Source organism: Amphiura filiformis, chromosome 8 (genome assembly GCF_039555335.1).
Source record: "Amphiura filiformis chromosome 8, Afil_fr2py, whole genome shotgun sequence".
NCBI lineage: Eukaryota > Metazoa > Echinodermata > Ophiuroidea > Amphilepidida > Amphiuridae > Amphiura > Amphiura filiformis.
In genome coordinates this window covers 20,408,292-20,661,960 of record NC_092635.1, presented here as the reverse complement: position 1 = coordinate 20,661,960, position 253,669 = coordinate 20,408,292, and the positions used below count along the sequence as shown (strand labels likewise).

The following is a 253,669-nucleotide window of genomic DNA, read 5'->3' as shown; positions in this document are numbered from 1 at the left end:
TGAAATTTGACTCGGTAGAACTGGGGAAATGCTCAATACACACTGTACAGTGCATAACATGTAATCAGGGATAGATACCATACATACTGTGCTATCAGGTGTAGGTACCAATACATGGTATAGTGTGTATTGCTATCTACCCCTGATAACACAGTATGCACTGTACAGTGTGTATTGGTATCTACACCTGATAGCACAGTATGTATGGTATAGTGTGTGTTGCTATCTACCCCTGATAACATGGTATGCACTGTATAGTGTATAGCCTATTGGTATCTACACCTCATAGCACAGTATGTATGGTACAGTGTGTGTTGCTATCTACCCCTGATAACACAGTATAAACTGTACAGTGTGTATTGGAATCAACATCTGATAGCACATTATGCATGGTATAGTGTGTATTGCTATCTACCCCTGAACCCAGTATGCACTGTACAGTGTGTATTGGTATCTACACCTGATAGCACAGTATGTATGGTATAGTGTGTGTTGCTATCTACCCCTGATAACACGGTATGCACTGTATAGTGTAATTGGTATCTACACCTCATAGCACAGTATGTATGGTACAGTGTGTGTTGCTATCTACCCCTGATAACACAGTATAAACTGTACAGGGTGTATTGGAATCAACATCTGATAGCACATTATGCATGGTATAGTGTGTATTGCTATCTACCTCTGAACACAGTATGCACTGTACAGTGTGTATTGGTATCTACACCTGATAGCACAGTATGTATGGTATAGTGTGTGTTACTATCTACCCCTGATAACACAGTATACACTGTACAGTGTGTATTGGAATCAACATCTGATAGCAATACACACTATACCATACATAATGTGCTATCAAATGTTGATTCCAATACACACTGTACACTGTATATACCGTGTTATCAGGGGTAGATAGCAACACACACTATACCATAGAGGTCTTGCATGTGACGTATCATCCTGTAAATATGGCGGACTACTCAAATGCATTCAACAAAAGCATGATTGCAATCTACCGTGACAGTTTGTCTCACACACATAACCATGACTACGATCAAATAGGTTGATGACAACATTTGATTGAATGGACTGCACTCCGCCATAACTACGGTGAGGGACACCGGCTCAAATCCTTTGTTTGGAGCGAATCAATAATTTCATGCAGGCCCTCTATACATACTGTGCTATCAGGTGTAGATACCAATACACACTGTATAGCACGGTATGCACTGTGTGTATTGGTATCTACACCTGATAACACAGTATGTATGGTAGTGTGTGTTGCAATCTACCCCTGATAACACAGTATATACACTGTACCGTGTGTATTGGAATCAACATCTGATAGCACATTATGTATGGTATAGTGTGTATTGCTATCTACCCCTGATAACATGGTATGTACTGTATAGTGTATAGGCCTATTGGTATCTATACCTCATAGCACAGTATGTATGGTACAGTGTGTGTTGCTATCTACCCCTGATAACACGGTATGCACTGAACAGTGTGTATTGGTATCTATACCTCATAGCACAGTATGTATGGTACAGTGTATGTTGCTATCTACCCCTGATAACACAGTATACTGTACAGTCTGTATTGGAATCAACATCTGAAAGCACATTATGTATGGTATAGTGTGTGTTGCTATCTATCCCTGATAACACTGTATGCACTGTACATTGTGTATTGGTATCTGCACCTGATAGCCTAGTATGTGTAGTATAGTGTGTGTTGCTATCTATCCCTGATAACACGGTATACACTGTACAGTGCGTATTGGTATCTACACCAAATAGCACAGTATATATGGTACAGTGTGTGTTGCTATCTACTCCTGATAACACAGTATACACTGTACAGTGTGTATTGGGATCTACACCTCATAGCACAGTATGTATGGTATAGTGAGTGTTGCTATCTTCCTCTGATAACACAGTATACACTGTACAGTGTGTATTGGTATCTACACTTGATAGCCAAGTATGTAGGTCTATGTTATAGTGTGTGTTGCTATCTATCCCTGATTACATGTTATGCACTTGGGACGGGCAAAATTAATGCCTTTGACAGATGCTATATTATAAATTGTATGTTTGAGAAGCTACTTGCCCTTTTTAGTAGACCCAATTTGTAGAACAAGGCCATATCAGCACATATTTGAACTCTTTGAAACCCCAATGGGCTATAGATGTCTGGTAAATGTTTTTAAAGGTCAAATTAGGACAGGCAATTATTCAAATGATGGGCAACCCTCAATTTCTAGCTAAGACCCTATCCCAAAGTATGTTAGAATTTTTTACAATTCAACATATTTTGAACTGAAACATTTTGCCCCTAACCCATACAGAAAAAGTAAGTCCATATTAAGATTCCTCATCAAATTTCCCTTCAGAAAATCTATACTTTGAATATGGTAGGATAAGTAATTAAAATTTTACACCAATTTTTAGATTTTGAAGACATCCGCATTACTTACTACAGTGTTTAATATGAAAAAGGGGGTAGTTTTGCATGGAAAAGTTTGTATTTTCTAGACTAAATCAATCATAAATGATTAAAAATGATTAAAAACAATTAGTAGAATTGTTAAGCTGTAAGGTCACAAGTCTTTTAGATGCTAAATAGAGTCAAAATCCAATTTACAGCCTTTACAGAAGCACATTATGGACTAAAAATATCAATCCCATCGAGTTTGTGTGTACCACATCCCCCACCTCCACATCCCCCACCTCCGCCACCCTGCCCATTCTGAATTCTACTATGAAGCACAGTGTCAGTATTAAAAAGGCTAACAGAATTCTTTTTACAGGGTTAAAAGTGCATTTTATTTAGCAATAAAATGAGACCACAAGCATGACAATAACTTCTTGCTTGACAGAGATATCATCATTTAAAGCCTTAATGTACGATTTCCGTCAAATTTTGATTTTGTTATTCTTTATTCAAAATGTTGAAATAATATTAGTAATAACTGACGTGAAGGGTTGCTGTCCATTTTAAGTTGAAATAACAAGGTAAACTGACAGAAACCCCACTGGTTATTTTGGCGATTTAACACGCAGTTCTATGGGAGGACATATTATCATAACTAGCGGGATACCCGCACTTCGCGCGGGTCCCCGCTAGATGAGTAAATGGGAGCGTTCACTATAACAGGAAGAATTACTGAACATGTAGAATCATTGAAAAGGTACATTTTATTTATATAAATCTGTCTCTTCTTACATTTCCTTTTTTCCTTTCTTTTCAGTTTCTTCTATATGGGGCTATTTTGTTCCCATTTAAACATTTTTTTTTTGCTGCTTAGCTTGTGATTTTCCGTTTCCATGTTACTTACCGTATTGTTTGTAATAAACGCCCCGGGGGCGTTGCATTTTTCCAAAAGGTGGGCGTTTATTGGAAGTGAATTGTCAGTGAAAAATGCTTAAAAATTGGGTTCAATTTCCCGATGGTGCTCCTGTTAAAAGAAGGGATTTACGACTATACATAATGGCGGCGCCCACGGAAAATGATATTTTCGTGGGAAATACAACAAAATTACACCTGAAAGTGCATGGAATTAGTGAAATTCTACCATAATTAGGCAATGAAATGGATGGGAGTTGAGTCATATTTTTTTTGTCCATGCAATTTAGTGATTGTGACTGACATGACTGATGCAAGTTTTAAGCTTACCTACACGATATGGCATGGAAATGTTTGCATACATGTCAATTTTTCACAGAAATTTTAGCACAATAGTAGTATGAACCCTAGTAAAATTCTCTGAGAGTTCCAAGTCGATCCGAGAAAAAAAGTCTTTCTTCGCCCCACCCTAATGTACATAAGGACCCGTGATTACACTGACAAAATTTCATCGGTATAGCTCTTTCACTTCTGGGTGATGTCAAAAACTTTTGGATACCCCCTCGTATAAAGTCAAATTAAGGATACATAATACCTACATTCAAAACCCACACAGAAGGTACTCTAAATGGACATGTCATATTTCCATTTAGAAATCTGAAATAACAAAAACAATAATGAGTATAAAACTGTCCCAATTTCACTGGTTTTTATTGTTAGTGCAATTTGACATTGTGTTTTTGCCCAGATTTATCAGTATCATTTATATTGTCTTGTTTTCTTTTCAAATTGATAATGATCACATTCATTAATGTGATTTCTAATACTGAAATTGACCTTTTCAGTAAATCCCATAATTCCTTGTGGTTTGACCCAAGATGTCGTCATTTGACGTCATGCCGACTTGCAATGCTCAGTAACCATGTTCAAATGATGACATCTCGGGTCTTATGGAATTAACCGAAAAGGTCAATTGGTAATGTTGTAGCAATATGCAACACATTCCTCATCAATATACTTTGAAGCTTTATAATTCATTGGTCACATTGACTAACAATCGATCACCAACACAAATTAAAAGGCTCAACAATTATAATTCCAGGGCAATTCTGGTAATAAAAAATTCTTGTACAATATTATTTATCATTCAACAAGATCAGCTGGTGGGAAACATGTGACTCCATCATTCAAAATGAGGACATAATTGCCAACATTGCTTTCAGTTATAGGTAGATTCACATTTCAAATTACCATTTTTTTATCTTATTGCTATTTTATTACATTTTGATATAGATCATAATTTTGCAACAAGATACATTCTAATCTTAAAGGGAGTACACCAACAGTTTGATATGTCCTATAAACATAATTCCTTTTGCTATGGGGGGAGGGTTAAAAGTCTGATTAAATTGGTAAAAAAAATAGTTATCATGATCAGGGGCCTGGTCATTCTACAGAGCCACTATCAATCTTTTGATTGATTTAGCCATTTTAGACCAATCATAAGATGAATATCTAGTCTTAGAGAAACAAGCTGCTGGTAAATTTTTTTTCTTTTTTGGTAATACACCTGTTGTTATGCCTTTAACTTCTAATCTGACTTCAATTTACAAATCAATGTTTTGTTCTGCTTCCATTTCCCCACAAATGTTGTGCAAAGGTTTTTTCCTGAACTTGCAACTTCATTCCTCACAAGCATCTTGGAGTTTGTTCTTAAGGTAGTTCATTTTTGCCATTCTGGTGTTCAGTTCTGTCCATTCAAAATGCGGGATCTAGATTGAAAACAACATTACATAATGATGATTATGAGCAACATGTTAACCACTGACACTTTAATCTTTTGAAAACTATTCACCTGCACTATGTCTTTATACCTTTCCCCCAGTTATCACTGATCAGTTGCTGCAATGTAGTGAACATCATGCAAGTCCTTCATGTATGGACCCAAAATACTGCATAAAGTGTGCAATCACTGTTGCGTAAGGCACTGCATGCAACCCTTCATGCAGTAGCAAGTGCGTGGCCTGCATCATCTGTTTTGTTGTAACATCAACAGACATGATCAAAACAAAAATGTTGACTTTCAAATAACATCACATTTTTTACTTTTTTTTGTATTTTACAAAATTATATGGTGGGGATTCATATTAATAGCTTTGAAAGAGACTTGGTCACTTCTCAATAATCTGGCTAATATGCTATATCCCCCATACCCTACAATGATATCTGGATCAAGAATGTGTTGTAGCTGTCAGTACATACCTCCACAATTGTGTATCCTACTTTCTTCAGTTGCCTCTTCTTCATGACATGGGCTCCAAGGAGTTGTTCCGAGTTGCAATGATAGTGAAGTGGTGTATTTATGAGCACAGCAAGCCTGAAAAATAACATGCACCCATAAACATTAACATATAGGGAACAGGAATTGCACCTGAATTGGTGTTTGAATGGGGGTAAGTACTCTGGTTTAGTCTTGATTATGTAACTTGTTAACTGGACAACTATGAAAGTCTTAACAGATTTTGTGGTTGAGACAAATAATTATTGAAGTCAGTATCATTCACAGAAGTGGGTCAAATTAACATCAATATTAACTTTGATGTTAAGAGCTTAGGGATACATCAATTTTAATCCCCCCCCCCCCCAAGCAAAAAGTTCTTGTTTTGTTCATTGGACTTCATCAATATTTGGGTTTGTATTCCAAACTCCAAGCATAGTTCAAGATGGTTGGTAGTTAGCAATGAAGTTTGTCTTCAGCTGATGGTTATCTTATATACTACAGAGTTCCGCTTCACATTCGGCAACCCTTGTTTGCTTCCTCTAAATACCTTGCAGTGACAGTGTCATTATTTTCTTGAGGGAAAGGGGAAGGAAGGTAGAGTAAATTACCAGAAGGGAGACTAAATTACCAAGGGAAATATCTTTAAAACTGCACAAAATTTTGAATCTGGAAAATGAAAACTTTTGTAATGTTTTCTTGTTTTGGCATAGAGAAAGGTGTGCATGTCCTTCCATGGCCCTGTCATTGTCAATTGGGACTAATACAAGTTTTTCTGAAAGAAACCAGGTTGGAGAGTATCATAAATCAGTATCTGAATATACCTGTGAATTCCTGGTGCATTGCTAGTCTCTGCAGCCTCTTTGACAAACTCATCTAGTTTATAGTACGGAATGGATACGTTGGTTAGATTTCGGCCGGCATCCGATTGAAAACTGTGTGGTAATACTGGCTTGCCCTGAGAGTCTAGGTGGACCTCAATATCTAGAAATACAAAGATATTATAACAACTATGAAAAATGTTGGTTGTTTTTATGACAACATGTGATACAATAGTATTTAAAATTTGCTCAATAAGAGTTGAAGTCATTTTTGAGATCTGTTGAGTAAAGTTACATTTCTTCTCTAATTCAAGAATTTTTAATAAATATGTTTCTTTTAGGTGGTACAAACAAAAACATGGTAATTTGGTGCTCGGTGGTTACCACTACAGAACTTATGCACTGTTCTATGGGCCATATGATAGTTATATGCATTTTTGCTTCTGGCCGAGATGCCACTTGATGTTGTCAAAATTTCCTGAAAAACATGGAAAAATCCTGAAAACACTCTTTTCCATATTCTTTTGCACAGGAAGGGTAGAGCAAATATTTCCTGAAATCAGTAGATTTTCTTTACAATTTCCTGAAATCAGGGAATTTCCTGAAAGTGTCATCTCTGTTCTAGAATCTAAAACACTGGAGCAATTTAACTCATAACTTGGAATTAGAATGTTTGGATGATGGGCCTCAATAGGAGGTAGAAAACACCTGTGTTACAATTGGCCCACCCACCTTGTATGGGTGAAATTTTGAATATTTTGGCAATAATTGTGTGTACCCCATAATTTATTCACATGCAAAGTTGAGTGATATTTAGTGGACCAAAATCTTCCACATAGATAGATAGATTTATTTGGAATCTTCACTTTTACAACAGTGGCACTCATCTACCCGATGGTGCGTCCACATCAATATTACAGTACATAAAAAGTTTAAACATATAAAAGATAATAACCATCACAAAATAAGTGTAAGTGCAAGTTCTCCATCAAAAACATAAGAATTATTTACAGATATTAAATTAAACATGTCATATTTATGTACATTTAGGCCATTCATGAATAAGTGTCAACTTCATAATAGTGATTACTTGCTAGAGTTAATTATTTCTGTTCTTAATCTCCAAGCGCGCTTGATATAACTTTTACTGAATTTATCAAAAGCGTTCCCCCAACTTCATAGCAATCAACAACCAGTGTTATATTGCAGCAAGGCCCCCATCCTCTTACTGTTTCAAATCATTTGAAATCACTGAAATCTTCTGGAACAATCTATTGGCTCATGAAGCACAATGCATGAACACTGCAATGTTTATAGTGGATGAAATTCTCAAAATTGTGTACTGTACTACAAATACCTGCTGGGGTTTTGATGTGTGGTAGAACAGGACGGATCTTCACATAGTCATTGTGTCCTGTCATTTCACGCAGCAATCGTATGATTTCACTACTTCTTCCAGTCCTTTCCATCTTTTGTGTGTGTAACTCAGAGCCATGTTTGACATCCTTGTACATCTTGATAAAATGCTGTTGAGAATCAGAAATAAGAGAAATACTGAACAACAAAGTAGCAAATAATCATGTAAAACAAATTGGAGCATCATCCAATGCATTCTTCCAGTTCTGCATGTGGTATGCAAACCAATTTTGATATTTAAAACTAAATGGAAAACTTGTTTCTGTTTCAATTTTAAAGTTAGTCCATTTTACACTACTGGCAGTACAACAACATTATCTATTTGGCATTGTAGCCTGGAGGAAAAAGCTAGTCCCAATTTTCATCCCAGTTCCCCCTCCCCAGGAATTTGCAGGAAAACCCTCCTCCTTACCTCTGGTAGCCTGTTCCCATGGTAATCAGGGCATTCCAAGGCAACAGAACAGTCTAATGTGAATAGATGTCTGCATAAAGGATCCAAACCAGCCTTTCTCATGTGCTCTAGGAAGTAAAGTACAAATAATTGCAATTATAAATAGTCATTTGTGTTGATACATTTTACTGTTAAATGTTTATCAGGTTTTTACATGTGGATATATAGGCTGCTATTTTCTTCCCAATATTTTCTTCCCAATATTTCAATATTTCAATATTTTCTTCCCAATATTTCAATATTTTCTTCCCAATATTCCAATTGTTTTCTTCCCAATATTTCAATATTTCAATTGTTTTCTTCCCAATATTTCAATTGTTTTCCCAATTGAACCTTAAAAGGTTCAATTGGGAAAACAATTGTTTGTTATTTTTTTGTCTAAAACTTTTTAGTAACTATATTGATTTTATTTGAGTGGATTGTAGATGTTGGTCACTTAACCTTCCTTACATGTGTGTGTATTTCTTTTGATTGGCTTTGCATCGAAGTATAAAATTTTAATGATGAATATACATGAGTCAATTGAATTCAGACATAAACAAACAAGACTGCAAATTCACTCTCATCCACATTTTAATCCTCTCACCTTCATTGGGTCGTTTCTAATGGGCTTTAAATAAAGGCAAAGGAGTCGAACCTGTATTTTTTACAGGACGGAGTGCCATCTCTCTTTCGTTAGCGATTAGGCCAGACTCCACCGTGAAATGTTGTTGGGGGGATTGCCACACCTCTGTTACTCCTCTGAGTCTGTTACCTTCCCAGCATTTAAGAATGCTGTTACCCACTTATACACCTAGATGGAGAGGAATAACCGAGTTAAAGTGCCAAACTCAAGGTGCCTAACTCAAGGGCACAACACGATGGCGTCACCAAGGCTTTAAATGCAGGGTAATAATTCACTATGTAGTGTGGAAGGTGGAAGTCCAGAAAATATTTTTAATGACCTTCCAGGTCAGATTTTGAATGCTTCTGCTGTATTGTAGTAGGCTAATTTCATGTGTCACCCACGAAATCTTCACGCAGTAACATTCTCAGTAGAAACAGTTCGGGTGAAAATTTGGTGCGCGGCACAGGAAGTTGCATATTTACCACTATTAACCACCTCAAAAGGTGGTTGACAGTTAATGGTGAGGTTCACTCGCATCACCCCGCATTCACCTTCACCCGATCTGTTTCTTCTGGAGCTGTTAAAGCGTATTCCTTACATCGCCCCGCATTAACTTGAATTAACCCGTAACCGTTTGCTCAGTAGAAACATGCTGATTGTAGGGTAATGGGAAATGATTTGCTACGGGTTAGGTGTTTTGGATAGATCTGACGATACATCAGGGTCTTAGCTAGCCACCCGTCTGGCCGTCATTTTAGACAGGGAGTTTGCTCCTGGGACGGGCAAAATTAATGCCTTTGACAGATGCTATATTATAAATTGTATGTTTTGAGAAGCTAATTGACCTTTTCAGTAAACCCAGTTTATAGAACAAGGCCATATAAGCAAATATTTGAACTCTTTGAACCCCCAATGGGCTATAGACATCTGGTAAATGTTTTAAAGGTCAAATTGGGACAGGCACTTTTTTTCAAATGACTGGCAACCCTCAATTTCTAGCTAAGACCCTGCGATACATATCAACATATGGACAAGTGAGGGTCTGATCCGATAACAAGGATGAACATTATTATATGCTACTCACCATCACAAATCTGCAGATAGGCAGGACTGAAGACTTGATTGATCAACACATCAGGATAATACCCAAGAAACGTCAGAGAAACCAAACTTCCTAGGAATGTTTCTGGGTACATTTCCTTTGAGAACTCCTTGAACCTCAGCTCCTGAATCAACTGTTGGAAGAACCGATCAGAATGCTCCTCTGGCTTGTAATGTAAACGTCCAAATGCCCACAGGATCAGGTTCACATCTTTGGTCCTATGTCTTGAATCTGAATACAATACATGATCCACTATAGCATCCATGAGAGGCTTGTGAAACATTCTTACTTTGGCAAATGCCATAGCAACATGTCCAATGTGCAATTTTGTGTAATTCCCACTTGTGTCGGCATCCTGCCCACCCTGGATTATGGGCGTCAAATATTCAGCAAGAGCGTCAAACGCCTTCTCATCTTCATAATAACAACGTGCTAAACAGCGCATGATTCCTGTAGTGGCATACATATCAACTTCCTTGTTTCTAAGTCCATCTATGAACTTTTCGCTCAGAGCATTCAGAAAATTTCTATCCTGCTCTTCTTTGAAGACCTTTACTTTGACCATACTGAAACAAATGTTGGAAATCTCACTCCAGGACAAAGAGTTGAGGGAACTAGTTACAATCTTCAACAACTTCGTGTAGACCCCTCTAACCTTTAGACAAGTCTTAGATAACCTCATGATGTAAAACAACTGCACCACGTCTTGTTCCGTCAACTCTGTACCGTAATAGATATCATTGACGACCAGCTCAGTCATGTCTTCATGGTAAGAGAGTTTGAATTCAGGACCAAGGTGAAGCCAGCAATCAGACACCAATAACATGGTTTTGAGGTCCCATGAATTCAGATGTTTAAGACATTCTTTGTCCAGGATTTCAGCTTCATCTGATGACAATTTGCAATGAAGACATATCATTGCAAGAAGAAGGTCACATACCACATCACTAGTTAACGTTTCAACTGATTCACATGCCACTTTGGGTAGTAAAAATGGTAATTCAAACCCTACTAATATATCAAGTTTATCAGCAGGAATTTTACACAGACTCTTTACACCAGCCTTGAGAACATTTGAAGGTACTTTGTGGTGATTTTTTGTACAACACTCAACCAGCTGAATCACATTGGCATCATCTGTTTTAGCATCATAAGACTTGGTCTGGTGTTTGAGTACCTTAACCATGCAAGAGTTGTTATATCCACTGGATTGTAACATAAAGAGTCCGATTGATTTCTTCATCTTATACACCCTGAAGTAACTACCAATATCACCTCCATCCTCATCACCATTATCATCCTCCACTCCATTAATATCTTCAAACCCACCAAATCCATCATCCTCATTCTTCTGCACATTCTTTAACCTTGAAACTTGAACTTGCTTCTTTGCTCTTCCTTGGTTACTGTTTCTATGATTCTTTGGCTTTGTGCGAATTGACAAATCGGTGCGTCGCTTTGTATCGCGATTAGATATTACATCCAATGCATAGTGTGTCATCAATGTATTTCTATTTGGCCTACTTCTCCATTGTCTTCTTCTATTGTCTTCATCTCCAGCCGCATCCCAATTCTCATTTGGCTCATGATTCCATGTATCGTCATCATCGGTTACCTCACGTCCTGTTGGTTTTTTATTGTCAACTGTGATGGTCTTTCTGGTAGATGCTAATTTTGCCTGGATGCTGAAGTTCGGTGGTTCTGATATGCCTATGCCAGTAAATGGATATCGATATGGGCTCAGGTGCCGAGCAGAAGAGTTACAACGGCTGATACAAGCCTGGAAAAGGAATCTCCGCAAAGACATGGCTGTAAACTTGCAGTGACTGGCAGCCTTGAAGTTGTTTATCAATAACTTGACATAGTCATCTGGATTATCTGTTAGACATAAAAATAGAATTGAAGAAAATTTAGTCTAGAAGAGCACAGTGGCCTAACAGTTACGTCATTCAACTCATAACCCTGTCAGGGTCAAAGTGTGGTGTCCTAAAGCACCAAGAAAGTTGTTCAAATGACATACGGTAGGCGTATTTATAACAGCTGCGTTACTTTCTGTGCTGACTTTATGATCATGCTTGGGGTTCCACCAAACAAACCAAAGGTCTTATATTTTTTGTTGTATGTCAACAAAATCGCTTAAATTTTCAGGATGATCTTATTTCATGTTTATAAGCAAATATAATGTTCCAGATAAAAATGCTAGTTAATAAATACATTAAGAAAAAGTACCTTAAAGTTGCACTTTCTGTTATTATTTCTTTTTGTTCTAGCAGCCCTTTATACATGTAAAACCATGACACCCGAAAGGCCATATCTCTGGAATGGAACGTCCGATTAAGATTATTTAAACTCCAAAATGTTTCTTTCATCAAGCCCCAGCATATAAAGTTAGGTCTGATTCAATTTAAAAGTACTTCAATTTTTAGTGGGCATGCTAGATTATTAGTGCCGACCTCATATGTATGAGTATTGTCGCACTGCGTACAGACAATGCTGTACTTACTCTGGAACCTAGAGTAGATGAGTGTATTTTTGAAGTACCGTACAGTCAACAGTACTGGGATGATCCCCTGCTCTTTTCAAATAGCCGTTCTTTAACGTGCACACTGCATTAATGTCAGAAATACAAGTACACGGGACCGAAGGCTTAAAGTGCCCTCCGAAGCATTAAGCAAGTAGAGTGAAGTGGTTAGGGTTAGAGTTAGGTTTAGGGATAGGTTTAGGGTTAAGGGGGCACTACACCCCTGCTCAATTTTGTGCCTATTTTTGCATTTTTCTCAAAAATTATAGTGCATTGGTTACAAGTAAGATATGTATATTATAGGGGCAAGGACTACAACTACTGCACTGGAAATTTTATTTCAGCACAGACAACAGTTGTGGAGTTCCGAGTTACCAGTCAAAAATGAGGGAAAACCAATATTTGATCAATAAATCAATAACTTAAAAGTCAACACAGCTGAATTCGATAGACTGACAACACTGGTGGATAACCTAGAAAATAGATCACGCAGAAACAACTTGATATTGTTCAATGTCCCGGAGAAAGCAGAAGGAAATGCTACTGGTAATCAAGGTCAGAAATGTGTTAACTTTGTAAAAAAATTCATAAAGGAACACTTGAGATTAGAAGAAGATGTTGACATCGAGAGAGCACATCGAACGCCTACTAGATTAGACCGCCCTAGAGATAAACCTAGACCTATCCACGTAGCTTTCCTACGTTATACACAAAAACAAAAAACACTAAATGCTGCCTCAAACTTAAAAGATCATCCTTTTCCCAATGCTACGGTGATTGTAGCAGAAGATCTGAGCCAAAGACTACAAGAAGAAAGAAAGAAGCTGTGGAAGAAAAGAGGAGAGCTGCTCAAAGAAGACGCAAATAGAAAGGTATATGTGAATTACCCAGCAAGTCTACGGGTAGTGAGCCAAGATGGAACCAGCTGTGTAATAAAAGCAAGTTTAAATTTGACATTTAGACTGCAAAACTTGATTTCATAATATATGGCATAGAGAAACAGTGACATGTGTTTTGTTTACATCCAGAACAAGTATAATTTTTTGACCACTTCCTTTTAATTTTGTTTAAAAGAAACAAAAAAGTTTTCCTTGAAGTGGTCTAAATCCCTTGAGTATACAGTACGGTATTGAATATCATATCGGTACAGCTGTAATTATGCTTGTACACAAGGAAGTTAATGTTTTTGTGTAGTCCTAATGGACTTTTTATGTTTCATGTTTATATGTGGTGCCATCAATAGCGTACAATTTTATGCATATCAGAATAATACTTAATCAACTCAATGACTGAACTCACAGTATGTACGTTGAATGCTAAAGGTCTACGGGACAGAAAAAAGAGACGTGAAACATTTTTATGGCTACGAGAAAAGAAATTCTCTGTTTATTTTTTGCAAGAGACTCACAGTGTTGCAAATGATATAAAATGCTGGACAAATGAATGGGGTGCAAAAGCACTATGGAGCCATGGAAGCTCCAACAGTAAAGGCACTGGTATCCTGTTTCATAGTAATTTTGATTTTACAATTATGAAAACCTTATGTGACCCGAATGGTCGTTTTATTATTACTGATATTGATGTATCTGGTAAAACATTCACCCTGGTTAATATTTATGCACCAAACGATGATTGTCCTGAATTTTTAGAGCAATTGATGACCATCTTAATCAATTCCAGTGTGATTCAATTATATTTGGTGGCGATTTTAATTATGCGTGTTAAATATAACTTTGGATAAAAAAGGTGGTAGAATGCAAACTAATTTTAAAGCTCGCACTGAAATTCTGAAGTTAATGGAAAAAAGGTGTCTAATTGACATTTGGCGTGAAATGAACCCTAATAGTAAAAGTTTTACTTGGAAGTCGAACACAAATCCACCAATCATGTGTCGTTTAGATTATTTTTAATTAGTAAAACACTTAGAGGATGTATAGAAAATAGTGCAATTTCACATGGTTATAGAACTGATCACAGTTTGGTTTCTGTAAAACTCAATGATAATTATGAAAAACCAGGTCGTGGTATTTGGAAGTTTAATGTTTCCTTGTTAAGTGACTTTAATTATGTAAATATTGTTAAAGAAAGTATTGAGAACATTGTTAATGAGAACAAGGATGCCAATCCTCAGATTTTGTGGGAAACAATTAAATGCGTTGTTAGAGGTGATACCATAAGATACTCTGTAAGGAAAGCAAAAGATCATAAAAAACACCAGGATGATCTTGAAAAGGATATTACAAGGCTAGAAATATTGTATTATCAAACAAACGACCCAGATACTCTTGCTGATTTAAATATTAAGAAAAGAGAACTGGAATCAGTGTATAGCTACAGAGCCAAAGGAGCTATGATACGTAGTAAAGCTAGATGGGTAGAAGATGGAGAGAAAAATTCCAAATACTTTCTGAATCTTGAAAAACGAAAAAAAAAAAAAAAATGTATCAGTAAATTGCAGGGGACAGATGGTAGCGTCATAACTGGTAACGATGCAATTTTAGAAGAAGAAGTTAATTTTTTTTCTAATTTATATGCTAGTTGTAATGAACATGGTAATGAAAATATTCTTCATAAAATTGGAATCACTGAAAATGATATTCCCAAAGTGTCCAACCAGGATTCAAAAATGTGTGAAGGTATTATTTCATATGGTGAGTGTATGAACGCTATCAAATCTATGCCTAATGGGAAAAGCCCAGGGTCTGATGGGTACCCCATTGAATTTTATAAAGTGTTTTGGAACCAAATTGGGTCTGTTTTAGTCAAATCCTTTAATTATTCTTTTAATTTAGGGCAATTATCTGTTAGCCAAAGAAGGGGTATCATTTCACTGATTCCAAAAGATGGTAAAGATGAACTTTTGTTGAAGAATTGGAGGCCGATTTCTCTCTTAAATGTAGACTATAAAATTGCTGCTAAGGTAATAGCAAATAGATTGAAAAAGGTTTTGAGCTCTGTAATTTCAAGTGACCAAACAGGGTTTTTGCCAGACAGATACATCGGTGAAAATGTCAGAGTAATTCTAGACATTATTGAGCATACTGATACAAATGATATACCAGGCACACTTTTCTTTATTGATTTTGAGAAAGCGTATGATAAATTAGAGTGGAATTATGTGCAAAAGTGCCTTGATTATTTTGGCTTTGGTAATGATTTGAAAAGATGGATTAAATTATTCTATACACAAATAAGCAGCTGTGTAATAAATAATGGTTATGTTTCAAAATATTTTCAGTTGTCCCGTATGCGTTAAGTCAAGGATGCCCATTGAGCTGCTATATTTTTATTTTATGCGCGGAACTGATGGGTATTGCCATCAGATCCAACGACAACATTAAAGGTATCCAAATTGGTGATGGTAACTGTGTAAAAATTTCCCAATTTGCTGATGATACCACTCTTGTCTTAGATGGTACAAATGAATCCCTTATGAATGCTATTAATGTTATTGAAAATTTTGGCTCAATTTCTGGTTTAAAATTGAATGCTTCCAAATCTGTTATTTTGAAGATTGGCTCATTCTGAGACTAGTATACCTAGTCTCAGGCTCATTACAGAATGATAAAGATCATATGCTTCCAGATAAGACCTATCAATATACAAAAGGTCCTGTAAAATTTCTTGGTATTATGATTTCACTCAACAAGGATGAGCTTATTAACATTAATTTTGAGCCTCAGTTAAAACAGTTAAGTACAATTCTTGATATATGGTCTCAGCGTGATCTTACTCCAATAGGCCGAATCACTATAATTAAGTCTTTAGCTTTGTCACAGCTGACTTACCTCTTTTCCGTCTTACCAACTCCACCTAATACATTCATTAAAAAGATTGAGCAAATTTTATTTAAATTTATTTGGAATGGTAAGCCAGACAAAGTTAATAGAAATGTGTTGTACTGTAAAAAAGAGGATGGTGGTATGAATATGACTAATATTTATAACTTCATTGATGCCTTAAAATGTGCTTGGGTTAAAAGGTTTTTAGATGATGAGAATAAAAGTAGTTGGAAATATTTGTTTTCAAATGAATTGTTAAAAGTTGGTGGGGATTGGATTTGGTTGTGTAATCCCAAAAGTCATATTAACTTCAGCTATGACAAAATTTGTAACACCTTTTTGTGTGATGTGTTGAAATCTTGGTTTAAATTAAGGAATATGGATCATGAAAAAACAGATGAAGTTTTATGGTACAATTGTAACATAAGAATTAACCGAAAAACTTTATATTTTAAGTCCTGGAGTAGTAAAGGTGTCAATTTTGTATCTGATTTAATTATTGATGGGCATTGGATGTCATATGAAAATTTCAAAGATAAATATGATATCAATTGTAATTTCTTAAAGTATCTGAGTGTGATAGATATTATTTCAAAAGCCTTTAAAAGTCAGCTGTTGGAAAGTAAACACAACCGGGAGCTACAGCTGATGTCCCAAATCAAGAATGCAAAGAAAGTTACCTCATTTGCATATCAATTACTTTGTCATACAGCTCATCACCCAGTCCCTAAAGCACAACAGAAGTGGAAGGTTGAATTTGAGGTCAATGATATGAATTGGAATTTGATTTATGCTATGCCATATAGATGTACATTGGATACCAAAACACGGTATTTACAATTTCGTTTTATTCATAGAATCCTTCCAACAAATAAGTTTCTCTATAAAATTGGCTTAATTAATGAGTATAAATGCTCCTTTTGTAAGGAGGAAGAAGAAACCATGAAGCATCTGATGTGGTCATGTAAATTTGCCAAAGCAATGTGGAATGATATTTTTGGCTGGTTGAGAGAATTAAATATTACCGTGAATATTACCTATCGGGAAGTATGTTTTGGTATTTATGATGACAAATATGCCACTTTTTTTGAACTTGATTCTATTATTGACAAAAAGATTTATTTATAAATGTAGAGTTCAAGAAATTAACCCTATCTTTAATGATTTTAAACACTGGGTTTTTTTCATTGAAAAAGTAGAGAAGGAAATTGCAAATAAAAAAGATACTTATGGTTATCATGTAAAGAAATGGGAACCATTATTAATATTAAGATGAGTTCTGTCCAAAAGATGTCAGAAAAAAGTTGTTTGTAATAATTTTGGTATCGTGTTTGATGGTTGTTTGTAAACTTGTGTGTTTTATTTCATTTTGTATGCAAATAGAAATATTAAGGTACATTGTATTTACTTTATGATATTATTGTATTTGCATTTTATGTAATGTTTGTGAGTTTAAAAAAAAATAAAATAAATAAAGACCCTCACGGGCTTTGAAAGACAAAATTGAGTTGCTGAATTTTCAATGCAGTAATTGTAGTCCTTGCCCCTATAATATACATATCTTACTTGTCACCAATGCGCTATAATTTTTGAGAAAAATGCAAAAATAAGCACAAAATTGGTCAGGGGTGTAAGTACCCCCTTGAAATGCTTAAGCAATGGAAATTCAAATTCTGAAGTCGGAAGTAAACAACGCTGATCACGACGGGTATAGCGCCCGAAAAAGTTGCTCAAATGACACATCAGTGAATTGTTAGCAAAGTAGCAAACTTTGCTGTGAAGATACACATGATTATAACTACTAAACTAGTCATCAAAATAAATTTCAGTAACAACTAACATTTAATTAAACTTCACAAAAGAATTGTTTATTTATATGTTTGAAAATTAGCGACGATTGAATGACTGAAGGGGGCCCAGCCCCTCAATATTTGGTGAGGGGCCCAAGTACCCTAGCGCCCCAATAATCTGAGGTAAAATTAATAATTTTAGGGTAAAATTCATAAATTTTAGGGTAAAATTAATAATTTTAGGGTAAAATTCATAAATTTTAGGGTAAAATTCATACATTTTAGGGTAAAATTCATACATTTTAGGGTAAAAAAATTCATAATTTTAGGGTCAGATTCATAATTTTAAGGTAAAATTCATAATTTTAGGGTATAATTCAAAATGTAAGGTACAATTCATTTTAAAATGTATGCATTTCAAGAGCTTCCGCGCCCACCCCCTTCAGCGTTTCGCACCTCGCAGGAGGCCAACAATTTTGGGCCTCCCAATATTAAAAATCTTCCGGAGCCTCTGGAAGTAATTAAAGTTCCACACTCTAGATCTTCTATCCACACAGTAACTTTAAGGGGGTACTATACCTACCCTGCCAATTTTGTGCCCATTTTTGCATTTTTCTCAAAAATTATAGCGTATTGGTGACAAGTAAGATATGTATATTATAGGGGCAAGGACTACAACTACTGCACTGGAAATTTTATTTCAGCACAGACAACAGTTGTGGAGTTACAGTCGAAAATGAGGGAAAACCAATATTTGATCAATAAATCAATAATTACTTGTCTTGAGTTGCTGAAATTTCAGTGCAGTAATGGTAGTCCTTGCCCCTATAATATTCATATCTTACTTGTCACCAATGTGCTATAATTTTTGAGAAAAATGCAAAAATAGGCACAAAATTGGCCAGGGGTGTAGTACCCCCTTAAGTATTGTGTTGTAGTGGATACTGGATAGTACTTTTTAGTAATATACAATTTCTCGATCTCACTCAGTACTTAAGCTCAAGTCAAGCGGCTACTACAGGACGCCAGGTAACCTCAGTATTTTCTTGTCAACCTAACCCTAACCCCCTAATTAGATGTCGATTGACAGGATAGCGGTCAACGGATCACTGCTTACCGTACTGTGTATTCAACAACAGGCAGTGATAGATAGGTTAAATACCTGGGCCTGGCGTCAGTGGCGTAGCTGGCGGGGGGCAGGGAGGCAATTGCCCCCCCTGGCAAAAATGGCCTATTTGGGCGCCCGCCCCCTAGCGCAAGGAAAAAGAGGAAAAAGGAGAGAGAGGAAAAAGGGAGGAGAGAGGAGAGGAAGGGAAGAAATGGTAAAAGTGGTGCTTTTAGGGCGCAAGCTAGCGCTTGTAGGCAAATTTTTTTTTTTTTTGCTCTTCACTTTTTCAAACCATCAAAAAAAAAAAAAAAAAATTGGGTCAACCTTTTCGGGCTGTTGAGGAAGGGCGGCAAAATTTTTGTTTGGTTTTGGGCCCCCGCCCCATACAGGCTTGCCCCCCTGGAAAAAATCCCAGCTACGCCACTGCCTGGCGTCCTGTAGTGTAGCCTAGTTCACCACGTAAACTTGTATGGCTCAAAATTCGGACCGCTCGCCATTAAGTTTACCGATTTCTATGTTTTGAAATTTGTTGATGTTTTAATGATCTCCGATTTCCGGTCGATTATTTTATCTGTGTCACGTCACGGGAATGACACTGGTGGGTACCAGCCAAACTTCAGGAAAAAAAAACATGATCGCCGATATTTACGATGTGATATGGGACTTACACAGGGCTGTCAACTTTTTGGAATTGCTTGGCGTGAGACAGAGGCGTACGGGATTTGCCGACTACAATGTTAATTTTGACCCGTGATTATTTGTGCCACGGCTCTCGAGAATCTGAAAAGGGGGGGGGGGGGTAGGGACAACAAATTATTTTGACAATGCGTGAGATTTTACTCATTTTCCAGCTTTTAGCCTGAGATTTACTACCTTGGCGTGAGATTATACTACCTTGGCGTGAGACCGTGAGAAAGTGACCCAATGCGTGAGACTCACGGCCAATGCGTGAGAGTTGACAGCCCTGCTTACATAGGATACACAGAGATATTTCTTGCCAAAATTTGACCATTTCTAGACAAGTTGGCCCTACTTTGTCTGCGTTATGTGAAAAAGGACAGTCTTAAGTAAGTATACGTGCAACGCTTTTGATGTTTTGGGAGACTAGGGATCCGAACAAAAAAATGATGGAGCCTATAAGCCAATTCGCAATTTCAGATCATGGTGCATCATGGGTAATATTTGCCGATAAAATTGGAGATAAACACGATGAGGCTACTGTATATTTCCAATGCGGTGAACTGTGCCGTTTGCATAAAAATATCTTGAACTGGGATTTTGCCAATTATTTTGTCTTTATTTCTTCATGATATCAATATATTTAATCAAATACAATGTATCATGAAGAAATAAAGACAATATAATCGGCATAATTCCAGTACAAGATGTTTTTATGCAAACGGCACAGTTCACCTCATTGGAAACGCACTGCAGCCTCCTCATGTTTATCTCTCGTTGAAGAACTGTGTGACGATGTCTGAGCATGCATGCGCAGTTGCAATTTTCCGAAATTGCGAAAGGGCTTATTCTTGACTGTGTAATATTCCTTCAACACGCTGCCGTACGGTAACAGTCTTATACGATGGACAGATAGTATCAGTTTGTGAATGAGGACATCGTATAAGTTCCTTGTACTAAGTCAATAAGTGTAGCCGCTTTTAGTTCGCAAGGCAAACTTAAAAAAAGGGCAAACAGACACATCATTTATCGGTATGACATTTTCGTTATTGGTGATGCCCTATCTAAGTTTGCACTGAAGTGCCATCTCAGTTTTGGTGCGCCGACTTGGATCATGTGCTAATGATTTTTTATTTATTCTGGATAAGTAACGAAGTATTTATTACAATTTCAAGCATAGAAGTTTAGGTAAGAAGTACAAGAAGCTGTGTAATTAATATTATGACAAACATGCAACTATTTAAGCTACAGGAGCCTTGTATTTTTTAGTACAAACTCTAATTGAAATCATGCAATTGCGTTGCACTAGCTTTTTGTATACACTTCGTCCCATACCGTTGTGCAGAGCTACTATACGGTATGGGTTCCCTGTACAAGCCGCTTTAAGGCCGTATAAAATTAATGTTTTGGTTCTCGTCCAGAGGATTTTCATGAATTGATGAGGGAGGGAGGTGTTTTTTTTTGTTTTTGTTTTTTTTCCAATGTAAAATTAGCATTGTCAGTAGTTTTCGGTCTTCTCCAACAGTGCTCGAGGAAACGATGAGGCCCTTTTTTTTTTTTTTCAAATGTGAGATTCTGAGGATAAACCCCTAGAGTACCACAAAAGACTTGGAAGTGATGCTTGTTCTCTAATAAACTTATTTATATGTATGAAGATTTCATAAATCATTCCAAAGTCTAAACAAATTGAAAAATCTAAAAAAAAAAAAAATCTGACAAATCCCAGAAATTGAGGAGGAGGGACGAGAACCAAAATATTAATTTTACACGGCTTAAGCTAAAAGCTTATCTCGCACTGAATGATTTAGACGGTCATTCTTAAAGTTTATCGACGTAGATTCTGAGCAGATTCTCCTAGCCTTCTTCAAAATATACACAAAATGTGACAAATGAATCATTACTACGAAAAAGCAACTGTGTGTAGTGTGTAAACTTTACTTACATTACCAAGTGTAGTTCAGGGGGCGCAACACTAAATCACTACGCATTTTATGTAAGAACGAAATTCGGCTAATATAGTCCATAGTGAGTATGAGATTGTAGCGACCATATCTACCGACATGTTCACTTTAAATCACTCAATATCAGCTCATATGAATTCGACAAGTGTCTTCAATGATAACATGCAGAAAAAACCGGACATTTTATCTCAAAAGCAATTCTCTGTGGCGGATGAAGACAACTTCCGATTTTGAAATGTGAGTGGTGAATTTAGTATATTTTTAGGCCATATTTTTGCACCGCGAAATAGCGAAAAAAGTCAACGGTCATCGATATATGCCGACAAATGTTTTGGAATCTACAGAAACAGAGCTTTAATTTGATACCAAATTTATTTTTCCAAGTATTGCAGGGACGCCAGGAATGGCGCTCGAAGTAGTCCAAAATCACACGTTATCCTATGGGACGCTTATTTAGTGTTGCGCCCCTTGTAACGGCCGTCGTTATGAACGCGTTCTTTTTACATTCTTCGCGTAAAATAAGAAATGCGCGTCATGAAATGTGTTCTATTTCAATCATGATGATAAACAAGGATTACGAAAAGTCACCCTGATGAATTATTATTGGGAAAAATGCTTTATTGGCCGAGCAGGCGCCTGCAAAGTCTAGAAATTGTATCCAAAAATATTAAAAAAGGCTCAAAAATGGGTTTTAAAGTTAATAGGCATTGTTAATCTGCATGAAGCCGTTTTGCTGCATATTCAGTAGGCCTATACAAAAGACCATAATTGTTACTACTGAAACAGGGGGGGGTGTTTATACTTCACACTCATTAACAAGTGCTTTCCAAAACAAAATGGCAAGACAGATAATCTAGAAATGAAATTAAACTTGGTTCAAAGACGTGCTTAAATTGTTGTCTGTCACTAGTTTAGTGAGTTTTGTGCAAACTCTCGCATATTGGAGGAAAAGTCGAAATATGCGATTTTCCGTGTTTCGGCACTGATCTTTAAAACAACATTTCTCTTGAACGAAATGTCGCAGAGACATGAAATTTTCGGTGTTGAGCTACAAATTTTCTCTAATTTAATTTATAAGTGACAAATGTGGATTTTGAAAACTTTTAAATCCTTATAAGGGGCGCAACACTAAATCACTACGCATTTTATGTAAGAACGAAATTCGGCTAATATAGTCCATAGTGAGTATGAGATTGTAGCGACCATATCTACCGACATGTTCACTTTAAATCACTCAATATCAGCTCATATGAATTCGACAAGTGTCTTCAATGATAACATGCAGAAAAAACCGGACATTTTATCTCAAAAGCAATTCTCTGTGGCGGATGAAGACAACTTCCGATTTTGAAATGTGAGTGGTGAATTTAGTATATTTTTAGGCCATATTTTTTGCACCGCGAAATAGCGAAAAAAGTCAACGGTCATCGATATATGCCGACAAATGTTTTGGAATCTACAGAAACAGAGCTTTAATTTGATACCAAATTTATTTTTCCAAGTATTGCAGGGACGCCAGGAATGGCGCTCGAAGTAGGCCAAAATCACACGTTATCCTATGGGACGCTTATTTAGTGTTGCGCCCCTTGTAACGGCCGTCGTTATGAACGCGTTCTTTTTACATTCTTCGCGTAAAATAAGAAATGCGCGTCATGAAATGTGTTCTATTTCAATCATGATGATAAACAAGGATTACGAAAAGTCACCCTGATGAATTATTATTGGGAAAAATGCTTTATTGGCCGAGCAGGCGCCTGCAAAGTCTAGAAATTGTATCCAAAAATCTTCAAAAAGGCTCAAAATGGGTTTTAAAGTTAATAGGCATTGTTAATCTGCATGAAGCCGTTTTGCTGCATATTCAGTAGGCCTATACAAAAAGACCATAATTGTTACTACTGAAACAGGGGGGGTGTTTATACTTCACACTCATTAACAAGTGCTTTCCAAAACAAAATGGCAAGACAGATAATCTAGAAATGAAATTAAACTTGGTTCAAAGACGTGCTTAAATTGTTGTCTGTCACTAGTTTAGTGAGTTTTGTGCAAACTCTCGCATATTGGAGGAAAAGTCGAAATATGCGATTTTCCGTGTTTCGGCACTGATCTTTAAAACAACATTTCTCTTGAACGAAATGTCGCAGAGACATGAAATTTTCGGTGTTGAGCTACAAATTTTCTCTAATTTAATTTATAAGTGACAAATGTGGATTTTGAAAACTTTTAAATCCTTATAAGGGGGCGCAACACTAAATCACTACGCATTTTATGTAAGAACGAAATTCGGCTAATATAGTCCATAGTGAGTATGAGATTGTAGCGACCATATCTACCGACATGTTCACTTTAAATCACTCAATATCAGCTCATATGAATTCGACAAGTGTCTTCAATGATAACATGCAGAAAAAACCGGACATTTTATCTCAAAAGCAATTCTCTGTGGCGGATGAAGACAACTTCCGATTTTGAAATGTGAGTGGTGAATTTAGTATATTTTTAGGCCATATTTTTGCACCGCGAAATAGCGAAAAAAGTCAACGGTCATCGATATATGCCGACAAATGTTTTGGAATCTACAGAAACAGAGCTTTAATTTGATACCAAATTTATTTTTCCAAGTATTGCAGGGACGCCAGGAATGGCGCTCGAAGTAGGCCAAAATCACACGTTATCCTATGGGACGCTTATTTAGTGTTGCTCCCCCTTGTACCGGCCGTCGTTATGAACGCGTTCTTTTTACATTCTTCGCGTAAAATAAGAAATGCGCGTCATGAAATGTGTTCTATTTCAATCATGATGATAAACAAGGATTACGAAAAGTCACCCTGATGAATTATTATTGGGAAAAATGCTTTATTGGCCGAGCAGGCGCCTGCAAAGTCTAGAAATTGTATCCAAAAATCTTCAAAAAGGCTCAAAATGGGTTTTAAAGTTAATAGGCATTGTTAATCTGCATGAAGCCGTTTTGCTGCATATTCAGTAGGCCTATACAAAAAGACCATAATTGTTACTACTGAAACAGGGGGGTGTTTATACTTCACACTCATTAACAAGTGCTTTCCAAAACAAAATGGCAAGACAGATAATCTAGAAATGAAATTAAACTTGGTTCAAAGACGTGCTTAAATTGTTGTCTGTCACTAGTTTAGTGAGTTTTGTGCAAACTCTCGCATATTGGAGGAAAAGTCGAAATATGCGATTTTCCGTGTTTCGGCACTGATCTTTAAAACAACATTTCTCTTGAACGAAATGTCGCAGAGACATGAAATTTTCGGTGTTGAGCTACAAATTTTCTCTAATTTAATTTATAAGTGACAAATGTGGATTTTGAAAACTTTAAATCCTTATAAGGGGCGCAACACTAAATCACTACGCATTTTATGTAAGAACGAAATTCGGCTAATATAGTCCATAGTGAGTATGAGATTGTAGCGACCATATCTACCGACATGTTCACTTTAAATCACTCAATATCAGCTCATATGAATTCGACAAGTGTCTTCAATGATAACATGCAGAAAAAACCGGACATTTTATCTCAAAAGCAATTCTCTGTGGCGGATGAAGACAACTTCCGATTTTGAAATGTGAGTGGTGAATTTAGTATATTTTTAGGCCATATTTTTTGCACCGCGAAATAGCGAAAAAAAGTCAACGGTCATCGATATATGCCGACAAATGTTTTGGAATCTACAGAAACAGAGCTTTAATTTGATACCAAATTTATTTTTCCAAGTATTGCAGGGACGCCAGGAATGGCGCTCGAAGTAGTGCAAAATCACACGTTATCCTATGGGACGCTTATTTAGTGTTGCGCCCCTTGTAACGGCCGTCGTTATGAACGCGTTCTTTTTACATTCTTCGCGTAAAATAAGAAATGCGCGTCATGAAATGTGTTCTATTTCAATCATGATGATAAACAAGGATTACGAAAAGTCACCCTGATGAATTATTATTGGGAAAAATGCTTTATTGGCCGAGCAGGCGCCTGCAAAGTCTAGAAATTGTATCCAAAAATCTTCAAAAAGGCTCAAAATGGGTTTTAAAGTTAATAGGCATTGTTAATCTGCATGAAGCCGTTTTGCTGCATATTCAGTAGGCCTATACAAAAGACCATAATTGTTACTACTGAAACAGGGGGGGTGTTTATACTTCACACTCATTAACAAGTGCTTTCCAAAACAAAATGGCAAGACAGATAATCTAGAAATGAAATTAAACTTGGTTCAAAGACGTGCTTAAATTGTTGTCTGTCACTAGTTTAGTGAGTTTTGTGCAAACTCTCGCATATTGGAGGAAAAGTCGAAATATGCGATTTTCCGTGTTTCGGCACTGATCTTTAAAACAACATTTCTCTTGAACGAAATGTCGCAGAGACATGAAATTTTCGGTGTTGAGCTACAAATTTTCTCTAATTTAATTTATAAGTGACAAATGTGGATTTTGAAAACTTTTAAATCCTTATAAGGGGCGCAACACTAAATCACTACGCATTTTATGTAAGAACGAAATTCGGCTAATATAGTCCATAGTGAGTATGAGATTGTAGCGACCATATCTACCGACATGTTCACTTTAAATCACTCAATATCAGCTCATATGAATTCGACAAGTGTCTTCAATGATAACATGCAGAAAAAACCGGACATTTTATCTCAAAAGCAATTCTCTGTGGCGGATGAAGACAACTTCCGATTTTGAAATGTGAGTGGTGAATTTAGTATATTTTTAGGCCATATTTTTTGCACCGCGAAATAGCGAAAAAAGTCAACGGTCATCGATATATGCCGACAAATGTTTTGGAATCTACAGAAACAGAGCTTTAATTTGATACCAAATTTATTTTTCCAAGTATTGCAGGGACGCCAGGAATGGCGCTCGAAGTAGGCCAAAATCACACGTTATCCTATGGGACGCTTATTTAGTGTTGCGCCTCCTTGGAAGGCCGTCGTTATGAACGCGTTCTTTTACATTCTTCGCGTAAAATAAGAAATGCGCGTCATGAAATGTGTTCTATTTCAATCATGATGATAAACAAGGATTACGAAAAGTCACCCTGATGAATTATTATTGGGAAAAATGCTTTATTGGCCGAGCAGGCGCCTGCAAAGTCTAGAAATTGTATCCAAAAATCTTCAAAAAGGCTCAAAAATGGGTTTTAAAGTTAATAGGCATTGTTAATCTGCATGAAGCCGTTTTGCTGCATATTCAGTAGGCCTATACAAAAAGACCATAATTGTTACTACTGAAACAGGGGGGGGTGTTTATACTTCACACTCATTAACAAGTGCTTTCCAAAACAAAATGGCAAGACAGATAATCTAGAAATGAAATTAAACTTGGTTCAAAGACGTGCTTAAATTGTTGTCTGTCACTAGTTTAGTGAGTTTTGTGCAAACTCGCATATTGGAGGAAAAGTCGAAATATGCGATTTTCCGTGTTTCGGCACTGATCTTTAAAACAACATTTCTCTTGAACGAAATGTCGCAGAGACATGAAATTTTCGGTGTTGAGCTACAAATTTTCTCTAATTTAATTTATAAGTGACAAATGTGGATTTTGAAAACTTTTAAATCCTTATAAGGGGCGCAACACTAAATCACTACGCATTTTATGTAAGAACGAAATTCGGCTAATATAGTCCATAGTGAGTATGAGATTGTAGCGACCATATCTACCGACATGTTCACTTTAAATCACTCAATATCAGCTCATATGAATTCGACAAGTGTCTTCAATGATAACATGCAGAAAAAACCGGACATTTTATCTCAAAAGCAATTCTCTGTGGCGGATGAAGACAACTTCCGATTTTGAAATGTGAGTGGTGAATTTAGTATATTTTTAGGCCATATTTTTGCACCGCGAAATAGCGAAAAAGTCAACGGTCATCGATATATGCCGACAAATGTTTTGGAATCTACAGAAACAGAGCTTTAATTTGATACCAAATTTATTTTTCCAAGTATTGCAGGGACGCCAGGAATGGCGCTCGAAGTAGGCCAAAATCACACGTTATCCTATGGGACGCTTATTTAGTGTTGCCCCCTTGTAACGGCCGTCGTTATGAACGCGTTCTTTTTACATTCTTCGCGTAAAATAAGAAATGCGCGTCATGAAATGTGTTCTATTTCAATCATGATGATAAACAAGGATTACGAAAAGTCACCCTGATGAATTATTATTGGGAAAAATGCTTTATTGGCCGAGCAGGCGCCTGCAAAGTCTAGAAATTGTATCCAAAAATCTTCAAAAAGGCTCAAAAATGGGTTTTAAAGTTAATAGGCATTGTTAATCTGCATGAAGCCGTTTTGCTGCATATTCAGTAGGCCTATACAAAAAGACCATAATTGTTACTACTGAAACAGGGGGGGTGTTTATACTTCACACTCATTAACAAGTGCTTTCCAAAACAAAATGAAGACAGATAATCTAGAAATGAAATTAAACTTGGTTCAAAGACATGCTTAAATTGTTGTCTGTCACTAGTTTAGTGAGTTTTGTGCAAACTCTCGCATATTGGAGGAAAAGTCGAAATATGCGATTTTCCGTGTTTCGGCACTGATCTTTAAAACAACATTTCTCTTGAACGAAATGTCGCAGAGACATGGAAATTTTCGGTGTTGAGCTACAAATTTTCTCTAATTTAATTTATAAGTGACAAATGTGGATTTTGAAAACTTTTAAATCCTTATAAGGGGCGCAACACTAAATCACTACGCATTTTATGTAAGAACGAAATTCGGCTAATATAGTCCATAGTGAGTATGAGATTGTAGCGACCATATCTACCGACATGTTCACTTTAAATCACTCAATATCAGCTCATATGAATTCGACAAGTGTCTTCAATGATAACATGCAGAAAAAACCGGACATTTTATCTCAAAAGCAATTCTCTGTGGCGGATGAAGACAACTTCCGATTTTGAAATGTGAGTGGTGAATTTAGTATATTTTTAGGCCATATTTTTGCACCGCGAAATAGCGAAAAAGTCAACGGTCATCGATATATGCCGACAAATGTTTTGGAATCTACAGAAACAGAGCTTTAATTTGATACCAAATTTATTTTTCCAAGTATTGCAGGGACGCCAGGAATGGCGCTCGAAGTAGGCCAAAATCACACGTTATCCTATGGGACGCTTATTTAGTGTTGCGCCCCCTTGTAACGGCCGTCGTTATGAACGCGTTCTTTTACATTCTTCGCGTAAAATAAGAAATGCGCGTCATGAAATGTGTTCTATTTCAATCATGATGATAAACAAGGATTACGAAAAGTCACCCTGATGAATTATTATTGGGAAAAATGCTTTATTGGCCGAGCAGGCGCCTGCAAAGTCTAGAAATTGTATCCAAAAATCTTCAAAAAGGCTCAAAATGGGTTTTAAAGATAATAGGCATTGTTAATCTGCATGAAGCCGTTTTGCTGCATATTCAGTAGGCCTATACAAAAAGACCATAATTGTTACTACTGAAACAGGGGGGGGGTGTTTATACTTCACACTCATTAACAAGTGCTTTCCAAAACAAAATGGCAAGACAGATAATCTAAAATGAAATTAAACTTGGTTCAAAGACATGCTTAAATTGTTGTCTGTCACTAGTTTAGTGAGTTTTGTGCAAACTCTCGCATATTGGAGGAAAAGTCGAAATATGCGATTTTCCGTGTTTCGGCACTGATCTTTAAAACAACATTTCTCTTGAACGAAATGTCGCAGAGACATGAAATTTTCGGTGTTGAGCTACAAATTTTCTCTAATTTAATTTATAAGTGACAAATGTGGATTTTGAAAACTTTTAAATCCTTATAAGGGGCGCAACACTAAATCACTACGCATTTTATGTAAGAACGAAATTCGGCTAATATAGTCCATAGTGAGTATGAGATTGTAGCGACCATATCTACCGACATGTTCACTTTAAATCACTCAATATCAGCTCATATGAATTCGACAAGTGTCTTCAATGATAACATGCAGAAAAAACCGGACATTTTATCTCAAAAGCAATTCTCTGTGGCGGATGAAGACAACTTCCGATTTTGAAATGTGAGTGGTGAATTTAGTATATTTTTAGGCCATATTTTTGCACCGCGAAATAGCGAAAAAAGTCAACGGTCATCGATATATGCCGACAAATGTTTTGGAATCTACAGAAACAGAGCTTTAATTTGATACCAAATTTATTTTTCCAAGTATTGCAGGGACGCCAGGAATGGCGCTCGAAGTAGGCCAAAATCACACGTTATCCTATGGGACGCTTATTTAGTGTTGCGCCCCTTGTAACGGCCGTCGTTATGAACGCGTTCTTTTTACATTCTTCGCGTAAAATAAGAAATGCGCGTCATGAAATGTGTTCTATTTCAATCATGATGATAAACAAGGATTACGAAAAGTCACCCTGATGAATTATTATTGGGAAAAATGCTTTATTGGCCGAGCAGGCGCCTGCAAAGTCTAGAAATTGTATCCAAAAATCTTCAAAAAGGCTCAAAATGGGTTTTAAAGTTAATAGGCATTGTTAATCTGCATGAAGCCGTTTTGCTGCATATTCAGTAGGCCTATACAAAAAGACCATAATTGTTACTACTGAAACAGGGGGGTGTTTATACTTCACACTCATTAACAAGTGCTTTCCAAAACAAAATGGCAAGACAGATAATCTAAAATGAAATTAAACTTGGTTCAAAGACATGCTTAAATTGTTGTCTGTCACTAGTTTAGTGAGTTTTGTGCAAACTCTCGCATATTGGAGGAAAAGTCGAAATATGCGATTTTCCGTGTTTCGGCACTGATCTTTAAAACAACATTTCTCTTGAACGAAATGTCGCAGAGACATGAAATTTTCGGTGTTGAGCTACAAATTTTCTCTAATTTAATTTATAAGTGACAAATGTGGATTTTGAAAACTTTTAAATCCTTATAAGGGGCGCAACACTAAATCACTACGCATTTTATGTAAGAACGAAATTCGGCTAATATAGTCCATAGTGAGTATGAGATTGTAGCGACCATATCTACCGACATGTTCACTTTAAATCACTCAATATCAGCTCATATGAATTCGACAAGTGTCTTCAATGATAACATGCAGAAAAAACCGGACATTTTATCTCAAAAGCAATTCTCTGTGGCGGATGAAGACAACTTCCGATTTTGAAATGTGAGTGGTGAATTTAGTATATTTTTAGGCCATATTTTTGCACCGCGAAATAGCGAAAAAAGTCAACGGTCATCGATATATGCCGACAAATGTTTTGGAATCTACAGAAACAGAGCTTTAATTTGATACCAAATTTATTTTTCCAAGTATTGCAGGGACGCCAGGAATGGCGCTCGAAGTAGGCCAAAATCACACGTTATCCTATGGGACGCTTATTTAGTGTTGCGCCCCTTGTAACGGCCGTCGTTATGAACGCGTTCTTTTACATTCTTCGCGTAAAATAAGAAATGCGCGTCATGAAATGTGTTCTATTTCAATCATGATGATAAACAAGGATTACGAAAAGTCACCCTGATGAATTATTATTGGGAAAAATGCTTTATTGGCCGAGCAGGCGCCTGCAAAGTCTAGAAATTGTATCCAAAAATCTTCAAAAAGGCTCAAAATGGGTTTTAAAGTTAATAGGCATTGTTAATCTGCATGAAGCCGTTTTGCTGCATATTCAGTAGGCCTATACAAAAAGACCATAATTGTTACTACTGAAACAGGGGGGGGTGTTTATACTTCACACTCATTAACAAGTGCTTTCCAAAACAAAATGGCAAGACAGATAATCTAGAAATGAAATTAAACTTGGTTCAAAGACATGCTTAAATTGTTGTCTGTCACTAGTTTAGTGAGTTTTGTGCAAACTCTCGCATATTGGAGGAAAAGTCGAAATATGCGATTTTCCGTGTTTCGGCACTGATCTTTAAAACAACATTTCTCTTGAACGAAATGTCGCAGAGACATGGAATTTTCGGTGTTGAGCTACAAATTTTCTCTAATTTAATTTATAAGTGACAAATGTGGATTTTGAAAACTTTTAAATCCTTATAAGGGGGCGCAACACTAAATCACTACGCATTTTATGTAAGAACGAAATTCGGCTAATATAGTCCATAGTGAGTATGAGATTGTAGCGACCATATCTACCGACATGTTCACTTTAAATCACTCAATATCAGCTCATATGAATTCGACAAGTGTCTTCAATGATAACATGCAGAAAAAACCGGACATTTTATCTCAAAAGCAATTCTCTGTGGCGGATGAAGACAACTTCCGATTTTGAAATGTGAGTGGTGAATTTAGTATATTTTTAGGCCATATTTTTTGCACCGCGAAATAGCGAAAAAAGTCAACGGTCATCGATATATGCCGACAAATGTTTTGGAATCTACAGAAACAGAGCTTTAATTTGATACCAAATTTATTTTTCCAAGTATTGCAGGGACGCCAGGAATGGCGCTCGAAGTAGGCCAAAATCACACGTTATCCTATGGGACGCTTATTTAGTGTTGCGCCCCCTTGTAACGGCCGTCGTTATGAACGCGTTCTTTTTACATTCTTCGCGTAAAATAAGAAATGCGCGTCATGAAATGTGTTCTATTTCAATCATGATGATAAACAAGGATTACGAAAAGTCACCCTGATGAATTATTATTGGGAAAAATGCTTTATTGGCCGAGCAGGCGCCTGCAAAGTCTAGAAATTGTATCCAAAAATCTTCAAAAGGCTCAAAATGGGTTTTAAAGTTAATAGGCATTGTTAATCTGCATGAAGCCGTTTTGCTGCATATTCAGTAGGCCTATACAAAAGACCATAATTGTTACTACTGAAACAGGGGGGGTGTTTATACTTCACACTCATTAACAAGTGCTTTCCAAAACAAAATGGCAAGACAGATAATCTAGAAATGAAATTAAACTTGGTTCAAAGACATGCTTAAATTGTTGTCTGTCACTAGTTTAGTGAGTTTTGTGCAAACTCTCGCATATTGGAGGAAAAGTCGAAATATGCGATTTTCCGTGTTTCGGCACTGATCTTTAAAACAACATTTCTCTTGAACGAAATGTCGCAGAGACATGAAATTTTCGGTGTTGAGCTACAAATTTTCTCTAATTTAATTTATAAGTGACAAATGTGGATTTTGAAAACTTTTAAATCCTTATAAGGGGCGCAACACTAAATCACTACGCATTTTATGTAAGAACGAAATTCGGCTAATATAGTCCATAGTGAGTATGAGATTGTAGCGACCATATCTACCGACATGTTCACTTTAAATCACTCAATATCAGCTCATATGAATTCGACAAGTGTCTTCAATGATAACATGCAGAAAAAACCGGACATTTTATCTCAAAAGCAATTCTCTGTGGCGGATGAAGACAACTTCCGATTTTGAAATGTGAGTGGTGAATTTAGTATATTTTAGGCCATATTTTTTGCACCGCGAAATAGCGAAAAAGTCAACGGTCATCGATATATGCCGACAAATGTTTTGGAATCTACAGAAACAGAGCTTTAATTTGATACCAAATTTATTTTTCCAAGTATTGCAGGGACGCCAGGAATGGCGCTCGAAGTAGGCCAAAATCACACGTTATCCTATGGGACGCTTATTTAGTGTTGCGCCCCTTGTAACGGCCGTCGTTATGAACGCGTTCTTTTACATTCTTCGCGTAAAATAAGAAATGCGCGTCATGAAATGTGTTCTATTTCAATCATGATGATAAACAAGGATTACGAAAAGTCACCCTGATGAATTATTATTGGGAAAAATGCTTTATTGGCCGAGCAGGCGCCTGCAAAGTCTAGAAATTGTATCCAAAAATCTTCAAAAAGGCTCAAAAATGGGTTTTAAAGTTAATAGGCATTGTTAATCTGCATGAAGCCGTTTTGCTGCATATTCAGTAGGCCTATACAAAAAGACCATAATTGTTACTACTGAAACAGGGGGGGTGTTTATACTTCACACTCATTAACAAGTGCTTTCCAAAACAAAATGGCAAGACAGATAATCTAGAAATGAAATTAAACTTGGTTCAAAGACATGCTTAAATTGTTGTCTGTCACTAGTTTAGTGAGTTTTGTGCAAACTCTCGCATATTGGAGGAAAAGTCGAAATATGCGATTTTCCGTGTTTCGGCACTGATCTTTAAAACAACATTTCTCTTGAACGAAATGTCGCAGAGACATGAAATTTTCGGTGTTGAGCTACAAATTTTCTCTAATTTAATTTATAAGTGACAAATGTGGATTTTGAAAACTTTTAAATCCTTATAAGGGGGCGCAACACTAAATCACTACGCATTTTATGTAAGAACGAAATTCGGCTAATATAGTCCATAGTGAGTATGAGATTGTAGCGACCATATCTACCGACATGTTCACTTTAAATCACTCAATATCAGCTCATATGAATTCGACAAGTGTCTTCAATGATAACATGCAGAAAAAACCGGACATTTTATCTCAAAAGCAATTCTCTGTGGCGGATGAAGACAACTTCCGATTTTGAAATGTGAGTGGTGAATTTAGTATATTTTTAGGCCATATTTTTGCACCGCGAAATAGCGAAAAAAGTCAACGGTCATCGATATATGCCGACAAATGTTTTGGAATCTACAGAAACAGAGCTTTAATTTGATACCAAATTTATTTTTCCAAGTATTGCAGGGACGCCAGGAATGGCGCTCGAAGTAGGCCAAAATCACACGTTATCCTATGGGACGCTTATTTAGTGTTGCGCCCCCTTGTAACGGCCGTCGTTATGAACGCGTTCTTTTACATTCTTCGCGTAAAATAAGAAATGCGCGTCATGAAATGTGTTCTATTTCAATCATGATGATAAACAAGGATTACGAAAAGTCACCCTGATGAATTATTATTGGGAAAAATGCTTTATTGGCCGAGCAGGCGCCTGCAAAGTCTAGAAATTGTATCCAAAAATCTTCAAAAAAAAAAAAAATGGGTTTTAAAGTTAATAGGCATTGTTAATCTGCATGAAGCCGTTTTGCTGCATATTCAGTAGGCCTATACAAAAAAGACCATAATTGTTACTACTGAAACAGGGGGGGGGGTGTTTATACTTCACACTCATTAAAAAGGGCTTTCCAAAAAAAAATGGCAAGACCGAAAAACTAAAAATGAAATTAAACTTGGTTCAAAGACGTGCTTAAATTGTTGTCTGTCACTAGTTTAGTGAGTTTTGTGCAAACTCTCGCATATTGGAGGAAAAGTCGAAATATGCGATTTTCCGTGTTTCGGCACTGATCTTTAAAACAACATTTCTCTTGAACGAAATGTCGCAGAGACATGAAATTTTCGGTGTTGAGCTACAAATTTTCTCTAATTTAATTTATAAGTGACAAATGTGGATTTTGAAAACTTTTAAATCCTTATAAGGGGGCGCAACACTAAATCACTACGCATTTTATGTAAGAACGAAATTCGGCTAATATAGTCCATAGTGAGTATGAGATTGTAGCGACCATATCTACCGACATGTTCACTTTAAATCACTCAATATCAGCTCATATGAATTCGACAAGTGTCTTCAATGATAACATGCAGAAAAAACCGGACATTTTATCTCAAAAGCAATTCTCTGTGGCGGATGAAGACAACTTCCGATTTTGAAATGTGAGTGGTGAATTTAGTATATTTTTAGGCCATATTTTTGCACCGCGAAATAGCGAAAAAGTCAACGGTCATCGATATATGCCGACAAATGTTTTGGAATCTACAGAAACAGAGCTTTAATTTGATACCAAATTTATTTTTCCAAGTATTGCAGGGACGCCAGGAATGGCGCTCGAAGTAGGCCAAAATCACACGTTATCCTATGGGACGCTTATTTAGTGTTGCGCCCCTTGTAACGGCCGTCGTTATGAACGCGTTCTTTTTACATTCTTCGCGTAAAATAAGAAATGCGCGTCATGAAATGTGTTCTATTTCAATCATGATGATAAACAAGGATTACGAAAAGTCACCCTGATGAATTATTATTGGGAAAAATGCTTTATTGGCCGAGCAGGCGCCTGCAAAGTCTAGAAATTGTATCCAAAAATCTTCAAAAAGGCTCAAAAATGGGTTTTAAAGTTAATAGGCATTGTTAATCTGCATGAAGCCGTTTTGCTGCATATTCAGTAGGCCTATACAAAAAGACCATAATTGTTACTACTGAAACAGGGGGGGGTGTTTATACTTCACACTCATTAACAAGTGCTTTCCAAAACAAAATGGCAAGACAGATAATCTAGAAATGAAATTAAACTTGGTTCAAAGACGTGCTTAAATTGTTGTCTGTCACTAGTTTAGTGAGTTTTGTGCAAACTCTCGCATATTGGAGGAAAAGTCGAAATATGCGATTTTCCGTGTTTCGGCACTGATCTTTAAAACAACATTTCTCTTGAACGAAATGTCGCAGAGACATGAAATTTTCGGTGTTGAGCTACAAATTTTCTCTAATTTAATTTATAAGTGACAAATGTGGATTTTGAAAACTTTTAAATCCTTATAAGGGGCGCAACACTAAATCACTACGCATTTTATGTAAGAACGAAATTCGGCTAATATAGTCCATAGTGAGTATGAGATTGTAGCGACCATATCTACCGACATGTTCACTTTAAATCACTCAATATCAGCTCATATGAATTCGACAAGTGTCTTCAATGATAACATGCAGAAAAAACCGGACATTTTATCTCAAAAGCAATTCTCTGTGGCGGATGAAGACAACTTCCGATTTTGAAATGTGAGTGGTGAATTTAGTATATTTTTAGGCCATATTTTTTGCACCGCGAAATAGCGAAAAAAGTCAACGGTCATCGATATATGCCGACAAATGTTTTGGAATCTACAGAAACAGAGCTTTAATTTGATACCAAATTTATTTTTCCAAGTATTGCAGGGACGCCAGGAATGGCGCTCGAAGTAGGCCAAAATCACACGTTATCCTATGGGACGCTTATTTAGTGTTGCGCCCCTTGTAACGGCCGTCGTTATGAACGCGTTCTTTTTACATTCTTCGCGTAAAATAAGAAATGCGCGTCATGAAATGTGTTCTATTTCAATCATGATGATAAACAAGGATTACGAAAAGTCACCCTGATGAATTATTATTGGGAAAAATGCTTTATTGGCCGAGCAGGCGCCTGCAAAGTCTAGAAATTGTATCCAAAAATCTTCAAAAAGGCTCAAAAATGGGTTTTAAAGTTAATAGGCATTGTTAATCTGCATGAAGCCGTTTTGCTGCATATTCAGTAGGCCTATACAAAAAGACCATAATTGTTACTACTGAAACAGGGGGGTGTTTATACTTCACACTCATTAACAAGTGCTATCCAAAACAAAATAGCAAGACAGATAATCTAGAAATGAAATTAAACTTGGTTCAAAGACATGCTTAAATTGTTGTCTGTCACTAGTTTAGTGAGTTTTGTGCAAACTCTCGCATATTGGAGGAAAAGTCGAAATATGCGATTTTCCGTGTTTCGGCACTGATCTTTAAAACAACATTTCTCTTGAACGAAATGTCGCAGAGACATGAAATTTTCGGTGTTGAGCTACAAATTTTCTCTAATTTAATTTATAAGTGACAAATGTGGATTTTGAAAACTTTTAAATCCTTATAAGGGGCGCAACACTAAATCACTACGCATTTTATGTAAGAACGAAATTCGGCTAATATAGTCCATAGTGAGTATGAGATTGTAGCGACCATATCTACCGACATGTTCACTTTAAATCACTCAATATCAGCTCATATGAATTCGACAAGTGTCTTCAATGATAACATGCAGAAAAAACCGGACATTTTATCTCAAAAGCAATTCTCTGTGGCGGATGAAGACAACTTCCGATTTTGAAATGTGAGTGGTGAATTTAGTATATTTTTAGGCCATATTTTTGCACCGCGAAATAGCGAAAAAGTCAACGGTCATCGATATATGCCGACAAATGTTTTGGAATCTAAAGAAACAGAGCTTTAATTTGATACCAAATTTATTTTTCCAAGTATTGCAGGGACGCCAGGAATGGCGCTCGAAGTAGGCCAAAATCACACGTTATCCTATGGGACGCTTATTTAGTGTTGCGCCCCTTGTAACGGCCGTCGTTATGAACGCGTTCTTTTACATTCTTCGCGTAAAATAAGAAATGCGCGTCATGAAATGTGTTCTATTTCAATCATGATGATAAACAAGGATTACGAAAAGTCACCCTGATGAATTATTATTGGGAAAAATGCTTTATTGGCCGAGCAGGCGCCTGCAAAGTCTAGAAATTGTATCCAAAAATCTTCAAAAAGGCTCAAAATGGGTTTTAAAGTTAATAGGCATTGTTAATCTGCATGAAGCCGTTTTGCTGCATATTCAGTAGGCCTATACAAAAAGACCATAATTGTTACTACTGAAACAGGGGGGGTGTTTATACTTCACACTCATTAACAAGTGCTTTCCAAAACAAAATGGCAAGACAGATAATCTAGAAATGAAATTAAACTTGGTTCAAAGACGTGCTTAAATTGTTGTCTGTCACTAGTTTAGTGAGTTTTGTGCAAACTCTCGCATATTGGAGGAAAAGTCGAAATATGCGATTTTCCGTGTTTCGGCACTGATCTTTAAAACAACATTTCTCTTGAACGAAATGTCGCAGAGACATGAAATTTTCGGTGTTGAGCTACAAATTTTCTCTAATTTAATTTATAAGTGACAAATGTGGATTTTGAAAACTTTTAAATCCTTATAAGGGGCGCAACACTAAATCACTACGCATTTTATGTAAGAACGAAATTCGGCTAATATAGTCCATAGTGAGTATGAGATTGTAGCGACCATATCTACCGACATGTTCACTTTAAATCACTCAATATCAGCTCATATGAATTCGACAAGTGTCTTCAATGATAACATGCAGAAAAAACCGGACATTTTATCTCAAGAGCAATTCTCTGTGGCGGATGAAGACAACTTCCGATTTTGAAATGTGAGTGGTGAATTTAGTATATTTTTAGGCCATATTTTTGCACCGCGAAATAGCGAAAAAAGTCAACGGTCATCGATATATGCCGACAAATGTTTTGGAATCTACAGAAACAGAGCTTTAATTTGATACCAAATTTATTTTTCCAAGTATTGCAGGGACGCCAGGAATGGCGCTCGAAGTAGGCCAAAATCACACGTTATCCTATGGGACGCTTATTTAGTGTTGCGCCCCTTGTAACGGCCGTCGTTATGAACGCGTTCTTTTACATTCTTCGCGTAAAATAAGAAATGCGCGTCATGAAATGTGTTCTATTTCAATCATGATGATAAACAAGGATTACGAAAAGTCACCCTGATGAATTATTATTGGGAAAAATGCTTTATTGGCCGAGCAGGCGCCTGCAAAGTCTAGAAATTGTATCCAAAAATCTTCAAAAGGCTCAAAATGGGTTTTAAAGTTAATAGGCATTGTTAATCTGCATGAAGCCGTTTTGCTGCATATTCAGTAGGCCTATACAAAAGACCATAATTGTTACTACTGAAACAGGGGGGGTGTTTATACTTCACACTCATTAACAAGTGCTTTCCAAAACAAAATGGCAAGACAGATAATCTAGAAATGAAATTAAACTTGGTTCAAAGACGTGCTTAAATTGTTGTCTGTCACTAGTTTAGTGAGTTTTGTGCAAACTCTCGCATATTGGAGGAAAAGTCGAAATATGCGATTTTCCGTGTTTCGGCACTGATCTTTAAAACAACATTTCTCTTGAACGAAATGTCGCAGAGACATGAAATTTTCGGTGTTGAGCTACAAATTTTCTCTAATTTAATTTATAAGTGACAAATGTGGATTTTGAAAACTTTTAAATCCTTATAAGGGGCGCAACACTAAATCACTACGCATTTTATGTAAGAACGAAATTCGGCTAATATAGTCCATAGTGAGTATGAGATTGTAGCGACCATATCTACCGACATGTTCACTTTAAATCACTCAATATCAGCTCATATGAATTCGACAAGTGTCTTCAATGATAACATGCAGAAAAAACCGGACATTTTATCTCAAAAGCAATTCTCTGTGGCGGATGAAGACAACTTCCGATTTTGAAATGTGAGTGGTGAATTTAGTATATTTTTAGGCCATATTTTTTGCACCGCGAAATAGCGAAAAAAGTCAACGGTCATCGATATATGCCGACAAATGTTTTGGAATCTACAGAAACAGAGCTTTAATTTGATACCAAATTTATTTTTCCAAGTATTGCAGGGACGCCAGGAATGGCGCTCGAAGTAGGCCAAAATCACACGTTATCCTATGGGACGCTTATTTAGTGTTGCGCCCCTTGTAACGGCCGTCGTTATGAACGCGTTCTTTTTACATTCTTCGCGTAAAATAAGAAATGCGCGTCATGAAATGTGTTCTATTTCAATCATGATGATAAACAAGGATTACGAAAAGTCACCCTGATGAATTATTATTGGGAAAAATGCTTTATTGGCCGAGCAGGCGCCTGCAAAGTCTAGAAATTGTATCCAAAAATCTTCAAAAAGGCTCAAAAATGGGTTTTAAAGTTAATAGGCATTGTTAATCTGCATGAAGCCGTTTTGCTGCATATTCAGTAGGCCTATACAAAAAGACCATAATTGTTACTACTGAAACAGGGGGGTGTTTATACTTCACACTCATTAACAAGTGCTTTCCAAAACAAAATGGCAAGACAGATAATCTAGAAATGAAATTAAACTTGGTTCAAAGACGTGCTTAAATTGTTGTCTGTCACTAGTTTAGTGAGTTTTGTGCAAACTCTCGCATATTGGAGGAAAAGTCGAAATATGCGATTTTCCGTGTTTCGGCACTGATCTTTAAAACAACATTTCTCTTGAACGAAATGTCGCAGAGACATGAAATTTTCGGTGTTGAGCTACAAATTTTCTCTAATTTAATTTATAAGTGACAAATGTGGATTTTGAAAACTTTTAAATCCTTGTAACGGCCGTCGTTATGAACGCGTTCTTTTTACATTCTTCGCGTAAAATAAGAAATGCGCGTCATGAAATGTGTTCTATTTCAATCATGATGATAAACAAGGATTACGAAAAGTCACCCTGATGAATTATTATTGGGAAAAATGCTTTATTGGCCGAGCAGGCGCCTGCAAAGTCTAGAAATTGTATCCAAAAAATCTTCAAAAAAAAAAAAATGGGTTTTAAAGTTAATAGGCATTGTTAATCTGCATGAAGCCGTTTTGCTGCATATTCAGTAGGCCTATACAAAAGACCATAATTGTTACTACTGAAACAGGGGGGGTGTTTATACTTCACACTCATTAACAAGTGCTTTCCAAAACAAAATGGCAAGACAGATAATCTAGAAATGAAATTAAACTTGGTTCAAAGACGTGCTTAAATTGTTGTCTGTCACTAGTTTAGTGAGTTTTGTGCAAACTCTCGCATATTGGAGGAAAAGTCGAAATATGCGATTTTCCGTGTTTCGGCACTGATCTTTAAAACAACATTTCTCTTGAACGAAATGTCGCAGAGACATGAAATTTTCGGTGTTGAGCTACAAATTTTCTCTAATTTAATTTATAAGTGACAAATGTGGATTTTGAAAACTTTTAAATCCTTATAAGGGGGCGCAACACTAAATCACTACGCATTTTATGTAAGAACGAAATTCGGCTAATATAGTCCATAGTGAGTATGAGATTGTAGCGACCATATCTACCGACATGTTCACTTTAAATCACTCAATATCAGCTCATATGAATTCGACAAGTGTCTTCAATGATAACATGCAGAAAAAACCGGACATTTTATCTCAAAAGCAATTCTCTGTGGCGGATGAAGACAACTTCCGATTTTGAAATGTGAGTGGTGAATTTAGTATATTTTTAGGCCATATTTTTTGCACCGCGAAATAGCGAAAAAAGTCAACGGTCATCGATATATGCCGACAAATGTTTTGGAATCTACAGAAACAGAGCTTTAATTTGATACCAAATTTATTTTTCCAAGTATTGCAGGGACGCCAGGAATGGCGCTCGAAGTAGGCCAAAATCACACGTTATCCTATGGGACGCTTATTTAGTGTTGCGCCCCTTGTAACGGCCGTCGTTATGAACGCGTTCTTTTACATTCTTCGCGTAAAATAAGAAATGCGCGTCATGAAATGTGTTCTATTTCAATCATGATGATAAACAAGGATTACGAAAAGTCACCCTGATGAATTATTATTGGGAAAAATGCTTTATTGGCCGAGCAGGCGCCTGCAAAGTCTAGAAATTGTATCCAAAAATCTGCAAAAAGGCTCAAAAATGGGTTTTAAAGTTAATAGGCATTGTTAATCTGCATGAAGCCGTTTTGCTGCATATTCAGTAGGCCTATACAAAAAGACCATAATTGTTACTACTGAAACAGGGGGGTGTTTATACTTCACACTCATTAACAAGTGCTTTCCAAAACAAAATGGCAAGACAGATAATCTAGAAATGAAATTAAACTTGGTTCAAAGACGTGCTTAAATTGTTGTCTGTCACTAGTTTAGTGAGTTTTGTGCAAACTCTCGCATATTGGAGGAAAAGTCGAAATATGCGATTTTCCGTGTTTCGGCACTGATCTTTAAAACAACATTTCTCTTGAACGAAATGTCGCAGAGACATGAAATTTTCGGTGTTGAGCTACAAATTTTCTCTAATTTAATTTATAAGTGACAAATGTGGATTTTGAAAACTTTTAAATCCTTATAAGGGGGCGCAACACTAAATCACTACGCATTTTATGTAAGAACGAAATTCGGCTAATATAGTCCATAGTGAGTATGAGATTGTAGCGACCATATCTACCGACATGTTCACTTTAAATCACTCAATATCAGCTCATATGAATTCGACAAGTGTCTTCAATGATAACATGCAGAAAAAACCGGACATTTTATCTCAAAAGCAATTCTCTGTGGCGGATGAAGACAACTTCCGATTTTGAAATGTGAGTGGTGAATTTAGTATATTTTTAGGCCATATTTTTGCACCGCGAAATAGCGAAAAAAGTCAACGGTCATCGATATATGCCGACAAATGTTTTGGAATCTACAGAAACAGAGCTTTAATTTGATACCAAATTTATTTTTCCAAGTATTGCAGGGACGCCAGGAATGGCGCTCGAAGTAGGCCAAAATCACACGTTATCCTATGGGACGCTTATTTAGAGTTGCGCCCCCTTCACATGCATTTCCATGGGCGCTGCCATTTTATATAGTGCCGAGCGATAACTGATAGTCAAAACATAGACTTGGGCGTACAGATACAAAGCGTTGGCGGGGATGGGGGGGGGGCACTCACTAAAAATGGGTGACGGGGATGTGCGGCCACATTGACCCCCATTTTTCAACTCCCTCTCACCCAATGCCACCCTTTGTTTTTCTGTCACCAAAAGACCCCCTTATAGGCCCCTCTTTCCCACCCTCTAGCTTTTGAATTTTAGACAAATTTCCTCACCAAATGACCCAGTTTTTTCATTATTTTTCTTCAAATTTTTCATAAATTTTCAATTTTGATGAGATTTTTACAAAAATGTCAATTTTGATGAACTTTGAAAATTTTGTATCAACTTTTATATTTTGACCCAAAATTGTTCCCAGTCGCGGGAAAGGCCTCCTTTTTTGGTAAGATATTCCCTAGTCTCACCAAAAGACAGTCATTTTTGGGGCCTTTTTACAGAAAGAACCCCTTTTTTTGGTGTCTAAGCTCTCACCGATGGCCCTAGTTTTAAACTACTGTCTGTTCAATTAGCTTAGATTCTTGAATTTTTAAGATATTTGAAAAAATAAAAACTTGTGGCCAAAGTCATCAAAGAAAAGTGTTAGCACAGCCTTAGACCTAACGTGATTTATACTTTTCAAATTCCCAAGTTCAATTTAAAACCCCATTTCTTTTCAATTTTGCCTCATTTTGGGCAGTTACTTGGGTCCACCGAAAGGGTTCGCGACCTTTTTACAAATCGAGTGGGACGTTCCATTCTCAACTTAGGGCATAGACCCTATCCAATTTAGCAAAACAATCTGTCCACAATCTGTCCTGCCATTTAAATTGTTATACCGTTCCGGTTATTGGATAGGTTCTATAGGTGATGATGGTCCACCGGTTTTTGTTACATATGGCTCGAGTACGTTTTATGCATAACATTATTATGAGCATTATTTTTCCTAAACAAGGACATTAAAATTATGGATTTCGTTCTCATTTCAACTGGTTTACAATGTAAATTGAGTTTTGTTTAATACCACCATCCCTTCCCAAGAATATCAGCATTCGCTTGACATTTTCAGATACAGTAACTTTACAAGAAATGTTTTCTGTAACCTGATTGTTTTAAATAATATTTTCTTGTATAAAAGTTCTTTTGTTTCACAGTTTTTTCAGTTTGTATTCAACAAACAAAACGAAATAACAAATTGAAAATAAATGTGTAGTTTTATAATAGGCCTATAGGCCTACACCTTCTCAGACCCATTCTCAGACCCATTCGCACAATAAATAAATAAATAAATAAATAAATAAATAAATAAATAAATAAATAAATAAATAAATAAATAAATAAATAAATAAATAAATAAATAAATAAATAAATAAATAAATAAATACACAAGGAATGTATTTATATAAGCTGAGCCTATTTTAGAAAACTTAGTTCCCATAAATAATAACGTAATGTTTCGACAGTAGGGTTTCAACACAAATTAGGCATACTGGCAAATATTTTGCTGGACAATACTTCCTGATGCGGATGGTCGAATAAATACCATCTCTGCGCATTGTGACATCGTCCCCATTGCTCTAAATGGATTGATTCCAAAAAGTTTATGGTACCCGACGTTCTACAGCTTTTTATAAAAATATCGCGGGAAAACACCAAAATTGAAAAGAAATGGGGTTTTAAATTGAACTTTAGAATTTGAAAAGTATAAATCACGTTAGGTCTAAGGCTGTGCTAACACTTTTCTTTGATGACTTTGACCACAATTTTTTATTTTTTCAAATATCTTAAAAATTCAAGAATCTAAGCTAATTGAACAGACAGTAGGCCTACTGTCCGCACATAGGCCTACTAGCACTTCCAAGTCGTGGCCCGATCAGTGGCGGGGGGTGGGGGACATGATCAACAAATTGCAGCAAATTTGCCGCAAAAAGTGGAAATTTTCATAATTTTACTGGGGGGCAACAGTTCTGACTGGGGGTCATTCCCCTGGTGGCACCACCACTGGGCCCAATGTTTGAGAGGTTCAGGACTCGGGACGTTAGTGATTCTTCTATCTCCCAGAATGGATAAAAATCAACTTGAGAAAACTTCCGTATAAAATCTTTTTACACTCACAGAGCAGCCGGCCTGGCTCTTATTTTCAGAAACCGGATCCCAGTGCTGCAGGACATGATTTCACTTCACCGTTTCATAAAGTAATACATAATGACGCCCAATTTTTGCTGAGTTCAGTTGCCCCTTCCCCTTCAATTTAATGAGTGAATAAGCCTTCAATCAATGCACTTTTCTCTCATCTCACACCATCCCATCCTACTTGGCACAGTGGTTGCCGCAATGTTCTCAAGTAGGCCACCTTTAGGGGGAATCCCCCAGAATTAAATGCAATCTTGGGCTTTGCTCACCCAGTTCCATTTTTAGAGCAGTTTTCAGATTTCCCACTAATGAAATTCACTTCACCCTCCAGCCCCCCCCACCCCCATTTCCAGAAAAACTACTTTCCCTTCGGGGACGTGGGGCACTCAAATACATAATGCCCCTGAGCCTGCACGTCCTTCATTTTCTTGCTTGCCCTCCTCCCCAAAGACTGAATAGTAGTAAAAGTTCTCACGAAAAGACACTGCTTGCTCACCAATACCAGTTTCTCCCTCCCCCCCCCCCAACTCAGTGTTCGTAAATCATAAGGATGCATAAAGGTAAACCAGAAAATTGCAAGATTATAGAAAAAAAACTGAAAATCTGGATTTTCCTCTACTTTTGCTTTGTAGACAAGATGGAAGGGAAGGAAACAATCCTGAATTCAAGATTGATATTTGTGATGCGATCAGGCTAAATGAGTCAGATGTCGATTAAAATCAAAATTTGGTTTTCAATTTCATTAAGGGATCTAAAATGAGCGTTTATTGCGTTTCGACAGTATTTTTTGTGGGACATGAGAGCACCTCAGACCTATCGAATTGCATTCTGAATACGAAGCATGTCTTTCTGATATCAAATAAATCACAATATAATACAAATTTTATGACAAATTATAAAAATTTGATATTTTTCAAATTTTTGATATATAACAGTCCTCGAAGTAAATTATATAAATCTAATGACATATTCTTAAAGTGTATGTAGCAGAGAGGAAAAGCTGACGGTCAATTGAAAATTTTGACCTTTCATATTGAAGATATGGATTTTTTTCCCAAAAAGACCTAATTTTTTTGGTGTTTTGGGAAAAAATCCATGTCTTCAATACGAAAGGTCAAAATTTTCAATTGATCGTCGGCTTTTCATCCCACCTACATACACTTTAAGTATAAATCATCAGATTTATAAAGTTTACTTCAAGTACTGTTAAATATCAAAAATATCAATTTTAATGATTTGCCATAAAATGTGTATTAAATTGCTAATTTCAAAAATCAAAATTATTTGATATCAGAATGCCATTCTTCGTATTCAGAATGCAATTCGATATGTCTGATGTGCTCTAATGTCCCAAAATAAATACTGTCCAAACGTTCATACCCCAGCCCTTAAGGAGGCTGTGTACTCTCAGACCTGCATATAGTGAAAGTGCAATAACTTTGTAATTATTCGCAGCAAGACATATAAAAGTATACATTTTATGAAGGCAAGACATCAATAAATCTTAATATAAATACAGATTTGGGGTAAAACAACAATTATGAAGAAAATCACAAAAAAGTGGGTTTTTGGCAATATTTGTTAGGTACATCATAACAAAAAAACACTCTTTCCAAAATATTTTATTTTGTTTTTAGCTCAATCTTGAGGCTCCATTCCAAAAAGAGTTTTTTTATTTTTTTTGATATTGGCCTTATTTTTTGAGATATTGACCATATAAGGCATCAAATTGAACTTTTTAAAATTCACAAACACCTATTTGCACAAAATGAGGCCTAAAATCGGAAATACGCAACGCGATGCGTTGTTGCGCGCGTGTACCCTGCTGGTACAACAAAGATTTTCTTTCCTTTTCAATTTCAAACACGAGTGGAATAGTGAAATAAAATCCTTAAAATATTGCAGTTGGAGTTTACAAATCTGGATTTTCATTCCTTGTATTTATAAAAACATAACAAAGTACAAACATATCAAAAAAACTCAATTTTGCGAAAGAAACAATGTCTAGAGTACACAGCTGCCTTAAATAAGCCATTTTCAGAGTGTGTTTTTCTGAACCCCCTTTCTCTGTATGCTCTATGGTGTTAAGTCCATAAGTTTTCATAAATGTGATGCGATCAAGCAAAATGAGTCGGATACATTGATTTTGAAATATAGCCAATGATAGTATTCAACTTTCTTTGTAAGTTTATTGATCTGAGCAACACTAAACTTGCCATATTTCTAGAACCATAAGTGTAATTATGATGGGGGGGGGGAGCACAACACGATAGGAGTGATGATATTAGATCTCAGTGTAAGTATGAAGAACGACTGAATTTAATACATAGTTTATCTCCTATGATACACTAATTACTAGTATAACAGGCTCAACTAAAAAAAGTGGATAACATCAACTGATATTTTGACATAAAATACTTATTTTATTTACAGTCTACACCAATAGTACATATAAATAGGTAAAGAGACATGTGTAACAGAGTACATTTCACACTACAGAGTCCACCAAAGAAGTTCAACACTTTCTGACATGTGTGCCCTGTTTATTGCATAAAAAGAATCCGGTCACGGATGCCGAGTGGTTTGTTCAGCAAATGAGGTGCCCATTGGACAGATTTAAATCAGGCAATCAGAAACCCACTGTACTACCATGGGTTCTGTATTTGCGTAGTACATACCCTGCATTGACAAAAAAGTGGTTTCTTCTCTGATAAGCAGTGTAGTGTGTGCTTCAATACTAATACAGATTTGTTGTTAAAAACAAAAGCACAAAATAATAATAATCATAATATAACACAGATGAATTTGAATACTTATTTGTGCTCTTTGAAAGCAGAATAATTTATATAGTTAACCATCACCTGACCATAGTTTATGGTAGCAACATTGACTTCAGTTGATTCAAGATGTGTAACCTAATGTCATGTCAGTTCCCTGTTATTACCTAGAAACCTGGTTATCTATTCAAAAGTGTGTCTCTACACAATATACATAACATCACCTATCGGTACTATTATGGAAAGTTTACCAAATGAGTACAATGTACCAAATTTGATAGTTATAGAGGCCTAACTATTTTTAATTGATGAATTGTCTTTAGCGCAAATTTATTAGGAAACAAAGCAGAAAAATAGATTCAAAACAAACATCTTATGTTAAAACTGTAAACATGAATCTGCTTTAATAAATTATTGAAATGCTTTTTGATCTGAATGGTTTGAAGTTCAACAATTGTTCTTACCAAGGAATAATGCTGCAGATGATTAATGGTTATATTTTTTCAGACCTGACAGTTTTGTTCATCTTCATGCTCATATGATTGAAAAAATAACAATTCACAACCAGTTGGAATAATAACTTTGCATACAGAGTATTCGAGAAATGATTATTGACAAAACAAATTTCAAATATATTTTCTCATTCATATATCACAGTCAAAGTAGTTCTGATGGTGAAACATCAGTCATTTACTTCCAAGACACTCTGGATTACCAGGCTTATAAAATTAATTGACTTCATATTAAAAGTAGTATATCAATATATTCTTATTAAGTCAAAATTGGTTTATTTTGTGACAATACTGCAAGCTGATCTTTCAAAATTAACTGTGTCATCAGACCTCCGAGGATGATATCAGCCTTCCCTGCACCCATTGGACACACAAAGTACTCTCAACAATGTTATGAGCAAACAGGCCAAGGAAATCTGCACACTGCATTGATTTGTGTGGGCAAGTTTTGAATTTTCACAATTTTATTTATGCAAACACAAGTCAATATGAAAATATTAAGCTCACTCATAAATAGTGTCAATTATACTTTATTTGTAGTTTGTCCTTTTATTCCTCTGAGCTCCTCTGAATGAATATCTCAGTTTTAAAATTAAATTGAATAATTTCACTGGAAAATATTTTGCAAGGTATACAGTAAAATCCCTGGTGACAACACTTTTGCACAGATTCATGGAAATTGCTCAAATCATCTTCTGATTTTGTTTCCTGAAAATACAAAAGGGTCAAATGGTTTGGAGATGCTTGTAATCTTATTGGTGCTACTGATCTGTTAAAGCCTTATTGTATGATTTCCGTCAAATTTTAATTTTGTTATTCTTCATTCAAAATGTAGAAATAATATTAGTAATAACTGCCAGGAAGGGTTGCTGTCCATTTTAAGCTGAAATAACAAGGTAAAGTGAAAGAAACCCCACTGGTTATTTTGGCCATTTAACATGCAGTTCTATGGGAGGACGTAAGTCATTTTTTTTAAAACTTATAAGATTGTACATTATGGCTTTAACAAAATGAATTTCAATATGGCCAAAAAACAAATTTGTTTTCTCGTATTAAGACAGATGTGTCTATATTGTATTATAAAACTGATGTAAACAAATTCATGCACCACTACTGTTTTAAAATATTTAAAAAAAGAGAATACAGGGGTGTGACTGTGAGTCACCACATATAAGAAGCCCGGATCCTATACATTTGTACAGAGCAAGTGTTCAAAAAAAGCTGGAAATCAAAACCAAACAATCTGAAATCAGCTGAAATCTGAACTCTCACACACCTGAGAATGATAAATTTTTATAATCAAATCAAAATTCAATTAGTCTTTCTGTAAATAATAGTACATAATGACATAATTTGTTAAAAAATAAAAGTAATGTATGACAAAATATTCAATCACAGAACCACATTTTATAAGTTAAGACACACTTAATTTTAAAATCGGACACAATTATAAAACAAGGTAAAAATATCAATTCATGAGCCAACAGTGGCCTTAAATTATCCCATGAAGTGATGTTAAGAGTTGAATACATGGCAGGCCTGATACAACCCCCTTGTCAATCAGTAAATAGGCCCAAACTTGAACACTCACATGGTCAAAAAACTCAAAATAATGCAAAATTAATTGTTAGTGACCATTTTGCTACAAATTTGATTGATTCAATTGCCACATTACATTGATATTAACAACTGCAGCCACTGTGAGTCCAACAAGTTCAAGTGTGTTCTCTGGCCTAGTATAGATCTACTGAATGATTTACATTTTGGTAAAAAAACCTTGTCACCAACAATGAGGCCAAAAAAAGAATAATTGTTTGCTTGTCCTCCACCTACCAACCCAAAATCAGGGTTGGCCCTTTAATTTTTTTTTTTTTTTAGTTTATAATTTAATTGTGGGATAGGCTTTTACGACGGGAATTCATAACAATTAGTAGGTTTTTAGCGAACCCGCTAAAAACCTACTAATTGTTATAATTTAATGGTTATTTCATTTGGAAGCTAAATTTGGCCAACATTTTCTTCAGAATAAAATCATTACTGTAAACACAATTATAATATTTATAACTGTCCATTCCTGCATCAACATTTCCAGTAAACGTTGCGTCTTATGTCTGAAATTATGCTGCCGTTCTAATTGGATCCATTTCTATGTGGCGTATCTTGGTATCTTGCGTATTGAAGGTCTGAAGTGAAGTATTGATTTATCTTTCAACATGACCAATGTTCATTGCCTACAGGCCTATACAATAGTGAGTCATTAAAAAAAAATAATAATAACAAAAATCCAGACAAACCGACCCAATTCTGAAAAAGTTGTGGAGGACAAGCAAACTATCTTTTTTTTTAGGCCTTAATAAAATGTGACCCATCACATCACAACACTGCAATATTATAAGAAATGGTTTTAACCTAAGTCTCCACATTCACTGACCATCCAGGATTTGAACCTGGGATCTTCGGATCACCAGACCGATGCTCTGCCAACTGAGCTAATGAGTCATATGGGGAGGGCAGTGATATCATTTAGATCTAAACACCTTCAGTTCATCAGCAGCTGCAATAGATGTTGTTGAAAATATACACACTAATATTGGATGTTTAAGCGCTGTTTTATTTGTAGAGTGCTATAGAAATGTGCTTTAATAATAATGTTGAATGTGACTTTATGTGACAATATTGGTACAAATTACATTTTTTCTTAATTTTTTCCTACATATTTTCTTTATATGTCGGTTTCCGGCAACTGCAGTGTTTCAATGTGATGGATCATAACATTTAGTATATATCAAAGACAGTAATTGGCTGTACTCATATGCGACACGCTCAAGGAAAATGAGTCGGATGTCGCTAATATTGATTTTGAGATATAATTGGCAAAGAAAGTATTAAAATTCTTTTATTTTATATTGTTTTCAGCGATTGATCAAGTGACGTAACTTCGCAAAGAAAAGTCGTATCAACAAAGGGTTTTCAGTTTTTGAAAGCTTTAAATGTCCTCTTTAGAAACATGTGTGAAACTTATTTTTGACCAGTGTTGACATGTGACTTATTCCCCTTGATCATGTCAAGGGGAATGAGTTGGATGTCGCTAATATTGATTTTGAGATATTAGCAAAGAAAGTGTTTAAATTCTTTTGTTTTATATTGTTTTCAGCGATTAATTAATTGACGTAACTTCGGAAAGACAAGTTGTTTCAACATGGGGTTTTCCGTTTCTGAAAGCTCTAAATGTCCTTTTTAGAAACATGTGTAAAACTCATTTTTGACCAGGGTCGACATGCGACTCATTCCCCTTGATCATGTCACATATGAGTAACTGGCACACACTGGGTAATTGCAGGTGGCTTTCAAACTTGGACATTGTAGCATCATGATAAAATACACTGGCACTTTGATAAAACATATATTTTAGAGTTGAAAACCCATCATTCAACCTATTTATCGCCTTTGTGTACCACTGCTATTTCTTCATCATGATAAGCTGTGGTTGATTGGCTAGAAAACTTCTACCCCTTGCTTTTGGTTCCAGAAACCCAGGATTATAACCACTTCCAGCTCCGCCCCCACCCCCACCATAACTAGAACTTCCACCCATTGTAGAATTCCGATTTGAAAATTTAAATTTCTGCAAGTTCTTTGAACCACCGGCTGTACTACTTGTTGATTTCTTGTTGTCGTTGGATGCTCTCTGACGTTTAGCTTTGGTGGTCTGATTGTTTGTTGTTGCTTTACGCTTGCGTGGTTTTCTGGGTGCCCTTGGTTTTCTTGTGCTGCTTGAGGATAAGTCGCTGTTGTTGAAGTAATGTGAAGATTCAGCTTCAAATTCTGTATCATCAAATGCATTATCATCACCTGTAAAGACACATATCAAACATATTTATAATAAAGTAAATTTGGACAGAATTATATATACCGTACTTTATTCACAGGCTTGCTCTTCTGGATTTTACATCAACTTACAAGCATTGTGCTTTCATGCTCTCTTCAGCTGAACTTTGACCAAAGACGTTATAACCATTGAACAATTCAAATCTGTTATAACCCATCTGTTTCAAACGTGTTATTGATAATTTCGAATGCTCTTTATATTATCTCTTTATACTGTAGTAAGTTTCTGTTTTCCATGTTCTAAATATTGTCACAGAGAAGACCCAAGACTAAAATTCAACTTATTACGCATTACAAATATTACCCGACACTACCGTTACCTTTAATATGTCATGTTTAAAAAAAGTCTTGTCTTCAATTTGAACATTGTGCACTAGTGAATGTCAAGTACAGTAGGTTCTTGGGATGCACACCTAGGTTTCATTATCATTGAGGTATAGGACTTTTTATTTTTTCGGAGAAGAGCAGGTAAGTCAACTACTTGATTATACTTTTACATGTTCATATTTCATACTCTGAAAATTTTAGAAAATTACAGACGAGTCCGTTTTTTTAAATCACATTTTGTTCCTAAAATGGGGTTATAAGCGCCTCAACGGGCACTCTCTCCATAGGGCTACATGTAAAGACCAGTTATAGACAAATGGCCCTAAAATAAAATGGACTCTGCATTTAATTTCCTCAAATTTTGTATATGATGTAGATTTAACATCTGGAATGTAATGCAAGTGATGTCGTTGCTGCTCTTCTAAATTCATTTTTAAAATGTCCGCCCCAGACCAAGGTGTGCATTGTGGAGCAACTTTGTCGCGTAACTATACATCTCAAAGACTTTGTGGATTGTCTATCATATATACAATGTCAAAACCCGACACAGAGCAGTCATTACACATAAATTTCTTGCTCTTTATTAAATTATAATCATACTACCCCATCTACAAGAAAACTTCTGCATTTCCTGATGCATTCGCTTGTTATCACATCAAAAGAATGATCGCTCTTGCTAAGCTAATGAGATGCCAATGTTTCATAGCATGATTCAATCACCCAGTCTGAACTCCACTTCCATGTCTACACAATGCATGCACTACACTATAGTAGTAAAAAAGTTCTCTGATAACTATAGTCAATCTCGTCTCAAAATTGAGATTGCCACCAGTGCGTTTAAGCGGACAATGTGTGTGCATATGCCCTGTAGGATTAGGTTAACACATGCAATTTGAAACTACCACTCTGACATCCAACATGCCATTACTCTAACCTTGATGCACTTTATTGTATAGCGTAATAGAACTGAGCTAACTTAATCAATCATGCATTGTCACCATGCACTTGGGAGCTAGTGACATGTGGAAACAGCCGGCCGACTAACATAAAATTCAAGGAGTTTGCAACTATGATACTGATTTTACTTACCAAAATCATTCATGTCTGATGAGGATGTCACATGATTCAGTAGCACCTGTAAGAATCTGGCTCCGTATCGGTTGACCTTTGCCTTTGTGACCCCTGTCACATTCAATAACTCATCTTCACAATAAGGTATATTAACTGTCATCTCTCGCAATGTCAAATCTGAAATGAATAGGTACCAAAGGACATATAGATAAGACTTCAGGACAGGTCAAGTTTGTACTTTACAGACACCGGCATAGTTCAAATGTTCATAGTCAGAATTATTAACAAATAATGTTCTGTTTATATTGCATCCCATAATGGGACAGTAAATAAAATTAGGACTTTTTAATAGGGGATATCAAGTAACTGCTGTCAATCAAATTCTGGCTTGTCAAAAATGCCTGTCTATTGATGAATTAGGAACTTTACAATATGAGTAACAGATTAAATTATAGAAAACAAAGTAGAGGTGGCTATGTCGGCATGAAAAGTTTTGATTAGTAGGTTCCAAGTAGAGTTTCTTCCACTGACTCGGAGACATGCCGCAAAATAAGGCCATAGGCCTAGAAATATAATGCTGTGTCGGACACATGTTTTCTAACCCGGGTTAGAAAACACGTTCGTGCAAATGTTTTCTAGTCAGAAACGAGTCTCTGAGTATTTCTTCTTTATAGAACTGGGGCCCCGAGCACTGATGAAGACCTCAGCATCGCTGGATGCAAATGTTTTTGTTGACTTCGAACTTTTGCTGTGTTCAAGGATTATGTCCGACACAGCATTATATTTCTAGGCCTATGACCTTATTTTGCGGCATGTCTCCCTGAATCAGTGGAAGAAACTCTACTTGGAACCTACTAATCAAATTATAGAAAACAGTTGTTATGCAAATCTTGGAGTTGTTATGCAAATCTTGTAAGTTCTTACCACTGAATATATTAGCACTGTTCACACCATACTCCTGGGCCAGTTGACGACACAATTCTCTCAGTTCTTGAAGCAGCTTCTGTTTCCCTGCATCCTGTGTCATCTGGGAGTACCCAGATTCATCTTGCTGTTGTTGCTGCTTTGATCTCGCTGCTTTGTAGTCCTGGACACGGAGCTTAACCTGGAGAACAATCAACAAAGACAACAAAAATGTGCTGATTAACTTGAAATCTGGACTCTTGTATCTAAACAATTTTATTTTGACAAAAGACTGACAGTTAATACTATCATTGAGTTTCTGGCATTGAAATTCAAAAAGTTGTAAAAGGGCATCAGCCCTTATTCATCTCAAAAGCCCTGGAAACAGTGTTACTGTTAGAGATAAGTGGGGTCCTCAGGCTGCATGCCTGTTAAATCACTGCATGCCCACTGATACACTATCCTGTTGACCTACAGGGCCCTTGGAATTTGTATACATATGTCAGCAAACCAAGACTCAATGTTGACTTCTACACAACTTCTTTGTTGCTGTTTGGTACTTGTTGATGGCGAGTCTGGAGTCTTAGAAAGTGTCACAAAATGTGGACCAGAGTAACATTAAACATGATTGTTGCTTAATGGTTTATGTGTGTGTCTTGTGCCACATTGGTCAGTGAATTCCTGTAAAGTGTGCTGAGGCTTGTGGGTTTATGCCTGTGTGTAGCGCACTATAAATCAATGCGCTTTTAAGAAACATTTAACTCTTCAAACTGTTAAACATGCTTTATGTGTCAAATTTAAAATTAAGTTTGGGTCCATATAAAATTTACAAGGGCCTGTAAATTTTGGAAATAATATTTCTGACACTGCCAAAAAAGTTAAGGTTGCTAACTCAATTGGGTTGCATTTAGTCTTATGTGGTAGCGTGTGAATAAAATGTATTGATTTATTTAATTTGTTGGCATTACCTTCCTTCTCCCATTCAGTACATCATAAGCTTTAGGTCCCACTTTACAGTAGCTGATAGCCTGGTCCATGTGACCAATAAACATGTCCTCTTTCAGGATGCCTTCAATCACCATTTCTCTCATGAGACGCTCACAATCACCTCGGTTGAACTCCTTCTTCTTCATCAGGCTGAATACTGCACTACGGTCGTGACAGTTGTTGACAATCTTTTGTGCTGTGCTGCCTGTAAATTATAGATATAAAAAATATAATCAAATTTGTTAAGGAAAAATTGGTCACACTTGATTGTTGATGACTGTTCTACCGAGAAGTAAATTTGCCCCCATGAAATAGACTTCAATCCAAGTGATCTCCAATAAGCCCTTTCGCAAATATTGGACTGTGCATCAACATCCGGGTCTTTTTGGCGAGATGGAAAACACAATCTCCTCCATTGATGATGAACCACGCCTGAAAGGGTTTCCCTCATGATTTTACTTTCTAGCTAGCTAGCTCATCAATACTTTCATTGTCTTATGCAAGTGTTCAGAGGATATCAAAGACCAAAAACTATGCAAAACACATGCAGGAAGCGTTTCTTAAAAAGTGCAAAGTTCACCCTCATTGAAATACGGTATCGAATCCTCATACAATGTTTATCTCTGCATTTTGATTTGAATTTGCAAAAAGGCTTATTGTTAAGCCAAGAATTCTCCCCGTTGCGGAAATTCCGCGAAAATCACGGAATTCGGAGGTAAAGCGGAAAACGCATTTCTGAGAATTTTTTTTTTTTAAATAAGCAAAAATGACCTAGAAAAGAAAAAAATACAATTGAAAAGAAATAAATAAACTACTAAATGAAATGGGTCTTCAAAATTCATTAAATTCAGTCAAATCTGTCATAGATTTACCATACAACGCCTGTCCTACCTCCCATTGCAGCCATGATACCCAATCACCCATCCCAACTTTGCAACATCGCAATGATCGTCACATTGGCCGGGCTTTTTAATCAGTTTATTCTTGGATTGTTTGCAAACAATTTAAAATATTATTATGTCAGAAATGTGCTAAAATTACAAAGCGGAGAAAATCGGAATTTAGCATTTGTAAAGCAGAAAATTCTTGGCTTTAGCTTATTGTGTCGAGTATCAGCATACTTCAATGCCGGTACAACAAAATTGATTGACTAATTCATTTGGCAATGATCTTCTTTTCTTTTAATCACATCTGCTAATCTTAGATTAAATTTAATTGTAAAGTAGGTATGCCGATGTTGATTGATTAAATGATTGATTGATTGATTGATTGACTGATGGAAATTCAGCAAAACTCACCCATGAGAACATCTACATAGTGATTAATGGTGAACTGTGATGAAGACTTGTAGGCACGTTTCTTGTACCCCCGTCCACCAGATGCCGTGTCCGGACTGGTCTCTTTGATAAACTTCACTATAGCTTTAGCTTCTTCTGTTACATCTAAGGCAGTGAATGTTTGTTTTGACATACAGTTATCACAAGTGCTCTGTCGACTGGCTCTACAGTTCTCCCTGTCATAGCCTGTCTCGCCAAAGTAGTTGAGAACCTGAGCACGTCGGCAGTCAACCTGGTTCTCACAGTATTGCACCATCCGGTAGAGGTTGTCAATGTGAGTCTTCCTGGCTTCATAGCTTCCTGAATCGCCTGAAGATAATAAAAAAAAGACAATCCTGGCTAATATTCTTTTTTTTCTTCTTCTCAAGTAGCAGGTTTTAATTTCTGGCTATCTATGAATACCACCAGTCCATGTGTAGAAACTGATATCACCAACCTTTTCCATGTCACACATTGCAGATAAAATATTTGAATAAGGTGGTTCGCAAACCACTAGATACCCCACCCGTTTCGTCATGGTCACAGGGAGGGTTGTGATTGAAATATGTGGTTCTCAAAACTACTGGCCCTCTTGACATAGCAGTTTCAAAAAGCTCCAGTGGCATCCACAGCTGGATTAACCCAGGACAATGTTGATATAAAATAAATATAACCCTATTTGATCCATGACCCACCTCCGAACTCAACCACCACCTACTTAAGATACATCTAAAGAAGATGGACACCGATACTCGCTTAGATAAAAAAGTATTGTGTTATCGGGCACACAATCAGAAGGACACACACTAATGCTCATCGTATCTATATTTCCCTTACCTGTACTTTTCAAATCCCAAATATTTAATGTCAAATCAGTGCAGAGTAGGTCAGATATGAAAATTTAGGAAAAGTATAGATGGATTTTCATAGGATTCATTGAATAAAACTAAATGTATGAGATAAAAAAATTATTTGCATGAAAACATTTCTCAAATAAAACAACAAAATGCTGAAAAATTGCTCCAAAACAAAATGCACCATTGCCCTAATTTGTAATAATCTGCTTCTTATCAGCCCTTTTTTTTTTTTTTTTTTTACTCTGAACACCATAATTCCCCATCCTCAAACTTACGTTCCATCATTCGCCTAAGCCTTGTGACATCCGAGTAGCTATAATACAGTATACACTCTGCTGGGTCTCCGTCCCTCCCTGCACGGCCTGCTTCTTGATAGAATCCTTCCAAGGATTTAGGCAAGGAGAAATGAAACACAAACCTTACATCGGCTTTGTCTATACCCATACCAAAGGCTATGGTGGCACATACAACCTGCAAAATTGAACATCACAAGCATGTTGTTAATGTCATTACTGTAACATACAAGACTGTAAGTGTAAATCATGTGAACAGCATTGTGCAAGCCTGATTAAAAATAAAAAATAAATCTGCAAGAAAGTCATTTATCATTTGGATGAGCAGGTGCCAGTAGCAGTCACATCTCACCTCTATATTGAAAAGGCTTATATACATAGATTGGAAAGTTCCTTGCCTGTGCCCTCTGTGCATGCTTGAGTTCAGCTGATGCAGGTACATCGTTTGGACCTGCCATCACTCATCTGAGCATACACAGAGTGCTCAACTTCGCTCAAAGCCCTCAAACTTCCTCTTGTGTACTTTTGAGTTCACTAACGCACCCAGCACTTATCGCCGACCCCATGGGCAACAGGCCTATCTTCATCGATATGGAAAAAGGCAACTGGTTTCAGAAAATTACAGAGCTAAGAGGTTCTCCCACATCATTGAGACACTAGGTGGAAGTTGGCATACAATGCCTCATTGCATTACACTAAAATGATCTTAATACCTTGTAAGCTCCACTGATCCAGCTCTGTTGTACTGATGAACGCTCTCCATCACTCTGTCCTGCATGATAAGGACATGCCTTGATACCTTGATTACTCAAATCCTGAGCCACTGTCTCACACTCCTTCCTTGACAGGCAATACACAATGCCCGACTGACCCCTAAAGCGTTTCTTGATGGTGTCCACGATGACAGACGATAACCTCTTGGGCTGTTTCTTCTCCACAGAGAACTTCAGATTCGTCCTGTCAAAGCTTCTGGTGAACACTTGAGGGTTTTTCATAGCCAGCTGGTGAAGGATATCCGTTTTGACACGTGGAGTAGCGGTCGCTGTCAATGCCATCATGGGTACGCCAGGGAATTTCTCACGTAGATTGGAGAGTTTCTTGTAATCAGGACGGAAATCATGACCCCACTGCAATTATAAAATTGAAAGATATTTTGATAAAATTGTGTGTAAGGGATGACTGTATATTGCAACTTTCTCTGAAAAATTATGGTAAATAGAAGAGATTTCTGCTTTATTTGAATTTTAAAAAAAGCCTGACAAGACCATGTTTGCATGCCATTTGTGAAAGAAAATAGTGCAAGTTTGAACTGACCCATAGTGCCCATGCTTGACCTTTTGTTTTTCACCACATGGGAACAGCATGTAGAGCTCTACATGGTGTTCCCATATGGTGTCTTCCCAGTCTACTGCAAAGATGAAAAGGTTTTCCCTTTTCCAATTCAAATTGGTTTTGCTAGTACCAGTATGATATGAAATCCTACATTTTCATGACTAAGATGACCAATGGAATAACTGACTTGCATTCTTTCTTAGAGTTTTATTAAATCTCATACTTTCATTACAAATCGACCTAGGCAAACAAACAAATTGCATGTATTCTTGTTACATGCCATGTCATTTTCAAAAAATACTGAATTCTAAAATTTACTTTGGCAGTGGACATCTTCGCAATATTTGAAAATTTCTTACACAAATTCTCTACTTGCTCACCTGACTGACACAATGAGCCTCGTCTATCACAAATCTCTTAAGCATCCCTCTGGCATACAGATGCTCCATAGCGCTGAGCAGTTTCATACTAGCGCTGATCTTCTCTGGCGTAACATACAAAAGCTTCACACCAGGGTCCCTCAATGACAGCTGTCTATAGATATTGTTCTCCTTGCTAGCAGAAATATCTCCGGAGAGATGAGAGGCAGGGACGTCCAGTGAACATAAGGACTCCACCTGGTCTTGGATAAGAGATTTGAGAGGGGAGATGACAAAGGTGACGCCATTCTCCAGGACACCTGGCAACTGGTAGGTTAGACTTTTCCCACCACCTGTTGGCATTAGGATGAAGCAGTCATTTCCTAACAATGCCGCATTGATAGCTTCAAGCTGGCTAGGTCTGAACTCATGTAAACCAAATGTCTTGCGGAACACTTTCACCAGTTCTTTGGAGTGTTTGAAGTTGTGTCCTGCAAATTTACTCTTGGATTGTGAAGCTGAAATAGAAAAGTGGTGTCAGTATCAAACAAGAGTGAAAAGAAAAGAAACAGAATAAAATCATAATCTTAGCTTAGCTACTATATTCCATGAAAAAAATGCAGCTGTCTATAGTTTTCAAGCAGCTTTAATTGCACTAGCTGATTGTGATTTACTAACAAATTATACAAAATAACAGATGGCTGATTCTATGAAATATTTAGAGGATCAAACTTAAGCTAAGAATGTATTTTCTTGGTGTGAGTTGCAGAAAAAACCTTGAGGCAAAGTAGAGATAAACTGCACCATATATCACCATGTATTTTTAACTCCTCCTAAGCGGAAGGTTTATATTAGTCAAGCTCAATTGATATCCAGTACCATCAATTGACAGTGGATGTCAATTGCATATTAGCACCTGCTAGATCAACTTTGCAACTACCATTTAAGAACTTGAAATGAACATGGACTTGGAATTTACTCCCTGTGATGATGTTCCACCTTAAAGTTGGAAACACAGTGCAATTGACAAAATACTTTCACATTTGATTACCTGCATTATTAGTAAATGGACTAAAACAATAATGGATGATACTTTATACAAGTGTTTCATATAAAATTATTATGCGCTTTGATACAGTTGAGTTCATACCTTGAATCATCAAGCTGTTATCCACACCATCTTGATTTCTTGATTGCACATTACTCCCCTTTCTACCCGTCAGCAAAGTTTGCATCATGGGTGCACCACCTGTTACAGGACTTGACTTCCCAAAGGTGCCACCTGCCAAATTACCAAAACTTCCCGACCCAGATGGTGATGGTCTTGACACAGATGCAGCAGGTGATGTCATGTCGTCCATTCCACTCCACCCTTCATCATCAAAGAAACTATCTCCTCCAAATGGAGATTTGGGAAGACCTGATATGCTACTTCTTCTGGAAGATGGAGAGTCTGAGAATGCACTGACATTAAGTCTATTACCAAGGCTAGGGCTTGTACTAGTTCTGCCATTCCCTGGTGCTTGCAATGGCACAAAAGATGGCTTTCCTCCGACAAGACCAGGACTTGCGTTTGATGTTCTTGTCACTAACGGAGTGACATTCCTGGCAGGAGGTGCCATTGGTTCTTTGAATTCAGATACCCTGTCAATGGGAGAGAACTCCCTACTACTGGCTGTTGATATATACCCTGAATCTATACTTGACATAGTGCTAGGCATACTATTCGATGTCCTTAACAATGATGGTGGTGGTGTTATGTGGTCAGTACTGGATAAAAAGGCACCATTTGATGAGTTCCTCTTCTGTGATGAGAATACTGGACTGTCGGACCTGACGGTTGATTTACATTTCCTGAGACGGGATTCAACTTGTTTCCTTTTAGCTCGTATTCTCTTCCTGCAACATTGAAGATAAACGAGACTTGATTTATTCTGTAAAAAATACTTTACAAACACTGTAAGTCTGTTCACTCACCTCAACCAATATTTAAATGAAACACGGAAACAGTGGTGGTTGAGAAAATAATGCAGAACTTGGTTAACTATGATTGTAACCTCCTCCACAGGTTTTTCGCTGTGTCTCTTATCAGCTGCAATCAATTTCATTAGCCCACTCCACAAAATTGCAGTAATTAGTTCCCACTCATTAATGTCTTTCCAATGTTGTTGTTCCTTTTGATGTACATGCTTGGATTCAACACCATAATTTCTCACATAATCGCTTTCTACAAAATTTTAGACATCTTGATAATGGGGCAAAGTTCCAAACAAGCAATGTATTATACAATGAGAACTGTGATTCATCAATTGTATAATTTGTTCCAGTTTTGGTCACACACTCTGTGTGTATGTGGGTAACGATGGACACAACTACATGTATGCACTTTTAAGGGCTCATATTGAAATTCCCTTACACAGGAAGGTGTGCGCCATCCTGTGCTAGCCTTCTTTTGTTAAAATCCTGGGCAGGGTGTATCACTGATGCATATAATCCATCCGTTTTATGACCAAGCTTTCCTGAGGCGTGCGCTTAGCAAGGGGAATCCTGCATTCTTTCTGTATGAAAACGTGGTAGGGTATTTCAATATGAGCCCAAAATAACCCCATTACAATGCTTATGTTGGCATTGGCAAGAAACAAACCAGAAAATACACTTTTGCAATCATGTTACAAGTGTGAAGTTAAACACTACAGGTTGAAGAAATGAAATACGGCAATCTGTGCAAATTTGCACAACCCTGTACATCAGATCTGACAAATTGTTTCAGATAATTGGAGTTTTCTGTACAAACACCTCCCTTACCTGAGAGATAAGAGTTGTTTTACATCTGTTGGCCATGCAGCAACTTGTTCTGATGAGATGGAGGCATCCAGCAGATCACACACACGTTCCATGATGTCAAAGAGTAAACTATTCAGACCATCAGATCTTTCTTGCAGTCCAGCCTCTGTTATCTAATGGTCAAGAGGGAACAAACATGCACAATTTGAGTTAAGTTTTTGATGCAATAAGGAAAAAGTTCACATCAACAGATATTGTTTTTTAAGGTAACCCATACCTCCCTCCCTTATGTACAAAATTTCAAATTAATCTATTGGACTAGCACTCAGAGACAGATTTGAAATGGATTTTATACACTATGTTTATTCATGTTAGCAACTTCAGCAGACTCACCCCTTCAGGAAGTGGTTGTAGCAGAGGATGGTTGTTGTACTGTTGTATATCATTGATGCTGTTAAAGGAAAATTAAAGAGAGCAATTGGTTTCAATTAAAGTAGGTAATGGGGCAATGCATCCTGCATATCTAACCACAGATTGTCACAGGTTCATGACATTTCCCGATGCGAGACAAGAAGATGTCTAGGTTCTTTTACCACCCAAACAGGAATTCTTCTGCTTTTACAAACCGCGAAAGCTGAGTGACCGCCGCCTAGTGAACATATAAAGACAAAACAGTTCACTAATCCAAAGTGTTACAATTAAACAATGCACCAAATAAACACAAATCCCATCTGGCACACAATCCAGCTTGAAAAAAACAAAACCAGAAAAACAAACAAACAAAGGGAAGTGCCGGCTCGGGATTCAATTTCCACCCACGACGACCTACTTGGTTTCAATTAGTCAATTTCAAATTTAAGCCTGTAGAGTACTATTCAATTGTGGATAAACATTTCTTAAATCACTCACACACCCATGCTACTCTGAACTATATTCCTGCAAGGAATGAATTTACAGATACTCCAAATATATTAAAAAAGCTAAGATTACCTTTCAACTTCAACACCTTCTGTCTTCTCCAACTCCTTGGGGACATTTTCTGAAACTGTAAATCCATAGTCCTCCAAGTCACTCTCCTCCTCCCTCATAGGTAGTGAATCCTCATCGACAAAGTCATCAAGGTCAGTTGGTCTTCTTTCAGGTGAATTAGGGATCATGTCATCATCATCAACTTCTGCCAAGTTGAATGGTGGAGGAGACGGGGGAGGTAGCGGTATGATGTTCGCAATTTCATCATCGGTTTGATCTACAAAAAATAGCATACAAATATCAGTTTGACTTGTTACAGACTGGTGAGTATCAATAAAGGTGATGCATGAGACAGCAATATCATCCACAGCATTACTAGCATGGTGATATGCAAGTTGAAGTCTTTTTTTAAGTGTCACATTAATGTGGTGGACCAGTGTAACATTAAAGTTTTAAATTTGAGTCAGACCGGTTGTAGGCTTATCCTGCCTATTAAATATAATTATTACAATGAGAGACATGAGCGAGAGGGGCGCTTGATCATTTCAAATACCTGTACTCCCAAGTCATCCAGCCTTAATTGACAGAACCATTAAATTACCACCCACCTCTATTGAAGTATACACTAATCTGATGAACCAAGTGATGGTCAGAATTCATTCCGCCATTACTTGTGGCCATCCACACCAAACCGGTGTTGTAACTGCCCAATTGGGTGGAAAGGCACTGCTGCAAAATCAACCTTATATTGTATTGCATTATAAACGTTCAGCTTCCTTTTGGAACACAGTTTAAAAATTCCCGCAAAGCCTGCATCATTTCACATTTCAGGTGTGATGGCTCACTTGAATTTACCCACTTCTGATATATGTTACCTTCCAAAAATGACCCTTTCAGTAAAATCTACCTTACCATCATTCCCCTCTTCAGCTTTTTGTTGGTGATCTTTAGTTTCTTGGTCATCTTCATCACTGTCATCACTAACTAAAGGAGCAGGAGTATGATTAAATCGCCTTGCTCGCTGTGAATAGCGTTTTCGGCTTCCTGTTGGTGCTGTTACAAAATTCAACAGATGTAATTGTTAGTGTCTGCTGTCAGAATGGTAATCTAGATATTAATTGGATAACACTTCACAATTTCAAACATTTGGAATGTTCGCAAACTCTTAAATCTCTGGTTATCTACAAAGACCTACAAAAAAAGAACATTTGTTTCTGCATATTTGCATTGTGTAAATTTACTTTTTAATTTAATTTTTGGGGTGAAAATGTCCACTTTTCTCTTTCCACCATCATGTCCAATCCAATATGCAACCCAAAACATTACACTTGGTGGATGACAAGTCACACATTGCAAATTGCAATTTGTTTATGGCACTTGACCATGGTCGGAAAAAATGTGGAAACCAAGATCTTTCCTGTGAAATTTTGGTATTTTACTTCCCCACTTAATTAGAAATTGCTGAAAATATTTATAATTTTGTGGAAAATTTGGCTCCTCTCATCTTCCTGGGAAATGTGTCAACATGCTGTGTTTCAAGCCAGTCGGCTAACATTGCTGTTAGTTACTTGAATTCATCTATTATCAGATCAGACTTGTGTTCCCCCATAATCAAACTTATGGGGGAACCATGCAATGGTTGAAAAGCACACATATCCGTATACATATCTAGACATAATCTTAGGTGTAATTCAGGATTATTATAATTTTACTGCAAACATCTTGTCTGTTGATAGCTGTTTTATATAATTTCACATATAACTGTTTAAAGGTTTACAAGAAATGTTGAGACCTTAACTTTTAACCTGGTATCAAATGAGCAAATATCATAAACAATTAAAAAAACTTCTTCCAAGTCCGATAGATGTGTAATACTTACCTATTTCATTTTCACTGTCGCTCTCACTACTTATTTCATTGATCTGACATGTAGCACTTGGTTCTGCCTGTGTGAGTGTTAGATCTATGGTCTCACCTGGAGGCATACTGTGTGCACCCTCCTTGGATGATGCTTTGGCTTTGGATTTCCCTATGTGGAAAAGGAAAAACATTTCAATGATTGAATATCCAACACAAAAATTCACCTTCAGTCACCATACCGACAAGGGTGTATCCTTTATGTAAGAGAGCACCAAACAAATCCTATCTCTAATCCTAATCCTAACTAGAACTATAACCCTAACCTTTATCCCAACCCTAAATCCTAACCCTAACTCTAATCCTATTAGTATTCCGTGCTCTCTTACACTAAGTATAAACCCAGATAGGTCCAATTGGACCAGAGCTTGTTCCCTCAGTGCCCAAGCAATAAAACAACATTACATGCAACTTTGTGATGAATTTGTTCCTGAAAGTTATTGTGTTATCTATACATTTATTGTACATAGGAAATATTGCTAATTTTGTGGATTCTGGCTAATAAATTATCCTTCATCTCTTATAGTTTGCAACTTTAGGCTAAAGACACCTCATGTTTTGTTAAATGGTTGACATGTTTCAAATCAACATTCTATATAAATGTAATAGTCAAATATTTCCAGAACTTATGCATGTTACAGCACATACCTTTTGGGGTTGTGAATTCTTCAATATCATCTTCAAGGTTTGCAAAATCTTGATCGTCATCATCAAGAGAAAAGTCAAGACCCAAGTTTGGTTTTGATGTTTGATATACAGCCTCTGTTAGCTGTGACTGGATACTGATTCTGAAAGATAATTTGATAATATTGTAAAAATTATAGTTTTAAAAAATTACTCAAAATATTTCAGTTCGCTGAATTAGACACCATTTATCAAAAGTTTCACTAATTAGTAAAAGAATCAAACTTACTTTCCTTTCTTCTGAGCTTGCATGGGAGACACAGAAGCCACTGGTTTGGGAATGGTTCCATATGCCACTGATTTGCTAACTGTATGTTGTGCTTGCTTTTTATGATGCACATTGCTACTGTCACTTAATGGGAATTTCTTCCCCACGGGTGCACTACTACCACTACTACCCGCGACAGATGATGCCCCGCTACTTTTAGGGCCAAACCAATTGGTCAGTGATGCTTGAGATGCTTTACCAGGGAGCTTCTTGGAAGTTTGAGCTTGCTGGAACATTCTAGGCTTGGAAGTTTGATGAGTTGCTGGTGGCTGTTGAAAGATGCTTGGTTTTGCAGGTTGAACTGTCGGACCTTTCTGGAGGATACCTGGTTTAGTTGGCTGTGGTATAACTCCAAAGCCACTGTTTGAGGTAGATGCTGGTTCTGGCAATACATTGTGAAGAATTGGTGATCTGTGTGCTTTTCTTGACAATTTGGAAGACTTAAACTGGAAATTCCTGCAGAAAAGAATAGCACAAAATATACATTTTCCACTTGTAAAATAAGATTAATAGGCTAACATACATATGGCCATGTGTTTTGAGTTGGGCCAGTAAATTGGTGGAGATGTTACAATGCATGCTTGCAACAAAGCTCAGGCAGAATGTTGCCTTTTTGGACACAAAAATGCATTCGATCCTTAATTTTGTATCAACCAAGTCTTTTATGCACAATTAAAGGTGGGTACCAATTTTATATACCGACACTGTTGACCAAATTTTGACCTGCGCAAATCATTAAGTGTGTATTTCCCATAGACAGACAAAATGGTTCGAGCCAGTCCGTAAGTGTGTGAGTCTAGCCTACACCTGACAGTGTCACCTTCAGTCTTTCCAGGGGATACCAAATTTGTTGCCATGTTGGGCAATGGGGGGGGGGGTTAATTAGACAGTATTTGAAGAAATCCAAACCAAAATCCACTGGACTCGCTATAGAAAAATTATTTAATTCGTGTACATCGTGGAACATACTCTTTGCGTGGCTGGATAACATCGCTAATATGGACGCGTAGAGTAGCGTTGTACACTTGTGTATTAGCATGATTAGTCGCAGAGTAACAAGCGTAGTTGAATGTTCCACGATGTACAAGAATTTAATAATTTTTCTATAGTACAATGTCAGGCGTTTCTTTACTTTAGGGGGTTTTAATATTCTTACACGTTATAGCTGCCTTGTGGAAGTACAGTGTTTTCAAAGTTTTGATATATATAACAGTCTTCGAAATAAATTTTATAAATCTAATGATATATTCTTAAAGTGTATGTAGCTGGGAGGAAAAGCCGACGATCAATTGAAAATTTTGACCTTTTATATTGAAGATTTTCCCCAAAAGGACCTACTTTTTTTTGGTGTTTTGGGAAAAAATCCATATCTTCAATACGAAGGTCAAAATTTTCAATTGATCGTCGGTTTTCATCCCACCTACATACACTTTAAGTATAAATCATCAGATTTATAAAGTTTACTTCAAGTACTGTTAAATATCAAAAATATCAATGTTTAATGATTTGCCATAAAATGTGTATTACATTGCGAATTTCAAAATATCCAAATTATTTGATATCAGAAGGACATTCTTCGTATTCAGAATGCAATTCGATATGTCTGATGTGCTCTAATGTCCCACAATAAATACTGTCCAAACGTTCATACCCCTTCCCTTAAGGACTTCTAATTTTGACCCTCTGTGGGACTGTAAGTGTACACTTAACATGAAATAGCCCATATCATGCATATATATCTGTTCAAAATAAAATATATATTCAAGTGCAAGGAATCATATCTGGTTTCTTTGATATGAAATCATTTACGGGAGATATTCATCATTTTTTACTCCGGTATCCAAAGATTTTCGTCTCATATCAAACTTGTGCATAGTACATTCACGTGTATCGATCCCGGGTATTGATTTTAGTATCTCTGCTGACAAAGTAATTATTAGCCAGGCGATGTCGGTGTGTGCCCAATGTCATGACTCAAAATGAGTATAAGAATCACATGTATACTGTACAAAATACAGTTGATTACAGCCCCCCAATTTTTTTCTTGCCCCCTTTACGTTGGGCCCCCAGTTTTGAGGCAAAACCCCCAAATTACGTACATTTCTGCTTTTTGCGGCAATTTTGGGCAAAATTTGTTGATTTTGCCCGCCCAGAAATTCACTTTGCCCCCGGCTAAGAACAGGCACATCTGAGCAAGGGCGTTATTTATTTTACTTGATAATAAAGCCCTACGGTATGTAAATCAGTGCCATTGAAAACACCATTTTTGGAGAAAATGATGAATAAAGCCAAAATTAATCTTTTTCAGATGCTCTAGTTTGCATTGACAACATACAGATTCAATGACTTAGGAACCAGAATGTAACATTATTGTCTTATTCTTATGCTGGGGTTAGGAGGCAAATAAGTGATTCATAACACTTGCAATCTACGTAGCAATAATCAACATTTATTCACAAATACCATCCAAATATGTGTCCAGTGGAAAGACATCACCCTGGATTAACCACAGTACAAAACGCCAATTGAAACAAAAACAAAGGGCGTATAATCATGCCAAAAGTACCGGTGATGATGATGACTGGCAAAAGTTCCGGTCATTAAGGAGGAAAATAACTAGAGACACTAGAAGACTATAGAACCTACATAAAGGAAGTATGCATACAGGGGAACAAACAATTTTGGTCGTTTATCAAGAACCTGAAAAAAGATAGTTCAGGTATCCCAGCACTTAAAAGATGAAAATTGCATGCTTGTGACAGACAACATCAAAAAAGCTGATCTGTTAAACAGACAGTTTGAATCTGTTTTCACACATGAGGACTCATCTCCATTACCCACCACTGATACACCCAAATTTTCGTACACTGTATGCCTGATGTTGATGTGCACGGGGTTGAGAAGCTTCTTAACCAACTCAACATACACAAGGCCCCTGGCCCAGATGAAATACCATCCTACATCCTGAAGGCCTAATCATCCAGGATTGCCCCCATTCTTACGATTATTTTCAACAAATCCCTTGCCTCTGGTATTCTACCAGAGAGCTGGCGTCAGGCTAACATAACCCCCATATTTAAAAAAGGAGAACGTACAAAACCATCCAATTACAGACCCGTTTCTTTAACATCTATTAGTTGCAAAATTCTAGAACATCTATAGATTCAAACATCATGTCCCACTTAGATAACCATAACATCCTCACAGATAAACAACACGGATTTAGATCCAAGCATTCATGCAACACTCAACTTATACAAACAGTCCATGATTTTGCCAAGTCCTTAGACCATCGTAAACAAACTGACGCAGTAATCATGGACTTCTCGAAGACTTTTGATGTTGTTTCCCACCCCTGTTTACTTTTAAAATTAGATCACTTTGGTATAAATAACACCACTCATCGCTGGATTTCAAATTTCTTGTCCCATAGAAAACAAAGAGTTGTCGTGGGTGGCGACCACTCTGAGTGGGTCCCTGTGCGTTCAGGTGTTCCCCAGGGGACGGTCTTAGGCCCCCTTTTATTTTTAATATATATTCATAAATGACCTCCCTGAAAATTTGTCATCCCAAGTGCGATTATTCGCAGATGACTGTGTGATTTATAGGGAAATAGTAAACGACTTTGATGCAGAAGCCTTGCAGAAAGACCTTGATACTTTGTCGGTTTGGGAAAGGAACTGGCAAATGAGATTTAACACAGAAAAATGTTTCACACTGAAAATTACACATGCTCGTAAACATATTTTCACACATAAATACAACTTAGGAGGTACAATATTACAGGAAACTGACTCACATCAATACTTAGGAGTTGAAATCACAAAGGATTTGAAATGGAAAAAACACATCAATCAAATATCAGCGAAAGGTAACAGGGCACTTGGATTCATTAAACGCAACCTCAGTTCATGTACTGAGGACATCAAACTCACAGCTTTTAAAACCTTTGTTAGACCAACCATCGAATACTGCTCCGCTGTATGGGATCCCTACACTCAAGATCAAATTTACCAACTAGAAGCGATCCAGCGTAGAGCAGCAAGATTCATCAAAAAAGACTACAGCAAACGCACCAGCGTAACCAAACTTATGAAGGACTTAAACATGGAATCTCTAACTGACAGAAGAAAGATTGATAGACTGTCCATACTACAGAAAGCCAGAGAGGGTCACCTGGCCCTGCCAGTACAAAACATACTGCAACCAACCCACCGATGCCGTCATACTAAACGTAGCCATCCAAACTCGTATCAGGAATTACAAGTCAGCAAGGACGTCTTCAAGTACTCCTATTACCCCAGAACAATAAAATCTTGAGTGGAACAATCTACCAGAAGCATTAACGCAACAAACAGACTCACTTCAATTCAAGCAAAGCATACTTAGCATCCAAGACCACTTCCTTAAGGGCTGGGGTATGAGCGTTTGGACAGTATTTATTTTGGGACATTAGAGCACATCAGACATATCAATTGCATTCTGAATATGAAGAATGTCATTCTGATATCAAATAATTTTGATTTTTGAAATTTCGCAATTTAATACACATTTTATGGCAAATCATTAAAAATTGATATTTTGATATTTAACAGTACTTGAAGTAAACTTTATAAATCTGATGATTTATACTTAAAGTGTATGTAGGTGGGATGAAAAGCCGACGATCAATTGAAAATTTTGACCTTTCGTATTGAAGATATGGATTTTTTCCCCAAAACAAAAAAAAATTAGGTCTTTTGGGAAAAAATCCATATCTTCAATATGAAAGGTCAAAATTTTCAATTGACAGTCGGCTTTTCCTCCCTGCTACATACACTTTAAGAATATATCATTAGATTTATATAATTTACTTTGAGGACTGTCATATATAAAAAATTTGAAATATATTTATTTTATATAATATGTAATATATTTTGTATTACATTGTGTTTTTTTAAAAATGAAAATTATTTGATATCAGAAAGACATGCTTCGTATTCAGAATGCAATTCGATAGGTCTGAGGTGCTCTCATGTCCCAAAAAATACTGTCTAAACTTATAATAAACGCTCATTTTGGATCCCTTAAAAGCAACTAGTGCGCACACACTAGATTTTCCTTTTTGTTTGACCCCACCTGGGGTGTTGGAAAGTATTTAAGCAGAAGCAGAACGCTGCCATCTTGGAACGGGTTGCCAGCCCGAACGATGTGAGTCAGAATCAGATATCACCACAATTTACTTCACTTTTGAATATTTTTTTGTGTGAGATATGCCTTGTGCAAATCGCCGTTTTTGGTCAATAAAGGGGTCAGAAAGGGGCATTTTTGGGAAAAAATTCTATTTTGACCCAAAATTCATCTTCTGACAATTTAAGGGAAACATGGTTTGACAAAAACTTTCACATAACAATTCCAGTTATTTGCTGGGAGAAAGCACTTTCTTGTTATCGCTTGGGAAAAATCATTGCTTTTGCCTAAAATGGGCTCAAAATGGCAAAATTTTCACCACCTTAAAGTTTGAATTTTCATACAAAATTTCATGTGTTGAAAATGATAATATACATAATATTCAACAAAAATTAGATTAAATTACAATGAAAACAAAAAATTGACAGGGGGGCACAAAAATTATCAAGTTCCCCGGCCATGCACTCTATTTATATCAGAGAGAATATGGCCCAATGTTCCGACAGTAATTTCATCATCACTTCGGTGATCTTTTCTTTTAGACCACCCGAGCTATATAAGGTTACAATAATTACGATTTTATCAAATTAAACTTTCGCATCAAGGTTAAACATGTTTTTAGCGATTCAAACATACCTTTTACTTTGTCGAACAAGATTTATTTTGTTCCAAAATCCACGTTTTTATCGCAATTTTGGACGTAAAAGAGCCGAATGCAAAACCGGTGATGCAAACTCAGAAACCTTCGCAGTAGCACAAGCACTTGATGTACGCTTTCGCTTTGACAGTGATTAACGCTATGCGTATCAAGCATTTTCAAACGCGTTTGACATTTTTTTACTGCGTGACGCAATTCTGAATTTATTCAAGATGGCGAATTTCTCGAAAAACGCGATGTATTTTTCTTTAAAAAATTCCCTCATTTCACAAATTCTTTGCCACTTTCCACTCATCTGATCATCTTTTCATGTAACGGAAGTGATGCTGCTTTTATGAAGGTACGTTTCTTGTTTTTCCGATGATTTGTAAATTTTTTTTAAGACAAAAACTTCCGAGCATAATAGGCGTTTTCACTTGTTTGCAAAAAGTTGTTTTAGCCTTGTTTTTTACCCCATAATTTCCCTCATTTATCGAAGCCCTGCCCTCCTTCAAATATATTAAACCTTGACTTCAAAGTGTTTGGCAACTGTTTAACCTTGATGCAAAAGTAAACCTTGATGCAAAAGTAATAATTTAGTCCCTATATAGCGAGGGTGGTCTAAAGGAAAAGATCGCCATATGGCATAACTTCACTTAGCAATTTACGGGGACAGGTAAATGGCGAGTTAAGAATGGGCGAGTTAGATGAAAAGCGAGTTAGATTGGCGAGTTACCCCCTGCAGAGATTAATGAGTGACCCCTGCTGAGAATACGACAAGTCCCATTGGCGAGTTAAGATTTACAACAAGTCCTGCTGGCGAGTTACGACAAGTCCCATAAGCGAGTTAAGATTTTTACGGCAAGTCCCACCGGCGAGTTAAGATTTTTACGGCAAGTCCCGCTGGCGAGTTAGCATTTTACGGCAAGTCCCTTGGCGAAGTTACGATAAGTCCCATTGGCGAGTTATGATTTCAAATACCAAATGCTTTATATATATTTAATTCTCACCATCTGCTGTTGTCTGCCATTTTTCAAGAAGGCTAATTATCACATGCTGGGTAATTAATGATGGTTCAGGGCACCTATGTTCAGGGTAATGTATTGGGTAACCTTTGCAAATAATAATTTTAAGCAGGAACCACTTGTCAGAGAGGCCCAGCAATGTAATAAATATATCAATTAACAGATCTGCAAGTATGGTGAGAGTACATGGATATTTATTATAATACTAGCGGGACACCCGCGCTTCGCGCGGGTCCCCGCTAGATGAGTAAATGGGAGCGTTCACTAAAACAGGAGGAATTACTAAACAGGTAGAATCTGTCATTGAAAAGGTAAATTTTATTTATCTGAGTCTGACCCTCCTTAGGCCTACGTTTCTATTTAGCTTCTTTCTTTCTTTTTAGTTTCTTCTACATGGGCCAATTTTGTTCCATTAAAAAAAAAAAGAAAAAGATTTAAGATTGCAATGTTTTTTTATTTATTCAATCCCTTTCCGGTTACTTTCTAAATCTGTCCTTTCTTATATTGCCCTTTTAGCTTCTTTTTTTTTTATTTGCTGCTTAGCTTGTCATTTCCCGTTTTCATGTTATTTATTTAATTCTATCCTCAGTTTAATAGCTTTTTTATTTAAATTTCCTGATCTTATTTTAGGTTTTTTCAGTACATTTCCTGATTAGTTTTTTTTTCCTTCTTTAGCCTATTTTATTCCCGTTTTCATTTTCTTACTGTGACTAACTATAACCCACATAGTCGTACCTTTTTGTCCTCATTTTATTTTATTTTTTATTTATAGTAGGCCTACCTCTTCATGTTGTTTGTACTTTTTAACAAACATCTTTTTCCCGTACTTATTACGCCCTACCCTCATAGCGTGTCTACGGTCGTTCACCCGTAATATCATTCATTACGTGACTCTGCGTCGTTTACTCGCGCGGTGGCGTAGTGCTGCGTTACCAGCGGTATCGCTCGCTATGCGCACGCGAGCTGGCTTAGCGTTAGATACGCCCGTCATGACGCCGCATGGCTATCTTAGCAACTGAATACTCTCTTTGTTTACCTAGGATAGCAACGGACCACATTTTCACTGATTTTGAGGCCAATTCTTGACCATTTTCCATCAAATTAATAACAGGACATTCCCGTTTATTTCTCGATCTCCCGTATGAATTTGGCGACATTTGGATCGAAACTGACGGAGCCTTTTCACTTTCATACATAGATAGTCACAACATTAGCCTATTTATAGTAAGATTACAAGGTAAAACATTACTTTCTGAATTGAAGACCTCACAGGAAAAACCTACATCAAGTCCTACATGTAACTCGCCAATGGGACTTGATGATGGTGTTGCTGTAACTCGCCGGTGGGACTTGACGGCATTGCTGTAACTCGCTTATAGGACTTGATGGTGTTGTCGTAACTCGCTTGCAGGACTTGACTAGAGTTGGGCGACTAAGTCGCCAATAGTCGTTAGTCGCGACTATTACTGATAGTCGCGACTACGACTATTGAAAAGCAAAAGTCGACTAATGCAAGTATATTTTTGTGTTAAAAAATTACTTTAAAAAAGTGCCAGTTATTCGCACCAAAACCAACCAAATACTAACATATAAACTGTGAAAAATGTGAAAAAATGTTAGTCATTGTCTTACCAATAGTAACACTAACCAACAAGTAATCATAAAGTCCATAAATCATCATTAAATTGGTATTATTGACTTGTTGTCGAACTACTTTCCCACAAGATAAAAGCCGTCAAAAAACTCAAATTACTTAGAACTGTCGAACATCTCATTATGATTATAATTTATGCAGCGATAACAGGTGTAGCAGCGTCATTGCGTGCATGTACAGACCCAGGTTGGGTGTTTGTACCTACTACTGAAGGTATGAGATTATTTTAACTTTGGAAAGAAACAGCGAGAACTTCCGAGAAGTGTTTTCCAAAAGGGAAAATTTAGGAAAATATTATTAGATTAGAAGTACTTTTCACGTAATTTCAAAAAGCTATGCTTATTGTGGTAACAGAATATTTAGAAAGCAACAGGAAAATAAACAAATTAGCTGACAAACAGTCGTAATGTTGCAATGCCACCCCTGTAGCGACAAATGCAGTAGTCTAGATGAGGTCAGGTGACGTAGGTCGGAGGTGAAAGTTAATCGTACATGCACGATGCAAAACATGGAAACGAACGAAGATCGCTATTGGAATATTGAAGGTTTGAGAAATTATATGAAGTTTCTTGTGCTGTTGCTGGAAAGTGGCAAGTGAATTTAATTGAACAGAAAAGTTAGGCCTATATTACAGCATTTTACAGTCAAATATTTGCATCGCAAACGTGCGATACAGTGTAGCAATTTGTATCGCAACAGTGCTGGTTTGTGTAGCAAACTGTGATGCGATGCCGGCAATCACAGGTCCTGTAATCATGCATTATAAATACTAAATTGCCACCAATCTTTCACCCGATTTTTCAGTCCAATTTTAACCACAGATAGTCGCGACTATAGTCGTAGTCGCGACTATTTGCTGCCGACTAGTCGACTAGGAAAAAGTGATAGTCGCCCAACTCTAGACTTGACGGTGTTGTCTTAACTCGCTTGCAGGACTTGATGGTGTTGTCGTAACTCGCTTGCAGGACTTGATGGTGTTGTCATAACTCGCCGGTGGAACTTGTTGGTGTTGTCGTAACTCGCCTTTAGCTTACTTCGTGGGGGGAATTGGCCAAAAACCTAATCTCTGTGGGGGTAACTCGCTTTTCTTTAACTCGCCTTTTTTTAACTCGCCTAGTTACAGCTCCCCCAATTTACAGTAGAAGATTGGTTTTGGTGTCAAATTGTTTCTGAGAAGTTCCCTCTTCCAATATACAACAATTCATGTTAATAGAATTAATTTGAAATTTTTATGCCTGTCCCTACCCTGCAGCCCCCCAAATCATAATGCCCCCCCCCGAAAAAAATTTCCTGGTGCCGCCTAGTACAAGGAACTTATACGATGTCCTCATTCACAAACTGATACTATCTGTCCATCGTATAAGACTGTTACCGTACGGCAATGTGGTGAAGGAATATTACACAGTCAAGAATAGGCTCCATCATTTTTTGATTATGATCCCTCCCAGTCTCCCGAAACATCAAAACATCAAAAGCGTTGCACTTATACTTACTTAAGACTGTCCTTTTTCACATAACACAGAAAAAGTAGGGCCAACTTGCCTAGAAATGGTCAAATTTTGGCAAGAAATATCTCTGTGTAATCCTATGACAGTCCCATATCACATCGTTATCGGCGATCAAGGTTTTTTTTTTTCTGAAGTTTGGTTGGTACCCACCAGCGTCATGCATGTGACGTGACACAGCTAAAATAATCGACCGGGAATCGGGGATCGTTAAAACGTCAACAAATTTCAAAACACAGAAAGCAGTAAACTTAATGGCGAGCGGTCCGAATTTTGAGCCATACAAGTTTACGTGGTGAACTTTGCTCGAGAAACACTAGCCACGAATTTGCTCACGGATGCCCTTGCATTCGTGGCTAGTGTTCCTTTGCCCGGAATATCGGTCGGTAAACAAATTACGTAAGCTTACCGTTACGTAATGTCATTGTAATAACAATAGGCAATTCTGAAATACCCCCTAAATACCTCCTTGTACATAGCTTTACCTACCAATTTGTTACTATGCGAGTTGTTGACGTAATTCTCAGTTCTATGTGTCATTTCAGGTGCATTGAGGTAAATATTTCATTACTATTTCTGGAGAAATTGCTGCAATATTTTCCGGCGATCGGCTGGCGTCACCATTTTGTCAGGAAGTAATTCAAGTAAAAGGTCAGAGAGATGCAGGTGGTGAACGCCGTGCAATCTCTAAATTCAGTAAATTTGCTTTGTCAGCCGTGTAATTGAATGGGATTTATATTTTGAAATTTAAAAACGCTTAAAATATCACAAACAAGTAGGCCTATGTTAATAAATATTAATACAAGCTGAAACCGTTGGAGTTCGATAATGAACCCTACAAAAATAACCTTCAAATTAATTAAATATTGTAAAATTTGATTATTTACTGGTTGCGAGTCACTCTGACGTAATTCGCGCCGTGTTGGTTAGGCTCGATCACTCAGTGTGCAAATTGAATGGCGCTGCATTACCAGTGATCACGGCAGCTGCGAAATTCATCGCACTTGTGTGGAAAGTGCCATCATGTGCATACGGCTAAGCAGTTTTGCCGTCTCTCTCTATCATGCATGTCATCCGCCGCCTGACTGAGGGCAGCAATCTAAGGTCAGGTCACGTCAAGTAAGCTCACGTGGTAATCAGAATAATTAAGATACTCTCATCTATAGAATCTGTTAGCCTATGACCTCCCAGTCATTATTCATGAATATTTACCTCGCGCCAAATGCCCGTACAGGTTGAGGCTAAATTTCTGCCATCTTTTCGTCGGCTGTGCAGTCATCAAAAATCAGCTTATATTTGCTTCAATTTTAGGATCGTAAGTATCGAAAATGTAAAAAGGTACGGCGTAATACATGAAATAGAATAAAGCTTATAATGACACGCTTATGAAGTGTGTTTGTGAACTATGAAGCATGTTTACGTCCCGGTACAATTTTATGTATCGGACTCTGCACAAGGATGAAATAGAAGCCATCTCTAACAGTAAATGCCATCGCATTTACGTGTTAGAGAATATGCTCGAACAAGGTGAACTAGGTGCCGCCACTGATTACAGTACTATTTTTACATAATAAAATAAATTGCACATGAAGATTGCAGAACATGAAAAAACTAAGTTACAACCCAACACAACTCGCAAGTACCAAGCAGTGTTCGAAATAAGCAGTTATCCTCTTGTCCAAAAATCACTGGGGACAACCTAGGTCCATATTGAGCTATGTACTTATCCCCTGGTGGACAACCACTATATTTAACCTCCAAAAGTATGATACATTTTGGGGACAACCAAAATGTATTGAGGACAAGCAGAATTTATGCTTTAGTTATCCTCGGGATAACCTTCATATTTTCCTTATTTCGGACACTGGTACCAAGTAGGCCTGGCATTTTCGGGTAATTTTGTACCGGGTACCCGCCATAATTTTCGGGCGGGTAACCGGTACCAAATTGCAAAAAAAAAAAAAAATTTTTTAATTTTTTTAAATTTTTTTTATTTTTCGGTTTTGTAGTGTCTCTGGACCTAGACCTAAATGCCAGGATCATTCATGGTTGACCTAAAAAAAAAAAAAAAAAAAAAAATTTCAAGATATTTTGTTATTTTTTATATGAAAATTGATAATTTGTATTCATGTCCGGGGCCACTGTAATGGTGAAGGGGGGTATCAGCGCGTCCGAAATTCACGTAAAAGGGTATTTTTTCAGACAAAGGGTGCGTTACGTGCGTAACGTGAATAGGGTATCAAATTCATGTAAAATTGGTGTAAAAGGGTATGTTTTTGGAGCTCTTGCGTACTTAGGGTAGTTTTGCCAAGTTTGGGATTTTGTGCTTTCTTCTTCATTCATGGAAAGTGAAAGGAAAGTGTCTTCTTCCTACACCCCAAAAGCAGTTAAAAGTCATCTTTTAGCTGTCAGAGATGACAGATCCCTATACTGGCCCAGCTAGCATACTAAACACGAGGTCCCCGGACGAGGTCACAACTTGTTCAGAATATATAACCAATCAGCATGCTTTTTCTTAACTGTGGAGTCAATAAATTATGAGGAAAAATATAAGAGGATTTCTGATTGGCGAACCTCTTTAAACTCATTAATATTCATAGTCTTGGTGGCTTCCAACCCAGAAAATTTGGTTGATCGGAACATGGTCTAAAGGAGCAACAAAGCAACCACGAACTTCTAAGTTTGTAAACAAGCTGTGTCAATGAACTTTTGACATGTGTGAAATTTTACCGGGGTATTTACAAACACAACGATTGAATAATTTGAACTATTTTGGCCGTATTTTGGCTTTCTTAAAATATAAATCAATGAGTTTCAGGATTTTGGTTGGGTTTACCACTAAATCCAGTATGATAATTAATGCTCTAGGATGTTTTAAATCGAGACGAAATTAGGAAATAAACCAAGCTAAACTGGCCATGTTTGCTATCTTCTTCCAACTTCAATGTGTGGTTTGCAATCGCCATGGTCGTAATTTGCGTTGGACTTGCAGTTCAAAATTCTCTTGGATATGTGGAGAAATGGGTACATCCCAATCCCAAAGAATAACTTCTACAATATTTCAATAAAAAGAGTTGGACCTGTGATCCAAAAAAGGGAAATTATTGGCCCAAAAATCTTGAAAATATTGGACATACTGATTACTGCATGAACTTTGAGGTAAGCTTTAGCACCACATTAACTTGTATGGCTGATCAAAATTAAGACGGCTTGCTAGGCCTATCATGCCACTCGCCGCCTGGGTTCTGTGTGTTTACTTGTTTAAGGGTAATAATTGCATCAATTACTTGTTTAGGGTTGGGCAAAAGACAACTACTTGTTTAGGGTAGCAAATCGTGCAACTTATACTTGTTTAGGGGGAAAATTTCAGTCTCGAAATACTTGTTTAGGGCGCTTTTGAGAGTCCTCGGACGCGCCTGATACCCCCTCTTGACACCATAGTGGCCCCCCCGGGTTCATGTCATAGTCTATTAATGATTTCAAAATGTATTGAATTTGAATGCATTTTGAAATCATTAATAGACTATGACATGAATACAAATTATCAATTTTCATATTAAAAATAACAAAATACCTTGAATTTTTTTTTTTTTTTTTTTTTTTTTTTTAGGTCAACCATGAATGATCCTAGCATTTAGGTCTAGGTCCAGGGACACTACAAAACCGAAAAAATAAAAACTTAAAAAAAAAATTTTTTTTTTTTTTTTTTTTTTTTTTGAATTTCGGGTACCCGGGGAGGGTATTTCCTACCCGGGTAATGTAATCTCGGGCGGGTACCCGTTTACCCGACCGAAAATGCCAGCCTTAGTACCAAGCCAAGGCAGGTCAAGGATTATAGCCCAAAAAGCCTGAATTCCTGAAAGCTTATATTTTCATGTTTTAAAACCATTGTCAAATTCGTTGGCCAAAACTCACCTTGTTACAGACATCTGGGCAATAGCTCATCCTCCCCAGGAAGCACAAAAGTATGTATTACCAATACCGATATTCGTTAACTCAATTACCACGGCTTATAAAGAATAAAATAACAGAAAACAAAGCTCAGACAAGTCACAGAAATTCAGGTTTGCTTGTTATTGCAGCCGAAACTCCCGCTCATCTATATGGCGAATGTCTATTGGTTAAAATTGTGGAAAACGATATCTATGCACCAATCAAAAGCTTCGTTCTATTAGTTGTTAGGTTTCGTAGGATTTGGGGTCAAATGAGGTCAATTTTTATATCCCATCATTCTTTTTATTTCCGGCCTCTTTTGCCGTATCGGATAGAAATTCAGTAAGGCACCCTTTAGTGTGTATCAAAATCGTCTTAAATCTACCTCATCTGGCATATTTTACTTCAATAATAATATTCCTATTAAAGATTATTTATTCTTGATTGAAATTGTTGCCACATGAAACTATAAAGCTTCTCTTTGAAGAGCAGTTCCTTTATGAATATTTATAAACTCAATCACGAACTGGTCAGCTCATCATCCTCATGAGCTGGTGAATTTCATGAAATCCATGAATCGTGCATGTCTTGCATTCTTGAGTCGCAAAACAATTTGGGGGAGGTGGATTATCACGGGGGGGAGGGGGAGCGAATGTAGTTAACATAATTCAACGCTAGTGGTGGCTCAGTGGTAAAAAAACACCCCGGCCGCGGTCCCTGCACTCCGTACATCCGCGGGTATTCATGCTTGTCGGTGACGGTGCATTGGGTGAACTTTAAAAACACCCCCTTTTGCATCTCATTTCGCGAAGTTTTCAGGGGAAAAACACCCTTTTTTAGCGATTTCGCGAATTATTTGCCCTGCGGCTCACAACACATACAAAACTGCTCCATTGACACTGTACATAATTTCGATCGGCAGTCTGGGCATGCGCAGATTGACATTTGCATAGCTAATGAGCTTCGCCCACATGCACAATGGATGGCCACAACAATTATCGTCCACAAAAACCATTTGATCCATGCATATCGATCGTGCTTAATCACTTCCTGGTAGTGCTTGTTGCTGAATTCGGCACCAAAAGTAAAATATGACTCTCAACTTTACGCTAAAAACATACCCGATTGCTGAAAAAACCTACTTATATGATAGGAAGCAATCAAATTTCAACAGTTTAATTTACTTAGATTTTGCAATCCCGAGTTCCGAGCTGCAAAACTGACTCGAAACAGCGATGAAAAAATTGCTGTATCTTTGGTAATATTTGTCCAAATTCGCCGGGGTAAAAAGTATCTTGATCAAAACATATAGTGCTGGGCTCACATGTACAAGATAAGACGACACCGGAAGGTTATCGTCATTGGTTTGCAATGGGAAGTCAATGTTTGCCAATCGGGATATCGATTGATTCGCCCAGCACTCAGATTTTCCCAATGACGCATGACGTCATAATGAGCGGCGCTGTTTATTACGACTTGCCTTATTTGGATAACGAGCTACCGTATTTGGATACGATAGATAATTTATGTCCGTTGAAATTCCTTACACAGTTTTGTATGTGCACAAGTGGTGATAAGACAATCGCACATAGAATGTTAGAGGGATTTTGATAGCAGTTCCATTAAAAAAAGCTGCTATCATCATGAGACTAAGATCTAGAATTTATACTAGAAACACCCCCGTAATGCTGTTTTTGGGGAATTTTGCTAGCAGAATCTTTTTGATGCAAGTCGATCTTTGAAAAGATGTAACTTTGCCACGGAAAGTGCTATGCATGTATGACAAAAAGGTTGTCAGTGTTGACTTTCTTTTAGCCCGAGGTACTCACACCTCCGTCACTACGATTTCCACTGTCCTTCTCCGTACGAAGGTCTCAGGTCTGAGACTCCTGAGCATATCTGGTCCAGGGTACACATAAAATACCACTTTTCTCATAAATACCACTTCCTACCATTCCTCACGTGAAGATGAGACTTAAACAAAACATATTTGGTGCATGTTTGCAAATTTTGAGCACATTTGAGGATGATGTAAAAGACCTGACTTGTGACTGTTATCGTCGCCGTGTTTTGAACTCTTCCTATAAATAGATGCTGTCAGTGTGACGTCATCACCGCAACGTGTTTTCTCGGTGCCCCGTTTTTACGTACGTAGGGCATTCATGGCCCTAGTGAGGAAGGAACAGGGCCATGATGTTTCGGGCTAGCTTTCTTTACTCAAGGGCTTTAATTTGATACCGGTATCTAAGGCCCTTCACAATTAATTCTTAGTTTCCTGTTTCATTGTTGAAAACCAGGGATGAGGCGACTTTTAATTATTAATTAACTTTTATTTTCTTTATTTTAAAATAAGTGGTCGCAACCTACATCAAGCCATTTTGACAAGAAGCATGCATTTAATTATTTTACTAATTATGTTTGATTTTATACATAAGTAAGGCTCCGAACAATCGATTTTGAGTTTCCCGTCACATAATTTTTTTAAACAAGTGAGGTAACTTTTTCATTATTCATTATTCATTATTTTTGTGACTTTCATTATATAACAAAATGCGAGTGTAAAACATGTTGTTATTTACCGCTCACTCACTCAAAGGATGTTTAACCAAAGATATAAACTTGCAAAGAGGCTGCAAATAAGTGCAAGGTCAAAATTGATACCAATTCCTTTCTTTTTATTAGTATTATATGTCGTAAAAATCAGCAGTGTCATTGCGATATCGTCCACTGCATGACAGTACGACCACTGTCGCATATCTTAATTGATATGTACATGACAAATCTTTAATACAAACGTCAGCACAGTCCCATCAAATTGAAATCAAAATACGAAACAATTGCAATTCATGAATTGGTAAGCTTTACAACTTCACTATCGAATCTTGCGCCAACAAAATTAAAGGAAAACCCCATGCGTGTTTCGTTGATGTTGAATACCGCATAGTTCTTGCAGCAATGTCATAAACACAACGGAGTTGAAATATATAATTTTTGCTCTTTTGCATATTAAATTTAATTTAAAACTATGTCGAATACTATTTAAAATAAATAATTGATCAATCGGAAAACAAATATAAAACTAACAGTATTAATATATTTCTTTAATTACCACAAACAACGATATTGTGCAAAGTCACAAACAGCACTGTAGAATAAAAAAAATCAGACATTGAAAAATATTTTTGTTCGACCGCATATTTAGTGCAACAGTGTCACAATATAGCAGAGTTGAAATATATAAATTGTGCCATTTTGTACAGTAAAATAATGTAAAAGCGATACCAAGTACTATTTTAAAGTATATGATTGATATTTATGAAAAGAAATGCAAAAATAACGCACAAACATCCCTATTCATTGTGCGATTTCGCGAACAGCACTGTCATGACTGTAGAATCATTGATCTGCCAATGACAGCATTAGTCTTTCAGTCCAGTATATGATACGACGTGGAAAAGGACTGCGACGTCAACATATTTACAAAGCGTTGCGAACCGGGCCTACAGGATCTAGGCTATCACTATCACATGCCAATCAACAGGCCGCAATGAGTTTACTGCCATGCTGGTAGCGAAATCGATGTTTTGAATTTGATTTTTCCACTAAAAATGCACGGCTTTTCATCGTTTTTTGGCAAAAATGATAAGTTTTTATTTTTATTTTTCGAAAATCGCAATAATGAATTCAAGTGCGGGCCCGAAAATGAAGTGCGGGCGGGCGACGGGAAACTCAAAATCGACTTTGCCACGCCTAATGGCACAATTAGGTTCTATGTTTATTCATCATTATAGATGATATGATCAAAGTCAGAAAGTAGCAAATGGTAGTCATTAAAAGTTATTTTAAAGAGAAAATCCAAAATATAAATAAAATAATTAAATATTTTGCAATTCTCTACTTTGGATGCGGGCGGGAAACAGGAAACTAAGAATCAATTGTAAATTGGCCTAAAATGATGCAGTTTGATGGCAAATTTAAATTCACCTGGCATACCTACCTATTGAGCTCTGATCGAGAAACTATTATTTTAGCTAGGGCTAAGGGAAGCATTAGTCCTAAACCTTAAACATCATTTTCCGAGGCGCGGAAGTACACCAAATTGGTGTCCGGTGACCTTTGACATTCTTTTGTGGCGAGTGACATGGTCTTTCAATTCACGCCGAGTGTCCTTGACAGGCTTGATTGACTATGCTTCAGTGGTCATGAAAGAATTCAAATGATAACCTCTGCCCCAATAATCGCAAGCTATTGTTCAGAACTCGCTGTCATAGGGACAAACTAGCCAGAATTTTCTTCAAATAGAAACTTTACATCATACATGTAAGAAGAATGCCTGATCCTATTTCTGTAAACTAAATGTGTACATCCATATGATGATATCAAAACGATGCACTTGTCAGATGGAACATGTGTCTCATTTCACATAATAGCTAGGAACAAATAACAGCCTCATCTATAGTGGAGGTCACTTCAAATAATCCCAAGTCACATGGTTTAGGAATACAGATAACATTCCTTAATTAACCATGTGACTTAGGATGATTGGAATTAAGTGCCCTCCACTTGAGATGAGTCTGGTATTTGTTCCTAGCTATTATAAAAATGAAATGCATGTAGTAGCCAAGAAGTGCATCGTTTTGATATGGATGTACACAGATGTGTTAATTCTATTTTACTTTGCTGTAATACGAAATTGAAGATCATAATTTTAGTGTACAGCAGGTCTGAATTTGAAAATGTCTAACTGTTTTCATTCATATCACTGCAAAAACAAGTTTTCTGCTGGTAGTAGTGTAATTCATATTGCATAGTTGTTGAGACTGCATGATTGTGCAATGTTAAGAAAATTGTGACGATTTTTTTGCTAAAATGCAGGCGGGGTACCATTGTATTGGTCATTTTGAACCATTTTAGCATTTTGCCATTAAAATAACAAATTTTTTCGTGCAATTGTCCCCGGTAAAGTCATTTCTGAGAGCCGGTCAGCAGAAAAGCTCATGAAATATTATTTATGAATTTGTCTTATTTGGATTTATCCCCACAGATATGGCCATTCGTCATGACATGTGCATTGGCCTCAATAAGGGCCACAAAACAACCAAAAACACAAGTGTTAGGAAAGCTAAGAGGAGAGGGGTAAGTTAACCTAACAGCCTGACCTAGAAAAAAAAGGTGTATGGTAGCTCTAGTTCTGTATTGTGCCTTATGGAATGTACCTGTACCATACATATTCAACCTGAATAAGGCATCTGACACCTGTAATCTTCTGGAGGTGATTACTAAACTGTGATAGTTTGCACGATTAAGTTGACTATATATAGTCCATAGTCACTTAACTATTAGTGACTTAGCATTAGTCTCAACTTAAGAATGAGTTTGTGATTGTCTGTTTTATGTATGGATGGGTGTTAATTCGATAATTCCAGAAGAATGAGTAAACCGGTTAATTTTAGCTGTCTGTGAATCAAGTGATCCTCTTAAAATGCTTGACCCTAGTTTATTTTCAAAGACTACACAGTAGATAATTTAAAAGAATTGAATGATTCCTGCAAAATTTCTACTGCCAAAGAAATTCTGACCCATGTTATTTTGAAAAAGGGCCTGATGAGTTAGTTTCAATCAAAGTTGGTTACCCTACTCCATTTTTTAATACAAAAAACTGTAATTTACAGTATCCATGCATCAAACAAAATTGTAAAGTTAAAATTGAGCTGAAATATCTTATTGGGAGGGACAGGCTCTGATCTAAAAACAGTGACGAAAGTGCCAGCTCAGGTGTATAAATGCTTGGTGTTATGACAAAAGAATGTCTATCTACCTTAACTTCTTGTTGTAGTAAATCTGGTTGATTGGGACTTCACCGGACCCACATGCTCCTTGAACAGTTTTGTCGTCAATTTTGACAGTCCAAAAAGCCCACTGATAACAGCCGCAAGATTTAATTAAATTGTTATTTCAAAAAAGAGTAAGACATTAAAAACACATGATGAAAAATTGAAGAAACATGGTGAAAAATTGAAGAAACAAAATAAGTTACCCACATGGGATTTTGGATTTCCCCCTCCTGTGCTGTTGGTTTCCAAATTCCCTGTCATAGGTTTGGCTCATGTAGTAGTGTGTTAAAACATTTCTGGTTTTAAAGATTTTTGAACACAAAATATTATATTTAAAAAAGCAACACACAAAAAGAGGCTCCCTGAAAGCAATGTTCGCGAGCTACTGGTACTGGAAACAATCTTGTTTCTTTTTTGACCTAAATTTACAATGAAAACTCTTATCCATAATGCAACTTTTTGAATTGTATTCAAATTATTGTAATTAATTTTTAATATGCTTTCTCATTGCTTTTGTGTATATTTCAGCCTAACAAACATGTGAAATTTGTGCGTGATCTGGTTAGAGAGGTGTGCGGATTCTCACCCTATGAGAGACGCTGCATGGAATTGCTCAAAGTCAGCAAGGACAAGAGAGCACTCAAATTCTGTAAAAAGAGGGTAAGTTGGTGAAACTATAAGGAACCGTGTCAGAAATTAACAACCAAGTGCGAGAATCCTTTCCGATTTTCCCAGTCGAATTTTGCAAGAATCCATGGATTCTCACCATATAACTTTCTATGAAATATTTACGAGAATCCATTTAGATTCTTGTAATTTTGTTGACGAAAATATTTGCGAGAATGGATTATCGGATTCTCCCCGCTCCCTGGAAACTTACTTGGCTGTTTTGTGAACAATAATAAAAGCTCAAGGTATCTGTTGTGGACTTTCAGAGGGGTCTATTTAGGGCCAAAATTAATTTCGTTCATTTTTGAAGACCTGTAACTCAGTTGAACAATTTGGAATTGGCTTTTTTTTTTTTTTTTTTTGAGTGTGTGAGTAGTAGGGGGTGCAGGCTAGAGATGATAAAATTTGGGACTTAAAGATATTGTGGGTTTTGGTGATATGACCCCCCTGAAGTGGGTCCAGCTTTGATTTTCGGCTATATTTAGACCATCATATCTTTAATATGGTATATCCTATTAACTTCTAAATTGCATGTTTGGATTCTACACAAAAAAGTTAAGACTAGAATACAAATTTTCAGGGGTGTGGGATATATACTTTTGAAATTACGCCACCTTGAAAAACAAAGTAGACATGTTATTTTCGCGTGCCCCCCCCCCCCTAAATTTCAAATTGCTGTAGCGCGGAAACGAAAAGGAGTTACGACCTCAAATTTTCAGGTTTTTCATTTCTCAATAGTATAGTACCAGTACACAAAATAAGGAAAAAATGGGTTAACTTTCATGTTGAGTTGTCATGGAATGACTCTTGTAAGCTTGGAAAACACTATTTCAGTTCTCCACTGTGATTTTCAGTTCTCAACGTATTACGACTCAAATAATTAGCTTTGCTCAGTCAGGACTTAGTTCTTGGTTTGCACTGTGATTTTCAGTTCTCAACGTATTACGACTCAAATAATTAGCTTTGCTCAGTCAGGACTTAGTTCTTGGTTTGCACTGATGTGTTTGTTGCAATGGCAAAACAAGTCCTGAACTATAGACGAATCCAATTTCACACATTCCTACACCTCAATGGCTGCCAAAGTTGGGTCCCCGTCGGCTCCATCTCACCTAAAATGTGAAATGATACGGTGTTGGAGGGTATTTTTAACTGCATTCTATCACGTGTGTTACAGGTAGACAAAAGAATAATGACAGTATACAACACAAAAGAATCTAACATCAAATTTTAAGCGGCTTTAATCCACCCAATTGGGCAGTCATTACACCAGTTTGGTGCATGCGGGGACCCGTCATGGCCGACCAAATCCTGACCATGACTTGGCTCGTTGGATTCGTCTATATTCTGACCATAGATGTATACCTCTGTGCTAATATGAAACAAAATAAAGGACACTAATATTACCATATTCTGTTTTTGTTACTTCACAGTTGGGAACACTGAGCAGAGGCAAGAAGAAGCGTGAAGAAATGCAGAGGACCATCGCTGCACAAAGAAAGGCTGCTGCCGCCGCTGCTTCACAACAAGCTAAATAGATTCTTACCAACATTACACTCAAACTTGACTCATGGACTTGTGTAGACTATATCTGTCAAAGATCCAGCCATATTGGAATACATCCACACACTTTTATAAGAGCAGAAATAAGAATCTTGGTCACTTATCCAGTTACCCTCCATACGGAATAAAGCAATTCTATCGTGGTAACTGGATAGTTGTCCAAGATTCTGCTTTCTGCCTTGGAAGAACCTTGCAAATCATGATGTGATCGGTTCCATCTTGTAAAGTTTTTGTTATCACACCACTTATCATGACAGAAGTAGTTGATGAAATAAATATGGTATGACAAAAATCACAATGGCATTGTGTGTGTATTTGTGTGATGGCTGAAAAAGGAGTATTTGTATTGTATTATGTAATATAGCATGGCAAGTTTTTAAAGAAAACAAAAAACATTGCAGCAAGTTATGCCAAATTGTGTCTTGCTGTCCAGTACTACCCAACTTCATCAAGCATCTTAATTATAAAAAACTCACAAGTTCTAAGCTCTCCCTTATACTTTTTGAAATAAATCAAAACGTTTGCAATTTTCAGTTTTTTACATCATTTTCTGGCAGTTTACCTGCATGATGAAGTCATCCGATGAGTAGGATGAAATATTGTGATTAAACTATTCACTTGGTTTTATCAAACAAAAATCCAAAATGTTTATTATTGAACAAACATGGTTTTTTTCTCGTGTATGAAATAGGTTGATAAATGCATATTACTTGTTGCTCGAGAAATATTGTACAAAATAATGCACTTGTACTGAGATGTTGATGCATCTAATGCACTTCCCTTTTCGGGGTTTGTGCATAAACGGTGCATTAGATGCATTAAAATCTCAATATGCATGCATTATTTTGTACAATTTCACTCCCAACAAGTGATATGCATGGCTGAAATACAGGCTCAAATCAATACCACAAAACAAAGGAAATTTCATGAATGAAAATAAGTCATCTTAGAAAATAAGTAATTTCAAAAGGACTATTTAAGGGGGTACTACACCCCTGGCCAATTTTGTGCCTATTTTTGCATTTTTCTCAAAAATTTTAGCACATTGGTGACAAGTAAGATATGTATATTATAGGGGCAAGGACTACAACTACTGCACTAGAAATTTTAATTTAACACAGACAGCAGTTGTGGAGTTACAGTCAAAAATGAGGGAAAACCAATATTTGATCAATAAATCAATAACTACTTGCCTTGAGTTGCTGAATTTTCAGTACAGTAGTTGTAGTCCTTGCCCCAATAATATACATATCTTACTTGTCACCAATGCGCTATAATTTTGGAGGAAAATGCAAAAATAGGCACAAAATTGGCCAGGGGTGTAGTACCCCCTTAAAGGAACACTCCGGCAATCAAAACATGCCTTGTAATAATATGTTAGAAAAACAATTATTAAGCATGAATCACATGGTTTTATTTAAAGCAGACTCATATTGACCATAAAAACAAATAAAAACAACTGGCTCTCAACACCCAATATTCAAAATTCCCGCGACCGAAATTGCCTGTGACAATGACATGGTTATTTGTACTCGCTTATCGTTATCCTTCAGTTCATTGTGTTACTGGGATGTTATTGCTACAGGCAGTTTTGTGCCTGGGAAATTTGAATATCGCGTGGTGGTGAGTGACGGCGGTTTTTATTGTCTCGCCTGAACTTTGTTCAGGATGGGACTTAGTAATCACTATTTCTGTCTGTCCGTCCGTCCGTCCGTGTGTGTGGATGTATGTGTGTCCGTCCGGAGCTGTATCTGGGGAACCGTAAGACTTACGGCGACGCTACTTGGTGGGAGGAAGGGTATCCAAGTTTGCTCCGTAACCGTATGTTTTCGGTGAAAAATATGCAAATTAACATAGCTAATTTGCATAATTTATGTGAAAATCAGCGCAAATTGATAGCGGAGTTTGTGGACAGACTATCTCAAGATCCGTCGGGCGCATGGTAACGAAACCTGGTGACAGGAATGATACACACCTGCTGATCACCTGATTAGTTTTTCGGCGAAAAAAAGTATGCGCATTTAGTTGTTAATTTGCATAATTTATGCGGAACGATTCTACAAATATGGTTGGAAATCTGAAGAAATCCGCCTTATTGAGCTGTATCTGGGGATCCGTAAGATCCATAAGCCCTATGATGATGAAACGTGGTAGGGGGTAGTATGACCAGAGGATCTCAACCCGATTCGATTTTCAGCGCAAAATATGGTAATTAAGTACCTAATTTGCATAATTTATGCATAAAATGCAAAAACCTATTTTCTCGGAGACTAGGGGTCGTACGTTCTTCAAACTTGGTGGGTGGGTGCATCTTCACCCCAGACAGAACAAGTTTGTATTGGTTAGTGCGTCAAGGTCACCCGAGGTCATCTGAGGTCAAATGCCTAAAAACTGTCGTATGGGCACGAAACTTGATGGGTACGGTCAACATAACGTGGTAGGGGGTAGTATGACCAGAGGATCTCAACCCGATTTGATTTTCAGGGCAAAATATGGTAATTAAGTACCTAAGTTGCATAATTTATGCGTATTTGATGCGTATCAAGCAAAAAACCTTGTCAACAGCTTATCTGGAGATCCGTATGGGGGACCGTCACGTAACTTGGTGAGGAGTAGTGGGGCCAGAGGTTCTTGACCTGATTAGATTTTGAGCGTAAAATATGGTAATTAAGTACCTAATTTGCATAATATGTGCGTAATAAGCAAAATACCTTGCGAACAGATTATCTGGAGATCCGTATGGGGTACAGTGACGTAACTTGGTGGGGAGTTGCGTGACCAGTGGTACTCGACCTGATTAGATTTTCAGCGCAACATACTTTATCCAATTTCGTGAGGTCAAAGGTCACATACAAGGTCAAAGGTCAACTGAGGTCACCAAATCTTTTAATAACTAATTTTCAACTGTGCATCATATCCAACTAACTGCTTGATCGATCATGTAATTAAGGAAATATGACGACTTTAAGATAGTCGCTTTCCATGTAAAGTATAGCAAAGTAGCACTTTCAATGAGTGATAACTCGTAAAGGAAGTATCTTTCTGTTTTGATTTATTACTTTGATGAAATAGTTCTTTGGTTTTGCCAAATTTTTTTTTTTTTTTTCCGAGGTCACTCAGGGGTCATCTTAGGTCATGTTATTAAAAACTGTCGTATGGGCATGAAACTTGATGGGTACAGTCAACATTTCAAGCCAAATTTTTGGAAGTTCATTTTGGGGTCACCAGGGGTCATCTGAGGTCAAATTAGTAAAACTGTCGTATGGGCATGAAACTTGGTGGGTACAGTCAACATTTAAAGCCAAATTTTTGGAAGGTCATTTTGGGGTCATCTGAGGTCAAATTAGTGAAAACTGTCGTATGGGCATGAAACTTGGTGGGTACAGTCAACATTTAAAGCCAAATTTTTGGAAGGTCATTTTGAGGTTACCAGGGTCATCTGAGGTCAAATTAGTAAAAACTGTCGGATGGGCATTAAACTTAGTGGGTACACAGTCAACATTTAAAGCCAAATTTTTGGAAGGTCATTTCAGGGTCACCAGGGGTCATCTGAGGTCAAATTAGTAAAACTGTCGTATGGGCATGAAACTTGGTGGGTACAGTCAATATTTAAAACCAAATATTTGGAAGGTCATTTCAGAGTCACCAGGGGCCAACTGAGGTCAAATTAGTAAAAACTGCCGTATGGGCATGAAACTTGATGGGTACAGTCAACATTTATAGCCAAATTTTGGAAGGTCATTTCGAGGCCACCAGGGGTCATCTGAGGTCAAATTAGTAAAAACTGTTGTATGGGCATGAAACTTAGCACGAGGGGTACAGTCAACATTTAGAGCCAAAATTTTAGAAGGTCATTTCAGGGCCACCTGGGGTCATCTGAGGTCATATTAGTAAAAACTGTTGCATGGGCATGAAACTTGGTGGGTACAGTACAGTTACCATCAGCCAGATCATCGTGCCCAGCCGATAACCGCCAAATTCATTTACCTCTCTACCAACAGTTATCGCAAAAGCAGGCGGTCACAAAAGCAGGCAAGACTCGTGGTTCGAGAACCGCCTTGTTTAGTTTTAAAGTCAATATGAGTTTGTTTTAAATAAAACCATGTGATTCGTGCTGATAATTTTTTTCTAACTTATGAGGCATAATGTTGTGACTGCCGGAGTGTCAAGCGTTGTGGAAATACAATTCTTTTGTACTGACCAACATGAAAACCCCAAAGTGCAACATGTATTTGAGATACGGTAACAATGGTTTTTAATCATTTCTCCAGTTTTCCCGAACCAATTTTCACTCAGTATAATGACATTAAGCAAGTACACAATTAGACCTTGGCTCACTGGTGTAGCAGATTATTGGATATACCGTATTCCAAGTGGCATATGAATTGTGTCATGGCAAAACTCTGTGGTGGGTTGATAAAATGCAGTGGCGTAACTAGGGTTGGTAGCGCTCGGGGCAAGAAACAAAATAGGCACCCCCACCCCCACCCGAGAATATCTTAGAAGCGGGCAGTGGCGTAGCTAGGGGCTAAGGATACCGGTACATAATGCCCCCCATTCTTGAAACAATTGGACAAATAAGGCCTATACACTAATTAATTTTGGTTACTAGAAGTTGAATATCGGTTTGCTGAAATGCGCGCGAAAATTTTGACTTTCATCGCTTGGAGGGGCGCAGAATCGATGCTGAATTGGTCAAGTTGGCGCCCCCCTAAGGGTGAGGCATGTTGCCCCCCTCCCCAACCTGTAGTTACGCCACTGATAAAATGAGTTCAATATTCTGAATGTGATATAAAATAGTATTAAATGAAGTGTCCGGCAATTACAACATGTTAGAAAAATATTTATCAAGCACGAATGACATGGTTTTATTTAAAACAAACTCATATTAACCATAAAAACGAATAAAAACAGCAATCTCTCAACACGCGATATTCAAAATTCCCGCGGCGAAATGACGTCGTGCTTATTTGCGCTCATTTGAATTATTGAATTATTGGGACGTCATTGCTCTAGACAATTTCGGCGCGGGAATTTTAAATATCGCGTGTGGAGAGATGGCTGTTTTTATTTGTTTTTATGGTTAATATGAATTTGTTTTAAATAAACCCATGTGATTCATGCTTGATAATTATTTTTATAACATATAAGACATAATGTTGTGATTGCCGGAGTGTTCCTTTAACTGTCTGGAATTTGTGTGACATTTGGAAGAATCACTCGGATCACCTGATGAAAAAAATATGGTTCCTTTTCACTCGCCAAATACTGACCGGATGGAACAATCCATGTTTCTGTATCGCAACACTAGGCTATTCCAGAAATTAATGCCACCCCTTCCTCCAAGAAAAAAATTATTCCCAGTTCATGAGAATATTTCATCCATACAAGTTGGGAATTCCCAGTATCTTGCCCCTAAAAATATTTTGCCTAAAATTTAGGGAAATCATGTGCCTTTTGTCCTTTGAAAGAAATTATTTGTGGGGCTCCCAGCACCTGCTTTACATGATGGGTTTTCTTAGAATTCCCACTGCTGGGAATTATAATGACTTCTTTGAAGGGGTGCCAATGATTAACAGTGGCGTACCGTGGCCGCCCCAACCCCGGGGGGCTGAAGAAAATTTAATTTTGCCGCCCTTCCTCAACAGCCCGAAAAGGTTGACCCAAGTTTTTTCTCGGTCGTTTGAAAAAGTGAAAAAAAAAAAAAAAAAAAAGGGTTTCAGGCGCTAGCGCCCTAAAAGTACAAATTTTTCCGCCCTTTTTTATTTACTAATTCGTTTTGCCGCCCCCTTCGTTTTTGCCGCCCGTTTTTGCCGCCCCTTCTTCTTCAGCTGCCCCTTCATTTTCGCCGCACCCTGGGGGCTGGCGCCCTCAAAGCCCCCCCCAAAATACGCGCATGATTAATGGAATAGCCCATTACAGCCTTTGTTTTATCAAATTTATATTGAATTTGGAAGAGACAAATCCCCTTTTTGCCATACCACTGATTACGTTTGATATTTGTAAATTTAGTCTAAATATCTCAAGAATGTAGGATGAGATAATTTTTCAAATCATGCTACATGTATAAATTACTCTATAGCAGACATATTTTGTACCAATGGCCAGCACAAACATCAAACATTTACAGAATGTTACAAGCAAAGACAATTTAGGCGCCAGATGTAACATGAATATTTCATTCAATTGTTCTTACATTTGATACATGTATTGAGCATACATGGTTCAATATGTAGTACTCTCATGAGTGAAATAATACTTGTAAGGGACCGTTCACAAACACTTGTAAGGGGGGCCTGATGCAAAAAAATTCATCACAAACATTTTTCGGCTGGCCCCCCCTTAACAGACCTCAAAATTTCAGGCCCCCCTTTTGACATGAAAATTATGGGTCAACCCCATAGAAAAGCATATAAACTTAATTTTTCCAGGAAAATTTGTGGTCATTTTTTCAGGCCCCCCCCCTTTTTTTTGCATCAGGCCCCCATAACAAGTGTTTGTGAACGGTCCCTAAGGTTTAAGTTCTATACCATAGTAAGAAACAAAGATACTTATTTCCTTATCAATATTTAATCATTCAGGATAGTAAATAGAAACTGAAACTTCATTGCTATCAATAATTTAAAAATATTTGTTTAAATGGACTGAATGAATTACCAATTCATATGATTGTAATTGATTCCTGAAAAATCCCATTTCAAGTTCCTGTAAAGGAAAATGCTAAACAGGCTGAACACTTATCAAATGTGAAGCAAACGGGTTTGTTAGGCCACAGATCCATTTCCAGGGTTGTTTGCTTGCCCTCCGGTGGGATTTTTGGGGTCGGTCAGTCGGAAAAATGTTTTAATGAGTTTACAGTAATGATTTTCTTCTTAAGAAAAATGTTGTTGGCTAAATTTAGCTTTGAAATGAAATTTAGACATAGAAAAAGTAATAAAAAACCTTTAAAATTATAAACTACATGTAATAAAAAACTATAAAAATTTTTTTTTAAAGGCCAACCCTGATTTTGGCCAATTTTTGGTTGCTCGGTGGAGGGCAAGCAAACAATTTTGTTTTTGGCCTTAAAGCCATTTTATTTACATAACATTTTTTTAACATATTTAATAATGATATTTTGGCATAGATTGAAGGCCTATACTAAAATATTATGTCCATTGAAAATGTTATATGCTAAAATATAATTAAGTCTGTTGCAAATGGTATGTAATAACATTTTCAACAGAGCTTTTTTATAATTCAGCATAGGCCTTCAGTTGTTGTCTTTGCTTTTAGCTTTTGTCAAAGGCATTTTGGTTCTTTTTTCTTGTATACCGACAATAATTTCATACAAGGCCGACATTGGCTTTATTCCGTTGTCATAGTAATGGCAACCTTGTATTGCAGGCATATTCAAGGAGATGGCTGTAATTTTCGCCCATCTGATAATCCCATAAATAAATTGCATAATATCCAACATGACAATCAGAATTAAGTATCTAAGACACTAAATTGTGGCAAAATCTCTTGCACAAGTGTTCAACATGTCAGTATTTTTTTGGTTATAACCCTAACTGCCCGTGTTTTTTTTGCTATCGGAAGGGAAAGAAGAAACGAAAAAGGAGAGCAGATGAAGAAAGAAGTCACTTGGCACCCCTGGATTGAACCTCGGACCCCTCGCATGCCACGCAGAAGATCCCCAGCATGTAGCCACACGGGTGATGTTGGTCCGGCCAACGATTCCCTGGGTATATATGACTTGGGCTGATTGCGTCATCAAGTCATGTGCAATGCGTGCACACGCAGTGGTTTTAATAGTGAGATCTGGTTCAGTAAGGGTTAGTAAGGCCTAAATCTAAATCTAGGAAAAACATGCTACATAACCCTAACTGAACACAAGGTTTTTTTGCTATCGGAAGGGAAAGAAGAAACGAAAAAGGAGAGAAGATGAAGAAAGAAATCACTTGGCACCCCCGGAATTTGAACCTCGGATCCCTCGCACGCCACGCAGAAGATCCCCAGCATGTAGCCACACGGATGACGCTGGCCAACGATTCCCTGGGTAAATATGACTTAGGCTGATTGCGTCACCAAGTCACGTGCAATGCATGCAAAAGCAGTGGTTTTAATAGTGAGATTTAGTGAGATCTGGTTCAGTAAGGGTTAACCTACATGTAGGGCCTTCAAGCTACTTCATTTTATATGTCTACCCATCATAAACTAGATATGTGCCACTCACTAAATGAGACACCATTCAGTAGTAAGACGCTATCATTTTCTTCGGAAGGGGGGTCCCAATTTTAGGAAAAGTCAGCGTCAATAAAATTGCGACCCCCCCCCCATTTCGGCAACAAACATTTTATGACCTCCCCACCACCGATACACCTTACCCCTAAACAGGCTAAAATTGTATTACAATCAGTCTTTTCGAATAAAATAAACACTATCTGTGGTCATCTTGTGACTCCTTACATTTTGGTCATCAAAATTTTATGACCCCCCTATTTTTCTTTTCAAAAATTTATGCCCCCTGTATATTTGGAACCCACCCCCTTCCAAAGAAAAAGATAACCCCCTAATTGAATTTCCCTATTTGTACGAAACTTCAGAAATGAAATGTTTCAAAACTCTTGCTTGCTTATACAGCTTCAAAAGTACTCCCGATTTCTGAAAAATAAAGTTAATTTTTTGGATTAATTATCCTGTTTTGCGAAAAATAAAATTCCCCACATGGCACCATTGCTTGTCTTATAGTATACAAATATTGACTGCTATGAGGGGCATGGTTAAGATTATAGGCCCGCGGTGATCTCAAAACCATGCTATGACCCGAGGCACAGCCTTAACCATGTCCCGAATAAAGCAGTCAATATTTGTTTTATATACCGAATGGCAGTTTGATCGGGACGCACGTGACCGGTCCATAGTTCATTTCCATGGACGGTCCATAGTTCACTTTGAGGGCATAGTTAATTCAATGACTGCACATTCAACCAATCAGATGACAGGAATCTATATGCGGTATATTGATATTATTAGCAGAACTAGACATATTTTGCACAAAATTAATATTATATTCACTATATTTTATTTAAATAATTTGATGCAACATGCCACTAAAATCATATACTTGATTCTCTAATGGTTATTGATCATGCGATATTGACTTTCATAAAACTAGCATATTGATTACTGTTTAAACATTTTGATTCAAAACAATGAGTGGCATCATGAAAGCAATGTAATGTTTTTGTCGAGATGATGTTGATGAATTTCAAGTGCCTAGGTTTTGGCTCAAAAGTACTGCATAAAATTGCATAAATGTAAGGCTAAAAAAACAAGTTGGTTTGCTGTAGGCCGTGTGCATATTGTTTTTGGTTGCAATTAATTTTACCACGTTTTATTTGAAAAATACAGAAAAATGATATTTTCCCAAGTTAAAAATGAAGAAAAACTTTTCTCATACATTTTGTTTACGAACAGGCTCATATGCAGGAGGGGTTCAGCAGAAAGGTACACTTATTGCTATTTTTTCCAATAAAAAGTCAAAAGTGGGAGAACATTGACAAAATGTCAACTTTTAAGTGCAAATGGGTTCAAAAGTCAGCTGTTAGTGGGTTAGATCCACATTTTACAAAAAAAATCTGCACAGGCACACTTTTCATTATACTGTTTGGAAGTCCAGCATGCATAATTTCTTTCTGCAACCATAATGGGCCGCAATGCGATAACACATAGTACATACATGTAATTATAGGCCTATGAGGCTATATAGATATAACACGAGTTTATTACCATTATTATTTCCTCTTACTTAATAAAATAAAAGAAATCGATAGAATTAAAATTCTACAACGGTTTACCTGGGGTTCAAACCCACCCATAGTCTAATGCCTACACGACTGTGCTATGATTCGTTGTGCCAGAAAGGTGTTTGTTTATGCTACTTATTGATTACGGAATAAAGTGCATACACACAATATACTATTACTAGTATATTAGTACTAATAAATACGAATATAATCCTAACCCTAACCCTAATTCCTAACCCTAACCCTTAACCCTAACACTAACCCTAACCCTAAACCCTAAATCCTAACTCTAACCATAACCATAACCCTAACCATAACCACAACCCTAACCCTTACCCTAACCCTAACCATAAGACCCTAACCCTGACAATAATGAACCTTGCCTCGGACTATGCGGTTAGTGATATATTGCGGCCCATTATGGTTGCAGAAAGAAATTTTAAAAGCGTCCAGCACCATCCCAAAATAAATCCTGTATACAAGCCTGTTTACAAGCAATTATGAAATCACTCGATATCCTATGGAAATCAATCTTTAGATATTTAGTTTAGTTTTCTTGAAAGTATGTATAGATTTTCACATCAAACCTACTCTGCACATTTACCAGGACGATTTGCTCACACAAATTCTGGATTTATACTATTTTTGCCCATAATCATCAAGGAGAATTTTGGGTGTTAAACGGGCCAAATAATGTACCTGGCAATTTTGGTTATTTTCTGCCTATTATATAATATGCTACTGCTCCCCTCAACCAGAGTGGTGTTGCCCCAGTTCAACTTCACCATCATACTCTCTTGAGCCCTTCAATTTGGCCTTAAAAAATAGTTTGATTAGCGTAACCAGAGCTACCCAAAAAACAAAAGTAGGACCAACCATGACTTTTGTTTTTCGCAAAAAAAAAAAAAAAATAAATGAATCTTTTTTTTTTAAAGAAAAAAAGTTCCAAGGCCTTTTTCAAATGCAATGTACATAATTTACAGCTTTAAAAGTTTTTTAAAAAATCCCTACCTACCTACCTACCCTAATTTTTTTTTATGTTACGCCAATTAAACAATTTTTTTAGGTCTTACACTGAGCACCACAATTATGTACCAATCACATCAGGATAGAACACACATATTCATAGAATAGTTTTATTTATTTTATTTATAAATTCATCATCAAATAACCAATGGACTATACTCATCCAAATGTAACTTTTACAAAAGTTTATTATTTGGTAATCGTTTACGGACATGATTACTGCATGGACCCTCTTACCAAAACAATAGCATTATAAACATAGCGTAACTATGCACCTGGGAAATGTCTGAATTATCCTCACCAATTCTTATGTCACATATAAAATAACAAAATTAACTTGTGCCACAAATGGACACTATATTTGCTGTTTGAAAATGGGAGTATGCTGTGCAATAGATTGCTTATTATTTGAAAAGATATATTGCAATTTTGCACCTATATAAGTTGTATCGCTACAGGCAAATTCTGAGGCGATGCCAGGGGCGATGCAGCTTTAATAATTTCCAGGTTTGTGCCAATATGATAATTTATTCAAGTTATCTTGATACTTCAATCAGCTATGCATAAGAATTGCAAGAATCAATGAATATTAAAGGCCTATTCAGTGATTTGCTCTTCCGTAGTATCGTAAAATTCAGATTTTGGCACTATGTGCTAACATAGCCTGCTAGGTGTTAAGCCGAAAGCTGTGTATTAAAGACCAAAGACATTTTACATGAATCTGTAATTTTCTACATGTATTTGAATGTATTTGTCCTGATGTTTTCCTCCTTTTTTGCCAAATTTTAATGAATTATCTTTCACTTCAGGCAATTTATATACAATTTAAATTTTTTTACACTTTAGCTGGGATCACTGAATAAGCCTTTAAGTACCAGTTCAACATATAGGTTGCTTACAACATTTCATGCAGGATGCATACTTATTTTTAACACAAATATTCAAAAATCTAACGAGACATTTTAAAACTAGCCATGAGGATTTACAAACTACATTTTTCAGTCTTAAAACTACAGATTCTATGTTAAAACCTGCTATATTGCAGAGCAGATTCTTCAAGCAGCTTCAGGTGTCTTGTTAAAAAAATAAAAAGGACATAAAATACAAATGATACAGGGAGTCATGAGTTAAAACAAAAACACCCTGAAGTATATATCCTATTAAATAAAGAGTGAGTTTGCCTCCAGGAGCCAAATTCACATAATAAATATCCTAAGTTATATCTTAGATGGAGTGTATCCCTGCAGTACTGCATGGCTGCTTTGCATATGTGTAAAATCATGAGGCTATGTATGATCACAATCACCTAGAAATGTGGTCAGCAGAGATGCCCCTGATTACACAGGAGGTTCTCTGAAAATGTATTATTATCACATTTTGACTGCCAAATTGGGCTAATTCTATTTGTAATCCATACACCCTATGGAATACATGCCCTTATATCTCCCACAAAAGGAGTGTGAATTTTAAATGGGGTTACCCGAATAGGTAACTCAATTGAAAATCTACACCCCCTGTGTGGGAGATTAAGAACAAGTCTTCCATAGGGGGTGTTTGGGTTTCAACTGGAATAGCCCATTTAACAATCTCCCTGATTAAGACAAATTTTTGTAACCATTACGCTACACACTTCGGAAAGTCTCCCTGATGGCTGTAGGAAATCTCTGGGTTAGTTACACTGACCACAGATGTTCTAAAATCCATGTAAATCCATGACACCTCTGTAGCTGTCTTATACATGTAGTACAACCGGCAACATGACGCACAGCATGCACTGCTATACCCACCATCTAAGAATAATTTAGGATTGTTACAAACAAAAGCACCCTATTTAAAGTAGTATTTCAGTAGGTATTGCACTTCTTGACTTACAATTCAAAAAATATGACATTTCATTTGTATTATATCTCATGATTTGACTTTTCAAGATTGGTTGGAACTACCCAGTCTTCAAGATTCTTTTTTTGACTCATGATTTTTCATATTTTGAATTGATTGAAAAAAATGTCAAAACCTACTGTTAATTTATTGTTATGCTATCAAACTTCTGGTTACAGATTAGACGCCAAATTGAACAAAAAATATTATTTCTTGCAAGTAACTTTCCAAGATCAAAGTACATACCATAATGAACTGATGATACATAATGGTACAGGTTCAACTGCGCAGACACAACACTGTCAACACGCCCCTACATAACAGTATGTGTGATGCACTCTTTCATTTATTAATATATGCACAGTGGAAATTTCATGGCATGTAGTAGACAAGCATTAATTCACCAATATGTGGATCCTGGGTTTGTCCTCCGAAATTCAATTTGACCGAAATTCCTTGCCACAATACAGTATGCGTATTGCAATAAATAAATAGAAGGAGATCAAATAACCCGAGCTGTATCTATTGTTATGCAATACACCTTTTATCCTCTGGGAGGAATTTCGGTACAAACCTAGGATATGTAGTACCGTATTCTACCTTATTAGCTCCACCAAGCTCTTTTAAATCATCTGAAGGATGCTTAATAAAAACCAATTTTGAAAGTTGAAGTGAACAAAACAATTATTGTTGAAGTTCAAAATAATACTCATAGGAACAAATGTCAATGCAACTCTAGTCAGAGTTGCATTCAAAGGTAATACAACTCTATTCAGAGAAGATTTTGCTCAGATGATTACCCTTTTTCATGCTAAAAGTACATTGAAAGGGCGTACTTAAACAGATGCATGTTATGGAAGTTCTCAGTGGGTGCCAATTAGGGGAGGAGCACTAATTAGGTAAAATACAGTATATATTTGGTTCTGATCTATGGAGACATTTGTGATGCGAAATCATGCGATCAAGCCAAATCAGTCGGAACTCAGAAATATTGATTTTGAGATATAGCCAAACAAAGGAAATATTTCCTTTTGTTTCCTGTTGTTTTGGAAACTCTTTAATTGCTCATATCTTTGAAACTGGTTGCTCAATTACAATGGAGTTTTCTGCAAAATGCAGCTTTGTAAACGTTTTTACTATCCTATAAGAAACCGAAAATTAAATATTTCCGAGTTCCGACTGATTTTGCTTGATCGCATCACATTTTACTATCAAACCTTATTTCTCTGAAATATGTCATCAGTCGCATCAAAAGAGAGTGGGGCTTTGCTAAACACTTGTTTTCAATACCTGGATGAAATATGCATGATAAACAAAGAACATAAAAAGAAATCACAACTTATTTCCACTTATAAATTTGGTATGCTCAATGCTATCAATTGTGACCAGTGTCTCAAAAATAAAGCCAATATAATTCTACTTTACATAAAAGTAATATCTAAAATTTGATTTTGTTTTTTTCAGCAACAACACATGTATGTGTTCCCATATACAAAATCCACAACAAAATGGACACTTTTGGAGAGTAAAAATTGCCACAACCATCTTAAAAACAGTAATTATTACACATTTGTAACTTAAAGTGCAACATGTTTCTATACAAAAGAATGCGCAAGAAGAGCAAACACAGGTTTCCATCAAATTTTTTCACTTTTGCACAAATGTTTGGCTGATAAAAATTACAAAACAGTTAGAAACATCCTATACAACTTACAGGAATGGTTATACAGTTTGTTTATTATCAAATGACATAGTAAATATAGTACATACATATTTATATCAATATAAAAATAATATTTGGACCAATAAAATGAGCTACATACATGAGTTAGTAAGTGCAAAAGTGGACATTTTCATGGTCCATATATTTGGTGCAATGTCCCAAGCAAAAATAAAATCACATCAAAATATTAATTTCCTGCCTAGGTTAAAGGAAACATAAATATGCAAATTAAAATTGTGTACAAACAGTAGATGCATAAAAACCTGTAACAACATACATTTTATATTTCTCAGTTTTCCAGGAAGTCATTTGCGCTTGTTATCAAATATTAAATGTCAATGATTAGATAATGGCAAAGTAGTAGTAGTATACGTAATTTCCAGTTTTTAAATGAAAATTACAAAATCATGTCGTTCATTAAGATCCTGACCTCTGGACTCGGAAGTACTTTTAACCCCATGAGAACTACCTGCCAATTGGCCAAAAAGAGGTTTTCATTATTAATTGGACTAATCAGCAACATTGTTAGAATAAATTCACCACACAAAAAATTGGGGTGAATTATTTGCAAAGCTCCATTCTGATTGGTGATTAAAGTAAAGATATCATGTAATTGACCAATCAGAGGCAATGTTAGATCGGCAGGTAGTGCTCATGGGGTTAAGAGTGCTCTACAGTACACAATCCATATTATCCTGGTGATTTGATGACCTTCGTTGATTGGCTATATTATAAATAACAAAAAACGGACATGATAATTTAGTAAAAAATGGAAAATGTCAGGATGGAGAAAATCAGTTTGGTCTTTGTTGTCTCCAATATGGCCTCAGACTTAATTCTGAGATGAGTTAGCACGGCTTGGACTAATTCTCTTTGTAATTTTATTATGAGTTCACATGGATTTAAAAAAAAAGTTTAATAAGAAATGGTCTCTGGGTATTCATCTCATAAAAACAAATCAGACAAATAATTGTTTTCCGCTATTTTGGACATTGGTTACCACAGTAACAAAACATTACAGGTGTGTTAACTAAAGTTTATAATTTGAATTTTTCAAAAACCAGAACATTTTGTTTTTTCAGTTTTGATTCCTGTGGTGCCCACAATTTTGAATACTGTGGTGTTTACAGTTTGCTCATAACTACAGTACAACTTTGATATATATTTTGTTAATCCTTTATGACCAAAGGAATTTTTTATTGTAGTTTTTAACCAAATTTGAGTAGTTGTGAATTTCCCTCTGTATAGGCCTAAATCTGACCTTGGATTGCCTGGATACCAATCACACTCTTATTCTACACACCTCAGATACATTAGTCATAACCCATATGCTGAACTTCTACTAAAGTAAGTTTGACAAAATCCATTTATGTAAAGGTTTATATCATTTGTGTCCACACACCAAAAAATCTCCAAAAATTAGTTGTTACTTTTTTTTCGAACTTACAAAAACAGTGCATTAAACCCTGTTGTTTATAAAATCTTGCCTACACAAAGTACACAGCACCAGACATGAACCACAAATCCTATTAATCATTTCATATTGCAAAAACAGAAATGAATATAAAACCCATTAAATTGTAAATAAAATATTTCTATTCAATAAAATTACCTATTTTAGCATACTACGGTTGTATTAAAGCAAGGTCCCAGGCTTCGTACTTGCCTACATGCATGCCATCATGTGAAAAGAACCAACACAAGTAACACCAGGTCACATGATGCTACACAGCATGACCAACTAATCAAGTGCTGATACCACAATTCAATTATCCAATCAGGGGGACCCCACTTTCACATTTATGCAGTATGAGTATATTCGCTGTATCGTGCAACAGAATTCGACTGAAATGTGTAGCTTTACATTTGATTTGAAAAAGCAAAACTTTGGAGATACACATGGGTTTACGCTACAGCAACAAAATTCCTGATGAACCTAGTTGAAAAATGTTTCTTTCTTTTAACTGGTGTCAACTGTTTTAAAATGTACTTTGCCTTGGGCTGGATTTCAACTAGCATTAATGAAACCCAGTTTAAATTACAATGGGTTTCAACTGGAATTTTCTAATGTAGGAACCACTCACTGTATCCAACTTAAAATTTGGAGACACTGCATGTATTCCTTGTAAAACAATCATCATGCATAACTTATCTAATGGTTGGTCCAAAAATTAAGTACTATATTTAAAGCAACAAGAATTCTACTCAAAACTTGTATGCATTTGGTCTCTGGATTTGATTCACTTAGATAAACTTGATTAAGTTAGGGAAGAAGAAATAAATTGACGTCATACATGGAAAATAACCAACATTTAATTCCAGTTCATTAAGTGTTGCGAATCTCGCATGTTTAAGCCACCAAACTGTGTTCTTTGCATTGATTTCATTGTGCATTGAATTCTGTTTTTTTGTTTAATTAAAATCTGAAAGATAGAGGCCATTTTTTATGATGGTCAAACAGTAAAATTTAAGTTTTTAAGAGGGCACAAGTCTTATATGACCCTCTACCATACCAATTTTAATAAAGCAACAAGGCATCCTCTAAATTGAGTTATTCTGAGGCATATTCAATTTAACGTAAGTTTACTTCATCTAATAATTCAGTAACAATAAAGATAGAATGTTCAGCCTTTTTTATACCATTACTTTTTGACGATCCAAGGTCTTCAAATGGATGTCTGATGTTCTTGCGTCTTGAACATTTTGGGTTTCTTTGAGCACTGGTATTGGATGTGGCATGATACTTTTCAGGGCAAAATCTTTTTTGAAAACACCAAGCATCACTATTAAAATGTTGACTGCTGTGTTTGTAGGAGTTGGCACAAGAAGGTCCTATCTGCAATAGCTGCTAGATGTCAAATCTTTAGATGTGTACACAATATAGAATGCAGAATTTGTCAAATATCTATAGGGCAGCTATTGCAGACAGAAGCTTGTTGCATTAACCCCAAGGTTTGTCAACATTTCCTTCCAAAGCGGAAGTTGACTTTTCCTTTCCAGTTATACAACCTTGATTGTCCTAATTTGAGTGTGATGACCTAACATGTTATTAGGGAGTTTTCGATTTCCACGACAGATGGTTCTGCGACGGTAAAACACCAAACATTGTTGTCGTCGCCACGACGGATGTCAGACCATTCGTGAGTTGTAGAATTTGAGCGACGACGCATTGCAAAGTTGACGACGACAATGTTTGGTGTTTAACTGTCGCAGATCCATCCGTTGTGGAAATCGAAAACTCCCTATTTTTACAACCAGACAACAAATTTGTACAATTCCCAACATCATATCTTGCACCAAGACTGCTGCCCTCATTCGTCAACCTTCTGGATTGACGACTGAGAAAACTACATGGAAAAAAAGTGGCGGACTTTTGCAACCAGATTCTGGTTGCACATGAATATTAAGTAGGTTGCAAACTTTCATGGAGATTGCGCAGTTGTGTCCAAGACCGAGTTTGTTGTTTTTAGAACTTCAGAGCGTGATCTTGTCACAACGGCGCGCGGCAGCGCAGTACACACGGCGCGGTACACAGGCGCCGCTAGTCAGTCGCGCTATGGCGCATTAACCAAAGTCGCAAGCATGGGTCCGCCACAATTTGAACTGGAAGATAATCAGTTGTCACTACGAAGCATAACAGAGTACATGTGCAGTGTAGACGGCTGGTGGAATAAGTCTAGCTTGCACCTACACACTTGGGTGAAGAGAGACAGCTCTTGCTGGTGGTACTTGGATTGGAACCCACAACCACCTCCTTACTTGCGTGTGGTAATTTGGAAGTCTGACATGCTACATTATTACTAAAATTTTGATCATGGTATTGGGGAGAGGTCTTCTGGCCAAAATACTATACACAAGCTATTTTGCTATTATTGCTGCAAAATAATTTCACAAATTGACAAAATCAATTGTTTTGCAGCAATTAATATTTTAAACTTTGTTGATTGACCTTAAATACTTCTTAAAACCCTTTGCAGCTTCGCTTACAAAATAAGTTACTCACAAAATAACTTGTTGTGTATACCAACACAGATAATCACTCTGGTCTGTAACACAACTCTAATTACTCTATACCTTTGTATTAACCCTTTTCTATGAGATAAAACAGACAAATATTGGACACAGATACAATATGAGCTGTAAATTATTCAACAATTTCCTGACTTGCATACTAAAAATCTACAACAGGATATAAAATATCATCAAAATTAAATACATTTTTTTATATTGTTGTGATCAGTGTTAAAAAGATTCAAAAACACAAAACCTCACAAATACACACACAAGTGATATATTGTTTCATTACACTTATGAAAAATAATTTGAAAAGTAATTAAAAAACACTAAACGTTCAAAATATCACAATCTACAATGACACAATTCAATGACCTCTATGGGTTAATCTAAGCATATGACCTTTGGAAATCATAGGATTCAATCAACATCATACCCATAGACTGTGTTCTTCAATAGTATTTGTTAGTAATATGGGTCTGTGAATTGCGTCATGGGAGTTGAAATCATTTTGACTTGGCTTTGCACATGTTTACAAAAAAGGCACATAGTTATTAATCAAAATAGTTTGAATGAAATATATGATCAAAATATTTTTTGGGAAAAAGTTGTTTAATTACAAAAATCTAGCAATTCATTTCAATTCAGTGGGAACTTTTGGGGTAAACTTGAATGGCAACATTGTAATTTCTTTTTCTATTTTTTGGGGGAAAATATAAAATTAATTTATAAATTATGAATGATGCAAACACAACTTGCACATAATAGCATCTGAAACATGCAGCATATTGTCAAGGATATTGAAACTTCTGAGAGCTATTTTTATGTGTCAAAATGTAGCTTTTCTAATACATGTAGAATTGGAGTGGGTAAACTACAAAATGGCCATGCCATATTGTATTGAAACTTTCAAATAGATCTTGGAAACAGAGTGATTTGGGAAGAATTTGCTTACAATTACATTTTTATTCTTTAAAATGAGAGGAAGAATCTGAAGTACATTGTAACCTGATCCCATTTGACCTGTGACCTCACATAGGACATGTGTATAATTCTGGCAGGGAAGCCCTCCTGCAAGTGAAAGAAGGGATCATACCCTATCAATTGCAGGAGAACTTCTCTTTACACCAGAGATCACCTTCTATACAAAGTAACTCTACATAATATAGCTTATGTTTGTGTCACAACCAAAGAGATTACACTCAAAGAGAACCGACTCCCCCATGTTTGTGTGTCACACATGGAGGGCAATATAGAGTACTTGAAGATTATTTCCCATGCGTCTGCCAAACTAAAAAGTGTGCTTGTTTGCGCTCCATGTGTAAAGCATTGTGCCGACAGCACACAATACGTGTTACATGAAATTTGCAATGCTCATGCTCAAATATACACGATCGGAAGCTCAGAGGTTGGTCTCCATGAGTGACAATCCAAAATGGCAGGATTTACCATAGCATTACGCATGGTGCACATTCTGAGTCAGTTCTCTTTGGGTCTAATCTTTTTGGTTACAACCTGGAATTCAACTCATCTGAATATTATGCGGAAGGTCTAAAAAGCAGACATTGTTTTCTTACAAAATTATTCCATTCTTGCAATGTAAAAACAATTACCGTACTGACGCGAGTATAAGCCCACCTTCGAGTATAGTCCCACCCTAATATTTGGGGAAATTTCAGAATTTGTTATTTCCCCGAGTAAAGTCCCACTGCCAATTTTTAACAGAATGGTTCGGAATTTGACAACCCAAATCCGGGCCCAAATCATGCAACTTCATTTGCAAAATGACCTCAAAATTATTTTTGTGACTAAAAAAATTAAATGGAGCTTAATTTTCATTGCTAGATTATTTATTTACCTTGAAACATCCTCAAAATAGTTCACATATTATTGTAAAGAAGATAAAAATTCAACAAAACATCAAGCTTTCACAAAACTCTCGCTGGAAAAATGGAAACTGAATCAGTTGTTTTGTTTTTGTCCACTCGACCTCCATGACCTCAGTCAATCAATCTAACCACTTTCACTGATTTTATTTATTTTCAGTCTCATATTTGCTGTCAAAAATCAATCCTAAATATTTAAAATGCTCTACATAAATCATGGATACATGAATACAATATTTTGGAATTTTTGAAGGATTTTGATGTGAGAAAATGAAGTCCAATTTAGTGAAAATAAACTCTACGGCCGTGAACAAGGCAATTCAAGATGGCCGCCTCCACAGTTATTAAATAAACAATGTGGCGAGATGAGAAGGTGTAAAATAAATTTAAAATGATAGTTTGCATGTCATTTCTTTCAAAGAAATTGACATATTTTATTAACAATATTCCCAACATTAGTGAAGGTAAGGCTAAAATTCCACCCAAAAATATGAGAAAACATGAGTTTTTTACAACTCAAGTGAGACTAGGTTTTAAAGCTTCTAGTGCGAATATCGGAGACCTTGACGTGTATTCACTGTTTTGAAAGCTTAAAATGCACCTTGTTAACTAGCAAATCCTCGTGTAAAGTCCCACCCCCCATTTTCGGTCATTTTTCACCCAAAAAAAGGGTGGGACTATACTCGCGTCAGTACGGTACTAGTAGGCAATGCGTGTTCTTCTGGCACTTTTGCAGTTAACTGTTATCACACAAAATGCTAATATTATTTCTAATACATCTTGACAAACAATTCACACATATTCCATTGCTTTGTTGATGTACAACACTCAATAGAATTTAAAGGGAGTGCAGACTCCTAATAGCCCATGTACTACATTTATACAGAAAATTTGCCATAATTGACTGTCACACAAAGGGCCCAAAATAATGTACCACTAGCATTTTTCAACAAAGGTCTAAATTGAAAGCAAACTGTCAACTTGGACAGTTTTAGATTTTCTGTGACATGCAAATATGACAGTCTCTGAAATCTCCCATTAAATTCCTTGACTACACTGCAAATGTCTATATTGCACACACCACCAATCGGACACATTTTTGTTCACATCAATGTAATGTTTCCTTTGAAAATGGAAGTAATTGAATTAGAGTCACTTTACGCTTTTAGGAGTTAACAAAATGTCCATGCTTTTTTACCTGCTTTATACAGCTTTTTAAGGATACAAATTACCTGTTTGAACACCTTTTTTACCAAAGAGACATTTTATTCCTCAAAGAATGGACACTGATTATTAAACTACTGAATAAGAATGAGATATACCTGTGTGTTTATAAAAAAACAAAACAATGTGCAAATATTATGAAATAATTCAAGATTTTTAAAGTCATGGTTTCTTTAATTTTACAAAAGGTTTTTTATGTGTAAGTCTATGGAGATCCAGAAAATGCCCCTTTTTATTTTGCACAGCATGTTGGTAGAGTACCCAGGTGTTGAATTCTATGGTCCTCTAATCCCAGTGCACATCCATAAAACCTATATGTCTTATATAATATAACTCAATGTTTAGGTTCGAATTAAAAATGTTTTGTATAATTTGTTCAAAAAATTATGCAAAATTATTGATCTATGCATAAATAAGGCATATTAAAGATTTTATAAATCTTACCAGCTTTCTTAACCTCATGACCACTACTGCCTTTCTTACAGTGTCCCTGATTGGTTAAATACATGTATGTGATGATCCGAGTAGCCAATGAAAATCGAGCCCTACTGACTATTCTTATTTGGCTGGTAGTGCCCATGGGGTTAATATAAAACAGATCAGATATGTATTTTGGAAGATATTCATATTCGTACAAAGACATAATTATATGAGATGACTAAAATACAGATTTAGAAAAATTGCCTGTGGCTGAATCCAAATCTATATAAATTGTTATGATGTAAATACTGAATTATTATATTAATTATTATTACAATTTTGATTATATTATTTATCGATGGATCATGGTTTTCAATATGTTAAATTAATTAAAACAAGCCCTTGTTCTATAATCATCTATGTACAATATAATAAGAACAAGTTACATAGGTATGGGCAATATACATTGTAAGTACATAGCACCTTTTTAATGCACAAATACACCCTTGATACATTCATGACAACAGCTATAAACATGCTCCAGACAAACATCTCCCATCACTAGTTAACTATAAAATTATGTTTGCTCCAGACAAAATACATATCTCCAATTGGTTGTTGTTACACGAACTGGCAACATGATTGCATCATGAGAGATGCATACCTCCCAACACTGGTACATTGACAATATGCATAGTTGCATACCTCCACTCACTAATTACCCTGACACCTGTCCAGTAGCTATAACACAAATGCTCATAATCAGTTTTTTGTACGAGTAGTAAAAAATTATAAAAACAAGGCGTATACATATCCGTCCACAACCTGAGGATAATTCACACGCTACCGTTTCTCGTTCTCGGCTGAGAACTATGACCAGTTTGACCCCACATTGTTTTAAAGATTTTAACACTTCCATTAAAAAATATTTAAAATACATATCTAAAATGGTAGATATGCCAGGATAATTGAAGAAAAAAGCAATGATTTAGATGTTACATGCTGAAGTTTAGGGATTCTGAATCAAATGTTTTCCTTTTGTTCAATGGGCCATATCACAAATATACAGCCTCAATATATGTGAGCCACTCTGAGTGTAACATTTATGTTGCTTGATTATCTTTCAACTCATACGTTATTCAACTCAGAATGCCTCAGGTGAGACTCATGACACACACATGCACCCCTACACGCAGTAGGATGCAATGCATACACAAAATATGCAAATTGTATGACTGATGCATGCTATTGCGAATTTACACAAATTTAAGTTGGAATTTTACGGAGGCGTACAGGATAAAACCTCAATTTTCCAAGTCAAACTGGTCAGCAACACCCACAACTCATTTTGCACTTCACAAACTCATTCTGATATGTTTGTTGTATACATGCAATACATCTGGCACTTGAGTTTAGGTATATAAATGACTGAAACACTTTAGTGTTTGGTAGCACTGGACGACTCTGTTTACCGTTGAAACAACTACATCATTATGTAGCATGCTTCTAGTCCAAAGCTTCACTTATGGCATGAAGTCTTGCTGTATATAACACTGTTAGTAAGAAACAACACCGTTTACCCCTGCAAACTGACCCCTCAACATTGTTAAATCTCTCCCTTCTCTATTAGTCTATTCAGAGCAGCAACTATTGGATCTAATTGCTTTCTAAGTGGACAGTCTTTCTCGAATAGTGTATCTAAAAAGTTGTCATCTGAGAAGAACTGGAATATTGATTTGATTCGAAGGGAAGATTTCTCCTTGAGATGTGGCGCCACAAGTTGCGTCAACAAGCTGCAGCACTCATTGATATGTTTGGCAAGGAAGGCCCTGTCATAGGTGAAATCCACCGAGTAGAACGATGTGAAAGTCATGATCATGGTATGGAATTTTTTCTGGAATCTATCAGCTAGTTTGAGTTCATCCGGGCTGAACTTGTTGTTGCGATACAAGAGCCCAACTTTGATTGTCATTTTGATGATGTTTGATATCAGTTTCTCCGCTTTTTGCTTACTCTTTGTGTAATCTTTGCACAGATGGTACACATTATCTAACAGTTGTGCAATTTCATCGCTGATGAAGTTTTTGACGGTATTCCTAGTGCCCAGTTTGGTTAGGACTTTCTTCTGCACACTGAGTCCTATACTCTTGGAGTTGAATCCTCCGTCGGCCACTGCACATGAAACAAATAAAAAAAAAGAGAAAAGCAACACGTTAGATTAGTAAAATTACAATACAACTATAGTACAAATTTATTTGATTGAACATAGCCTGACGAACGCCCGCATACTGAGTTTTTACTTTCTGCCTTGGTCTGTTAAAAATAATTGTCTTTCTGTCTGTCTGTCTCTTTGCCTCTAAATGTGGTATGTTTGTCTGTCTTTTTACTTGTCTGGTCTATCATTTTGTATTTCTTCTTTGAATGTATACCTTGTCTATACATCTCTGTATGTCTGCCAATCTTTTGTTTTCAGTACAGCCTAGCTATCGCAGGTGCATGACATCATCATGGTTAATACCTCTCACTTCACATTGCTTGATATTAAATGACAAAATAGGATACAATATATACTGCTATATCATGTTCAAATTAGTCCGGATTGATGACATGGCCATAAGACGTGTTTCTATTCCATATCTCATTAATCATAGCTGACACAATAAGAATATCCAACTTTTATCTTGGCAATAAACATATGATACAATATTTGCAATGAAATCTATTGCCGTCCTGATTTTCCTTTTTTAAATTTCCAGACAAATTTCAACCTATTGCAATCTACACCCTTTGCACCACCTGGCTACCCAATGATTCCACAATCATTTCAAGACTGCATAATTCTTAAATAGAAAGCAAAATTACATCAAAATACATAATTATTGTTATAATATTATTTATTAACCATACATAATTCTGGAAATTTCTGCATTGCTGGTTTTTCAAATACCAAGGTTGCTTATTGTTTAGATCAAATTTATCACACAATTTACAAAAGGTAGCATGTGACTTTCACACCAAACAGGAAGTATGTCTATATTGAGTTTTTATTGACACTATTTCAAATGTATCATATTCACTGATTTCTATACATCTATCATTTTATTCATAGCAAACAGCTCTTGTATCCTGAGTTTTCAATTATGAGTCCTGGGGTGAGGGTAAAATTGGGGGGAGGGGAGAAATTTTTGGCCAGCCGAAAGGGGGGGAAGCAATTTTTGGCCAGACGAGAGGGATTTTTGCAAGCAAATTTTTGGCACACATTCATGGGGCGCCTTTTAAATAAAACGTTCTAAAAAGGCTTAGGAAAACAGTACTGAAACGCTTTAATATGCAAATTTTCCTGCTTGCTGCGCTCGCAACATATATAGACCATTTACGGTTTGCAAATTGGGATCCAAAAAATTTGGCATGTGTAAAGTGGGGGCAAAAATTTTTGGGCGGGCCGAGAGGGGGGGGGGGGTCAAGCGATTTTTGGCGGGCCGAGGGGGACAAGCGATTTTTGGCGATCTGTTCGGAAATTTTACCCCCCCACCCGGGCTTATAATTATCGCACAGCCCCTTAAAGGCACTTTCAATCAGAGCACCAAGGACTGAAGAAAATTGTCTAAAGTCACTTTAAAATGGTTAATAAATCAGGAAAATATTCTTGTCAAAAATATCAACAAAATATGAAGAAAAAACTGTTAGGTCTGTCTTTGAGATCATACCCCCCTATAGCTATTGTATTTGCATGGAATTCCTCATGCCCAGCCCAGGGGGGTCACTCCCATTGTGGCCTGTACACCATCCACGATAATCAACTTTTGAAAAGCACCCTAAACAAGGATTTAACCCTTGGCTAAAACGATACCCTAAGCAGGTAACACGCGCCTGTAAACAGGGATTTTATTCATTCCATCGAATTTCATACCCTAAATTTCATTTCCGCGTATTGGCAATTGCAATTTTGCTACCCTATTTCCCAATTTTTCATGTTTTTGATACCCTAAACACGATACGCGCGTATCGTGCCTACCCACGAAAAACTACCCTTTTTACGCGTTTTTATTATCGCGGATGGTGTACAGGACACAATGGGAGTGACCCCCCCCTGATGCCCAGACATAAATGAATCATGTATTTTGTCATGAAAACATAAGTGTCAAGCTTATTCACTGTTGGTGTTAGTTGCTACATTCGTAAAATATTCTAGAAGTGCAAAACAGTATAGTTACAACAAATAACATTAACATCAATTAGCACCTGTCAATTTCAGAGATAACCTTGTAACATTGTCACTGATTAATTTGATAACCAGGCAGGTTTGATTCACTCCAGAAGAACTGCCCTGGCTGGGCTTCCACTTTCAAACAAAATGATGTGTGGGGAAAGTAAAGGCTCAGATTGAAGGGTTTCTGAATGTCCCTTCATGTTTGATAACTGTAAGTTGCAATTAACTGATAGGCCTACTATATAACAACTTCACACTTAATCCTGCTCACTGTGAAAATCACTTGATTCCAAAAGAATAAAATGAATAAAAGTAGAAATTGATAAAAATCCAAAACAGGACAGAACTTGTATTGATACTATCTGTTTGAAAGTAATCTATTTCCAAAAAAGCGTAACCAAAGACTATCTCATAATTCAACAAAGGTTCAAAACCTCACTTTTCAAATATAGATGCACAGCACCTGTTTCTGTGGCAAAGAAAATGACTTAGTTCTAGGAATAATCAAACTTCACTATTGTATGTCTAACCCAGGTTACACCTCATTTATTTCCATAGACCTTCACCTTTGCATTTGTTTTTTTAGCATTTTACTTTGAAAAATCAATATAACGCTTCCAAAACAACACATGCCCCTCCGGTGATCATATCCTACCCAGGAAAATGTGGATGAGGCATACGTCACTGTAGATGCAATAGATAATAACTTCAGAGGAACTTTTAATGGCCGTCAAAATCCTGGAAACAAAATATTGTTTCCTTTTAACCAACCTTCGCTTATTCAAGTTGGTGATTCAAATAAATTTGTACAACTTTGATTTGTATGGAAACTTTTGACAAGCGCAAAATTTTGAATATTTTTGGTAAAGCAATTATTTTTTACTCAAAAAACAAGAAAATTCTTATACTTTTTACTAATAATTCACTAAAAATGAAACTCATACTCGAATGCATTGTGACATAACTCAACATTTTGGTGACTTGTAACTCAACTCAAGACTTGACCCTTGAAAGACTCAACTTGTGACTCAAACCGTCAATGACTCAACTTGACTCGTGACTCAACTTTCATGACTCCACTACAAGTCTGCTGAAAGGTCATAGGACTGGTCCAATACAAACACCCACTATTTATTTACTTTCACATTCACATGATATTAAGGATACGATACATGATTTACCGACAAGTGACTCATTTCGGAATGCGATCATGAATTTTGAAGAAAAAAAAGTTTCCACAGACATCGTTGGGATTCGAACCAGCGATTGAAACTTCCTTCAATTACGCGTCTAGCGCTTTACCGTTCGGCCACGGTGGCAGTTGAGTGGAGGAATGTAATGATAAATGATAAATCTCAATCTCATAATGCCATCTTTAGCCTTCTGTTTACTAAAAAAAGACGCGTTTTGTAAAGATAGATTAGCCGTTTTATGCATAAAGAGCACGAACGTTTGGGAAAGCTTTCAAACAAATAATAAAGATACTGATGTGATGATGAAATTGCATAAGTCGGGGAATATATGCGTCGCAATGTTTTGTTTTGGTTTTAGGAATTTGACCTTAAAATTTACGATTTCATGACATTATCATTCGAAATCAACAAAAGATATTTCAACAGTATATGGCATCATTCTTTCTCTAGAATGTTTTATACATGTATGTGAAATAGCTTCAACAATGGTTCGCTGCATAATGGTAAAAACAGCCTTGACCTAAAAAAGGCGAGGGGTACTATATTTACCGCTGCCGGCTAAATTCAAAATTGATATAAAACGTTTGTTTTTGATCGATTACAAAAATTAATTTTGTCATATAAAGAAATTGTGTCTGGCGTGAATTACACTACAGTTTTTATTCTTAGGGCTCTTTGACTTCTTCAAATGATTTTTTAATGATAGAGTGAATCCCCTGGCCCTCTATAATTACGCACAAAAGATCGAGTCCCCTTAACATCCCTCGATATTATTCTGTTTGTAATATTGCACTCAGTGTTGTTGTTACGAGACCTCCCCCCCCCCTCCTAAGATTGCGGTATTAATAGTCAGGACAATTTCTTGGAATTGTTTTGGCAAATACAAGCTGATGATGTGCAGAATAAATGGAATGACAAATAAGGTGTTACATATACTATTACACGACATAATGATGAATCTTCCTCATGTTTTTTTATTAAGAGATCACATGTATAACATTGCATGGATACTTTTCACATTACGCAATTTATATCACCAAAACACATTTTAGCAGATACAATTTGCTTGTATCATGTGTATAGCCGGTGGCTGTCTGTATCATTTGTCACACACAGACATAATAATAATAAAAACTTTTGCACATGTTTCGTTCATTCGGTATTGCTATACATTGTAGAATGGTTAAGGTTGGGTTAGAAGCATGCAAGGAAAATTTGGGCATTTTGACATTTAGAGCCTGCCCTCATTTTTGGCGCATGGTATATTTTTGTTTTTGCCGATCATATTGGTTAGACACTAGATATATTTCCTTTAAGGTTCAAATATCCGAGGGCATGAAAGCATGAAAAATCGTTAATATGCATCTCCAATTCACAATAATTATTGTCTATGCATATGAATATTTATTTACTGCACACATGCAATGCTGTTGCATTCAACTTTCTGCAGAATTAGGTAGCAATGTCATTTTCCGATATTTTGGATCTGAAACCGTTGAATTGCCATGCATGTCTCTGGGACATGTCCTATCTCAAGAACACTAAACGAAGGCATGTGTTACTCAAAAATTGAAATGAATTTTCTCATGTACATTTCAAAAATTGGCCATAAAATTGTTTAATTCTGCATTTTTCTCAACTTTTATATTTGGATCTGCTGGCTATGTTCAAACTTTACTACCGGTATTGGCTTGAATTGCACTGAAAGTGCTAATTTTGCGATCCCATGCTTTGAATACAGATTAACCCTAACCATACTAAACATCACAAAACCACAATTCACAAAGCATATGCACGGGCTGGTATCCTATGTGATGCGATTGCGTCATCATGCGAACAGTCATTTGATCGCGGAAAAGCTTGGACCGCAAAGCTACACCCCCGTGGTAATGTAGGTCCACGCACATGTCTGGCATCCGAGGGTGGTTCAAATTCGCACCTGAGAAAAAAAAGTTTTCTCTGCTTCTTCTTTCTTCCTTCCTTCCTCGCCAAAAAGCAGCTAGGGCGTTAGGGTTAAAATAGATTTAGTATGATCAAATTTGGCATTTATATTCCCCCACCCCCATAATAAAATCAATATATCAAAAATCATAATTAAAGAACCACTGGGAGGAATATTTATTATTTTGAACAAATTTCCAGCTGATTTTATGTATCTGTTTCTTGTTTTTTATTTCATTTTTTAAATCTCATCTATAATTGTATGTCAGTCACCTGCAGCTATATAAATGCTGAGAGAGAATTGGGTTATCAGACGGCAATGCTCCAGATCCATATTCATTTATATCAAGGTACTACCAAAATATATCTGCTGCTTTGTTATCTAATATAGGTAGTCTAACTCAAGAATATCAATTCTATAAAGGTGAAAATGTTCCCCGAAATGTTTGCGCTTTGCTAATTTTTAATGGTTTCGCTTGTTTTTAAATTTGCCATTCTATTAAAGTTCCCTTACAATTAACATACAAAAGGAATATATACAAAGGAACATATTCATGTGTTGTTATTTTTCGCGGTAGCTGATTAAAACATGAAAAATGCCAAAATAATGTTGCACAAAAATGCCCACTTTTACAGTATCTTTACGATATTGGAAGATTTATACTATAAATTCATGTCTGGCAATGATTTACGATATCGTTTTCAAATGGTTTTTTTTCTCTTCAAACAATCATACCAATTTGAAAAAAAAATGAAAGTAATCACTCATATAAATGAGGAAGAAGTGCATTTCGTCAACAAAGTATTTAAAATGGGTTGTTGTTTTTTTGCAATGGACGGTACAGCTCATCATGTTGCCCATAATGCGACACAATCTAATATTCAACTCGATTATTATCCTTGGTTACAAATTAACACACACATATCCCCACCGCGACAACACACCCATACCATGCAAACCATGAAGATGTACAACGATATACTTGAATTTTAACTTTTCAACCGCAGACACATACATTTGAACTTTGAATTTTTACATTAATCAATACTATGGACTGTAACTTTTCACAATCCAAGTGCAGACACACCTTACATGTACCTTCAACAGCAGTCATTGCTTATACATTTTATGCTGTTTAGTTATAGATCAAGAAACACTGGCCTGTGCATCCGTAATCACTCAGGTTTGTCTTCATTTGCAAGTGTTTACTAAAGCACACACACACACACACCCCAGTACACCCCAACACGCATATTCCTGTTTAAAATAATAGAAATTATACACTGCAACTTACTTGTCTCTTTTCCCAACAGTATCTCCTAGCTACGTGAAACTTTGTCACCAAATTATGAGATCTAGACTAACAAGTTGATCCAATTTTCGAGTAAAATGTCACTAAGGGACATATAACATATAACATATCCTGAACAAACACTAATTCATGGTTAAATTTAGCACATTATATTCCACAAGCTAAGCCCGCAAAACATGAGACATTTATGGTGCACTACCCAAAAGTACAGCCTTATTTTAAAACTATTTCTCCCCATATACATGTGTGTATGTACATAAGATAACCCAGCTCTTACTTCCTCTGCAGCTTCCGCTTGTTCCATCATCTTCCTGTTTTGAGTCCTGGTCTAACATCCCGCCAACTGATCTACCACCAATACCACTAAAGTTTGTATCTGCAAATCTCCTTGAACAGACTTCTGCTGCTGCCATTTCAATTATAAGCAACTAACAAATTTGTTCCTTTTTTCAAATGTACTCACTCCAACAGTCCAACTGCACCTCGGACACTACAGACTATACAGCTATGTTTAGGCACTCTGAAGTCTTTTCCAAAGCAGCCTGTTTCAATTTTAATACTGTCCACCGCTCTAAATGCACACTGTTATGACTTCAATAGACAAATTGATGACTAATAAAAATGAAATTTCTAATATTCTATTGGAACAGCACTGAATTAAGCTTACTAAACTAAGCTACAACTCAACTCAAGCGTCAAAGCAAAACTGACCACTGTCAAATAAAAACTTCTATTTATATCAACAACTGTTGCATTCTAAGAAGAGAGTAATTGAACAAGTGAAAATCACATGATATCCTGCTTGAAATCACAGGTTGTGATATTCTATTGTTATTTTAATCAACGTGGGATCAAACGGGGAATCCCCAATTCATTAGTCAAACTGAATACTAGTATAAGTGAATACAAATAATATTATTTCCCCATCTGGTGTAGTGGTGAGTCACAAAAATACAATAAAATTATATTGTTCTGTGTCTGTGTTAGGAACAATTTGACACTGTTTTCACTACTGTAAAAGTGGCAATTTGATGCATGAAATGTTTTACGCTTTGCAGATTTTAAACTTCTTCAATTGTTTAAGTTTTTTAATTTGTGATTCTTAGTTTTCTAACATATTTTGTGCATTTTTATTTTCACAGTAGCTGTGTTGAGCATGAACAGTGCAAAAATAAATATTCCACAAATATTTCCAATTTTACAGTTGTTTCACCATCCACAATTAGACAGCTATCTCAAGGCTGACGCTTACATTAATTAATAAAGGTAAATGAAATGATGAAACAACCCTTCATACTCAAGATATTTACAATAACATCAAATTACATTCAAAATCTCACACATTACCAAGAGAGATTATTATTTACCTTTTAGTATGACTGCAATACTTGCTATTTTGTATGGTTGGTTAATCTCATTGTATTGCAGCCATAGCATTCCACAAATTACAAAACCTTTTTTTTTTCATTACTTGACTATTGCACAACATGCAATTCAATGATAACCTTTAAAGATATTTGGTATTAAAATGTCAAAATGTTTGGAACAAGCTCAAACTTGAAACTGATAATTTTTGACACAAGTATTTGTGCCATTTTATGCTGTTTATATAAAAATATTTGTTTAACTGTGGATTGTTGCTAAACTGATCATTTAAAGTACCCCATTCACATTGTACAAAAGTCATAATCAATTTCAATAAAGTCACAAGCGACTTAATTCATATTAGTAAATACGTACATGTATGGTAGTCGTAATCAATAATAAAGTTCATCATTTAGTGAATTTGAATGATAAATTACAACTTTTTGCTAATTAATTATCTTGTGACCCACGGCCATCCCCCCGCCATGTACATGTTGTACTTCTGGCTATCACCATGTAATTTATGAAAACAGATTTGACTAATACAAATTACTATTGCATTCAGTGTGCACAACAACTACACATATTAATTCATGCTAATCCTCAACATAATTTGGAAAACAACGTAAATCGGTAGACTTGTGACTAGTGTAAACGTGGTGCAGAATTTACTCTGTGTGAAGCCCTACAATACTAGAAATTTCATTTTAATGAACACAGCTTTCAGCGACTGTACGCGATCCAAACGTATATAATCGTATATAGCGTATTTCAAACTACAGCGCGACCTTGGATACAATAATTGAAATACTAACCAATCATGAGTGAGGTGGCATGGTTGGAATCGCGCAGTATACGCAAAAAGTTGTCACTGTAATTGATTCCATTTTCAAATGAATGATGACCAGTGGCATATTAGGTAGGGCAGAGTTTATTACGGCGGCCAAAATAATATAAAATAACTTGCCACTTTCACACATTTCCCATGCAATTTTCCCAATCAAGTCATTTTTGAAGCAGGGCAGTAGCAATTATTAAGACTTCAATCCCTCTCAATTTTTTTAACAGTATGGGATGGGGCCAAAATGATACACACCGCAAAATGTTTGATCTTTTCCCCTGATAACTGATGCTGGCCCTGATACACTACTGATGATGACTCAAATCATCATTGAAATTTTTCTGAATTATGACCAATTATGACTGTACCTGTGTATATTGATAAAAGAAATGAAATGAATGATTATCAATTAAAGTAAATTACGACTTTAGCCCAATGCAATGGTAAAATGATCTACACCGGGGATCTACATTCTACAGTGACACATTCTAGTAAGAGTATCCGGTAATACGCCTAATAGCTTAGTATAGTCTAGATAGGTATATTGTCTACAAAACTCCTACAGCTCTATACCAGTTTCCGCTTTGGTCATTTCCTTCCTTATGGATGGGTAGAATTTATTCTCAGAAATACTAATATCCATGGGTATCTCCTCCTCATCATCTTCCTCTGAAGAGGCAGTTGTCAAAGTACCCATAACAAATTCCCACACAAATTCCCCATAAATGATCATTTTAAACATATTTTTGTATCTACATGACTGTACTCCACTACTGCACTTCATGCACAGTACCCACAGGGAATGACTTTGGTAAGTAGTGGCATACTGGCTGCTCAGAGAATGACTTTACTTGGGGAAATGGGCACAATTTTCCTGCTAAAATGGGTCAAAATTGGGCTGATCAAAGGAAGAAGCACATGAGGGCAAACTTGTTAGGGCTCATATTGAAATTCCCTTACACAGGAAGGTGTGCGCCATCATGCAGCTTTCCTGTGCTAGCCTTCTTTTGTTAAAATCCTGAGCTGGGTGTATCACTGATGCATATAATCCATCCGTTTTATGACCGAGCTTTCCTGAGGCGCGCGCTTAGCGAGGGGAATCCTGCCTTCTTTCTGTGTGAAAACGTGGTAAGGGTTTTTCAATATGAGCCCTTACCTGGCAACTACCCACGGTCTGTACACCACTGTGTGAGGGCTTAAGCCTCACTCCCAAAATAAAAATTTGGGGGAAAAGACTAAAAATATTTCCTGGTTGCATAATTTTGACCCGGTATTATAGGTGGGATATATACTAATATCGTTTTTTTTCAGAGAAATTGTATATGTGAAGTCTTTGAGTGTCCAAAAAGGGACAAAGGGACATTGGGACAATGTGCATGCGTCGCACACAAAAATTGTTTTTTTATAATATTTTGGGCCGTGATCATTCATCATTGTATGTCATAGGTATATCAAACAGAGACAAACATCCTCTAACTGCCATTTGATATACTGTAGCTTGTGACATTATCAAGCAAAATGAGTTGATTGTCAAGCAAAACCAATTTGATTTTCATTTTTTCTCTTCATATTTTCGACCACTGCAATATATGCTGGATTTAACAGTTTCCCCGTTATAATTTCTTCACTTATAACTGAAAACAATAGAGCTCAATAGCTTCTTTTAGCCATATTTTAAAATCAATTGAAGCAACAAAAGATCCAATTTGCTGCTCAGGTCACATTTGACAAGTTAATTTACTAGCATCAGTGTGATTTTGAGTGACTCAATAATCTTTAGTCATCAAAACAAACATCACTCTTACAGCTTTTCTTTAAAGATGAAATTTCTAACATCTGTGCAAACTAAAATTTAATACTCGTTTTTCAAAGCATGAAATCAGCAGAGAAAAAAATCATTCACAGGGTTTGAGGACTAGTATTATGTCAGCTGTGATGGCCAAAAATGTCATGAGAGTGTCACATTTTATCTATTGAATTTCACTTTGATACATAACATAACTAAGTGTGTAACATTTTTTTTTTTTTTTAAAGCATATTTTAGTAACTTAAGTCCGATTCAGACTTCACATCGCAGGGTGATGCGATCCTACAGCATCGCATGATGAAATTAAAATGTACATTTTAATTTCATCGCGAGATGCTGCGATGTTTGAAAAGCATGTGGGGTCTGCATCTCCTTTTATAGTCATTCTGCCGACTTTGATTTTCTAGCAGCTAATCACAAAGGTGCAAGGCTACGATATTGCAGCGTGATGCGAAAAAGTTGAACAAAACCCAACTCCATCACGGACCGAAATGTCCACCGTGCGATGAAAAACCTGGCTCAGATTTCAGTTTTTATCGCGCTGCGATGTGTAGTCTGAATCAGACTTTGACTAGAATTAAAACTACGACTAAAATGTACTCTACACATGAAAGGAATTATGATGAGATCAAGTACATTTTCACCCACTTTTTGAAACTTTATGATATGATTGGGAGCTGTGCAATAATTTGGAGCCTGAGGGGATTACCAAATAGTGTGCTAACAATTGCTTGTCCCCCCCTTGGTCTGCCAAAAACTGCTTGCCCCCTCCTCTAGGCCTGCCAAAAATATTTGCCTAACCCTTGCACATGTCAAATATTTGGGTTCTTAATTTGCAAACCTTAAACAGTGTAGATATATGATGAGAACGTAGGGAGGAGAAAATTTTGCATATATTTGAACATTTCTGTATTGTTCCCTAAGCCTTTACAGAGTGTGTTATTTAAAATGTGCCCCATAAAGGTGAGCCAAAAATTGTTTACCCCTTTGAAATTGAATTGAAGATACACTGTTATATATTACAAGATCTCTGTCAGGATATATTCTAATGTTGATCTAATCAGCTGAATAAATGGCTAGTCCTTGACCATCACTCCACTCCAACAAAGGTGATCATGAAAGTGGAAATACTGCATCTTTGTAAAGATGGATCAATTAGATAAAATGCCAGAATTTGCCCGATTTAAAGGTGATATTTTAAAAAGGGAGAATTTCTACGGCAACAAATCAACAATTGACAAAGCGCTTCATGTAAGAACAAAACTTAAAATTTTGTCAGGAGAAGAGGGAGTTTAAAAATTTCACTTGGTTAAACATCCGGGAACATTGTCCCCTTTGTCTCCTTTCCACAAGCGTGTGCATAACAACCAGCTTGAATAAGAGGACCTGCCCAAGCGCATACTGATTCTACAAGGCTTTTTCCCTTGTGTGGCATCAGCCCGACCAAGAGAATGCCAATTACATTTCTCTTAGAAGAATCCAAATCCGGGAGAATTTATTTTCATTTTAGCGGAGGAAGGTGATCAGCTTGCAACAAATATAGTTCATTTTACAGGGCTTCATAGATTTTTTTGGTTTATTGCAGGGTGGGGGAGGTTATTCCCTTCAGTCTTCCTGTAAATCTAACATTGGCTCAATTCCTAGGCACTTGCATGATGCCCTCATATTATAGCAAGTACAAAGCAGAGCAAAACATTTCAGGGCCCATCAAGCACACTATTACAGGAGGCAGATGTTTAGTTATATAGCGCGTAAATACTACAGAACCCTAAGGCAGCTATAGCAGATATGTTTCAATATCAACAATGTATCATCCTTCACTTCAGCATTGTCTTGGTCAAATCACATATGGAAAACTCACTACCAATGTCGCCTAGCTCATATGGTTCACTTCCGATGTCTCAACTCTTCAGTTAACAAAATACTCTAAGCATGTGTCAAATTGTGATAATGATTCTTTATGGATTTTTCATACAAGATATTTCTATGCATAAGAGAGCCGATATTCAGAGTTTATAAGTTCAAGACCTTTATTTTCGATGGGCATTACACATTGCATACTTTTACTTTAATAATGCCAATGAAGACAGGTCAAAAGGTCGAAAGGTCAAATGGGTCATACATCTCCAACCTGAAAACAATTGAAACTGCAAGGTATACTGTAGAAAATGAATTTGGCAAGTCTGATTTCCACTGCATTTGAACCCTTGTACTGTACTATTCTACACACTGCCAGATACTTGGTGTGATAAGGGACTGTACAATAATTATGAGCCCCCCCCTCCCGGTAAAATTTCCAAATGGCTCGCCAAAATAAAATCGCTGCCCCCCCCAGGCCGCCAAAATTTTTTATGTGTTTCCGATCACTTTCCGTACAGTTTTCCTAAGCCTTTTTAGAGCGTTTTATTTAAAAGGCGCCCCAAGAATGTGTGCCAAAAATCACTTGCCCCCCTCCCTCTCAGCTTGCCAAAAATTACTTTCCCACCCCCCTTCGGCTCACCAAATATTTCTTGCCCCCCCATTTTACCCTCATCCCAGGGCTCATAATTATTGCACAGCCCCTAACATGCTGAACATTCACTGGCTCCATCTCCATCCAACACATTTGCTTGAATTCACTGGTGGTTGTAAATCAGGACAAAATCTAACCTAACCCAGTGACTCATTAGCACACTTAGCGTTTGTATTCTAACGAATACGGGGCATTGTTTCTAGAGAAATGGGATGACAAATGGACATATAGCTAGTCATAGACATCTGGTAACTGGAGAGCTGTATCTTCTTTCATGCTAATTATCTAGCTTAATAACTACTACACACATAGAATATTACAGCGGCAAGTCCTAAAAGACAAGCTGATGGTCCATTGAATGGAATTGCCCTTCTTATTAAAGTCTTCAAGTGCCTTAAAATATTTGTCATGTTTCACGTATTGTCTTGGTCAATGTCCTTGTAATTGAGTGGGCCTTGAAATAATCACTTGGTGGGCTGGCCATAAGGCCAATTACAATATTGATCCTTAGTTTCCTGTTTCCCTCGCGTCCAAAATCAAGAATGGAAAAATATTTAATTTTTTTTTTTTTTTTTATTTAGGTTTTTTCATCTTTTAATTGACTTTTTAATTACTTTTATTTGCTAATATCTGTTTTTGATCATCTCAACTTTGATTATGAATATAAAACAAGAACATTGTAGGGTCCCCTACTAATATTAATGTAAAAAATCAATTATAAAGGTAAAATAATTAAATCCGTAGTCTTAGTCAAAATGACCAAATGGACTGTTGATAATAGTCACGACCACATTTTCAAAATAAAGAAAGTAATAGATAATTAATAATTAATAGATAATTAATAATTAATAATTAAAAGTCACCTCGTCCTTTATTTTCAAACTTGAAACAGGAAACTAAGAATTAATTGTGAAGGGCCTAATGTCATTTCACTGGTCAGCAAGTGAGATGTGTCATGTTGATATATTGGCTCATGGCTACTATACTATTATACTGTTATATTAGCTCTTTTAAAAAATGGCAAGCAGCTTGAACTTGTTGCTATTCCCTCCATGAAGACATTTGCCAATCAAAAATCACACAACTTTAGGCTGCTGCTTTTGACACCATGTTATCACTTGTACCATGTCATTTTATTTATTTATATGTTTTAATGGCTACTATAAAGAAATATGCTGGCTGGCGGGACTGCTGGCGGCATGATAAGTTGGCTAATTGGGATGCACATGATGTCATCATAACCATCTAGTAGTGTCATGATCACTGCTAGCTTATTATCCGTTGAGTGAGCGGCGGAGAGGTTTACTTATGATGGATGCTATTTTGATGGGCTTTCTGAAGCTATTAACCCTTATACAGCTATACTATACTAAAATGGCATGGTATGATGACCTCCATTCAATATCATAGTCCAACAATTGACCTCAAGTTGTGGAGTATTCACCCTTGTACGGATCTACTATCTTGCTACCAAAATGATGTTCTCCCTGCAAACACATGCGCAAAATGTCCATTTTTGTTTCTTGCTCTTTTCTAGCAACACGCCAGAAGGCTTTTGCAATTTGTACGTATGCGGTAATTAAAGCATGCGTTTGACAGCGTACGTACACACAGCACACACATTGCGGGTAGAAGCTCATTTTAAGATGATCATGTGATTGACAAATAGGGGGAAGTGAAAATTTGAACTTGACTTTATTTGAGTGTAAGCAGAGTAGTCACAAATTTCACAAATCAACTTCTAATGATGACTGGGAGCAACTTTTATCAAATTCAAACTTGACTTTTGCAGTGTAAACGAACACACAATTAGTTCACTAATGGTTATTTGAAGCATTAACAAGTGATGGCGTTAGAGTCAAATTCACAATTTGTTTTGAAGTCGACTATTATGTAAACACCTGTAAACAAATAATTCATGCTAATCCTTGGTTGCAATTTGAATTTATTTTTGCAATTAAAGTCAACTTCTCTCTGTGTAAATGGGGTCTATGCATCTATGGCTATAGGGATTTACCGCAGATTCGGTAGCATTTTCAATATTTAAGGTTTAGCTTTAAGCTCAGAGTTCCCACACCTTGAAGCCTTTAAAATTCAAGGACTTTTCAAGGTCCAAAAGCATGATTTTTAAGGACTTACCACAACACAAAAATCATGATGCGGCTCCTCTCCACTTCCCAAATTTTGTCAAAATTATACTTTAGGTAAAATTCCAATTTTCAAGGACTTTCAAGGACCTTGTGCAAGTTTCCAGGACTTTCAAGGCCTTGAAAAGGTGTTTTCAAATTCAAGCTGTTTTATTGGTAAATTGTATTACTGGTAATTGTTTCAAAATGTTCATTATTTTTTAGCAAAATATGCAAAAATTCTCTAGAATTTTGGCAAAATTTATTCATTTAGATCAGAAATCATTTGAAAGTCCAAAACATAATTACATTTTTGGACTCTTTTTCATCAGAACACTCCCTAAACCTTGCATTAAAGGTATGTTTAACAAAATGTGCTACTTGAAAATTACAATAGTTTCAGCAACCATGATCATCTTCAAAAGCCCTACTTTACCTACATATTAGTCATACATCTGCAACAACAGTTAATAATCCCTCTGGTTGGTTCACCAGATTGTCTGACAAGATGTTTCAAGCAAGATTTTATCTTCAAGTCATCTTACTTTATATTCAGAATTAGATGATGAACCCCAAGGATGAACAGTGATGAAGCAATGAGCATAGAAATTTCAAGATGGGTAGACTTTCAGCTTTGGGAGGTATCTTTGTCATTCACCCATTAACTGGATGTCATCACTATCCCTGTGTTGAGTTATACAAGACAGGTCACACAATCCAGAGTACTGAGTCATGTATGTTGTGAAGTGTAGGACATTGACCAAAGGAGGATGCATTGATTAAATTATTAATCCAGAACTGGTCCAGTTCCCTCCGACTGCAACGTCCAAATTTGGAAATCAAAATCATGTCACCTCTAACTTTGCATGGACGGGTCCAAAATGAAGCTGATGGTGATACAGAAAATCTCAGAAAACAGATGTTTTACTTTACTTTTATTTCCTCTTCAGAGTAGATTAACTATTAATATGCATGGTACGTGCATTAACATTGTTTAAGGTATATTCATTAATGGGCAACATGGAATGACACTCAAGTGCTAATAGCCTAAATGGATCTGGCAAAACCACAATGCTGGCTGAAAGACTGTGCTCAGATCATGTTTTGCTTGATGAAACATTTTCTGAAGTTTTACAACGCAACGGTAGTTTAAGAATATTAATTTCACTGTACAACTCCAGATGAGACATTGTAATTCTGTTGTATAATGATTTTGAGATATTTTACTCTCCAAGATCGCAAACTTTTCCTTTCTTACTCAATGTTGCAAATGTGCTTCCATCATTCATTTGTGAATTATTTGGACAACATTTCCCTCCTAAAATATGTTGATGTACATGTACTAAATTTGAGTGTAAACCTTCATAGTTTTACCTAAAAGGAAGATGAAAATAGATGCTTGGAAAGATGGCATATAATATGATCATCAACATAATAGCTTATGCCTTATACAACTTCATTTATTCCAAAACAAATTAATGACAGTTGTCTTAAGCATAGTGCACAGCAAAATACAACAATATTGATCATTTAATAATAACACCGACATAATTGTATAAATATTATGTGATATTCTAAAGAAGAGAGGAGAAATGGCAATTTCCTATTGTAATAACAGACAAACAATTATTAATACCATTATTATACTCTGACCATCTGCCGCAAACATGATGAACTAATAATTTGTCTGGGTCTTTTAGCATGTTTATACTGAGCACCACACATTGCCACGTTTTCACCTTCACCCCCGGGCCTTCACCCGTATTTTTAATCAACCCTCAGCCTCGCACCCTTTATTCTGTGCTGTAAATACAGGGTAAGGATTCACTACTCACATATTTAGTGGGGAGGGTGGAAGTTCAGAAAATATTTTTTGTGACCTTCAAGGTCAGATTGTGAATACTCGCCCTGTATTGTAGTACTAGCTAAATTCATATATCCACCTGAACTGTTTTTACCAGGGTTGTAGCTACGGTAGGCAGCGACAGGCAATTTTTTCTTCTTTGCAACGCATGTGGTAAAATCAGTTGATTTTTCAGAATTTTTTTTCAGCAAGTTTTGCTTTATTCTGTGTTAAATTATGAAAAAGGAGGGAAAATCAAAATCTACAAATGTGATGTACGCAAAAACTAATGCACACGGCACTGGCAAAAAGACACAAAACAAAAATTGACAGTGAGGTTCACTTGCATCACCCCATATTCACCTTCACCTGATCCGTTTATACTGGTGCTATTACCACATATTCCTCGCATCACCCAGAATTAACCGTAATTCACCGGCACCCGCTTGCTCAGTAGAAACACGCTGATTGATGATATAGGATGTTACATTTGAAAATCTTAACCACTCTCTTGACCATCAGTCTCTTTTGAGACAAAAACCCGAGTTAACAATTCAAGGGCTAGTGCAAGAAGTCTGAAGACCCCTTACCCTATGATCTGCAATGCTCTAACTCCTCAAAAACGAGGTAAACAATTAAATGAGGCGCATTTTGTATTTAATTACAAACAGTGTAATAATTTATACACATATGCTCTATAACAAACATGACGACCCATATCTACCTGCGATTGAATCTCTTCACCTACACAACACCCACATCAAATGTACATGTACAGGTTGTAACAAAAAAAAAATTATTCACAATTTTTAGAAAATAGTATTAGGCAATAATGTCACTTATTGATTGTAATAAATTTTACTTGGTTGTCTAGGTAATTTCTTCAGCTACTACATAAGCTTTGTTTCAATAAAACCGGTGGACTACAAGCGAAGATATGGTCAACATGGTCAATAGAGTAAAGTAGTCCTATAACAGCTTGGGCCACTTTTGTGTCTTTATGTAGCAAAAGTGACTGAATTGAGTTAAATCATGAACCATCTGATTGGTGCTCGTAAGATGGGTAATTTTAAACAATAGGGCATTTTAATTTATGATTTTGAAATAAATATCATATTATTTACTTATGTCAAGTAAGTCAAACAAAGCATGAAAAACATATGCTTTTGTTCTGAGATCTTTGACATTAAGCATGAGAGTTCATTTTACGCGGTACAACCTTCATGTGCAAAATTGGCATAGCGTTTGAACCTGAAATAGGAAAGATACCAAGTTAAGTTTTTACTGATAAAGATATTACTGATTCCATTACATATCACATTTACGCCATGACCCATTTTTTTCTGAGAAGCAAAAATGCAATTACTAATCATGAAAGTCGATTTTACGCAATGCAAGTTTGACATGCGTGAAAAAGTCAAAAATGGCACAAAAGTCAAAAGTGGCCCAACTCATTTTCTGGACGATTTCAAGTTAATTGAGCATAGCGTTTGAGCGCAAACTAGTCAAGAAACAATTTAAAGTTTTTCTGCCAAGATGTTACTGATTCCACTGCATATAACACTATTGCCATGATCTTTTCGCCAGCCCATTCGGGGCTGGTACCTGTTTCAGGTTTGGGGTCAGTTTACTCAAGAGATTATATTTTAGTGGTATTGGAATGATTTTTTTTTAATACTTTTTGTGGTTAAATTTTTTTTAAATATTTTAATTGATTTGTTAGGAAAAGTAAGTATGTTTTGCGTTTCAGCGAGCTAAAGCGAGTGAGTATTACCAAAGTTATGTTTGAACTAATTAATTATGACTTTAAAAGTTTAAAGGCCTAAATGTAACAATAATAGTTAATATATATAGCATCATATGGTCAGCAGAAGAAAATCTGACATCACCTATGATGTCATATCAGTGTCCTTGACCGGGGTCCTTACTCCTTGACCACTGAACAGCGTGATATCATGTTGATAACAGATCTATAGAATCAAAATCTTCATCATATCCCGGATCATATCACAGATTCTCAACAATCTGTGATCATATGGACCATATTGATGTGAAAGTAGTTATCTATCATATCCTGTGTCGTTTTATGGATAAAAATGACTCAAAATGTTATTGATGAAATGGTTGCTATCATAAACATCAGTTTTGTCTTTTCAACGGGAAAAATCCGATGCAAAATAAAGTTTTTAGGGCCTAGCTATAATATGGGCATAATTTATGCATATAGTATTGAACAATGTACCCCATTTGACATGCACTTATAGATAAATATATTGTCTTACTTTATTAATTTAATAACTTCTTTATTATAAATAAAATGACACATAACTATTTGATTCATAAAATTACATTCAACAAAATGATTGAAGAGAAAACACACAAGGCACTAGGCAGACTGTTATAGAATGGAGTATGTAAGATGCCATGTCCATAGCTTCGCGGAGTTTCCGACTAGCAATCAACATGATCAGCACATTCAGAAAAACACAGTTTAAGAGTGAAGATTGTAGTGAGTAACCAGTCCTTTATAAATGTGCTGGCCACTATCTATTATAATATAGTAGGCTTAAACTATACATTGCGAATTAATTAAGTTATTTTAAAATAAAATGTACATGTAAGTTAACCGGCAGTGTATATATCGAAAGCAGTGAAATCGGACATTCCTAAGCGAAGATATTGAGTTCGTAAGTTCTGGTATTACAAAATTGGAAATTGAGATATCGTGGGTAAAAAGCTGAAAAGACAAAAAAAAAACCAACGACAACAACAACAACAACAACAACAAAACAAACAGACCAGAACAATTTGGAGTAGGCCTACATGTAATGAATTAAAAGAGTTGACATGAGATTAGGAATTAATGTTTTCTGCTGTTTCAGTGTGCATGTTCTCATCGTTGATGGTTTGGTGGACTGTCATGTAGATGTAAGCGTGATCCTAAAAATGCCTTTCACATTGACCAAAACTAATTACAAGACCTCTTCTACATTGAGGCTGGCTTTCCCTTTTAAAGGGAATTTTTATTTAATCTTATCTGAGAAGTGAAATTACAATTGTATAATTTTTATTGTTACAGTCTGTATAGTTGTGCATAATGCTAAAGACAGCCCTACTTCTACTTTCTGTCATTCAATTTACCATGATTTATACAAGCAATTACCGTCATAACAAGTGACAAGTGTTACCTCATTATTAGCTATTGTATTATAGACATGATGAGAAGTCTGTAATGAAGTATTCACTTCAAAGCTTATTTTACAGGGATGTAAGTAGGACTGAAAAAAAAAATCCTACAAATCTGGAAAAAATCCTGAAAAGCGTGTGAATTTGGGCTAAAAAGCCTCAAAACGGGCTGATAATAAATAAATAAAAGTGCGGAAATTTGGACACAATCAATATGCTTCTACTGGCTTCTTGCACATTATTTCCTGTAACATTTGTTTTTGCGCTTTTTGCGTTCCAAGCTTATACTGCGAAAATAACAACCTGCAAATATATTCCTTTTGTGTATAGGTCCATGTAAGGAAACTTAAAATCACAAATTTAAAAACAAGGGAACCAGTACAAATTGGCAAAGTAGGAAAAAATCACACACAAATTTACATTTTTACAGTACCTTTAAATATCTTTCTAAATAATTCTCTCCTCTCTTTATACTTATTTATTCTTTTCAAAGTTCCATAAACTGGTTTTCAAGTTCTCATTCTCTCTCTCTGTGTTTTCCTCTCCCTTAATATCTATTTTCATGTCACTGTAAGGAAATTTAGAATCACAAATTTAAATCTCCACAATTTCATCTCTCTCTTTCTCTCTCTCACTCTTGTTCTGCCCATCTATTTTCTTCCCGTTTAATTGAACAAAAATGCACTTGTTTCTATAGCTTTCCACCATGTGTGTATTGTATCATAGTGAAGCATGTGTACACAGATGTAAACCAATTGATGCCATTCTACCTTGATCATATTTGTTCGCCCTAAAACCGGCTCAAATGACGAGAGAAGTGACATAGAATTGTACTCAAATTGATAATTTCTTGGTATCGTACCACATTCCATACTTCTTCAAATTTGGAAGGATCAGGAAACTGATTCATCTCAAGATTCAATTTAATTAGATTTTCAGGTATCCGTTAAATTCTGGAAACCATACAAAATATGTGATACAACAACCAAGTCATCAAGAATGGTATGGGCAAACAAAAAAAAGGGTTTGTCACCCAAACAATTGGTAAACATAGAGCCAGTTTCATTGCAAAAGTACTGTTCAGATTCAGAGGCGCTGCGCTGTGATGAGTTTGAGAGACAAATTAAGTTTTTTTTCTTGGCCTTGATTCTTTGCATAGAATCCAATCAATATGTTATCAAATTCTACCTCATGTGAAAATGAGTTGTGTGTCCACCACATTCAATTCCGACTCTTACACAACGAAATACTAATAAAAGGTGCTACATTTTGCTGAAATTGCCATCAAAAACAAATAATTTGTTTGAATGTTTCTAGTGTTTGCTTAAATGACTGGATTCATTCTATTTTTAGTTGTATCTTTAATTTGCTTTTTCCAAACACTTGACTCAATGTGCTCTTACATCACATAATAAATCAATGCAAATGTGATGCGATCAAGCAAAATCAGTCGCAACTCAGTCGCAAATATTAAATTTAAAGTTTCTTATAGGATATTCTATTACCCCCACGACCCATTATTCAAAATCGCGCATTGTGATTTGTTGAAACGCACCACGTGAAAGACCATTAATTAGCAATAAAGTGGCCAGGGCAACAAACTTTATGTTCTTCTCGCATCACAGGGCACAGCAAAGCGCGATGCAGTATATTAGCGTTGTTACGCTTTGTATGCAAAGCATTACGCTTGGTTACGTGTTCTTCAATAATCGCTATCACTTACGCTTTGGCTATGCGTAGGCGCTCCACCTTGAGGTAAACAATTTGAAATATTTGGGCAAAAATGTGATATTTTCTCTTTAAATCGCACTATTTTGTGGTAATAGAATAGAAATAAAGGGTGCAGCATTATCCTTTACACGCAAATAATGTGTCCTCTGCAGTAAAAACGTTTAAATAATGGGTTCGGCTGTGCCTCACCCATTATTTACGTTTTTACTGCCTCGGACACATTATTTTCGTGTAAAGGATAATGCATTACCCTTTATTTCTTAAGTAAAAAGCATTTACAAGTCTAAATTTTGCAGAAAACCCCATTGAAATTGAACAACCAGTTCCAAAGATATGAGCAATTTAAGAGTTTCCAAAACAACAGGAAACAAAAGGAAATATTTTCTTTGTATGCTATATCTCAAAATCAATATTTCCGAGTTCCGACTGATTTTGCTTGATCGCATCATATATAGCTAGGCTTATATACAACAGCCCAGCAAACACAATTTTGTGTTGTTGTTTTGGTCAAAACATTTTATAACATTAAATGTTGGGTTATATAAAAATCATGAAAACATTTTAAAAGCATTTTGTATGAACTCTCAGGGACTGTCTTTTGGAATTTGCAGGACAGAAACACCTGAAATGGTAGCAAATGTTTACGCCGACCAGAAGTGAATGTTTGGTGTAACTGGATGGGGTAGTGCTGAGAGTAGGCTAGGTGTGGACATGCAGTAGAAGTAGGGAAAATATTTGTGGGATTTTGATCACTGTTAGCGTAAGTTCACGCGGGGTGTAACTCAAATGTGAATGCGACTTATTACAGAGCTACTGACAAAGCATTGAAATCAACCCTTGCTATGTAATACCATATGCCAGACATGATTATCTTGTTATCTGCAAAATGGTATAACTTTTATGACAATCCAAAACATTGCAATGAATTATGGAGAAAGCAGATACTGCCATGTTTGATGGGATAGCCTGCTATGTCGATTGTCCAGGGTTAACTATATGTCAAAGGTTCACACTGCCGAAAATAAGGTTCGCCATGTTGAACTCGAAGGTTAACTATGTTGAAAATAAGGTTCGCTATGTTGAAGGTTCACTATGCTGAAAATAAGGTTCACTATGTTAAAGGTTAGCTATGCTGAAAATAAGATTCCCTATGTTGAAGGTTAGCTACGCTAAAAATAAGGTTCACTATGTTGAAGGTTAACTATGCTGAAAATAAGATTCACTATGTTGAAGGTTAGCTATGCTGAGAGTAAGATTCACTATGTTGAAGGTTAGTTATGCTGAGAGTAAGGTTCACTATGTTGAAGGTTAGCTGCGCTGAAAATAAGGTTCGCTATGTTGAAGGTTAGCTATGCTGAAAATAAGGTTCACTATGTTGAAGGTTAGCTATGCTGAAAATAAGATTCACTATGTTGAAGGTTCACTATGCTGAAAATAAGGTTTGCTATGTTGAAGGTTCACTATGCTGAAAATAAGGTTCGCTATGTTCGCTATGTTGAACTCGAAGGTTAACTATGTTGAAAATAAGGTTCACCATGTTGAAGGTTCACTATGCTGAAAATAAGGTTCACTATGTTGAAGGTTAGCTATGCTGAAAATAAGATTCACTATGTTGAAGGTTAACTATGTTGAAAATAAGGTTCACTATGTTGAAGGTTCACTATGCTGAAAATAAGATTCACTAAGTTGAAGGTTAACTATGCTGAAAATAAGGTTCACTGTGTTGAAGGTTAGCTATGCTGAAAATAAGATTCCCTATGTTGAAGGTTCACTATGCTGAAAATAAGGTTCACTATGTTGAAGGTTCACTATGCTGAAAATAAGGTTCACTATGTTGAAGGTTCACTATGCTGAAAATAAGGTTCGCTATGTTGAAGGTTAGTTATGCTGAGAGTAAGGTTCACTATGTTGAAGGTTAGCTGCGCTGAAAATAAGGTTTCGCTATGTTGAAGGTTAGCTATGCTGAAAATAAGGTGCACGATGTTGAAGGTTAGCTATGCTGAAAATAAGATTCACTATGTTGAAGGTTCACTATGCTGAAAATAAGGTTTGCTATGTTGAAGGTTCACTATGCTGAAAATAAGGTTCGCTATGTTCGCTATGTTGAACTCGATGGTTAACTATGTTGAAAATAAGGTTCACCATGTTGAAGGTTCACTATGCTGAAAATAAGATTCACTAAGTTGAAGGTTCACTATGTTGAAAATAAGGTTCACTATGTTGAAGGTTAAGGTTGGTCTGAACCCTGGAATTATGGAAACTTTCGGGCCTCATAACTTCTAAATTGTTGGTCTAAAGTATATAAAAGTATACATATTTAGAATGGCAAAGACTTGATAAGTTCATCTGTGAGGTCAAATTTGGGCCAAAATGGCACTTTTATTTAAAATCTAAAATAATGGTTTTGGTCCACTTCTTTTTGTGCACCGTAACAAAAAAATCCTTGGGCCAAAATTGTTTTGAAACTAATTTTTAAAAACAAGATCAAAATATCTGGGACCCGTTTTTTCATTTTTTTGAATTTCGACTAACTTTGAGAAATTTGCGCCAAAAATGGTCAAAAAATGCTGATTTTTCAAAAAAATCATAAAAAAGCCCGATTTTGGCACAAATTTCAAATATTTTTGGTGAAATTGGTCAAAATTAAAAAAAATGAAAAAACGGGTCCTAGATATTTTGATCTAGTTTTTAAAAATTAGTTTCAAAAAACTTTTGGCCCAAGAATTTTTTTGTTACGGTGCACAAAAAAGAAGTGGGTCAAAAAACATTATTTTGGGGATTTTGGGCCAAAAGTGCCATTTTGGCCCACATTTGACCTCTCAGATGAACTTATCAAGTCTTTGCCATTCTAAATATGTATACTTTTATATACTTTAGACCAACAATTTAGAAGTTATGAGGCCCGAAAGTTTCCATAATTCCAGGGTTCAGACCAACCTTAACTATGCTGAAAATAAGGTTCACTATGTTGAAGGTTCACTATGCTGAAAATAAGGTTCACTATGTTGAAGGTTCACTATGCTGAAAATAAGGTTCGCTATGTTGAAGGTTCACTATGCTGAAAATAAGGTTCACTATGTTGAAGGTTCACTATGCTGAAAATAAGGTTCGCTATGTTGAAGGTTAGTTATGCTGAGAGTAAGGTTCACTATGTTGAAGGTTAGCTATGCTGAAAATAAGGTTCCCTATGTTGAAGGTTAGCTATGCTGAAAATAAGATTCACTATGTTGAAGGTTCACTATGCTGAAAATAAGGTTCACTATGTTGAAGGTTCACTATGCTGAAAATAAGGTTCACTATGTTGAAGGTTCACTATGCTGAAAATAAGGTTCGCTATGTTGAAGGTTAGTTATGCTGAGAATAAGGTTCACTATGTTGAAGGTTAGCTATGCTGAAAATAAGGTTCGCTATGTTGAAGGTTAGTTATGCTGAGAGTAAGGTTCACTATGTTGAAGGCTAGCTGCGCTGAAAATAAGGTTCGCTATGTTGAAGGTTAGCTATGCTGAAAATAAGGTTCACTATGTTGAAGGTTAGCTATGCTGAAAATAAGATTCACTATGTTGAAGGTTCACTATGCTGAAAATAAGGTTTGCTATGTTGAAGGTTCACTATGCTGAAAATAAGGTTCGCTATGTTGAAGGTTAGCTATGCTGAAATAAGGTTCGCTATGATGAAGGTTAGCTATGCTGAAAATAAGGTTCACTATGTTCAAGGTTAGCTATGCTGAAAATAAGATTCACTAAGTTGAAGGTTCACTATGCTGAAAATAAGGTTCACTGTGTTGAAGGTTAGCTATGCTGAAAATAAGGTTCACTATGTTGAAGGTTAGCTGCGCTGAAAATAAGGTTCACTATGTTGAAGGTTAGTTATGCTGAGAGTAAGGTTCGCTATGTTGAAGGTTAGCTGCGCTGAAAATAAGGTTCGCTATGTTGAAGGTTAGCTATGCTGAAAATAAGGTTCGCTATGTTGAAGGTTAGCTACGCTGAAAATAAGGTTCGCTATGTTGAAGGTTAGTTATGCTGAAAATAAGGTTCGCTATGTTGAAGGTTACCTATGCTGAAAATAAGGTTCGCTATGTTGAAGGTTAGCTACGCTGTAAATAAAGTTCTCTATGCTGAAGATTAGCTATGCTGAAAATAAGATTCACTATGTTGAAGGTTAGCTGCGCTGAAAATAAGGTTCACTATGTTGAAGGTTAGCTATGCTGAAATAAGGTTCGCTATGTTGAAGGTTAGCTATGCTGAAAATAAGATTCCCTATGTTGAAGGTTAGCTATGCTGAAAATAAGATTCACTATGTTGAAGGTTCACTATGCTGAAAATAAGGTTCACTATGTTGAAGGTTCACTATGCTGAAAATAAGGTTCACTATGTTGAAGGTTTGCTATGCTGAAAATAAGGTTCGTCATGTAGATTATATGAAATCTCAATGCTCCGTGATCAATCATTCAAACATATGTAGCTAGTGACACAAATACAAAGTCCACATCATGTTACTTTCTTGTTGCATAATCACATTAAACATAACTACATCCATGCGCAATATACCACTTGCAGCTTTATAATATGCACTAACACAGATAATGTAACATCATTGCTTAAACTCAAATCCTTTTTTTACTACAATTAAATTATCACGGACATCATCCATACAGGTCAATTCTGAAGGTGTCATAAGATAGACACATCTCAATTTCTGATCAATAACCCTTGGCCATAGACCATCCAGATGCAAGACTGCTATTAAACCAGTGCCGGGAAAAAGTGGCTAAAAATGCTATCATTTCAGTTAGGATATAAAATGCAAAGGCCAATCAATCAAGACGGCACAACCTCCGAAGATAGCAGGACAGATAACTGACTTAACTTATGCAAGGAGGTGAACCCAGTGCTTATACTTGCTTGAAACCTTCCTCTTTTAATTTCATTTTGTGTACAAGTCCTCAATTATGGTAGTTCAGATGTAAGCTTATCTCTTTATCATACAGTTCATCCCTATCTGCTAAGACAGAGTGCAATCAACATTCACACAATGAAACAAATGAGCAGAAATTATTATATCTAGTTTTGCTATATTCAAAACTTGCTAAATATACAATTATTAAAGGGTATCGGGTCAGTGCATTAATAGAATAGTAACCGTAATGAAACTGAAATTGAAACAATACACTTGAATTAACATACATGTATCACAAATTTCCTCTTTGTACAGAAAATATTAGATAAGCTTAGATTGTAATTGTAAGAACTATCAAGGATCTTACAGACTGTAAATAATATTAATAAATTATTGTGAATCAGGTAGAAATTACTCTAGTTACTAGTATAATTTTAATTTTAATAATTAGGCCTAATTATTGACTAACGAACTAAATCATCTGTTCAAAGCAACAACGAACCAGTCCAGTACCATGTTGGATTTTAAAACAGTGGAAATTTTCATGATACGTTTATTTTCGCCCTTTTCGCATTCAAAGCTGCTACCGTGAAAATAATGTGCAAATATATTCCTTTTCTGTATAGGTGAGGTTACTGTAAGGAAACTTAGAATCGCGAATTTAAAAACAAGCAAAACATTTGAATAGTTGGTGCGAAAAATTAATTACATGAAAATGTCCACTTTTACAGTATTCTCCTTCTCTTACAAATTACAACACACAAGAAGTCCAATATAGCTTTGTATTTATGAAATGACAGGAGCAAATGGAATTATTGATATTGTAAAAGACAAACTGATTTCTTTGCACTGCTATAAAATATCATGCATCACCTTTTGTTGTATATTGTGCTGTAATTAAACAAAAGAGTTGATGTCTGCAAAACTGAATTCAAGATATGATCCAGTGAAAAGAAGCAAGCTGTTTCTTTTATTCTCTTTTGTCAAAGCAAAACTATTATTTCCCTTTTTATCTCATACTAAAACGATTAAATTTTGATAGCAAGATAAAATTGTTTACAGTATTACAACTTTACAATGTTGGAGCGTGGCAGTTGAACACAATATTTATTTGATGTTATACAGTGTAACTAAATCTGTCTTATAATTTAGCTTGATAGCTTCATACATGTATTGTTACATCATGTTTGTTAAAAAGGAGTCTTCTTTTGTAAACCAAATGATATCAAAATTCTCTTATAATATAAAGGAGGTTGTCCTGGCATTTTGTGATGGCGAATCATGATCATGATTATACAAATATGACTAGATATGACAGATAACTTTAAATTTTGCAACGGTTAATGTAGTTGTGAACAAATGGTTCAAACATTTGTTGCACTCTCTTGAATCTACGTACTTTGAATAAACATGTGTACTTGGCCATCTGTGTCAAAATTAGTCTTTTGGTAAAGGGCTCGTAATTGTTAGAAGACAATTTCTTTGCTCTTTATACAAATTACACCATGTATTTTCGGGACAACTATGTGTTAGTGCATTCAACACATGTATGGCTGTTTTATTGGATTTATATTGTCATATAGGCACTGTATGTACAGAGGTTTATTCAAAGTATGTAGCATCAAGACAACAAACAATTCAACCATTTGATCACAACTACATTATCCGTTGCAAAATTTAGAGTGTATGAAGTTGTGAAAATACATTTAATCATCATTTAAAAATATTAATTAAGGCTGAAGTGATGGAGTGAAGAAAAATGGAAATAAAAATTCTTATTATCCCTTCACATTTTCCATGGAATATGATTCCCCAAATCCAATGTGTGCTCCAATACGAAACGAAATAGACTTCTCATCTCGTGGTAAGATTAAACTTTTTTCCTTACAACGCATACCAAGTAATAGGTATTCTATATTCACTTGTTTAAATTTCATTTCCAGATCTATTACCGGCATGACACAACCCCTCAAAGTGATCCATCAATTTGACCTCACCTACTATCAGCCCCCGGTATCAGCCTCATCTTCACATTTTAAAATGCGCGTATCATCGCAAGATGTGTAATCGTAAATAAACTTTGTCCATGGCATAAATGCATGTGCCTTGAGTCGAACCGTTTGTAAATGCATCAATCAAACACACCATACATCAGTGCTCTGCCTGTCCTCCTCCATAAAATGTGTGCTGAACTATTAGAAAATCTAAGGAAGATTGTGCAATTTTGTAATTTCAATTTTTCATCATAATCATCAAAGAAAACAGAGAGAAAAAGCTTTTAAATATCCCAAGGTGCAATTATCACTTGAGCCAGAGATATTAGAGATATCGCAAGATTGAGATGATATGAACTCAAGGATGATTTTAGTACTTTCCATCTAAGCAATTCTCTTTCAATGTGTCAGTGATGCATGATTGATAAAATACTCAAGAAACATGGGAATGGGAATCTTTATATTTCTTTACATAGAGATATTCTAAGTTATTGAGTTTCTTCTAAGATAATTCAATTTTATGACTGTCAACTCATTGAATTCACATTTCACATTGAAAACACCCCACATGTTGATTTCATTGTGGTTTGATTTGACAAAAAAAACAATAATATGAATGGCCTGTGGAATACACATGGAAATTGTGGGTGAATACTGAAGAATTCACCTGAGGAAAATGCCAGAAAACTAAACAAAATTCATTATGCATGTAGTAAACATTTTATTTGAAAATGAACACAGCTGCCAACAGTGTACTTGTGCGTAACGAGGAAGTGAAAAAAAAATTCAACTCACTCATGGTATTTTCATGAAGTACATACAAGGTCCTGCATTGGTATTGTATTTTGAAATAATTTGTGTTGCATTTTTTTACAATATTATGTACTTTAACCCCAACCACAAAAAATCTTACAAGGAAACCACTGTGCATGCATGCATCCCATGTGATGACACAAACACCCTATATGGTTACCGGTCCGTGCTTGGCATGCAAGGGGTCTTAAGTTTGAATCCTGGGGGGAAGGTAACAAGTGATTTCTTTGCTCATCTTCTCTCCTTATTCATTCCTTCTTTCCTGTCCATGTGCAGTGTTAAGGTTTAATCAATGTACAAAATACCAACTTTTGATTTAATTGAGGGCTTCAGAAACTAGTGTAATTTGTTTTGCCATGTCTAATCTAATAGTTTCATGATATTTTGCAAAGCAAAAACATGTACCAAAAATGTTTCCTCACTAAACACTTTGGTTGCTATGGTAACTAAGATGATACAATCTAATTTTTCTTTAATAATGACCTTTGCAAATTACTACAATTTGATATGACAGTGATAATTTCTATAGAAATGGATACACTATAGTTCCTGGAAAAAAATAAATACATTTCTGCATTTTCCTATAAGGTGAAGGTGACTCCATATGTGCCCATCCACCACAAACTGGTCGTAAAGTCGGCATTTTCCATTTTGAGATACAATCAAAAACAGTAATTGGATTTCTATGTTGAATATACTACGAATTTGACCTTTGATGAACCATAACTTCACTTCCAGATGTCCGATAAAGCTGGTTGAGGTGTCATTTTGAAGCTGAAAAGTAATTCTTTCAAAATCTGCAATAAACAGAAAATGATCCAGAACCGACTTTACTACCACTTCGTGGTGGATGGTCACATATTTTCTCTTTAGTTTCTTTGACCTTTTATTTGTATTCTGATATATTTGTTGATTAATATTATTACTGTTTTTCTATTACTTTCATTTATTCATTCATATAACTATTATAAGAATTTCTTTATAAAAACAATGTTTCTGATTTTAGTTCTAAATATCTGACATTTACATTAATATATTGCTAGAATGGTTGTAAACATTTGTCTCATATCCTGATTATACTGTGCAATAAAGGTGGTAATTTTAACAAATTATATCCCGACTTCCATAAAGTCTATGGACATTGCATTAGTTTTAAATGTTGTAAGTATACTAGAGGTGTTATCGACACATGATTTCTAATTCAACACTTTGTCAGGGGAAAAATACGTCAATCGACACTCATAATGAGATCTAAAATGCTGAATAAAGTCTATAGATAAGCTTAAATCACGCCGATATGAGTTACAGTCGCACTTCCTGGTTCGTTCTACTTCTGGGTTCGGGTCAACTTCGGGAGGTAATTTTTGAATTTTCGATGAAAACATGATACAGTAAGCTTATTTGGACAAAACAGCATGGAATTTTGTTTTTCCTTTTTGATATGGGTCATAAAGTGTCGAAAAGGAACAGTTTATTTTGACATGTCAGATTTAGGGTCATGTCAAAAATAATACGACACATACAACAGTCGATAACACCTTTATATAATACTAATATCTCATCAACATGCACTGCATAAATTGGAATTCCTGCATACAATTATTGAACTGCATGTAGTGAGATTTTATAAGTCAATGAAGGTGTAAAATCTGCGCTATCTACTGAAGATAACAAGTGAACACACACACGATACAATTACATGATCAGATTTCAATTTTGAAGTAGCTATCTAATACTTTGTAACTTACCCGTTTGGTCATTTAATTCACCAAATATCATAGCAAAGTAGCTATTATCTACTATCTTGTTCTTTTATGAATAATATGAATAATTCAATATACTATATCACATCTAAGATTTCAAGTGAAAAATGGTAAACAAAATAGTGAAGCAAAGGGGCAGACTATGTGATCCAAATTAATGTGCATCAATGTGTTCTTCCATAGCCTCCATTGCATATTATGTGGGCCTGAAGTGGCATAGCCAAGACAGGCCCGTAGCCAGGGGGGTGCGGGGGTGCGACGCACCCCCCCCCCAAATGCCAAAGGCCCAAAAGTCCCCTTTTTTGATCCAAAACGTCCGATTTGCGAGTGTAGCGAGCAAAAAAATAGATGTTTTTATGCCTTTTTGATCCAAAAAGACCCATTTGCAAGCATTTATAGGCGAGCGAAAAAATAGAGTTTTTTTATGCCCCCCAGTCCAAAAAGGTCCAAATTTTGAAAAAAAAAGGTCCACATTTTCAAAATCAGCACCCCCCCAAATAAATCCTGGCTACGGGCCTGAGCCAAGCCGTCAGTTTTCAGGGGGGTAAAGGGGAGGGGGGCAAAGGGGTTTGGGGAACAAGGCAACTTTCAAGGGGGAGGAGGCAAATTTGATGAAAATTGCCTAAAAGTGTACAATTTCCACCATGTAGGCAGTATCTATGCAAGTCCACATTGTATGTGGATTTCATATCCTGTGTGAAGTGCCCCAATGATATACACATATATGGTGGGCACACCTTGGTTTCATATAACCAATCTCTTGACTCCTTGATGGTGTATTTGGATGAGCTAATGGCTCCCCTAAGGAGAATCAATTAGAAGTGTTTAAGTGATGCAAACAGTTTCACCTGTCTTGAGATACAACATCTCAAGCATCATGGGAAATAAATGGAAAGATATTTAGATAGATATATATCTTTATGCAGTCATCACTGTCATTTTTGGCCATGCAGCCCTTCCATGGAAGCTTGTGAAAATTAATAGCTTTATTTGTCATTTATCAACAATAAAACAGGAAATATATGCAATAGTGTGCGCCGTGCGGTTGCATGAATCCAGAATGTTGAGATTGATTCTTCTTGAACAAATCAGAGTTATAATAAGTCATTTTAATGGGAAATTAATTATTCTTTAAAAGCAGTTTAAAAACTGTATAATCAATTATTATGTGGTCCCAGTTAATTAAAATAGGTGAAAGATATTTTTCACATATTTTATAAAGCCATTTTGAATGTATAGTTTAACCCTAACCGTACCCATGGTTTTTTTGCCATCCGAAGCCAGCAATTCCCTGAGTAATATGACTTGGACTGATTGCGTCATCGCATCACATGATATCCATTTATGCACAGTGCTTTTCACAGTGAGCTTTAGTGAGATTTAGTTCAGTTACATGTAGGGTTAATAGGTGTGCTCTGTCAGCCACCAAACAAAATTAACATTAATTTGAACTTCCTTCCTTTCCTTTTCCTTTAGTAGTTGAAACAATAAAAAGTCACAAATACTTGCAGCTTACAATCTTTTAGAAGTGTGTACTGAAATTTTGGCATACGACAATTGATAACTTCATAAAACTTGATAATAGTAACACCCTGTGCAGTCAAGCCAGTCAGTCATGCTGATTACTTGCAATACACAACACTGCTATCTTCTTGAGATAGCTAAATGAAATGTACTACTGTAAAATATTTTGCGGACATTTTAATGGGAAACAGTAATTTTTACTCTTTTCACCATCAACACAGCTCACACAAAAATAAAAACAGGAGAAAGTATGTTATTTTATGCATGTACAAAAATTAAAAACAAATTTAGTAAAAAGTGAAGTAGTTCAAATCAGCAAAGCGGAAAGTTGTATACTGTATAAGAATGTGTATCAGTGCATGTACATATTCAACAAATTAACCTTTGCTGACTGACACTCCTTGCACAGGTCAGTAACCAGCAATAATCCATATTTTGGTATGTGACTCACTCAAGCGTGTTGATATTTATTTAATTATATGAGGTAATCAGTGTCAAGCTTACTATTTCAGATAATTATTTACATGCCTTGATTTTATTATTAACAGTTATTGTCACAATGAGCACTAAGTGATCAATTTAATTCAGACAAATTCAATGTCAAGCAACAAATCATATTTTCATAAATTGTCAAAAAGTATTTTCATAAATTGTCCAAACTAGGATTGACAGGGATCACTCTTGAGACAGTTAGTAGGTCAGCATTTAGACACAGTGAAAATTAGATTCAAATGGTAGACCAAAATTGTCATTCTTAATTTAGAAATAAAATGTTTGGCAAACATTGTCATTGTTAAAATTTGAGCCAAAAATCAAGAGTTCAAATTCAGTGGTAATCAGGGAAGTGATTCTCCGAATATTTCTCACAAAACAGATTGACAATTATCAGTTCTAATTCATGAATACTGTATAGACGTTAGTGAGGACCTGTTGATTCTGATTTAATGGGCTATTCCAGGTGGAGGCAGATGCGATATCGCCATTATTGACGTCGCCATTGGATTAACACATAATCATGAAATCTTCACAAACAATTCTAAATTTGTTATGTGGCGACAAAGCAAAATTATCTTACTCTAAAACTGTTGGGATAAGTATTTTATTTTGAATGGGGCTGTCAGCCTTGTATTTTCGCTAGCCTCGAACGTCATGTGTTGCATGTCCTATAACGCCTGGGGGCCCAGGCCTGTACGCCCGTATACCGCCTGGGGGCCCCGGCCCAGGCCCGTACGCACGCCAAATGTGCAAAAGTATACAAAAGTATACAAAAAGTCCCAAAATATGACAAAAAAAGTCCACTTTTTACAAAATCGCTCCCCCCCCCCTTGGTCTTGGGAAAAAAGGTCCACTTTTTCAAAATCAGCACCCCACCCCAAAAAAAAAAATCCTGCATACGGGCCTGTCTGGGGCTATTCCAGTTGAAATCCACACCCCAAACAGGGGTGTATATTTCAAATAAAGTCACCCATTCGGGTAATCCCATTTGAAATTTATACTCCCCGTGTGGAAGATTAATGGAGTGTCTTCCATAGGGGGTGTATGGATTTCAACTGGAATAGCCCGATTTGCTTGTAAGTGTCCACTCTTGATTCTTGCCAAGCTCGAAAAAATTGAACCCATGATATCAATTATATGTATGTTTCATGTGTTGCATCAAAACCAGATTGCTTTCACAGCATAAAATATTCAGTGTTACCATGGAGATGTGTACTGTCAGTATAAATAGATCGAATGTTGATACTCAATCCATCATCCATGTATACAAAGCTTACGTCTTTATCACCGCAAGAAAGGCTTCATTTTGAGGACTGATCGCTGAATCTTAAGGTTTGCTAGTCCAAAAATTAGGTTTGCTTGTCTGAAAATTTTTGATTTGATTTGTTCGGGTTTTGACAACCCAGAAAAGCCTCTATAGAGGTTATCCGTGTTCTATAAGCTGCGTATCGTATCAGCGACAGCTATACCTTATTTAGGACTTTCAAAAGAAGTACCTGAATATGCAATCATGACTGTTTCAAAATAGCCCGCCAAAGTCATGCAGGTAACTCCGAGGTCATGCATTGAATTGGTTTGAATAAGGAATACTACGGGAATCAGTGCCTTTTGAAATTGTTAGAAGTCACACATGAGTGAAGTGGATAACCTCTATTGAAGCTTATCTCCATTGGGGTCCATTTGAACACGAGAATGTGTTGGAAACAGTGGGTTAACACCCTACTCTTTTCAAAATTAGCTGTGAGATACATGTACAGGTATGGCTCTCTGTACATGCAACCGACAGCTTAACATCCCCTCCAAAGGACAGAGTACTTTCATGATTCATTTACCCAATTCTAAATGATCCATGGGGAGAACATTGGGTGCTTAATGTGTATAATATGCAGTTCCGTTAACTTGTGTTCACATATACGCTACTGTAAAAGTGTGGACTAGCACCGTTTAAGATTGGTTGGCTCAAGTACAAAAGTATAGGAGGTATAATGTTGAAATAGCCAATCAACCATACAGAAAGAAAGCGTCTTAATGATGTTGACAATCCTTAAATTGATTTGACATTTCTGGTTTTGTTTATATGGCAAGGAACGTTGCATATTTCTGATTCATATCTCACAATTACTTCAGACCATTCAAGCTGAAGGTTTAGCTTAATGGGATGAAATGGCAAAGATCTGCTTTTGATCAGAATGAAGAAAAGGTCTTTTGAAAAGGTCTGCATTTGCACTGCAAGTCCATAATGCTTAAATTGGCACATAACACTATCAACACTGAAAAGTAAAGATGGTATTTGAATTATAACACAATAAAGCTTTGTCCTTCCAATATCAAAGTGTGATTGTACAGAAACATATGCTTTCCTATGAAGATCATTTGTCTGGCTGTTAAACTGTAGAATTATTAAGGGATCTAAAATGAGCGTTTATTGCGTTTCGACAGTATTTTTTGTGGGACATGAGAGCACCTCGGACCTATCGAATTGCATTCTGAATCTGAAGCATGTCTTTCTGATATCAAATAATTTTCATTTTTGAAAATCACAATATGATACAAATTTTATGACAAATTATAAAATTTGATATTTTTCAAATTTTGATATATAACAGTCCTCGAAGTAAATTATATAAATCTAATGATATATTCTTAAAGTGTATGTAGCAGGGAGGAAAAGCCGACGGTCAATTGAAAAATTTGACCTTTCGTATTAAAGATATGGATTTTGTCCCCCAAAATACCTAATTTTTTGGGTGTTTTGGGAAAAAAATCCATATCTTCAATACGAAAGGTCAAAATTTTCAATTGATCGTCGGCTTTTCATCCCACCTACATACACTTTTTAAAGTATAAATCATCAGATTTATAAAGTTTACTTCAAGAACTGTTAAATATCAAAAATATCAATTTTTAATGATTTGCCATAAAATGTGTATTAAATTGCGAATTTCAAAACATCAAAATTATTTGATATCAGAATGACATTCTTCGTATTCAGAATGCAATTCGATATGTCTGATGTGCTCTAATGTCCCAAAATAAATACTGTCCAAACGTTCATACCCCAGCCCTTAACAAACTTAAAATTGTGAAAAATAGGTTGTTGTTTTAACAGGGGTGATTTTTCTGAAGAGAATTGATATTAGAAGAGCCCTCATGAAAATATAAATTCTTTCAGCTCTGTTTACCAAACTATGACAAACTGACACACATTGCTTGTAAGCATAAACCCTTCGCAAATATTCTGCTGCCCCATAGCAAAGAGATGATCATCTGTCATACCAAAAATTAGAACTATTAACTGATAATTTAATACTTTAGGTGAAATCTTGAGAACCGCTAATAATCTAGCATTACTAAGATGGATCACTGCCATATTGACATAGCCTAATGCATATTCGTGTATGTAATAGAACTTCAGCAAGCTGCTTCACTTCATATTATGCAATACCTCATCAGGTGATTGTTTTTAAAAGAATCCACATTTCAACCTGAGAAGCCATACAGTCATATTTTTTTGTCATAATGTAGGGGACATATTGTTTAATGTGAAATGTAACGCTAAATTGTTTTGACAATCCATCTTCAAGGCATGCTTGTTTGTAGGATTCACGTTCGGAAACCTTGACGCCTCTTGACTAACGAGAGCAAAGTGAGCAGCGATATTGTTGGAATATCTCAGATCATCATACAGGTAGCACAACTGAGCCTGTGCTAGCTTGTTTGCTGTGACACCCCCACCCCCCTGGATGCCCCATCCACTCTCTACAATGCCCATAGTGAAATTGGCTACTTTTGCAAGTTTCACATAAAAATTGGGGTTACTATTGCAAAGGTCAAGGTGCAGCATCATTTTTATGGCCAAACTTAAGTTTGTTAGCTTCCCCGTGATAAGTCTGTTCACATTTAACCCAAACACCCAACCCTGCTTTTTATAAGGAGAGAAGAAGAAGAAAGAAGTCACTTGGTACCCCGGATTCAAACCTTAACCCCCCCGCATGCCAAGCACACGATCACGGACCGGTAGCTACACGGGTCACGCTGCCCCGGATAGCGATTCTGTGAGCATATAACACTTTGGTGATTGCATCATCGCAGACCCTGGGATTCTCGCATGCGCAGTTTTCATTGTGGTATTTTGTGGTATATGACTGTTAGGGTAAGCAACCAGAAAATGTCTCATCTACAGTAGATAGCAACCTAGAATCTTAAACAACCTCATCCACCATGGCACAGTTCTTAACACAAATATCGTAAAATGACCTCCGAGTACATTGGGTACAAAACCTCATACTCCACAACTTGAGGTTAATTTTTGAGCATGTTATTGTTGCATTATGTTGGAGAACTGTGCATCTGGAAATCATCAGGTTATTTTTGATGCATAACGACACCATTATGAGCAAGAAAGGCATGACTACAGCAGAATTTGGCATCCAATTTTTGCAGACAACCAGTATCTATTTTAACCACTAAACTACAATATCAGTTTCCAAACATCAATTCTTGAAATGACAGTTCTATCAAGAACCGCTGCATCACTACCTGCCATCCATGAAGAATTAGACAAAAAAGTTGATAATTCTGATAACATAAATCAATTATACATGTATGTGGGGGATATGGAATTTGATTATGTTAACCGAGCAGAACATTTAGTGGGGTTAATATCTCCATAATTGTATGGACTTTGAACTTGTTTGTCATCTTCAGAAGCATTTAATGAAGCATAAATGGTGGTATACCCGATGGGAATGTATCAGTTATGACACAGTCTGAATCCACTCAGACATCTTAAGTAGGTAATTTTGAAAAATTATGAACTATTATTTTATCATTGTTATCTGCCAAAAGATGGCAATGTTGTTTTTAAATGTCTCTTGAATCCAATTGGATGCAAATATATGCACAACTGTATACTCTATTTAGTTGCCCCCCCCCCCCTAATAAATGACAAACCATTATTTTAACCAAACTGTTTAAAAAATGCTGAAATTTCCATGCTAAGCTTACCAGGGTCCACACACAATCGGTAATTGCTGAAAATAATGACATCACAAACCCGGAAGTGAACCGGAATTCATAGTTTGTCATTTCGGCATGATTTTAAAGCTAACCTAACCATTTTTTCATGAATTACTAGTATATCATTGTAATAAATACCCCCTCATCAGAAAATGTCACACCTTCAGGGGGGCATTTTATTTGCTAAATAGGTTTTTTCCTTTCAACTCAAAATTGACTCAAAATTCTTATTCTCCATTTATTTAGGATGGTATTTTGAACAGAATCTACGAAAAGAAGCCCCAGATTTCTTTTTGTCATTGACGTATAATTTTAACAGGTCAGGCTATTTAGTAAAATCTCTGGGATATTTGGATGTGGCAGTCACTGGAGAGCATCCCCAACCTTCATAACCTCTCCCTGTAGATCAGATAAAAACAAAAATAATGAAATCATCCAAAAATAATGAAATCATCCAATAACTTCCCCAGCTTTGAAATCAACTTTGCCAATCCTCCCCTTCATACATATATATAGCAAACTCTGAGTTTATCACTATCAGTCATCCTTCAATTTGATAGTTAATTGAAAACTAATAGTAATACACCCTATAACCCAAACTGGAAAATTTATACAGTATCCCCAAGGCCTTTACTAGAGGAAAAGTAGTAAGGGGGCTGTGCAATAATTATGCATCCCTTCCCAATTTTACCCTCCCCAAGGCTCACACTTATTGCACAGCCCTAATAATACAGATACTGGTAAATTGAAATACACAATGACAGGTGCGATTAATGTCAATCATGTTGCAGGTGTATCTATCTATCTATCCACTTGTCTGATGTGCAATTAAGTAGCTGCTATCTATCAGACCATCAAGTGGTTGTTATCAAATGAGAGACACACTTATCTATTGCTAAGACAACAAATCACATCTTAATGTCCTCATCACAAACTACCAGCATATAACAAGTAGTTAGGATTTCATCAAGAACAAAATAGCATCTGCCAATATTTCAACCACTATTTCTTATCACTTTTACCTTTTCAATACCCATTATTTCATCTCTAATTTATGTAAACTCATATAATGCACACATGCATGACCCCCCCCCCCTAAAAACACACACCCACATAAATCAGACCTATTATAATAAATCATGATTTGCTTGCCTTTTGCCATGCATTTTGCTTAGCAAATTGCAAAGATATCCGAGACGGGCATACAAAATTTGTTGTCTTATTAAGTTTTCTTGCTTGCCTCGACAGTAGTACATGTTTACAATTACAAAGATTTTTTAATACAATTTCAAATGAAAATGCCACCAGAGGTGTTGCGTGTAACATCAGGGCTGAGGTGTGCCATGAGTGGTTGCTGACCTGCTCAGTACGGCATATTTTGTCCGATTGCAATATTACAAAGTTTGGATAATAACATTGTTATTTCTATTTTTACCGAAGACACATTTCTTCAATAAACCCAGATATTTCACAATAATTCAATGCCTCAAGCATTGAAAGCACAGTAGCGAAATACCAACTACTCTCCCATCATGAAGGCACGCAGGGGTCGTAGGTCACTATAAGTCATGCCAAGTTAAATGTCCTAAGGAAAATAAGCAAAAAATCAAATGTATCAAGAAATGTAAAACAATTGAGGTCATATAGTCTGCCCTTTGGAAATATAACATTGGCAGATCTCAATTGAGTGTGACAAGATTTTGTGACTGTCTGAAGAGGAGTTGTTGGAATTTTGGGAAAGAAACCAGTTAAGTCAAACAGACAGGAGAAAGTGTGGGCTGACATAAATTTCTTCCCCCTTTCAACATGCAACAACATCTTTATACATGTAGGTTTATATCAGGCATCCACCTTTATTCTAAACATTGTGAAAATCAGAGTCAAAAATAATTAAAACATACTAGCGATCACCTGTCTTTTGCGGTCAGAGTCTTTCGCGGTTTGTAAATTTTGTATATTTTGTGTACATGTAAATGTTTTATTTAATGTGATTAATGGTATGAGAGGAGATTCATTTAGAAATATAATATTTAGTATCCTTTCCATATAAATCAATGGCTTGAAATTGCAATTAAATCAGGAACCGTCTTCTTGCCACCATATCATATCCACCGTGAGAAGTCTTGCCCTGTTTGATGCTGGCCGCCCTTTCTAAATTGTATATTTTTTTGTGAAAATTGTTGTTTTTTTTGTAACAACCTGTATATTAAACCGTTTAAGAAACGCAAGACTACACTACATGTACAACCAAATTAATTGTTATGTAAAACTGATGTAGTGAGACAAGGTCATTGTCAAATAAAAAACACAAGATCCATGAGACACTAATACAAAGACAGAAAAAAAAGGAAAAAGGAAATAAATCATTTTCAAATAACAGGTACACTGCACTAATTCACTGTGTTGAACTTCCTCTGTAATTATGGAAAATTTGTGAACTGAAAATAGTAAAGTAAATAAAATTGCAGGGTATTATACCTAATGTGTTTAATATAGAGAACTCCATTAACAATTGTGAAAACAAAATCAATTTTTTGATGCATTTAAATTTGTGCAACTTATGCAAAGAGCTTTATATGATTTCAGGATTACAAGAGAAAGATTTGTCTTCCATGAATTTGTATTTTCTTTCAAAAACTAATCTGTTAGCTACAAAAATATATTGTAGGCTTTTTACACACATTACTAAATATAAAAAATGTGTGAATATTTTATCACAAGATGAATAGATATTACAAAGTCATTGCACACAAAAATAACGTGAGATTGATGGCCGCTAACTCAATTACAGCTGAACTGACTGATTTCTATAGTAGAATTCCAGGGTCTATGTTTCTTAATAATTTTTACGACTGGGTCTAAAATCATAGAATTATCCGAGTAGCTTTTAATTCAAGAATAAGACCATCGCAAAATGCAATATAATAATATGTAGTTCATTTTCTATGTAACCTTTTTGGGGACACTAGGCAGTAAAACAGGGCTGTCAACTCTCATGCACTGGCCGTGAGTCTCGCGCATTGGGTCACTTTCTCACGGTCCCACGCCAAGGTAGTATAATCTCACGCCTAGGTAGTAAATCTCAATCAAAAAACTGGAAAATTAGTAAAATCTCACGCATCGTCATGAATAATTTGTTGCTCTTACCCCCCTTTTCACATTCTCGAGCTACGTGGCATGCAAATAATCATGGTACAAAATGAACATTGAGTCAGCAAATCCCGATGCACGCCTCTGTCTCACGCCAAGCAATTCCAAAAAGTTGACAGCCCTGAGTAAAATCATTACATTTTTTGGCAAGATTTTTTAACAGTTTGTACCAACAAGTTAAAGAATTTTAGGCATACTACTTACTAGTAACTCTGGCCCGAACTCTAGAATATCTCCAAGTCAGTGTTAAGCTTAGAGCATTAGTTCAGGGTTTGTTCCTTATTTGGAGTTATATAGAATTTTGATAAAAACAGCTAAGATGTGCAACAGATTTGTCACATATCTTCAATTTCTCAAGCACCTCACAATGAGCCTACCTGCTGAGCTGAATGTGCAGAACGTGTATTTATATTTCTACGATATTAGTTTCACTATTTTACACAGTGCTGTCTTTGCGCTATGTTTTTAAATTTTGATACAGGCCCTCAGTATGTTTCAAATACTGTATGTCTGCTGGGTTGTTTACGCCATTGATCATCCATTCTTTTGACGATGCCCAAGTTAAATTTGAATTTGGGGCACTAGGTTAACTAGGTAACTGTATGCTTGTCCTAAGGTTCACTAGTCTGAAGATAGGGGTCGCTAGTCCAAAATAATGAGGTTTCGCTAGTCCACAAAATAAAAAGGTGTCGCCAGTACGAAAGTTAAGGTCAGGGGGTAAGGTTACATGTAGGGTTACATTTAGAGTCAGGGTAGGGTTAGGATGCTTGCGAACTTTTCGGACTAGCTACCCCTTTTTATTTTTCAGTGAACCTTACGACTAGTGGACCCACCCGGTTTATTAATTTATTAACATATTTTCAGATTTTGACCTGTAAAGCTGCAAAAATAGTCATCATAGTTGAAATCGTTGCTTTTAGTTGGTGCTGACTCAGTGACTACACAAAATCTGAAATCATACAACCCTTGTATATACATGTGCCTCTATTTCATCTTTTCTCTCCTCGTCTTCATCTTAATGTCTTCAGGGACTTTAAAAATGATGTCAACAAGTCCTTCTACACAATCAACCCTTCTATAGTCATAGATTTTTAAATCTATACTATAATCAACACTGTGCGATTGCAGAGGCAGACAGCTATAATGCTGACCCACTGTGGTGATGACCCTTGTTTTGTGCAAGTATTACTTAATGCATTTTAAAACATCCATCATATATTTTAAAAGGTTGTGAATATGATGTCATATCCTACAGAAAATAAAATGAGATTCTTATAAATAATCTGTGACGAATCAATATTTTTTTAGAAAATTGGCTAAATGATTTCATGAAACAGAAGGTGATGGTAAGTAGGCAGTAGCCAGTGGGTGCAAGGGTGACCTCCTCCCCATGAAATGACTCTCAAAACAAAAAGTCTGTCTCAAGATAAACTGATGCAGACAATTTTCCTAAAATTACCATCAAAATTGCCTAAAACCTGAACCCCACCCGTTGATGCTCACGCTTCACGCTCGCGAAATCTGCCTTATAAAATCTGTGCCCCCCACACACACACAAAATAAATCCTGGCTATGGGCCTGGTGATGGTCAATGAATTAAGGTGAAGTTAAATGAAGAAAAAGAAACCCTGTTCTACGGACGGTCGGTCGGTCGGGCGGCCTTATTCCTTTTCGGAAATGACCCAAAAAGTCACCAAAATCTGTAAATAATTTGCAATTTGAGAAAATACAAAACAAAATTTTGTTCCTGCAATTTCCGAAATTTGGGTCGGCATTCATTTGTACAGGAACATTTTTTTTCCCGATTTGTTCAAAATCTGGGTCAGTCGGGCCCGTAGAACTGGGTTTTCTTTTTTCGTCGCCTAAGGGGAAAATTATCAAGTTTTTTGTGGATGTGTGAAAAGCAACATATCTCCCTCTCTTCCATCATGGGTTGTATAGTCAAATACGTTTGGCACAATTCACCCGTTTTGGCTCCAAATGTATTTTTTGAGGAAAATTACAAATAAATAAATAAATTCACAGATTTGTAGAGTGCCTGGAACCAAAACCAAGTGTTTTTGGCTTCCATAATCACATATTTCTGACAAGCATATTGTATTGTATCTCCAGCTTTATTCTTGATGAGTAGTGTTTTCTTTCATTTTGTAATTTTGTATGCAGCTTAACCAATATAGTTTTTGCACAGTCAACACAACCTACTCTTTTTGAGAGATAAAAATGGCCAAACCCTGGAAGTCGTAGCATACACATTGATCATATCCATGTTTTAATTGATCAAGATCTAGTTTGACATTTACCAAGCAAGCACCATATTTATTTGTCTTATTTGATAAGATAAAATCATCACATCCAAGTCCTACTCCTACACAAATGTATGCCTGAAAATTGTTATGTAAAGGACACATTGATAAATCTACTTATTTCCTGCAGCAGGACAAGTATGATTTATTTGTTTCAAGAGATGTTATTACTGATTGTGTAAGGTAAGGTACGCTGTACGAGATTCGCTGATCAAAAAAATCATAACAAAACAAGACATAAACAGTATGCAGCCCAGCCCTATAATCAGATAATGCAGCATGATTACCACGGACTCTGCCTATTATACTTTTATTTTAAAAATTTTAATATTTTTAAGATTCTTGCAAGCAAGGTTCACTATTTGCCGGAAAAGTGGCAAAAACTGGCCAAAACCTGTTAATGCCAATTTTTGCCGGGTTGAAACCAGTAAAGTTGGCAATTGGAGATGCTCAATTCTCTTATGCATTTGTTAAATTTAATTACACCTTTTCACCCTGATGTGGCAGTGACGTCAGCATGTACGATGCATTTCATTAGGCGCAGCCTGCACAGCCTCAAATCGCCAGCATTTGTGTACATACGCGCGCACTTACAGACGCCGCATGGATGTGCAAGTGAAACAGCTGCCGAAACGTGTTGAAACCCTGACAAAGGAGCAATGTGAATACATTTTCAGAATATCAGGAAAATATAAAGACAAATAATCTTGTGTCATCATATGTTATGTTCTCATAAAAGGTTGCCAACATAAACTAGTCAAGTTGCCATGGCAACTTGAAAGCAAAAACAAAGAATAAGTTCTACATTGCAAACCAAATAATTTGTCCATACTTCTTGATTGATTGACAGCCCATAGGTTAAGCAGCAGGACATTGTTGCACTTCTTTGACTTTTCTAAAGTTATCCTTATCACTGTGTCAATATTGACAGTCTAAATAATGACAACATGTTCAACTAGTCTAAAGAATGCGCTCTGTCTTATTTGATAGTTGGTTTAAAGTCACAGCACTTTAAAAAGAGTAACGTTTGTATTCATATCCTACAAAATGTATGCGAAATTATTGCCTGTGCACGTGCAGGGTGTGTGGATGTTACGAGCCCTGAGCTTTAAGCAATCAGCACCAATCATATTTGCACCTTCAATATTCTATCCTGGATCATAGTACCAACTTGCTGGATTGTCACTCCTATCCTGAGAGTCTTTGACAAAGATGTGAAGTATTTACAGGAATCATTCACTGCACTAGAAGTAAATATCTCTTCTGACATTTCGAACAGTAATGATTTTCGCTACACTACAAAATAACTTCAGAAATTATGACTTAAATAAAGCTAAAAATGGTCTAACAATATTATTAAACAGATCTATATTGCAGTTTAAAACAAGGCATTTAACCAAGGCACATCAGGAAAAATCTCAAGTTGTGGGTAAAGGTCAAATGTACCAAAGATTTCATTTTGATGATAATCAGGTGAAAAATAAGTTAACTGATGTCATTTTGATCTCGTATTCCAGTCCGTGTGTGTCATACATCAAACATTTAATAATAGTAATATATTTTTGGCATGAAACCACTATCTCATTCATGGATCACGAAGCACCCCCTGACATTTACCCATGATTTAATTCCATACATTAAAGCTCCTGCATTTTGTATAATATAATGATTGCAAAAATTTGCCTTTTCAAAGTCATCTAGGGCTTACTGCATGATCTATATGACCAAATGTTTTGAGAAAAATTTGCTTCCTTTAATCAAAAACTTCAGCATTTTAATAAATGACAATTTTGGATATTTAAAAACATACGCACTATTACGCAGTTCCAGCAATTGTCACATGATAACCCCCTCTTTTGGATGACATTCCACTAAATGACCCATATTAATAATTTTTTTTTAATGGATCACTAGTATAAATGCAGGTTGAACAATTAAAATCTTTCAGCTATTAATTTCACTTTGTATTAAAAATACATGTGCCTCGCCCATAGTTTCCCATTCCGGTTTAAGTCACCTTTTCAGTTTTTTTAGGCCTTAATGATGGTACACTATAATTATTATGATTATGAACGCTTTGTTACCTGACCTACATAATATGTGACACTATCTGGTCCATGGGGGGGCCAAAGGAGGCATTTTTGAAAATTGAGTTACTGTAATTATTACATTAGGCCCATGAAAATCAATTCCCAGTTTATCATCACTTTTTTTTTCCAGGTTGGTGAGGTGACTTTTTCATTTTTCATTATTTCATCAGATTTCATTATTGACCTAAAATGCGTGTTGATTTAAAGCTAAATGGAAATAAATGCGACGAAAAAATGTTCACGAAAGGTAGGGACTAGGAAAGTTAGAAAAGAGCCTGGTTTTGCTTCCAAGTTATGAATTTATATGTTTTACAAACAAAAATATATGAATTTCCAATTGCTAAAACTGGTGAAAACACTGATACTTTGAAAATAATGAATTATTTTGGCATTTTTAAACATTTGATGCAGGTATTTTTGGTTTCCAAAAAGTGACGCGGGCGGGGGACAGTAAACTCGGAATCAACTTTCACGCGCCTTATACTGACAATAGGCTATCATTTACTGAAAGCACCAAAGGTCTAGCATACTTGGTTCTAAAGTTGTGAAGTTTTTTGATGTCTATTTTCTTATGTATTTGATTGTTTTTTTCTCCATATTTTTACCTTTATCTCAGTTTCAAATTTGCCGCCTTTGGCCCCCATGGACCAGATCGTGTCACATATATGTTATGTATTATGTATAACTTTCATTATCTTGATCATATGAACTTAAAAGCATTTTATTTTCCTTATTACCAAGAGATAAAATTATGCAGAGCTTAAATTTCACTATGCATTAAGGGATCTAAAATGAGCGTTTATTGCGTTTCGACAGTATTTTTTGTGGCACATGAGAGCACCTCAGACCTATCGAATTGTATTCTGAATACGAAGCATGTCTTTCTGATATCAAATAATTTTCATTTTTTGAAAATCACAATATAATACAAATTTTATGGCAAATTATAAAAATTTGATATTTTTCAATTGTTGATATATAACAGTCCTCGAAAGTAAATTATATAAATCTAATGATATATTTTAAAGTGTATGTAGCAGGGAGGAAAAGCCGACGGTCAATTGAAAATTTTGACCTTTCATATTGAAGATATGGATTTTTTCCCAAAAAGACCTAATTTTTTTGGTGTTTTGGGAAAAAAATCCATATCTTCAATACTAAAGGTCAAAATTTTCAATTGATCGTCGGCTTTTCATCCCACCTACATACACTTTAAGTATAAATCATCAGATTTATAAAGTTTACTTCGAGTACTGTTAAATATCAAAAATATCAATTTTTAATGATTTGCCATAAAATGTGTATTAAATTGCTAATTTCAAAAATTCAAAATTATATGATATCAGAATGACATTCTTCGTATTCAGAATGCAATTCGATATGTCTGATGTGCTCTAATGTCCCAAAATAAATACTGTTCAAACGTTCATACCCCAGCCCTTAATTTACCTATTTTCCCCTTTTTCATGTTCATATAGGATGTATTTTAAAATTATTTATGTTTAAAATGTTGAAGTAATAAACCAAATCAAATTGTTAAATTCTATGACATAGCATAGACCCTGGAAACCAGGGTCTATGGACATAGTGACATTTTCCCTACCTCTGCCTGACTCTACCACAAAGGGAAATTGAAGTTTTGAAATATGTTTTCGTCTCAAGCCTAAAGCCAAATCAAATACCTGCATTCAAACCACTTACTGTAACAATTGAAATCAATCTATAATATTGTATCGCATAAATAGGAATCAATCAAATCTAAAAATAAAATCAATGTTAACAATGATGACTACACAGCAACCTACAAGCCTGCCAGTGAGCCAGACCATCGCTTTATTTTAGCTAACATAAAATTGTATACAAAACATTTCATCAAAAGAAGCAATAATTTATTATGAACTTGAAAATTCAATCTAGAAATCAATATCGAAATACATGTATACATCTGTGATACATGTTTGACAAGCTACCTCCTGTGAGAGTCACCATAAAACAGTCAACACTGAATGTTACAAATCATTAGGGGGGGGTAAAATGCCCAAACAGTATGCCAAAAATTACATACCTCCCTCCCTTGGCTTGCCAAACATTACTTTTCCCTCCCCTTCTTGGCCTGCCAAACAATCTTTGCCCCTCCCCCTTTGCACATGCCAAATGTTTGGGTTCCAATTTGCAAACCAAAATGGTCTAAATGTATAAAGCAAGAAAATTTTGCATATTTAAACATTTCTGTACTGTTTGCCTATTACCCAGGCCTTTTTAGAGTGTGTTATTAAGAAGGTGCTCTGTAACATGCCAAAATCTGCATACCCCCCGCTTTGGCTTGCAAAAAAAATCTTGACTCCTCCCCCCCCCTCAATTTTATCCTCCCCACCAAATTGTATAAAAAGCCCCTATAGGATTGTAAATTTGAGAAGTAAAAATAAGACAATAAGAGGGCCACCCTTTTCTTGTATTGCATGTCTACTGAAAACAGTACCCTTCTTTTACCAAAATATCATTATCAAATTCATGGTTAGTGCATTCACTCTTTGAAATGACTTCAAATACCATATTTTCAATTATTATGAATTTTAATTTCTCTTTATTACATGGGAATAATTTGTCAATCAATCAAATAAATGTATTTTTGTCATCATTAGTACCACAAGTACGAATATATTTATGCACCCAAATGCAATTAAGCCTAATGAGTCAAGATGTACATAAAACTTAAAACGAGATTTGACTAAAATAATGATACAAATGCTTTTGTATCTTATTGTTTTCAGTATAATGATAACTATCATACATTTTTGAGAACCATATGTCCAAATTTGATGGGTATTTCTGCATATTATTCTTAAACCTGTGATAAATATTTCCTTTACACCCAAATAATGTGTCCAATAAAACGTAAATAATGGATGAGGCGCAGCCAAACCCATTATTTAAACGTTTTTACTGCCGAGGACACATTTTTGAGTGTAAGGGATAATGCTGCACCCTTTAATTTGATCTATTTAATTACGGTACCACAAAAATTGTTTGATTTAAAGTGAAAATATCACTTTTTAGCCAAAATATTTGAAGTTCTTTACCTCAAGGTGGAGCGTGTACACGTAGCCAAAGCATACATTGTATAAGTGATAGCGAGTATTAGGCTGAGTTCACATAGAAGTATACTATTCGGGTATATGGTGCATGTTTTGCAGGTGCACGCGTATTGCTTAAATCGAACAAGGTAATTTCATAGTACCCGGTCACATAAAAGGGTACTATTCAAAAAGGCCGTACCTGCGTATAGTATAGTAAAGTAGGAATTGTGCGTGTTCGATTTTAGTGCAGCGTTATGTGCTGTTTATGCTATATCGCAAACAAACTCTGTTTAAATTGGCACAGTACATTCCATAATTTACCTCAATCATATTTTCACTACATTGATTAATTTACTGAGCCGAAAAATTGACAGATTTCTTAATGACCACAATCCATTATATATTACAACCATCTCAGCCAATCATTCCAACATTTATGCAGCTTTCGAAAATATTGATTTTTTTCTCCATTTATAGTACTACGAATGTACATTAGTATAATTGATTTTTAAGTAGATAAACAAACTAATTAATGATGAAAATATTATGTAATAATATCATATCATATATCAACATCTTCAGTCAACATTGCAATATCACTTTTTTGTCTCCAATCCATCTTTTCTTTTGCAATGAGAATTCCATCATTGTGTATGACATCCATTTTTGGACTGCACAGCTCCGAAAGACCCTTGAATTTGGCTAAAAATGTATAGAGTTCTGAAAGACACTTAATATTTAACCCTAACCCTACCCGTGGTTTTTGGCTATCGGAAGGGAAAGAAGGAACGAAAAAGGAGAGAAGATGAAGAAGAAAGTCACTTGGCACCCCCGGGATTCGAACCTCGGACCCCTCGCATGCCACGCTGGCCCACGCAGAAGATCCCCAGCATATAGCTACACAGGTGACTTTGGCCCGGCCAACAATTCCCTGGGTATATATGACTTGGTCTGATTGCGTCATCAAGTCCCGTGGAATGCATGCACACAGAGTGGTTTTAATAGTGAGCTTTAGTGAGTCCTAGTTGGGTTAGGGTTTAGGCCCCGCTATATTCTTACAATTGTCAGGAATAACTCTTAGCAGGTAGCCCTGACACACATTGATCTATATTAAAGCTCTTAACTCAATGCTCCAAGTGGTTTTTGGCAAATGGAAAGGAAAGAAGGAATAAGGAGTGAAGATGAACAAAGAAGTTGTTTGTTTTGGTGCGGATTCAAACCCGAGACCCCTCGCGTGCCAAGCACTAAGTCGACAACTAGAAGCCAATGAAACCGTGCGCATATCACTTAGCGTGATTGTGTCATCGTATCATGTGGGATGCATGCATGCCCATTGCCCAGTGAATATTACATAGTATTTTGTAGTACCTGTACCTGAGACTGAGAGTGTTACAGAAAGTGACATTTTTAGTTTGCAGCTCCAAAAGCGCCCTTGTACAGTATGTCTTCAACTCCCACACACCCACAATTTCCAGTCTGAAGGAACATACCCAACAAAAAATATGATGTAACCCCCTCCCATCAGTGGCTTAGCGTAGGTCATCATATTGGGAAGCGCCAGGTCTGATTGGGGGAACAAGCCATTTTTCGGCAATTTTCCTAGATGGGATTTTCTAAAATTTCTGATCGATTGGGTGGCACCTACCCCCTGCTCCAATGACACTTTACTTCCATCAGTACCAAGGTTCTACATCCAATTCATTGTCTACATGTATCTCCAATAGCAGTATTTTAATACTCTGTGACCTCTTGTAACCCCTAACTGTCATATTACCAGTGTCATATTTCAATTACATACATGAGTGATGGCTCAAACCAGATGTTCCTGATTTCTAGACAAGTGACAGACTTGAATGTGAACTTTTGACCTCTTGTACATGTGCTAGTCATGGTGTACAATGTACCATGAAAATACAAGTAGCTGACGATTTACATGTACTTGTTGAGTTGCTGTTGAGTTGGCGTCTAAAACTTTTGACACTTTCAAAGAAGTTTAGACACACACACATATGATGCGTACAGCGTACTATCATTATATAGATGTTGTTTTGAGTATACCTAAACATGAACTATTGAACTACCAACAAGTGTCCAGGTACAAGTGTCCCATCATGAAACCAAGCTAAACCAGGCAAGGCATAATTATGAATCCATGGACATGCAGTACCCTGATCAGCCTACAACTAAGATTTTAATCCACACTCGGGTCCACACTCTCCCATCCATAGACTTCTCCCTCAATCCAGCCCTTAGGGTTGGCCTTGCGCTACCCACTCGCATAGTCAAAAAAAGTACTGATATATGGGGGTTTACAACAAAAGCAGTTTTTGGTGGGATGCTTGGGTAGGATGAGCATCCCGCCCAAAACTGCTTCTGTTGAAACCCCCTTAATATTGATGATTTTGTGATGTATTCTCAAAATTGCTCAAGTGGATGTACATGTAAGGGGTTTTGAAACAAAGCACTTTAATTATAGGTTTTGTATCCACTTCTGCATATCTACAATGTAGGGTCCCCAATATTGATCAATAAAATTGATCATGTATGGGCCGCATAATAGCGAGCATGCCAAGGGACAAAACTACTGACAATGCAACGCAAAACTGTGGCACATACCCGTATTCTATCAAACCTGGAGACCCCTCTGGGTTAAATTTCATGTCTCAACCTCCACTGATAGATCTATATAGATCGGTTAATTACATACATGTAGAAGTCCAATCAAGTTCATGATGAGCTCATGGATTGAGCACATTTCAGCTTCAAAACCTCAAAATACAAATTAAAGGTATCTTGATTATAAAAGTGTAATGTCACTTTACATCAATTCTATTTTTAGGAATGGCAAGGATATGAGTCATAATTATGAACAGAAAACTATATACAAAAATAACCAAATCCAACCATAATTTCGCATGTGCATAATATTGTAGATCTATCACCTAATGTGGAGCTGCCAAGACAAATTATGTTGAAACAAATTGTTAAAAATTTTTGATTTTGGCATAACCTGAGCTCCCGGCTCGAGCTAACCTGATATTTGGGTCTGGGAAAAAAGAACATGCCAAGATTTCGGAAATATGCCTTTTTCCCAAGCCCTACCTGAAGAAAATTACCTAATTTTGTTTTAGAACAAAATTAATTTCTGCATAATTAATGAAGGCCATTATAACATAGTGGGAGTAGAACATAGCCAGATTGGCCATGATTACGTACTTTTCATGCATCTACCATATTTCCTCGAATAGTCGCCCCCTTCAATTAAACGCCCCCACCACTTTTTACAACCAAGATGTGTCAAAGTAGTAAGCTTACCGAATACTGAGGTGCACACATGGATGCTAATGGTGTCGGTGATTGGCGAAAATGTGGTTGTAAACGTGGAAGTCATTGTTCCTAAGTTCATCATTTCAGCTTACCTAATGATTATATCAGGAATTATCATTCTATAAATGACCTCTAATAAACACCCCCTTTTGGAAAATGCAACGCCCCCGGGGGGCGACTATTCGAGGAAATATGTTATAAACTATCCTGTATTAATAAATCTATAATCAAATTTGATGGCTAAAAATTGAGATCTACCTGTATCAACCTCTCTAAAGCAAATTCACCAGGTACAATACAATACAATCTTATTTTGATGACTCTCCAGGCAAGATATATTTATAACCCCATGAGAACTACCTGCCGATTGGCCAAAAAGAATTTATAATTATCAATTGGACCAATCAGCAACATTGTTAGAATAATTTCACCAAACAAAAAAATTAGGGTGAATTATTTGTAAAGCTCCATTCTGATTGGTGATTTAAGTGAAGATATCATGTAATTGACCAATCAGAGGCAATGTTAGATCGGCGGTAGTGCTCAGGGGGTTAAGATCGTAGAGCATCACCTTAGTTTAGTTTGCTCAATTAGATCAATGACTTTGTTTTTCCATGTTTACCTTTCTTCCCTCTCAATCGATGTTATGATATCTAACTCACATTTTAATATTATGTTCATTTTCGTTTCTGTCGCAATGTTGACAGATTCAATATTTATTTAGTCTCTTTCCACAATAATGATAAATATTTGTTGAGCCAATTTTCTATTACAATCCATTCTATGGCACATCTAGTCTACTTAGGATAGTTAAGCAAGCAAATATCAAGCTTATAATTTAACTTTACAATTCACTTGAGTCAAAATTTATGAGGAAATAATTGTATTTAGATTTTAAATTTGATTTTGATTTTACTGCTTAGGTACCCAAACAGCAATGTTCCACATGAACAATCAAGATAGATTGTGCCAGCCAGGGTTAACTTAAACACCATTTTCTTTTTGAAACTAACTGTGATAGATATGCAACTCTCTAGACACAGGAATGACAGCTTAAAATACTCCAAAAAAAATGCAGTGATTTACATGTATTGTGTGCTACGCACAGGCACATCGCCTAGACGTTGATCCACAAGCCTCAGCACACTTTACAGGTTGTTGCTGACCACTACGGCCCTATATCATTCCATAAACCATTTTTCAACAACTCAGGGACTTAGCAGCTTCAAGAGCACACACCGTAGACATTCCACAATTGACCATCGCAACCAGAATCAGCTCCCCCAGTTTTGTATGAGTTACAAGACAATTAGCAGTAAGTTCCTTGTCCAGGGAATTTCAAGCCAACTCATTTTTTCCACGAGAGCATACTAAACCATCACCAGGGTTCGAACCCGCAAACTCTCACACCATAGTTAAATGCCTTATCGATTAAACTTAATACTCTACAAAGGACAAGTACTCTCATGGTTCAATTACCCAATCCTAAATTAACCATATGGAGAGCAGAAGTCGGTATTTAATATACAGGTGTTGCCAATTAAATTGAGAATTTATCTTTTTTGCCCCAAGTCTATACAGGCACTATACAGGCAACCACCAATAAGAAGAGATGCTGTGAGCATGCGATACCCAGAATCCTGGCCCAGAAGTTTCTCTTCTAGTTCTAGACCTTAATACAAATGCAGCACAGAAGAATTCAATGAAAAAGAACCATTTTTAATAAAACTGTTTATTGTAAAAGGTGCCAAATTTGATTATTTCGAAGGCTATATTTTAATTGCTGTAAAACTATGGTCCAGAATTGAATAAGTACCAGTTTAAGTTAATTAACATGTAGTGTTTTGATTCATAAATTTTAATATCTGCTGATTGAACAAGACATGGTCGAATAGATTCTACTGTCCCATGAACTTGGAAACTCATTATGACTCATTACACAGTTTCGTAGTTTTCATGACCATTATAAAAAAAAAAAATTAAATACCCAAATTAAAATATACATTTCAAAGCTGCTGTAGAACTAGCCCCATTCAGAAACCATGACGCCCCTCGAATAGTGAGCGAAGCGAGTAGTAAGTGTAAATTTTAGATCACCATACAGGTTCATTACAGAGGCTGTGCAAAGCTGCTACAGTGGAAAAAGATAATTTAGTGAAAACTGCTATTTTATTTTGCAGTAATGTATGGAAATTTGTAGGGCATTATATTCTTCGGTAAATTGCGGGGTAACTTTGTATCAAATAATCTAACATGATATGACATTGACCAACAATCAGCAAAACTGAACAATTTTCAAAGATTTTCAAAGAAAATTACAAGAATCACAAAATGTCAAGGCCAAATGTAAAAACTCACATTTTAATTTGTCTAAATTTTCCCTCTTATTTTCATAAAGACTGTAATATGCAGTTGTAAAACATATGTATTCAACTTACAAATAAAACATATCAAATTCAAAAAGGTAAACTAATATAAAAAAAAATAAAGAAATTTAAAAATGAAAACATTCTCCTTGTTAGAGATTTTACAATGGTCCAAGTCAGCATAGAATCAAGTGATTGCATTATAATTAGAATCGACCTTCTTCACATCTTGTTTTGTAAGGCAGCAAGGTTTGATTTGATCAAATATTGTGTAATACAAATGCCTATTGATGGTGTGCAGATGAACGCAGGATGATTTTAAGTGCCCTAATTTTGTGGCTCTAACATTAAGATTTTTCAGGAATAATTTAATACAAAATTGATTTGCAGCCTGATGCAGAGTAAAATTGATAAACTGTAGAAATTTGTTAATGAGCATATGTGCCTATTAATGAGTTGCTCGGACAGGAACAAATTTGTAGGGTAGCTTAAACTTTTTCATTTTTTTTCTTTTAATTTACAAATATCTGGGTTACCATGGTTACAGATGTATGCAGGCTAATGAGGCTATGTATTCATACATAAGGAACAAACCAGGAGTTTGATGACATCATATATATATATAGGCCTTGATGTTAGGAAGCTGACTGACCACCTCCCTCACTGTAACATTATTAAGTAAAATGTTAAAAAATTCCAAGCTGAAGAACAACTTTGACAGATATTTTAACCAGTTTTTTAATAAACATAATCAGACCTATTGACCCCCTCCTCACAAAAGGACTTTTGTTAAACAAGATGTCATCAAACTTTTGGTTTGTTCCCTAAACGCATATATCAGGTACAAATTATGGGAGATTGAAATTATCTTTTCATTTTCACAATTACCTCCTGCTACAGCTATTGCTATTTCTGTCACTTCATAAGGATGACATACACTCATAAAAATGCACTCAATGCCAGGTGTCATCTTCATTTTATAGGACATCGCTCTGCTCCACAGTGCTTGCTCACACTAATATTTTTTAAAAGATCCTAGATTATTATTAGTCTGCGATTTATTATTGTGCTAGATTATAATAATAACATCAGATGTGATTAGGAGATGTGATTGTACAAGGTATACCATTGACCTAGGAAGGTCGAGACATCATTCTGCCTAAATTTGTGCCAGGCCATTTTTACATCATGACATGTCTTCCTCTTTTTTGTGTTTTACCAGGAAATAAAATTGAAAAATATCATTTTATAGTAAATCTACATGTATAGTTGTATACACTTGTACATGTTGATTTCTGCAGTAATGAACCATTCCATGTCATGGCTTGCATTGTTCACTAGCCAATCTGTACAAAAATGTGTAATGTTTTTGCAGGATTCCACCACCACCACAGCTGACAGCTCTAAAACCAAAAGCAGTCTCATGCCAAAACAAAGTAACTTTTTAAGAATAGTTTATTTCTTTCTTCCATGATGATATCAACGCATAATGTAGGAGGTCTTCATAATACATTATCAACCTTCAGAGTTTAGAACCACTCTTTTTTAACGGGCAGTGAAATAACTACGAGCCCTGGATGGGAAGGTAAAATAGGATAGAATTTTTGGCATACATTTATGGGGTACTCTCGCATTATATTTCTAGATCATTTAAGGGTCGCAAATTGGGAACCCAAAAATATGGCATGTGCAAAGGGGGAGAAAATATTTTTTAGCAGCCCGAGAGGGAGGCAAGCAATTTTTAGCAAGCCGACAGGAGGGGCAGGCAATTTTTGACATGCTTCTTCAAAATTTTATTGCACAGCCCCTAAGCAATATACATGTATGAACACCTCATATTTATTCAATTCATCATTCACTACCTCACTCACTCAGCCCACACACTCACTCATTCATTCATTCATTCATATGATTAATTCATTTATTCATTGAACTTTATTTCCAAGTCACATGGCATTTTACACAAAATATTTGTTTTATATATGTTTATACTTTCATTCGCTGGACTGAATAATTGATTATTTTTACAAATGATATTGTAATGACTTGTCAAATGAAGCTGAAATTCCCTGGTTGTTACAATGCCAGCCCACAATGAAATGAATGAATACCGTACGGTGTACACAATCTGCGCCACATCCACAGTTTCTGCATGTACCGTACATACTTCAATGTATGTGATGGCAATGACCTCTAACTCTCAAACAATCACATACTTTTATTAAATGTACAGCAACTTAATTTAAGGGATCGAACAGCAATGTTTGCTCAGTTTTATTGTTGGACCTGAGAGCACATATCAGACACACCCATGCGCGCGTATTTTTGCGGGGGGTTTTTAGGCGCCAGCCCCGGGTCAAAGTAGGGGCGGCAAAACTGAAGGGCGGCGGAAGAAGAAGGGCGGCAAAAACAGGGCGGCAAAAACAAATGGGCGGCAAAACGAATTAGCAATGAAAAAAGGCGGCAAAAAATTGAAAAAGTATAAAATTTTGATAAAATGGTTGCTTTTAGGCGCTCGCTCCTAAAATCCTTTTTTTTTTTTTTTTTTTTTTTTTTTTTTGCTCTTCACTTTTCAAACGACCGAGAAAAAATTGGGTCAACCTTTTCGGGCTGTTAAGGAAGGGGCGGCGAAATTGTTTCTTCTTCAGCCCCCGGGGTTGGGGCGGCCACGGTACGCCACTGACACCAAATTGCATTCTGAAAACAAGGAATATCCTTCTGATAGCAAATACACTATCAGGGGGTCAAACCCCCACCCTTTTTATTTTTCCGCCATGCTTTTTAGCCACCCTTGTTACCAGGAATTGAACCCCCACACCCTTTTGTGACCAAAGCTTACAACATTGTAATTTTCAAATTCAGAAGCTTTGTCGCTATCACAAATATACATAGTCACTTCCTGGTTCTCATGATCTGCACCATCATCATCCATTTCAGAGTTTGAAGTGATGCAGAATTTATCCTCATCTAACAAATTATGAATTTCTTCTTCATCTGAAACATTTGCAATATTAAATATTAGCACAATTACTTGCCTCAAAAGGTCCCTGTAGATTGCTATTTTCGAACTCATTTTCATCATCAATTTTTGTTTCCCCCTCAAGATCCAAAAAAACACATGTACACATCACTTCTACACATGGCTGACATCCTGGATCTATTATTATGATACATTCAGTGCGCGAGGGAATGTCAACATGGATCAGAATCATTGATTGTTGTAAATCTCAGCAAATTAATTTACGTAATTTTCATTTGCAATTTACCAAGAAAATATTAATGTTTTTGAAGATATCATCAAATTACTTTATTACCATACATTGTAATTGGTAGCTTTACCCACATGCTTTATATTTCGTTCCCACGCTAAAAGAAACCCACCCAAACAGCAACATTTTAACCCCGCCCACCCTTTTTACAGATTTTAAGAATTTCAAATCCCCATACTAGAAAGTGCGCCGGACAAACCAAAACAGTGAAATAATTTTGATTTTTTTTTTTTTTTTAATTGTGATAATACAAATTACATGACAAATTTAAATAAAAAACGATATTTTTGACATTTAACAGTCCTTGAAGTAAACTTAATAAACCTAATGATATGTACTTAAAGTGTATGTAGCTGGGATGAAAAGCTATCCATCATATGAAAATGTTGACCCTTTTATTGAAATTGCATTCTGATGCTTGCACTTCACGCTCAAAAAGTCTGTACTTTTAAAATCCGCACCCCCTTACAAAAAATCCAGGCTACGGGCCTGGACACAACGTAGTGCATCTGACAAGACTCATAACCTTGCGATAATAAATCAAATGCCCTAACCATTACTAGTAAATTACAGATTAAGACATCATCCTCTCAATTTATATAGGCACCGTATATGTCACAAAGTATACCTGAATGAGAGATTACCTTTTGTTTAGTTTCAACTGATTAATATTATTTGCTTTTTTACCACACACACTTCAAAATCTAAACAATCTAACATCATTCTTATCTCAGTTTTGACAGTTAGCAAGATTATCATAAGTTTGAGATTCCAAAGTTCATAAGCATTTAAATGATACTTAAATTTTAGTTTCGCGTTACTGTTATCAACAATTCAATTTCAAAAATACTACAACTTTCCTTGTCTATATAAAATGAACAAAAAACCTTCAGTCTTTGGAAAATAATGATTTGAATTCCGATGACACTATTTTCAATGTGTGTAAATTCATTAGACTTTTCCTTTACATTGTGAGCCATACACAAACTATAAAGTGGGGTTATTGCACCCCCTAATTTTTAATTATAAACGAACATCATATACTGCTATATTTAGTACAAATGTATACTTTTGCATAGCTACATGTATGGGTCTCCTCTATCCGGTGATACCAAAATAAGTACAAACATGCCCCACATAATGTCTTTTTGACGCCATAATATCATGCGCATGCCCATTCAAAAGTATTTGAGCAAAATTGATATTTGGCTAAAAATTCTACAAAAATCAGGGACTGCCTTTTGAGGAGAGCGAGAGCAATCACTCTCTACTGCTCTCCTTAAATCTGATATAGGAGAGTGGTTTTTAGCTCTCCTTAGTTGACAATCCTCTCCTTATATTCCATTGTAAATGCTCTAAACAGCTCTCCTTGAAGGCTTCAGAAGAGCCATTTAATGCTCTCCCTGCAAATTCAAAAAGACAGTCCCTGCAAAAATGGAATTTTCACCAAAGAATCTCTTTTAAATAGAAAAGGAAATGACTAGATATCAACCTAACTAAAAAGTAAAAAGTCAGTAGCTGTTGGAATTATTTTACAGAAATGAAAATGATGGATTTTACTAAACCAATGTTGGGCCTCATCAACCCCCTCCCCCCCTGCCCTGGTCATCTTTGATGGCCTGTCTTACCCCCCGGGTAAGGTGCTGCGGTAATTGTAATTTTAATTGTATGTAAAATAATTTTAACATCAATCAATTGTAATACTTTGATGGCTGCTAAATTCTGAACATGGATACAATGGCAAATGTGCCAACAAAATTCACAGCTACTGTGTCCCAAAGTCAATAGAAATTCAGAATAGGTCGAAGTTAGGGCACTGTTTGCTACATAACTTCCTGGTCTATAAACATGATATGCACGGCATAATGCACCTACAACCACAGACAATTATACAGTCTGGGAGTCTGTCCATTCATCTTTTACAACTCAAATCATGTGACTTCAGTCTATTTGTTTGCGCAATGTACATTTTACACGTCGTATGTGTTTGGAAGTACATACACCTTGTACACGGTATTTGAAAATCATGCAGTGCATACCCCCCTGAACAAGCCTGTGTACATACAAATGATACTTGACATGCCAACTTGCCAAGGGAACATAATTTAACATGCACCTTTTGTATTCATTTTGCTTTTACGGTTTGCACAGTATTTCTAACAGATACATGTAGCTGGTTGAAAAAAATACATTTTTATTGTTTTGAGACCAACATTTTCTCTGAATGTCTGACTTTTGAAACCGACATAATGCGATTTGAACACTCATATTCACTAAACAGATATTGAAAAGAGCAAAAATGTTGATTCTAGTTCAGCTGAACTACTTCAAACTGCTGTTGTGAACATTTTATTACCATGCAATGTACGGCACATACGTCCTTTAAAAAGGACTCTCCAGCAATAACATTATGCCTTTATGTTAGAAAAATAATTCCGAATTGAGATGGTTTTATTGAAAACAAACTCATACTGACCATAAACGAATAAAAACAGCCGTCTCTCACCTCAACATGTAATATTAAAAATTCCCGGGCACCTAAGTTGTCTGGGGCAATGAAGTCCCATGCAGTAATACAATGAAGTAGCTACAAACCATGACGTCATTGCCCTAGACAATTTCGGAGCAGGAATTTTCAATATATTGTGTGTTGAGAGCCGGCTGTTTTTATTCGTTTTATGGTCAATATGAATTTTAAATAAAATCATGTGATTCGTGCTTGATAATTCTGACATAAGGTACGGTATAATGTTGTGATTGCTGGAGACTTCCTTGTAAAGGAATCGGATAGCAACATTTGCACAGTATTTTTTCTGAATACAAGGAATAATCAATATCTTTCTAATATCAAATAATTTGGATTTTTTTGAAATTTGCGAAATAATACAAATTTTATAGCATCATTGGACAATTTTGACCTTTCATATTCCCAAAAAGACCTAATATTTTTTGGTCTTTTGGGGAAAAAATTCTATTTTCAATATATAAAAGGTCAAAATTTTTGTATAAATTTTTAGGTGTTTTTTGGAAAAAAATGTATCTTCAATATGAAAGGTTAAAATTTTCAAATGAGGGACGGCTTTTCCTCCAAGCTACATACACTTTAAGTTCATATCATTAGATTTATAAAGTTTACTTCGAGGACTGATGATACTGTCAAAAATATCAAAAGATTTTGCTAATCATTTGCCATTTGTTTTATATCTGATACAAATTTCAAAAAAATCAAAATTATTTGATAGTAGAAGGACATTCCTCATATTCAGAAAGCAATATGATGTATCTGATATATCATGTCCCACAAAAAATACTGTCGCTATCTGATCCCTTAGCAATTTGTTTCTTTTGCATTGTTAAGGGATCTAAAATGAGCGTTTATTATGCGTTTCGACAGTATTTTTGTGGGACATGAGAGCACCTCGGACCTATCGAATTGCATTCTGAATACGAAGCATGTCTTTCTGATATCAAATAATTTTAATTTTTGAAAATCACAATATAATACAAATTTTATGACAAATTATAAAATTTGATATTTTTCAAATTTTGATATATAACAGTCCTCGAAGTAAATTATATAAATCTAATGATATATTCTTAAAGTGTATGTAGCAGGAGAAAAGCCCGACGATCAATTGAAAATTTTGACCTTTCATATTGAAGATATGGATTTTTTTCCCAAAAGACCTAATTTTTGTTGGTGTTTTGGGAAAAAATCCATATCTTCAATACGAAAGGTCAAAATTTTCAATTGATCGTCGGCTTTTCATCCCACCTACATACACTTTAAGTATAAATCATCAGATTTATAAAGTTTACTTCAAGTACTGTTAAATATCAAAAATATCAATTTTTAATGATTTGCCAAATGTTAAATGTGTATTAAATTGCGAATTTCAAAAATCAAAATTATTTGATATCAGAATGACATTCTTCAGTATTCAGAATGCAATTCGATATGTCTGATGTGCTCTGATGTCCCAAAATAAATACTGTCCAAACGTTCATACCCCAGCCCTTAAGTCAATGCGCCATCTGAGCACTACATTGTATTTGACAGCCACCACCTAAATCATTTGCTAAAATTTGCTATCCAAATTTTTGAAAGTGAATCGAACACTGGACAGAAATCTTTAGTTTTAAAAGCAATTTAAGGATAAATTACAAACATTTTAGTCATCATTATTAACAATCACAAAAAGCTTGACAAATCTGAAAAAAAAATCTGAATTTTTTTCTATTTACAGTTGACCAATAAACTGGATCTGGATCTGGATGCTGTACTCCGATTAAGCAGGAAACTAGCCTACATCGCATCAGAGGTAAAAAAACTGTTTTTAATTGCAGACACAGCTAAAAAGTTATAAGGCCACTTAATTAAAATTATTTGTTTTGCATGATCATTTTTGGCCTTGCATGGAATTGTTTTTAAATTTTTATTTTCTGAAAATACAATCAATTGGATTGATTGATCCCATGTTGATTGGTTGAGTTAGGAGTAAAATATTGGACGAGACCACTAAATATTGGGCGTAATGCATCCATTATTTTCACACACTTGGATTCATTAAAACATTTGCTGATGACCATGCATTTAAATTAGGGTGGTCACATGAAAATTTCAAACCCACCCCTGGAATTACTTTTTCTGTCAGGATTGTTCCTTCTGCAAAATGATTTAAAAAACCTTTTGAATCAACTCAATCGGACAATCCGTTGCGAAGATACAGCCTTTTAAAGAATCACAAAATTGGCCATTTTTGCCCCATTTTTAGGAAAATCCTGATGTTGTCATAAATTTGCATATTCATGAAGCGATAATTGTGGGAATAAAGCCAAAGAAGGCATGAGATGTATTGTTTTGTTTATTTAATGTTCATTTATGCAAATATTAAAAATCCAGGGTCATAATTGCTATATTTGCTTCTTTACAACATTTTTAAAATGGCTGTAATCACAAAAATAACTCTTTTGCCAGGACTTTTAAGGTAAATATGTGTGATTTTCACCATTGAGGGCGCTATTATGTGCCAATTATGACCTTCAAAGGCCTGTATTTCCTAAACTACACAACCAAATTGTCTGATTTTTTGCACAGGATTTTGCTCTGAGGGTCTAGATTGTAAAACTGAATATAGCATAATTGTACATCTTTGGGAAAATAGTTTTATTTGATGACAAACATTTATTTTGTGCGTAACTTTTTTATGCGCGACCGTACAAAAATGCTATATTCACCTTCATTACGAGCAGAAAATTTTCTATCTAATTAGGTAGTCGGGTTTGCACAGAAGTTACTAGGAGACAAATTATATGGAATTCAAAATGCCCAAAAGTTTTCCAACTGCTGCAGAATCTAGCTGTTACAATTTCCACCATACATTTGTGTATGTAGGCAGGGGTACACACAATAGCTAGCATTGTGGCCACGTACCCTATTTAAATGCAAAATCTGTAAAAGCTATGTACATTCCCGGGTACATTCACTGACTATGAGTATGATGGTCAAAGGATTATTCAAATAATATTTTGAATCAATCATATTAAATTTCAATAATAAGTAAATATGGCCTATACTGCAAACACGTGGAAACTGTGTTTGTGGCACAGATGCAAGACTCAAAATTGATTTTCAAAATTGAAGTTTTAGTCATACAATTTGTATACAATGCATGTAAACAAAATTGGCTTTAAAATTCAATCATGCAATTGAATAAAGTTCTCTCAAAAATTCATACAGCTGGACTGAGCTGGTTGATTTAATAGATTTCTAATAAAAGGTATCAATTCTGATCAATAGGTGTGACTGAGCAGTGTGGTTGACCCCCAAGCCCAGACATCATCATGCATGTCATGATCAATGCCTAAGGCTGTATTAAAATGTGTACTGTTGAATGAAGTCACAAACAATTGACCACTGAACTTGACAAGTGAAACTTATGTGTGCATGAACAAACACAGTCAGGGCAATGGAGTGGTATGATGGAAGTCTCAAAGTCAAAGTTGGAGTGTGCACGTACGTACCCACATGTACATCAAGCACAAAACATGACAAAATACTGCTTCATGATTTGATCATAAGCTAGTATTATCAACAGATGGAAGTAATTTCATTATTGTCGTCTAAATCTAGCTGTAACTTTGCAAAATCGAGTATTTAGTACAAAATCTAGCAGGCATAAAAATGGCAAAATGACATTCAATCAAAGACTTACTCATTGGTGCTGTTGTGCTCGGCAGGGATTTGCCCCGACGACTAACTACTCAAGTGAAACGACGATCTGGTTATTCCAGACTTGTATCCACCACGATTGTAACTGCTGTCACAAGTTGATTTCACGTACATATGCTACCCTGTATCTACGTCGTCTGATGATGAGAAAATGCGTTGATATCATGACATTCTGTGTGTTTAAACAGTGAGAGTGTATGCAGTAAACATAGCACTAATCTCATCCACTCGTATACATACACACAGCAACCTGCTGCATCAACATGAACGGTAAAATCACTTCCCGGTCTTGGCTGGTTTCACGTACAATGGCGCTATATTGTATGGGATAATAATACATGGAATCAGATAACTTTTCTTGTTCTGAACTTTTCGCATTTTCATAAAATTAAACAAGATTTATAATTATATTATGCAGATTGCAAAAAATTCAAATATTATATATTATTATTAACAATGAAAGCAGGCAAACAAGGATGATGAAACGTCATAGTTAGTACATTTGACTAATTCATTTAGAATATATAGTTGAGATCCCGGGTTGAGATTCACTATAATAAATATACTAGCTAAATGCACAGCTGAAAGAGTGCTCAATACCTAGGTAGAGCAAAAATACATAAATTTAACACATTTCCATGATATGGGTTGGTTTTTATTGAGATTCACTGCAGAATTAGATTCAGCCAAAAAGGATTATTATTAGACCTATTATAGTAAAATTCAATTAGCAGTTAAAAAGATGAATTTAGTGAATTGCATTTAAAATACAGAGTTAAAAACATCAAAAATACATTTATGAAACATAAAACATCAAAATACATTTTAAAACATTGATTGCGCCTAATAGGGCCTATCTGTTTTTGTAAAATAGGCCTTAAAGGCAAAGCCATAATGTAGGCTTGTATACGATCAAGTATGAAATGCGTGGTTTTTTTTGGTCAAACCTGATTTTTTTGGCATATAGGGCCTATTTGTAATGTTTACACATGCAATAGGCCTAACTTACACCTAGGGGCCTACATGGAATCAGCCAAATTTGTTATTTCAGTGTAAAGTCAAACAGATCAAGTTAGACATAGGGCCTATTAAGGAGTGTTCATAAATACTGTGATGGGGTGGAAATATATGGGGGGGGGGGATAAACAAAATTTGGATCCTAAAAAACAAAAACAAAAATAACTCCAAACGGTAATTTTAGCTTAAGGCCCATGAAAGTCAATTCCGAGTTTATCGTCACTTTTTCTTTCCAGGTTGGTGAGGTGACTTTTCATTTTTCATTATTTCATCAGATTTCATTATTGACCTAAAATGGGTGTTGATTTAAAGCCAAACTCATACATGTAATTTATAAACATCATGTTTTTATATGGGTAGGGACTAGAAAATTTAGAAAAGAGCCTGGTTTTGCTTCCAAGTTATGAATTTAGGCCCTATATGTTTTACAAACAAAAATATATGTTTCCAATTGCTAAAACTGGTGAAAACACTGATACTTTGAAAATAATGAATAATTTTGGCATTTTGAAAATTTGACGCTGGTATTTTTGGTTTCCAAAAAGTGACGCGGGCGGGGGACGATAAACTCGGAATCGACTTTCACGCGCCTAATTATGAGGTACCGTGGTAATAACATATATATTTTGGTTTCTTTTTAGGACATGAAGGGGGATCAAAAACATTTTAGACCATAGGCATCCCGGGGATAAATCCCCCCAATATTTTGCCAGGGGGTGGTCCATACAATCATTCCCCACCCCCTCAATGTTGACGCCTGAACTGACCAAATTAACCTTATATTTGCCTAGTACTCCTAGTACTCCTAGTTTAGCCCCAAGTGCACATTTTCGCGCGCATTTATTCCGCTTTTGCACCACATTTCATCAATTTAGCTCAATAGCAAAACGTTTTGCGCGCTTCCAGTGCATTTGTATCATAAACTTATTCTGTTCCCAAAAGGGGCTGGATTCACCAGTGGCGTAGATTTCTTTTTGACATAGGGGGCATGGGGTTGGAAAAAAATAGTGAATCCGGCACATTTTGGCGACAGATTAAGTTTATGGTATAAATTCGCGCGACATTTTGCCAAACTTGCTAAACTGATGAAATATTGTGCACAAAAATTGTGCTTTGGGGGCTAATGGCGAAATAATTATGAGGTTAATTTGGTCAGAAACCCACATAGGCCTATATAGGGCCTAGGCCCTACAGCCATGGGGGATGATTGTATGGACCACCTGGCAAAATATTGCCCCCCCGGATCTACGCCTATGGGATTCACTCGGATCTACGCCTATTGGATTCACTATATTTCAAGATTCCCCCCCCCCCCTCCAGGCATCTTTTAAACTAACGCTCTGAAAAGGCTTCGGAAAACAGAAACTGCATCATCTAGACCATTATTTAGGTTTACAAATCAAAGGGGGGAAAACTTTTTGTTGGTGTCACCCCCCCCCCCCCCACCCCACCGCCACCCATCCCCGTTCATAATTATAATTATTGCAGTACATGTACTCTAGCCATAATGATATGCGACAGGTTTGTGTTTGTGTGGTTTCAGACCTGTGTGGTTTTAAATCCATGCAGGACACCCTCTCTGTCAAGCAAACAAACGATTCATGTATTTAAAATTTTCAAATACATGTAGCAAGATTCCAGACAGATGGCGCTAAACAGATTAACTGGTTCAGGCCCTGGTTCAGGCCCGGTGCCCTTCAAAATACCAGCAGGCGGTTTCAGCTCAAAAATTGAACACGTAGGCGTAGATCCGGGGAGGGGGGCCGGGGATACCCCCCCCCCCAATATTTGCACAAGGGGAATGATGGTCCATACAATCATCCCCCATGTTGACGCTTTTTTGGGGGGGTTGACCAAATTAACCTCAGATGATATTTGGCCATTAACCTAAAAAGTGCCAATTTTTGTGGGCTTCGCGCGAAGTTTAGGCTATTCCATTTTTTGTCCAATATTTCACCAGTTTAGTTTCAATAATTAAGCCTATGGCAAATGCTTTCGCGCGCTTTGCGCACTTTTGTCCCATAAACTTATTTTGTCGCCAAAAGGTTCTGGATTCACTTCAAAATAACCTACCAGTTTACTTCTTCTCATATAAAAGGGCCGTGCAATAATTATGAGCTCCGGGGTAAAATGATTTCCAATTGCTCCCCCCGGTCTGTCAAAAATCCCCAAAAAAAAAAAAAATTACCTTTGAAATGACACCATAGGGTTATACACAGGGGTCAAAATTAAACATGCTCCGATTCACTATCCGTTTGGTGGAAAGCTAGCGAAAAATCATCTAGTAAATAGGTGGCCTTTTGTTTTTTCCCATTAGTGTTAAGTTGCGTATGACTAACATTTTAAAATTAATGTATAGTGAAGCTTATACTAAAATATTCCTCAGGTCACAAGGATTCAGATAATATAGTTTGATAGTAATAAGCAAATAGATCAAAAATTGAAAATTTGGGCTAAACACTAAATGGGTCAAACACAGAAAATTTGTCCCATTTTGAAAAAAAAGATGGTCTCAACATGTTTGACATGTTGTTACCTAGGTTACAAGGGAAAATATGTCAACATCAATTGAACTATTGTTACCATGGTAACGAAACCTAGTATGTAGGTCTACCATGTGCAAACTTTTTTTTTTTAAATTTTAAAACAAGACAAACATTTTGAGGCCATTCTCACCTGAGACGTCTCAGATTCTCACCATTTGGATAAGTTTTCTGTATTTGACCCATGGAGGCCAAAGTCCAACCTTTGACCTTTTTGCCTATAACTCCAGACTGATTAGTGGTAGGTATCATGTCAAACTATACATTTTCTAAATCCTTGTAACCTAAGGTATACATTTTGGCATAGGCCTATATTTTTTACCAAATCGGAGCAATCTTGAGTTTTGACCCCTGTGTAAACTTTGACCTTGAATTTCTCGGAATGCCCAAAAATATTAAACATGTTTATAGTGATACCTAACTTGACACTCACAAGCAAGTTTTACCCGACTATATAGCCTAAAGTTTGTGCGTTACGAATTGTGGTTGTAGATTTATGCGCAAAAAGGGTCAAAGGTCAATTTTCAAATTGTATACTGTATGATGTAGGCCTACAATGTACAGGGGTCAAAACTTGAACCCGAACGGTTTGTCTAGCTTCAGGGAGTCACTGAGAAATGCACTAATTTTCCCTGCCTGTGATGTATAATAGGCTATAAGGCCGTATAAAATTAATATTTTGGTTCTCGTCCAGAGGATTTTCATGAATTGATGAGGGAGCGAGGTGTTTTTTTGTGTTTTTTTTCAATGTAAAATCAGCATTGTCAGTAGTTTTCGGTCTTTTCCAACAGTGCTTGAGGAAACGATGAGGCACTTTTTTTTTTCAAATGTGAGCTGAGATTCTGAGGGATAAACCCCCAAGAGTAGCCTACCACAAAAAGACTTGGAAGTGATCCTTGTTCTCTAATAAACTCATTTATATGTATGAAAAATTCATAAATCATTCCAAAGTCTAAAATAATTGAAAAATCTATAAAAAAAAAATAACTGACAAATCCCAGAAATTGAGGAGGGAGGGGACGAGAACCAAAACATTAATTAATTTAATTTTATACGGCCTAATCAACGATATTAATAGTTGGTACAACTTGACAATAATTGGAACTCTTCATTGCCGCTCTGATAGTTCAATGGAATTAGTATAGGCCTATGTAGGCTATATGTTCTTCTTTCCCCTTCCCTCCCCCATTCCCCCTCAATCAATGTTGGGAAGACTGGAGAGCCCAATGGAAAAAAGTGCTTTCATCAACATTGAACTGGGGGAGAATGGTGGGATTTACATATATGCCAGAGTGTGCCAACATTAATTTCCTTGATTGTAGGTCGTGGCAGAGGTGATAGATCTGTCAATAGGAATTAATGGCAATATGCGCTATGCCCTCTTTACATCTTAAAAGTCGGTTGATCAAGTTACCTTAGTAACTATAAATTAGTGGAAACTATTCTTTAACTCCCTGAAGCTGCTAAACAAATCATTTGGTCCAAGTTTTTTTAAAACGAAAATCAGTGCAACGGTTGCTGTCCACGCAGTGCAGACCCGGTGATCATCTGGGCCTGATCGACGAAGCTTGCTGTTAAGCAGATGATGGTGGATGCGATATCGCTATTTTGACGTCGCCATTGGATTAACACATAATCATGAAATCTTCACAAACAATTCTAAATTTGTTATGTGGTGTCAAAGCAAAATTATCTTACTCTAAAACCGTTGGGGTTCTGCAAAGTACCCCACTGCAAGTATGTTAATTGTCCATTTATAATCGCTAACCGTGTATTGTGAATGGGGCTGTCGGCACTGTATCTTCGCCAGCCTCGTACGTCCGTGTTGCGTGTCCTATGCCGCCTGCTGTTAAGCTTGCTGTGAAATAGCGCCCTCTAATAGCTATTATCTCGTCTTCAGTAGATAGCAGAATAACGCATAAAGCGAACTTGCTATCAGTACTGAAGCCTATGCAGAAGGTCCGGCTGCAATATTTGTCAAGGAAAAGAGGATCTAGAAGAGTTCACTTGGCTTATAAGTCATTCCAGCTGAGTAGTGAGTATCCCAATCTCCCAGGATCTATAATTGGTGAGGCAAGGACGAGGTTTGCGTAGCTCACTGCCTTGTGTCATTTTCTAACATGCATGTTATCCTGCTTGTAGGCATTTCTTTGCTCCTTTCTCCTTTTTTATAAGTTTATTTTGGTCATATAGGCTACTAAAAACATTGCAATCTTTAGGGGTAAGCTAAAACCGTGTAAAATGTCAAAGAAATATGGTAGGTACTTACCTTTAAAATTGTAATGCAAATAGCCCAACCACATAGCACCATATCATTTTTGCACATATCACTTTGCCCTGCTGATGACCCATGAACCCATAATTTTTCGGCCAGTGTGAGGCTCAGAGTTCTGAGACCTTTTAGTGTTAAGCATGCAAGGGTGGATCAAGATTTTTGAAACGGCGCTCATGAGGGCTGCTTCGACCACCCAAATTATTTTACTGCAAATGGGACTCTATACTATATTGGCCATTCTGGTCGACCTCCCCCCCCCCCCAATCCATCCTTGGGTAGATCAAAAATTAGGAGGAAAGTGTCCAAATTAAAGTGACAGTATTTCAAAATACATCAGTGTAGTTAAAATCGGGTAATCTTTCAGAAAATAGATACTGAGGTTGGTGCCCATTTACTGCCATATGTGTTCTTAGGGAGGAACATTTGTGTTTTGTCAGAGGGGTATAAATATTATCCCAAATGATTTTTCATTTATTCCTATACCTGAGTTTACAAGAAAATATGTTTCAATTGAAGGGTTCATTCCATGTCCCCCCCCCTTTCCCAGCTCTGACCTGGCTAAACCCATGTGAATATAGCTTTGCTTGCTACACACTCGCAGTTTTGATATAATATCATCTCACTCCTATGCCAAATATATACCCATAGCTGCTTGATGGGGGCAGACCAAAATGTCCATAATCAGCAAAATTGTTGAGAAGTTAAGAAATTTCTTTCTTTTGGAATATTTCTCCATGGGTTATTTTTCTGTTTATAACAATTATATCATACTATTATTGAATAAAGTAAATGAAAACACACAACATCTGTTCTAAAAGTTTCACTGTTTTCTTCATTTCATTATTTTTATGAAGAAAGTTTATTATTTTTATTATTTCAAACTGACATGATATGAAGCGTTCAATGAAAGTATAACTAGAAATAAATAGCATAATCACACAAATAGTCCCAGCCTACAAATGTGAAGATAGGTAAAGTCTGCTGCTGAAAATAAACCCAGCATTGTAATACAAGGGGAATGTTAGAAAATGAAAATGTGCGAATACAGTGTTTCTAGATCCTTTCCTGAAGGATATTAGCAATACATAATATTAGTACAAGGGATAGTAGTAGAATAGTACAATGGAAATGTCACAATCGACCACTAGTACAAGTTGATTATATAGTTACAACTTATATGGCACAGCCACATAGTTTTATAATAATATGGATAAGAAATTGGAATTTGCTTTCAAAAATAGGATACTTATTATAACTGTATTGTTATTATCCAATGATTTATGGATAAAATATGTTGGTATTGAATACATGTGGAATAAGTAAAATGTGTTGTTTCTACAAAGTAAGGTTGAAATTATGCACTGAAATTGGTTGTTTATTGCATAAATGAAAACAATAATGCTATTTTAGTATTGCAAAAAAATTCAATCCAAGAAATTTTTTCTAGGTTGATACTCCCTTATTGTAATTTTTAAACACAAAATTTATGCATAATAACCAATTAATAGTACTCCTGATGTCTAAATTGCAGGTTGACAATGTATGTACAGTACTATACTACCAAGAAGAGCACTTTTTAAGCACTAGACAATCATTATTAAACAATTTTGTACAGTACTGGACATGCATACTATCATTATGGGGAGACATAGGACTTTTTTGGCAAGTAGTACATTATAAAACCTGGTGATGAACAGTTATAAACCTGTTTTGAGATTTGTTTTTAAGTTTAACTCGTTTAGCAAACCTTAGTTTAGTCCAAATCGTAATTGAAAGACTGGTTTTAAAGTTACTGTAACCAATTCGAATCCCAAACAGTCAAAAACCTGGATTTTATCTCTATAAGTTTGATGAACCTTGTTTAGAGCTAATCAGAGTTAATTACTATCCTTTTGACAGTTCTTCCTAAACCTGTTTAACACTTAGTTTAACTAATTTTCACCAGTATTTGATTGAATAACTAGTTGTTATGATAATAAAATACATAAATATGTTATTTTCACAACTAGTTATCATCATAAAATTGTAATTTTCATGAATATTAATTTATCATTAAACACAATTTTAGTACATGTGTTACACCTAGACAAGTTGAAACAGACACTTAGTCAGAAAAAGTCACTTTCATTCTGCTGTTGCCGACCTGTATAACCTTTTTGGACTTGATTGGCCTTTTTGGTAAATCCCATAATTCCTTGCGGCTATACCCAAGATGTTCATTTGACATCACACCGACTTGCAATGCACATACAGTAACAATATGCTCATAGGTGTGACATCAAGTGACCACATTTCGGGTCTAACCGCAAGGAATTATGGGATTACCAAAAAGGTCAATATTATTGTTTACTAAACATATTTTAAAGTGTTGTGGTCAAAAATATTTAAACATCACTGCTTTATGATCTTAATTCAAACTGATTTATTTAAAGCAAATTTGGAAAGGTACATCCCTTTGTAGCCTCCGTCTTTTTCTGACTATGGGTCTGCATTTTAACAGAAATCCAAACAGAGTTATGATATGGTAATTATTCTTTCTCAACACATTTATGCAATGAACTTTGAACAACAACAAAAAACAATATATACAGTGATGGGATGGTAATATTTACAATAGGTGAAATAATCTTATATACACTTTACAAAAAAATCATATTAAATCTATAAACATTGAGTTATTTTAGTTGTATGATGATCAGATTTACTACATTAAAGCAGAATCATGAATGCTGTGTGGAGTGTGTATGATATTGGTATTGCCAAAATATTTGATATCCACTCCTCCTCTTCACCATCATCATAACGAACCTGATAAATTATATTGCACGTAATTACATAATTATTATAGTTACACTGTTGTTGTTCTTCTAGATAGGTGTCATCCACTTAAAAGATACAATCAAACAACTGATTATTATCAACCATTATGATTAATTTTATGTTGAACATCAAAATATTGCACCACAAGTAAGAAGAAAATAATGATACTATAAATACTTGAATCAGTTGGTCTCAATGGAAAAAAAGCATATTCTCCCTCCCCCACACCTTCCTTGTATAGTTTAACCCCATTAGAATTGGTTTTGTTATTTATTATAAAACATTGTGAACAATGATTATTTATACAAAAGAAAAATGGTTATTCTTTAGTCTTATACTGACCTTTCAAACAAATTATTTAACCACTTAGCGACAACAAACCAAAGTTCTTTTAATTAAAATTTACACTGAAAGGCCTATTTATGAATGTCTGAATGTTTGGAAATATGCAAGTTTTTAACTTTTCTTGATTAAAATACAAGAAATATAAGCTCAAGTATATTTAATTTATTTTGTTGCCCTGAATATGTTATAAAGCCTGTCTTTGGTTTGATATTTATCAATGAATACTTTACTGCTTTCCTGTCACGTCCACGTAGAATAGGTCCTTTACTTGGTCCTTTACATTACGTGTGTTTTACAGATTTAGAATACAGAAAGAGTTCATTCATTTCAAAATCATCATGAATAATAAATATGATATCATATTTAAATGTACAAGCCATAGCTTATATTTGCGACTTTACGGTAAGACATTTCATGAACCAAATTTTGTGACTTGAAAATTTTCAAGTAATATAAATACTGTCAAGTTGTTATAATCAAATCCAAGTTCTTAAATGCCCTTATTGTTGAAATGAATGAACTTTAGTTTATTTTGTCCCATCTTTCATTGTATTTTCAAGAATTACATAATTTTGGTTAAATTTTCCAACTGTTTTTGTTTAGATGTATGCAACTATTACAAGTTGATCATACACTGCATGAGAACCTAGCACACTTCATATCAAAACAGCTGTTCCCAGTGTTTTTATTGACGTCAGGGTTTCCACACATATGCTGCTACTCTGCGTAAGTAGTGCGTAGTTTGGAACACACATACCAGCGCAACAGCACTTTAGAGTTGTATATCATCATAGTGTACACAGTTCATATTCTAATAACAGTTTGTATGGAAGCAGATGAACTTAGGATAAAAGTTCAAGTCCAGCAAGGATTGCAACATAAGTGTTTCATAGAATGCAAAAGTTCTGTTCCAATGTCCAAAGTCTGCAGGCACTGCAACATCATCTAGTGGAGATGTGATGGTCAGTCTTCAAGATGGTCATCATTTTGAGGTGGTCACTCTGGTCCATCTTAGTCTGTCATTCACCACACTCTTCCAATTTTGTTGAGTCCTTCTGGTTCCGATAGACTGTGCTTCATATTGACCAAGGCAGACTGTAATGAAATAAAAACAAAGCGTGGGAAAACTGATTAGTATATAGGTTAACCTGAAGCTTTGTGTCAGCAGATCAATAACAGGTAAAGCAATTATCAATAATTAATCAATATGCAAATGAGCACTGGCTGGAACAAAGGTTCATTGGGATGTCAAAGGCAGACCTTTTGGATTAATTTCTTGTAACACATATTTTTGCAGCATTGTTTTTTTAAAGAAAATATTACATATAATCTTTATTTGAGAGTCCTTGTTTAGGAAGTACTCTTCTCTAGGATTTCTATCAATGTTGTATTTTAATTGGCAGCTGAAAAAATAAAATAAAGTTTCTCAATTTCAAACTCAATAATGCTACATCCCATTTATTCCTAACAACTCTTCCAAAACTTTTGTTTCTATCGAAAACAGAAGCAAGAGAGATTTCCACTTACATTCTGCTGTAGTTCGTCAACAATCTCAGCAAATGTTGGTCTTGATGTCTTGTCATGGGTCCAGCAGTCTTTGACAAGGTGCTTGAGTGACGGCACACACTTGATCTTGCTTAGCGATGTCCTCTTCCCGGTACATACTTGGTAGATTACACCGTGACTGGGGATGGTCGCAAATGGCCATGAGCCACTTAGAAGCTCGTACAAGATAGTTCTGTAGAAGAGATGGAAAAAGCAGAGAGAGAAAATAAGTGATTTGTGTATTTTGTGTGGTCATGATTATGGTTCTAGAATGAACCACAGATGTAATTAAGTATGTACTATATAACATTAATAGCACTTAACATTCAAGGTTTTTGTGTCAGTAGTTTTTAATGGGTATAATTACTATGGACATTAGCAAAACTATATGTAATCCAGATCTTTTGTGACAAACATTAACAAATAAACTGATTATTAATAATTTTTGTAACTATATCAAAAGTGCATACCTTAGCAAAGGGCTGACATAATTTGGTCAATATAATAATTAGTGATTCTGTAAAATGTCAACCTTTTGATAGTGAATTCAGAAGACATAAAAGTTGTTCCTTACCCAAAGGCGAAAACATCTGACTCAATGGAGTAGTTCTCCTCTGTTACAAGACTTGGTGGTAACGCTGTCATCTTCTTCAATATTTCAGGAGCAATGTAGGTGAGATGACCTTGTGGAAGAGATGCATAATCCTCGCTCTCACAAGTGGCGATGGGGTCTGTTGTATCATATCCAGTCATGCACAACTTGACCTTTGACTCTAGGAAGACTGCCCTCGAGTTGAGGTGACCGACAACGATGCCTCGTGCGTGTAGATACCCTACTCCCTGTAATAGATAAAAAAATTAGAAAGCAATTGATTAATTGAGTAGTCATTAAACAAATAAAAAATCACTGATCAATAATGAAAATAATGCATAAATTAGGACTTAGCCTCATGTCGGTAATTAGCTGTTAATGTTAAAGTACTTATATTGATTGCTGGTTTAAATCAATTGATAATAATGTGTCAAATTTACACAAATATGCACGTACACTTCATACATATTTTCTTTTCAACTGACACTGACTGTTACAAATTCCCTCAGGCCATGGTGCTTCACAATATTGTAATGCAAGTTATGTTATTTTTTTTCATTTACTTAATTTCTCTGTAACATTACGCTTCGCTAGTAGTAGGTTAAGTAATCTTTTTAATTATACAAAATATGCGACAAATTTCTTGAATACCAAATGTTAATCAAAGAGCCTAATAATATTGAGGATTAAAATATGTTCACTTGTTAATAAATCCAATTAAATAGCATTTTGCAAGACATTTGAAATCATTTGCCTTTTTGCCTCAATTAAAAAGATTAGAACAATTAATTCTCTCTCAATATTCATGTGACTATTTCCTGTTAAAACAATATTAGATATCTCATTGCACAACCAATAGTAAAAATCAAATATCTTATCACTAGTTATATATTTATAAATAAAATCATGATAACATCAAGATCTCATGATAATCTTCATTTTGTGAAAACATATTTTGCATGGTGTTCTGTATATCAGAAAGAAACATTGAAAGTTTTCAGTCTTAACATATCATCATATTTTTTACTTTCAAATTATTGCTATTTAAATGAATTGTAATAATTACCTGAGCAATCTGTCTTGCGATATGGACTTTGCTGTTGATGGGTAGTTTACTTTGTTTTAAATGGACTTGCTGGAAAAGAGATGGACCTTTCTGGACACTGTGGATAAAAAAAGGAAACAGATAAAATGAGTTACGTTACTTAATTCAAATGTAGAAACTAACAGAAAATAATTGTTACATTGGTGTGATGCTATTATGCATGCTGTATTCTGGAAATAGAGGGATTAGTGGAGAAGGCTGCCATCTGCAATAGCTGACAGGTGTCATATATAAGATGTGTAGAATATAGATGCAGTAATTGTCAATATATATAAGGCAGCTATTGCAGGTAGGATCTGCTTGTCCTCAAACCCCAGCAAATACAAGTTTTGTGAGAACTATGTTAATTTATTGCCCTGGAAGCATTTCAAATGTCATGGATGCATAATTTTTTGACAGAACTGTGGCAATCTGTTATGACGTATTACGTTTTTGTCATCATGCATCAAAACATTGATATACATATTGTAATGAATGAAAAGGCAGTCATAAGTTGGTTGCCACTTATCAAATTATGTACATTTTATACTCAATTTTATTATCAATCATAATGTTATTAAGGTGTTTTTTGAAAGCACCATCATAAAGTGTAATTTTGTATCAAACTTTTGTCAAATGGTGCTGATGACGTCATAGTTTCTAGCAATCAATGAAGAAGTTACACTCTGAAATGCTGGGTAAAAGTTGACACACTCAGTGTATACACTCTAAAGTGATGTATTTCTAGTTCTTTTTTTTTAATTTCTAGAAACACTTACCAAGTAACTACAGCAAGATTTGGACGGTCGATGCAGGCACCCATGAACAGAGCTATATTCTCATGCCTTATCATACTGAGTAGCGACACTTCTTCTAAGAACTCTTCCAGATCATGGACATCATTCCGTGTGTGGATCAGAACCTCCCCATGCCAGTTGCCGCTGTAGGTGGCGCTGTTCCTGCCAGCTCGTAAACACTTGCCGTATTTCAGGTTTTCATGTGGGATGGCCCATTCCTTGACTGCTTCCTTGGCTGAATGGTCCTCACTGTAAAGGAAAATAAATGAAATATAATAATTACAATAATGTTGAAAAGTAAAAATGAAATGAAATTATGCATTATGCTGTCTACTGAAGATAGCATTTTAGTTACAATAACGTTGGTATATATAGTGTATAGAAAACATATCACCAATTTTTAATTTGAGAATCTGACATCTTGAAATATTCAGATTCTTTTGTTTCAGTCAATTATTTTGAAAAAATAATTGGACCCGATTTATAACCAATTTCAATTTTGAAAAAAAAAAGTGAATTTTTTTTTCACAAAAGATTATAAATCATTTTGGACCTGATTTATTACCAAATATGCAGGCCCATATGCAGGGCGTGGGACTTCCAAAAGGTTGCAAAGAGATTCATATCAGATCGTTTTTATTTTAATCATCATCATCAACATTTGCTTATAAAAGGGACATTCAAAAAAGTGAAAAAAAGTCAAGTATGTTTTTGAATTTAACCTTGTAATTGTAACACAAAATGCCCATTGCTATCTGAATGTCCCTTTAAAGCTTAATATAAATGTAACACAAAATATCCACTGCTATCTGAATGTCCCTTAAATATCAAACTAAAAAGTTCATTATTATTAATGATTGGTCACCATATGTTGCCATAAAATGCATTTACCTTTAAAGATACTGCATGTAGTGACTATATCACTACTGCACCCTCTTTTTCTCAAGCCCTTCTGCGACTCAATTTTAAAGGTCATGCAAAATATTCTCAGCAAAAAAATAAGTTACAATACATTTTGTTCCACTTCTTATAGTCGTAGTGCTTAGAATGACTGCTTAGTTTTACCAAAAATATTTTCCAAAGCTTTAACTGATATATATATTTTTACTTAATAATTATACATCATGTTTTAACTGACCTTTTATAGTTGCTTGATGCCTTCAACCAATCGCATAGCCTATGTGCGTCTTCTAGTGACGACGGTACTGTATCTGTATAAAACAAAAATTCAATAACACACTACTTGTTAGGTTATTTCTTTTTCCTTTAGGAAGTCATCTTAAATAAGGGCATTACATATTAAAATCCGATCAGAATTAACATTTCGCATTTTCCAAGAGTTGTTTTTGAGGTATTCTGCATGATCTGCAAAGTAAATGACAACTTTAAATAACCCACAGGATGTCGTCAAATGAGCCTCCAAAATACCACATAAATATTAATGTTTCTGGGACTTTGCAGCATGACATTTTGCCGACGTTATTTTCGTCATCAGAATCGGGTTTATTTTTGCACTAGTGCAGCAGCTTGGTTCTTGACATGGATTTAAACGTGTATAATGATGTCATAAATTGCCCATGTAAAATTCATGCAGTGAGATTTTTTCAGGGTAGCCCGAAACTGGATGACGTACTATGTATGAAAAACAAAATAGAGCGCAGATACTCAGCGAGCGAGGCTACCGAGAGCAGTGCAACAGACAAACATCATCTAGTATAAAGATAGTGTGTCCGAATCGAATCAACATTTATCTTTTTTTCCTTCATAATTTGTGCATGTTGACATTTAAGTACAAACAACTTTGGGCTATTTTTGATGCGATATGAGAATCATTTTAAAGATGAGGAAATATGAAAGGAGTGAGAGAGAGAGACTGAGTCGAATGAGAGCAAGAGAGAGAATAAGGTAGTTTTACCATTTCTCGCAATACCACACATAGGAAATTTCTAACAGTAAACACTGAAGGGAGCTCAATGAAAGAGAGTAGCTATAGGAAGAGACCTATGCGAGAGAAAAATGCCGTTGGATTTTTTTGGATAACTGTTTTAATTCCACTCGGGTTTTAAAAGAATAGGCCTATGCGTTGCCTCAATAAAAAGGTGAATGCGGCTCTCACTTTTAATCAGCTGATCAGTACGTCATCAATTTTATTTTAATGCAGTGTGATGTTCAAAGCATCAAATTAACAAAGATTTATAATTATGAGGATATTTCACACACCAATATATATATTTTTATAAAATCTGAGAAATAAGCGTGTGAAAGTAGCACGATGTTCGCACTTATGGTTATCGATTCGAGTAGATAGAGAATTATATGACGTCATTCGTGGCTAAATAATCGCAAAGACATACAGCTCGGGCTCTGTAGGCAGGCGCTTCAAGACTTGTATTGGGTAGGATGTGGTAAAATTAGATTCGTTTATCTTTGGTTCTTGTTTAGGTGCTTAAAATAGCATCAACTTGGTTTATTTTGAGGACAGTGGGAGATCATATTTACTCAACAGTATATATTACAATATATTTTTAAAAGTGAATTGTTTTCATATGTTATTTCGCGGAATAAAATCAAATGTCAGCGAAATATATAATGAAAATTGTTATTTATTGCACATAAACACGCGCGTGCTTTTGTGACGAATCCTACGTGCCGAAACTGTTTTTCTGGAAGAATCAGAGCTTAAAGGGGTATCATTAACTTCTATAACATTATACAAAGGCGGTCTATGTGTTAAAACACAAAAGCACGTAATTGTTGAACAAAAGAGGACAGTGTGATCACTGTGATGCAAAGAAAGCACCGCACTGTTGACCTCATCATGAGTCCACTTTACAAAGTTATCTGAAAACCCGTTAAGCGATCAGTTGCAAAGGGAACCCGACAATATAATAGTTAATTGTCATTGATTTCACATTACCGGTACAATACTTGAGTGTTATAATATTCTGACTACTGTGTGAATTCGGGATCTAAGTATTCATGTTGACTGTTTATCTTGTTTATGGGTGCTCAAAGCTGATCAGCAAATCGGTATACAACATCAACAACAGTCGACAAAATTTTAGTACAACTGTTATTTTTAACTGCATGTATTTGTTTGAATCATTATGTAACTTGTAAGCTGACAACAATAGACTATTGTTTTCGTTATCAGTGGCACTTGATATAAAATAAAAGCAAGTCAATAACGAGAGCTAAGAATAAACTTGAAGTGATACAACCCCTTAAAACTTGTTTTCTCACGACACATTGTAAATAGACACAAGTGAAATCCCAAAAGATGAACAAACTCAAAGTCAAAGTGAACATCTTAAGAACGTTTTCTCACGATAATAAACTTGCAAAAATAAATACACTAAAGACTTCTCCGCCCGTGGGAACTCCAAAGGCGGGTATCTCGAATCTCCTTTTGGTATGAATTTTAAAACAAAAACATTTTTGGGTGTGACAAAAATACAAAAGAATGTGTAAATACTCACCATCTTCCTTGAAGACGTGACAATGTTCATCTTTAGGCCATGTTGCTATGAGAGACTTGCCCGGGTCAACATCCTTGGATTCCGAGCCTGATGTAACGGATTTCTGTCTGGTCGAGGTTGCGTCGACGGTCTTCGACCTCTCGCCGCGACTCCACTTACGATGTCGTTCAACTCTGCTCAGTTCATTTGGGCTTCTTGGTTCTTCTCCGAAAGAGTCCGTAACAAATACATCGGAACAGTTATCAGATAAAACATATTCTGCGTAGGATACCATGGTCCGTACGGAGGCGTTGTTGGCGGGACTGTCTGTTGTTGAGGACTCGGGGGCAAGGCACAGTGAGTCCCTGTCCTCGCACTGTGAAGGCCTCCGGTGATGATCTGGAGAAAGTCTTAACCGGCGACATACGGATGATGGGGAGGGAGTTGTACAAGATCCAGAATAACTTCCAAATTGTCCTTTTAATCTATCCTCTTGTTCAGGATTAAGGTGATATCTTGTGCTAGGCTGCTGCTGCTCAGTTTGATGAACTTCCACGGGACTTTGCCTTCCACTGCTGGACACAGAAGGTATTCTTCTTGGACTCGTTGTCTGATGAGCTGGAGCGGACTGCGGTCTTGGGGGCAAACCATCATCAAAGTCTTCACTACCAGGGGAGCTGCAGCCGCTCTTGTTGTTAGTCTGAGAGTCACGGGGTAGTCTTAAAGAGGATGGTCCACTTCTTTGGTGATGATGGCGATGATGTTGAGGGGTTAAGAACTCTCCCTGAGATCGCTGGGTCGGTGATCTTCGTTGTGGTGTGTTGCCGGCAGATTCTGTACATGGATGGACAAAGACATCAAAAATAATAATTAATAACGAACTCAAGAAAATCAAAATCAAAAATGTTTCCCAATGCCAAGTTTGTCAAGTAAAAAGATCCAGATGTCAATATAACTGAAGGCTACTTGGAAGGATATGCTAACAGTAGCGCATTCGGGGGTCAACGCCCACGAGAAAAGAGCCTTTTTAGATCTTAGATTTCATGGTACTAATCACTAAAATGGGCACAATGAACAGTTTTGTTGCTTTTTAAACTTTTACATAAGTTATTAGAGGTTACTAACAATTGCATGCATATGTTTGTATTAATCATTTAATCTAATTTGTTTCATTTCTTACAAACCACAAAAATGGTGATTAAAATGTTGATTTGAACTTGGCTGTGCGATCATAGACCTTCAATTCGCGGTATTTATTTCATTACAAATCATAATGTCTAGGCTAGGCGGTGCCCGTACAAGGGACATCTAATTCTCGGATTTGTACAGGTGAATCGGAGCACTTGTTGAACCCCGGCCACCGAATCATGAATAAGTCTGAATGTATAATACTTGGAATTGGGTCATTTTGCTGGCGTATCGCGAATCACGCATCGTCTACATATCGCAGGGCGAGTTCATGTCGAATACCATAGGGCAGATGAAGGACAGTTTATTTGCTTTCAAGAAATTATATGACTAAGTTATTACAGTATGTCATATAAGAAAGATAACCTTTAACTAATGTGTCATAAGAAAGGTTGCATTACAAGTAATTTAACTTCAAAGAAATGTTGCGCTATGCCAAAAGTCAACTCAAGTTTTGTGTAATATCAGACAATAATAAAATCATATTTTTGGAATGCAGCCAAATCATATTTACTTTGGATATTTATTATAGGCCAGATATCGGGTTTAGCAAGAGGTCAGACGTTTGAGCTGCGATAAGCTCGTGCTCCATGTATCATAATTCGTTTATCAAATTTATTACGTATGAAAATATCACGTGAAATAATATTACAAGAGCGAAGCACTTGTGATCATCACAAGTATGAACATGTGACTAAAGCATACGTAAGGACGAGACGAACTTCGGATTCACAATCATACGAACCAGATTTTGATATGATTTTGCACTTAACAACATGCTTAAGTCAATCAATTAATTAATTAATTAAGTCTTTAGTTAGTGTACCGTATATATTTTGTTCTTTGATTCAACCGTGTGACCTGACAACATTATAGTATACACCACTTTCACTGAATATGTTTTCATCAAGTTTATAAATAGCACTCGGCGCGACGATATTTCTCGGAATTACATCGACCCGCCCACGAAATCTTAAGGTTATATATATCAGTCATGAGTCCTCCTGCAGGCTGGGGCTCTGATGATCAACATTGATCATCGGTTACGGCACATGCATCATCCTTCTTAACCATCAGAATATCGCCTTTACTCGTACTCGTCGCGCACTCAAACATAAAATGTTAATTCATTTTTGCAACGATCTTTGGTACTAGTATATTAGGTGAACATGCAATTAAAGATTGGCGAAATGTTTGCTATAAAGCTATATACCAACATTATTGTAATTAAAATGCTATCTTCAGTAGACAGCATAATGTATAATTTACTCACACTGATGGTGGCATACTTGTACTATGAAATAAAAGAGAGTGTCCCACTTTTTACCACGAATCTTGGATGATTATGGTATATAGTGCATTCACATTTATATCAAGGTTGCTTTTCATGGCCCATTTCAGCAGCTTGACCGAGTTTTCTTCACGATGTATCGATATGATAGTATTACTAGGCTTAATTTGGTCTATATGAGTACATTTCATTATCATCAATCAATAACTAAGAAAAAGCATAATGGCAAATCTTAATAGAAAGTACAATTGCAATTTCACGAACTTGTTCGTGAATTATTATATTAAGGCTAATATGCCAATTAATCTGTCAAAAAGTGCATGTCAATATTATGCGCACATTTTTCAAAATTATACTCAATAGATGCGCACATTGTTCAAAATTATACTAAAAGAAAGCAGTTTTCTTTCCCTCCACTGACCAAAAATGACAAAAGGCAATATTCGATTTTGGTATAAAATGACAGAAATATTGCAATGCAATGTTATTTCAAATGACCTGGACACAAAATGAAAACAAAAGACCTTTGTCTGCTGTTATACGTACCTTGGAAGTTGTGTTCATGGGCTTTGAGTATGCAGAGAGCAGGTGCGTTACGAGCACACTTTCTGTGACACTTGAACCTGGCAAAAAATAAAAGAAAAGGATTTGTTTAACGTTAAATAAGCCGTACACTTGTACAATACAAAGAATAAAAGTATGCAGTTGCATAAATAGAGCTGGCACGTGTAGACCAGACATCTGCCGATCAACCGTGGAATGCACTCTAGCTATAGGCCCTATCTAATGATGAGATGCAGTCTACCTGAGCAAAATATATATATGACCTGAGCAAAATATATGCACCTGTTTAAATGAGACCCGGGAAAGGGGCCTGATTGTGGCAAAACAAAGCTTGTCAATTTTGTTATTAATTATATATTTTATCGCATAGACCTACAGGCATATTAAAGCATACTGCGCATTTTTCTTTTTTAAATCTGAAATAACACATTGGTCAAAATGCTATCTAAAATTCTAAGGCATTTTAGTTAACTTCTCATAAACGTGAGCACAATTTTAGAATTGGCCTACACCATTACATCTTGTATTTCGAACTTTCACAATTCACATCATATAAAAGAGTAGCCTACAGTAGTTCACGGTATTAGTAGTATTATGAAGACCTTGATATCCAAAGTTCTAACCATAATAGAAATTGTTAGATAATATCTATAGGTAATACTATTAGATATACTAAGAAACACACTTTTGCAGAAGCAAAATACTTTAAACTATTAAATTATATCAAAAACAATAACTGATAATAGATATAAGCTGTCATATGCAGAAAAGAAGAACTTTGTGGGTCGAGGTCAGTATTGTATCAGAAATCCATATTTCTCTTTCCAAACATATTGATTGTTCCATTTAATTCAATATCAAATGATAGAAAATTTAGAAATCCTTATAATCCTCGCTTCGAATTATCATTGTTCACTGTTAGGAATTTAGATTATTGTCAAATAAAATAAGTATTTAATATAGCTAATATAACAAGTGATATACAACCTGAGCTTAAAATATACAATGGTTATAGATTGTTAAATGCAAAAATTATAAAACTTAATATTATTCCAGGGGACCAAGGTCCGGCATGCAACAGTTAGGTTTCAAAGACAGCACACTGTACATATATAAACATCAAGTTACAATCTGAAAAGAGAAAAAATGAAGCAAGTAACTTACCGACAGTCCTTGCATCTCAAAGCTACCAGAAACATGGTTTTCTTGCAATGATCGCATCTGTTAGTTGTCAGAAGTTTTCTTGAGTAACTGTGGATACAAAGAAAGACAAATAACATAAATTAGCACACTGGAATAAATAAAGTCTGCAAAGTTGAAAGTACACGGGGTTGGGAGAAACAAAATATTGTTATGATGCAAAACTTTTTTTCATCCGGAAAGTCCCGATAGTTATCAAGAAAATATCTGCATGGGATGATAATGGCCATCCAAAACATTGACTGACATATTCCTGGAGGATATCCAAAATAAAAACTGATAAAGTGGTAAAAACACCTATTGCGGCATCAGATGAAACTAAAACAACAAACATACCAATGTTTTGCTCTCAAGACGATATTCTTGGCTAAGAAATCCATGATGCAAACTAAATCTCCAGGCTGCATATTGGGAATCCCAATATCGGCACAGCCAAACTTTGCAGAAGAATAAATCATATGCGACGTTAATATAGTAAAATCCAAATAATATATTCCAGAACGGTTATCGGTATGTTGTTAATCCTAAGAGCGATTGATGAGCTATGTGTCAGAAAAGGTATTAAACATCCAGTGATATACTATGAACGCACATGCTGTGAGTATTTTTAGCGTGTATTACACAGAATCTACTTGTCATACGGGAATTGCTTATACAGTGGCACGCGAGTGGGTTGGCTGATTGGCACTGACAATACCCAATCAACGTGAGCGTTGTATACTGCGTGGGAGTTACCCAATTAGAGACTGTGTGTCATGAGTGGTTTAGTGTTGAGAGAGATGTCAGTCACGTGTGGGTTGTACAATCATGGGGTCTTCATCGTCAATACGGAACAAAGACCTTTTCACCTATGTCGCGTGGCTGGGCCCCTGGGGGAAAACAAAAATATTTTCAATGAATTCCTTTCTTCATGTTCTTTCTTTGCAAGCTTCGATCGTAACTAAAATTTGGCTTTTGTTTATATCAGTGACCTGGGCAACAGACAGAAATATGGTCAGCAAATTTAATTTTATCAACTCGGGGTCATTTTATAAAATTTGTAAAAAAAAGGTTCAATCGAGGTTCAAACTAATATATATTTATGGAGTAAAAATATATCACCTTTTTACATCCATTGTAAAATAATATAGATTTAATATTATACATTAAGAACTGAATATATTCATCCCAACTTATCAATAAAATATTAAGTCTTTATGTCCATGCTGATAACATTTCATAATATTTGCATTTTCGATCTTGAGGTCTGAAGATGACCTCTTGTGGTATTGACATATGATCTGGGTTGTCGCGTGGCATTATCATGTGCTTATCTTAATGATGCACTATACTGATACGGTTGCCAACAACCCTTCAGTTGTGATCGGCAGGTGCACAAGGTGTGATCTGGACAACTGCTTCCTTGTTCCAATGTTTAGATATCTCTCAAATTATGCCACCAGTTGCTGCTGCCTAGTAACATAATGCTACTGGTCAATTTACTAGGTCAGTGGTAGTAATATACGTTTCACATTGTAAGACAAAGAAAAAAAAGAATTCTGTTTAGTTAATTTCAGGTAATTTGACAATTGAGGCAATTAAAAGTCAATGCACACACACATTGCGTTAGAGATATATTTCATACCAAATAGAAGATGGGTTAGCCCATTGTTAATGTGTTCTTAACATTCCAATTTCAATAATTTAATATAATTTTAAACTCGTGCAATATGCCTATGCGATTGTATAGTTCCGCGAACAGAGTGATTATTAGACAGCTTGAACTTTGCAAGAATCCAGATCAATAAATTTGGAAAGACAAGCTGGTTCCACAGCAACTGATATTTTTACCAATTTTATTTTATTTTTGAATGGCCCCCACTTTTTACGTAGGCATTCATTTAAGTGCAGGTCTTCATTGTTTAGAAACCGGTTTATTGACTTTCGTTTGTTCTTTCGTTCGTTTGTTCGTTCGTTCATTCATGCATCCATTCGTTCATTCATTCATTCATTCTCTCTAAATGTAAAAGAGTGAAAATCTCACTCTCGAAAAGAGTGATTCACTTTAAGACCACTCAAAAGAGTGAAATGTTTTTAACTTTAAACCACTCAGAGTGAACACCACTCTTAAGAGTGAATTTCAACTCAGTTAAATGAAGGACAACTCTAAAAATGTGTTGTCCTTCATTTAACTCCTTGAACGAGTTGAAATTCACTTTTAGAGTGGTTTTCATTCTTTTTGAGTGGTTTTAAAGTTTAAAAACACATTTCACTCATTTTGAGTGGTTTTTAAGTGACTCACTCTTTTGGGGAGTGAGTTTTCATTCTTTACATTTAAGAGTTCACTCACAAGTTCATTCATTTTCATTCAATTGTTCATTTGTTCGTTCATTCACCCGAGTTTCGTTCATTCGTTCGTTCGTTTAGTATTTATTTGTCTATTTATTTATTTATATTTATTTATTTATTTATTTATTTATTTATTTATTTATTTATTTATGTATTTATTTATTTATATTTTTATTTATTTATTTATTTATTTATTATTTATTTATTTCCCTGATTATTTATTTCTCTATTTCCATTTTATTTCCCTATTCATTTTTCTGTATTAGTTCATTTGTTTCTCTATCATTTAAATATTTATTTATATCTCTATTCATTACTAATAGTATTTTGTGTGGTGAAGAAACCTCAAGAATCCTTGACAGACGTTAATAATAGATGCATAGATACTATAAATGTGACTCTTCTTGCAAAATTGACGCATTTCCTTTTCGCATAAATCCGCACGTCAAGTCGCTGTCTGTGAGTGTCGACCACACTGCTGCATGCACTATAGGCCTACCACGCAAATCTGTTGCCATTCAACGATGAAGTGCAAGGGGGTCATTATGATGGTCATCTGTCAATCAACCCAAGGTGTGAATAACTGACCCACCTCATGTCCACTTATGATAACCACTGACCCTCCCTTCATCTTGACTTTCATTGTTCACTATTTAATTGAAACAATGGTGCTCGTCGAGGTAGTAGTGAAGGGTAAAAATGACAAGTTCAACAACTTGTTCATTTCAGCAAACGATTTATTAAGGGCACACATAAGAACCCTTATCTTGCAATGTGCGCAGGGAGTCGATTCCGCGGGTGTGGCTCAGGAATCGATTATTTGTTTGTAATAAACATGATAAACATTTGTCAAATTGTTTACAATGTCATAATCAGAGTGACACTTTCTAGAAAATAAAAATCAGTGGATGTGCAAATGAATTTATGGATAGGCTATAGTGCACAATAGTAATAAATTTCCCTATATTTATGTACAATATGGCCTCTTATTTATTACGAATGAATTTTTTGGTTTTCTGACCTACAAGCAAAACAAACCTTGGCTACCCGGACCACGAAGCAATACACTTTTTTTCATATTTAGCATTTTTGAGAAATACATGAAAAAGTCCAATGATTCAATTTCCTGACCTGACACAAAAAAGCACAAGTATTAAACAGGTGTAAATTTAAATTAAATATATCCCACAGGAGATACCATTGAATCTTTTTATTCGAGCTACCGGACCATTCTAGAAATGCAATAATAGGATTAAAGACATGTATTAAATTTTCATGAACATTTAAACATTTTAATTTATATAATTATTTATAGCATTTATTGATTATTATTATTATTATTATTATTATTATTAGAATTATTATTATTATTATTATTATTATTATTGAATAAAATATGATCTGATAATCATTTTTCAATCTTGGCACCGAAAGAAGGGTATTCTAAAGAAATAAACGAACCGTCCTATATACATAAAATTCTTGAACATAAAGTTTCCCATCCGCAAACCAATTATTGGTTTTAATATTCAGACCTATAGGACGGTAAGGCCTTTACCGAAAGGGCGTAAATCACCGCCATCAGGACGGAATCCCACAATAGACATTATTTGGTCATGATGTGAAATCTTTATTATGACATTGGTGTGATACTGCCCACAAAGTCCACTTATTTTATAGACAAAATTGGTAATCATCCCTTAGGCATCTTAAAGACTGTATTAAATTTTTTCCATGAACATTTAAACAGCATAATGTCATGAGATCTTTTTTCGTAGCGTAGGTAGCCCAAATCATTGTAAATAAAATTTATAATCGTTATTATTATTGTTATTAAAACATTCGCTTAGCTCTATTATTACGAACCGGATTATTATTATTAATAGTTTTAATTATTATTAGTATAAAAATCGCTAAATTTCATTAGAGTTTTCTGATAATCATTTTTGCAAATGATACAATGCTTTAACCGAAAGAGGGTTTCTAAACGAAAACAAATTAGTACGATTTTTCTTAAATTGAACCGTCCGATGGTAGGCCTACTTACATAAAATTCTTGATACTTTGTGAAAATTTTCACTATGTTTAATTGCCCAAACCAATTATAGGCCAAGGGTTCAGACCTATACGTGACAATTGGGCCAATGAACAAGATGACATGTAATTAGAAGTTTTCATTTGATAATGATATATAAAAACATTAACCTGCCTATAACATGCGTGATATGTAAAGGATGCCGCATTGATTCAAATGTTGTTTTACACATACGTTCACATCGAAAGATTCTTTTGTTTATGACATAATCGTTTGATCATCAATTTTTTAGCATGTTTATTATCCTAAACGATATTTACCATCTTCTTAATAAATAATAAGAACTACTGTTTCACCTGAGCGTATATTTTTTATTCGGATTCATAGAAGCAAATCACAGCACAGGTGTATATCATAATTCATGGACTTGACTTGATGACTTTATTAAGAATTCCGTGACTTTCAATAATCGACTCGCCCGCACGCAATAACATGAATGAAGATATATATATATCTTTACAATTGAATCAAATTTATTGACAAAATAAAAGGGTACTCTTTTTGTCATGTCACTCACACCTTCGCTAACAATATATATTTTTAGTAGTTTGTTTTCAAAGAGGCTCCATTTTCAAGTTTAACACTTTTAAAAATGTCCACGTTGATTCAACTATGAGTATGGAACATTCTGAGAAAGCACTTTGACATTTTGTTCTTATTTGTTGATGTTACTAGGCTTAAAAATAGAATTATTTAATTGGTGTATTAATCTGAATACATGAATAAAAAGCAAGACATGAAAACATAAACATGAGAGAGAAAATGTATCATTTTAATTCCTATATGGATAAGATTTACCTGTAAACAGTCAAATAAGTTTTACATGCAAATCTTTATTATTATTATGACGATTAGATTCAGCTGAATGATTCATTATTAAAAAATTTTCCAATTTTATTTTTTGAATCATATACAATAAAACAATATAATCAACCACTGCAATAAAATACAATTAAAGAATGAATTTATAATTAAAATCACATCGCCTTTATAAATCACCTTTCCTATTTTAAAAGCAATTCAGGGCTAATGATATGTAAGTGTTGTGGGTGGAGCTTTTATACATGGTTGAGAACAATGTTAAAAATGTATAGGCCAAACAATTAATCACTCTTTAATTAGATACATAACATTTTTTCACATGCTAACCAAATGAACATGATGAATTTGTGTTATCTCATAAAACAGGCCTAGTATACCGAACAATTTCCCCATGCTTATAACTAAATTTAAACAAAGTATGGATTATGATTTTGAATTCATAAGTTAAAGGCATATTCCGAGAATGTTAAGGTGGACCACCCATCCAGAAGCTAAGGTCGAACATCGGGTTTGTTAAAATGTTTTTTCAAAACATTGCCTAAAAGTGGTGTCTATCACTTTATTTTAGAAATGAAAATTTGGCAAATTATCGTGGTAAACAGCAGTATTGACCAAATTGAAGCCCCTTCAAATAAACATGTAAGCAGTTAGTCCCCTGAAAAAAATAAAGAGAAAAGTGACCGTGTGACATGAACCGTCTGAAAATCGGGGAGGCAAATGTACAGGGAGCAAGGGGGATGAGTCACTTATCGGCAATTTTCTAAACTTTTCATGCACTGTTAATAAATGTTAACTTATTCGTCAAAATCGGACTCTGTTACCGTTCGGCAATAATCAGATGACTGAAAACAATATAGTTCTTTCAGTTTCAATTTATTGACAATCAAAAAACAATATTTGCTTTCGAACATCGACTCCACATTGCTCTGATGATCAATATAATATATTTCGTTGTATCACTTGATCATTGTTTATTAATGCCTATATTGTGCGATTTTTTAATTAACTGTAGCCTGCAAGTTCATAAGTATGAAAACGATAGTCGGAACGACCTTGTGGATTTTCGTCCTGAGTAGATAACAAAATTGTAAAAGTGGATTAAAATGTTAAGGTTAAAAAATACTTCAGGACGATTTGCACGTTTTATCTCTTTTGCTCTATCTGAAAGTCTCCTTACTTGACCAAACCATATTACATGATGAAATGAATTCATTAAAAACTAATTTGTACAACAATAGCTTCAATGTGTTCCTGTCGAACATCCTTTTACAGTACGAACCCTTATTCTGCCACATTATAATTAGATTTCAGCACATGATTGTTTAATCGTAATGTATGAGAAGAATCTTCAGGACCATACCCTCGTAGGTTTTACATTTAACGATCAGAAGATTTGAATAAACTAAATACAGTTTTTCAGAAAACATCAAAAAATTATAGTGGCTCCTTCATTTCCAAATTGAGCCCATAGATAAGATATAAACATGAATAACGAAAAGTAATTGTGTAAAACATTCATTTGATCAAATGAATGTTTAAACCAATTGTGCGCAAAAAGTACATCATAAATGAAAGTGTTGCATGGTCACGATCACCAAAATGGTTGATCTGCAACTATGTTGCCAACGGGTCGTAGCCAAATGCTTTTACTAATGATAGATTATTAGCTAACTTGAGCTTGACCTCAAATTTTAAACGAAATTATGTGGAACAATATTAGTGTAGGTTGAAGGGGTAAAAGTAAAACGAACGATAACAAAATTATAGACATCACATGAGAGGTTGACGGGATATAGGTAAAAATTTAATAAAATTATTATAGACAAGGTTGACCAGGACATGGATTAAACGACATTATAATAAAATTATTATAGACATGAAGGTTGACCGGGATATGGTTAAACGACAAGTAACAAAATTATTTGACAAGTATTCAAGACCAGGAATATGGTAAAATGACAGGACTAAAAACATGAAACATCAGTATGCAGTAAAATGACATTAGACAAAAAGACCGGGATGCGAGGAAAACAACATTATTGACAAAATTATTAGACATAGAAATACATGTTAATTTCGGTCCTTTTAGGTAATTAAATAAAAGTTTAAAAATGTGCATTAGTGGCTAATGCCGTCCTGAAAGTCGGATCAAAACGAAGAGAAAATCTTCAGTAGGCGGTTTTTTTTTTGTGACCAAAATAAATATTCAGTAAACGACGGAATTTGCAAGTGGCTAAATTTCTGTGCATAATTCACCCTATAAGCCGGTAATGGCCGGTAAATGCGTGTTTTCGGCTCTTCCGATTTAGTGTTTATTGGCCTAACAATCGGAACGGATCATTTACAAACGCACGAAAAAGGTAATGAAAAAACACGTGTTAATTTAATTGACCATTGTTTGGTTTATAGAAAATAATAGTATTAATCAGAGAAAACACCATGTCTGTAGAAATTCCATGACTTTCAACATCGATTTTAAATTCCATGATTGCTCTGATGATAAATGCAAAATATTCATGATCTTTTGAACATTGTTATTGACTCATATACAAACACGCTGATTTATTTTTTAATTGTAGCCCATGGGCGATAATCTAAATACATTGCAAACGTGTTTATGATAAATATTTTAATGAATCCCACCTTGTAGATTACTCACTTGAAGATAAAAAAATTGTAAAATAACAAAACCAACAGGCCAAATCGTGTGAGAGCCACCTTTACCTCTAGGGTCTTCTACCACGTGTCAATGCCTAGGCCTCACAACCTGTAACATAAAACTAGTGCAGGCCTTATTTAGCATGGACCTGGCCAACAAAGTTGAGCATCAATATAATTGCTCAAAAACGTTTGACCACAGCTCCTCAAAATAAGGTAGACCTAATCATGAAAAAATTGTAGTATTAACCTGATTAAAATAGCTTAAAACAGAGTCAACTGGACATTCAGCGTATTCGTAACTTGAACAAGGCGAAAATGGCCCTTTTGCAATGGCGTGACACTAACACACGCCGTTTGCCCACGGTTGAGAAGATACAGCTCCCGTTTTGAGTGTATACGTGACAAGGGCCGAAATGATTTTTCCTGGCCAACATGAACTTGTAATTAAACTCATTTTAATAATATCATACAGATAAAACTCGATGACCGGCGTATGCGTGATAATGTAAAGGATGCCGCATTGATTCAAATGTTGTAATTTTTCACACGTTCCACATCGAAAGATTCTCGTTTGTTTATGACATAATCGTGGTTCATCATTTTTAGCATGTTTATTATCCTAAACGATATTTTCTATCTTAATAAATAGTGAAGAACTAGTGCGTGTTTACGGAGCCAAAAACCTGTTCAGCGTTGTATATTCTGGAGAAAATGTATGCAGCACAGGTGTATATATAATTAAGAACGCTGGGACTTGTTGATAAACTTATTATATGGAACGTGGTTGTCAATAATACGACTCGCCCGCACACCAATAACATGAATGAAGATATATATCATCTTTACTTGAATCAAATTTATTGACAATAGAAAAGGGCTATATTTTGTCTACGTGGATGAAAATTGGCGCTAACAGTCTATATATTTTTAGCAGTTTGTGGAAAATGAACGCTTTTGTTCATTTTAATGAAAAATACGTGACAAGTCATGAAGTATGCATTCATGAGAAAGACTTTGACTTTGATGCTGCTTAAAAAATATAATTATTTAATTGCTTAATCTGAATCTGATAAATTGAAAGCAAGACATGGAAAACATAAACATGATGGATGAAAGAATTAACCAATCCTCTATTTGTATATGGATAAATGTTCCCGTGCAAATAAGTTTTTCTCTTTATTCTGCCACATTTGAGCTCAGATTCAGCTGAATGAGAATCTTGTATATAAAAAGTGTCCAATTTTTTTTAAAAAATAAAATATATCAACCACAATAAAAGAGCAATTAACGAATGAATTTATAATTGCTATCACATCGCCTTTATCAATCACCGCCTATTTTAAAGCAATTCAGGGCTAAGCGTATGTAAGTGTTGTGGGTGGAGCTGATTATGATGGTTGAGAACAAGTTATAAAGGATGGGCCAAACAATTAATCAACTCTTAATTAGATACATAAGAATTCACATGATAACCAAATGCATGTATTTGTGTGTGAGTATGTCTCTGAAAAAAAACAAAGATACCGAACGATTACATAATTATAGACTAAAGCTTAAACAATATTTATGATTTTACAATGAATTATAAGTTAAAGGCATATTCAAACAGTAAAAAAATAAGGTGTAAGTGTAAGTGATCCCAAGGTGAAAAAATTCAAAATTTTTATAAATTGCCTAAAACTTAAAAGTGAACCTATGAAAAGTAATTAAAGTTACTTTGTCCAAACAGTATTACAAAATTGAAGTCCATAGGTATGTTGGCTATTTTGAACAAAAAAATGCCAAAATATCAAAAATTTGCTTATTTTTAATATGGCCTAAAAAAAAGGGCGACGAGGAAAACAGCAGTATTGACAAAGTGTATTTGCCCCAAAATACATGTTATGTCCCCTGAAATGGACCAAAATAGAGAAAATGACTCTCTGACGACAAATTTTTCAGAAGCAAGATGAAAAAAAAATTGATCGACGAATGCTTTAGATTGGACAGACCAAATGGTCCGATGAACCTCTAGTGTAAAAATGTAAAAAGCAAGAACGATATCTTATACTCATATGGACTCATGAAACAAGCTGCCCTGGAATGATACGTGTGGAAAAAATCATATTTTGACCCTTATTGCCCATTCTAGGGAGCCGATGAAAATAATTTTAATTAAAGTACATTTTCTTTATTTTTAAGTCACTAATAGGACCCACCATGGGTATGGCCATTTATATTTATATGATAAGTAATATGGTTTGCAATCTCAATGAACTTGAGGAGGATTTTCATTTGAACCAAGAAATAGACGGAGTGCCATCTCGCAATTGGCAATTCTGGCATAAACGATTTCAGCGAAAAATATGACAAGCAGTCACCCTTATACATGACCAGTGCCAGCAGGAAAATTAACAGTGTCATTTTGTACATATATCTCGTTTTCTTGAGACGTTCAATTGTTTTGTATAATTTTCCAAACGGCTTCACACTTTCAGCTCAGCACATCAAAGCTCCATTCCTCCCCACTCCTTTCAAAGGATTTTTAACCGATGCAGTGCACCATCATTTTTGGAGTCTCTCTTCTACTAGTTCGAGTTCTTCATGATATTTTCTGAAACTTGAAAAATTTGATACAATGTGCCCCCCATGGTTAATTAAATATCATTACATATGTTTATACAGTTTTCGGCGTCTGTCAATTGGTACAAGATGGCTACATAGGCACGTGTTTAGGTTCGTTTTATTATCAATATATTTTCACGCATTTGAACACCAAATTTGAAGTTTAAACACCAAATTGGGTCTTTTTTTGGATGCTCTGTTAGTAAACACAAAATGTAGCGATACTTCTTTATTTATTTTGTAGTCCTATATCATTCAACTTTTAATCTCATTGGTCTGCTCAGTGCTCATATTTGAAAACTCCCTCATCCGTCATTCAAATGTTTGTAGTATGCATACCTTTGCTTATCCTGCGTGTAGTTCATACCAATACAATTTCCAAATCCAAATAATTGACAAAATAGTCAGACGACCAGGATTCGTCCTGAGCTTGTGATATCGACCGAAAATGTTGTAAAGTGGATTAACAATTGCAAAATGTAAGGAGAGAAAACATGGATATTTTACGTTTTATCTCTTTTTTACTCTGTTCTGTCTGCATCTCCTTGATCAGTCACAGTACAAAAAACATGGCCCTGGAATTTTCAATTTGTTGGAAAACGTGAGGCAACAACCAGCTTCAGGTGGACAATCTGGAACATGAAGTTGCCGTCTATTGTTTAGCCAATGGCCTTGTCCTTATTTCGTCTATGGAATGGATGAAAATGTGGCGCACAGTCTACGTACGTATCAATAGCACTTTGTGGCTAAGAACGCTCTTTGCAGAACTTCAACTTAGCCAAGACGGGCTATGCTTCATATAAATGATATGCTGTATAAGTAAATTCTGCATGGCCATAATCTGATCTGATAAATTAGAAGAGAGGAGCCGGGGAGGAGTTGTGTTAATTACATTTGATTGAAATATTATGAAAGTCCTCTTTGTTTACATGTATACAAAATAATGAAACCTTTCCAAAAACCTAAAAGTGTGATTCATTCGTCAAGCATCCAGCTCTGGTGATCAAGGTCAAACACTTCCCTAAAACAATCATTCTTCCAATGGACTTTGATCCAGGTAAGTTCAGTTCAACTCAGTTTCGGCTATTCATAGTTCATGCGCGTATTTGGGGGGGGCTTTGGGGCGCCAGCCCCCCGGGGTAAAAGCAGGGGCGGCCAAAATGAAGGGGCGGCGGAAGAAGAAGGGGCGGCAAAAACAGGGGCGGCAAAAACGAAGGGGGCGGCAAAAAGAATTCGTAAATAAAAAAGGGCGAAAAAATTTGATAAAGCATAAAAAAATTTGAAAAAATGGTACTATAGGTACATCAAAATGTGCTGTTTTTAGGGCGCTTGCGCCTGAAACCCTTTTTTTTTTTTTTTTTTTCTTCTTTTTTTTTTTTGCTCTTCACTTTTTCAAACGACCGAGAAAAAAATTGGGTCAACCTTTTCGGTCTGTTGAAATAAAAAACTGATTTGAAACTATTCCTACCAAGGAAGGGGCGGAAAAATTGAATTTTCTTCAGCCCCCCGGGGTTGGGGCGGCCACGGTACGCCACTGTAGTTTGTACCTCTTTGGTCCAAACAGCTTACTTTGTCCATTTATATTTGGCTACTGTTACATGTATAGGAAAATTGTCTCAGCAATGCGCAGCGCATGACAAAAATATTTGCCAAAATGATGTTAGACCAAACCTTTAATGGACCAAAAGTACGAAATATCTTTTGGACTGACATATTTTTTCCGAAGCGTATTTGAACAAAACAACATTGATCCAACTTTACTTGGACAAAACAATTTTGGACGAAATGTACCTCTCAGTGACAATTTATGATACACATAAAAAAGGACAATACATCATAAAAAAAGGACTCTCCTGAAACATTAGTGGTGGCAATGATACGTAAAATTGATTAACATTTCTGACCCTTAGTGACCTCTCTGGTGCACACGTGTTTTGGTGCTATTAAAGTACATTGGCAGTGCAAAGAATATAGTACACCATGGTTACGGCCATTTATATTTAGCCTGATGATGTATGATGCAGTGCGTTTTCCAGATCTCACCAGGTGTATAATCGTTGATGCATGAGTTTCATGATAAAATAGACGCCATATGTTTTACTTTTGTTTGTCCACTTAGTGCGGCGGGTGTTCGTTTGGGTTTCACGTAACATTTGGGCATAACGTACGATTTAAAATGGTTTGCGTGTCTGTCTACATATATCTCTGTCTCCCCCTCTCTCTCTCTCTCCGTATAATTTCCCCCTTCACACTGTTCCTCTCTCTCTCTCTCCATTTCCTCCTCCCCCCCCTCCTCTCATATGACCTCAACCATGCAGTCACCCTCCTAGATCCTCTCTCTCTGACTACCCCAGTTGCTACATGATATGTATCTGCATGTCAAGCGCCAAGCAAAGTAGATGTGCCCCCCCATGGTTGAAAATGTACATATGTTTATACACCTTTTCAGCAATTGGTACATCGATGGCTACATAGGTACGTGTTTAGGTTAAGTGGATATCAATATATATGCGCATTTGAGCAAAAGTGAAGAAACACCAAATTGGGTCTTTTTTGGATGCTTGCAAACACAGTGTGCGTAGCACATCCTTGTTCCAAATCCCCCCCGAGTGCCTATAGCCTGTCTCCTCAATCTCTCTCGCTCAGTCTCGCTCAGTCTCATTTTCTCCCTCATCCGTCATGTCCGTATGTTTGTCCCTTTATCCATGCATGCTTTATCTGTCTCTCTCTCGTTCTCGTCGTCGGCTCTCTCGCCCTGCATGCATACCATGCCACACAGTGTCAAAATCATTTGCATTCGATATTAAACCAAACCTGGCAAATTCTCTTAATAATTCAACAAAATAATCAGAGACAGACATTCAAAAACTGCAGCTTGCATGATATCGACCGAATATGTCTGCTAGGAATCCTAGGATACAACAAGGCGAAGGCCTGTGTGGAGAGAGAAGTCCTTGGTCCCTGGATATATTGTAGAAAATAAAATAAACAATAGCCCTTCATGCATATATAATCAGTCAGCAGTATGGCCGGGGAACAATGGACAAATGAGGCAACGAACCATAGGTGGACAATGGACATACAAAGGAGTATTATTATTTACAAATGACCTGCCTATTATGTGTCGCGTGCCAGTTTCACCTGTTCTGCTGTCGTCTAAAAGGTAGACAAGGAGACCCTTCAATTTAACAGTGCGACAGCTTACTTGGGTCTTGCATGACCCCTGCAGGTAGAAAATTTATCAGGTAATTTAGACAAAGAAACTGAATTGTATATGAATTCCGACTGTTTCATTCAACCTTTTGTTTATAGAAACCAGACAAATTCTAAAATATATACAAAGAAAATAGCTGTCCAGCTTGGTAGGCCTGCTTTCTTAAATTAAGAAAAATAGCCCGATGAGCATGTTTTAGAGATACATCAGTAACTGAAACGTTTTAATTTCAGGCACCGAATCGAACATAGGCCTAATAATATTTAATGTACCATGCACAATCCATCGTTTTTTTAAGAATGAAAATATGCAGAAGTAAATTTAATTGACTGAAGTTGCTCAAATGCATGTTCTTACTTGTGATATTGTTTAAAAAAAACATGCATAAAATTTCACAGTTTTAGGTCATCTTTAATGTGTACAATCTATCGAATTTAGCCCAAAGTCCATTCACAGTTTCTCGTTACCGTCCGGTACTGGGAAATTCCCGATACAATAGTTCATTATTTTCAAACATGTCATTATTTGATATTTTGTCAAGTTTTAGGAAATAAAAACTATTTGAAACTATTCCTCACCAAGAAAAACGTATTTTCTTTTATGATATATGGGTATATAAGGCCAAATAAAAAAATTAACATGTTTCACGTCCCCTCCCGCTTCCTTTTTGGAGGTTTTCTGAAATAAATTTTTATTTTTTGAAATTCAGTTAGGCCTATAACTTTTCCAAAAATATGTCTAGGAAGTTGGGATGCTCTCTATAGCCTTGTTAAGATACAAGAAACATTTTAGGAAGGTTTTGTGATCATTAGAGGGGGTGTAACTCTCAGAACAACAAATAAAACGGGCCTCCTTTTTTCAAGGCATTATTGTATGTACAGATTGTACGCTAAAACAGCTCTAAGTATGGGTATTTACACCAATTTTGCGATAAAAATAGAAAATAAAAAGCCCCTCTTCCTCCTTTTTTTCGAAAACCCGGACGTGAAATATGTTTTATTTTTTACTTAGCCTAACATGCTGTCGTCTGTGGTGGCCAGCGTTGCACTATATCCTTTATCACATACTGGTTTGGACACTAGACTTATTATAATGAATAATGAAATAGTCACCTATGACCTACTCATACATCAGAGTCATCTTGGAAAAAAATGTAACGGGAAACTGCGAATTGACTTTCAGTAGCCTAATGCACCAGCGTCATTTTGTTTTCCATACTTTTGTTTGTCCACTTTGTTTTCGTACATTTTATTTGTCGCATTTTGTGTTTTTATATGTCCATGGTACGCATCCGCGGCACGCGACCCGTACTGTATGTTATGCAAATAAATATCCAGGCAGACATGGCAAAATATATAGCAATAAGCATATTCGCAGTTGTTAAAAAAGTACGTTTACACTGTCCTTTGTTGGGACAGCTGATAATTTTATGCTAAAAACAGAAAAATATATAAGAAGGAGAACATCCTATATATAAATTTACATTTTCGTTACATTGAGTTAGTTTTGGAGGTATTTTATACTAATATTATTATGATATGCATGCTATTTTGTCAAGAATGTGCACTGCATGTTATTACATCAGAAAGCAGTATAAAGTGCAACAACATTACAAATGAGGACACGGTGATAATTTATTAATGACAAATAATTAATGAATCAATTATCATCCCAATTGCTCTCAGTTATACAAGCGTGTTATACAGCGACATGATTGCAAAAATGTTATTTCTCTCGTCTTTCTGTATTTATTCCTCCCAATAAGCTCAAATCCTTTTAATATCGTATGTAAGCTCAAATCCTGTCGTTTTAATATCGTGCCGGGATGTGTAATGTCAACGCAGGTTTCAAATTTGGGAAATTTCTTCGTTTAGACCGATCGCGTGCGTGCTTTCAAATCTCCTGCGCGTGCATATTTGTTGTAATTTATCCAACCGGGCTTTGTCTAAATATGAATATAGAATTGAATCTATTATTATATCATCCATGCACAAAAGTTAAAAAAGACCACATGGCAGAAGGCAAGTCAATTCTTCAACATTTAAGAAGATAATTTTTTTCAAAACCCATAATAACTTGTATTCAAAAAGAGCTCAAATATTTTAGCAAAAAAATAATCATTATTATTTTGCAAATAGGTGACCACGATCTATTTGACATCGATCGCATGATTATGAACATAATACCTGCTTTCAAATCTAGAACTATATAAACACCTGTCTTGAATAAGCGTGCATACGCGTGCCAAAACCAGATCGGATCACTCCAACATTCTTAAAACCCTAATTTCTTTTGTAATTTATCCAACAACTAAGTCATTCAAATTGGGGTGTCTAAATATGAATATAGTAATTGGAATTTATTATATCATCCGTCCACAAAGCTGCAGGGTGTTTAAATAAAGACCTACATGGCAGAAGGCAAGTCAATTCTTCATCATCTTATATTTTGGGACAACAAAGTGATTTTCGATTTTGTTCATTTGGCACGCGACCCATTATTTGTAACTTTTTGCAGTTGAGATATCACTGGAACGTAATGCAGAGTACTGTCTACATCTGGTATACCAATGAAAGCTCAAATATTGTGTACATAACCATGGGCAAAACCACAGATGCTAGGATCACGAAATACTCCTTTTATTCACCATATAACATAATATAAACTCACCTTACATGTACATTTTTTATTTTAAAATATTGATATTATTTCTGTCTTACGATAATTTAATATGACCACAAATAAAAAATATATCGTTATTTTTCCAGCACAAGGTGTCACTCGTATAGTTATTTGTTTATACCTTTGTCTCTGATCTATCTTATCAATGAATGAAAATGCACAAAGACCGTATTTTGACATGTTTGCGTGCTATATTTTACTATACACCTGTCCACTGTATTCATGTTTGAATTCCTATATAAACAGAAACAAGCAGTATGTTCTTGCATACTAGAAATTCAAAACAAAAAATGCAACAGATGAAAGAATAAAAACTAAAATTTCAGCCTCAATAGCATTTTGAGGTCTTTTTTATTAAAATAGAAAGGTACTTTTCAATATGGTCCATATGATGATCCAACAAAACCATCAACATGATATCACGCTGTTCAGTGGTTCAAAAGACACTGAAAATTCATATTTTCTTCTGCTGACCATATGATGCTGTATATTAACTATTATTGTTACATTTTTAATACCTAAAACTTACGAACTCATATTAATTCAAAATAACTTTGGTAAACTCACTCGTTTTCATTCGTTGAAACTGGCAAAAGATGTCTGTTTTGACCTGATACATCGAATTAAAATATTTAAAAAGAATCAACCAAAAAAAGTTTTGTCATTCAATACCAATGCCAAAAAATTAATGAGCAAATAGCCCCGCCACCAAACAGAGCCCGATGCATAGAATGTTGATTATGATAACCACAGAGCTTTTATCATGGCCTTGGTTATGCTCAGATCAATAGGCCTATGAACTATCTGCAAAATGATACCATCATTACATAAGTGACATAAACACATGTTTATAAAATCAGCTGATGCATGTGACATGATACAGAAGTAAGCAACATGGAATGACCAAATTCATCGCACTGAGAAAATTGGAGATGCACACAAAGAAATAATATTGAAAAAAAAAGAATAATTTGAAACCAAATATTTTCTTTGTCTCTTTTATCTTGAAATACCATAGACCAAAATGTACGTGTGCCTCTTCCTGTAATGTTGCATTCCAGAAAAATTAATAAAATAAAGTAAGACATTTATTTATAGTGCATGTCAAATGGTACATTGTTCAATACTATGGAGGCCTACATGTGAAATATTTACTTTTTCGCGCATTTCCTGTATGCATGGGACGGTGATGACTTCGCAACCCCTCCGATCCCATCAGCTCCATCAGTAATCTCAAGCGGCCGCCGGTATCCCCCCCCCCCCCCCCAAGTTTGTCTCCATTAATAAATACCGGACTACCCCGGGAATACCAGTCGTCAAATAGAAAGGACTTATGCACTGGAATCATAAATTTTAATATTATTTAAGTCATCATTTCAAAATGTTCTAGTCGTGAAATGGCGGAGGATTTTACAAGTATTCAAAATTCATGTCACACCAGTCACATCGTGTAGCCTTGAACATGGCAAGCCTCGGGCTTTCTGCTGCTTTCTTTTACTACCATTATCAATGTCATCTTTTATTAAATTTATGCTAATGTTTACCATGTTCATCAAGCAATGCGCAGAATGTGTATAAAAACAATATTATATTAGGTAAGTCGTCTTTGTCTAGCCTGACATTTGGCATATACGTGCAAATATCACAATTTTCAGGCTTCGGATTTCAATAGAACCAAAAGGTGCATGCCTGATGGGTTCCTGGTAGAATGTTGCATTCCAGAAAAGTGATAATATTACAAATGAATTTACTTTTCGCGATTTCCTGTTCAGGCTTGGATTTAGAATGTTATTTCTGTCAAACTTATAATGTTAATGCTCACAGAAATAATGTGGAGAATGTATGTATTTTATTGCCAGGTTTGTCTAGCTCGTGACATTTGATGTAAACGTGCAAAATCGAAGGAAAAACATGTGAACGAGTGAAGTGCTTTTGTTGGAACTGAAAATAGCAGAAAAGGGCAACCAATAGACAAAAGACAAAAATTAAATAAGTCAGACAACGGAGAGACAAACGATTCAGTGCAAGATAAATTTTATTTAAACCATTACCATGATCGAGATAATGGAGTGCAGGCTATTAGCTTAAAAATATATGAATTAATCCAAGAATATCAGGCAACGGTTTGATACACATGCTATGTTGTATATGCCCGGGTGTATACCTCAAATTTTTAATCACTTAATTAAATCTTTGTCTATTATAAGCTTAATCAAATAAGCTTAATAAAAAGTGTGTGTTTTTGCAATCAATGATATTATTAATGATCATTTTAAAGTATTTTGCCTTGGAAACAAATTATTGCTAATAACGCGATAATATCCATGAAGTATAATTTACTAGAGTGGGAAGCTGTGATTTGCGTTAGTCAGTTGATTTCGACTCAGAGTAGAGTCATGTTACTATGGAGACTGATTCATATACAAGGCCATCTACCCGCCGCCCTGCATCCAGGGTACGTATACGATGATGTGCGCTGACTGACTGTACTGGATGGGTGCATGACGAGACTGCTCTTCTACACTCATACACTTGATATATTTATACTCATAGACAAAAAATTGCTGGCACATATGAAGGGATGGCAAACAGATAGCACCAATTGATGAAGCTAAGGACGATAGCACCCGTACCATCATCAGATCACGTAGCGAAGATATTTATGTGAGAGGGCAAAGCCAAATTTTCGTCCCCATTGTCAATTTTTGTCCCAGTTTGAGTCATTTTGAGAACACTTTAATCTTTGCCGCTGATGAAATCATCGTTATATAGCATCCATTGAAGAAGTCATCTTAGTTGAATAGCACCCATTGATTAAGTCATCTTAGGTAGATAGCACTCATTGATTAAGTCATCTTAGGTAGATAGCACCCATTGATAAAATCATCTTAGGTGTATAGCACTCATTGATGAAGTCATCTTAGGTATAGATAGCTCTCATTGACAAAGTCATTTTACTAGGTATAGATAGCACCCATTGATGAAGTCATCTTAGGTAGATAGCATCCATTGATAAAGTTATCTTAGGTGAATAGCACTCATTGATAAAGTCATCTTAGGTAGATAGCATACATTGATAAAGTCATCTTAGGTATAGATAGCACTCATTGATGACGTCATCTTAGGTAGATAGCATCCATTGATGAAGTCATCTTAGATAGATAGCATCCATTGATGAAGTCATCTTGGGTAGATAGTACACATTGATGAAGTCATTTTAGGTAGATAGCACTCATTGATAAAGTCATCTTAGGTAGATAGCACCCATTGATAAAGTTATTTTAGGTAGATAGCACACATTGATGAAGTCATCTTAAGTGAATAGCACTCATTGATGAAGTCATCTTAGGTAGATAGCACTCATTGATGAAGTCATCTTAGGTATAGATAGCACTCATTGATGACGTCATCTTAGGTAGATAGCACCCATTGATGAAGTCATCTTAGGTAAATATCATCCGTTGAGGAAGTCATCTTAGATAGATAGCACACATTGATGAAGTCATCTTGTATGAATAGCATCCATTGATGAAGTCATCTTAGGTAGATAGCACTTATTGATAAAGTTATCTTAGGTAGATAGCACACATTGATGAAGTCATCTTGTGTGAATAGCATCCATTGATGAAGTCATCTTAGGTATAGATAGCACTTATTGATGAAGTTATCTTAGGTAGATAGCAGCCATTGATGAAGTCATCGTTATATAGCATCTATTGAAAAAGTCATCTTAGTTGAATAGCACCCATTGATGAAGTAATCTTAGGTAGATAGCACTCATTGATAAAGTCATCTTAGGTAGATAGCACCCATTGATAAAGTTATCTTAGGTGAATAGCACTCATTGATAAAGTCATCTTATAGGTATAGATAGCTCTAATTGATGACGTCATCTTAGGTAGATAGCACCCATTGATGAAGTCATCTTAGGTAGATAGCACACATTGATGAAGTCATCTTAGGTAGATAGCGCCCATTGATGAAGTCATCTTAGGTATAGATAGCACTCATTGATGAAGTCATCTTAGTTATAGATAGCACCCATTGATGAAGTCATCTTAGGTAGATAGCACACATTGATGAAGTCATCTTAGGTGCCATAGTACTCATTGATGAATTCGTCTTAGGTAGATAGCACTCATTGATAAAGTCATCTTAGGTAGATAACACTCATTGATGAAGTCATCTTAAGTAGATATCACTCATTGATAAGTCATCTTAGGTAGATATCACTCATTGATGAAGTCATCTTAGGTAGATAGCACTCATTGATGAAGTCATCTTAGTATAGCACTCATTGATGAAGTCATCTTATATTTTGTGTTTTGTTGTTGCCAATTTCTTTTGTAGCATGTATGTAATTCAGCCTTTTGGCTGCCATATGCATTGTTGTAATAAACCTTGAAACCTTGAATTAGTATAGCACTCATTGATGAAGTCATCTTAGGTAGATATAGCTTGCACTCATTGATGGGGCCATAAGTAGCACACACAAGTTGGTGAAATCGGCTCTGGTAGTAACCATTTCTATCTGATGTCGATAATATCAGCCACGATAAAGTCATCTTTAGGTAGATAGTACCATTCATGAAGTAATGGCGCTATATAGCATGTTTGTATCATTAAGAGAGCAATAAGGTAATGCACTAATCTATATTCATTATAGTTATTTTTCATAAAGAATTTACCAACGGTCGTATAAATGTTTATGCTTTCTATAAATATTCTTTCAAATTGATGTCAAGAGGTAATGCATACATATTTCGTGATACCAACATTTCTGTCGTTGAGTACAATACTGACTATGATTAATATTGACGATACTTTGAGTGTTTGACAGTGTGTGTGTGTAATAGGGCTATAGCGCACGCTTTACGTATAGTGCTAAATTTAACTGGTGACTTTGCTTTAAAGGTCGCGTGCCATCACACCATGATGATATGATGAATAGATGAGTCCCTGGGATGGTCAAGGCGGGGCTATGGTATCTACCCCAGGTTGGGTCAGTGGGTGTGGTTCTGGAGTCCATCCCGGGTGGGGCGGGTATTACGAATTAGGAAGGGTGTTGTATTGGACAGATGATTGTTTGCTCTGCCACCAATTATTATATAATTAGAAATACATAATTGTGATGTAATGTAATTTTTAATAGATGGGCGGCTTGTTCATTTAATTCTCAATTTATTTACTTTTTTTTGCGTTTTTGAATTGACGATCGCTTTTTGGTGCAAGTTAATTTGAGAATGCATTGGTCACATGCACTTCGGAAGACAACTCCCTTTTTCAGAATCGTTTCTTCTCGTTCTTTTCAGGAAAGAGATGTTTATTTCACACCAAAATATCAACATATTTACATCAACAGAACAAACTAAGGAAGAAGTTAGACCTACTTATTGAATGAATGCTGCATCATGTCATTTCATACTATTAATGTGCGAGTATCTTTAAAAACAACTTTCAATGTGATTTCAATGTGCTATGAACCAAGGGGGTTAATTATAGCTCTGAACGATAAAAATTAAATTGACTCACTACTATAACAGAGGTGTTTTTGTGCGTTCGATCTATATGTGTTGAACTCCTTTCAGGGTGCACGAGAAATAAAAAAAAGGTCTTTGAACTCATTAAGATATGATCGCATGCATGCATATTTTATACATTTTTGTTGTATAATTATCGTTTCCTTGCACACTCACGACGATTCATTTTGTGATGATATCAGTATAAACGTGAATCATCTCCAGAAGCTAAGATCAGTGATCGCTAGTTAATTGTCCTTCATATATTACACCGCATTTAATTTTCACGCCATCTTAGGGACCAAACCAAAAGATCAACGAAGTTTAAATAAACAAAACTACTTCGGAGGGATGTTTGGTTAACATTTTGATTATTTTCCCATAATATGAGGATACAGTCGTCCCTTTAAATATTTTTTTTAATGACGTTGTTTTTTAGTACAGCTGCTAACCTGAAGTATCGTACACTTTATGTTAGAAGCATGAGAGTTTCCATACATGAGTACAACTAGGTCCAATGTTGATTTCAAGATGTGGAATCCTTTTTTATTTGACCCCTGGTGACCGCTAAAAGCCATGAAAGGTCATACAGGAGTAAAAAAATAACCTTAATAGTATTGAGTTATCCTACAAACATCTATTTTTTAGGGTTTCATCCAAAACGGTCCTGTGATACACCTTCCCCAAGCAAACACATTTGCATTTGATCATCTTCTACTCTTCCCTGAGTAGATCATTATAATATCAAATCTAAACACCATGCCATGGAATTCACCATATCACGTCCAAGCTCACATTGGGCGCCCCATTCCTTTTTAAAGGAATTTTTATTTAGGTAAAATGTCACGTGTTTGGTTGTACAGGGTAAACATTTCAACTTAGTCCGATTTTGGCAAAAATGGTGACAAATTGTACGTGTGGCTAAATAGAATTTATATAAAAAAACTTCTGTATTAACCTGCTGAGATTGCAAGAAAGGTCAAAGGTCATTGGTTGGCCAAAAACATTGTTGATCTTTAACTTCCATTTACAAGTAAAGTAAACAGTTTAGAAGGCAAGTTCTATAGATGAGTTGACCTCAATGTTTATCAACAAAGGCAAGGGACTGGTATATCGATATGCTTGATTGAACCCCGTGTATAACCACTGCACTGTTCAATAGCCTTATTGTGATGTGGCGGGAGTTTTAAAAACACGAAAGAAGGGTCACAATTGCTTGCTTTTTTGATCGACTCAACTTTTTATTTTCTTGTGGTTCCACACAATATTTGATGAGTCTTTCTGATATGTTGTTCCAAACTCTCCATAGTTTTGCAAACTCACCGTGTGCATCTTAAAGTTTGTCGTCTCGTCTGATGATTCATGTAGAAGATGATACATAGCACTGGAGACGTCAATCTCCGGGTTTTTACCTTGAATTATCTCCAGAAAACAAGATCAGTGATCGCTCGTTCATGTCCTTGATTTAGCTATACCTACACGCTATTGTTCTTGGACATGACTCGCAACTTTTCAAGCATAATTTCAACGCGTCTGCAATAATTTTACAAAACTCTTCAAATTAACTACTCTAATACGATATAAGGTTCTAATAAAATGGTAAATAGTAATTTCTATCTATATAAGATAACTTTATATACTTATCGGTGTCTTTTGGTGTGTAATTTATAAGCATTTTTATGGGGGATTTAATTTCCTAATATTTTTTAACCTAAATTAGGGTCAAGTAATTGCTATCTACTGAAGACAGCATTTTACATCGTTATTCAATGAATAATTTGCTACCTTGCGCGCACCGTAGCATTTCTTTTATGATTAATTATACTATCTAGTTACTGAGAACAATAAAATCAATCAAATAATTTGTGATCTGCTGAACACAAATGTAGTGCAACAAAACTTGATGGGCTATCACAGCTTTAATTGCTCGGTGATTTTAAACTAAAAACGGACATTTTAATAAGCATTATCATCATCGTATTATTATTAATGAGGACGAAGCAAAATGCATGTGCGGAATTACCCTACTTCGGTTCGAAAGTCGAAATACTTCCATGGCTGGAATCCAATGTATCATCGCTCAGGTATCCCTCAACAAAAAAAAACCACCCAAAACGTCACGCTTCCTGCGACTGTCTATAGTATGACATGGGCTTTAGCGTTCAACCGCAATGGCTTTTACACCTACGATACCAATAAATATTCTGTTTTTAATAAAAAGCGTGGGTTTTATATACATGTTCATATTTTGATAATAACGAATTACTGAATTAATTTTGAGTCTATTGAGCTTTTAAACCAGGCCAAAGTCAATAATAATACACTTAGATGATCTAGTAAAAACACCATGATGATAATAATATTAAGTATTACTAAATGATAAAGCAGCTCTTATAATCCACAAATAAACAGACAAAGTATATCTGAAATGTTATGTGAATTTGTGAAACAAAGGTTCCAAAATATAGTAAATGATTCAAATGTATTGTTATACATGGACACAGAAGAAACTCATATACTGTCAATAATATAATATGTGTTAGCTTTGTATTAGTAGGCACGATAGGGGGACGTGCATTGGGTATGTGCTAATACTGTAAAATAGTGTCTTAGCAATACGGGGGTTTAATGTGCATTCCCCAGAACTCTATCCAAACCAACTTTTTTTAACTTCCTTTTTAATGGTATATCACATGCAAGATACCACATACGCGATACAAAATCTTGCCCATTTATCGTCACAGGAGACGCTGGCTTTGGAAAACGCACACTACCACCAAACTTGCATGTGTATCAGAAAAGACACGTATCCCGGGCCTATGTGTCGGGTCAGTCGGGAATGTGCTGCAGGTGTACGATATACTTATAATTCTAAATGAAATACTAAAGTGTGTTCTTAAAAGACCTGTCATGCCACACCCTGTATCACATAATCAGATACCCCCCTCTTTTGCAGTTGACTTTTAAAATGATAAACTTGCTATATCAAGGCTGTATGCCATTCCGTGACTGTCATCGATAATTGTATTGAAATTCAACGTCAAGGTTACTGATGCTATACATGGTATATGACCGGCTGATGTACGTGGCTGACTCAGATTGAATTTGCTAGCTATACCTGGATGCATGACGACGACACCGTCACTATCTCTGAATCAGTCTTAGCTCATGAGAAAGGGAAAAAATTCATCGACATTTGCTGGTTGGTTGGTTAACGATTTGAGTTCATTCAACTTGGTGTTAGTGCGGTCTGAAACAACATGATCTTTAAACGCATCACATGTATGACTATATACAGATGGATAACAGGCCCATCAGGCTGGCAGATGCAAGGACTGACTATACAGATATGATAAAAAGAACACATTTAATAGGATAAAGATGTGGAGTCTGCTCTCAATGTCACCCTATTCTGTTACTACTTTAGTGAAGTATTTTCATTTCACTCATGCAGTGTTATCAGCACATGCTCAAATTATCGCACACCTTTTAAGTTACATGTTTTATACATAAAACAAGGAGCTATACCATGATACCGGCTCTTGTATTCTTTCACATATTTAATCTCTGCTCATTTTTTGTTAAATATTTTGTCATTCACACCCACTTCTCCACCAACATGCACCATCAACGACCCATGTCATGTCATACCCCACCCCAAATAAATTGTGCAAAGCCGAGATATTGGCATACAAACATGCACATGGCCCTGGAGAATTAGGGCTTGATATACTCGGTATTGCTAACACCATCATTGATTTAGAGGTATGATTACAACACATTGCAATAGCTTTGCACGTGCCCGTATATGGTATAGATTTCAACATTTATATAAAACAGCTGATTGTCAGTTGAGAATGTGTTTCCTCCCAATGTTGTCAACATTCCACGGATTACTCAAGAACCACCGCACTAACACAAAGGCTTGCCAGTCTTATTGAAAGTCAACATTCTCTTCCATCAATTGAAATATAGAATTCTATTAAGAAAATCTGCAACACTGAAAATGGTATCGCCATTGGTTAAGCTTCTGGGGGTATTGATTAGGAATCCGGTCACACTATTCACATGCATCAGGGTTATGGTCCTGCTGGCCATCGTCGCTCATATAGTGTGCATGGCCGAATCTTAGCCGCATATAGATTCTTTATTAACGCCTATATTATGCCTACCAGCGTCAGCCAGTAACAAATCCAGGGACAAAAGAATATTTTAACAAGCATTACTAATCATATAACCCGTGAGACAATAATTGATGATAAACTAAATGGACCAATCAATCGATTTATTCACAGCTTTGGTGGTAATGAAATATTCGTAATAAAGCTCAGTAGTACGGTATATTATGAATAAAAAAAACGTCATTTATGCATGCGATATGCATTAAAGTTGACCCAACAGTTATCAAATATGGTCATAAATATATATGTATTTTTTTAAACAGCCAACACGAACAGAAAGATGTAATGCAAATTAGTAAATAAGTTTGATAATGGATAAGCATAAACTATATCTACTAAATAGATCTATCATAATTGCCAATTCGTGATATGTATATTACAAATTAAATTGAAAGGGGATATCCATACAATAAAAAAAGGAAATGAATTTAAGTAATATAATTATGTGCTGTTAAGTTTTAAAGTAAAGGCTTGGTCATGTTTACCGAGCTATCTTCAGAAGATAGCATATAACGAAATGAATATTCGGTATAGGTAACATGAACCATGCTATCTTCAGTAGAAAGCGTATGGTCTACGTACCAAGAACGCTTTCTGCGCATAGGTAACGAGCACATATACCGGTATTATATCAATACAATATCTTCACAAGAGGACATTAATTAACATATCTTGAGAAGAAAGCATATGCACACATAGTTGGGACAAAGAATGCATATCAATTAACTATTCTCTATATTGCTATCTTCAGTAGATAGCATAAATAGACAAGCTATCTCCAACAGATGACATGCATAATATATTACCGTAAACGTTCGTCTAATGGCCTACCTGGGCTCCTTTGCCTTGAGATAGATGTCATGTATAAATAGCATGAATAGAGAGCTCCCTCCTCCAAAAATCTTAACAAGAATTAAGGATATATGTACCCTTATTTGCTGGTGGGATTTTGTTTTATAGGAGGGTTTCTGTCTAAAATAGTGACATATTTAAGAATGCATATTTATTACTGCATATTGTATACATTGCCATCGTCATATATCATAGCTAATCACATCATCAATAATGATATATTAACTAGATAACATCATAGCTATATAATCACATTGTTAAAAATACTATCTATCGATTTTAATATTTAGCATGTACACGTATAGCATGGTTTATCCAGAGAAGATGAGAAAAGGTTTATCCCATTGTTTTACAATGCTATCTTCAGTAGATAGCATATACCCACGTATAGCAAAGCCAGTCACTTTGCCAAAAATGCTATCTTCAGGAGAAAGCAAATAGTAGCTAATCACATTGCCAGTAATGCTATATTAAGTAGATATAGCATAATACATATTGTATAGAGTAGACGAACACTTATACGAATACTTATCCAAATTTCAATCAATTTAATTTGTGAACATTTCAATTATGTAGCGAATAATTACTTATCACTTCACAATTTGTCCTCGTTAAAGTGTGCATGAGCCATGATTTTTGCACACAATATCAAAATAAAATGCATATGAATGTATGTGTGTTAATTAAATATTGAAGTGAATGAACAAAAACAGGGTATATCAAATTCTTAGATAAAATTTACAGGATAAATAAAATTTCATTAATTTTATCTGACGACAATGAAGTTCATTAAAATTGACCTGACAAATAGCAGCAAGCTATAAAACACCCGGTAATTTTATGCTATCATATTGTTCACATGCATAATATAATTGATCAAAATTAATTTTCCTGAATAACTAAATTCCAAATATAATTATACTGGGATGGTAGTGGTAACCAATTCTGGTTATACATAAATGCAAATTTCAGCTGTAAAAGAGATAGAAATTTTGTAAATTTGACTTGGCTGTTCGAGCACCATAATCCTTGCACAATGCTGGATCATTTTGAATATTTTAACCATATGTTCACCCCATTCCCTAGCTAGCTCAACAATAATTATAAGAAGACCTATACAAGAAGAACACACTTTCCCTTTTGTGCATACATAATTAGCTACTCTTTCCCGGGATTCCCATGCATATACTAGCCTACCACCCAGCTCAGTGCAATATGGTCCCATAAGCTTATAATTTAACCTCAACAATGCCAATGTTGAGTGCAGAAAAAAATGTGTAAAATACTAAAAACTTACGTTTGTATTTAATTTTCATCTTGAAATCTACAAATGCAGGTAAATGAGCACGAACATGCCTTGCATATGAAATTCTTGGAACCTAATTTAAATCTTATCAGTTAGCAGCCTGCACAACCGATTCTTTTGTTTGGCAAGGCTCACTCAGTCATTTAATGAGGCAATACAAACGATCGAATTTGGTGTTGAAATGAGCTAAATTTTTAGTTACACCTTTTCGATGTAAAATTAATTTTCTCGGCCAAATGAAAAGCAATCATTTTCATTTTTTCAGTAAATGTCAGGAAAAATTGTAGTGCTTGATACTGTATTTTTTTTTCAAATTCTAGTGTTAAACTTAGGCGTGAAATTTAGTCATTTAGTGTAAGATTTTCGATTTTGATAGGCTTAAACTCTGTCCGCGAGCCTTTTTTGGATCAACCTTTTAGCTTTTCAAAGTAAGATAGTTCGCTAATGAAGGATTTTTCCCAACTTTCTAACGCACATCACCGTGAGCGATATATCATAGTTTTGTCAGAATTTGCGTTTTCATTTCACTATTTTAACTGCCGGCTGACCATTTTTCAAAATCAACGAGTGAAATCTATAGGCTAATACTAGCATTGTGGATCGATATCCCTGGGTTTAATAGGAATACCGGCATGGCTACAGTGTTGCTAGAACTTCAATATAGCAAAGAAATTCCCAGGCCTATAGCGCTCCTACTGATCATGTTTAACCAGAACACTCAATTGGGGATTTGGGCTACCAAATCGCTGGTCGGGCAATTTGCTTTCAATGGAAAATTGACCTGGATAAACAACAAAGGAAATATCGACTATTTCTGTTGGTTGCTCTCGAGATAAAAGTACTGAGTTAGACATTTTCGGAGTAGGAAGGAGAAAAGAGTAAAATAAAAACGGAAATTCTAACAAAACTATAATATATAGACCCACACGATGTGCTTTACAGAGGTGGGAAATATCTTTCTTTAGCAAACTATATTAGTTTGAGACGCTAAAAATGAATTCCGTAAAAAGCTCGCGTGCGAACTGAAGGCCTATAAAAATCAAAAATATCACACTAAAAGACACAATTTGATGCTTAATTTTAACACCAGGATTTGTAAAAAAAATGTATATCCAAGCACCAAGTTTTTAACTGACATTACTGAAGAAAAAAAAAATATTGCTTTAAATTTGACCGAGAAAATTAATTTCATAGCAAAAAGGTGTATCTCTGAATTGTGCTGATTTTAACATGTATCGATCGACTTTCAGCGCGACTAAGCATTTCTAAAGAATCGGTTGTGCAGGCTGCTAACTGTTATGGCAGTGAAATTACACTACATTGCACCGGCCGGCTGTATGACACATGCGATATTCTATCCCATTTTTCCCGAATAATAATTTCACACATTTAGTTGAATTTGAATTTGATATATACGTTTGCTTCTAGCACTATCAGACCAAACAAAATACAAAATTTAATATACATTTGCTTCTAGCAGACCAAAACAAAATAAAAAATTTAATAAATAATAAATAAATAAATAAATAAATAAATAAATAAATAAATAAATAAATAAATAAATAAATAAATAAATAAATAAATAAATAAATAAATAAATAAATAAATAAATTTAAGATAAAATAATATTTCTTTCTTTCTTTCTTTCCTTATTTATTTATTTATTTATTTATTTATTTATTTATTTATTTATTTATTTATTTATTTATTTATTTATTTATTTATTTATTTATTTATTTATTATTTATTTATCTATTTTTCATTCATTTGTTCGTTGTATTTGAAATGCTGTGAAAATAAAACCCATTGAAAATGTCTCATTCTACAGACTAAGCACGAGGTTACACACACTCCCGTCTGGCCAGGCCATGAGAGACAATCCAGGGTAGTCTCAATTGAAAGCCAACCAAATCGCTGATTGACAGCTTTTATGTTAATTAATTCCCAGGCACGCGGCACCCCGACGGGTTTGCTCATTACATATGCAAATTCTTGTTAAATTTTCTGAGAAAATACGGAGTATATTTTAGCTCCCCTGGTTTTGACTCAAGTGATCACTTCTGCAGAAAATGCTGATATAGTATATTAATATGATGGTTTAATTTGCAGTGTTTCTTTAATCATTACGACTGGTTTGCACAATGTTTTATGATAGTTCCAAGCCTTTTTTTACAGCTTGCTTTTAAAATGTGCCAATTATATATTTTTAGGTATACTTAATTTTCCAAAATTTGAAGGATTTTTGTTTTTAAGTTGTTTATTGTTTATATATAATTTTTTACCAAAGTAGCTACAAATTAATGCACCCAACATGTTATATTTTGTACACTGCAATGTTATATGTTGTGTCAATTTACTCAAATTATATTTCGTTAAAAAAATCAACATTTGGATTCTAAAATTATCATTTTGAAAAAAAAAGATGCATTGCATGAAAAATACAGATAAGATGTCGCGATATATCATGCAAATGTTTTTCAGATTTGCGATTATGTCACACCCAAATCGTCATAATTGTATCAAGGCAATCGTTATCAATAAGTGAGATCTGTTTTTAAAAGGAAAAAAATCATAAATATTGCAAAAAAAATTGTGAGAGTTTGTTCCTGTGTTGTATCCCCAGGCTAAGCCAGGTCAGGCCTCGTGTGTGATTCATCGCAAAGACACCGACGAATAAAAAAAAAGCCAAGCCAGCGATTTCTGCCTTAATATTTGAACTTTATTATAATACGCGAAGATTTAAAATATTTTCAATATAAACATTTACTTTCATTATAACTAAGCTACATAATGATTAAATGCATATAAGATGCCTTTGTGCTATCTACTGAAGATAGCATTTGCGCCTTTTAGTTTCCATGGCTAGCTCTGAAATTATATGTGCAATTTGTTTAGATAACGATGCAACATATTGTTCTTGATAATTATAACCACACACTACTACTTGTGATTCTAAAAAAAATACAGCACTAATTTTTTGGAATTAAAAAAATATAGCTAAATCCTAATCCTTTAGTTGTTTCTAACTTTCAAATTTGAATATTTTTTTCAATTTGGGGGAAAATAGGCCAAAAACATGCACTTTTGCACGTTTTTTTTACAATTGTAGTCACAAATTCTAAGACTTGGCATATACTTGAGTATAGGGTGAGAATAGCTTATGATTTTAATATTTTATGTTATTTTTGATAATTAGTTATGAAATAGATTAGATATTTTTTCCAAACATTAAAATGCATAACTTAATATTAGTCTTTGTACAATGATTAATTGTGACAGTATAAGAAAAACACAAAACACATGTTTTTGGCAGTTATTTCCAAAAATTGACAAGTATTAAATTTTGACTTTCATTGCTTGTTAGAACTAAAGGATTAGGATTTAGGCCTTCTTATTGGAAAAACAGGATAATATTTTGTTAATCCAAAAATATTAATGTTGTATTTTTCTTGAATAGGGAGTATGTAATAGTACACATATACCTCGCATATAATTATAACCGTCGCTTGCAAACAAATGTGTTGACATCGGTATAATGCAGCAATCGGTCGTATAAGAACTGATAGAATTATATAACATAATGTTCTGTTCGCATTTTCTTGATATTCGTATGCTTATAGCTATTTCATTTCATGTTTGTAATGCAGCCCGTCAGTGACACAGTTATTATACAATGTAATATTATATGATATATAGACAGTCCCGATAATAATGTTATATACAGACGCTGCTTGCTCGTTTTAAAGAAAGGGCAAAATGTTTAATATTGCTTAAAATGTTCTGAATTCTTAAGCTCCAAATACCAACATCCACTGCAATATAATTAGACATTAAATTATTAAATATTAAATTAAATATAAAACTGCATAGATCTTATGCAGTTTTATATTAAACATAGACATGCTTAACTGGTAAATAATGCATTTAAATTTTAAGGTAGGACCTATTAAAAATCTTTTTCGGTCAGTCTGATATTTGTTATACTGATGCATCATCATTCAGAAATGATTAGAACTAGAGTCAACAGACGCTGAATACAAGCCGCAATTTGACCCCTATAACTTGACCCCTGGGTTACGGATGGGGTCAACTGCTCTTGCACTGTGCTTAGGATGTCATAAGAAATATTCCTGGTGAATTTCAGCTTAATCGGAACTTATACATGGATTTTGATTTTTGAAAATTTTTGATTGACCTTTTGACCCCTTTAATGACCTTTGACCTCAATGTAAAAAAAAAACCTTATGTACACCGACAAAATGCATTGTTCCAATTTTAATTAAAAAATTCTAACATGTTCAGTTCTTGAGATAAAAATTCTTGAAGTTATTCAGCTAAAAACAGGAAGTGACCCCTTAATGACCTTTGACCCCCAAAATAAAAATACCATGCATACATCAGGGAACACTAATTCATGTATGTTGGTTATATTATTCTGGTCTGTTTACATTTTGAGATAAAATTTTTTTGAACATTTTTTGTTTTTGACCGGAAGTAACCCCTTAATGACCTTTGACCCCAAACCTGTAGGCATCCTAAAGACCCTGGCTAGTAGCAATGCATGTGTGCTAATGGCGACTCTCTGCTATATATTTTGTAAAGACAGTGATTTTTTGAATATTTTTAGCTTTCAGACCGGAAATGACCCCCTTAATGACCTTTGACCTCAATTCTTTTTAGGAAGTTTTAAGCACTGCCACATGTTGATTCATATGCATGAGTCACATGATCATTGCATGAAATTTGTGGAAGGAGTAGCATTTTTGTGAAATCACACTTTTGACCATTATAGCTAGGTCAAAGGTCACAGCAAGGTCAAAGTCAAATGGAAGGTTTGGCCTAGTCCAGTGGTCATTTGGCTCAAGTATGGTTGAAATCTGTCGAAGCATAAGAGAGCTAGGGCGAAACGTGGCAATTCACGCAAAATGTCACGAGGTTGCCAGAAGAAAGAAGAACTAGACTTAGCTGTGGTCTAAGACCACGAACACAGCCGTGTTTTGACGCCTTAATGACCTTTGACCTCAAAATATATAAAACGCCCATAGACATTGGCTAATGTCAATGTATGGGTGCAAGTGGCACCACTTTGCTATGTTATTTGTGGCAGAAAGGGGCATTTTGAAGGTTTTTCGTCTCAGACCGGAAGTGACCCCTTAATGACCTTTGACCCCAAATGAAAAAATACCACATGTACAATAGGTAAACACAATTTACGTGTGAATATACCAACACCCTCCAATGTTTTTCTTAGCAAATAAAAATTTTTGAAGGTTTTTCGTTTTATACCGGAAGTGACCCCTTAATGACCTTTGATTCCAAATTTGTGAGGACCCTATAGACACTGGGTAATAACAATGCATGTGTGCAAGTGGCGTCACTGTCATACGTAATTTGTGGAAGAAGAAGCATTTTAAAGGAATTTCGTTTTATACCGGAAGTAGCCCCTTAATGACATTTGACCCTAAATGAAAAAATACCACAAATGCACAGAGTAACTACAATTTATTTGTGAACATACCGTTACTGTCCTATGTTTTTCTTAGCAAATAAAATTTTTTGAAGGTTTTTCGTTTTATACCGGAAGTGACCCCTTAATGACCTTTGACCCCAAATCTGTGAGGACCCCATAGACACTGGCTAATAACAATGCATGTGTGCAAGTGGTGTCACTCTCCTACGTAATCTGTGAGAGAAGAAGCATTTTGAGTTGAAATCACGTTTTTGACCCCTATGACCCCTGTTTGACCTTTGACCCCACGAGTTTCATATGACATGTAGGGGCATGGTCAATGATCATTGTGACCAAGTAAGGCCAAAATCGGTGCAAGCATGTAAGTGCTAGAGCAAATGTAGTGGTCGGCAGAAGAAAGAAGAAGAACTAGACTTAGCTGTGGTCTAAGACCACGAACACAGCCGTGTTTTGACGCCTTAATGACCTTTGACCACAAAATATATATAACGCCCATAGACATTGGCTAATGTCAATGTATGGGTGCAAGTGGCACCACTTTGCTATGTTATTTGTGGCAGAAAGGGGCATTTTGAAGGTTTTTCGTCTCAGACCGGAAGTGACCCCTTAATGACCTTTGACCCCAAATGAAAAAATACCACATGTACAATAGGTAAACACAATTTACGTGTGAATATACCATCACCCTCCAATGTTTTTCTTAGCAAATAAAAAATTTTGAAGGTTTTTCGTTTTATACCGGAAGTGACCCCTTAATGACCTTTGATTCCAAATTTGTGAGGACCCCATAGACACTGGGTAATAACAATGCATGTGTGCAAGTGGCGTCACTGTCATACGTAATTTGTGGAAGAAGAAGCATTTTAAAGGAATTTCGTTTTATACCGGAAGTAGCCCCTTAATGACCTTTGACCCTAAATGAAAAAATACCACAAATGCACAGAGTAACTACAATTTATTTGTGAACATACCGTTACTGTCCTATGTTTTCTTAGCAAATAAAAATTTTTGAAGGTTTTTCGTTTTATCCCGGAAGTGACCCCTTAATGACCTTTGACCCCAAATCTGTGAGGACCCCATAGACACTGGCTAATAACAATGCATGTGTGCAAGTGGTGTCACTCTCCTACGTAATCTGTGAGAGAAGAAGCATTTTGAGTTGAAATCACGTTTTTGACCTCTATGACCCCTGCGTGACCTTTGACCCCACGAGTTTCATATGACATGTAGGGTCATGGTCAATGATCATTGTGACCAAGTTAGGCCAAAATCGGTGCAAGAATGTAAGTGCTAGAGCAAATGTAGTGGTCGGCAGAAGAAAGAAGAAAGAAAGAAAGAACCTGTAAGAAAAAAGACACAGCCGTGACTAACGTCACGGCTGTGTAACTAGACTTAGCTGTGGTCTAAGACCACGAACACAGCCGTGTTTTGACCCCTAATGACCTTTAACCCCAAAATATATGAAAACGCCCATAGACATTGGCTAATGGCAATGCATGGGTGCACCTGGCACAACTTTGCTATGTTATTTGTGGCAGAAGGGGCATTTTGAAGGTTTTTCGTATAAAACCGGAATTGACCCCTTAATGACCTTTGACCCCAAATAAAAAATACCACGTATGAATTGGGTAACCACTATTCATGTGTGAACATACCGTTACAGTCCTATGTTTTTCTTAGCAAATAAAAAAATTTTGAAGGTTTTTCGTTTTATACCGGAAGTGACCCCTTTTAGACCTTTGACCCCAAATCTGCGAGGACCCCATAGACACTTGGTAATAACAATTCAGGTGTGCAAGTGGTGTCACTGTCCTACGTAATTTATGAGAGAAGCATTTTAAAGGTATTTCGTTTTATACCGGAAGTGGCCCCTCAATGACCTTTGACACTAAATAAAAAAAAATACCACATATACACAGGGTAACTACAATTTATGTGTGAACATACCTTTACTGTCCTATGTTTTTCTTAGCAAATAAAAAATTTTGAAGTTTTTTTCGTTTTATACCGGAAGTGACCCCTTAATGACCTTTGACCCCAAATCTGTGAGGACCCCATAGACACTGGATAATAACAATGCATGTGTGCAAGTGGTGTCACTGTCCTACGTAATCTGTGAGAGAAGAAGCATTTTGAGTTGAAATCACGCTTTTGACCCCTATGACCCCTGCATGACCTTTGACCCCACGAGTTTCATATGACATGTAGGGGCATGGTCAATGATGGTTGTGACCAAGTTAGGTCAAAATCGGTGTAAGCATGTAAGTGCTAGAGCAAATGTAGTGGTCGGCAGAAAGAAGAAGAACTAGACTTAGCTGTGGTCTAAGACCACGAACACAGCCGTGTTTTGACGCCTTAATGACCTTTGACCTCAAAATATATAAAACGCCCATAGACATTGGCTAATGTCAATGTATGGGTCCAAGTGGCACCACTTTGCTATGTTATTTGTGGCAGAAAGGGGCATTTTGAAGGTTTTTCGTCTCAGACCGGAAGTGACCCCTTAATGACCTTTGACCCCAAATGAAAAAATACCACGTGTACAATATGTAAACACAATTCACGTGTGAATATACCATCACCCTCCAATGTTTTTCTTAGCAAATAAAATTTTTTGAAGGTTTTTCGTTTTATACCGGAAGTGACCCCTTAATGACCTTTGATTCCAAATTTGTGAGGACCCCATAGACACTGGGTAATAACAATGCATGTGTGCAAGTGGCGTCACTGTCATACGTAATTTGTGGGAGAAGAAGCATTTTAAAGGAATTTCGTTTTATACCGGAAGTAGCCCCTTAATGACATTTGACCCTAAATAAAAAATACCACATATGCACAGAGTAACTACAATTTATTTGTGAACATACCGTTACTGTCCTATGTTTTTCTTAGCAAATAAAAATTTTTGAAGGTTTTTCGTTTTATACCGGAAGTGACCCCTTAATGACCTTTGACCCCAAATCTGTGAGGACCCCATAGACACTGGATAATAACAATGCATGTGTGCAAGTGGTGTCACTCTCCTACGTAATCTGTGAGAGAAGAAGCATTTTGAGTTGAAATCACGTTTTTGACCCCTATGACCCCTGCTTGACCTTTGACCCCACGAGTTTCATATGACATGTAGGGGCATGGTCAATGATGGTTGTGACCAAGTAAGGTCAAAATCGGTACAAGCATGTAAGTGCTAGAGCAAATGTAGTGGTCGGCAGAAAGAAAGAAGAAAGAAAGAAAGAACCTGTAAGAAAAAAGACACAGCCGTGACTAACGTCACGGCTGTGTAACTAGACTAAGCTGTGGTCTAACCCACGAACACAGCCGTGTTGTTACCCCTAATGACCTTTGACCCCAAAATATATGAAAACGGCCATAGACATTGGCTAATGTCAATGCATGGGTGCATGTGGCACCACTTTGCTATGTTACTTGTGACAGAAGGGCATTTTGAAGGTTTTTCGTCTCAGACCGGAAGTGACCCCTTAATGACATTTGACCCAAATAAGAAAATACCACATATGAATTGGGTACCCACAATTCATGTGTGAACATACCGTTACTGTCCTATGTTTTTCTTAGCAAATAAATTTTTTTGACGGTTTTTCGTTTTATACCGGAAGTGACCCCTTAATGACCTTTGACCCCAAATCTGTGAGGACCCCATAGACACTGGATAATAACAATGCATGTATGCAAGTGGTGTTACTGTCCGACGTAATTTGTGGGAGAAGAAGCATTTTAAAGGTATTTCGTTTTGTACCGGAAGTGGCCCCTTAATGACCTTTGACCCTAAATAAAAAAAATACCACATATACACAGGGTAACTACAATTTATGTGTGAACATACCGTTACTGTCCTATGTTTTTCTTAGCAAATAAAAAAAATTGAAATTTTTTCGTTTTATACCGGAAGTGACCCCTTAATGACCTTTGACCCCAAATCTGTGAGGACCCCATAGACACTGGATAATTACAATGCATGTGTGCAAGTGGTGTCACTGTCCTACGTAATCTGTGAGAGAAGAAGCATTTTGAGTTGAAATCACGTTTTTGACCCCTATGACCCCTGCGTGACCTTTGACCCCACGAGTTTCATATGACATGTAGGGGCATGGTCAATGATGGTTGTGACCAAGCTAGGTCAAAATCGGTGTAAGCATGTAAGTGCTAGAGCAAATGTAGTGGTCGGCAGAAAGAAGAAGAAAGAACTAGACTAAGCTGTGGTCTAACCCACGAACACAGCCGTGTTGTTACCCCTAATGACCTTTGACCCCAACATATATGAAAACGGCCATAGACATTGGCTAATGTCAATGCATGGGTGCACGTAACACCACTTTGCTATGTTACATGTGAAAAAAGGGGTATTTTGAAGGTTTTTCGTCTCAGACCGGAAGTAACCCCTTAATGACATTTGACCCCAAATAAACAAATACCACATATGAATTGGGTAACAACAATTCATGTGTGAACATACCGTTACTGTCCTATGTTTTTCTTAGCAAATAAAATTTTTGAAGGTTTTCGTTTTATACCGGAAGTGACCCCTTAATGACCTTTGACCCCAAATCTGTGAGGACCCCATAGACACTAGGCAATAACAATGCATGTGTGCAAGTGGTGTCACTATCCTACGTAATTTATGGGAGAAGAAGCATTTTAAAGGTATTTCGTTTTATACCGGAAGTGGCCCTTAATGACCTTTGACCGTAAATAAAAAATACCACATATACACAGGGTAACTACAATCTACGTGTGAACATACCGTTACTGCCCTACGTTTTTCTTAGCAAATAAAAAAAATTGAAAGTTTTTCGTTTTATACCGGAAGTGACCCCTTAATGACCTTTGACCCCAAATCTGTGAGGACCCTATAGACACTGGGTAATAACAATGCAAGTGTGCAAGTGGTGTCACTGTCCTACGTAATCTGTAGGAGAAGAAGCATTTTGCGTTGAAAACACGTTTTGACCCCTATGACCCCTGCGTGACCTTTGACCCCACGAGTTTCATATGACATGTAGGGGCATGGTCAATGATGGTTGTGACCAAGTTAGGTCAAAATCGGTGCAAGCATGTAAGTGCTAGAGCAAATGTAGTGGTCGGCAGAAAGAAGAAGAAAGAAAGAAGAAAGAACCTGTAAGAAAAAAGACACAGCCGTGACTAACGTCACGGCTGTGTAACTAGACTAAGCTGTGGTCTAACCCACGAACACAGCCGTGTTGTTACCCCTAATGACCTTTGACCACAAAATATATGAAAACGGCCAAAGACATTGGCTAATGTCAATGCATGGGTGCATGTGGCACCACTTTGCTATGTTACTTGTGGCAGAAGGGGCATTTTGAAGGTTTTCGTCTCAGACCGGAAGTGACCCCTTAATGACATTTGACCCCAAATAAAAAAATACCACATATGAATTGGGTACCCATAATTCATGTGTGAACATACCGTTACTGTCCTATGTTTTTCTTAGCAAATAAAAAAAAAATTGAAGGTTTTTCGTTTTTATACCGGAAGTGACCCCTTAATGACCTTTGACCCCAAATCTGTGAGGACCCCATAGACACTGGGTAATAACAATGCATGTATGCAAGTGGTGTTACTGTCCTACGTAATTTGTGGGAGAAGAAGCATTTAAAAGGTATTTCGTTTTGTACCGGAAGTGGCCCCTTAATGACCTTTGACACTTAATAAAAAAATACCACATATACACAGGGTAACTACAATGTATGTGTGAACATACCGTTACTGTCCTATGTTTTTCTTAGCAAATAAAAAATTTTGAAGGTTTTTCGTTTTATACCGGAAGTGACCCCTTAATGACCTTTGACCCCAAATATGTGAGGACCCCATAGACACTGGGTAATAACAATGCATGTGTGCAAGTGCTGTCACTGTCCTACGTAATTTGTCGGAGAAGAAGCATTTTAAAGGTATTTCGTTTTATACCGGAAGTGGCCCTTAATGACCTTTGACCCTAAATAAAAAATACCACATATACACAGGGTAACTACAATTTATGTGTGAACATACCGTTACTGTCCTATGTTTTTCTTAGCAAATAAAAATTTTTGAAGATTTTTCGTTTTATACCGGAAGTGACCCTTTAATGACCTTTGACCCCAAATCTGTGAGGACCCCATAGACACGGGATAATAACAATTCATGTGTGCAAGTGGTGTCACCGTCCTATGTAATCTGTGAGAGATGAAGCATTTTGAGTTGAAATCACGTTTTTGACCCCTATGACCCCTGCGTGACCTTTGACCCCACGAGTTTCATACGACATGTAGGGGCATGGTCAATGATGGTTATGACCAAGTTAGGTCAAAATCGGTGTAAGCATGTAAGTGCTAGAGCAAATGAAGTGGTCGGCAGAAAGAAGAAGAAAGAAGAAAGAAAGAAGAAAGAACCTGTAAGAAAAAAGACACAGCCGTGACTAACGTCACGGCTGTGTAAAGAAGAAAGAAGAAAGAACCTGTAAGAAAAAAGACACAGCCGTGACCAATGTCACGGCTGTGTAACTAGACTAAGCTGTGGTCTAACCCACGAACACAGCCGTGTTGTTATCCCTAACGACCTTTGACCCCAAAATATATGAAAACGGCCATAGACATTGGCTAATGTCAATGCATGGGTGCATGTAGCACCACTTTGCTATGTTACTTGTGGCAGAAGGGGCATTTTGAAGGTTTTTCGTCTCAGACCGGAAGTGACCCCTTAATGACATTTGACCCCATATAAAAAAATACCACATATCAATTGGGTACCCACAATTCATGTGTGAACATACCGTTACTGTCCTATGTTTTTCTAAGCAAATAAAACATTTTGACGGTTTTTCGTTTTATACCGGAAGTGACCCCTTAATGACATTTGACCCCAAATAAAAAAAATACCACATATGAATTGGGTACCCACAATTCATGTGTGAACATACCGTTACTGTCCTATGATTTTCTTAGCAAATACAAAAAAATGAAGGTTTTTCGTTTTATACCGGAAGTGACCCCTTAATGACCTTTGACCCCAAATCTGTGAGGACCCCATAGACACTGGGTAATAACAATGCATGTATGCAAGTGGTGTTACTGTTCTACGTAATTTGTGGGAGAAGAAGCATTTTAAAGGTATTTCGTTGTATACCGGAAGTGGCCCCTTAATGACCTTTGACCCTAAATTAAAAAATACCACATATACACAGGGTAACTACAATTTATGTGTGAACATACCGTTACTGTCCTATGTTTTTCTTAGCAAATAAAAAAAATTGAAGTTTTTTCGTTTTATACCGGAAGTGACCCCTTAATGACCTTTGACACCAAATCTGTGAGGACCCCATAGACACAAGATAATAACAATGCATGTGTGCAAGTGGTGTCACTGTCCTACGTAATCTGTGAGAGAAGAAGCATTTTGAGTTGAAATCACGTTTTTGACCCCTATGACCCCTGCGTGACCTTTGACCCCACGAGTTTCATATGACATGTAGGGGCATGGTCAATGATGGTGGTGACAAAGTTAGGTCAAAATCGGTGTAAGCATGTAAGTGCTAGAGCAAATGTAGTGGTCGGCAGAAAGAAGAAAGAAAGAAGAAAGAAAGAAGAAAGAAAGAAGAACTAGACTAAGCTGTGGTCTAACCCACGAACACAGCCGTGTTGTTACCCCTAATGACCTTATGACCCCAAAATATATGAAAACGGCCATAGACATAGGCTAATGTCAATGCATGGGTGCATGTGGCACCACTTTGCTATGTTACTTGTGGCAGAAGGGGCATTTTGAAGGTTTTTCGTCTCAGACCGGAAGTGACCCCTTAATGACATTTGACCCCAAATAAAAAATACCACATATGAATTGAGTACCCACAATTCATGTGTGAACATACCGTTACTGTCCTATGTTTTTCTTAGCAAATAAAAAATTTTGACGGTTTTTCGTTTTATACCGGAAGTGACCCCTTAATGACGTTTGACCCCAAATAAAAAAATACCACATATGAATTGGGTATCCACAATTCATGTGTGAACATACCGTTACTGTCCTATGTTTTTCTTAGCAAGTAAAATTTTTTGACGGTTTTTCGTTTTATACCGGAAGTGACCCCTTAATGACCTTTGACCCCAAATCTGTGAGGACCCCATAGACACTGGATAATAACAATGCATGTATGCAAGTGGTGTTACTGTCCTACGTAATTTGTGGGAGAAGAAGCATTTTAAAGGTATTTCGTTTTGTACCGGAAGTGGCCCCTTAATGACCTTTGACCCTAAATACAAAAATACCACATATACACAGGGTAATTACAATTTATGTGTGAACATACCGTTACTGTCCTATGTTTTTCTTAGCAAATAAAAATTTTTGAAGGTTTTTCGTTTTATACCGGAAGTGACCCCTTAATGACCTTTGACCCCAAATCTGTGAGGACCCCATAGACACTGGGTAATAGTAATGCATGTGTGCAAGTGGGGTCACCGTCATACGTAATCTGTAGGAGAAGAAGCATTTTGAGTTGAAATCACGTTTTTGACCCCTATGACCCCAGCGTGACCTTTGACCCCGCGAGTTTCATGTGACATGTAGGGGCATGGTCAATGATGATTGTGACCAAGTTAGGTCCTAATCGGTGAAAGCATGTGAGTGCTAGAGCAAATGTAGTGGTCGGCAGAAAGAAAGAAAGAACCTGTAAGAAAAAAGACACAGCCGTGACTAACGTCACGGCTGTGTAAAGAACCTGTAAGAAAAAGACACAGCCGTGACTAACGTCACGGCTGTGTAACTAGACTAAGCTGTGGTCTAACCCACGAACACAGCCGTGTTGTTACCCCTAATGACCTTTGACCCCAAAATATATGAAAACGGTCATAGACATTGGCTAATGTCAATGCATGGGTGCATGTGGCACCACTTTGCTGTTACTTGTGGCAGAAGGGGCATTTTGAAGGTTTTTCGTCTCAGACCGGAAGTGACCCCTTAATGACATTTGACCCCAAATAAAAAATACCACATATAATTGGGTACCCACAATTCATGTGTGAACATACCGTTACTGTCCTATGTTTTTCTTAGCAAATAAAAAAATTGAAGGTTTTTCGTTTTATACCGGAAGTGACCCCTTAATGACCTTTGACCCCAAATCTGTGAGGACCCCATATACACTGGGTAATAACAATGCATGTATGCAAGTGGTGTTACTGTCCTACGTAATTTGTGGGAGAAGAAGCATTTTAAAGGTATTTCGTTTTGTACCGGAAGTGGCCCCTTAATGACCTTTGACCCTAAATAAAAAATACCACATATACACAGGGTAACTACAATTTATGTGTGAACATACCGTTACTGTCCTATGTTTTTCTTAGCAAATAAAAAATTTTGAAGGTTTTTCGTTTTATACCGGAAGTGACCCCTTAATGACCTTTGACCCCAAATCTGTGAGGACCCCATAGACACTGGGTAATAGCAATGCATATGTGCAAGTGGGGTCACCGTCATACGTAATCTGTAGGAGAAGAAGCATTTTGAGTTGAAATCACGTTTTTGACCCCTATGACCCTAGCGTGACCTTTGACCCCACGAGTTTCATGTGACATGTAGGGGCATGGTCAATGATGGTTGTGACCAAGTTAGGTCAAAATCGGTACAAGCATGTAAGTGCTAGAGCAAATGTAGTGGTCGGCAGAAAGAAGAAGAAAGAACTAGACTTAGCTGTGGTCTAAGACCACGAACACAGCCGTGTTGTGACCCCTTAATGACCTTTGACCCCAAAATATATAAAAACGCCCATAGACAGTGGCTAATGTCAATGTATGGGTGCACGTGGCACCACTTTGCAATGTTATTTGTGGCAGAAGGGGCATTTTGAAGGTTTTTCGTCTCAGACCGGAAGTGACCCCTCAATGACCTTTGACCCCAAATAAAAAAATACCACATATGAATTGGGTAACCACAATTCATGTGTGAACATACCGTTACTGTCCTATGTTTTTCTTAGCAAATAAAAAATTTTGAAGGTTTCTCGTTTTATACCGGAAGTGACCCCTTAATGACCTTTGACCCCAAATCTGTGAGGACCCCATAGACACTGGGTAATAACAATGCATGTGTGCAAGTGGTGTCACTGTCCTACGTAATTTGTGGGAGAAGAAGCATTTTAAAGGTATTTCGTTTTATACCGGAAGTGGCCCCTTAATGACCTTTGACCCTAAATAAAAAATACCACATATACACAGGGTAACTACAATTTATGTGTGAACATACCGTTACTGTCCTATGTTTTTCTTAGCAAATAAAAAATGTTGAAGGTTTTTCGTTTTATACCGGAAGTGACCCCTTAATGACCTTTGACCCCAAATCGGTGAGGACCCCATAGACACTGGATAATAACAATGCATGTGTGCAAGTGGTGTCACTGTCCTACGTAATCTGTGAGAGAAGAAGCATTTTGAGTTGAAATCACGTTTTTGACCCCTATGACCCCTGCGTGACCTTTGACCCCACGAGTTTCATATGACATGTAGGGGCATGGTCAATGATGGTTGTGACCAAGTTAGGTTAAAATCGGTGTACGCATGTAAGTGCTAGAGCAAATGTAGTGGTCGGCAGAAGAAGAAGAAGAAGAAAGAACCTGTAAGAAAAAAGACACAGCCGTGACTAACGTCACGGCTGTGTAAAGAAAGAAAGAAGAAAGAACCTGTAAGAAAAAAGACACAGCCGTGACTAACGTCACGGCTGTGTAAGAACTAGACTTAGCTGTGGTCTAAGACCACGAACACAGCCGTGTTTTGACGCCTTAATGACCTTTGACCTCAAAATATATAAAACGCCCATAGACATTGGCTAATGTCAATGTATGGGTCCAAGTGGCACCACTTTGCTATGTTGTGGCAGAAAGGGGCATTTTGAAGGTTTTTCGTCTCAGACCGGAAGTGACCCCTTAATGACCTTTGAAAAAAAAAAAAAAAATACCACATGTACAATAGGTAAACACAATTCACGTGTGAATATACCATCACCCTCCAATGTTTTTCTTAGCAAATAAAAAATTTTGAAGGTTTTTCGTTTTATACCGGAAGTGACCCCTTAATGACCTTTGATTCCAAATTTGTGAGGACCCCATAGACACTGGGTAATAACAATGCATGTGTGCAAGTGGCGTCACTGTCATACGTAATTTGTGGAAGAAGAAGCATTTTAAAGGAATTTCGTTTTATATCGGATGTAGCCCCTTAATGACATTTGACCCTAAATAAAAAAAATACCACATATGCACAGAGTAACTACAATTTATTTGTGAACATACCGTTACTGTCCTATGTTTTTCTTAGCAAATAAAAATTTTGAAGGTTTTTCGTTTTATACCGGAAGTGACCCCTTAATGACCTTTGACCCCAAATCTGTGAGGACCCCATAGACACTGGATAATAACAATGCATGTGTGCAAGTGGTGTCACTCTCCTACGTAATCTGTGAGAGAAGAAGCATTTTGAGTTGAAATCACGTTTTTGACCCCTATGACCCCCTGCTTGACCTTTGACCCCACGAATTTCATATGACATGTAAGGGCATGGTCAATGATGGTTGTGACCAAGTTAGGTCAAAATCGGTACAAGCATGTAAGTGCTAGAGCAAATGTAGTGGTCGGCAGAAGAAAGAAAGAAGAAAGAACCTGTAAGAGAAAAAGACACAGCCGTGACTAACGTCACGGCTGTGTAAAGAACCTGTAAGAAAAAAGACACAGCCGTGACTAACGTCACGGCTGTGTAAAGAAGAAGAATTGAGAAGAGACAGAACAAGCCGACATCCGTCGTCGGCTTGTAAAGAAGAATTGAGAAGAGACAGAACAAGCCGACATCCGTCGTCGGCTTGTAAAAATACGTGACTGTAACATTGCTAAATGACCCATCTGGGACGATAATTAAGCCTATCATAATATGGCTGTAATTGAGCTAATTATCAATAATAATGACCTTGTTGTCGTGATTTGTCTTTTGTGATAGCCAATTTCTACAACTGTGTCATTTATGTGATCAGCAAGCTGTCAGTCATTATACATTAATGAGCGGTTCACTTTGCACTTTGAAGAAAGGTACACGTAACGCATGCACGAAAATATGAAACACGCTTGTTACACAAAAAATAAATCTGGTATTAAATTGTGAAGTTTTTAAACTTAAACACACTGGCATGTAGCATACCTGCATTTCTTTACATACATATGGTGTTTAAATGTCATAATATTTTACGGGGGTTTGTTTATATTGTGCGCTTCATTTAGCAGCAAGCAGACTATTTATAATGCAATAGCGTAACAGCAATCACCTGCTGTTCGCTGTCTACGGGTAGATAGCTACGATGCACATTTTGAATGTTCATCACACACGCTTTATAAGACCACATTATTTATAAAAGGGCATAAAAGGACAACGTGCAAATGCAACATACCGTAATGAACAGACTGTGAAAATTATATAATCACGAGGTTTAGAGAGTACATCTGTCCAGGCGTGTGATGGAATCCGAATATTATTTTATAACCCATTTATCTTGCGAATTGTTACAAATTGCTATGTTGTTTCAGTAATACAAAGTATCGAGAACATGAAACTAGACTGTAAGATTCAGTTTGCCGGATTGAAGGAACTTCGAGAACAACAACGACGACCAACAACAGCGACACATACAACACTGCAAAAACATATATCATGTATATAAACACCTTTGAGTAACACTTAATAAACCACTGAAATATACACTAATTTTAACACTAACGCACTCATTTGAATTGAACACGTTTATTACCACTCAAATTTTACAAACGTATTATAACTGGCGTTCAGGAGTTTGTGCGTTAGTGTTCAAAATTAGTGAACATTATATTTAAGTGTTACTCAAGTGTGTTTATATATGACCACCTATTTGCAATGAATTCACGACATTCCTGACATAATTTACAATTTACCTGTAAACCATTTTAGTGTACATTTACTTAAAAGAAGACAGGCATCCAGTTGAGAAGTTTCAGGTTAATGAACTATACACAGCTATCTAGGGTCCAGGGACCCTTGATATGGAATTGGTTTTAAATTTCGAAATAATGAAAATGCATCCTGAATTCTGGACAACGACTGCATCGTTACCACCCAGTCCTAGTTTAATGCAGAATGAGTGCTCAAAATGACTGCCAATGCTTGTCTGAGTTCTGAGCCCAATTTATACCACAATCGCGCGATTAATCGCTCAGAAGAAGCGCACGCAAATGGGGCTCCAACATGACTTTATCTGTGAGCTAGAGTACTTGTCTGATGTGCCGAATCCTTCCCAAGTAAGTCCTCATTATAAATGCCAAGATATGTTGCTTTCGATAACATACGAATGACTTTATTTTTACAACAATAAGTACAAGAAAAAATTAAGAACTACCATGTTCAAGAACATGACAGAACAAAAAAAATACAAAAATAAAAAAGATAAATAAAACTCAAACGTGATGATTTTACAGAGCATGCCGGCAAATAATATAATAGACAAATTCGATAAAGTACATTTCATTTACACGTGGCAGGATTAAAAGCATTTTTTTAAAAGAGTGCGAATGACTATATCATCATCCACGCTCGCAACACATAAAACAACATGAAAAGTAACATTTTACAAAATGTAGATAATAATAACAATTTGGCTAAAACGTGTTTTTAAAAGAAGTGTTAATACAGCTATTGGGATTTACAGCCCAGGCTTTTGTTTTGGGAAATGGGAATTACCGAAATGGTCGTCTAAAAGAATAGGCCTATTATAATACCATAAGTCCACTTATAACTCAATGTACAATAATAAACATTAGCATAATGATAAGGATTAATAAATATGTAAATAGGATAATAAATATCGGCATTTATACAGCGCTTTTTGCAATTTGTCCAAAGCGCTTTACATTTAAACAATACAACAAATATATTCGGAACCAAATAACAATTAAAATGACAATAAAATCATAATAAAACATCGGAATGCATAAATGAATGCTGGATAAAATTTACCAACTGGTAACATGCATATCAGCTATATATACTGGTATATTTGCTTGAACCGGTATGCAGATTTAAAAGACAATATTGCTTAATTTTTTAAAATTTATTTATGACAGATATTGCAACACCATAACCACTTGGAAAAATTATCATTTCATACATGTATGGTCGGCTAATGTGTTAATTAATGCATAATTATCTCATTATTGTGACCCTGTGTGCCTATACAAACTATCTACATGGTCCAGCGATGCATGGGAGGTCAATTTGAACTTCCTGGTAAATATCTCCAAAAATCACGAAGATTCTCTGCTTCCGGTGATAAGCCCAATACAATGACCAAGTGCTTCTTGCCAACTATACATGATCGCCTATACATGATCCTGTTTTTGGATGATCTGACCCCTTTGACCTATATAAAAGAAATGCAATGATGTTCACCTGGTCCAAGAAAAGGTCTGACTTCACAGACATTCACCTTATAACGCATCGTTTTGATACTATCAAAATCATTCTTAATAATATGTTTCCTGACTCGACTACCATAATTTCCAACATGATTTGACACCGTGACCCTGTGTCGTCAAAGTAGGGTATTCAGTAAGAATAGGGTCACAGTGGAATAGGGTTAATGAACTGACAGATTTTCAACTCTGCCATGCTTAGAAAAAAGTTCCAAAAGGAGCAATTGAATCCTCAAAAAGTTCCTTCAAATTCAGCACCCTTTATAGAAGTAATAGAACCGTTAAAGGTTCTGCAGCCTCTTGAATCCTCAAAAAGTTCCTTCAAATTCAGAACCCTTTATAGAACCGTTAAAGGTTCTGCAGCCTCTTGAATCCTCAAAAAGTTCCTTCAAATTCAGCACCCTTTATAGAACCGTTAAAGGTTCTGCAGCCTCTTGAATCCTCAAAAAGTTCCTTCAAATTCAGAACCCTTTATAGAACCGTTAAATGTTCTGTAGCCTCTTTGTAGATTAGATTTATCAAATTGAATTTTATTTGTCGAAAGTGGACAGAATAATGATATTTTAGCTATTTTTAAAAATTGACATTTTTCGTTAAAAAATGCCCAAATTTCTCAACCCATGTCATCTTTCAGAAATGACTTCTGCTGTTGTGTAAAATGAAAAGATCATAGTCTGTATATAGATACTAAGTACATTTAACTCTTGCAACTAAAACTAAACACTAAAAGCTTTGTCCAAAAATGTTGCACGAGAACCTCAAAACCACGTGACCTCTCTGCTATACGTAGTTTTCTTTATCACTTTCACCCAGTTTATTATTCTTCTTTAATCGCCTTTTTTTTCTTCTGGTATCTTCCTTTTTCTCTTCCTTTTCTTCTTCCATCTCCTGCATGGTTTTAATACCCTACATTTCTGGGGCTACAATACATTTTCGTGACCAACCTATAGCTATATCGACGTTTCAAGGAATTCTCTAAAACTAAAACTAAAACTACGTTGGTCGTTTCCTAGGTAATTTGGACAACATGGAATTGGTAATGGGTATGTTTAATTTTATCTTTCTAAATAAATAGCAAGCCTTCTTATTCATTAACCACTTGTTACTGTTCTGCTAACCTTGCCCAATAGACTCTAAATTTATAATATTAAAACATTCTTAGAAATGTCAAAAAGATTTTTTTTTATAAAATTTAATTATTCAAAACCAGCTGCTCTAAAATGATAACGTGAAGGTCTGAGGCCTTTGCATGAGCATTAGAACCCAGGTTTTAAACACATTTTATGGATAAAGATAACAATTTAGGGAGCTGGACTCTATAATAAAATGGTACTGAATTGTCTGGTCGGTCGGAATGGATCGATAGGTCTTCAGCTGTGTACTATTCCAATAAAGAACAGAACAAAATGATGAATCGGTTGCAATTAAAATTCAAACGAGACATTGAACCTTGTACTTGTTTTCAAAGTGCTCAAAATAGACCCTGAATGTATAAGATGCATGGAAAATTCATATCTACATGCCCATATGGAAGTTATTTTTTCTTTGTAATTCTACCACAAATCCAGTGCAGTGCCAAAGACAGCTTTTCTTTTCTCAAGACCGAGAGACCCGCAGTGTCACCCGAAGGCGAAGTTCTTGTATACTATAGCAACATTTTTAAAAATTCAAAAGTTTTGAGGAAATATGGAGAGGGTGTGGTCTATGAACTACTCTTCGGTGTCAGCTGTTTACTTTGTAAATCTTTTACAATAATTCTTTAAACTTCCATGCCATTCTGTGTCTGTTTTTTGTATTTTTTTGTCAAGAATACCTGGGCATTAACAGCTGAAATCTAGGAGATGCATGACGCTGACGAAACTTCGCCGATCAGGCACACGTAACCTGGTGAAGTGGTATAGATATAAACGGGTCTGGGCATTTTTACAGGACTAGACAAGTGTAGCCAACAATTGGGCTCTATACCCTGATCGAAACCGACTGTAATGAAGTAAGGGACCGTTCACAAACACTTGTTAGGGGGGAGCTGATGCAAAAAAAAAATTCATCGCAAAACTTTTAACTTTTTCGGGCCCCGCTTTTCAGATCTCAAACATTTCAGGGCCCCCCTTTTTGACATGAAAATTATGGGTCAACCCCATAGAAAAGTATATAAACTCAAAAAACTGTCTATGCTCAACCAGAGGCAAAGACTTTAACCATCAGCAGTGTCTCGTGCTGCTGTAACTTCGTTCCAACATATCATCTCGTTCAGGTGGAATATTGTTTTAATGCAAGATGTTGTACCGACAATCGAAGCATAATAGATGTACCATATATTTGATTTTGAAGTCCAATACTTTTCCCCTGTTTATTTGTTTTTCAGTTACAATACCTAAAAACTCCAAAGATGGTCCTCGTTTCTGCAGTGAAAATCTGCTGGGTACCAGGGCTGGGTGTCCTCGTTTGGGAACAGATACAAACGCACCCCACACATGTAATATACCCCACATATCATTGAAAAGGTCAGTATCGCATCCATGAGGCATCAGATTTGAAACGGTGAAAATAACTGGATACGTTTTCAATTTAGCGTGTGTATTTACCTATACATATAAGCATTTGCTTCTGGCAGTAACGAAATTGAATCTGATCCAGTTAGCCTGATTTTGGAAATTAGTACTATTTTCTTTCCAATTTAATAAGGGCCAGTAAATCTTTGAAAGGTTATTGATACATCCATAGACGTCGATTGAAAATCTACAGGTTTGTTATTTGTTATTTACGTGAATATTATTTGTGATGTATAAATAGGGTATAGGTGAAAAAGAAATTTCTTAGAATAAAACAGATCGTTATTCTCTTCCATATCATCATCATCAGCATCGTCATCATCATCATCATCATCATCATCATCATCATCATCGTCATCATTATCATCATCATCGTCGTCGTCGTCGTCGTCGTCGTCGACGTCATCATCATCATCATCATCATCACCGTCGTAATCATCAGAATCATCATCAACATAACATTCACATCAACATCATCCTCCTCATCATCATCATAATCACTAGCAGCAGCATTTACTATCATCATCATCTTAATCGTCATCAATGTCAATGCAGACTTTCCCGTCTCTGGATTTCCTCTCAAAAATTACCTGGTAACAGCATTTACAGGTTACTTTCGTTGAGTACATTCAACTATTCACTTCAACTGTTTAACATCACATTTATTTTATATATAAAATAAAACAAACATAATTTGTTCTCAACATAATTAATGATTAATTGTGCGGGTGTTGCGTTATGAATGTACATCCATAGATACATGAAAATGTATCGTTGTATGCGTTTTTATTGTCATCTTAACATCTGGAAAATCACATTCAATATATAACATACTTTTACCCTTTTCTAAACATACGAGGAGTTTCACATGATATTTCGAACGCGAAACACAGGTTCCTTGCTGTCTATATGCGTGTTCGAGTATTGAAGGTATGCCATTTTAATGTATAGTTGGGATAATATTTGGTTGCCATCATCGACATGTGTAATTTTCATCATATTTTGAGACACGGTTGATTAACGTAAGACAGGAATGTAATCAAGCATGGTATTTACCACCGTTTTAAATTTCACTTCAAGGCTGCATGGCCATGTAGACATACCGTTAGAAGAAGAATCCAAAATAATAATGAAACATTTTAAAGTGCTTATATTATTGACAAAATATAGTTTTACCCATAAAAATACAAAGGAATAATATTTCCAACGAGGTATTTAAGAGAGTGAGATCTAACTAATTTTGTAACAATTGATCATAATAAATTTAATTTTACGATAATTCGAAAATTATTTGTATTGTATTCTTAATTGCTGTGTTGGTGTTGAGTGATCCAACTTAGAATCTCTATAATTACGTAATTATTTCTAAAATTTGTAATTTGACCATGATTAATTTTATAACAAAATATTTGTATTGTATTATTGCATTGTGTGATCCGACCTAGAATCTCTATAATTACGTAATATCACTTTTCTAAAATTTGTAATTTGACCATGATTAATTTTATTTCACGATAATTTATAAAAAAAATATTTGTATTGTATTCTTGCATTGCGTGATCCGACCTAGAATCTGTGTAATTACGTAATATCATTGTCAGAATTACTTTTGTTGATTTACTTGAGTGATATGAAATTAATGATAAATCCAAATGTATTTGTAATAATAATAAACAAAAATAGACAGAATTATATCAACAGTATAGTATACTGCTTTATATACATAAATGAGTTCTAAAAATTAGAGTACATTGTCATTTAAAAAGATGGCATATAATTTTTAAACAATTGATTGTAATGCCTATTTCAGAAGCAATATTTTGACAATAAAATAAAACAGGGAAGATGGTTAACCGGGAGTATATATATATATATTTCAAAAACCATGGAGATATTAGCCCATTTACTGTCTTGTGATACGTGTACTATTTAAAAACATGATGATTTTAATAATTCAAATGAATTGTAAAATGCATTTTTATTTTAAATTACTTATGTTTCAAAGCACTGTCATGTAATATATAATTTGAAATCAAAATGCAAGCCTCAAACATGCAGAAAGCAGCACATTAACTCTGAAAATGACTTTATAGTTTGTACAAACTAATATTTAAACAAAAATTACCTTAAAATCACAAATAGACCTATAGTATCAATTAAGCTTCCATGATTTATTGGGGTTCAACTACCCCATTAACAATTATGGTTAATTAATGAATATGCACTTTAAAAAAATCACTATGTAAATAAGTGCATATAAATTGACATTATGCAGCCACAGCATTACCCTTCAATATACGATTATATATTTCAAAGATTTATCATAGGTTGAACTTGAGAGTTAATTTAGTATCTCCTAATTCGCAGGTAACTTTAATAAAACACATAATTCAAAATATCACCTCAGTTGTCATGATACAAAATCAAGTTGCTATATATAGTTAGAACTGGCTCAGTTCCTCGGACTATGAGGCCGCGCAAAGCGCGCCCAAGGAGGCCGCGAAGCGGCCGAGAGGGCGCGCGAAGCGCGCCCGGCGAGGCCGCGAAGCGGTCACGGCACTGGGTCCAGGGCTAATATATAGTATACTGATTTGGACTGTTTAAAAATTTATAAAAATAAATCATTTTTGAAATTTTATTTTAATACTTTTTATCATAATATAATTATACAATTTACATATTAATGACATCTGTATCGATCAGACACAATTTCATATAAGGCAGCTATTGAATAAAAAGCTTCTGTAGCTATCACACTGACAAAATGGCATATTATGACGGCAACTGAGCCAATTTAATAACACCTCATTTAATAATTACAGCTCAAGAGTTGACCTCAAGTTGAGAACTATGAATTTGTGTACCCAGCATATTCAGAGGTCATTTTATGAGTGTACGAATATATTGAGGTTATAGAACTGTGTACTGACAGATGAGCATGTGTGAGCACATATATTGGAACAGTGTGAGTGCATGTACATGTACGTGGAATTATTTAGAGTGGTTTAGGCTCATTTAAGACCTATTCAGCGATTTGCTAAGTTATAATTTGTTGAAATTCGCGATATAATACAAAGTTTATGACAAATTATTAAAATTTGATATTTTTGACATTTAATAGTTCTCGAAGTAAACTTTATAAATCTAATGATAGGTCTACGTATATTGTATGTAACCGGGAATTTTAGGTCTTTTAGGAAAACATGTGTATCTTATAAATACGAAAGGTCAAAATTTTTAAATGATGGAAGGCTTTTCCACCCAGCTATATATAAACTTTAACATATCATTAGATTTATGGAGTTTACTTCGGGGACTGTTAAATATCAATATAACTTTGTATTTCCAAAATACCTAATGACAATTTGTCCTTCACTTTTAAACAGTTTATACACTATTCTAATTTATTATCATCGAATGGGCCTTTAATATTATTCGTAAATCAACATACCTTCATTCCAAGCATGATGCTATGTAGTTCAATTTGTAAAGTAGGCCTATATTATACCCTGACTCTATGGTAGCCTACATTATTGTGCTCTCTAAAAACTGACGAGGATTTATCTCGGGTTTTTATATGAACAAAAGAACAATTTAAAATACAAAAGCAAACAACCCACACCTCCACAAAATAATAGAAATAAAACAATAGATGAAACGATAGTGTTAAATGACTATACATACCTGTGGCATGACTTTGCTCTATGCAGACCTCCTCCATTCACAGTTCCTGCTTCACAAGCTCCATTCACAGACCCATTCTTCTCGGGGCCATCCATGTCTCAACTTAAATATATATTTATTTTAATCAGATTGAATTTTATGTATTTTCCGTGTTAAAGTCAGTACTAGTTCTATAATTGTCCACTTGATTCATTTCTGTCCAGCCGTCCGTCGGTTGGTCTGTCAGTCCGTCAATTACGTTAAACTCCGTGATTTTATTTCTAAATATCAGCACGTCCTAATACGTGTGAAAGCCAGCAGCATAATATCGTAGTACATTGTTGAACTCAACTGTGCTGTCTTCAGTAGATAACACTGCAGAGCTGAAGAATTATCTCGGAAAAAACATCACACATTTTGCAGTACTGCATCCAAATGGAGCTCCATGTGACATTCCAAGGTACATTTTCAAGATGCTAGACGTGTAGAAGTGTGCAATATGGTAACGGAGCAAAACAAAATCGAGATGCGACAAATACCAAAATTAAATGAAGGGTTTTTTTGCCCTTTAAAATGCAATACGGCATTGTAGTGCGGGCCGGGCAGCCGGCTTGCTGCTTTGGGGATTCGTCGTACGTTTTCGTACGTACAACGCCGATCTATATTCGCTTGTACAAGAGATAATGCACAATCGGTGTTTCTAGAACCTTGATCGTGAAATAATTTTTTCAAGTACATAATACTACTGTGCATATTTTTGACAATATATTACAAATATTTTCATATTCTATATTTATAAATTGCTAACTATATGGGTACATCATCACTGTTTACTTCTTTCAGCTTAATGGCTTGTTTTTGAAGCAAATCATCATTAGAAAGATGTCCTTAAAGTTCGATTTTTGGGGACAACTGAACAGGTCCCTGACCTGCCGATTGCTCATCCAGCTTACGGCGTCACAATTTAATGTCGCACCGTACGTCAGTAAATAAAGATTCTCAGCAATATGATCTTATGAAATCTGCAAATAGGATTTTAATATTGATAAACTGGGTTTCTAGAGATTGTTTTGAATCTGTTAATTCTAGGTACGAATGTTAAAAATAATAAACATAATTATTTTCTCTTGTTCCTACAGAAAATAATTATCGATTTATTACTTTCCCCCCAAATATATTGTTGTATTACTTACTTTGAACCACAAGTGTTTGTGTTTGGGGCAGGGATTTGAAGAAGAACTTAAGATTTGGATAATGCTAGTTGTTTTAGAAGTGGTACACACAGGCACATGTCTACTATTATTTGAGAAGTTAGATATGCTACGTTATATTCCAAAACTAAGAATTTTTAAATTTTTGTTAAAACACAACAAACATTGTGAAATTATAGAATAATTGATGATGACAATGATGGTGATTATGATGCTGCTACTGATGATGACAATGATAGTAATGATGACTATGGTGATGATGATGATGACTATGATAATCACAAGAAGGAGGAGTAGAAGGGGGAAGAGGAGGAAGAGGAGGAGGAGGAGGAGGAGGAGGAGGAGGAAGAGGAGGAGGAGGAGGAGGTAGAGACAAAAATAGGAGATACATGAATGTTAAATACTGAGGTGGTTTTATTGGTTATTTATTTTTGTGACGATATCCAGAGTCAGGAAAGACTGCATTACATTATACATA

The 253,669-nt window shown here is 35.9% G+C and overlaps 5 protein-coding genes across 9 annotated transcripts; 1 reads left to right on the top strand and 4 right to left on the bottom strand.

The window, feature by feature from the left end:
* Nucleotides 1-4,046: 4,046 nt before the first annotated feature.
* LOC140158785 (FAST kinase domain-containing protein 5, mitochondrial-like) lies at nt 4,047-11,899 on the bottom strand. Its single transcript, XM_072182001.1, has 6 exons — nt 10,009-11,899; nt 8,279-8,385; nt 7,808-7,976; nt 6,454-6,613; nt 5,614-5,728; nt 4,047-5,123 (listed from the first exon to the last, which is right to left on the bottom strand). Exons 1-6 carry the CDS (start codon nt 11,831-11,833, stop codon nt 5,034-5,036), a joined length of 2,466 nt encoding a protein of 821 aa, XP_072038102.1. The 5' UTR covers nt 11,834-11,899; the 3' UTR covers nt 4,047-5,033.
* Nucleotides 11,900-50,511: 38,612 nt separating this feature from the next.
* LOC140158783 (uncharacterized) lies at nt 50,512-80,550 on the bottom strand. Its single transcript, XM_072181997.1, has 17 exons — nt 80,390-80,550; nt 66,446-66,940; nt 66,181-66,320; nt 65,495-65,644; nt 64,528-64,668; nt 63,637-63,892; nt 63,040-63,097; nt 62,668-62,819; nt 61,013-61,761; nt 59,884-60,380; nt 58,885-59,298; nt 58,154-58,349; nt 57,004-57,351; nt 55,687-55,910; nt 54,740-54,920; nt 53,834-53,992; nt 50,512-52,381 (listed from the first exon to the last, which is right to left on the bottom strand). Exons 1-17 carry the CDS (start codon nt 80,401-80,403, stop codon nt 51,990-51,992), a joined length of 4,566 nt encoding a protein of 1,521 aa, XP_072038098.1. The 5' UTR covers nt 80,404-80,550; the 3' UTR covers nt 50,512-51,989.
* LOC140158784 (large ribosomal subunit protein eL36-like) lies at nt 80,533-88,737 on the top strand. Of its 2 annotated transcripts, none has more exons than XM_072182000.1 (4): nt 80,533-80,537; nt 85,452-85,543; nt 86,770-86,901; nt 88,341-88,737. In XM_072182000.1, the coding sequence occupies exons 2-4, from the start codon at nt 85,454-85,456 to the stop codon at nt 88,443-88,445; spliced, it is 327 nt and encodes a 108-aa protein (XP_072038101.1). In that variant the 5' UTR covers nt 80,533-80,537; nt 85,452-85,453; the 3' UTR covers nt 88,446-88,737. The 2 variants fall into 2 exon arrangements, with proteins under 2 accessions (XP_072038101.1, XP_072038100.1); XM_072181999.1 differs by lacking the exon at nt 80,533-80,537 and adding an exon at nt 80,677-80,749.
* A 20,754-nt stretch (nt 88,738-109,491) lies between these two features.
* On the bottom strand, nt 109,492-176,885 carry LOC140158782 (tumor necrosis factor alpha-induced protein 8-like protein). Of its 3 annotated transcripts, none has more exons than XM_072181995.1 (2): nt 176,802-176,885; nt 109,492-112,604 (listed from the first exon to the last, which is right to left on the bottom strand). In XM_072181995.1, the coding sequence occupies exons 1-2, from the start codon at nt 176,803-176,805 to the stop codon at nt 112,039-112,041; spliced, it is 570 nt and encodes a 189-aa protein (XP_072038096.1). In that variant the 5' UTR covers nt 176,806-176,885; the 3' UTR covers nt 109,492-112,038. The 3 variants fall into 3 exon arrangements, with proteins under 3 accessions (XP_072038096.1, XP_072038095.1, XP_072038097.1); XM_072181994.1 differs by lacking the exon at nt 176,802-176,885 and adding an exon at nt 119,367-119,784; XM_072181996.1 differs by lacking the exon at nt 176,802-176,885 and adding an exon at nt 119,072-119,281.
* Nucleotides 176,886-184,107: 7,222 nt separating this feature from the next.
* Nucleotides 184,108-252,644, bottom strand: LOC140158780 (uncharacterized). Of its 2 annotated transcripts, none has more exons than XM_072181993.1 (10): nt 252,002-252,644; nt 197,502-197,588; nt 196,320-196,396; nt 193,316-194,128; nt 190,975-191,047; nt 189,819-190,085; nt 189,022-189,118; nt 187,938-188,203; nt 187,346-187,556; nt 184,108-186,913 (listed from the first exon to the last, which is right to left on the bottom strand). In XM_072181993.1, the coding sequence occupies exons 1-10, from the start codon at nt 252,094-252,096 to the stop codon at nt 186,842-186,844; spliced, it is 2,058 nt and encodes a 685-aa protein (XP_072038094.1). In that variant the 5' UTR covers nt 252,097-252,644; the 3' UTR covers nt 184,108-186,841. The 2 variants fall into 2 exon arrangements, with proteins under 2 accessions (XP_072038094.1, XP_072038093.1); XM_072181992.1 differs by lacking the exon at nt 252,002-252,644 and adding an exon at nt 197,874-198,134.
* Nucleotides 252,645-253,669: the final 1,025 nt, after the last annotated feature.

Excerpts from the sequence above, each read along its gene's own strand:
- LOC140158785 (XM_072182001.1), bottom strand. The coding sequence starts at position 11,833 with ATGTCTTTGCGGAGATTCCTTTTCCAGGCTTGTATCAGCCGTTGTAAC. Across the intron at positions 8,386-10,008 it reads CTATCTGCAGATTTGTGATG|AGCACATGAGAAAGGCTGGT; the intron begins GTGAGTAGCATA and ends TTTACTTCCTAG. Across the intron at positions 5,124-5,613 it reads TAGGATACACAATTGTGGAG|ATCCCGCATTTTGAATGGAC; the intron begins GTATGTACTGAC and ends TTTTCAATCTAG.
- LOC140158783 (XM_072181997.1), bottom strand. Across the intron at positions 64,669-65,494 it reads CGACAGTGAAAATGAAATAG|CACCAACAGGAAGCCGAAAA; the intron begins GTAAGTATTACA and ends ATTTTGTAACAG. Across the intron at positions 57,352-58,153 it reads GCTTAGGCGAATGATGGAAC|GCGATTCAGGAAGCTATGAA; the intron begins GTAAGTTTGAGG and ends TATTATCTTCAG.
- LOC140158784 (XM_072182000.1), top strand. The coding sequence starts at position 85,454 with ATGGCCATTCGTCATGACATGTGCATTGGCCTCAATAAGGGCCACAAA. Across the intron at positions 85,544-86,769 it reads GGAAAGCTAAGAGGAGAGGG|CCTAACAAACATGTGAAATT; the intron begins GTAAGTTAACCT and ends TGTATATTTCAG. Across the intron at positions 86,902-88,340 it reads TCAAATTCTGTAAAAAGAGG|TTGGGAACACTGAGCAGAGG; the intron begins GTAAGTTGGTGA and ends GTTACTTCACAG.
- LOC140158782 (XM_072181994.1), bottom strand. The coding sequence starts at position 119,502 with ATGGCAGCAGCAGAAGTCTGTTCAAGGAGATTTGCAGATACAAACTTT. Across the intron at positions 112,605-119,366 it reads AAGCGGAAGCTGCAGAGGAA|TGGCCGACGGAGGATTCAAC; the intron begins GTAAGAGCTGGG and ends TTTCATGTGCAG.
- LOC140158780 (XM_072181992.1), bottom strand. The coding sequence starts at position 197,995 with ATGATTTATTCTTCTGCAAAGTTTGGCTGTGCCGATATTGGGATTCCC. Across the intron at positions 196,397-197,501 it reads TTGAGATGCAAGGACTGTCG|GTTCAAGTGTCACAGAAAGT; the intron begins GTAAGTTACTTG and ends ATTTTTTGCCAG. Across the intron at positions 188,204-189,021 it reads TCGCAAGACAGATTGCTCAG|GGAGTAGGGTATCTACACGC; the intron begins GTAATTATTACA and ends TATCTATTACAG.